This window comes from Notamacropus eugenii, chromosome 1, assembly GCF_028372415.1.
Source record: "Notamacropus eugenii isolate mMacEug1 chromosome 1, mMacEug1.pri_v2, whole genome shotgun sequence".
NCBI lineage: Eukaryota > Metazoa > Chordata > Mammalia > Diprotodontia > Macropodidae > Notamacropus > Notamacropus eugenii.
The window spans coordinates 716,020,670-716,299,914 of NC_092872.1; the positions used below are offsets into that span (position 1 = coordinate 716,020,670).

A 279,245-nucleotide genomic window follows, 5' to 3' on the forward strand; every position below is an offset into this window, starting at 1 on the left:
CCCTTGTTTCTCCTACTCCAGGCCCAATGCTTCGATCCATTGGACTACACTGTCTAGTTAAACCCATCTTTCAACGATGTCTTATAATCAAAGTAGTCTCTTGGGGGGCGGGGTGTCAGTCAGGAAGTTAATAATCTGGGCCCAGTGTAAAGTGCTGGGAAATTGGAGAGAGTATGTCTGTCATTCTTTGGGTATCTTGGCCCAGTATTGGGAGTAATAGGGATCTGACCTGACCATGACAATTGCCATTAAGGCCCAAGCTTGTGTGTGATAAAAAGCTTTTCACTTTTGGGACAGTGGCTCATAATACTAGACACAGATTCATAGCAGCAAAAAAATATTGGGAGAGTTCCCTGAAATTCCCTTCAACGTCTGTCTGATTCCAGGGATAATGGCCCATCGCTGGCCATCTCTGAGCTCAGGACAAGCATCTTCCATTAACTCCATGCCCTCTCTCTTCCCCCATCTATAGGCTCCCCCTATGTGTATCCATGAATAAGCAAACATTCCTCCAATAGACTGAATGTCTCACACATCTATGTATTATCGTTTTTCTTCGAAGGCTGAGAGGGACCCTAATGATTCCTAAGTGTTTTGGGTGTTATAGTTTCTGGCTTCAAGACAACTGAGGGAAGGGGGGAGCCCAGCAGATGATGGGCGGTCAAGGCCTCTGAGAGCACCATAAAAAGCCAAGCTTTGCTGATCTAAGCACTTGCTTCCTGAGTGCTTTCCAGACACTATTTCATCTAGCCCCTGGGGAGGCGGAGGCTAATAGATCAACTTCTTCTTTTAATGTAGGAGGAAACTGAGGCACATGAAGAAAGTGGGGATGTGTGGGAAGGAATGGCCAAAGCTAGACACACCTGAAGTCCAGGCTCCCCATGCTGGGTTTGTGGGATGGGGTGCAGGTCCAGGGAGGCCTGTGACCCATATCTCTGAGAAAAAAATTGGAATAGTGGATGTCCTGGACTCCTTCCCAATCCCTGGGAGGAAGGGGGAGGGGGAGATGACAGCGAAGTCATTACACTCTAATTCTTTTCCCCTCATTCCAGCTCAGTTTCTCTGAGTCTGAGCAGGAGAGGGAGAATCCCTCAGAGGAAGCTGACCTTTGGACAGTACCTCCCAAAGAAGGTACAGATTTCAGGGCAAAGCAGGAGCTGTTAGGGAAATGATTTCCTTAGACTTTCTAATGGTCCCCAAGGGAGAATAGATTAAGCAACATTGGAGAGGTTAGAGGAGAAACAAAGCATGGAAATTATATCTGTTCTGTCAGCACAGCAAGGCTCTGTCTATGCAGGCCTTGCAGTGGACTGGCAAGCCTTCCATAAAAATGAGCTTGCCAGTGCTGGAGGGCACTTTTATGATTATCTGGGCCCCCCTTTATGTCATGGACCCTTGGGCAATCTGTGGGGGAGCCTATGGACCCCCTTCTCAGAAGCATGGTTTTAAATGTATGAAAAAAATATCCAAAGGAAACCAAAGGTAAGTGAAAATAAAGATGTAATTTTTTTCCTGTCCAAATTCATGGACCACTTGAAATCTATTCATGGACCCCAGGTTAGACCCTGTCCTAGTCCAATGTGTGCATTTTTCAAAGGAGGAAACTCAAACCCAGGAAGGGGAGAAGTGGCTGGCATGTTTAGGGTGAGATGAGGTCTGTTTTAATGTCGTTTGAGGGAACAGTAGGGAAATGGGAAAGGTGAGGACAATAGGCTTAGACTGGAGAGTTTTCACCACAGAGATGCTCCTCAAAGGCATGAAACAAGATTGATTTACCAAAGGGAAGACTATGAACAGCCTTAAGAAAGAGAGAGTAATTAATTTATCTGTCATATAAAAAAATTCAACTCTGCCTTCTTTATCATGGTGCCTTGGGTGAGTCTTGATGCTTCCTCACAGTCTATACCACAATCTTGGTGGCTGTTGGAATTGGATTCCTGGGCTCTTCTGGAATGAGTCCCTCATTCAGGAATCTCAGGCCTGGGATACTATGATTTCTGGCTAGCCAGCATCTAAAGGATGGGGTGCATGTATGTGTGGATGGGGAGGGATGGACTCTTCCCCTTAGTGACGTAAAAAGTCAGAAGATGGGTTATCCCAACAGGAGACAGAGGTGTCACATACCTTCTGCTCCTATGTCATCTGCAAACTTTGGGGATGAGAACTGCCTTGGATGTTTTCTCCATGTGTCAAATGGTAGAAAGTAGATTCTGGCTTCCCGGGTTGGTTTTAGCTCTGCTGTCATACCTAGCACTTTAGGACTTTGTAATAATGGCATTACATTTATATAGCACTCTAAGGTTGGAAGCGTGCTTTCATAATTGACCCTCCATGAATATGTGCCTGGGACTCAATGGGCACTTTATAAATACTTGATTGATGAATTAAGCTTCTCGAGGGCAGGAACCCCATTTTTGCCTTGCTTTGTATCCCCGGGGCTTAGCACTGTACCTGGCACACAGAGTGAATGAAGGAAAATGCTGATTTGAGGGAAGGCAGGGAGATAATTAATCCTTTTCTTCTCCCAGTTCCACAGACATCCAGCCAGATGAGTCTTGTCTTTGCACAAACAGGATTCAAGGGTAAGCACAAGGTAGGAAAATTACTGGTCTAAGGTGGAGGGAGGTGGGGAACAGGAAGGGAAATCTGCCTCTAGGCCCCTTCACCCACTAATACAGTAGCGGTTACAACTAGCCCAGCTCATGCCTCAACAGGCCTGTTCTTGCATCTACCCCTGTGCTGAAGTCTATACCCCAGATCTGTCACCTCCTCTAAAGGGTGTGACTCCAGGCAAATCATTTAACCTCTATTTCCCTTAACTTTTTCATCTGTAAAATGGGGGTAATTATAACACCCATATTATCTCATGTGAGATAATATTTATAAAGTGCTAAGCACAGTGCCAATCACACCCAAGGGGCTTAAAAATGCTCATTCTCCCTCCTCCTCCAAGGGTTAGAGCCAGGCAAGGGAGGAGGGAAAGGGACACAGCTATACAAAAGAGGCTGAGTATTTTAGAAATAGTCCTGGAACCCCCATCAGTCAAGAAGTATTTTTAAAGTGCTTACTATGTGTCAGACTCTGTGTCAAGGGCTGGGGATCCATAGGGAGGTGGAGGGAGAGGGGTCAAGCATTCCAGGCTCCAGAAATAGATAGACCACAAAATTAAAGGCTCAAAATAAATTTTCATCCATTCTTCCCCTGGATTAGGGTTCAATTATGTTTCATGCTATAGAATCCTACATGGAGGTCTGTAAGGAATATTAGAGAACATATAATTTGATGCCCAATTATACAAATAAGGAAACTGAGGCCTGAGAAAGAAAGTGATTCCATGTAGGGCAGCTTCCCACCTTGACATTCTAGGAATAAAGTCAAGATGAAGTCTGTTGGGAAGCTGGAGGAAGGGGCAGACTGGTAAAGGTCCCCATCCCCCTAGTCAGTGGGAGCTTTTACCATGGGCCCTGGACAGCTGGAGCTCTGGCCTTCCTCGATGTCACCATCACTTAAGGGGTCTGGTTTCCTGTTGCCCCAACCGCTCCTTGGAAGACAAGTAGTGTCTGTAATGCTTCTGGTTGCATGAACCCAGAGTATAGTAGGGTGATAATCATCTTCTCTTTGGATGCCAGCCATATGGGGCCAGGGGAGGCCCAGAGCTCAGGAAGGGGCTTGGGAGGCAAAACTGAGGGTAAGAGAGTATCGAGGCAGAAGACAGAGCCCGCTATTATGCCTGGGGAAGGATTCCTGGGATCAGCCCAAGTGGGTAGAAGACAGAGGATCTTTTTTGTTGGGACTTGTCTGGGGAGGCTGGGATTGGGGGCAGGGAAGTGGTGGTTCAGCAGGCTTCTAGGGAGAAAGAGTTGGCTCTTTGACCATCTGCTAATTATCTTTGTCAGCATGTTTGAGGTGGGGGAGAGCTAACGGGAAGTGTCTCCCTACATATATTTAATTTGGGGGAATATTGCTAAATCTGTCTCACGACATCTCTAGAGAGACAAATTTGAGTCCACCAGCCCCTTGATGGAAACTCTAGGAGACCATTTTGGAATTAGAAGGGACCTTAGAGGTCATCTCATCCAATTCTCTCATTTTATTCATTCATTCCCTCATTTATTTCCTCATTTCTCCATTTATTTATTTATTTTTACAGACAAGAATACTGAAGTCCAGAGAAGTCAGGTAATCTGCCCCAGATCTCACACATAATAACTGACAGATTTCCAGGATTGGAACCCAGGTACTCAGATATCAGATTGAGCTCCCCTGAAAGTCACATTGGACTTGTAGTCAATCAGTAAACCTAGGTTCTTGTACTTGGCCTGGTGGTCACCCGCCTTGGGATAATAATTGAACCCAAGCACAGACACTGATGAGATCCCTGAGAGGATGTAGAGAAAGAAAAAAGAAAGAACCTTATACATCCATGTAAAGAATGAGTGATAATACAGCCAAGGTGAATGAGGAGTGGCCATATAGGCAGAGGGAGAGCCAAGAGAGGGCAGAGTCATGAAAACCAAGACAGAGGATAGTCAGTAGTGTTAGCTGCTGTAGAGAGGTCAAGAAAGATGAGTACTGAGAAGAGGCCGTTGAGTCTGACAACTAAGGGATCAGTGGTCACTTTGTAGACAGCAATTTCAGGTGAATGGCCTAATTGGAAGCCAGATCACAGGAGAGTGAAAAGTAAATGAGAACTGGATAGCTCATAAAGAGACAATTTAATCTTGGAGTTGGTTGTGCAAGGGAAGAAAGCTATGAAACCACAGCATGAGGGGATGACATCTTATAGCATAAGATGGCGATCTGAACCGATTTTTCCAAGACTGTTTTCTAGTTTTCTCACCATTTCTTATTGAATAGAGAATTCCTTCCTTTGTGTTTTGGTGTTTATCAAGCATAGGATTCCTGTATTCATTTGTCTCTTGGTGTACTGATCTAATTTTATTTTTGATACAGGACAGTTAAAATTTGAGATTGGGTACCACCAACTCCTCGTATTTTTGAAAACTATATCCCTTGATATTTTGACCTCCTATTCTTCCAAACTAATTTTGCTCTTATTTTTCCCAGCTCTGTAAAGTGTATTTGTGAGGAAATTTGATTGTCACAGCACCACATCTGAAGAATAATTTCAGTAGTGCTGGCATTTTTATTTTATTGGCATGGTCTAGTCATATATATTGGATAGCTTTTTAAGTATTCCAATTATCTTCTTTATTTTTACAAAAAACCTTTTTTGTGGTTGTGCTTACATTTCTTAGAAGATTAGCATTCAGCTATATTTTATTGTTTCTTAAGTAGAGTTTATCTTTTTACTTATTCCTCAAGTTTTTTTTTAGTAATACACAGAAAAATTTTTGGTACTTATTTTGCCTTTTGCTACCTTTATGAAGCTAATATCTTCGTAATATTATGAAGATATGGTTCATTTTTAGGTAATTTTTTTCCTCTAAATAAATCATCATATTATCTACAGATAGAAATTATTTTACTTCCTTTTTGCCCATCCTTAATCTCTCAATTTCTTTTTCTTCTCTCATAGGTGTGGCTAGCATTTCTAGAACTACAGTTATAAGACTATAAGTGAGCATCTTTGTTTAACTATTCTGATATTACTGGAAAATTAGATACTCTAATATTGTTTGGAAATTTTCTAGTGTACTCATTTATATTGAAGCTAGCTCCTGGTTTTAGATAGATCATCTTAAAGAACGGTCTTTTAATTCCAATAATTTGTTGTGCTTCAATAGAAATTAGTACTTCATTTTGTCTGGTTTTTTTTTCTGTGCCTTTTGATTTAACTTCGAATTGATTGTGAACTTTGTTCTAACCACGTGGTGTTCTGACTACTTACAGAAAGCCAATTCTGAAGTCACACCACAGTAACAAGGTATTTTCTGTCCCTTAAGATGGAATCCAGTTCACTTTTTTGTGATGTTTTACTCACTCTTTGCTATATCTTAGTGCTATCTCACTCTCTTCTTTTGGAACAAATTCAGCATATACTAGTGCAAGTTTCCTGTGTATTTTAAACACCTCTGACTTCTTTCACTTCCTAGTCCTGAGCCTTGTTTTCCATCATGTGTTTGAGGATCCTCCCCTTCTCTTTGGAGAGAGTAGTTTTAATTATATGCTGAAGTTGGAAGCCAGACTAGAAGAAGCTGAGAAGTGAACTTTCTCTAAACATTTGTCGATGAAAGGGAAAAAAGATGTAAAGAGATAGCCTGAGGAGATAGGGTTGTCTGTGCGGAATGTATTGTGGCTTAAATGTACAAGATGCTAAGCTAAACCTATTTTCTCAAGACTATTTTCTAGTTTTCTCATCAATTCCTGTTGAATAGAAAGGCTCTTCCCTTAAGGTTTGCCATGAAGTCACCAATGATCAACAGACAATATTGACTTAGTTTGGTGCATCCTGTCATAGCATGCTTTCACAGATTGCACATCTTCATTCTTTACAGATGAATTTTGGGGTGCATAAGTTGCAGTTATTTTCATGGCTATCTGTTTACTTTATGCTCACCATGAGGTAGCCAAGCACTGAAGGAAGTGTTTCTTCTTATATTTAGAAGAAACCAAATCCTCCAACTTCTTTTATTTCCTTTCCAAGGAGAAGCTAGAAGTCATCCTTCAACCCAGCTGCAACTTGGTTATTTATTGATTTCTTTACTAGAGTGAATGCCGATGTGGCTCTGTCCCTCCCAGGAACAGATCGATTGGTTGTTGGACAAAGGTCATCCATTCATTAATGCCAACAATAGTTAAATTTCCTCTAGCCTTGATCTTTGCCTTCCTTTCTTTCTGTCCAGGCCTTCTCTTCCTGTACTTTCCCAATGTTAGTGTAAATTGCATTTAGAGTTTTCCCAGGAAGCTTTGTCAGGATCATATCTACAGGATGGTGCTTTCCTTTCTTTGAGATGGAGAAGTCTCTGTTTATCATTAGCAATGGTGTAGCATGAAACAAACTAAACGGGGCGATGGAAACCTGGGTTTAAGTTCTGATCCGGCTATTTACTAGTTGAGTGACCACGAGTAAAGCATCTGACTGCTCCAAACCTCTTTTGGTGAAATAGGTATAATATACCTGTCTCACAAAATTGACATGGGGACCAAATGAATAATGTATTGAGTACTTTGTAATCCTTAAAGTGCTGCATTATAAAATCCAACAAACATTTTTAAGGGCTATTGGTATATAAATGTAAGCTAATCTCATCATTGCTGTCAATTCATGTTTGTAGTGGAGGGAATAACCATTTGTTAAGTGTCAGACAATGTGTTAAACACTTAACAGATATTATCTCATTTGATCTTCTCTACAATCCTGGGAGGTAGGTGATAAATAGTGGAGGAAACTGAGGCTAACAGAGATTAAGTGCCTTGCCTAGAGTCGAATAACTAGTAAGTGACTGAAGCTAGATTTGAACTGACATCTTCCATTCTCCAGGTCCAGCAGTCTATCCTATTTGCCTCTACATAGATCAACTATGTTATGCTGTATAACACCCTGGAAGATGTCATCTTAGTCTGCTATGCTCTGGATCAAGCCAACATGAGATTGTCTCTCAGTAAAATAAGATTTTATTTTTCCTCAATTACATGTAAAAACTATTTTTAGGATTTTTTAAAAAAGTTTTGAGTTCCAAATTCTATTTCTTCCTACCTCCCTCTCTCCTCCCTGAGATTAAAAGCAATCAGATATAAGTTATACATGTGCAATCATGTAAAACATTTCCATATTAGTCATTTTGTGCAAGGAGAAAGAGAGAGAGAGAGAGAGACAGAGAGACAGAGAGAGCCAGAGCCAGAGAGAGAGACAGAGAGAGACAGAGAGATACAAAGAAAGAGAAAGCGAAATAGTATGCTTTAGTCTCAGAACTTTCTTGCCAATCACTGTATTTAGTAGATGCTGATAATTTTTTGTGTGTGCATGTGTGTGTGTGTATGTGTGTGCATGTGTGCATAGATCACATTTGTATGTGTATTAGAGTGAAGCAGAAATCTACTTTCACTTAAGTAGAGTGGGTTTCCAGGAGAAAGTGACCTACGGTTATATATTTCTATCAGTACTGGGAATCATTTTGAGTCTTCATTGTATGTTTCAATCCTTCTTTAGCTCATAGTCTTTCAATAGGCTTTAAATCAGACAAGTTCCCAGGTCACTGAAGCATATTTATTTCCATCTCTTAGATAAATTTTTTAACCTTTCATGATATCATGGTACAAGGTTGGATGCCAATATTCTATCTCCATTTGGGTTTAGCAAAGAGGGTCTAGGGACTGGTGACCTTTACCACTCCTTTTCCCAGACCTAATCATTGTTGTTCACTCCAGTTTAATTCATGGGAAAGCCTGACCTCTAATTAGAAGGATTAGGCTCCCCCTTAACACTCTGACTGATTTAGAAACAAATCCCTATCCTGGCATCCTGGAAATAATTTACTTTTTGGCCCGAATCTATAGCCTCAACAAAAAGGGGGCTGTGGGAAAAGAAATTCTTAATGTACTATATGAATCAGATACGAGACAGGTCATTTTATTCATATAAAGAAAGAAGTGCTAAACATAAAAGAACCTTAATGCAAATAAACAGAAGAATTAGAACAGAATTCAATAGCAATCTATGCAATGGGGGACTAGCCAATGAGGACTCAGTCCTAGGAGTGTGTGCATAGGACCCCATGTATGTGTTGGGTGAACCTGCTGACGGAAAGCTCATTGCCTTCATAATAATGTGAAATAAAGAGGTCTAGCTCTATGCTTAGGTATTCTCTGATTGTCCCATCTATTTATGCAGGATCCAGAAAAGGCAACAGTAGCTGAACTGAGAACCAAGGACTGAAGACACACTGAAGAAAGGGAATTTTAAGAGATTACAAGATCATAGCAGAAAGTGACAACATTCTCAGCAGGAGCTTCATGAGTGCCCCAAAAAGAGGAGAAAAAGGACTTCTAGCCAACAAGAACTAGGTGTTATTCCTTTGCCACATGTTCTCCAAGCTTGAACCTATTTTCCCCTGTATTCAAACACATACTGGTGAGAATGTGTCACAATTTTTGGGGGGATGTTTTATACCAACTGCTCTTATGATGCCCCCTGAATAAATGCTCTTTTCTATAAAGTTGATTGTCTGAATGACTAATTGATAAGGAAGCATATCCCCATGAAGGGGCTTATGAACTTTAACATTGGAAAGACAGTTCCTAACTCTTCAGGGCTGCTCCTAGAACACTGAGGGAACCCAGACACTCGCTAAGGTGTTTTTCCAGTGTGAGAGGGGACTTGGGAGAGAAACTCCAGGACATCATTCCTGATGGAGCTACTAATTTGCCTGGGGAGAGCTCGCCCTGAAAAACAGTTGAACTTATGCCTGTAACCTTCACAGGTAAAAAAAAAAGCCTTTGTTTTTCAAGAGAAGAAGGAATTTTGATGTATTAAATGAAGTATTGAATTAATCCTGACAAAGGAGCAAACCTTGTCTTGGGCACCCACCACCTAAGTGACTGCAGGCAAATCATTCAATCTCTCTCGGTTTGAGTTTCATTATCTACAACAGGAGTTGGCAAACTTTTTCTATAAAGGACCAGATAGTAAAAATTATAGGCTTTTGTGGGCCAAGAGACAAATTCAAGGATATTATGTGGGTACTTAAATAATGAGAAGAAACAAACTTCCATGAAATTTTTATTTATGAAATTCAGAATATAATAATAATGATTGAGTGCCTTTTTTTTTTTTTAATAGAAGCCTACTAATTAGAAAAGTGGAATTTGTTTTGGGGACAGGTAACATTTTATTTAATTGGGGTTCAAAGTTATCATCAAAATTAATTGCAAATGTTGTTTGTTAATGCTGACCTGTAAAGAGGTTTTACATATTTCATCTCTGAAAATGTCTTTTCACATAGCTAGGTACTGCCAAATACTGATTTCAATCTGTAAACATGTGGTTTTAATTGAGCATATTCATCGCTTGGAAGGGATTTACAGAATTTTTCTTAGATCTCTTGAAATTTGCCTTTTAACATGTCATTGCACTGCAAATCAATCACGGACAATTGAAAGTTAGTTGGAAACTCCTCAATTGAATAGTTAAGTGGATTTTGAAATAGGGAAATTTCTTCTGTGCTTGAATCAAGGTTGGTGAATTAGGAGGATGTTTACCCTAAGATTGTGAAGACTTCCCCCAGGTGGAATGGGAGGATGAGCACAACTTGTTCCAATAGCCATGAAGGCAGCTGAAACAGGTGATGTGGAATGTTTAGAGCTTGATCAGATATAGAAGATGCCTTGGTCATCCACTGTATGCTAGGCCATCTCCAGTCATCTTGACTTTTGTCTTGCTACTAGATATTGATGACTGTGGACTTGAGAGTGAAGCTGATGACTTTGTGCAACTGTGAGTTACTTAAATTCAATTCACAAGTCAAGATGTCATCCCTTGATGCTATTGGTCCTCTTTGAAAATGAAGAACCACCACCACCACCAAACAACAAGATACAAATAAAGGCTGCTATAACTGTAGTTTGAGCTCACAAAATATGTCTGCTGCAAATTTGTGTGGGAATGGAGATCTAGCTTCTTGTTTTACTTTTGACAGTGTGGCAAGTGTGTACAATGGCTTGATCTCACTTGTGATTCAAACAACGTTAGTGGTCATCAAATTGACTTTATCACAGAATGAGTTTCATATATAAGTTCTTTTGGCCTTATAATTTTAGACTGAATTCACTAAGAAACATAACCAAATTTGCAGCAAAAGCTAATTTCCATAGCCTTTCAGTGTTAAATAATAAAGGTTAAGGGTGGTTCTTCTCGTTCAGAAAAATTTCAATCTCATTCCTGACCTCAAAAAAAAAATAATCATAAAACCTTCTTTTCCCTTTTCTTTTCTTGTTTTGACGTGATCAATGTGCACTGGTGATCAAAAATAATTTCACAGTAGGGCAATGTGAGTGGCACTTGAAACCATGCAGTTGTAACTGAGTCACTACAATTTGTAGGGGCTGAGCAGCAGTGAGGAGGGATGAGAAAACCACATACAGTCAGGGTTATAGCTAGTCAGTGCTGCTATTACAGCTTGAAACTGCCATGGGCACCATGGAAAAGGATTAATGTATGCCGATACAACTTTATTTATGGACACCGAAATTTAAATGCCACATACTTTTCTTGTGTCATGAACTATCATTTTTCCTTTAATTTTTTTCCAGCCATTTAAAAATGTAAAAGTCATTCTTAGCTGTGGGCCCTATAAAAACAGGTGGTGGCCTGAGGGTCATGGTTTTCTGACCTCCGACCTGGAAAATAGACATAAAATCTTTTTGAGCTCTTACTGAGGCAGGATATTCCTCTGACCTCATAGTCAGTAATCTGTTCAACTCCATTCATGGAGACCTAAGATACCACAATGGGTTACACATGTCCTTTACCAAGAGGTCACAGCACATGTCCCTCCAAAAGGGAACAGAGCACAAGCTTAACTCAATGGGAAATGCCCCAGGGGTATACTGGTGAATGTTTAATAATGGACTTTCTGGGAGGAAAATGCACAACACATTTTTAAGTTTAATCTTATTTATTAACATTTTCTCTATCACTTTCTCCTAGATTTTCTTAAGTCTAGATAGTTAACAAGACAATAAAATTAATCCCTGATTTGTACTGTTGATCAATTTTCAAGGTATAAATGCTGATGCTGAAAGTTTAACAATTGGCTCTTGATAACTAATATCAACTGATTCTAGCACACTCTTGGAAATACCCCAGTGGAAATACTCATTGTTCCACAAACCATCATCATCATCATCATTATTATTATAGGAAGTCACAGATAGTCTTGATAGAGTGTGGATGAGTTGCTTCCCTAAAATGTACTATTAATTTTCCACATTCTTTAAGGAAAAATGTTGAGTTCCTAATTTTCTCCCTCCCTCCAGCCCCTTCCCCACTCATTGAGAAGGCAAATAGTATTATATCAATTTTGCATGTGAAATCATGCAAAACATATTTTATACTAGCCATGTCATAAAAAGCAAGAAAAATAAAGAAAATGAAAAAATTATATTTCAGTTTGCACTCAGAGTTCTTTCTCTGGAGATGGGTAGTATTTTCCATTATGAGTCCTTTGAAATTCTCTTGAATCATTGTATGTAGCTAAATCTTTCACAATTGATTGTTGTTATGATATTATTGTTACTGTATACAATGATTTCCTGGTTCTCATTTCTTTTACATTTAATCTTAATTTTATTTTTTCTCAATTATATGTAAACAACTATTTTTAACATTCTTTTTTTAAAATTTTGAGTTCCATATTTTTTCCTTTCCTCCCTCCTTGAAAAGGCAAGCAATTTGATATAGATTATACATGTGCAGCAATGCAAAATATTTTCATATTAGCCATATTGCAAAAGAAAATGCAGACCAAAAAAATACACCCAAACAAAACCCAAGAATTATAAAGCAAAAAAAGTAGCCTTCAATCTGTATTCAGATCCCATTTGTTCTTTCTCTGGAGGCAGAAAGCATTTTCATCTTAGCTAAGTCATTCACAGTTGATCATCATACAATATTTCCGTTACTGTGTATGATGGTTTCCTGCTTCTTCTTATTTCACTTTGAATCAGTTCATATAAGTTTTCTCAGGTTTTCTGAAATTATCTTCTTCATCATTTCTTATAGAACAATAGCATTCATCACATTCGTATATTCATAACTTGTTTAGCCATTCCCTAATTGATGGGTATTTCCTCAGTTTCTAATTCCTTGCCACCACAAAAAGAGCTGCAATAAGTATTTTTGTACCTATAAGTCTTTTTCCTTTTCTTTGATCTCTTTGAGAAACAGACCTAGTAGTGGTATTGCTAGGTCAAAATGCATGCACAGTTTTATAGCCCATTGGACATCATTTCAAATTGTTCTCCCCAATGACTGGACAAATTTACAACTCTACCAACAGTGCATTGGCATCCTTATTTTTCCAAATCTCCTTCAGCATTTGCCATTTTCCTTTTCTGTCATGTTAGGCAATCTGATAAGTGTTAAAGGGCATCTCAGAATTGTTTTAATTTGCATTTCTCAATTTAACATTGATTTAAAGCATTTTTTCATGTGACTATTGATGGCTTTGACTGTTTTGTCTGAAAACTGACTGTTTATAGCCTTTGACCCTTTATCAATTGGGGAATGGTTCTTATTTTTAGAAACTTGCTCAGTGTTCTATATATTTGACAAATGAAGCATCTATCAGAGAAACTTGCTGTAAAATTTTTTGATGTTATTTCATTATTTATGGCACCTTTTAGCAAAATGTAGTTTCCCTGCTTATGTCTTTTAATTAGGTCTGTTTTTGCTTTTTGCTTTGTCTGAGATCATGATCACTACCCCTGCCTTTAAGCATAACAGATTCTGCTCCAAAGAGTGCTGGGGTTTAGAGAATTTTCTTTTCTTAAAATTATTAATTAATTTGTTTTCAGTTTTCTACAATCACCTCCACAAATCTTAGATTTTCTCCCCCTCCCTCCCCCTCCCTTCCCATCCCTCTCCCCTCCTCCTCCCAGGTGGCATGCAATCTTATATGGGTTTTACATACACATTCTTACTAAATACATTTTCACCTTAGTCATGTTGCATGGAAGAACTAAAATAAATGGGAGAAACCATGAGAAAAACCAAGCCAAACCAAAACAAAACACAAGAGAAAACAGTCTGCTTCATCCTGCAATCCCATTCCATAGTTCTTTCTCTGAATGTAGAAGGCATTTTGCCTCAAGAGTCCATTGGGAATTTTTTAGGTCCTTGAATTGCTGTGAAGGGCTGTCTTCCAGAAAAATTCCTTGCACACTGCGGTTGTTGCTGCATACAAAGTTCTCCTGGTTCTGCTTCTTTCACTCAGCATCATATAAGGACTTCATATAAGTCCTTCTGAAATCTTTCTGTTCAACATTTCTTATAGCACAATAGTATTCCATTACATTCATATACCACAATTTGTTCAGCCATTCCCCAATTGATGGGCATCCCCTCGATTTCCCGTTCTTGACCACCACAAAGAGAGCTGCTATAAATATTTTTGTACATGTGGGACCCTTTTTCATATTTATGATCTCTTTGGGATATAGTCCTAGAAGTGATATTGCTGGATCAAAGGGTATGCTCATTTTAGTAGCCTTTTGGGCATATTTCCAAATTGCTCTCCAGAATGGTTGCATCAGGTCACAGCTCCACCAGCAATGAATTAGTGTTCCAACTCTCCCACATCTTCTCCAACATTTATCATCATTCTGTTTTGTCATGTTATCCAATCTGATAGGTGTGATGTGGTACCTCGGGGTTCTTTTGATTTGCATCTCTCTAATCAATAGTGATTTAGAGCATTTTTTTCATGTGACTATAGATAGCTTTAATTTCTTCCTCTGAACACTGCCTGTTCATATCTTTTGATCATTTATCAATTTGGGAATGACTTATATTCTTGTACATTTGGCTCAGTTCTCTATAAATTTTAGAAATGAGGCCTTTATCACAGATACCAGTTGCAAAAATTCTTTCCCAGTTTTCTGCTTTCCTCCTAATCTTGGTTGCATTGGGTTTGTTTGTGCAACAACTTTTCAATTTAATGTAATCAAAAATATCCATTTTGCACTTCATAATGTTCTCTATCTCTTGTTGGGTCAAAAATTTCTCCATTCTCCATAAATATGACAAATGCACTATTCTTTGCTCCCCTAATTTGTTTATGGTATCAATCTTTATACCTAGATCATCTGTCCATTTGGAATTTATTCTTGTGTACAGTGTCAGGCTTTGGTCTATGCCTAGTTTCCACCACACTGTTATCCAGTTTTTCCAAAAGTTTTTATCAAACAACAGGTTCTTATCCCAGAACCTGGGATCCTTGGGACCCTTAGCAAATAGTAGATTGGTATATTCATTGATTACTGTCTCTTGAGTACCTAGCATATTCCACTGGTCTGCCTCTCTGTTTCTTAGCCAGTACCAAGTGGTTTTGATGATTGATGCTTAATAATATAATTTGAGATCTGGTAGTGCTAGGCCACCTTCCCTAGTATTTCTTTTCATTAGTTCCCTTGATATTCTTGACCTTGTGTTCTTCCAGATGAATTTTGATATTATTTTTTCTAGCTCTAGAAAATAATTATCTGGTACTTTGATTGGTATGGCACTGAATAAGTAAATTAATTTTATAGAATTGTCATTTTTATTATATTAGCTCGGCCTACCCATGAGCAACTGATGTTTTTCCACTTACTTAGATCTGACTTTATTTGTTTGAAAAGTGGTTTGTAATTGTGTTTATATAGTCCCTGGGTTTGTTTTGGCAGATAAATTCCCAGATATTTTACAGTATCTACCATAGCTTTAAATGGGATTTCTCTTTCTATCTCTTGCTGTTGGGCTTTGTTAGTAATATATAGAAATGCAGATGATTTATATGGGTTTATTTTGTAACCTGCAAATTTGCCAAAGTTGTTTATTATTTCAAGTAGTTTTTTATTTGATCCTTTGGGATTCTCTAAGTATATCATCATGTCATCTGCAAAGAGGGAGAACTTAGTTTCTTCCTTACCTATTCTAATTCCTTCAATTTCTTTTTCTTCTCTTATTGCTAAAGCAAATATTTCTAGTACCTTACTGAATAACAGTGGTGATAATGGACATCTTTGTTTCATCCCTGATCTTACTGGAAATACATCCAGCTTATCCCCATTACATATAGTGCTTGCTGATGGTTTTAGGTAGACATTGTTTATTATTTTATGGAAGGCTCCATTTATTCCTATGCTCTCCTGTATTTTCAATAGGAATGGGTGTTGTATTTTGTCAAAAGCTTTTTCTGCATCTATTGAGATAATCATATGGTTTCTGTTAGTTTTGTTGTTGATATAATCAATAATGCTGATAGTTTTCCTAATATTGAACCAGCCCTGCATTCCTGGTATAAATCCTACCTGATCATAATGTATTATTCTCATGATAAGTTGCTGTATTTTTTTCTAATATCTAATTTAAAATTTTCACATCTATATTTATTAGAAAAATTGATCTATAATTTTATTTCTCTGTTTTGGCTCTTCCTGATTTAGGTATCAAAACCATATTTGCATCATAAAAAGAATTTGGTAGGGTTTAGTGGATTTTCCAGGCCTCTGTGTCCTGGCATCTCAGACTCCCTGTTTCCTGTGCCCCACCCCCCCAAAGCTGCAGACTATGGAAATACAGAAAGATCTGTCATCATTCACATAGAAATAATTTGTCCACTCTTGGTTTCATTTTTTATTTTTGATCTCCTTTCCTTTCCCTTGCTCTTAACTGTGACTAATCCTCTTTAATTATGGGCTTCACTGATCCCTGAAATGCTTGACTTCCCTACACCAACAACCATTGCAATATCTCTAGCAATCACTGAAATATGTTCTTGAAGGACTACAGTGTTTGCATATTTCCTTGAAGTAATTTTGTGGTTGTTCAGTCATGTCTGAGTCTTAGTGACCTCATTTGGTGTTTTCTTGGCAAAGATACTGGAAGGGTATGTCATTCCCTTCTCCAGCGCATTTGACAGATGAGGAAACTGAGGCAAACAGGGTAAAGGGACTTGCCCATTGTCACACAGCTAGGAAGTATCTGAGGCTGGATTTGATCTCACAAAGACGAGTCTTTCTGATTCCAAGCCCAATGATCCATCCACTGTGCCATCTTTGGATTAATATCCACTCTTAAAAACACAATAAACAAGATCAGCAAAACATGTATATGGCATAAAATCCTGCACTGAACTGGCAGAGAATTAACTAAAGTGGGGGAAACCAGTGCAATCCAGTTTTCCCAGATCAGGGTCAGATGTTCTGAGTCTTCCTAGTATCAGGAAAGGGACATATGTATGGCTATTACTACCACAAAACCAAAGAATATCCAAATTACTTCTTGTGCTAATTAATTTGCACACTTAACCTCTCTGAGCCTCAGTTTTCTTATCTGCAAAATGGGTAGAATATTCTACATTAAAAAGTTCTTGTGAGATTTAAATATGATAATACACGTGGAATGTTTTGTAGACCTTAAAGAGTTGCACCAATTTCAGCTATTATTTGACGATTGTTATTTAATTATTATCATCCATGTTGCTTGTTCATATATGTTTTGTTTGGACCCATAATTTCATAGGTGTAGGAAATCTATAGTGAGGAAATGTCACCTATCAATAGAGCTGGGAACCTACTTTGCAACTTAGGGCTTAGAAGATTGCCTGAGAGCACTAAGAGGTTTTGTATGTGTGTATACATATACATACATATACAATCATACATACGTACATGTGTATGTATACACACATTCACTGCACAACACTGACTTGGTTAATCATTCCAGGGTTACTTGGAAAGCCAGTTCCCCTGCAGGACTCCATCTTGGTCTCTCCTGGGACAAGGGGGAGATCATGATCTGTTGAGATGACTGACTATTATCCTATCACACATTCTTGTTTGCATCATCTGTCTCTTTCCACAGTCTTGTCATGGCCCTGCTTTCTCACCATCCCAACACTGGAAACTTGGACTCCCTTCTGGCTTCCGTGGCCCTGAGTGGTGAGATTTTTGTCTGATCTTGCTGGAGCTCAGGCCTCAACATTCCTTTCCTAGTCTCTTCTCCATGCCCTCATAAAGGTACCCTCTTCCTGCTTCGCTCTGAATGAAGGTAGTTCTTCAGCCAGAACTCAATCCTCATTGCTGCTGAGAAATGGTCACTGGCTCTTAAGAGAGAATCTATTCAGCTGAGCCTGAGGTCACTCAATGCTCCAGCTCACAATGAGGATCCAGAGGGAGGTAAAAACAGAGAAGGGGAGGGGGCCTGGGCTGGACACCAGAGAAGACCTTCTTCCAAGAATCGGAGCCTGGGCCCCTAGGAATCTTTCTGCTTTCTCCACCCATTCCCTACAGACCTTTCTCTCCCCACTTCAATTTTCCCTCCTGGTGCCTTTTGGAAGATGGAAAAAGTTGTTCCCAGGACAAAAGTCTCCATTGTAACAGGGAGACAATCCAGTTAGATGAAGTCAGCCTCTTACTACATTATGTGTGAAGGACCAGCAACTGGCAGCCCCTTGCAAAGCAGACTGGAACCCTTGGATCTATGGCTTTCTATAGAGACCAAGCTGTGCTTCTCCAATAGCAGAGGACAGGAAGGGGCTTGTTCTGGGAGCCCATACTCTCTAGCCCAGGGCTAAGCTGAATGCAGTGTATGGTGTGGCACGATGAACTTTTTTGACAAAGCTGAAAAATTGTGATGAACAATAATGATCCTGGAGAAGAGATAATGAAACAGCTCTATTCACAGCAGGTGAACAGGGAGTCTCTAGAAGCAGGGTGCTGCATACATGATTAGATGTGATCTTTGGGAAGCTTGTGATGAATTGTTCTTTATTGTGACAAAGAAGGATTCATTCTGGGGGAGAGGGAAAGTAGATCTGGAAATAACAGTGATATGAAAACAAACAAAAAAAATCAACAAAACCTATTTTAAACAATTAAAATTGCTTCCAATCCTAAAAGCCCATTATTCTGCTTATAAGTAGGAGTTCTTAACCTGTGAACTTGGGTTTTAAAATATATATATATATATATATATATATTATACTTCTATTTCAATAGAATTGGTTTCCTTTGTAATCCTATGTATTTTACGTATTTAAAACCATGATTCCAAGAAGGAGTCCATAGGTTTCCTTTCCCAGACTGCCAGAGACAAAAAAAAAAAAACTTGAAAATCCCTGTTCTGTAGTAAAATTAATATCCCAAACAAAAACCAGTATCTTCTGGAGTAACAAATATAAAGTTATGTTCATTAGAATTTAGTAGCATTAAAGCTATTGCGTTCTAATTCCTTATTTGACAGCTGGGACTCTGTTTATGTTTAACCTGTGTTCCAGATTCTTGACTCAAGAAGATATAGGTTCATATTACAAAGATTTCTTGATGATAAATCACCTCTCTGACTTGTTTTTGCCCCTATCCAGATAAATGGGGAATTTCTAAAGTTAAAATGTGTCTAAAGGATTCTGTTTCTAAGTGCTACCTGCAAACCCAGGCTAGGAAGAACTTTAAAACAAGAGAGTATTTCTTCAGGCCAGAAACTAACAGGAAAATGCCAGGAAGCTGTACTGGCCCACGTTCAGGTGAGCACAGCCCCATTTACCTCTCTCCTAGAATAGCTTGAGTCTCCTATGACTTCAAACAGTCAGACTCAGAGTCCTGCCCACAGAAGACCTAGAGGACCATTTTCCAAGCCTTGTGCTCAGTCATCAGGGATGGAATCTCAGGGGTGTTAGAGAAATTCAGAGACATTTCCATGTGAGAAATCTCTACCTGGGCAGGCTAAAAGGGCATTGTAAAATAGCATCCGTAAAGTTAGCCAAATAGAAGGGAAGGGTGGTTGGCATCTCTTAAACTTTGGTGGATTATTCTTGTGGGATCAAAATTGAGCCAGCAGCTTTGGCGTTATCTATTCCTTGTTCCTCACACATGCCAGCCTCACATAACCAATCTCAAGTCTAGTCATTTCTACCTTTATAACACCTTTCTTATGCCTCCCTTTTTTTCTTCAAACACAACCACCACCACCCTGGGGCATCCATTGCCCAATGCCTGCTGGTTGGTCTCTTTGATCTAAGTCTCTCCTCATTCCAATCCATTCCCAGATCTTGCTCCTTGAGAATTCTCTTCTTCCCCAGCTCCCTCCACAGACATGCTACATACAGGTTTGTCATCCACTTTGTTTCACTAAGGACAGGAGGGTATTTCACCTTCTTTAACCAATGGTTGGGGAATTCTCCATCTGGAGTGAGGCCTTCTCCCTCATGAAGAGAGCTTCATTCAGTCTAGCCCTTCTGAGAAGGTTTCAAAGATGTCTATCTCTCTATTAACCAGAATACTGAATCTCAGAAGCCCTCAATGACCTGAGAACAAATCCTCTCTATGACATCTCTCACAATTGGACATCTGGCCTCCACTTGACCTCCAATAGGGTCAGAGAATTATAGAGTAAGGGGCTTTTGAGATGAATACCTGTGGACAAGGAGAGCCTGGCTATGTAGGTTTTAGGGAGATACAGCCACAGACAGACAGACAATGGTTTTTCACTCTCTCCTCATAGGAATAAAAACTGTGTCAGATATTAAGCTAATATGAACTAGACTGTGGTTCTAATGTTCCTGGTGCTCATTATTACGACTTGACTTTGGGCCATCTATCATGAGCTACTAAGGTTTTGTGATCTCCACCAAATGGGCCAAGTCATTAATCTACCAGATTTGGTTCTTCTGCAGAGGGCAGGTGAAGTCTCAGATTTTTTCATGCTCCTTCATATTGTCACTCCTTCAAGGAGTCATTACTTTTTCTGTTCTTATTATTGTAGTTTGCTATCTTTTTTGCTTTATTTTTTCTGTTCCTCTTCCAGTGCTGCCTACGCCTGGTTTCTTAAATCTTTAAGATCAGGGTTGTCCAGTAACAGCCTTAAAACCATTTAAATAGTTCCTTTAGAACAGAGGCATCAAACATATGGTTCCTTGGGTTGCATGTAGTCCATAATACCCTTGAGTACTTCCAAACCAGATTAATGATTGGGAAAAATTTAACAAAATAAATGGAAATACAATAAAATATAGATATTATTAATATTTGGTTTTCTAAGTCAATACATGGTCCACATGACTTATGAATGATTTAGTGGCCCCATTTCTATCTGAGTTTGACACTACTGTTTTAGAAGACCCTTAGGACCTTGCCACCAGGGGTGGGTTGTAGTAGGAGCATTATTTCCCAGGACCTTGCCACGCACGTAGCCTGGGCTAGATTTACCCAAGGTACTATACCACACAACCTAGGCTGCTTTTTTTCTTAAAAATTCATTGAAAGATTCTTGAGATTTAATTGGATCAGGGATCTAAGGCTTGTGCGAATGAAACTACACTTTCCTAATGGCGTAAGTAGAAAAGAGACAGGGTATGAGAAATTACCTGCTTCTCTCTTAGGCTTCTGACTGGTGGACCACCATGGCCAATAACAAGCCAGGAAAGTTATGTCTGACTGAATCAATGCTATATCTTTGCTGAAAGTCCTTTTCCTGCTATGGCTAAGTAAACCTCCTGTTGCTAACTACTAAATGGATCGCATTTCAATAACCAACCTGAAGTACCTGACCAGCTTATGTCAGGCCTGTCTTACTACTCTCAGAGTGTCCATTTGTGGGATTCATTTTTACCCTTTACAAGGTTTTGAATGGACAGTAGCATGAGAGGCTGGTTTTGGTAGCAGGAGAGGCAACATCCAGTATTTTGAGTGAGTGAGGAGACAAATGGAAGATCAGAGACTGGGGAGTCAAACAAAGTGGCCTTTGGAGTCCAATCACTGCCTGGGGGGCTTTGGTCTAAAGGAGTGGGTCAAGTTGGTCATCCCCAAAGGGCTCCAGTGATAAGTCACACATGGGGTCATCTGGAAGCAGGAAGAGGTTATCTTAGCATACTCAGTACCTCCCATGTGACAAGGACCATTGATCCCTTGAAGGGGACCTCAGAAGTCATTTAGCCCAACCCATTTTGCAGATGAGGAAAATGAGGTGGGTTAAGTGACTTGCCCAGGGTCACACAGCTAGTAATTGTCAGAGGCTGGATTTGAGCCTGGGTCTTCTTGACTCCAGCATTGTACCACCTAACTACTTAAACAAATAAATGTAAAAAAAATCCCTCTTCTTCACAAGAGTCCTCAGATACTTGGAGATATTTATCACAGGCTGCTCCTCCCCCCTCCTCCCTGCAATCATTTTTTTATCTAGGCTAAATATCCTTAATTTCATTAACAGGTCTTTGCATGGTGTGGTCAACAGTCCCCTCACCATGCTGGTTTCATGTTCTAGGTTATCCTTTTGAAAATGTGGCATCTAGAACTGAACTGACGTCAGGCCAGAATAAACAAGCTAGACAGAATGCTATGTTTAAAGTCTGCAAAACCTGAGTTTCCATTTGAAAGAATTCTATAAATATAAGTCATTGTTGTAATACTCACTAGATAATAGAGTAATAGACTCCATTTATTTTTGTGGATCATTAATCAGAAACTTAGAGAGGCCAGGAGAGAAATAAATATATTTCTACATCTCCTACCTCCTTGGGGCCCATCCTCCCACTTAAAGCCAAGTCCAGCTTTGCAATAAATTTTGAGTCAGAAATGAATTCATTTTCCTTGATATCAACACCCTGAGCCAAGGAGGAGGGATTGGAAATAGAGCAGGCACCGAGTGGGAGTTTGGGGCTGTTTGGGGTAAGAACTGGGGTGGCTAAAAAATTGGAAAGAGGGTGGGTAGAGGGGAATTTAGAGGCAATGAATCTGAGGCAGTATTGCTGGCCCCTACAGAAGCCTCTTAGAGCTGGGGGTGAAGGGAAGGGCATGAGAGATGGAAAGAGACCTTCCCAGCTGATAATTGCCTTCTCCAATGCAAGTGCTCAGTCAGAGCCTCCACAGGTGTGAGGGGAACAGATGAAGAGGAATGAGTCCCATGGCCACCCCTAATCATCCTCATGTTGCATGCATAGGTGTCTTGATTGGAGCTAGCAATTTTTCTTTGTAATGGAAAAGCCTTGACGTTACTTTGCCCTTAAGTTCATTCATTCATTCCCTCATTCACTCACTCATTCATTCTTTCATCCCTCTAGATTCTACTTGACTATTTTTTCCACCACCCTCAGTGAGACCCTGAGTTTCTTGCTCCTGCCCTGTTCCTGGCCACTGATCACAAGGGATGCCTGATTACCAGCACAATTAAACCCAGGGCCCCAGTGGAGTCCAGACCTGTCAGCTGTCAGAGGGAATAGGAAATGAGTGATGTCATTGCTCAGGGGATGAGGGGTGGGGGAGGGAGCCAGATAGCAAATGGAACTCAAGAGTTTCCTCAGTCACATACATGGCTGCTGGCCAAGAATCACAATGACCAGGCTGGACTATTAGAGGAGATGTGAGAGGGAAAGGGAGAGGCCTTGGGTGGGTGAGGCAGGGAGGGTCTCCTCAGCCTCCAGTTCCTTCTTGGCCTTTCAGCTGGGCCCTTTCCCCTCAAATCATCACTTAGATTCTCAGGCTGAAAGACACTCCAGAGTCAGTAAGACTGGCAAGGTCAGCAATAAGTTGTTCCTGGCCTGGGTCTACTCATCTTCCCAGCTGTGATACAGCAGCATTGTCCTTGAGTGACAGCTGGGAAAACCAAGGCATAGGGAAGGCTCCTAGGATCCCAGGACTTCAAGCTGCAAGGGATTTTAGAGATCATTTGGTTCAATTCTCTCATTTTATAAATGAGGACACTGAGGCCCAGAGAAGTTAGGAATAAGGCCTGACTCCCTCTCTTTTAGTCTGGTCCTGCTTAGCTCTCTGGATAAAAACTTAATCATAGCTAAGAAAGTTCATCTAATTCCACCTCTCCATTTTACAGGTGAGGAAACTGAGGCCCAGAGAGGTTAGACTACTTACCTAAGGTCACATGGATACCCCAGGCTATCTTTGGAGTTTGGGTCTATCTAAACTCTCCCAGACTCAGTAGAGATTTCCCTCAACCCATGTCCATTATCGGAGCAATGTCCACCTCACCACATCCAAAGTCAGTCATTAGGTTGGGAGCTCCTTGGGAACATGGACTGTCTTTTGCCTCTTTGTATCCCCAGCACTAAGTAGGTGCTTAATAAATGTATATTGATTGATTGATTATGGCCTACTTTTAGAAGTGGGGGCTGAGGAAGGAGGAGCTGTGACTTATTTCTGGAGATTTGCCCCACTTTCTTCGGGCACCCATCTTGCCCTCCACTGGACAGGTGACAATCCATTGATTCAGAATAGCTTCTTGCCACCTTGGGTCTTGACTGATAGATGGTGTAGATATGGGACGGTTGGCATAGCCACTGCAAGATGACCCCAGGTAGACTGCTCAGCAATCAGAAAGCTAAGGGGAAGACCAAGTGGTCATCAGGACCCAGCAATAGAAGGTCACCAACGCCCCAAGAATAGGAAGTCTGTGCCTGTTGGATCCAGATGGAGAAGCAAGTGACCCCATCAGTGGGGAGAGGAAGCAGCCAGATTCCTGCCCGTGAGCAGTAGAATAGACGCTGTGTAACCGCCCAACAAAAAGGCTTTTCTGACAAAAGCAGTGGGGAAGATGTAAATCAGAACGGTGCCCCCGGCCTCTGCCAGCCATGAAAGGAGAATCTGTTGGTGGCCTCTGTATTTTGGAGTTCTTGGCATGAACTGTTGTTCACTGGGGCAGAATGTGGGGGCCTCCTAGGCCCCCACAGCTGCCCCTGAGGGAAGAGGGAATGGATGGGAGGGGGAAGGGGAGGGTCCTGTGGGAAGAAAGGGGATTTGATGCCCAGACGCAAGCACTTGGAGCAGGATCAGGGCATGACAGGAACATCCCCTTTGTCACTTGTGACCTAGGTCAGCCTGGCCTCAGCCACAGGGTCCATTCTGCTGAATCTCCCTGTGGGACTTTCTGTGGGGGAGAGAGAATCCTAGAACCTCATGAATTACCAAGGAAAGTAGTAGTGGTGGGGGAGGCAATCAGGGTTAGGTGACTTACACAGGGTCACACAGTTAATGAGCGTCTGAGGCTAGATTTGAATTCAAGTTCTCTTGTCTCCAGGGCTTGCGCTCTATCCACTGCACCCCCTACCTGCCTCCCCCCGGGCCCTCCCAAGAGACTTTTGCATAAGAGAGGAGAGTGGCATGGGGGGTATTTTGTGTGGTGAATATGGAGCTGGTCTAAAATGTCATTTATCCGGCCATGTAGAGCTCTGTTCATGGTCGTCACCATTGTGCTTCATGACTTACAATCTTCCATCAACTCTGTAGATGTCGTGTATGTCCTATTTTAGGACTGCTGGCTTTTCGATTAGAATGTAAGTTCCTTGAGGGTGGGGATTACCTTGCCTTTTTCTTTATATTCTCATTGTCTAGAACAGACACTGGAATGAAAGCAAGTGTTTAATAAATTCTTGTAAATTGAATGAGGTAGGCAGTGCAAAGATTCTTCCTCCCATTTTAGAGATGAGGAGCCTGAGCCTGAGTTAGTGAGATTTGCCCATAGTTAAGCTGATGGTGTCAGCAGTGAGGAACAAACCCAGGTCTCTTTCCTCAAATCTAGACATGACACCCCATGGCCTCCTTAGGCACTTCATTAACATTCATTATTTTCTGGGTGTGGGCAGAAAAAGGGGTAGAATTACAGACTCTGGGGGTTGGGAGGGATCTCAAACACCTTATTGTACAGTTCAACTTTCAATCAACAGGCACCTTGAAGTGTCTACTATGTGCTAAGCTCCAGAGACACAAAGAAAGGCCAAAACTGTCCCAGCCTTGGAGGAGCTCACAGTCTAATGGGGGTGACAATGTGTAAACAAGCAGATTCACACAGAGTAAGTACTGAGCAGAAGCAAGGAAACCTTAGCAGGGAAGGCTCAGATAGATACCTGAGGGCAACAGGAAGGCTTTCTGCAGGAGGCAGCATTTGGGCTGAGCCTTGAAAGGGACTGGGAGTGTGAAGAGGTGAGAGTGAGGAGGGAGAGCATTCCAGGCATGGGGGAAACAGAGACCGGAGACAGTGCCTTTGAGGAGCAGAAGGTAGGCAGGTGTCACTTGATAAATGGTTTCTCCTTCTTTCTTCTTCTTCTTCTTCTTCTTCTTCTTCTTCTTCTTCTTCTTCTTCTCTTTATTCTTTTCATCTCTCTCTCTCTCTCTCTCTCTCTCACACACACACACACACACACACACACACATACACACACACACATACACATTGTGGGAAGGAGTAAAAAACTGGAAACAGGAAGAAGCAAGGTTGTGAAGAGCCTTAAAGGTCAAACAAATGACTTATATTTGACCTTGGAGGTCACTGGGAACTAATGAAGTTTATTGAGTGAGGGGGTGACATGGTCAGACCCGAACCTTAGGAAATTCACTTTGGCAGTCAGGTTGATGTTGTTTGTCCTTTGATGTGAAGAGGCCTGGTGACACCATAGGTGATGTCTTGACTCATGCATGAATTATCAGAGTTGCACAGTCATCACCCTAGCTCTCTCCTCTGATGATGTCTCTCACGCTCTGTTGGACAGAAAATGACAACAGGCAGGTGTGTTCAGAATTCAGTGAATGGCTGGAGCCAGAGAATGATCATTGAAGATCCAACATTAGCATGGAAGGCAGACTGTCTGGCAGAGGCCTCCAGGAATCTGGCTTTGACCCTGTGCTCATCAATGACCTGGATAAAGATAAAATCCTACATGGTATAAAGTTGAGAGGGATAGCTAACACAGTGGAAGACAAGAGTCAGGATCCTCCTTCCCTCCCCCCCCCAAAAAAAATCTTGACCGCCTAGAATTTTGGGCTGTATCCAATAAAATAAATTTTCTTAGAAATAAATACGTCAAGTCTTAAAAAGTCAATTTCCCAAGAACAAAATGGGGGCAGTTCATCTAAGAAATATCTAGGCAGTCAGAGTAACTACACACTCAATAAGTTGGTCTATTAGTTTACATAAACATGAGTTTCCAGGAACTAGCAGGGTGATAGCTGCATTATAAGCTGTCTTGTTCAGATCATATCTGGAGTACTGTGTTCATTTCTGGACATTGCATTCTGATACGAAAGGGAAAACAGGATGGTGAAAAGCCCTGAGATCATGTCATCTAAGGGTCAGTTGGAGGAACCGGGTCTGGGCAGTTTTTAGCCTGAAGAAAAAAGGACTTGAGGAATTGGGATGGCTTAGATTAAGTATCAAGTATGGGACATCCAAATCAATGCTTTCAAACTAATGTCCTCCCCTCTCCCTAGATTCCTGGTACCGCCATGATAAGTGAGGGCACCATCACTATCCCAGCTAGTCAAACTTAAAACCTAAGTGTATCCCTCATCCTCTCACCCTCTCTCACTCCTCCATATAAAATCAGTTGTCAAGTCCTTTCCTTTTCCATAATTTCTCTTGTATATAGAGGTGGGGATGGGGGGCTCGGCTTGCCTCACATCTCTCCCCACTGCAGTCCATTCTCCATTCAGCAGCTACAGTGATCTTCCTAAACCAAAGGGCTCTCTTATTCAGTCATCTCCAATGGCTCTCTATTACCTCCAGGATCAAATATAAATTCTTCTTTGGCTTTCAAAGCCCTTCATAGCTGGTATTCCTCCTGCTTTCCAGTCTTGCCTTGCCTTTATTCCCCTCTGCCTTCTCTGTGATCCAGCGACTTTATCTTTATCCAGGTCATTGATGAGCACAGGGTCAAGGCCAGATTCCTGGAGGCCTCTGCCAGACAGTTTTCCTTCCATGCTAATGTTGGGTCTTCAATGATCATTCTCTGGCTCCAGCCATTCACTGAGTTCTGAACGCTCCTTACTCTTCAGGAATCTTAGCTCAGGAAGGGAGGAGGAGGGTCACTCAGGACAGAATGCCTGGCTCTATAAATGGCAGAAATGGGCCTTATATTTATCAGGATCCCACTGACACTGAGGGTGGTGCAGGACACAGGGCTGATCCTGTCTGACTGAGACCCATGGTCAGTACTGTACCTTCCAAAGTGGCCACAGCATCCAATTCAATGTCTGTCCATCAGTCACCTCCCCCCTCCACCCAGTCAGAGCTGTCCAGACAAGGCAGAAACTTTTGTTTTGGCAACAAGCCTCAAAGCAATCACCCTCCCTCCCTTGGAGAGATGAGGAGGGACTGATAAATGTGCTGGGGCCTGATTCTTTTTTATGCCCTTGTGGTTGTCAATATCCCTGCTAAGTCCAGGGTCAGAACAGCTGAAGGTGCTTAGTCACAAGATGGTAGGCTGAAGAGTCAGGGCACCTGTGTTCTGACCCTGATCTCTTAGTATCTGCGTGACTTTGGGCAAGTCACCGAATCTTTGGGGATTTCCATTTCCTCAGGAAAATGAGGGGTTGGGATTAGATGAGAGTGGAAGAGTTTGGTATGGCCAAAGACTATAGCTCCCATCTTGATCCCCCAGAGGGAGACCCCAGGTGCCTTTCAGGACTTCCAGATCATATCTGAGCCAGATGGTGAGACATCCACCCCCCTCCCCCAGTGAGGTTGGCACCATCATGACTCAACTGCCTTTTCACCCTAGAATATCCCCCTACCATGTTGACCCGCTTCTCCCATGGACAAACTTCTTTCTGGGCTCTCCATTTTGGACATGGGCCCTGGATGGTTGGGTCTCTTTCTTCTTCTCAAACTCCCTTTTATGTGGATCTTCCCCCATTCACATGTAAGCTCGCTGAGGGTGGAAATATCTTTCTTTTTACTTGTATTTGGTCTCCCTGGGGCACAGGGTCTGGCTCTGAGTGGTTGTTCAGTTTTGTCCCACTCTTTGTGACCCCAGAGTCTATGACATAGACCATAGCAAGTCAATACTGTCTATGGGATATTCTTGACAAAGATATTGGAGTGGTTTGCTATTTCCTTCTCTAGCTCATTTTACAGATAGAGAAACTGAGGCAAATAATGTCCAGGGTCTAGCTAGTAAGTGTCTGAGGCTACATTTGAATTCAGGTCTTCCTGATTCCAGGCCCAGGGTTCTATTCACTGAGTCTCTAGTTCTGGCTCACAGAAATGCTTAATAAATGTAGGTTGTCCTGCTTGCTTAGGACAGCAGTAGAAAGAAATGGAGTGAGAGGACTGGACAAAGGCTGCTGCTGAGGAGGTTGGGCCAGTGCCTACTCCCATTCCAGGGCTGGAGTTGCCAGGTTCTCTCCCTCTGGCAGCTCAGCTTACCCTCCCCCTCCCCAACCTGCCTTGTAGTTCCTTGAGCTCCCTTGGAGACACCCCTTCCCCCAATTCTGGCAGGCCAGCCTTCTGACATATCTGGCTTGAGACCGGTGAGCAGGAAGCATCCCCCTCCTTCTCCCCAGCTAGATCAGTTGCCTGACTTGCCCTTGCTGTGGGGTGACAGGCTCCTCACCAGGAGCAGCTCAGCATTCTCAGGGCCCCTGCCCCATCCTTGCCCCACCTCCCCAGTCCCTCTGAAGACAAAGGCTTTTGTTGATCCTGAAAGTGGGAGAAACGGGCTGATCCTCCCCACCTTTGGCTCTGAGTGGTTGTTCTTTGTGGCCTAATTTTAGACAGGCCAGGGGGAGCTCCTGACATGATTTCCTGAGAAGTCACAGCCCCTGCCAAGTCCCTCCCAAAGACACAGATCTCCTCAGAAAATGATCCAAGGCAAGGAAGGAGGGCTTTGGGGTGCTCGTCACCTCTGATCCCTCTCCTACTCTGCCCCTGGGAGTCTATCTCCTGCCTCAGTCATCACCCCCATTAAGCCAGGGTTTAGGACGACCCGGAAAGAGGTGGGGGAGAGAGACTGGCTTTTATGGTTTAAGTAGAGAAAGGTTTCTCAACAAGATGAAGTAATATATGTAAAGTGCTTTGTAAATCTCAGAGTACTATATAAATGTCAACCGATATTAAAGCGGTAGCTTTCCTGGTTGAGGAAACGGCGATATGGCTGAGTCAAGAGTCCCAGGTTTGACTCTTAATATTTGATTTGGGGCCTTCTCTGGGTCTCAGTTTTCCCCTCTATAAATGGAACAAGTTTGACTAGACTGTGGGGTCACACAATCAAAGATAGTCTCTTTCAGCTCTAATATTCAATGTTCCTAACAGTCCACGTTGGAAAGTCAATTAAAGGGATTCTTAATCATTTTTGTGGGTCATGGACAACCTTTGGCAGTCACGTGAAGCCCATGGACTCCTTCTCGGAATAATCTTAGTATCTTAAATGCATAAAATAAAATACATAGCATTGGAAAGAAAGCCAATTCTTTTGAAATAAAGATAGAATTGTTTTCCCACCTGTGTTCACAGATTGTGAAATCTATAGGCTTTATAATCCCAGGTTAAGAATCTCTGTTCTAGCTCGGTCATCCCGTTCATTTATTGTTAAGATGGGGAAATGTCTCTGTCCTAAGTCCCCATCTTGGTCCCAAGGCAAAGCCTGTTGCCATATCTACCATATTGTTTAGAAACAGGGAGGCAAGTTGTGTTTCTGGAGAATCTCCCAGGCAGGGGGATAAACACCATTTTGGGGAGTATGGCCCACATCAGGTTTAACTATCGGGGCCGAACATTTTCAGTTGGTGAGATAAAAAGCAAACTCCTCTGCCTGGTGTTCACCCTTCCCCACAATCGGACTCCAATCTCCCATCTTAGACACATTTCATTCAGTGGTAGGCGTAGACCTTGACACCCGTGACGCACAGGAGCCCCGAGCCACAGCTGTCCATAGGTTTATTGCAGAGCCTTGAATCATGACCAGCATGGATTGTAGAAAACCAGATCAACATACACATAAGACATTGCTTAAGGAATGGATGCCCAATCCAGACAGGGCTGAAGCTGGGAAAGAAGGGAATGACCTACACACACACACATATGCACACCTCTGGAGCCTCAGGGACCAGATAAATGCAATTTTTTTTCATTATGTTTTCCCTCCCTAAGTGAGCCCTTTACCCACAGCAGAGAAGGGGGAGCAATAGAGGTAGGAGCTAAAAAGTAGGAGAGGGTGAGGAAAAAAAAGTGAGGAGTTTTCCAATCAAATTTCCTCATTCTGGTTTCACAGTAAAAGGGACAGATGTCCAAAGGGAGGCAGATGGAGATGGGGTGGAGGTATGAGAGAGGGGGAGAAGCAAGGTTCTTTCTGGGAAAGCCAATGCAAGGGTTGGGGCTGAGAGCGGAGGGCCCAGGCTCCCTGCCAGCCCAGTTTCTCCCACCACAGGCCTGCACCTGCAGATTCCAAGTAGAACAGTTTTTCCGTCTGTCCTGACTCTATCTCTTCCCCATCCTTGGCTCCCACCCAGGCTGGGTTCTCAGACTGACTGGTGAAGGCGTTAAGCTGGGCCTGGAGTGATGGGATGAAGCGAGGAGCGGGTCAGGGACAGCTCAAGCCTTGTTTCCACAACCAGGCTCCCTCCCACTCCTGGACTCAGGGTGGGGAATGGAGCCAGAGGCTGCCCTTTCCCATGGGGAAGGTGAAAATAACTGAGAATCACACATTCCTTCCCCCTCCTCCTCCTCACCCTAGGGTCAGAGAGCAGCCACAAGGGCTCCAAGCTCTCACTGGCCCCTTGCTCTCTGGCCAGGCCTCAAGTCTGACCTGTGCCTCACACATCTGGGCCCTTTCTGCATCAGGCGTACCCCTCCTGGACAAATTCAACCTTCGGTCCAGAGTCTTCCCTTCTCTTAATAGAAATGCACCCCCAAAGGCTCCAGGAGCCAAGGAAAAAAACTCCCAAAAACAAACCTAGGAGGGGAAAAATATTGGCTTTGGAGTCAGAAGTCCTGGGTTCAAACCCTGCTCTGACACCTGCGTCACTGGCCAATCACTCCATTGAGTCTCAAGTTTTTCCCATCTTCAAGACAGGTGATAACAATACTCACAAACATCCATATCATAGCACTGTCACTAGGAGAACACTTTTTGTTCTGGCAAAGTGCCAGAACAGTTCAAGCTTTTCTTTTTCCCTTGAAGCCCACCCCACATGGAAAGGGTGGTGCTCTGCTGTGGGTACCTGACCTCTAAGGGAAGGTCCTTCCAATTAGAATTCAATACAATGCTTCCCCTACCACAAAGCAAGCCACATCTGTCGGAAGCTGTATGTACAATTTAATAAGCTGCAAATTATATACAGAAATGTACACGGGGTTGTCTAATCCTTGCCATGAAGAGTTCAACTGCCTGCTGGGGCAAGGGTCAGAGATGTGGTCAGTGCTGTCCAGAAGGAAACCCTTGGGTGGGTGAGAAAAGACGGGGCTGGGACACTTGTCTTTACAAGCTTTGCCTCTGCCTAGAGTTTACAAGTGACCAAAATAAAAGGGGAGAAAGACTGGGGGGCAGGGGGTGGTAGCAGCTGAGATTGCCAGGATTTTTGTACTGTTTCGAATCTGAAGTCTCCTCTGAGCCATCCTCTATTTATTTAATGGGCCCGGGAATTAGGGGGCCACTGGCCAGCTTCTGCCAAGGCTTACAAAGGAGACAGGATGAGGAGGGGGCAGCTCATAGAGGAGAGGGCTGAGGAGAGATCAGAGAACCCAGCTTCCCAGTACCGTTTCCCACAGTGGCTGGAGACTCTTGTTTATTTTGGAAAGGGGATGTAGGGAGGGGGAGGAGAGAAGATATAAAGCAGGTCAAGGCAGGAGGGGAGGACCCCCTGGGACTCGGCCCCTCCCCAATACGGCCTAGCTGTAGGCGGGTGGGAGCCACCAGGCAGAGCCCCGGGAGGGAGGGAGGCAGATAGGGCACTTTGGAGGTTTCCATCACTGGTTGGCTGGAGGAAGAGCTATTTCTTAAGACTGCTTGTGTTGCCTTTCCTTTCTTTCCCTAGTGACCCACTTTCCAGATCCAAACCTAGAAGCAGAAGCATCCCAATAATATGACCTCTGTACCTTCCCTGCAGACCTCAGCAGCCACCCCTCAGATTCCCTGAAGAGAGTGAAGATGGCATTGGGTCATCAGGTCCCGAGACAGCTTCCTTCTGGCTGGCACAGTCTGGAGCGTCTGCTTAAATAACTCCATTAACTCTCTCCTCCCCCTTCCCCCCCACCCTGAACAGATGCAGTGAAACCTCCCCAGGACAGGTAACCAAAGCCTTGGCTCCAACACTCAGTGCCCAGAGCTACCACCTGCCTGAAAGAAAGGGGTGTGTGCATGAAAGGAACAGACTGTCTCAGCCCCAGTCCCCTTCCCACCACGGTGGAGAGCTAAGCCATTCCAACAGGCCAGGAGGGTGGACAAGCCCACGTAGGCCAGATTCCAGCTGGGGGTCCAGAGCACCATTTCTTCCAAATAACAGAGATGCAAGGTTTGAGCATGCTCTCTCTCACAGCTGGAGCTGGGCGGATGAAGCTGGTGTCACTGTCCATAGGGAAAAGAAGACCAAACGTTTCCCCGGAACTAGTCCCTCATAGAGCTCCTACACCTTCTTCTGTGCCCTGGACCCCTTGGGTGGCTCTGGTGAAAGCTGTGAAGGCACCCCTTCTCAGAATCATGTTTTTAAAGGCATAAAACTAGCCAGCGTTACCAAAGAAACGAAAAGTTAGTGAAAAGGAAGATGTCATTTTTTCCTCATCAGAATTCACAGACTCCCTGAATTCTATCTAAGGACCCAGATGGATGCTGGGTGGAGAACCTCTGGCAGCAGAGAGTGTCTTAGAACAGGAGGGCCTGGGTTTGAATCCTCTCTTGATTTCTAGCTCAGTAACTGTATAAATCAACCCTCTCCCTCCCTGTGGTAAGGTGAAGGAAGGTATTGGAGTTTAGATTGTTCAAAGGGTGCCTTCTAGAACGAAATTTTATATAGATCTGGATTCTTATATGTGAGGAATTCCCTCCAGAGGTGGGAAAAGTGCCCTCAATGTTGGGGATAGATGGAGGGAAAAGACAGTGATCCCCTAGTTATAGGGGTGGAGAGAGGGTGGTCCTTAGCCTGTGGACTGTGAACTTTGTAAGCTATGTATAACTATTCAGTAGAATTGGTTTCCTTTGTAATCCTACAAGCAATTGTTTTATGAATTCAGAACTATGATTCTGAGAAAGGGCCTGGAGGTTTGTTTCACCAGATTGTCAGAGGGGTCCATGATACCCAAAAGGTTAAGAATCCCTCTGCCCTATGACCCCCTTCCCATGAGGGGTGAGCTCACTCTAGAAGAGTAGATAGCTTCCTCTCTTAACCTAATTATTTTTACTAAGTAGGTGCTAATGAAGCCACGTAGTCAGTGTTGGGGTCCTGGGATGGCAGTCTAGAGAGGGAGATGTCCCCCTTCTTCTCTCATGCCTCTCTCCCCTCTATTAGTGCGGACCCCTGAACATCCATCTTTTCCCTTTCTGTAGGTGATGGTGGGTGAGACCTTGACCCAGGTAGGTGGTGACACCTTGGTGCCTACCAGGGGAGGAAGGGCAGGGATTAGCTTTAGGGGAGAGCCCAGTAAATCTGGTGACACTTTAGACAAAGCTTTAGTCAGGCCCCACCCCAGTTACATTTCTGATGTTATAGAGTAAGCCTCCACAGTCTAGAGGTGACTGGAGGAATGCAGATTCATAATTCCATCCATGTATCTATTCTATTGAGCTAGGAGGGGCCATCAGGAAAACATGCCCTCAGCCACCACAGTGGGATAAATTCAGGGCTGGGTGATTTCTCAGACCTAGGGGAACTACTCAACCCAAGGCTTTTTCCTCCAGCAGACTCCCTTGGGCTCTCTGCCTAGCTAAGCAGCTGGTCTCCAAAGCAAACACAGACACCTGTACTGGCCTCTCGGTTCCTTGCATATCAGCCCAGAATGAGCCAAGGAAGGAGGTCTTCTCCAACAACTCCAGGCAGTGGCAGACCACAGAAGGCCTCTCAGCTCCTGCTTCAGCTCTGGGATGGGAAAGGAGGGAGGAGGAGTTGGACAGGACCCTAATTCTTACACAAGCAGAGTAGAAGGAAAGAATTTCAAGTCAGAACACCTGAGTTCAAATCAGGGTCTACCCCTCACTCTCCACTAGGACCTTGGTGTTCTCATCTGTAATGGAAGGCCGTAGATTAGATGTTCACAATGGTCCCTTCCTGTTCTGAATTCTGATAGGACAAGACATCAAGAGCTGAGCTGGGTCAAAAGAGTAAATGTCTACCTTAAGAAAAGTGAGGAACTTGGGGGAGCTGGGCCCATTCCCACCTCCATCTACTAAGATGTGATGGGGAGGAGAGGAGAGAGAGGAAGAGGAAAGGGGGAAAAGGAGAGAGGGAGAAAGAGAGAGAGAGAAGGAGAGGGAGGAAAGAAGTAAAAGCATCTTAGTATAAATAGACAAGGGGACTAGGGGAGAGGGTCTCCAGGCTGCTGCCTCTGGGGCTGTCAGAGGGAACATTCATTTTAAGGATGCTCAGAATCCATGGTCATGGGTAGGGGACCCACACCCACATCCATGGATAGAAGAGATCAACGTCAGCATCTCAGAAGTCATCAACAAACATAGTATATACATACACATCTATGGGTTAGCACCGTGTGGGAGGGGCAAGGGAGGGGGACAGGCATCAGTGGGATGGTGGCGGTGCATGGGCTGAGGTCAGACCCACTCCTGCAAGGAGCGTTTGCAGTACAGCAGCATCCTCGGGGCGCCTTTCCGCTGCATCTGGATGATGACGTAGATGAGACCCAAAATGCAAAGCAGCAATACCAGTGGTACCAGCACCATGACCACATTCATGGTCCGTGTGTACTCATCAATCTGCACCACCACACGGTTGCCGCCGCCGCCTTTGCCGTCATCCCCATAGTCTCCCTCTTCATCCTCCACCGTCTCATTGTGGTCTTCCTCCCTGGGCCTCGGGGGAGCCCCACCCTCCTCGGGGTACTCCTCATCCTCCCTGCCTCCGCCATTAGGGTTGAAGGGTGGCCGGTGCAGGTCAGGCCAACGGTGGTCAGGGTCAGCTGTCTCCTCTTGGCAGCCCATGAAGTCCCGAAGGATGGACTTGGGGTACCCAGGCTCCATCCGTAGCCGCTCATTGTCAAATTTCCAGTACTTGGTGCCCTTGTAGAAGTAGGTGTAAGCTGTGGGAAGTGGAAGAGAACCAGGGTCGAGTGAGATGGGGTGGGTGCCTCTAGCCACAGTCTACTTGGGTGTCACAGGAAGGACAGGGAGCTTTTGAAGCTTGTAGGTTATAGGATCATAGATTTAAGCTCTTGGGACAGAAGTTGAGACCTCTCATTTCACCTATGGTCATTTGCAGAGGTCAGTCACTCAAGTGGTCAGCAGCAGAGATAGGTTGTGAGCCCAGGCTCTCCAACTCCTGCCCAGTCCTCTGCTATAGCTCACCTGTTTAACTGAAAGCATTATTTAAGAAACAACACCCCCACCAGCCTTTTTCAAAAGGCGGGCCATGACCTCACATGCACGCACAGCTATCCCGTGAGAGTCAGGGTTCATCATGCCTATTTCACAGGTGAGGAAATGTGACCAAAGGTGTCCAGCTAGTAAATGACAGCACGGGAGACATCACTGAGGCCCCCCGACTCCCAGTCTGCAAATGGGTGCTCAGTATAGGCACTAATTAGGCTAAAGAGGAGAGAAAGTTCCAAGGTTCCAGACCTGACCCCAGCACTGGAGATGGCTGATGAAGCAGGAGGGTCCAAGGATTTGTTAGTCCAGAATGGGGACTAGGGATGGTGTAGGCCTGGATTTACACAAGACCTGCGCCCTACCACTCACTCCCTAGAGGACTTAGGTCAGGTTGGGAGGTTGGAGTTCCTTCCCACTGGAGGCTGGACTTGTTAGATACGTTACAGGGGGGCATTCTTTCTGAAGTATGAGGTCCCTGCCAATTCTGAAATTCCATGAAACTTCCAAATCACTTCTCTCTGGACTTGTTTCTTTCTATATAAAATGAAAGGGTTTTTAACGTGGGGTTCATGGATAGATGGTCCTTATGGGTCTATGGGTAGATTTCAAGGGGTTGATGAATTTGGATGGGAGAAAGAACGAATGTCTTTATCATAAAGAGGCACATGATAGTGCAGTGGATAGAGCACGGGGACTAAAGTCAGGAAGACCCGAGTTCAAATCACAGCCTGCCCAGCTGTGTGACCCTGGACCATCACTTCACTACTGCCTGCCTCAGTTTCCTTAACTGTAAAATGTAGATGACAATCACAACTACCTCACAGGGTTGTCTGAGGATCAAGTGAAATAATAATTGTAAAAGGTGTCTGGTACAAAGTAGGCACTTAATAAATGATTTTTCAATTAATTATTTAACTAACAAATTAATAAAACAGCTCTCTCTCACTCAAAAAAAAAAGTCAAGGGCAAGTCATGTCATCATTTCTCTGATGGCATGGTCTTCTTTGGCAACGAAGGACGAACACACATAATTAATAAATGTTTAGCCCATCCTCTCCCTCATTTATTCAATATTTTATTTATTTTTATTAATTTATTTTATTTTAATTTATCCAACATTATATATATGTGTGTGTGTGTGTGTGTTCTAAACAGGGGTCCATAGGTTTCTCCAAACTGGTGCCCAAGGGGTCCAGGGCTTCTCAAGCTCTATCTCTATCTCTCTCCTTCCCTCCCTCCCTTTTGGTCTCTCTCTTCCTACCTCTTCCTTCCTTTTCCCCCTCTGTCACCCTCTCACCCCCATGCCAAACAGCCTCCAAGAGAAGCCTTGGCCTAGACAATCTCTCAGATAGCTCTAAATCCTACAGTTTTAAGTACTTTGTTTTTTCTCAGCTCTGGTCTTGATGCACTCATTCTGCTGGGTTGAAAGCTGGTGAATTTGTGTGGCAGACTCAGAATCCCCAGACTCAAGATACTTCAAAGGCCTGAGGACTCTAATCTGGTCAGGAATCCAGGGTCAGAACTGTGAAGTTATTTTTCCATGTTGCTCTTGTGTCAGAGGTGGGATTAGACAAACCCAGGTTCACCTAACTTCAAATACATCCCTCCATTCATGAGTCTACATTGGTTACATTGCCAAAATCTCAGTCCCCCTGGGGCGCTGGTGGGCCTACATGTGCCAGACACTATGTGAAGTGCTTTTTACACGTTATCTCACTTGTTTCTCACATGGTGATGAGGAAGGAATGAAGGTGGACAGGGGTCCGGGTTTCTCATACCTGCATCATTACTTAGGAAGGCCCCCTTGGGTGATGATGGAACTCCCTTCCAGACACTGATGGGCTTGGGGTAGCCAGGGTCTCCTCGATGAGTATCCTCATTAAAGCGCCAGTACCTGTAGTCAACAGTGCCAAGAAGATGGGTTCCCAGAGCCCTACTTAGCTGCTCCCATCAACCCTTTCTTAATGCCAAGGTTGTATGCCAGTATGCCTAACCTTGTAACCCTCCATCACCAAGCCAATTGCTCAAGGTTATAGCCTGGACCAGAACTTGGGCCTCCTATCAGTAAGCTTAATCCATTTCTGAGATATCAGCCCTCTGGACAGAGGGGTGAATTTCCAAGACAGACAAGGTTCCCTATGACAGGGATAGAGTTAGGGAGAGTGCAGAGCTTGCTCTCTGTAGACTGGGCATTATTTCAGTTCCTTCTTAGGCCAGGCAATACAAAGCTGTGTGTTCCTCTCCTTTCCAGAGTCTCGGGGAGAGAGGCCAGATACTTGGGTTGCTCTTCAAAACCACCAGGGCTGGGTTTGGTCTGTGGTCTGTTCAGTTGTTTGCAACCCAGAATTAGAGAGGCCAAGTTTGTGGGCTGGAGTCTTCTGGGGGCCACTTAAGACTGACCCCACACAGACTGCACTTCTAACCCCAACCCGACGCCTTTCAAATGCAGAAGCTGCTGGATGAGCAAACCACTCCCCACGGCCAGAAACAAGACCCCAAGGCCAAGCCCTTGTGATGGTGGAGCACCACTGGACAGCCAATGCTTAGGGTGGGGAGACCCCCATGCTCTGGCCCTTCCTAGTGCTCTCATCCTTCTACCCTCCTCTCCCACATTTACTCTCTCTTTTTGTGTCCAGGCTCCTACCCTGTCCAGCCTGCAATGTGACAGATGAGTTGGTGCATGTGGTCAGGGCAGAGAAACTTATGGTTATGGTCAGATTTGGTCATAAAGTGCCGTCAGCTATCCCTACAGCCTCTGGAAGGGATACTACCTATCAATCCTTAGGGAACAACTTAGCATGTGTGTATCTCCAGCTCTTGTAATAGAAGAAGAGCCCCAGTCTGCATCCACTTTTCTAGCAGATACCTCAAGATAAGTGAACACTTAAGGAATTCTGTTTAAGCTGAGCTACCTCTCCCCCCCAACTCCCACCTCCACTAGGGGCCTTAAGGAATCATCTGGGTTATAGAGAGGCAAAGGCCAGATCTGAGAAGATTAAAGCCCAGCCTTCAAAGTCTCAGCAAGGGGAAGAGGCAGATGTTGGAGAGGTCAGAGGCTTGATCCCCTCTTCCCCTGGCTCTGTCCTCTGGCTGGTGACTGGAGTCTCCTCCCCTCTGAATACAGACCCATCTCTGGGTGGTCGCTTAGTAGCTCACCTGTCCTCCTGGAAGAAAAAGGTGTGTCCTGTGGGCTCCCACCAGATGGCTGTGTCAATATGGTCATAGGGTATGCCCAGTCCGTAGTTCGTTAGAGGCTGGGGGTAACCAGACTCTAGGTTGGCCTCACGGAAGAGCCAGTACTGATCCCCTGCAAGTAGAGGCACACAAGATCAGGAGGGAGTGGCACTTTGTGGGGGTGGCTGAAGATGGGAGAAGACAGAGATCCAAATTATTTAGAACTTACACTCAAGTCTGAGCTTGCAGAAGACTGTACCCCTCTCACCTCCCATCAATTGGAGCCTCTCTCTCAAAGGAAAAGAAGGAGGTGGAGATGCCCACAGTTTCTGCCTTTGGTGTTTATGTGCTGCGCTAAAAGTCACCCTAAGGCCCCAGAAGTATCACCTCCATGTGGCAAACGTTTACTGAGCAGCTACTGCACGCATGCATACATGCACACACACAGTATTCTGTACCAACTGCAAAAGATTCTGCAGAAATACAAAATACATTCCCTGCCCTCAGTCCAAGCCAATCCAATATAACAAGCATTTATTAAACATGTACTGGGCACAAGGCACTAGGTAGGAGACAAAAAAACAAAATGGAAAACTGGCCTTTCCCTCAAGAAGCTTTACTTACATGCTCCAGGAGGCACATGACATGTAAATGGTGATGGTTATTCAAGGTCATTTGAAGAGGAAGAGAATGTTAACAATTCGGGGGATCAGGAAAGACTTCCCACAGAAGGTAGCCCACAAGGGGAGCTTTGAGAGAAGTCAGGGAGGCCACGAGACTGGGATGAGAAAGGGAGTGAGTTCTAGGCATGTGCAAAAGCATGAAGTCTGGAGATGGGAAGCTGACTTTTTTCCATGTTGGCAAAGGAGCTGGTTTGACTTGAACACAGAGTGTGTTTAGCAGGGTAATGTGAAATAAGCTTGGGAAGGCCAGCGGAGAGCCCAATGGAGAAGTCTATATCTTAACCTTGAGGCAATAAGGAGATGTTAAAGATTCTGGAGTGACACAGGCAGGATGGCTCTATAGAAATAATGTTGGCAGGCATGTGGAGGATGGGCCACAGAGAAGAGAAATTGCTAAGTGCAAATAGATGGCTGCCAGTTGAGGCAAAAGGGGACAAGGTCCTGATATGGGATGGTGGACCCTTGAATAGAAAGAATGATGAAGGAGTATGAGAACAATGTGGTCCATGGGGATGGGTACTGGTTGTTTAGTGTGGGAACCCGGGTTCAAATGCCATCTCTGAGACATACTACCTACGGGACCTTAGCCAAGTCACTCTGGGCCTCAGTTTCCTCATCTGTAAAATGAGGGGGCTGGATGACAGGGTTTCTAAGAGTCGTTCCAGCTCTAGATCAATGTCCTTTTATTCTTTCTGAGGAGAATAGGATATACTTGTCAACTGATGGGATATGAGGGGAGAGAGAAAAGTCAAGGATGGCTCAGGTCTTTCCTAAATTTACAGTCTAGGTGAGGAGATATATTGATGGAAGGGGGTGGGGTAGAGCCTTCACGTGCATGTGAAGTGGCTAGTAGGGGCAGAAAAGTGATAGGGGCAGCTAGGATGAAGGAGGGATCTTGTCTCTTTTCTCTACAGACTCTCTCTCTCACTTGGTGATCTCTTAAGTATCCATGGGTTCAATGTTCATCTTTATGATCAGTTTATCCAGCCCTGGCCTCTCTCTCGAGCTCTATTCCCATATTATCAATGATCTCTTGGCCATTTCAAACTGGATATGCTGTAAGAACCTCAAACTCCACAACAGACCCAAAAGAGTCAGTCCCGTTACCCATCAAGGATGCCACCATCCTCCCAGGTCAGCAAACACAACATCATCTCAATTTCTCTCTCTTGCCCACCCTACATATCCAATCCCCCACCTAGCTGAGTCTCGTTATTATCCCTCTCCATCATCTCTGGCATATCACCCTTTCTTGATACTCCAATCACCACCATATTGTCACCAATCATCTGGACTACTGCGATAGCCTTCTAACTGGTTTCCCTGCTTTCCTCCTCTGCCCTCTCCAATCCATCTTCCTCACAGTTGCCAAAATGAATTTCCTACAGCTTAGTTCTGCCCGTGTTACAGCCCTACTTGATAACTTCCAGTAACTTATGACTTCTAGGAGCCAAGAGACATCTCTCCACAACTTGCACCTATTCCAGCTTTCCAGTCTTTTAACACATGAATTCCTTCTACCATCTCATGACATTGACCTACTCACATTCCTCACACACAGCATTCTATCTCCCTTTGCACTGGATGTCCCCATACTTGGAATGCTCCCTCCTTGGGGGGAGAATCTTGGTTTCCTTTAAGACAGCTTAAGTATTACTCCTTCTGGGAGACTTTTTGGACAATCCCCTACCCTTCAGCTATTAATGCTTTCCCCAGTGAGACTCCCTTCAGTCTACTATGTATGCATGTTGGATGTACTGATTTGTGTAAAGGCTCTCTTTCATTAGAATATAAGCATCTTGAGGGTGGGATCTTCATTTTTTTTTTATCCCTCATGTTTCACACCACATTTGGCCCAATGTAAAGTGCTTAATAGATGGTTATTGATTGACTGACTGCTCACAGGGGCAATCAGGGAAATAATGGAAGGTTGGAGGGGACGGAAGAGACCCAGGGTCTTCAGTTAAGGGGGCTCTGCCTGGCCCTGGCCTCTCTCAGAGTCTCAAGACTCTGAACCATACAGTATACTCTCCACTTTCAATGAGAAAGGGGATGGCCTTGAATTCTGCTCTCCTCAGGCAGAAGGGCCACACTATATTCCATCTACTCTGGCAGGCTACAGAGGCTGGAATTCCTTCTGGTTATCTCATGACCAGTTCCTACAGGGATGGAGCAGGGCAGAAGAGAAACCTGAACCACACCCCAGAGACTCCCCCCTTTCTCCTGCCCTGGTCCCACTCTGTGCTGCGGGTCAGAAACCTCAGCTGGCTTTCCCTTCCTCCCCTCCCTCCAAGCCTGGCTCCCCTCTCTCTTTGTCTCTCTTTACATTTACAGATGGAGATGACCTCATCTAGCCCATAATGGGGAAAACATGAGTAGGGACTCTCAGGAGCCAAGCTGATACTCAGCCGGCAGCCAAATCAGGCCCCCTCCCCTCCTCTTCCTGCCCAAGGACAGACACAGAGACCTTATACTGGTGAAGAGGCCCCTTCCCTAGCTACCAACCTGTACCCCTCCTCCCTAGCCTGGGGCCATCTGGCTCACCTTTGAAGAAGACAAAACGCCCATCCTGACGTTCATAGGCAGCGCTGATGTCACTGGGTAGCCCCCGCCAGAAGTGCCCAATGGGCATGGGGTAGTTGTCCAACACCCGGTTGTGCCGGACCCTCCAGAACCAGCGGCCCTAGTAGGGAGAGTGAACTGTGAACAATGCAACCCAGCCCCTAGATCTCCAGGGGGTTGGGAACTCTGTACTGGGTGGGGGACGGGGAAGAGGGGAAAGTATACACACTATACATGTGAAAATGGCAGGAATATCTCTATGGGTCATCAGACCTGGCCCTGCCTTAGTGTCCTCTTGGGCTGGTTTCCCAGAGGAGACCGAGAATATGGGGGTATGAGACAAGAAAAAGACTTTGGGGCACATTAGGACAGTCTGAACCTACAGGGTGTATGAATCACATGGAAGGAGAAATAAGAGAATTTTTGTCTGGAGGGGAGAAAGTGATAGGAAAGAGAACAAGGGGAAAGCGAGAAGGAAGAAAGGGAGAGGGTAGGGCAGAGGTCAGGCATGAGGAGATGGAGTCCTGAAGAGAATGATGAAAATCTGGAGTAAAGAAAAAACTAGGGAAAGGAGATTTGTCAGGTGTCTAAATAATGAATGAAAATCATTTATTAAGCACTTTCTGTATGCAAATAGTTTTCCTAAGGTCTAAATCTAACCTTGATTTTTTTTAACCTTCAGAGACTGAAGGCACATATACTTGCTCTCCTGGTTCCATCTAAAAACTGAGAGGGGTGGACTAAAGGTCCACATCTATTCCATGGTCCTGTAACTGACCCTATAGTCTACATAGTCAGGGAATTAACTTAGGTTGCTTGGCACCTGGTGATAAATACTGCGCAGGAAAACAGAGACACAGTTTATACTTCAAGATCACTCATAGTCTACTGAGGAGGCAGAACATACTCATACTCAGGAAAAATGACTAAACTTTCTAATAGAAATAAATAGTGATTTCTGAGGTCGTGACCAATCCTAAGACTCTATGCTATCGCAATCTCCCTCCATGTCTATACATCTCTCCTTTCCCTATCTGCTGGCTTTCCAAGACTAAAGTCTTTTCCCTTGCTAAGTGGCTGGTCCTGCACTCAGAGGGATTTTTTTGCCTGGGTCCCACTAACAAAGGGCTTCTTTCAGAAATTCCTGTATCAATGTGACACCCCTGATCTATTTGAGAGTGTACAGCACCCAGATGCCTAGGCAGGGCCAAGGAAAAGGACCAAGAGAAGGGAACGCTTCACCTTGAACACGAACATCTCCCCTCGCAACATGGCCACAGTGTCAAAGTCCCCGTCACAGATGTTGGGGCCATATTGGTCTGGTCTCTCTGTGGCTCGTGGCTGGTTAGGAGGCCCTGGTTTAGGGGGTCGGTCTGGCTTCCCCCCTGGAGGCGGGGGTGGTGGTGGTCTGGGTGGTCGGTGATCAGGCCGGCCTGGGCGTCGGGGTGGCACTGTAGGAAGGGGCCGGGTGGGGTGAGGCTGGCCATCTGGGGTACCTAAGAAATGTGGGGAGGAATCAAGGCTGTGAAAGCTGTGAAAGAATTACCACCCTCAAGCTCAAATGAGGGAGTGCCAGCCATTACAGGCAGGTAAAATAGAGACAGGAGGGTGAGCTGGGAAGAGCACAGAATTTGGACTTGGAAACCTAGTTCTATATTTACCAGTCATTTGAACTTGGTATATCATTTAATCTCCATGAATCTATTTACTCACGAGAAAAACAAGGGGACTAGATCACTGAGGTATGGTCTCTATGAGCCTTGATATGAGTATGAATGAGAAGCATTGGTGACAGATAGCCCGCCCCTCTATACATAGAAGATTTTTAATCCTTGGTGTACTGACTTTCCCCAGAGCAGAAACCCCAATACGATTTCTTCTCTCTGGGCCTCGGTTTTCTCATCAGTAAATTGAGGGTGTTGGATTAGATGATCTGTAAGGTCACTTACAACTCTATGTCCTATAATGACTCAGGGAATTAACTTGGGTTGCTTGGTACCTGATGACAAACACTGGGGGAGAGGTAAAGGAAGACAGATAATTTCCTACTTTAGGGCAGCTCATAATCTCATGGGGAAGCAGAACATGCCCAGACTCAAGAAAAACAAATTAATTTTGTATCAGAAACAGAGAAATATAAATCAATGGCTCAGGAAGGAAGGGCCACCCTGACAACTCTCTAGAGAAGCCCACCCCTTTGTGTAAGGCGAGCTCACCATAGAGCTGCTGGATGCCTCGGAGGTCATCTTCAGGCAGCTGGAAATTGTCTGTGTCCATCCATTGGTAGAAGGGTGCCATGATGGCGGTGGGGTTGTTGGAGTGTTCCAGACCCAGGGCATGGCCCAGCTCATGCACAGCCACCAGGAAGAGGTTGTTTCCTGGTAAAAAGAGGGAGATCATCCTCTTTTCCAGATCCTTGCTTGTAATCAACAGGACTTAAGAGAATGTACCAGGGTCTCTGGCCTTTCTCTTAGATTCAAGGAGCTAAGCTAGAAGAAAGAAGGACGTTGCGGGAGAAGAATTCCAAAGACTTGAGTTTGTGGCCAACCCCTTCAAGCCATTCCCTTTCTTTGAGACTCAGCTTCCTCACGTGTCAGAAGACCTTCTTAGCTCACACAGTGGTTGTAAGGTTAAGTGCCTTCTGAACCTTAAAGTCTTATGTGTGGGAGCTATTACTGTTCTCTACTAAAGGTCTTCTTTGGAAGTGAGCCTGGGGTCTCTCCAGGCTAAGCCAGTGAGGTACAGGCTCTGTCAAGTACCACCCAGCTGGAAGAGAAAGGGAGATTGATGCACAGATGAGTGATGAACCCTCTTCATCATTCTGGGATCAGCCTCGCCACGTCTGGGGAAGCTCAGTATCAAGTTGGTCCCAAAGTATGGAATCTGAGGGTGACAAACTCTAAAGCGCTATCTATCAGTTCACACAGAGTCTACAGCTGGGCATCGATGGAGGGAACACCACCCTGAAGAAATGACAGATTGATGCCATACTGTTGTTATTCTACTTGGAACCTTGGGGAAGCTATTTTCCTAATCAGGGCCTCAGTTTCCCCTCTGTCAAAAGGGAAGATGGATCCTTGTCTTTGGGAGGAGGGTTGGAGGATAAAATGCGATTTGTCAGAATGAACATGAGAAGAAATTAAGGTGGTCATTAGACTGGGTTCTTTTGGAGATGACCTTTGCTTTTTAGTATCTGCTGCTTCAAGGTGGCTCCAGACCCAGGACATAGATGCCTCCCCACTATGAGATGGTGGGTGAGATGGAGCCCACCCTAGCCCCCACCCTCTCCTTCCCTCTGCCAGTTGGTCTCACCATGTAGGTCAGTGTTGGAGAAGGTCCAGGGCTCATCAGCATCAAAATGGGTATCTCCACCCATGCCTGGGCCAGGGAAGTAAGCATGGGCCAGAAAGCCTCCCACCCCGTCAAAGGGGGAGCTGTCGCCATGGAAACCAGAGGCAAAGAGCACCATGATGTCGGCCTCCTTCTGCCGCCGTTGCCGGATATCCTCATAGGGGATCTCCTGGAAAACCAGAGGTGTGGCCTGCTCCCACACTCGGAAGGCCAGCCGGACCGCCTCCAGGGATTTGTACCAACCCAGCTTCTCTGTGTAGTTCTGGATGCTGGGGATGATGGAAATGGTGGGGAGGAGGCACCCGCCATATTGGGATCCTCCTTCCCACAGCTCCCTGGGCAATCATTCCTGCTAAGGGAAATGTTCCCTTCTCCCTATCAGAGGGGAGAGCCAGGCTGGCTGGGGGGGATGGAAAACCCTCTGCCAGTCCCATGCCATACTTCCTTCAGGCAGCGGGGTAGACTCACTCTCCTTCATCTTGGGCTGTGGTTCTTTTGAGGAGGGCACCATAAGGTACTAGTCTTCCAGGACTAGGGGGAGTGCTAAATCAAAGGAACTGGGCCTGGAGGGGTTTGAAAGATCATTTAGTCCAATTCTCTCATTTTAAAGATGAGAAAACTAAGGGAAAAGAGGTTTAATGAACTGCCCACAGAGCAGAGCTGGGATCTGAACCCAGGTCCTTTGGCCAATCTACCACAGCTGTAATTGGCCTCAGGCACTTGACTCCTGAACCTACCACCATGCTACCCTGGGGAGAGAGCAGATAGATGAGTCAGGGTCTGGCCCGGCTATTCCCACATCCAATCCTCTATTTTCAGGGTTGCCTCTTCATCCCCTAGACCTTAAGGGCATTGGAAGATGCTTCCAATCAGGCCCACCCCTCCTTTCAATCCATGCCTATCCTAGAATTCCAAGGTCTTGCTCAAGTTTGGCTTGGAGTATCTTGAGAAGAGGGAACAGCTGGGAAGGTGATGATGAGGCTTTGGGCTCACTTGGGAGGGCCTAGACAGGCCTGAGGCTGCCCCAGCCTGGGAGAATACACAGAGGTGGGTCTCCCACAGAGATGCTGAGGATCCTTCCCACCAGTGTGGGATAGAGAGCTGGGGCCAGGCGGAACTCTCATGGTGTGGCTGGGTGGGAACAGCCAGGGGGAGTGTGGGAAAGGAAATCCCCCAGACAAGAGACACTAGGGGCAGGACTCAGGCCCCCAGGGGCCACAGGGGACAAGGAGGAGAAACCTGAGCAAGGCCATCTCCCCTCACAAGCCACAGGATGGGGCCAGCAAACTACCTGAAGGTCAGGTGATGGCTGTTCCATTTCCTTCCGGTGAGAGCGTAACGTTTCCTCCGCATGTTGGCTTTCACACGTACCCCAAACTGGTCTGGCACCCCACAGCGAGGCCGCTTCATCCACCTGCAGAGAACACAGCACACTGGTAGGGTCTCTGGGAAGGGAGCCCAGGCTCCCATAGGAATTCTGCCCCCCCACCTTGCCCACACCCCTGACCCCTCCCTCTATTGCAGCCAGATTGCTTTTCTTATTACCCTCCACCCCCACCCCCACCACACACGTTAGGTCTTCTCTGCCCTTCCCCACCAATTCTGTGCCTCTGCTTCCCAGGCTCCCCAGAAAACCTAGGACATCTGGCTTCTGGCTTTCCAAGATGCAGCCCCCTCTAGCTTCACCTCCTCTTTATTTGGTAAAGAACCATCAGAACCATTCCTCACCCATCCCATCCCCTCAATGATTATTTTCTGAGTGTTTTGTTGATCATGAGGTTCCCCACACCCGCCCAGTTTGACTTCCCCAGACAAAGCTGGCTGAGGGCAGAGCTTGAATCCTTTCTTTACTCTTTCCCTCAACTACTTAATATTGGATTTGCCAGCAGCTCATTCAGACTTGTTCAATGCCTGCCTGATAAAGGCTAATGGGATATGGTGGAGATATGCCAGGTAGCAACACCTGGGGGTCTCAGAGGGGACAGGCCTCAAGAACCCTAGGGCAGCACTGGCCACTGCTGGGTTTCTTATGGGTTTACCAGGAATGCTGCTAATCATAGTAAAGGGAGAAGGGCAGAAGAAAGTGGACGGGGTCGGGTGGAAGGCTGTCAGATCTGAGGAGTAAAGAGCTAGTTCTCCCTATCTCTGTATGGGACTTCACCATCCCGAGGAGAGGGAAAGGCAGAAAAGAGAGAGGCGATGGGTCCTTGGCAGAGACAGACTCACGCTTTGGTCTCCTCATCCAGCACGCCCGTGACAGTGATTCCGTAAAAACGCTGCATCTCGGAGATGGCAGATGCCAGGATCTGAGCTGACCTCATGGTGGACATCTGGCGGCTGGGCTGTGGGAGGTAGCCGTAGAAACGCAGCCAGTTCTGTGGGGAAAGCCAAGGTGCCAGGGTCGATCAGATTGCAGAAGGGCAAGAGCCCCTAATCTCAATCTTTTACTTCTCTACAAGTCTTGGTGTGTAAAGAACAGGAGTAAAGAGGAGGAGACAGGACAAGGGGGAATGATGGGCAGCAGTCATGTTTCCTAGGATTCCAAGGGACTCCGGGTGGGTAGGCACACTCCCATGTTGGGGTCCCTGATACAAAGCCATCCGCCTTCTCCTGGGCTTTGTCCTCCCATTTATAAGATGAAATGGTCTTTGGTCCCTTCCAATGCTGACATTCTGTGATCCACTGAACAGATAGAGACAGAACAGGTACAAGGAACAGAAGACAAGCCTGGGGCTTTGGTAACTGGCACAGCACTCAGGAGCCATAGAAGGGGAGGGGGCAAACCGCACTGTCCCCAATACACATGCATGCCCATACACAGAGAAGCCAAACTGATCTCCTGAAGCACCATCTCCGCTCAAGAAGTTTGCGCAACTCCCTCCTGCCTCCAGAATAAAATACTATTGTCTCTCACAGTCTGAGCCCGTGCCCTATTTCCTGGACAATTGGCCCACTTGGTACAAAATGTCCAGTCTCCCGTTCCCCTATTTTTAAGTGGGCAACTGTCCCTTCGTGCCTAAAACATTCTCCTTCTTCTTGGCACCCGCCCCCAGGGCCCCAGCTGAGAGTGCCCACCACTGCAAAATTAATTTGTATGTGTATTGTGTTTTATTATCTATATTTACAGGTGGTGCTGCCGCCACTGAGCGCTAGTGGTAAAAGCTAAGCTCGGCTGGGTCTGAGACAGCGTGGATGTCATCTTTGTAACCCCAGAGGATAGCGAAGTAACCAGCACATAGTAGGTCCTTAATAAATGCTTGTTAAACAGAGTGGACAAGATCAGGGAATGGCTAACAGTCCACTTTGGTTAAAATGTGGAGTGTAGGAAGGAAGGAAAGGAAGCATTTATTATGCTACTACTGTATGCTGGGCACTGGGCTGTTTTATAAATATTATCTCACTTGATTTTTTCAACACCCAAGGGAGTTGAGTACTATTATTTCCCCCCATTTTACAGTTAAGGAAATTAAAACAGACAAAAATTAAGTGACTTGCCCAAAGTCACACAGCTAGAAAGTGTCTGAGGCTGGATTTGAACTCAAGGCTTCCTAAATCCAGACCTGGTGTTCTGCACCATCTCTCTTCTCCTACCTGAATGGGAGGAATAAGAAATATAGGCTGGACATTGGAACAAGACTGAAGGCATTATAAATATGGCAGGATGAGGTTCTTTTCTGGGGGGAGGGGAGAAGGGGTTTGCCAAGGCAGAATGATCCCTATTTTATAGATGGAGAAACTAATGATTCCAGGTAGGGATAAGCATCCATATCACAGAAACACCATTGATCTTGTCTGACTTTTTTTATTTTTAAACAAAATCCTCAGCTAGTGGTTATATAGCCTCAGCCTGGATACCTCCAGTTATGGGAACCTCACTACCTCCCAAGGCAGTCCATCCACCTGTTCTTGCAGAATCTTCTCGATCTGTGTCTCAGCAGCCCTGGGGCCTGGAAATGGCTGAGAGTTTTTGGGGAAGAAGGTTTTCTAGATCTTACAATCAGGTCATATTAAACTGAAGGCTCAAAGAATCAGGACCTCCAGGTGAACAGGGCCAGCAGGTTCAAAGACCTAAACATGGCGCCCACACAGCATCCTGGTCCAACTGCAATTAGAAGTCTGCAGAGCAGGGGTCGCCGCCAAGTTCTCCTCTTGGTTGTGAGATTCAGCCCTGCCAGGGACGGCACATCCGGCTCCCCAAACACTTTCCTCAGCATTACCCGCTGGCTGGATCAAAGCGTCTGAAGGAGGCGAGGTTGAGCTTGCCAACACTGGGGCCCTGGCTGGCAGCCAGGCCACCAGCATGGAAGGGACATCCATCACAAGGCAGCTCTGCTGAGCTGGGCCTGGGCCAGGGATGGATGACGGCCGGGGTAGCTGCTAATGGGGAACTGGGTCTGGGAGAGCGTTAATGGAGGGATATGTGGAAGCTGGACCCAGAGCAACGCAGCCAAGCCAGGGAACAAGACACACTGATGTGACCTGCAGCCATTGGCGATGGGGACAGGGGCCTGTCTAGTGATTTAAGGTTTGCAAAACATCTCACATAGATTATCTCATTCAAGTGGATCTTCCCAACAATCCTGGCAGGAAGGTGCTATTTTACAGATGAGGAAACTGAGGCAGTCATGGAGGCGAAGCAACTTAGCCAGGGTCATAACAGTTAGTAGTGTCTGGGGCAGGATTCGGACTTAGGTCCTACTCCTACTCCAAGTCCAGCGCTCCATATACTGTACTGCTTAGTAGCTGAGGCTTAATGACAAGGTTAAGGGAAGAAGCTAAACTCTGGCTGGACAGAGACCCTTCAGAGCAGCTGCAGCAGCAGCCTAAAGGCCAAGCACCCTGCAGTTACAGTAAGGAAGGGACTGGCTGGTATCCCTGGGCCCTCTAATCAGGCCTGGGGAATACCTGGGCTTCCAGACCACCATGAACCCTACGGGACTCTGGTTCTCCCCTTAGAACTACAGAAAAAAAATAAATAAGGAAATGAAAGCAGCTCACCTTTATAAAGCAATGGAAAGTTTTCTGAAAATCTCCTAAAATATTTCATTTGAGCCTTAGAACAACCCTGTGAAGGAGCAAAGTACCTGTCTGATCCCCACCACAAGCCGGGGAGGCAGGTCCTAGGAACAGTCCCATTTTACAGATGAGGAAACTGAGGCTTAGACTTTAGCAGGGCTGCAAAATAGTGTCTGAGGCAGGAACTATTGGCATTGTGTCCACCTTACAGATAAAGAAACCGAGGCTCAGGGAGGATAACTACCACTACCCCCCCCCCCCCCCCCAATATCAGAGGTGAGATTTGAACCTAAGCCTTCTGGGCTCCAGCCACTACCATGGAGAGCCTGCATTTGTAACCCAAGCCCAAGAAAAATCCCAGGAAGCTATTTACAACAGGAGGCATCAGGAGGAATTCCAGAAGAACCCCAGAGGGGCAAAGTCTCCTTAGGAATCTCAGGGAGAGATTCAGGAAGAGATCTGCCCCCTCCCCACAGTCAGAGACAAGACCAGACCTGAGGGGGAGGGGGTGTTGTTGACAGGCCCCGAGCAGCTCCCCAGGACATCCATTTGCATGAGGCAAAAATCATCAGCCTCCTAATTTCCTCACCTGGAGGGCTTGATTGGAAATGTTTGCCAAATGAGGGAGGGAGGGGGCGTTGATTAAGCCAATTAAGGCCAGTTCCTTCCCAGTTCGGGAGAAAGAAGACTAGAGACTTTTAGAGGACGAGTTATCTAGGAGTGGAAAACACTTTGACTTGCAGTCCAAGACCCTGGGTTTGAATCTCTTTCTGCCACTGGCATCTGAAGGGGAGGTTACTTCCCCAGGAAGGGTCTCGGATTGCTCATGTATTAAAGCAAGGGAGTGGGAGGGAAATAAGCATTTATTAAGGCCCTACCATGTGCCAGGCATTGTGTTAAGAGCTTTACAAAAATAATCTCACTGGATCCTCATGACAACCCTGGGAGGCAGGTGCTATGGTCCTCATTTGAGGAAGCTGAGGCAGACAGAAGGTAAGTGACCTGCCCAGGGTCACACAGCTAGTGTCTGAGGTCCCATTTGAACTCATGTCTTCTTGCCTCCAGGCCCATCATTCACTACTTCCATTCAGACCAGACCACACACCAGTTGCAAGGGACTGGGGTAAAGGCCCCTCAGAGGGGACAGAAAAATGTCCAGGCTCCATCAGAGAGAAGAACTCAGCCCAGAAGAGTGTTGGGGAAGGGCAGGCCTGGAATATCTCAGCTCTGAGGACTGATAATGGATCTGCCAGTAAGGGAGGGGAGTCTGCAAAATGAAGCCAGAGGGTGGCTTTGCTTTGGATTCCCCTCCAACAGCACTGGTCCCATTCTGTCCTCCGCAATGGACTCCAATTTACCCGTAAACCTCTTCTTTGTACATACAGGCGTACCTCAGAGATAGGGCGGTTTTGGTTCCAGACCACCATAATAAAGTGAATATTGCAATAAAGAGTCACAAATTCTTTTGGTTTCCCAGTGCATATAAAAATCATGTTTACACTGAGCTGTAAGGCTATTAAGTGTGTGATATGTATTATTGTCTAAAATGTGTGTATTGTGTCTAAAAAAAAACAACTGTGCCTTAATTTAAAAATGCTTTATTGCTTAAAAAAAAAGCTAAGCAGCATGAGCCTTTGTGAGGCATAATCTTTTAGCCGGTGACAGATCTTGCCTTGGTGCTGATGGCTACTGACTGATCAGGGTGCGGGTTGCTGAGGGTTGGGGTATCTGTGGCAATTTTTTCAAGAAAAGCAACAATGAAGTTTGCCACATCCTATCCCTTGAACCCTCAGAGGCCATTGTAGAGTTATTAATTGGCCTAATTTCAATACTGTTGCTTGTTGGGGAATAGGAAAACCGGGAAAAGGGAGAGAGATGAGGAAGGGCTGGGTTGGTCGGTGGAAAGTCGGAATACACCCAAGATTTATCGATTAAATTCATAAACTGTATGAGCAGTTTCTGGTGCCCCAAACAATTATAATCGTAACGTCAAAGATGCCTCATTGCTGGTTGCCATAAGAGAATAACTAGAAAACAGTCTGAAATAGTGGGAGGATTATCAATATGGGACAGAGAAACATGAGGTTGGAAAAATGGCCCCTACAGATCTGGTCGAGGCAGAGTGGAATCAAACCTTCAGCTTGTAAAACAAACCACAAAAAAAGCTGCAGCCAGAATGCAACGCAATGAGGTATGACTGCAGCTGTTCAGAGTGCCAGACAGTGAAGGGGAGACCTTGGCATAATCCAGGGGGTTTGGGATCTGGGGTACGCCCTACCCCTCTCCCCAGGGCCTGGACTGTGTTCCCCCTGGGGCTAGGAGTGTGTGCACCCTGCTCCCCCAGCATAAGGAGGTGCTCTGGGTGCCAGTGAAGAGACTACTCCGCTGTTGGAAGGAGTCAGGCAGACATTCAAGGTGTTTCAGGGGTTGGTGTCAGGGAGAACAGGAGAGACCCTGGAAGACCCCCCCACCTGTCTCAGGCAAACCAGATACTGGGGTGGGGCTGGGAGGGGAGAGGCAGCAGCTTGGGTTATAGTCCAGATGTGCTTAATTTTACTTTGCTGATGTCATGTAAAATGCTCCCTTGGGCATTCTGATGAAGCCTATGGACCCCACCTCAGAAAAAGGTTTTTAAGTGCATAAAATAAAATACATAGAACTTCAAAGGAAACTAATTCTATTGAAACACAGTTGTCAAAGTATTTTTTGAAAAATCAAGCCCGTGGACCCCGCATTAATAAGACTGATGCTTCAGTCCCTTGGGTCTGGACACGGCCCACCAGGAACCATTCTGGGGTTGGCACATAGTGGGGCAAGTTTCAGAAAGTTCAGAACTGGGCCCTTCTAGTCTAACAGGCAGGTCCAAGGTTATAGATCTGACTTGGTGACAGAACTGGGGGCCAGACTGCAGGGCTTTCCAGTTTCAGGGCATCCTGTCTCCTAGCTAGGAATTGATGGGGTTAATGGTCTCAGAAAGGCAAAGGGGAGGAACAGGGTCTGAGAGGAGGTCAAATGATAAAACATCCCCTCTTGAGCTAGAGGAAATGGGGTTGTCTCCCCCTCCCCAGCAATTAGCCCCAGAGGAGACCATAGCATTAAGGTGGCAGGGGAGGATGGGGAAATAAGGAAGGGTCGGATTGAGGTCAGAGACAACGAGAAGAAAGCTGATCAATTTGGCTGGGTTCTGACTTTCCCCTATCAAACCTGCACTCAGGGCCGGATGCCAGGTGCTTATAAATCAGCCGCAGACACCAGCTTATAGCATGGCGCCTCAGGAAGAGTTTCTTCCTCCTTCCTCTGAGTGCCTTTTCTGGAGTATCCATAATGAAGTTTCCTGAGATCATGCAAATGGGCTTCAATGGTAATCAAGAAGAGGAGGAGGGAGAGGAGGGCTTGGGGCACGGGTAAATCATGGCTTCCAAGATCAGCATGACTGGCAGTCTCTGCTTAAAATAGACTCATCTCATTGATAGAGCCTGGCTGCTTGCTGATGTTGAAGGATCTGCCTACCACATGAGCAGGAGGGAGGAAAGGACTTAGTCCTTCCTCCACCAAACCATCCCCCCATTCCCCAGGAAAGCAGTTAGCAGAACCAAGATGGCGACTCCCAACTGACTGAGGCTGTGAGGGCTATGGGCCCCACTCCTAGTGGAAGTCAGGGGGAGAATTCTCCTTTCAGAGAGGGTTGGAGGAACCACACAGGGCCACCTAATGCCTGCTCTACCCACTGTAGAAGTTTCTTTCCCTCCTCCTGAATTAATATGGCAGGGTCTGGATTGCTGGGGTTTCATTGGGCAAACCCTTGAACATGATTGTTTCCTTCTTTGTATTTGTACATCCAATGCTGAACTCAAGACCTGGCGCACAGTAGGGGCTTAATAAGTGCTTGCAGTTTCACTTGCTCTATCAACTTGAGGCGGATGTTCCATTCAACAAGTATGCGCTGGGCACTTATGGACTTGGGGCATGGATGACTGGAAAGAGGACTGGACTGGGAAGCAGGAGGATTTGGTTTAAGACCCAGCTGGAATCATTTGCTGTTCACTGGGCACTTCCTTCAACTGAGCCTCACTTTCCCCACTTGGAAGATGGAGATGTTCTGAAGTAGTCTGACTTCCTCCTCTCATAGATGAGATGAAGGAAGGCCCCTGCGGGCAGGCACTGGTTTTGCCTTTTATTCTAGCACACTGCCTGGCACATAAGTGTCTCATAAATGCTTAATATCTGATCAGCTGAAGGGATCAGCCCAAAGTCACACAGGTATGAAGGGAGCAGAAACAGGATTTGAATCCAGGTCCTTTGATCCCACCTGCCCCACCTAACAGGGCGGTTGTAAAGGAGCCCTTGCAGCACTTCGGCAATGTGAATGTAATTCTTTCAAGTGCTATGGGCAAGGCCAGAGCCCCACTCTCCTCTGGAGAAGTTTCTAACCCAACGAGAGAGATGGAAAAAGCTAACCTAATCTATGAACCATTCAGTCCTATGAGGTAACTAATTAAGGGCTAAATGAACCTGAAAAGGAGCTGAAGGTGGGGCTGGGAGGACAGGGAAACCTCGATAATACAGGGCTTGAGCTGAACCTGAAAGCTCCAAGGAAGAAGGTCCTGAGAATGAGCGAGGCCAGGTCCCACCCCGATTGCTGGCATACCTCCCTCCTCTGAAAGACCTTCCCTGGCCTCTAGAACCGCACCAATGTCCCTGAGGGCGGGGAGCACCCCAAGCCTACCCAGCCTCCCAAAGAAGGGTAAGGGTGGGATCTTGGGAACTTTGTGGAGTGGCTCAGTATCATAGAAACCGACTCAGGCTGCCAGCCTGGGAGGTGGTCTGATATCCCTGCCTAGGGCTGTGTCTCAGGGGGTGGGGAGGAGGTAGAGGAAGGCTGCCTGCTGTGAGGATGGAGACGATCTCCGAGGTACTTTGGGAGGGAATGTCTGGGAAGACAGACACCCCAATCAATAATCCACATCCAGGAGGATGCCTTCCCTCCTTTCCCAGAGCTGGCTGAGCCCAGAGATGCTCCCAGAGCCCCACTTCTCAGCGAGAGCCCTACATCTCAGCCAGATCCTGAGGTTTTCATTGTTCCTTGGAGACAATGAGAGCTCCAGGCAAACCCTCTCAGCCCAGCCTCCAGACCTTCCCCGGGAGCTTTATCTAGGCCTGCCTGATAAGGGCATTCTCAGCCTGGGTCTGCTGCAGTTCAGCTGATCTAGCCTGACATACTAGGGACTGAGCTGGGGGTGGGCCTGGCTGGGAATTGCCCAGTTAGACACAAAGGGGTCCTTATCTGTATTTCTGTCCCTTTCCTGAGTCACCAAGACCCTTTCTGGGGGCAGGAATGGGGCGGAGACTACTCCAAATTCCCAGCCCAGGTGGTCTCATCTTCCCAGCAGAGGTCCCAGGGAACAAGTTAACTGGCCCAGGGGACCGGAGGAACAAAGGATGTCACAGCCCAGCTCTGAAAAGGAGGAGGAAGAAAAAGAATGAGGGGGGCCAGAAGGGAAGGAGCTTGAGTTTGGGGAGAGGAGCCTAAGGCTCTCCCCTCTAATGTTTCTATCGACTGTCTACCCCTCAAGGCAAGGCCCAGCAGGCCAATCAGCAACCAGAGCCTGGAATGGGAGGGGAAGGCTTTCCAGCACTTAAGAGTGTCCAAGTGTCCAAAACCAAAGAGGGCCTGTGTCCTCGGGTCTGGGTAGGGCTGAGCTGGCATGTCGGTTTGCCCACAGTTTCTGCACTGGAGATCATGAGGGCTGTCCTGACTGCCACAGTTTACCCATGTTCACAGCCAACTCTTCTGAAACATACCGAAGCTGGCCCCACCCAGGGGAAGCTGCTGATTTGAAAGCCACTTCTGGTCTGAGAAGTGATTCCAGGTATTGACAGATGAATCAGTCTTGGGGTCACAGGACAGAGAACCAGAAAGGACCCTGGAGATGATCTAATCTGGTCCCCCTCCATTTTACTGAGGGCCACAGTAAAAAAGATGAAACGTCCAAAAAAGGATCTAAGAGAGGCAGGGCTGAAGCCACAATTCAAAACAAAATCCTGCTCTCAGGTGTATCAATGGCCTTGAACTATGTATGGTTCAAATATGAACTGAACCCAGTTCTCTCCATGCATTTGGTCACCACTTCCACGGTTCTCTGAACACTGCCTAAACCTCCAGCAGTGTTCTTGGCAGCCACATCACACTGTTGACTCATTCTGAGTCTGTGACGTCCAATCCTGCCCTATTAGAGAACATTCGTCCCTCTATCCCGTCTACCATTCTGGCTTCCGCCCAGCTCTTGCTCCCCCTCCACTTGGCTCTTAGCTCTTCCTACCTCTGGGATATCTTTTATGGTCATTTGACTCATCAATTAAACTAAAGCTTTTAAGTGCCTATTATGGGCAAGGCTCTGCTTGGGATTGGGTATGAAAAGATAAAAATGAAGCAGTCCCTACTTCTAAGGATTTTATATCCTACTGGAGGTGCCACCTGAACTGAGCGAACAGATAGCTCAGTCAAGGATTTGCGGAATCAGGGAGGAAGGGAGTATGCATTTTGGGCAAGCAGGAGGCTTGGGTGAATGTAGAGAGGTAAGAGGTGGAAAGCTGCGGTTGAGGAACAGGAAAGGGAGTCATACGAAATAAGGATAGAGAGATAGGTGGGAGCTAGTTTGGGGAAAGGCTTACTTTAGCCAAACAGGTAATGGGGTATTAGCTAGTGAGTACCATCTTGCATAGTACTCCAGAACTTCCTGAGTTCAAATATAGCCTCAAATACTGACTGGGCAAGCCATGGAACCCTGTTTGCCTCAGTTTTCTCATCTGTAAAATGAGCTGTAGAAGAAAACGATGACCCACTCCAGAGTCTCTGCCAAGAAAACCTCACAAAGAGTGGGATATAAGTGAAATGACTGAAAAGGGATGAGAGTGGGAGAAATATTGGGGGCTTGAGGAACAAAGAGGTTTAGAACTGCCAAGAGGATCCAGTCAAGGAGTAGAACTGCAGAAAGCCATGAACCTGAGCTGAAGATGCATCAGAAATTTATGTTGTCTGACTTCAACTGGGCTCTCACTGCAGCAAAGCATTTTTTTTATTGTTCCCTAATTCATTCTTTATCTTTCACACCTTCCCCTATTCCCTCCAATCTTCCTAATGAGCACTTATACTCAGTTTACCAAAAAAATTTAGACCATTCTCTGTGAGCTCCTCTTTTCATTTCCAAACCCCTCAACATCATCCCCTGCTCTCTGTAAGATAATATTTGTAAAGCACTTAGCATGGTACCTAGCACATGGTAGGTGCTTAATAAACCTGTTTCCTTCCTCCCTCCCTCTCTTCCCTTCTTGCTTTGAGGATCATGTATCAACTCTTTCGTTTCGTTTCTAAAACTCTTCACAACCTGGTCCCAACTAATCTTTCCAGCTACACTATTATCATTTCCCTTCCCAGGGCCTGGGAGAATCAAACTGACTTTCTCCATTCCTCACGCTGGCCCCATCCATTGCCCATTTCCTACCATCTCCCCAGGCCGGAATGGGCTTCTCTCCTTACTTTTCCCTCATAGAATCCCTCATTTACTTCAAGATGCACCTTAGGTATCACCTTCTTGATCCCCTTGACTGCTAATGCCCTCCTTCTCAAACTATCTTGTATTTATTCTATGTACTCACATACACATGTGGGTTCACATACACACAGAGGTGTTTGTGTATATTACATACATACACATGCATATATCTGTGTATACATACATATACACACATATAATACATACACACAGCATATGTATGTACATATAAATATAAAATATGCATATATAAAGTACATAAATGTGTATGAATATCAATAATGTGTATGTAAATCTCAGATGGAATGTAAGTTCTGTGAAAAAAAAGGATGCATTCACTCTTTGCATTTGCATCCCTGGCACCTAGTCCAGTGTTTGGCACACAGTAGGTACTTAAAATGCCTGCTGACTGAATAAGAGTTCTCCCAAGCCAATCACACGTCACAGTGTGAGCAAGCTGGAGGGGGCGTATGCCGAAAGAACTAGCAGCTACCTCTCAGATGCTGGAACTCATTATCTATCTTCCAACTATACTGTGCCTTTCCTAATGTTCTACTGAGGGCACCATGTCCTTCCCAGGCATTCACATTTCAGGACCTTGGTTCTTGACTCTCCAATCGTTGGCCAAGTTTTGTCCATTCTCCCTCTATACCAGCCCTTACGTGCCCCTTCTCTCCACTCATAAAGAAGACACCACTCTGGATCACCTCTTGCCTGACCTAGTTTAATAGCCTCCTAATTGGTTCGTTTTTAGCTTCTTCCTCCTTCAATTCAATTCAAACGCCATATATTTCTCAGAAGACCTTGGTCTGACCCAGAAGCTGTCATTCTTTTGCTCTGAAACCTTCCATGGTTTCCCACTGTCCCTACTCTCCTTGGCCTGGCATTTACTCTGGCTCCTACCTACCCTCCCAATCTCCTTGTGTTGGACTCCGCTTTTAGACCAGGTGTTCCTTGTTCCCACTCTGACACCTATCTGCTGAATGAGACTGTCTCCTGCACTTGATATCCTTCTAAACAAGGGCAAGTAAGGTCACCGATGGCCTGATTCCTTTCTTTATTTCTGATGGACCTACTGGTATATTCTTAGCCCAGCTTTAGACTGAACAGTATCTGAAGCAGAGGTATGAGTCCCAGGATAGCTATCTGTTAGAGAATTTTTAAGTATCTCTACCTTGGGGTACAGGGAAAAGATGAAATCCCCATGGGTAGTATGCATAGGTATTCTAAATAAGCTTGGGGGGCTGAATCTTGGTCTTCTGCAGAGTAGTCCCACTTTTTAATGGATGGTAATAAGCATCACATTTCTACTATGTTCCAGATACCATTTGAAGCACTGGGGCGACAAATAAAAAGTGATCCAGCTCCTGCTCTTGAGAGGACAGACAGGTTTACAGATATTGGATTATTTTTTTCTTGGTCATTGTTGCCCAGGGGCCATTCTCAGGTAACTTGGGGGGCTATGTCCTCGACTGTCCTAAATCTAAATAGAAAGGCAGACAGATCAATTGCTAGGTCTCAGTCAGAGTCCAATTCTGCCCTAGTATGGACTACTTCCCTTGCCTGGAGCAGGATGATGATGCTTAATGGCTCCTAAAAGTGGAGACCTTATGCCAGACCGATGAATGACCATCTGTTAGTAGTTTGTACTTGAGCGTTCTTTGTGCCAGCAGCCACTGATCGAGGGGCCCCAATGGACAGCACGTGACTTAGCTCAGCTGTGTGCAAGAGGCAGATGGACAATGGACAGTGAGATACTCGAAGAATAAGATCACAGGATTTACAGTGAGAAGGGTCCAGAGAGATCATCTGAGCCAGTCTCCTCATTTTACAGAGGAAGATGGGGAGTTTTAGGGGCTTGCCTAAAGCAACACAGGAAGTATCAGAGCCTTGGTTTAAACCCAGACTGTTTGACTCCAAATCCAGTGGGTCCCCTTACCCCTACTATTCCATATAGTTGTGCGGTGGCTGGGAAAGAATAACCAGGGCTCCACATGGGTGATAAACATTTATGAAGTGCCAGGCACCATGGTATGGGTTCCTTTAGGTACAGGAATTTCAGTGTCAGAACAGCAGCTCCCATCCTCCCTCATGTCCCACTGGTGTTCAGGAATGAGTCCTGCGCCACTCAAGCTTCCAAATCAGCAGCACTGTTTACATACAGACTTCGGAGGGAAAAATTCAGGTGTTGACTTTCTTCTCTAAAGCTCACCTCCCTCCTTAGAGTACCCTCTTGGCAGGGTAGCCAGGGAGATCTCTTGCCAATGGCCCTGATTTGACCTTGATAGGGAGGCGAATGAGAAGCAAGATGAACCATGACTAGCTTCTAAGGAGGCGGTTCGGGCCCAGATTGGCTGACCTTTATTAGATGAGATAAGATCAAGTATCCATAACGGGGCCCATCCCATTGGGTCAACTGTGGCTTGCTATGGCTTTCAGGGGACCATTCCTCACCTTTTTCAGGTCATTTTTGTCCTATGCCTTTTAAGAAGTCAGGTGTGTGCTTGCAAGTATGGGTTACAACGTGCAGCCAAAAACAGAAGTAAAGCAAACAGATCCTGTCTGTTGCTTAGTGGTGTTATCCAGTTTCAAAGGTTGCTTACTCTCCCAAGACTCCCTTGGGGCAAGTCATATAAAGGTGGGTGAGTGTGTTCATGTTTCTGATATGTTGGCTCTCCACTCAAAGACACATGGAAGGGCAACCCAAGCCAGTGACACCTGGCTGAGGGTGTTGGTCTGAAGCTGACTTTGGGATGGGGTGGGGGAGAGCCAAAAGGAATGATCCTCTCTCTCCCTCTGGGGGCAGAAGGAAATGTTTGGTTTGGCAAGAAACAAAACGAAACAAACACACAAAAAAACACAATCCATGAGAGGTTTAAGTCCCTCTAGGATGCCTTAGCCAAAAAGCAAAGTGAGCTTCCTGGACCAAAGCCCTGGACAAGGAGGGCCAGAATCGACAGACTAGCTGTCCTTTCCCTAGGCCTTAGTGGGAGCTCAACATCTTACCCTTCGGCTAGCTCCACTATTGCTGGTGGATGCCCAGATGTGGGTGCAGTAACAACGGGTAGGCTGCTGTAGTGTGTTCTTATTAGCTCATATACAACAATGCTGAGGGGGAGGTGCTTTGCTATCTCCATTTTACAGATGGGGAAACTAAGGCTCAGAAAGGCTAAATGAATTACCCCAGATCACAGAGCTGATATCTGAGGCAGGATTTGAACATTAAATCGGTGTTCTCTCCACTGTGCTGCCTAGTTACCCAAAAGGTCCCTTCCCTTAACTCTCTATGAAACTCCTGCGGTTGAGGTCACCCTTCCTCTTGTTCAGTCAAGCATGTGTCTCTGATTTCCTCCCAGGAGGTATCAGATCTTCAGGGCTCCTCTGGGGTGACGCCTCCCCCTTGAGGGGGTTGGGAAGATGGACAGAAGAGACTGTATTCTAGGGAGGAAAGGAAAGGATTAAGTCACCCCATATAGAGCAGGTGAGGGAATAAGGGAGTCTTGTTCCAGAAAGCTGTCTGGCTCTAGGAACGTGAACCTTCTCTATCATGGATAATGGAAATCCCATGGTTTAAGCTTTCCTGCTGGCTAGCCCGATACCTAGAACGAATGGCCCATACATCCCAAGATCCTGCCATTGATAGAGGCATCAAGGGATGTCGTATAGAAGGACATGGCTAGCTGTGTCCTTCCTCCTCATCTTTGTACGGTCTTTGGTTGGTTGGTGAGAGCCCCCTTTGCCTCTTTGGATTCAATGCACTGGATGCCAGGATTTTAGAGCAGCCTTAGGTCCCCTAGTCCAATCTCCTCATTTTACAGATGAAGCTCAGGAAAGGGAAATGTGTTGCTATTGACGGACTGATATTACATGGCAGAGTCAATACTTGTCTCTCCTTGGTGTTCCTTCCTCACAATAAAATGTAAGTTCCTTGAGAGCAGCACCTGTCTCATTCTCTGTAACTGTATGCCCAGCACGTAGGACAGCATCCTGGCACATTGGCAGCACTTAATATATTTGTTGTGTCTACAGAAGCAGTGTGGTTGCTATGGCACTATGTCCATCCCATCACATTAGAGGATCCTACAGGCTGTGCCCTGGACATGCTCAATCAATAATTGTTGACTGAACTTAGAAGCCAGCTGATGTTCCAGCTCCTGAACCAAGGCTTTCTCCTCTCAGAGGTCCCTGGCACTGAGAAAGAAAGGGGACCAGTTAGTTGCCCATTGCTTTCATGATGATTCAGGAGACATAGAGAAGGGAAAGGCAGGGAATACCAGAGATTGTCATTCTGAGATCAGAAGAGGGAAAACCCAGCCAATTACGTCTCCTCTTTCAGTAAACTATGTAGGTAACAGGCTATAAAATAGAATGCTGATGCCAGTGAGTCAGTGACCAAGCATTTATGAAGTGCATACTATGTGTCAGGCACTGTGCCAACAGCTGGGGATACACAGAGAGACAAAAACATGAACCCATGGCAGCTGGTGGTACAATGGAGAGAAGTCAGGAAGACCCACATTCAACTCCAGCCTCAGATACTTCCTCGATGTGTGACCCTGGGCAAGTCACTTAACCTCTGTATACCTCAGTTTCTTCAACTATAAATGGGGATTACAATAGCACCTACCTCCCAGGATTACTGTGAAGATCAAACAAAAGAGTACTTTGTAAAGCACTTAGCATACAATAGGCACTTAATAAGTGCTTGTTTCTTTCCTTCCCTACCTTTAAGGAGTTAATTCTGTTGAAGGAGATATGTAAGTAACTAGGTATATACACAGAGCAAATGGACAGAAATCTCCAAAGGGAGGAAAGGCACTAGTAACTGGGGGTGGGATTACAGGGTGAGGAAGGTGGGGAGGGGCGAGGGAGAAGGGCACTGGAGGTACAGAGGAGAGCCAGTGCAAAGGCAAATGGCAGGAGTCAGAGGGTCTGGTACAAGGAACTACAAGTAGGCTGGCACTGATGGAATATAGACAGAAGGAAGAGACCAGTGGATGTAGAGCTTTCAGCGTCAAAACAGAGGTCTTTCTATCTGATCCTGGAGGTCACTGGGAGCCTTGGGAACTCCATGGTCAGTCAGATCAGTGCTTGGGGAAAAAAAAAAGTTACTTCAGGGTAGATTTGATCAAGAAGCCTTGAGTGGGGAGGGAGACCAGTCAGAAGATTTTTGATATCTAGGGGAGGTTTGATGGAGGGCTGAAGCTAGGAACAGGCACTATGGGGGTGGTCAAAAGGAGTGTTTGATCATAATGAAATAATTATAATGAGGCTAGTGTTTACTGTGTGCCAGGAACTGTGCTAAGCATTTTACAGTTACTATCTCATTTTGTCCCAGAACAGCTGTAGGAGGTAGGGGTTATTGTTATTTTCATTGTACAGATGGGGAAATTGAGGCACATAGAGGTTAAGTGACTTGCCCAGGGTCATACAGCTAGTATCTGAGGCTAGTTTTGAACTTGGGTCTTCTCTGACTCCAGGTCCAGTACCCTTTTCACTGGGCTGCCGACAGATGACATCATCACACCATCTTATTCTTCAATCACTTGGTGTATATCTTGTTTCCCCAACTTGATCATAAACTCCAGATGGGCAGATTCTGTTTCTTCAGCATCACCTCCACAATGCCCCTTAGGGTGCTATGACCATACCTGACCATACCAACCCATGTTGAGACAATGGGAGTTGAATCCAAACCTCTCAGTCTTGCCAAATTAGGACAATGAGGCCCAGTAAGCTCAAGGCCAGGTAGGTAGGAAGAGGCAGAGATGAAACTCAACTCAGGATCTTCTAATCCAGCACTCTTTCCATTAGGCCATGACACACAGTAGAGAGGTTACGGTTCATTATAGCATGTGTGCCTTATCAGCACTTAGATAATAAGATATGGGTAGAGAATGTAATGAATCCTAGTAGTATCCCAAGGCCAATGCTTTGGAGGTCAGACTCATAGCATGAGTTGAGCCTCCCTTTAGGGCTTCATGCAGAGCTTGACCTTTCTACTCCACACATACACACAGACACACATACAGACACAGACACACAAACACACACACACACACACACACATACACACGGGGTGGAGGGGCTGCATCCTCTCCCCACCCCCCACAAGCCTCAGCTGGCTCTCTGGTGTAACTGGAGCTTAGGAGGAATTCCCTGCCCTTCCCCAGAGGAGTTTATTAAAATAGGTCAGGAACCAGCTGGCTTCGATCGGAAAAATCTCTGGGGCGGCAGAGAATCGGGCTAAGGGGAACTACGGGAAGTCAGGGAGGGCAGAGAATGAAGGGAGCGCCCTGTGTGAAGCTCAAAATAGAAACAGTTCCCAGGCCCGAGATCCAAAACCCCAAACTGGGCCGTTCTCCAGAGATCTTGTCCTGCCCACCTCTGACCTTCTGGCCCCCCGGCAGTGGGCCTGCACTGCCCTCCTGCATTTGGTCTCTCTTCAGCTTCTCCACCAGGAACAAGAAGGATGGAAAGAAACCCAAAGCCTTTCTAAGAAGCCGGACATTCTGGACAGTCACTAAATACCTTCCAGACTCCTCCCTTTTGGGTGTCTCATTCTCCCTGCCTGCCCCAGGCTTGCTAAAATGGTCAGGAGGCAGTGGTGATCTGCACAGGGACTATGGAGTTTTCCACCCAGAACTCATTCTTATTTCAGTCAGAATGAAAGGATGAGACTTCGGAGGGCAGGAGAGATGGTTATATAAATGGTCAGAGATCAGTCCCAAGTGAGAGGAGGACTTAAGGGAGTAGGAGGCACTGGTTGGGGCCTTCCTGCTCCTAATGGGGGCACTCCATGGTGTTCTGGCCAGGCCTCCCATGGCCAGGGCCAAAAGGAGGTGAAGGCCTGTTTCTGCCTGGAAGCCCCCACATGCCTCACCCCAGCCCCAGCCCATCCTAGGCTGTCCTGGGAACATGCAGAGAGAACACACCTATCTGCATGTCTGCTGCCAACATCTAAAGCACAGGTAGGATCTTGTCTCTGCCCTTCTAAATACCCTGCTTTGCCTACTTGGTTAAAATACCTGACGTTCAGGGGCCTCCGATCTAATCCAAACGTTTATATGCTTACTACAGGCAAGAAACTAGGCTAGGAACAGGGGATACAACAAAATAAAAGCCCCTGTCTTTAAAGAGTTTACATTTGGGGGAAGCAGAAGAGCAGAGCAGGAAGAGACACAACATGGAAAGGAGTCCCTAACTGCAGCTGGAGGAAAAGAGATGGCTAGAAGGATACTGAGGACTGGCACCTGGGCTAAGTCTTGAAAGTAGCAGGCAATGGTTAAAAAAAAAAAAAAAGAGTGAATTTCAAGCACTGGGAAAGTCTGTGTGCAAAGGTGTGCTGTTGGAAAATGACATCCCCAAGGAACTGAAACAGTTGTTAAGCTGACCAGTGTGGCTAGAATGTAACATGCAGGAAGGGGAGAAAGATAAGAATGAACACATCTGGCTACACTCATTTCAGTGTTCCTTTTATGGTACTCTGAATTTCTGGCCAAACTGGGTCATTTGATATCATCTCCCACCTCCAAACTTTTGCACACACTGCATCTCACATGCCTTCCCTCTACATCTTTGGTTGGTGAAACCTTTCTCTTTCTTCAAGATCCAGCTCAGGCGCCCCTGGTTAGCAGGGATGGATTCTACTTACTATGGATCTTCCCTGTTTCTCCTCTCTAACTTTTTTTCGTCTTTTCTCATTCAAACTTGTTTTTTCATTACTTTATGTATTCCTCTCATCCCCTTATTAGACTAGTCAGCTCCTGGAAGGCAGAAATGGCATCATTTATCCTTTATTCAATTATCTGAACTGCACAACAGCTCACATTTTAAAATTTTCTTTGCCATTTTGTACTGAGTTTTGCCTGCATCTCATTTGGTCAATGAATATTTTCCAGCCCTGTGGGATGCACCCTTCCAAGGGAGAAATCGTGCCTACTTTGATAGGCAGCGCTCATATAGGAGTATGGCATGTGCACAGAGGTTATGGGCTCCTACGCGCATTCCTCCGTCCCAAAGGCAGGGTTTGAGAGCTTCACTATGTCAGTCTGCGTCCAGAAGCCTGCAGAAGTCCCTGGGCACTGCTGAGATTCAAGGAGCCCGATGCTCCCAGCTCTAGGGGCCCTAGGTTCCTTCAGCTGGGGGTCGGAGCCCAGCTTTGTTTAGGGCTCTCCTTGGGAGGTTACCTATCCCTTCTCCTCCTCCTCTTCTTAATAAGGTGGTTGGCCATCACTTTGGCTCTTTATTGAGTACTCTGAGTGCCTAGCACGGCGCTAAGGAGGGAGGGGCCTTTGCAGACTCACTACAACAGACGCTGAGTGAGACACCCTTGTTCACAGGTTAGCCCAGCCCAGCTCCGATGTCCACCACGGCTGTTCTTACCTGAGATCCGTAGCCCCCCTAGCCTGCTCCCAAGACACTGGAGCTGAGCCCGGCCCTCTCCACCTCGGCGTTCAGAGCCTCGGGCGGACACTCTGGTGTCCTGGACAGTTCACTCCCCCTTTCACCAGCCTAGGCAGCATCTGACCGGCTGGTGGCTACAAGGACCAGGCACAGAGACGGTTAGCTAGATGCCCAGCTCCGAAGCGTTAATACCCAAGGGAAGAATGGTCCAGATAATGGAGGGGAAGGGATGAGATTTCCTTCAGTCCATTCCCTTACACAGACTCTGCCGGCTGGGCTGGGCTAAGCGGGAACAGCCGCAGGGGTCCAGCCACCACCCAGAGAAAGCTTCTACCCCTCGGGAGGGAGGGGGCCATTCTCCCCTCCCCCAAGGCCAGGAGAATCAACCCGATCCAAACATTTATTAAGCAAGGAAAGAATGGTGGGGGCTGGGAGGTGGGCAGGATGCAAAGTTTAGCTAAGGAGACAATCAGAGTGAAGGAAGGAGGAAACGGATAGAGAGGCTGGAGGGACAAGCCCCCAGGGGGAGCGCGCTTACTGACCTCGGCGTTGACTTCGCTGTCCCCCGCCACCCCGCTGCAGGCCAGGGGGCCCAGCCACACGAACAGCAGCAGCAGCAGCTCCCCGGTGCCCAGGAGGGTCCCGGCCCAGCCCGGCCTCCGGGGCTCGCCCCGCCCGGCCCCGCCGCCGCTCATGCTGGCGGCGCTGAGCTGGGCTGAGGAGGGGGGGTCGGAGAGCCCCGATGCCCCGGCTGGGCACGGGCTTGAGGCTCCCTCGCTGGGGGGTCGGAAACTTGGAGCGAAGCGCGCGGGGACCGGGACCACCCCTCCGGTCCTCGCCTTCCCCTTCCCCAGGGGAGCTCTCAGGCGCCCCCGGGCAAGTTCCCAAGGCTCGGCGCGGAGAGCCTGGCGGAGGGCACGGCGAGGGGGGTGAGCCCGACGGCCGGCCGGGTGCGGGCGGCTCCTTCCCAGCCGGATGCCGCCTTTGTCTCGGGCTCAGCCTCGGGGCTGCCCGGGGCCGCTGCGCTCCCCAGGGCTCCGCGCCGCTCGCCGGCGGCCGCTGTCCATGCCCGGGGCCGGCGGGGCGGAGGCGTGCGCTCCCGCCCCCTCCCCGTGCCCGGGGCACCTCGCCCCCCGCGGCGGGGTCTGCGAGAGGGGGATGGGCGGCGGAGGCCCCCCACGGCGTGCGGCGGGCGGGGCGGGGCGGGCAGGGGGAGCCCGAGCCCGAGCGAGCGGCGCGCGTCCTTGGGGCCGGATCGGCGCAGCTCTGAGCCAGCTCCTGCGCTCGGGGCCCGCTCCCCGCCCCCTCCTTCTCCTCCTCTCCTCCGCGGCTCTTAAAGGGACCGTGCGCTCCCGGGCCGGCCGGCCAGGCAGCGGGGAGGGGGCGTCCGGCCGCGGCCCCGCGCCCGGGGCCTCCCCAAAGGCAGGTGCACGCGTGGGAGCCCGCGCCCTTCTGCCCGCGTCTGCTTCGAAACTCTCCACCAGATTTGCCCTAGAGCCCCGGGGGAGGGGCGTGCCTGGGTGTATCTGGACCCTGATGCCCAGGGAGTCTGGGCAGCGAGGCCCGGCCTCAACGAGAGACTGACAAGACGCCCCGCCCCCTCCCCCTGCCCTCGGGTACTTCCAGTGTGGCTCTGGGCGGGGGGAGACAAAGGTCAGCGATTCCCTAAAAAATAAAAACCTTAACCTTTGCGGCCTCCCCTGCCCTTTAAACGTGAGCAGAAATAACCGAGGATGGCCTTTCAATCCAAGGAAACGCAGGCAGGCGGAGGTTACGTGACTCGTGCAGGACCACCACGCAGGCAGTGAGCATCGGGCACGGTATTGGAATGGAGGGCTGTGAATTCAGCTGCAGCGCTGTCTCCGCGGCGCCCTCTAGTATTATAGGAAGGAAAGAAAGGAGGGAAGGAATATCCACAGATTTTCCCATCCACTCACTTTTCTCTGTCAAGAACTATGCTTTCCAAATCAGGGGCTGCCTCCCCACACCATCCCTGAGGTGACCACAAGATAGCTGGGGCTTATTTGCTAAGAGACTCAAACAGTCGTAGCCCATTAAGAGAACCAGCCCTGGACAGAAAAAGGGAAAAAGGCTCCCCCTCCCCCTCCTTTGCTCCAGAATGGTTTGACAATGTACAGAGACTTTTACTGTCTTCCTCTGTCTTCTCAGCTACTAACTTTTGGCATAAGAGTGTGACCTTTTTATCAGGTGTCATTTTCCACAAGGGACTCTTGGCTGCTCTGAGCTACATTCCCCTTTTATGTGGCAGTCCCCAGCAGTGCCCACTTCCCTAAAACCGGAGCTGACTGGAATTTGGGAAATTGTGTTTTTCCATCCCTAGAGTATGTTTAAAACTAACCTGTCAAGAGGAGAAAAAGACCACAGACCACAGAAGATATCCTGCATGCGTGTTTAGCTAGGGTTCCTTCCAAGATAACAGAAGCAGGCCAGTTTTACTCCCTTGAGGCTTTCTAATGAAGAACAAGAAATGATATTGACAGTTGTCCCTGATTTCTTTGGAATCAGCAAGCTTTCCAAATCCAGTACCTTCCTTTGCAATTTGCTTTGGAATTTGCATGGAGGTCATCAGAAATGGATCACTTATGTTTCCAGGTTTAATTGAAATATGTTTTAATCTTTAACAACAACATTTATTCAAAATCTACCACATTGAGAAAAAATATTTGGCTTGATGGAAACTGTTCATTTATACTGCTGAAGAATCACAAAAAGTGTACTTCAGGACCTTTGGTCGAAAAAGTTTGTAAAGTCCTTTTTTATGATGGAATTCTCCCTCTTAGAGTTAATTCTTCTCTGGATGACTTTTATGTGTCTAGGACAGTGCTTCCCTCATCAGGGTAACTTGCAAAACGCCCAGATCTCCACTCTGGCCAGTCTGTTGAGGCCCCAGGGATTGGGCGCATCTAGGCAGATTTTCTGAGGTCAGTTTCATTCAAATTAAACAATGTTTAACTGTGAGGAGGAAAATGCTGAGGAGCTGAGTTTCTATTGTATTCCTAGCCTGGCCTAGGCAGAGGAGGCTACAAAGTATCCTCAACTCATCTCTGTCCCCAAATGAGAAAGCCTGCTTATTCTTGAAGACAAGAGGAACTGAGTTCAAATCCCAGCTCTGACACTTTGTCGCTCTGTGATCTTGGCCAAATCATTTGACCTCTGTGAGCCTCAGTTTCCTCAACGGTAAAATGAGAGGGCTGCACAAGTTGACCTCAGAGGTCCCCTCTAGCTCCAAATCTAGGAAATTATTTTTCAAGGCAAGCAGAACAAAACACTTGTGTAGTATAAATATTTAGCAAACAGTGTTGGGCAGTGATAATAAAGGGAGTGATTTCTGTGGATGGTCATCAGGGAAGGCACTGAACTCACCAAGTGTTTCCCAGAAAGTGTCCTATGAAGGAATGCATGCATATATGAAGTGACCCCTCTGGCTTAAAATTCTGTGATCTATGGATGGAACTGAGCGCAGGGAAAAGTTAGGCATGTTACATGTCACTGTCTCTTCCTCTAAAGGTGTTTGCTCAAATGGTCTCACATCTGTGGGATTTCGATCTTGCTTCATGGTTCTGCAGGCTACTTAGACCAATAGGAGCTGATGAACAAATTCTTGGGGCAATCTTAGAGGAATGAAAGGGCACGTGGGAAATGAGAGGGTCGGCAGAGTAGCTGCAGGGTGTTGGCTGAAGCTGAGCCACCATTTACAAGACTCTTTCCCAAGTTTGAGACAGTAATAGAAAAAGTACTTTTCCTGAGAGGGAGCCACTGGAATCTACCTTGGGAGAATCACTGAATTTCAGAGATGAAAGGGATCTCCTTAGTCATCGAATCTGAACCGTACTCGGAAAAAAAATATGCCCTCTATAGTATACTCAAGTACACACCTAGACTTTGTCCAAAGATCTCCAAAAGGGGGGCGGGGTGTGCTTCACTGCCTACAAAGGCAGCTCATTTCATATTTGCATAGCTCTCTTAGAAAGTGTTTTTTTCCCCGGTAGACACAAATTTGACTCTGTCCAATTCCACCCCATTGCTCACCCTTGTGACCACTCAGGCCAAAATCTAATCCCCCTTCCATAGGAAACAGTAGCATTTTCCTATAGTCCTATACAGTCTGGAGAGCAAGACTCGGGGTCTCATGGGATCTGTTGTTTTATTACTTCTATGATTACCTTTCTAAAGGTGTTTGCCATAGGTTTCATTTTGAGAACCACAACTTAGAAAGCAATATTCCTGCTTTGGGGCCTGGCCCAATGCTCATCCCCTGCTGGGTTTTCAGGGCCAGTACCCAAAGGATCCCTGCTTAGGGCTTCTGGTTCCAAGGGAAGAAATAAACTAGTAAGTTGTGTTAATTTTCCTCTTTTGGATACAGGGGATGATCTGTAGAGTCTGGGTGTGAAAATAGGGCCAATCTACCCTTCTAAGAAAACAAACCCCCAAAGCCCCCAAGGATGATTTTCCTACCCTGCAGAGAATAACTGAAGGCAGTCAAGATGTTTTGTAATTTTTTTGTTTTTTAATACACAAGCAAAGTGGTTCTGAGGACTGCAAAATGGCTATTATATAATTGAAGATTTTCTTTTTCTCCTTTTGTGATACCTCAGCAGGTTAAGATGCCCCTTTTTTCTTTTTCTTCATTTTCCAGAGGTGCTCAGTGATTCTGATGGGGACCTAATGGTTTTCAGCCCAGCTCCCATTCTCTAGTGAAATCTTTATTTTCCTCAAATGTAAGCTGAAGAGCCCTGAATCCTGCCTCTTCCAGAGGTCCCCTGGGCTGGGCACAAGCCAAGCTCCCCCACTGCTTCTCTGTCATTTTTCTGCCCAACCAGCCTCCCCATCTCTCAGTGAATTTCCGATTTCCTTCCTCTATCAGCTCCTTTCCATTCTCCCATTGAATTTCATCGTATTGATTTTGGCCCCTTTCTCAAAGTCATGCTGCATTCTAATTCCCTATTCAGCACAGCTGGGCTTCCAGCTCCACATCCTTCCCAAATTTGATTAGTAAAATCCATCCTTGGGGTTGTTAATGGAAATGCCTAATAGCATTGGGCAGGGCTCTCCAAAGGGACTGGTTTCCTAGAACACTCTAAGAGCATTTGTCTTCTGCAGACAGTGTGTTCCCAGTAACTGCCCACAAGTGACTGTGGAAAAACACCAGCATCCATGCATTGTCAGACACTGGTTGCATCCAGATGGTGAAGGAGCAACAGGGTAACCAGATGGGTCTAGAGCCAACAAAATGGTGAACTGGGACTAGACTTGTCCCTCTGCATTTGGGGCTTTCAACAGCTGTAACTTTCGCTGTGGAAATCAGGCAGACTTGGCTCCCCACAAAAACCTAGAAAAAAAGCAAACAGCTCCTCTCTCCAGCATAGGCCCCAGGAGGAGGACTGGTAACTAGTTAACTGCGAACTGTCATCAGCACAGGAACAGCACCAGATTCTAAAAAGACTAGGAGACCTGATGAAGGGGAATAATTCACAAAACAAAACCGAGCACTCCATCTGCATGTCCTGAGGAGCAAATGTATCCACATTCCCTGACGCACTGCTGATTAAAAAAAAAAAAAAAAGGCCCAGCCAGGACTTGGAAGCAATATGGTAGCTACACCAGGCTAGACATTAAGAGATGAAGGTTCTCTCACTGGATGACCTTTGTCCAAGCAAATCATGTACCCTATGGTTTTCTCATCTGTAAAATGGAGAGGGATAATCTTCTTATCCTCCTCACCTTACCTTTTATGAGAATCAGCCTAGAGCTGGAAGGGCCTTAGAAGTCATGGGGTTCAACTGCCTCATTTTATGGATAAGGAAACTGAGGCTGAGAGATATTCTGACTTGCCTAAGGTTACAAACATAGTAAGTGGCACAGTTAGAATTCCAACCAAAGTCCCCTGGCTCCCAGGAAAGAGCTCTTTCTATTGTATCAGGAAATCTTCATACAAATGCAAGGTGTTATTAGAGATGTTTGTAAGTTGGATTGCTAAACAGAGTACACCAAGACCATGAGGGCCCTAAAAAAGCCCACGATGTGAAAGGTGGACAACATAAACTAGAGGAAGCTGGACATGACCCTCCTGACACCTGTAACGGAATCTTGACCTCCATGCAGTGGGGGTGGCAGCAATGAGAGGGAAGGGAAAAAAATTCCTCCTTTCACCTTATTGATGATAAATACTGCCATTGGAATCCAAGAAGCAGAAATAGAAACATTTATTTCATTTAACGTAATTTAAATATCCATACATAGTTCCATTATCCAATACCAGAAATCCAGGTGGCAGGTAGATTTGCTCAGGACAACCCACTAATTTTTTTTTTTAATTGCAGCAAAGGCCTGAAGGAAAAAAAAATTATTTTCCTCAACTGGCCCTGAATGTTTTCCTGTAAAATGTCTCTTGTTGCTCAACCAGGGGAAAGGGGCAAATGGAAACAGAACCTGAGATAGTTACAGAGCATCCAGGAGAAGGGCCTCCATGGGAATGCTTTGTTTCCTGTTTTTTTTAGAAAATTAATGTGGGAAGTCAGAGGTTGGGGAGTTTGGAAATCTAGACAGCTTTTCCCAGATAGCCAAGCCCATAAGAAGCATCTGGTCAAGTTTTCCCCTGGCACCTGGTGAGGCTCACAGGAGGGCGTGAGGGGGATGTGGTAGAGGACACTGGTGCAGAGCTGGGCCTGGGTGGGACTTAGGGCAAGAACTGAGAAGTTCAGAGAAGAAAAGGGCAGGGACATAGTGTCCTGAAGACACCTGGCCAGCCAGGGCAGCATAGGAGGGAGGTGTGGAAGCAAGAATTCTTAAGATTTTGGTCTGAAGCCAATGGCACAAAAATGCAAACAGCTGAAGGGAATGAAACAGCTGAAGCTGAAGGACTCACCGAGTTGACCCCAGAATTCTGCCCTGGAACTGGAGGCCCAGGACAGGAAACATAGTCTGCCCTGCCCTCTACTGGCTATCTTGAGGAAATGGCCACTTTGCACCCAAAAACCTTTAGGAGGGCAAGGGTTGAGGAGGTCCCCAGGATTTGGGCAGCCTGTCTCAGAGGGGCATCACTGGGGCTCTCTAGCTAGGCAGGCATGGCTTCCCCATTAGAATGGGCTGGGAACCATAAATCCAGGGTCATGATTTTCCAAGAATTCCCTCATCCTCCAAAGGTGGAAGTTTTATCCTCTGGTAGGCCACCAAAGGCCTGTCCCTTGCTCGCTCGCTCGTTCTCATTTTAATGGGAAAGAGAAGAATTTATTCCCAGACTTGCAGCGGACTTGTTCAGCCAGCACACGCAGCAGCAGAGCAGAGTCTTCAAAGCCATCCACAATTTCCTACAACAGGTCATAACAAACAAAGAGGTCTCTGACCCACAGCCCATCCAGGGGTGGAGCCTGTGGCCAAGAGCCCCAGAAGTGAGGATATCCCCTCCTGCCTTGGCCACTGAGGGTGCCTGGAGGCTCTCAACATCCAACCCTTCTGGCCACTATGCTTACCAACTACCTTCCCCTTTGGAGTCGGTCCTTTCACTTAGGCCAGAAAACCCTGCCCACTCCCATCTCCCCCAGGAAGGACCCCCCTTCACCCCCAGTCAAAATTCCTACCTGCAGCTCCTGGATGACCGGCTCCTTTAGCACAGATCGCACATCTCCAACACACCAGGCCAGGCTGATGTGGAAGGAAGGCTCCTAGGAGATTGGGACAAAGACACACAATGCAGAGTGGTCAATGATGGCCCATCTCTGTCCATGTCGGGGCAGCCCCCTGCACTATGAACGAGGGCCCTGCATCCTGGATTTCTAATGCATGAATAATGTAGTAAGTGTGACAACTCAGCCCCAAAGAGAGGACGGCCCTTTGTTTTTCCTGTCTGGCTGGTTAATAGTGGGGAGAGGACAGAGCTGGGACGAAGCAGGTGAGCTGTCAGCTAGTGAGGGCCTAACATGCTGGGGAAACAGGCACACAACTGGCCTCCAACCGGCCCCCACCCAGGGCCTCTGAAACGTTTTGTGTTTTTAACGTACATTCTTCTTTACTACTTTAACCTGCACATACTGTGATAAAGCAAGTCCCATCCCACATTCCAGGGGGCTTTACACGTTTTATCTGATTTATCTTCACAATAACCCTCCCAATTAGGGGCTGTCATTATTGCTCCCATTTCACAGTTGGAGAATTTGAATCCAAGTCCTCCTGACCCCAGTCCAATGGTGTTCACTGTGCCTCCTGGAACAAGGAAGCCTAGAGTGGCTTCAAGAATGGCCTGTCAAAGTCTGAGGGGGCACAGGACCCCAGGGCGGGCTATGTGGCCCTTGCTATGCCTTCAGTCATCAACCAAGACCAGGAGAGGACAGGGCAGGGCAAGGTTCAACAGCTCCTCATGGGCCCGTTCAAGCACCCTGTGCTCTCATGTGTTGTGGGGAGAACACAAGAGAAACACGGCTGACCGTTTGTTTTTCAACAGTGAAGACTCAGAGCCTCTAGTGGGCAGTCCCTCATGGCCACAGTTCCAGATTCTGTCCCGGATCCACAAGAGCTTATCCCTGCTCTGGGTGAGGGATGGGTCCCAGGAGCTCTGTTCCCCACGTAGCCCAGTGGCTCTACTCAGATCCTGGGGTGGGGAACCTGCATTAATCCACACCATCCCCCCCATGCTGCCCAGAAGTACAGGAGATCTCCCAGCCAGATTCAGACCACGTGACCCCAGAGGGGTTTTTTTTTTTTTTGGTGCCCTTTTCACAGATCATGGGAGTTGGAAGTGCAGATGGACTATTCACTTCTTCTGTTTAAACTCCATCTAGTTTACAGGGACCCGGAAGCATCTCACCTTGTAGAAAGTTGCCAGGTCAAATTCCTCCATTACTCTGTCCACTTCTGAGACCAAATCTAGGAACTCAGCATGCCCTGCAGTGACCTCTAACCCAATGAAGGTCCTGGGACGAGAAAAGGGGTGGAGACCATGAGGTCAGCATCCATCCAGCAGCGAGGCTGGGGCTGGGCTAGGCGTGGACAAGAAGGCTGCTGGGCCCAAAGTGAGACTTGAGACTCCAGGGAGCCAGAGAGGAGGGAATTACCCCACAGGGATCACCGGCTCCTCCATTACCAGTCGCACGGAAACTGGTCTCAACCCAGTCAGTCAAAGAGCATTTGTAAAGCACCTACTAGTGCCAGGCAATGTGCATAGTGCTGGGGATACAAAAAAGGACCTCCCCCTGTCCCTTCCCACACACAAATCTAGTCCCTGCTTTGGCAGAACTGACTGTTTCTGCCTGTGGGCACCCAGAGGGGTTGGCAGTGTGGCTTAGAGCTTGGATGATGCTCATCTATCATATTTGTTTAGCATACAACCACCTTGGGAAGTTGGCAGGTTTGCGAATCCCACGTCCCCTGGACAGCGTCAAGAGGCTGATGAACCTGCCCAACAATGCCAGTTACTGGGAGAACGAGGACAGTTCTTCCCAAGACCCCACTGTTCCATGCTGGTCCGAGGCAGTCTCAACTAAGCAGCTAGCTTCTTTTTTTAAAGCTTCAGGGTTGATTGATCCCAATGTTGAGAAAGAAGAGCCTGACACAGAATGTCTATCTACGTCACCTCCAGAGCAGTCCTGGTGTGGCACTTGCATGTACACACCGACACACCCACACCCACATCCACATCCACATCCACAACCACACACACCTTGTCTCCTCTTGATTTGTGTAAACCTTCACCTGGTTAGCTGTGAAGAAGAACCTGAAATTGAAGAGAAAAAAAGAAAAAATCATTTTCTTAGAACAGGAAAAAAACAAGCAGGAAAATAACACAGAGGAGTGTAGAGTCATTCAGAAGGCAGTCACCTGACTTCCTACTTCCATGCTCGACTCAGAATCCCCACTCATGCTCTACACAGTCAAATAAGGCCCAGAAAGACAATTCCTGGGGACACAACCCTGCTGGTACCATTTACATCGGTTCTGACCCCTAGAAATAGGATTGTGTGAGAGCCACCCCCCAACTCTGTAACTAGATTTCAATAACAGTGAAAGGCTGGATTTTAAGAGTGGATTCATGGGAGCAGAAGATGTTTCACCTACCATTAGCAAATAATAATGTCGATAAAAGAATAATTTGTTCCTTGGAGGTTAACAGAAATTGATATAGAAGATTTCATTTGGATAAAGGATTATCAGGGAGATAAAGGAAGACAAATCTATCTTAATTTACACAATTACATGTTTGTATCTTCACTCACACACACACACACACACACACACACGTTTCTATGCATGAGTACATATTACCAATATGGATCAAGAAAAGGCAAGGTCAGGAGTAGTTAGCAATGGAGATCAGAAAATGGGATTACCCCATAGGGATCACTGGCTCCTCCATCACTGGCATGGAAACAGAAGAGTCAAATAAAGTAGGGCATTCCATCCTATGGCTTTGTTTGTCCTACTCGTACAAAGCAACAAGCCTGGGAGAGACAGGCTGGAGTCTTGCCCCTTCATGATTAACCAGGCTTTGAGTCTTGGGAAGCCCCATCGTCAATGGTAACATCACCTGGCCTGGTGGGGAGCTGTGCTGGGAGAAGGGCGAGCACACCTCTCAGGCACTTGATAACCATTCACTGTTTCTGTAACCCAACCAATGGCATTCATTGAGTCTAGTGAGATCTTGGGACCCTCATTCAGGGCTCCAACTACACACTGGGGCACTGGGATGAGGGGACGGAAGGTAGATAGAGGATTCTTTTCTAGGCCTTTTCCTCCTCCACTCATATCGACATGGAGAGCTCTGCTTATGAATAGGGGGAAGCCTAGATGCAACAATTTTGGGGCATGTCAAATCTACTTACCTTGATGACCTGTCACTGAACCTAAAGTTCTCACCCTTCTTTTTGCATACCTCACAAATATAGCAAGCCTCACTACTTTTGGGATAAGCCCTTGCATTCTAACTCATCTCAGCTTCACTGCCTGTTCCTTTTCTAAGGAACACACACACACACACACATGCTTATTAGAAATTCATTCTTTATTTAGACTTCAAGAGCCTTTAGGTCCCAATTGCAACATAAACTCCGTGATTGTGCCAACACATCTGCAAGGTGCATGTGTGTCCATGTGCATGTATGCGCACGTGGGAGCCGAGGCGACAAAGGTAATTTCTGTCTGCCTTTCTGCTACCTGCCAACATAATTCCATCAAGCTCCGTGGCTCTCATAAAATGTTAAGTTCTGTCCATGTCCTTTGGCTCTGAGGAATAAGAGAACTGAGAAGTGTCCAAAAGGGCCAAAAGTCCTTGTTCTTTTTGCTGGTTCCGAGGGTACTCCCAGGACCACAGCCCTACCTCAAACACAAAGACAGTTCAGGAGGTCAGAGAGGAGAGAGAAGACGGAAGCATAAGGTGAAAGAAGCACACCTTTGGAAGGAGGCCATGTGGCTCTTCAGGGACTGCACAAAGGGAGTGATCCAATGGTACCGCAGGACCACACTCTGGGACAGACTGATGTGCAACTCCTCCATCTTTACTAGCCTGGGCAGGACCCTCTGGGCCTGGGTCATGAGAAGGTCAAGCAGGTCAAAAAAATCTTCCTTTGCTTCATCTGGAGGGGAAGGAAACAAAGGAAGTCATTTTCTTACCGTGGGCCCCTCTGGGAACAAACAAGTACAATCCTAGGGGTGAAAGATTTCTTTTCCTCTTTCTTGTCCCAAAGAAGTCCCTTAGAGGGCAGACCATGTTTATTTAACTCAAAGGGTATCAAGCACAGGATGTCACTGAAGACTGATGAAAAGACATCCTCTCTACAAAGGAAGTGACAGGTGTGAGCTGGCCCAGCAGCGCAGAACCAAGGTGGGCTTGCCACACCGCCCCACACCAGCTCTCAGACAACCTTTGGGGTCCCCCTGGGTGGCCTGCAAAGACGACTTCAGTGTGTCAAGTCCCAGCTCAGGGCAGATGTTGGGGAAATCTCAATTATCTGCTCAAAAAATAACAACTTTGCGAGGATCCGCTGCCCTGGCTGGCCTCACCCAGCGAACACTGGAAAGGCTCCTCCCAGGTGAGGGGGGTCTGCCGGCACTTACAGGGCACCCAGACGTGAGTGGCCCAGATACCCCTTTCGTGGGGGAAGGTTCGTATTCTGCCACCATGTTTTTCCACGTCATCCACAATCCCACCGTCCGCATCTGGAAACATGTTCAAGACGCTGTCTGGCACGGGCAGCCGAGGAGGGTGGCACCTGCAGGAGTAAAAAGAGGAGTACACGCAGGGATCTTTGCCCATGACCCATAGTCTGTGCTTCTGTCCGCCAGAAAAGAATGACTTTCCTTCCTGGGAATGCTGGGCATGAGCCAAGCTGGAGAAAGGGCAGGTCCTGAGGGGGAAGGACGATCCGGAATGTGGGAGGCTGGGCACAGGGCTCACAGCGGTACTGGGGAGGCGGGTATTCTGTGTGGCTGCTGAAGACGCTCCCCCACCCTGCCATCCGGACCTGGTACCGTCTGGGGGGGGTGCCCTGTACCCAGCCTAGGAGCTCGGGCGGGCCCCGCCGCCCCTTTACGGGGACCCGAGCACCCCCTTCCCCAGGGTTTGTCGGGGTGCCCTCACGGAGCCCCGCTCTCCCTGCCACGCCCCCCTCCCCCCTATCTTCCCATCCAACAGAACGCGAACCCTTCCTGGAGTTAGGAAGCCCCGGGTTCGGATCCCAGCCCTGGCACGGACTAGTGGGGGTCGCTGGGCCAGGCCCCCCCCAGCTCTGCGTGGGTGCGGGCAGTCCTTCATTCACCCCTCGGGGCTCACACAAGAAGAGGGCCCCGCCCTCGGGGCGCCCACGCTCCAGCGGGGAACGAGGCTCCCACGCGCGTCACTTTAATGCACAACATTAAAGGATCCCTGTGCCCAGAGAGGGGAGAAAGGCGGCGTCTGCCCGGGGTGGAGGCGGGGAATCGGGGAGGGCATCCTGGAGGAGGCGACTTTAGGGTGGCTCTTTAAAGGATGGGGAAGCTCGGCTCAGCGCCCGGCCTCCACGGCCCCCTCCGCAGGGAAGCTGCGGCTCGTCAAAAGTGCCGGGCAGGGGCCGTCCTTTCCTCAGCGCGCCTGCGCCAACTCCCTGCTTCCCCGCCCCTCGACGGACAGCTACTTCCGGTTCCGGGGGCGGGGCCCTCGTTTGTTTCTCCCATCCCGGCCGGAGAAACGGCTTCCTCTCACCGCCTGCTCAGGAGGTTCCTCACCCGCGGCTGCCGCCCTCCTTAGGCTCTGCACCAGACCCGGGCCCATCCTCATCTTCCTCCTCGCCCTCTGAGCCGCTGTCGCTGCTGCTGCTGTAGCCCACCAGGAGTGCGGAGCTCATGGGCCCTTCCTGCTCTCCGGCACGACCGGTGCCGCGCTCATTCCCTTCCCCGCAGAAACCTAGTCCCGCCCCCGGAAGTTCCGCCTCCAAAAGCTCGCACGGCCTCCTACCCCTCCCCCTTGGCTCCTCCCCTGGCCCCTCCCCCTTGGCTCCCTCACTTACGGAGGGAGATGGAACCGTTACAGGATGGAACCATTCTTCCGTCCTCCTCCCCTCCCCATTCTTTCTCTCTTTCTCCTCTCCCCTAATTCCTTGTCTCCTCTCCCTCCTGCCCTCCCCCTCCTCCTTCCCCAGCCCATCTCATTCCCTTACCTGTACTTTCCCTCCTCCTCTTTCCCCCCATCTTTATCCCCCGCCCCCCTTTATTGGGGGCTCGTGGGACATCCACAGGTATAGCAGGTGAGAGGCAGCTTTTGAATCAGGAAGTCCTGGGTTCAAGCCTGCACCTGAGCCAAGGGAGCCCTGTGACCAGGGTACCCGATAATCAGTCAACACACCTGTTACATCTCAGGTGCTTACAGTGAAAGCACGGGGCCAGAGTCGGGAAGACCTGAGTTCCCATCCTGCCTCCGACGTTCACTAGCTGTGACCTTGGGCAAGTCACTTCTGCCTGCTTCAGTTTCCTCACTTATAAAAATGAGAATATTAATAGCAGCTACCCCCCAGGATTGTTGTGAGACTCAAATGAGATCATGTGTGAAGCGCCGGGCATGTAGCAAACTTTTCATAAATACTCATTTCCCTCCCTGCTAGGCACTAGAATAGTAATACAATGAATAAAACAAGTTTGCATTCTAACGGGGAAAGACAGATGGAGAAATAAATATACAGCAGAAAGAGCAGGCGAATAAATACCAGATTATACAAGGCGGTTAGGGAAAGAGGTAACTGGTGCTCGGGAGGACTCAGGGAGTGATTCCCTAAGATTTCAGTTTTTGTCAGTTGCAGAGCTGGTAACAATCTGCGTTGGCAGAGGAAGTTTCTTATTCTGATGGTCTGGTAAAAACAAACTATACACGTACATGTACATATATAATATTAATCAACTTATATGTGTATTCCTCCCCCAATAGAATGTAAGTTCCTGTTTTTTGGATGGGGAGAGCAGGAACTGTTTCAGTTTTTCTCTTTGTACCCCCAGCACTGAGTATAGTCCTTGGCACATAATTTGGACTGGCTCCTTTTTCTGACTTGACTATTTGTCAGTATCACCCTGTTTTAGGTTTATCTTTCTCTCTTCCCTCACGTTCACCTAACATCCAATCCGAAAGAGCTTGAGATTTGGATATGAGTTCACATGACTGCATCACATGCATGACTGCATCACTGACCACCTGTGTGGCTGTTTCACTTCTTTGAATCTCGGTTTTCTCATCAGTGAAATGATCTCTGAGGCCAGAATCACAGAATTTTTATCTCCAACACATACCCCAAAAGAATCCTCTCCTCACAATGTACTGGATAGTTGTTCATCTAGCCTCTGTCCAAAGACTCCAGTGAGGAGGGGAGAATCCTCCCCCCAACTGAAGCAGCACATTCTACTTCTGGGGAGCACTAATTGTTAGGACGTTCTTCTTTACATTAAACTTGAATTTAGTCCTTTTCAAATTCCCATGATTGATTCTGTCAGTCTAGCCCCAGAAGCAAAGGTGCTGAATTTCTCCTAGCTTGAGCAAGCAGCAGACAATTGTTGCTTCAAATTTCTTTTCTCTCACTCTCTTAACTCTTTGCAATTCAGCTTCTGACATCATCATTCACCTGAAACTGCTCTCCTCAAAGTAACAGATGATCTCTCAATTGCCAAATTTAATGACCTTTTCTCAGTCCTCATCCTTCTTGACCTCTCTACTGTCTCTGACATCACCCTCTGTTGTTATTCTCTTACTTTCTAGATTTTCATAAAATATTTCTCCTGCTTCTTCTACTTGTCTGATTGCTCCTTCTCTGTCTCTTTTGCTGGACTTTCGTCCAGGTTGTGTCCAGTAACTATGAATGTCCCACTTTTGCCAATGCAATCCATCTGACAATCTCATCAGCTCCCACAGATTCAGTGATCATCTCTTTGCAGACTATACTCAGATCTACCTAACTCTAACCTTTCTCCTAACCTCCATGAGGGAAGAGATGATATTTAAATTTTGTATTTTCCCTTGGTGCCTCTGAATTAATTCATAGGGTCCTTGGTCTTAGCACTGGAAGGGAACTGGGAGACCACCTAGTTTAATACCCTCATTTTACAGATACCAAAATGCAGCTTCAAAGATGGCAAAGATATGCCTCGGTTATAACTTTTGCCTGGAACTTATAAGCATTTGAGTTTTGAGAACATCTCATAGGAAAGACAAAAGCTAGGAGATGACTTTCAAAGATAAATTGGTAAAGCTTTATCCAAGATAAAGCTATCATTAATAGCTTCTGTTTTTTTTTAATCAACCACATTTCCTACTGTTACCTTCTGATTCCAGAGAGATAGCTCTTTATAAAGAATTTACCACTAGAAGTACAGGGATTTAAGAATACCTTGCAGGACCAAGATGCAGTACATTTTTTTATCCACAAATCAAATAGAAATTGCAGGATAAAAATTTATATCAAAGTAAAATTATACTAATTTTTTGCATCAGTTGGCATGCCTGATCTTTCTAATGTTTCAAAAAAAAGAGGAAGAAAGGGGGGGAAATTCATGAAACTAATCAATTATGTTCAAAAAGTCTGATGTTATATATAACATTCCACATCTATGATGGGAAAATGAAATGGGAAAGTATCTTCTAATGTCTCTTCATGGGACCAACCTTGGCCATTACAATTCTGCACCATTCAGTTTCTACTGTTGCTGTTCCCATATATATTGTGTAGTCCTTGTGTAAGTTACTAGCCTTGTTCTTTTCCACTTTTTAATGATCTCTTTGGGATACAGACCTAGATGTGGTATTTCTGGATCAAAGGATATGCAGTTTTACAGCCCTTTGGGCATAGTTCTAAATTGCTCTCCAGAATAGTTGGTTCAGTTCACAGCTCCACCAACAATGAATTAGTGTTCCAGTTTTCCCATATCTTCTGCAATATTTATCATTTTCCTTTTCTGTCTTATTAGCCAATCTGATAGGTGTGAGGTGGTACCTCGGAGCTGTTTTAATTTGCATTTCTCTAATCAATAGTGAATTAGGGCATTTTTTTTCATTTTTTCATAGGAAGCTTTCATTTCATCTGAAAACTGCCTGTTCATATCCTTTGACCTTATTAGCCTTGTTCCTATTTTATTTTGTATCAGCCCATGAGTCTTCCCATTGCACAGTAATATTCCATTACATTTATGTACCACAACTTGTTCAACTATTTCCCAATTTCTAGTTCTTTGCTAACACACAAAAGTGTTACTATAGATATTTTTGAATGCTTATAAGACCTTTCTTTTTGTCACTGACTTCCTTAGAATATGTGCCTAGCAATGAAATATCTGAGTTAAAGAACATGAATATTCTAGTTACTTTCTTTACATATTCCAGAGTAGTGGTACCCATTATTCATAGCTTCACAAACCATTAATATTTCCATCTTTCCATTGACTCTATCTATTTTTTCACTAATTTACTGGGAATGAGATGGAACTTCAGGGTTTCAATTTTCATTTTTTCTTTTATTAGTTATTTGGAGCATTCTTTTGTATGGTTGTTTATAATTTGCATTCTTTTTTTTTGAGAACTGTGTACATAACATTTGACTACTTGTCTAGTCAGGAATTGATTTTGGTCTTATATATCTCTATTAGTTTTATATATTTCTCGATATCAAACCATTATCAGAGGTCTAGGGGAAGAAATGGGTAAGTTAGAGATATATCAGGATAAGAGGGTAGAAATTTAGAATCTGAACATTATTTTCTATCTCTTTGTGTGTTGTGTTGTATTTGCCTCGTTTTACCTTGTATTTATGTCTCTAGTGCCTAGCACAAAACATGCACACATAAAATATTTGCTAAATTTAATTTTTAAAAAATCTCCTTTGCCCATAAAGTATCGCCAGAGTTTAACTGAGGCAAGAATCAAGATAGGCATTCTCCTGGGCCGAAAGAAAAACTAAGGGAATTTTGGTGATAGCTTTTTTTGGGGTGGTGATGGTGTTAGAATCCCTAGAACATGGGAATGTGAAGGTCAGGACTGGTAATCTAGCTAGCAGGATTGATTCCTTGTTACCTAGTTGGTGTTCAGTTCCTAAATAGGGGTCATTGACAAATGTAGTAAAAGATGCAAAAAGTCAACACTGGTATAGGGAAATAGGTACAGAAATTCAGTTTCCTGAACTATGAAATTAGGGGGTGGGAGTAGATGGCCCCTCTGGTTTCTCACAGCTCTCCATCTGCCATCCCATGATAATTCTTTGCTGTGGTGACTTGGTAGAACCCTTCTGGAAAGAAATCTAGTGATCCCAGCACTGTGTTTATGCTCCCAGGACTTCAAGAATGGCAGCCTGCAGAATCAGAACTCCATCATTAGCAAAAAACTAGAAACAAATTATGTCTTCAGCATTTGGGATATGGCAACAAGGCTATGGCAAATGGAATATATGATGAATATGAAGAATTCAGAAAATCATGGGAATGGTAATAGTGTTTTAAAGTTTGGAAAGCCCTCTACATGTACCATCTCATTCTATGGTCACAAACCTGGGACGTAGGTACTATAGTTACCGTTTTATAGGTGGGGAAACTAAGGCAGACAAGGTAAGAGACTTACTATCTACTGTGCTACCTAACTGACTCTAATACGTTAATAGACCAAAGCAAGCCAAATTCAAAGTGCAACCTACACACTAAGTACAATAATCTTAAAAGCCTACAGGAGAGGCAACAGCTTGATGTGGAGACCAAAGACCGGAGCTCCAATTCAGCCCAGCTCTGCCACTCCCTTGACTCGACATTTTCCTTATCTGTAAATGAGGCAGACCCTTTCAGCTCTAGGCTTAGGGACCCTACGATCCTGAGTCAGCTTCTGAGGATCCTCTCTGCCCTAAATCTACGATCCGAAGAACACAAAAGACAGCGCTGTCTCCAAATGACCGGAGGTCAAGCCCAAGTCCTTTCTGTTCACAAACAGCAAAGAACGAAACTAGAAAGTAGCACCCAAAGTGGAGAGTTCCTCGTGATCCGGGACGAGGACAACGAGATTTAGGTGCTTTTGCGAAGCCTTTCATGGGAAAGTACCTTGGGGCTGTGTGTGGGGTGGGGGGAGGGGGTCAGTAATTGACCAGTCCCGAGCCAACGCAACCACGAAAACACTGGGAAGCCCCTGCCTGGATCGAGCCCAGCTGGAGCCACGTGCACGCGGAGGGGGCGGGGAGTAGTCGTCCTTCCCTCCCTCTCCAAGACTCGGCTCCGCGGAGGAGGCGGAGCCTGGGCGGGCCCGGGGGCGGCCCTCGACGTCGCCCCGCCCCCTCCTCGCGGCCTGCGTCGCCGCCGGGTGCCCGGCAGGGGGCGGTCTCGCCTCCTGGGTCCCTCGCCGCGTTCCTCGCCTCCCGCTCCGCCTCCCGCTCCTCCTCCCCCTCCCGCGGCCCCGCCTCCCGGCCCCGGCCGGCCCCGCGCCCGTCACTCACCCGGGCTTGCACACTCACTCACACTCACGCTCGCCTCGCACGCTCGCCCTCGCCCTCCGCCCCCGCCCCCGCTCCCGCCGACACCGCCCCCCGGCCCGGAGCCCGCCGGACCCCCAGGCCCCGCCCGGGACCCGCCGCCGCAGCAGCCGCCAGCTCAGCTACGCGAGGCCGGGGATCGGGAGGGACCCGCAGGCCGCGCCCCCGACCCCGGCCTGGCCCGGCCCAGCCCCGGCTCCGACCCCGGCCGCGGAGGAGGAGGAGGACGAGGAGGGGGAGGAGCCGGAGTAAAGGGCGGCGAGGGAGGGAGCGAAGGGGGGAAGCGACCCTCGGACCCCCGGCAGGCCCCAGGTGAGCCCGAGGGGGGAGGCCGGGGCCCAGCTCCCCCTCTCCTCCGCTGCGCCGCAGCCCCCCTGCGGAGCGGTCCCCCGCCCTGGGGAGGACCCGGCCCCCCAGAGAGGGGGAGAGAGAGACGCGGGACCCCGGGGAGAGCCCCCCCAAGACCCCAGCCCCAGGAAAGACCCAGGGAGACCCTGCCCCCCCCCCCAGAGAGACCCTAGCCCCAGGAGAGACCCTCGACCCCGGGGAGACCCCAGCCCCAGAAGAGAGACCCGGGTACAGTTCCTGGGACATCCTAGCCCGGGGAGAGACCCTGCCCCTCCAGACAGAGAGACCTCAGCCCAGGAAAGAGCTGGGACCTCCGGGAGGGGCCCTCGAATTGATCCGGCCCCCAAGAGATCCCGGCCTGGGAAGCAAACATGCTGCCTTCCAGAGAGCCTCAGCCCCCAGAGGGATCCCATTCCTGCGGAAGCCTCCGACAGCCCTGCCTTCCCACCTCCTGCCCCGTGACTCCCACCCCCGTCCTCACTCATCTCCCTCCTCATCACCTTCATCCGTCTCTCCCCATCCCCTTCCCCACTCCTCATCTTCCTCACGGCCCCTGTAGTCCTTTTTATCTCCTGACCCTGCCCACAAACGTCCCCTTCCCTAATACCACTACAACCCTAACCCCTCCTTCCCTCTCCTCATTTTTCCAGAGTCCTCTGCCTCCCGCCCCCCATCCTCTGCCTACGCCCCTTCCCCAACCCAGTTCCTGCCTCTTTGGAACTTCCTGCCTGCCCAAGGCCAGAGAGGAAACTGTCCTTAGGAAAGGCAGAGACCCGAGCTCACATTTCCCCAGAGTAAAGTGGCAGGAGGTGGTTCGTTACCTGGTCTGGTCCCCCTCCCAGGAGTTAGCCAGGAAGAACCCGAGGCTGGTGTCCTACTGCTTATTGTGACAGATAATTGGGGGGTGGCCCGGCCTGAATGGGGCAGTGCCCAAACAAAAGTCCCTACCCTTCTCCCAGGCGTTCTCTGGAGCCGTTGTGGTCTGTGTTATTGAATGCCTTGTCCCCTGTTTTCGATTCTGTCGGAATGGCAGCTCGGCTGGGCAGGGCAAGGCGTGTGGGGGCTGGGGAGCCGAGGATCAGCTTTCACTGGGATTCAGAGGGAAAGAAAAGGACTCTGAGGGTGGGTGTGCGAGCCTTGGTTGCACCTTTTCAGCATGCTTCAAATAGAAGCTTGTCCAGCCGCTCAGAGGCATCCACAAGTAGCGGCAGGCTCTCCCAGGGTTAAATTCTGTACCTGCGTGTTTATTAAATAGGGCACAAAAGGTATGTGTAACCTCAAGGTTATGACAGCCTCATGACAGCACTTCGCCTGGACCTTGAGTCGAGAATGTTTGTGTCGGAGCAGGTCTAGAACGAAGGCTTTCCAGTGTTAGGTACTCCTTTGATTCTCTTTCCTGGGAGTTTTTGGAGTTTTGAGTGGGTGGTCATCTGGCCTTTAGTCCTCTTCTCTCCACACTCTCCTACTTGCTGCTGCCTTCTGGCATGAAAACCAGCAAGATTGTGTTCAGTTGCCGATTTCTCTCAGCAATCCTGTCCCCACCACCTCCCACAGATATTAGGGACATGAGAATGAAGTCTGGGACTTGAGAACTGAGTGGGAGTGTTGCGATTTAGGGTGCTGGGAACCCCAAGATGCAAGGGCAGAATTCCACCACTTAGGCATTCTTTCAGTCAAGGCAGTGAGATTTATTTTAACACCAGTTTGGCGGGCAAAGTTTCTGGTAAATCTACAGTATTATATCGCCTGTAGGAGCAGGCAGAGTTCCTAGTGAGTTTGGAACTTAAGAGGGGTAAGATTGGTACTTATTTGCAAGAAAAGACTGTGAGAAAATTTGGATGGGTGGTAAATGGCCTGGGGGGGGGCCCAGGCACAGAGCGCATTTTTAGGGTTTAGGAGTTAAGTGATCAGAGAGCCACTGTGAAAGGGCTGTTAAAAGGATTATTGAGTATGAGACTGGGTTGGACCAGATGCCTCAGGTGAAACTGGTGTAGGGAAGTTCTGGAGCTTTTATGGGTCTGGGTTCCAAAGACTATGGTCTTTTCCTTTTAGGAGTCTAGGTCCCATAACCCCATCAGGAGGTCAAACTGACTTTGAAAGAAAAACCCCAGGATTATCAAATGGATAATATATTAATATAGAAGCCATTGAAAACCTGAAATTGGAGAATGTTTACATCTTGTGTGATGTTCTCCATTTGAAATTTCCTCTCATATGGTTGTTACCTTGGACTGCCGCAAAGTGATGAGTTAACCATTAGTTTTCACTTGATATTTCCTGCCTCTTTTTGAGGACTGTGTCTAGTTGTGTAGAATTAATGTTAGGATAGGGGCCTCTTTCTGAGGAAGGTAATCCCCCTTTGCTGTGGGTTGCATTTTTTTTCCTGTGCTGAAGAGGCAAATTAATATAATGTTGGCTTCTTTACTACACCAAAGTGAGGCACACCAAGCCAGAAGCCACTCTAGTTTGGTATCAGTCTTGGTTTAATTAGAAAGGCTAGGACATTTTCTAGAGAGAACAGGATTGTGGCATTGGATTTATACTTAGAGCCTTGGTCATTGGATTATAGAGTCTAAAACTGAATGGGGTTGTAAAGATCAGCCAGTCTCACCTCTTGGTTTTACAGCGGAAAAGTCTACACTGTTGGAGGTCAGGCAGCCTCCCTAGTAACAGGAGCAAGCTTTACTGATCAGCGTTTCAGACCTGTTCATTTAAGACGGGGCATCACCTTGGCTCAGGTCCTATGGGTTTTTAACTCAGTTCAGCCAAAGTCCTTCACTGTGTGGAGAGGCAGTGTGTGAAGGCAAGATCCAGGGTGTTGTTTGACAGAACCACTGTAGAGATGGCATGCCTGTTTTGAAGGCTCTGCTTGGTTTCATAGTTTAAATCTTAACTATTATTCTAGCAAAGGCCATTTGGACGCTAGATCTTTAGGAGATGGAGTTGATAAAAGACTAGGTTGTACCTCAGGTCCTAACAGACCCCAGTATTCTCCAGAGACTTTCTGTCTCCTCCAGTAGAGAGTGAGAAGAGGAAGAAGAGACAAGGACTTCTGAATCATAGCCAAATCAGCCCAGACTTTCATTTGTAAAACAGCTGATTTAAGAGGGCAGGAGGGAAGTGTAAAGGGAATCTGTGTGGGCTGCAAAGGAAGCTGCTGGGAGGCAAGGCGAATGTACTCTCACTTGAGGATAGTGAAATGAGGACATATGTCAAGGCAGCCTCTCTGAAGCTTAGAGTGAACTTCCTTGGTAGCCTATAAGGAGAGTGGATTTTACTTAGTCCTAAGCCTGTCTCTAGTCTCTGACATGAGTTTTATCACAGTACTGGCTACTGGTTGTGATCCTTAGGTTGACTTTCTTTTCATTTAGTCAAATGGATGGAGGTAGAGTGGTAGCAGCTGACTGCCCTGTGATATTCTGACTTTTCTCAGTTCCTGTCATTTGACTGTGTTTTCTCTCTTCCCTGCAGAACTCTTCATCATAGAAGCCAAGCTCTCCCTGCTCACCCTGTCTGGCACACCACAGATTAGGGAATCTTTGCTGGTCAACTACAGGGCACTGTCTAGTGCTTTCCTGTCCATTTGGTCAGTGACTTGAGAATTAGCTTAAGAAGGAAAGTTCTGCTGTGCCTCTGATGCCTTAGAGATTTTGCCCTTGACTGAGGCTTCTGCCCCTGACTCCACGTGGGCAACTCTTTCTGTGTGTTGAGTCACCTCAAGCGGGAAGCTGAAGCCGTTACTGTCCAAACCCTGTTTCTTCTTCCCAAGCATGTCAGAAAGCTGGCAGCAACAGCCTCCTCCACCAGCCCCACCACAGCAGCCCCCGCCTCCCCCACAGCAGCAGCAGCAGCACCATGCTGAGCCTCCCCCTGCTCTGGCCGAACACTCGATCCCCCCAAGCGCAGCTGAGAACCCCCTGGGATGCGCTGTCTATGGCATTCTCTTGCAGCCGGACCCCAATCTACAGCACCACCAGCACCCTCCCTTGCAGGCCCCTGCAGAGCCGTCCCATAAATGTGGAGTATGTGGCCACGACCTGACCCACCTCTCCAGTCCCCATGAGCACCAGTGCCTGCCCGGCCACGACCGTTCCTTTCAGTGCACTCAGTGCCTGAAGATCTTCCACCAAGCCACTGACCTCCTGGAGCACCAGTGCATCCAAGTGGAGCAAAAGCCCTTTGTGTGCGGTGTGTGCAAGATGGGCTTCTCTCTGCTTACGTCCTTGGCGCAGCACCACAACGTGCACAGTGGCAGCGTGATGAAGTGCTCTATCTGCGAGAAGACCTACAAGCCAAGTGAGCCTGCGCAGCCAGCGCCTGCACCTGAGCCCGTGGAGAAACCATACAGCTGCTCCATCTGCCAGAAGCCCTTCAAGCACCTGTCAGAACTGTCACGGCACGAGCGCATCCACACGGGCGAGAAACCCTACAAGTGCACGCTGTGCGATAAGAGCTTCAGCCAGTCCTCCCACCTGGTGCACCACAAGCGCACACACAGTTCAGAGCGGCCCTACAAGTGCACTGTGTGCGAGAAGACCTTCAAGCACCGGTCACACCTGGTACGCCACATGTACGCACACTCAGGGGAGCATCTCTTCAAGTGTCCAGCCTGCGAGCTGCACTTCCGTGAGTCCTCCGAGCTGCTCCAACATGCATGTACCCCCAGCGGTGAGCGCCCCTTCCGCTGTGGAGAGTGCCAGAAGGCCTTCCGTCGGCCCTCAGACCTGCGGCAGCATGAGCGCACACACAGCGAGGAGCGGCCCTTCCAGTGTGACCTGTGCCAGATGAGCTTCAAGCAGCAGTACGCATTGCTGCGACATCGGCGCACACACAAGACCCCCAGCACCTCCCCTGAACCCTTCAAATGTGCACTGTGTGAGAAAGGCTTTGCTCAGCCTGGCCACCTGGTCTACCACCAGCATGTGCACAGCCTCGAGAGCATCTTCAAGTGCGGAGTCTGCCAGAAGGGCTTCGATCAGTCATCGGAGCTTCTGCGGCACAAGTGTGCCCAGAGCGCTGAGCGACCCTTCAAGTGCACCGTCTGTGCCAAGGCCTACAAACGTGCCTCGGCCCTGCAGAAACACCAGCTGGCCCACTGTGCAGAGAAGCCCCTGCGCTGCACACTCTGTGAGCGCCGCTTCTTTTCCTCCTCGGAGTTTGTGCAGCACCGCTGCGACCCAGCCCGCGAGAAGCCCCTCAAGTGCCCCGACTGTGACAAGCGCTTCAAATATGCCTCAGACCTGCAGCGGCACCGGCGCGTGCACACGGGCGAGAAGCCCTACAAGTGCCCCTCATGTGACAAGGCCTTCAAGCAGCGTGAGCACCTCAATAAGCACCACAGCGTGCATGCCCGTGAGCAGCAATACAAGTGCATGTGGTGTGGGGAGCGCTTCCTGGACCTGGGGCTGCTGCAGGAGCACAGCACCCAACACACCGCTGAAGGTGCCTATCAGGTGGCTGCTTGTCTCCCCTGAGCACCCCTGCACCCAGGCACTGAGGCCAGACTGCCCAGCCTTCCCACCAGGCCTTTCTCCTCACTGTAGCCATCTACACTGTACAGTGTCTTCAATGAGGTGTCCATGAAACCACTGTACTATGGTACTGTGGTGTGGGAACATGGGGACATGCCACAGCTCCTCCTCAGTCTACTGCTCAGAACCTGAGCTGACCTGGGCAGGTGCCTCAACAAGCTTCCCCCCCTCCCCCACAACAGATCTGCAGCCTTTTAGTGGCGCTGGCCCTTTCAGGGTCAGTTAGCCCCCCTCTCTGTGAGAGAAATTCAGAGCCACACCAGATCTGAAACCAGTCTTTTCCTCTTCCCCAGCCCCTAAAAGTGGAAGACCAGCCAGCCAGACCCTTCCTGATTTTTTTCAACCTAAATAGAAATGAAACTGGGCCATGAAGAACAGTCCTGTGGCTTGTAAGAAGACTGCCACAGTGCTTGCTGATAGGGGGAGGTCTACTTTTACCTGGGCACTGAGTTGATGGTGTGTCCCAGTGCCAGGGGATCTGTGGCAAGGGTCTTCTTTTACTCGTGTCAGCTCCAGAAAGAAGAACCAAACAGAAGCAATGGGCTGCAGAGGTCAGTCCTGTCTGATGGCTGTCCATTGGAGTTGCCAAAAGGGCACTCTTTATGATCATTTGTTCAAATAGGAAACAAATTAAAGGCTCCCTTATCTTTGGGAAAAAGGATTAAGAGCCTTTCCTAACAGGGAAGGAAGCCTCTCTTACTGAGGGTTAAAAGATCAATTTCCCTATTTTAAAGGCAGCTTCTCCTGCCATTTTGAGGTTGCTTAGCACTTCATAGTATGCCATCTTAAAGTGGCAGACCTTTGCAGGGCAGGACCACTGTGTATGATCACTAGAATATGTGGAGATTATAGGTGATGAGGAAAAATCAAAGGGCAGAGAATGTCAGCGAAGACTTTTGATTTTGTTTTTTGCTGAGGCATCAGTTCTCCTGTCCCTTTCTTATTTAAATAACGATGTTAGGAGATTTCTAGTCAGATTGAAAAGGTGGGAGCTAAGCTTCGCCCAACGCCTGTCCTCACAGTCAAGACCAGGTTTGGTCTTGTAGGTTGGTAGGTATGGGGAAGGGCAGACTTTGAAGGGTGAGTCTGGTTGAGGTATCAGGAGTGAGCATTGTCTCTGAGTAGTCCTTCTGTCACTTGACCCCTTCTTTCCTTTCCATGTGAATGATTCTATTCAGTTGTGACAAGAAAGGAGCATTCCATAGCTAGCAACCTGGGTGGCCCTATTTGTCTAAGCTGATGTAACCCCTGTTGTGGATATCACATGACCAAGGATGCTTTAGTCAATGTCTAAATACTTCCTGGGTCAGAGAGGTGGTTTCCTGGAGTTCACTCTGGCTGCTTCTGGGGCATTTTGAGTCTTTGGGGGGGAGTGAGTAGAGGATGGGGAGAAGTAGAAGAAGGGAAAATGGATATTTAAGTGGAGTAAAGACAAATAACCAACCTAATAACACATGGCCAGAGCTGGACCCATGCATGCTTCCTGCCATATTTAATGATATGGTAAGCCTCTCAGCTTCTCATCAGAAATCATTTGTCCAGACTGACTGGTTAGAGATCAAGCTAGGCCTACTCGTGCCCCCAAGAGAAGACCAGGAAATTTGGTGCAAACTGGGAGAAAGACTAAATGTTTTGTTTAATCAACATCCCACACTATCCTCACTACCACTCTACCTGTCCATGATCCTGGCACTTGAAAGAAGACCAGAAGCAATTTGATCAAGGGTCTGACAGTGAAGCTGTCCTCACTCTCAGCTTTAAGGAGCGTAAAAGGAAACAGACCTCCTTCTCCTCTTCTTCTCCATGAGCCCCACTCTCAGGCCAGCCCTCAGGCTCCTCCTTCCCACTTGACTGTTCAGCTCTTTGTACTTTACGCTGCCTCCAGAGACATAGAACCCGACCGTACAAAAGTTCCTGTCTGCTCTTTTTCATTTTGCTTTCTAAAAGCAGTTTGTTAATATTCACAAAGTTGTATAGTTTAATTTCATGTCATTTTGAATCTTCTATAAAAAAGATATTCAAAAAAGAACTCTGGCTTTAGGTAGCAATTTTGGATGTTATTATCACTTAGTTTAAGGTATACTTAGAAGTAAAAACACAGCTGCCTCAAAAGAAAGCTCAGTTATTCAAGTCATTCTTACAAGGGGAGAAAGGGAAAGTGGCAGATGAGTTGCAGAGGCACCCTGGTCCAAGGTCATTTCCCCCCAGGAAGTGCTGGGTCCAGCACATGGAAAGGTTAGCAAATGATTTTAAATGCATTCATTCCTCCCCACAGGCCCCAATTGGGAGGAGTTGCAGATGGAGGCAAGTGTCCCAATATTTCTGGATTCAGCAGGTATTCATCAAGGACCTACTGTGGAGAAGGCCCTTGGGCTCAGTGTTAAGAACACAGAATGAACCAAAAAATGAAAGTGTACGAACTAGGAAGGGTTATGACCTACTGACGTTCTACTAGTGAAATAATGTGGAAGTGCTTTTGGGGGATTTAGGATCATAAGAATTAGGCTTGAAGGAACCTTAGAGCTGGTCTGGTCTGGTCTAACCCCTTGGTTTTACAAATGAAGAAACTGAATGCTAGAATCTAAATGATTTGTAGGAGGCCACGTGGGCTTTAAAAAAAAAAAATTTAGTTCTCAACATTCACTTTCACTAGATTTTGAGTTCCAAATTTTCTTCCCATCTCTTGCTTCTGCCCACCCCAAGAGATGGTGCATTCTGATGACCACTTCCCCCAATCTGCCCTCCCTTCTATCACACCTCTCCCTTTTTTCATCTCCTTCCTCTTTATTTTCTTGTAGGGCAAGATAGATTTCTATAATCCATTGCCTGTATGTGTTATTTCCCAGTTGCATGTAAAGACAATTTTTAGCATTAGTTTTTAAAACTTTTGAGTTCCAACTTCTCTCCCTCCCTCCTCATCCATCCCCCCTGAGAAGGTACACAACTCAATACAGGTTATACATGTGTAGTCATGGAAAACAGGTCCATAAGTCATGATATGAAAGACTAACTCCATCCTATCCTGCCCCCCATTTATTCTATTCTCTTTTGACCCTGTCCCTCCTCAAAAGTATTTACTTGTAATTACCCCCTCCTCCCATTTGCCTTCCCTTCTGTCATCTCCCCACCCCTCCCACTCATCCCCTTTCCCCCTACTTTTCCGTAGTGTAAGACAGATTTTCATACCAAATTGTGTGCATCTTATTCCCTCCTTAAGCCAAATCTGATAACAGTAAGGTTTACTCTCATTTCTCCCCTCCATTGAAAAAACTTTTTCTTGCCTCTTTTAGGTGAGAGATAATTTGCCCCATTCTATTTCTCCCTTTCTTCTCCCAATATATTCTTTTCTCACTCCGTAATTTTATTTATTTAGATGTCATCCCTCCATATTCAGTTCACCCTGTGCCCTCAGTCTATATGTACAGAGTCCTTGCAACTACCCAAAGACAGAAGAGTCTCAGGAGTTACAAATATTGTAAATAGTTCAACTTTAGATAGCCCCTTATGATTTCTCTTTCCTGTTTACCTTTTCATGCTTCTCTTGATTCTTGTGTTTGAAAGTCAGATTTTCTATTCAGTTCTGGTATTTTTATCAAGAATGCTTGAAAGTCCTCTATTTCATTGAATATCCATTTCCCATTCTGAAGTATTGTACTCAGTTTTGCTGGGTAGGTGATTCTTGGTTTTAATCCTAGCTCCTTTGGGATCTGTTTCAGGAGGTAATCAGTGGATTCTTTCAATATCTATTTTACCCTCTGATTCTAGAATATCAGGGCAGTTTCCCTAGATAATTTCTTGAAAGATGATGTCTAGGCTCTTTTTTTGATCATGGCTTTCAGCTAGTCCAGTAATTTTTAAATTGTCTCTCCTGGACCTATTTTCCAGGTCAGTTGTTTTTCCATTGAGATATTTCATGTTGTTTGCTACTCTATTTTTTTATTCCTTTGGTTTTGTCTTATAATTTCTTGATTTTTCATAAAGGTGTTAGCTTCTATCTGCTCCACTCTAATCTTTAAGGAATTATTTTCTTCAGTGAGCTTTTGGACCTTCTTTTCCATCTGGCCAATTCTGCTTTTTAAGGCATCCTTCTCCTCATTGGCTTTTTGGATCTCTTTTGCCATTTGGGTTAGTCTATTTTTTAAGGTGTTATTTTCCTCAGTATTTTTTTGGGTCTCTTTTAGCAAGCAATTGATTCGTTTTTCATGATTTTCCTGCATCACTCTCATTTCCCTTCCCAATTTTTGCTCTATTTATCTTACTTGATTTACAAAAATTTTTTTGAGCTCTTCCATGCCCTAAGACCAATTCATATTTTTCTTGGAGGCTTTGCATGTGGGAGCTTTGTTGCCTTTGTCTTCTTCTGTTTGTTTTTTTTCGTCTTCCCTTGTCACCAAAGTAAGATTCTACAGTTTAATTCTTTTTCCAGTTTTTGCTCATTTCCCCAGCCATTTACTTGACTTTTGAGTTTTCTGTCAAGGTAGTTCTCTGCTTCTAGTGGGAGGTGGTGGGGTACTGTCAGTCGCTCGATCCCCCAACAATCTGTGGGCCTAGATCTCCAGAAACAGCTACTGCCTCTTCCTCTGCTGCCACCACTGTGGCATGCTCTACCCCTTCTGCTGCCCAGGAGCTGGCCCTGGACCACTCTCCTGTTGTGAAGTCTGGAAACTGCCACAGGTGCCAGAGATTTAACCCCTAAGGCTTCCTCAGGTCCTGTTTGTGCTGGAGTGGCCATGCTAGACTGTGCTCTGCTCCCGATGTGTGGCATGATGGATGCTTCCTGTCGACTTTCCAGGCTGTCTTAAGCTGGAGATTTGCTTTACTCCCATCATTCTGTGGGTTCTGCAGCTCCAGAATTTGTTCAGAGTCATTTTCTACAGATACTTGGTTGGGTGTGGGGGAAGAGCTCTGGCAAGGCTCTGCTTTTACTCTGCCATCTTGGCTCTGCCCCCCACATGGATTTTTCAGTCGTAGAGCCTGTGTGGGAACCCAGATTGTCCAATTTTTCATTTGTTGACTTCTGAGCTGGGCCTCAAAAAAGAGAGTTTAAAATGAGATTGGAAAACAGCTTAAGTCCACTTTGAGTAGGAGATTTGGAATACATGGTGAGAAACAGGAGACTGGAGTTATAAGGCAGAGGACCCAAAGACCTTAAACGTGGCTGAGGAGAGTTTGTACTTTATCCTCTAGACAAAGAACGGTTGAGTTGTAGCAGTGAGGGAGTACTTAGGGTTATGCATTAGGAAGTGTGCAGCTGTGACTGCTGTGACGGCTGAGATCGAATTGAAGAGATACTGCTTAGTAGAGTTGCCAGAGGCAGCCAGTACCCTGCTGGTCTCCCCACTTCCTTCTCTTATGCTTCCACAAATCCCTAACAGAAGGCAATAACAGAGCATGTTCGACCTCCTCACTTCCTTCCTGACATAATACAGAAAAGCAGAGCACTCCCCATTCCCCTTGGTGCAGAAGTCATCCCACCCCCATCTTGTCATTAGCTCTCTGGTCAGCTGCTTGCTTTGCACCCTCTTTTAAGCCTCAGTTACTGGTAGTCACAGAGAACAGAGATGGTGTGCATAGTCCTGAGTCACATAATCAGTCTTTCCTGTATCAGGAAGTGGTGATGTGTTAACTGTCCTTGACTGACTGACTGAAAGAGCTTCAGGCCAGGGTCAATCCTAAGCAAAACTTTGAAACCATTCAGTTGGTCTCTGGTACCTATTGATCTACATTTTTATGTGCTCTCTCCCCTCAAGTGGTGTTTCTCACACACCCCAGGTTTCCAGGCCTTCTATTTGTACAGAGTTGCAACCTGAGCAAGGTTAACTCTCATAACTAAAAATAGCAAAAGTCATTTCTTATTCCTGGGGTGTATCTTATTAATAAGCCTTCTAGACTCATAGACTCTTAAGCTATGCAAATGAATGAATGTCTAATGGTGAACTTTATGGTATTTCTAATCAGCATACGGAATACTCTTGGGCAGGAGACTTTCAGGTCTTACCATTTTACTTTGTTTTTTGTTGTTTTGATTTGTAATTTTTCTAGCAAAGGCATTTTTACTTGAGTGGCATAACAGAAACGCCAGTTACAAAGCATTCCTCCCACACCACGGGCACGCACCAGGGTCTGAGATGTACAGTGAGAGTGAGGCCTCTCTGCCCTGGGCTGGATTCTGAGCATGATGCCAGCCAGGCTATTCCACCACAGAGGGGCACAACTTTGCTGGGCAGGCTGATCCACAAGTCTGCTGGACAGCTGAAGTCTTCCCCTCATCAGGCACTTGCTTGGGTTGGTGGTATTACACTCTCAGCCCTGTGTAACCATGCACTTCTTGGTTGGAAGTGCTATGGAGCTCCCTCCACGAAGGCAGCCACCCTTCGCATCAGCAGAAGCTTCTTCCCATTGACTCAAATTGAGACGAGATTAGGCCTGTCTCATTGACAAATTCAGCCTGTCACCCTCCTACACTGCTCCACGGTGCCTTACAGTGACTCAGCTCATTTTTACTTCCCAAAATTCTTTTGGCATTTACTCTCTATGCATGGCTAGAGACAAAGGTTTGATTGCAGGGTGTGCCCTGTGGGCAGTTATTATATTTCTTGGCAGGACCTTTTCAGTCCTATGTCTAACAGTTCTTCTGACCCTCCTTATTAAGTGTGTAGCAGGTCTAGTTCGGGAGTGTGGAAGGAACTGGGGTGAAGTTTGCAGTAGAATAGGGGAAGGAGGTTTTACTCATTGTAGGGTCACCATGTCCTTGTGCAAGGTTTTTGTATATGTTTTAGTTGAGGTGAGGAAAGCAGCCAGCCATTCTCTAGGAATACCAGAGGCTGCTGGTCCTGTGGCTCTGTCCATATTGGAGACACCATCTCCAGGCAAGGAGTCAAGATGTGGAACCAGCTGGAAAGATTGAACTTTTAAGTCTAGAAGCTGCTGGCTGAGTGACTTTGGGGCTTGAAGAGGTGATGTTGCCTTGCCCAATTTCCTTTGGCAGAATGAAGAGGTTAAGCAAGGTGGCCCCCCAGGGTCTAGGGAAGTGGAGACCGAGGTCTCTACTGACCCCTGTTCTGTGCCTGGAGTTAGGCTGGGCAATCTGGAGGAGCTCACCGTCCCTGTGGGGAGACAGTCTAGGGTCCGAGGTCTGGAGCTCACCTAGCACAGGCCTGAAGCATCAAAGGAAGGATCTGAACTCAGGCCCTTTGACTAGGGCTTTTTCCACTGTACCTTCCTCACCTTCATCTTCTTGTGAAATGATCAGGTGCTGAACTATGTGGGGAGAGGAAAGGCAGAGAGTGGTTGGAAGGGTCAGATAAGGTTCCCCCTCTTAGGGGCATGGGTGCGGAAGAAGAGGTAAGATTTGGAGAAGATATTGTTCAGTCTATTTGAACTAAAGAGCAGCTGTGACTAGTTCATGTTGGACTTGCCATTTCTGTCTTCATTCTCCAACATAGCGCAAGAGGGGAGTGGGTGGAGGGGAGGTGGGCAGAGTTGGGCTGTGGGCCTCCAGAGACCTCTGAGGAAAGCACCAGTCAGACGCTTGTCAACACCCAACAGTTCCCATGACCTGGCTCAGAACCCCCCCCAAGAAGACCTTCCTGTTTGACTCCATCAGCTTAGGGGTCATTAATTTCCACTTGTTGATACAGGCCTGTGCTGCCTAATGTCATTAATCACTTCTGTGGAAACATTGGGCAGAACGCTGGGCAAATCATTTTATAGGGACGGTGTTACAGTGGGATTCCATTACATAACACACTGACGGTGTTGTGAAATGGTCAGGATAACTTTAAGGGACACTTTCATGTGCAGTGGCTCTCAGTGACCCCCGTAGTCCCTGAGGCAAGGACCCTTTCTTTTTTTATGATTTATCTTTTCCCCTCAGATTGCCTAGAACAAGATATTATTAGTGACAATAAGAGCTAACTTATAGCACCTCCTGTGTGTACCAGGCACTGACTTTACATATAATATCTGACTTGGTCCTCATAGCAACCCTGGAGAGTAAATGCTGTTACTATTTCTATTTTATAGATGGAGAAACTACAGCAAACAAAAGTTAAGTGATTTACCCAAGGTCACACAGCTAATAAGTTCTGCTCTCAGCCAGGGAAAGATTCACTAGCTTTCTCTACCAAGATTGAATCGGGCCAGGGACTCACCTGAGATCTGACTTTTAGGCTCGCCCTTCTGTCTGTGGAGTTTGAGAACCATTTGGGTGCACTGGACTTTTTAAACTACATGACTTTCACACCTAGTGTAGATGATGACTAGATGTTGGGAAGCCAGCTGGCCACTGTTAGTCCTTGCGGCCAGGCTTTCGATAAAGCCAGTGAACACGTTTGTCAGTCAGCCCCAGGGTCACCCCTATCCTGTTCTGCTAAACTGACTTCTGAATTGCACCCCATTCTTCCCCTAACCCTCCCTGCGCTGATGGTTGCTAGATGTTGAAGCTGTCTAGGGGTCCTTTTTTGCTCATCCAGGCTCTTGTACTAGTTTCAAATGCTATCAGATTCTTAAGTGTTACCGTAGTCTGGGCTGGAGTGGGGAACCTGTGGCCTCAAGGCCACTTGTGGCTCTATTGGCTCAGGTTCTCCACCCCTGCCTCAGGGCTTTGAAAGGGAAGTTGGAAACAATGGAGCAGAAGTCAAATATTTGTGCCCCGGTATGACTGGGCCTTTTGGGAATTGTTTTGAGGAGCTGAGGCTTTGGAAAGCCTTTGACCTAAAGGGGAGGAAGAGTGACTCCACCCTGGTCTTCCTCTTAAGGGCAAAAAGGCAATCCTAGGTAAATCTTGGGATGAGTCATTAAAGTCTGCGAGTAAATCAGGAGCCCTGAGGTCAACTTTCAATTGTGGAAGCAAAGATCTCTCCTAATCTGTGTCTCAGCTTCCCTGCCTGTGCATGGGTGCTACTGGAGTGGGACAGGAAGAGATGGTCCCTAGAACAGAGGTCCTTTAAAAATGAAGCATCCTGCCTTGTATTTCACTCTAATTTTTGGCTTTCTTAGCTCAATTATGTGTGTAAATATGTATATTTACATACATACCATGAACACATGTGTAAGGTATTATAGCTAGCACACAAAATTTGAAGGTTTGGGAAAGCACTTTACTTATCTTATTTGGTGTCCACAATAATACTGGGAGACCAGTGCTGTTACTTTCCATATGGGGGGAAAGACTTGTCTACGAAGGCAAGTGACCTGCACAGTATCAGTCAGCTAATAGACTTCCTGACTCCAAGTCCAAAACACTATAGTACTTGGCTGTACTAAGTAGAATGGTACTTTCTCGTGTGTGTGTGTGTGTGTGTGTGTGTGTGTGTACACATCATACACATCAAGTAAATGCAGGGTAGTTTGAGAAGAGAAAAAACAGGTGAGACAAGGCAGAGGAGATGGCAGCCTTGAAGGGAATGGAGCCAGGTTGTGGAGGACTTTAACTACCAGGTTGGAGTGTTTATATTTTATCCTAGAGACAGTAGAGAACCTGGAAAGATTTTTGAGCAGGGTATTGTCAGACTGTCTGAGGAAGATGATGTAGCATCTACATGGAGTTTGAGTTGAGGGAGGAGACTGAAGTAAGGAGATCAATTAGAAAGTTTTTGTGATAGTCCGGACAAGGGATGATGAGGTCCCGGCTGAGGTAGTGACTGAGTGGAGAGAAGAGGACAGATGTTGTATTGGACCCAAGAGGGTTTGGCACTTTACTAAATCTAAGGAATAGGCGAGACTCATGGATGCCTCCAAAGTCTTGAACCCAGATGACCAAAAGGATGGTTAGATTGGAGGAGGGACAGGGGTGAGGAAAGGGAGTAATGAATTCCATTGTCAAGGTCCATTAGGTTGTGAACTGCTTGAGAGCTGGACTTCCCCTCCCCCCTTTTGTTCTCCCAAGGCAATAAATGCTAGTTGACTTTGAAATGCTATTTAGCTTTGAATGCTGATGGGACATCCAGGTGGAGATATGTAGCTGGTAATTGGCAGAACCAGAAGGAAATGGGGACTGGATGGATAGATTTGAATGTCGTCTGTGTAAAGACAATTGAATCCAGAGGAGAAGATAACATCAATAAGAGCACAGAGAGATTGGGGCCAGGACAACACCCTGAACACTGAATGCCTCCTATGTGCCAGGTACTGTGCCAAAGACCTAGAATGCAGACAAAGATGACAGACAATCCCTGTCTTCAAGGGCCTCGAAATCTAATGAAGAGAAGGGTTGAGAGCGAGAGAACCCACAACCTGGTGGGAACTGAGGTATCTGAAAGGAGCTCTCTGATGTCTACCCTGCACCCTCTAAGCAGATAGAGGGGGAGGGGCCCAAGGGACAGGGAGCACCGAATAACCGAATTACAGAGTTGATTTGATCTTGCTGAAGATGAGTTTCTAGAAACAATAGTGAAGTCCAGGTGAGCAGCCATATGGGAAATGATACTTGGGGCCCCATCTTTAATTAGAGGATCTGAGAGGAGTTCTCTGGTGTTTCCCCAATCAGAGGGAGGAAGGGGTCATGGGGGAAGGGAGTGTTGAGGAAGTGTGAAATATATGGTGCTCCATCAGAGGAAACAAAAAAATAGTCTCACACTGGTAAGAGAAGAAGCAGAGGGAGCATCCAAAAGAAGGGAGTGGTTGATAGTGTTCAAAGCTTTGGAAAGGGTTCAGTAGGATGAGGACTGAGAAAAGGTCATTAGATTTAGCAGTTAAGGTCACTTGGGAAGAGTGATTTTTGTCAGGTTGGAATCTAAATTGGAGGAGTTGAGAAAAATGAGTGAGAAAGTCAAGGCAATAAATGCAGACTTTTTAAAAGGAGATTATCAATGAGAGGGAGTAAAGGGAGGATGATAGCTTTAGAGACTGTCAGGGTCAAGGAAAGATCGTGTGTGTGTGTGTGTGTGTGTGTGTGCGCGTGTGTGTGTGTGTGTATTTAAAGCATGAGGGAAATTATGTGATAGCAGGCAACAGAGGAGAAATGGCAGGGAGGGAATAATCCAGGCCATAAGCTCCAGGAGTAGAGCATGCAATTAAGGTCACAATTTAGAAGGGTTGGTCATGGGCAAAGAGAAAGACCATCTTTCTTTCTGAAGGGTTCTGAGGTTCCTTCCCCTTCCCCTTTACAACATACCATGGCAATCCTGGATTGAAGGTGATCTGAGTTTTCTAGTGATGCCCCTGTTGTCCTGAGAGCAGGAACCTAGATTTAGAGTGGGAGGGACCTCAGGCCATTGAGACTGATGGCTCATGTTATAGATGGGGCAAAAAGGGATGAGTGACTTGCCTGTTGTCTTCTGGGTAGTACAGCATGAAGATCTGAACCCAAGCCTTCTGACTTCAAATCCAGTTATTAAGAACATACCATGTTCCCTTTTTCCTTTCCTTTAACTTGACTAGATTAAATTTCTTTTGTCACTGTGGGCCAGCTCCCCAGTTAATTCCCCAAATTAACAGTCCTTCTGCAATGCTGGACCAGACCTTTTCTGATGAGATTCTTAGTCCTTGGTTTGGATTTTTTTGTCTAATCTACAAAGAAACGACCTTTTCAGCTTCTGAACAGTGACCATTAAAAAGGACAGAGGCAGCCTTTGAAAAGTGGACTTTTTCCCATTTTGGGGGGTAGGGGGAGTAGGTGGGGGTGGATTAGTGTCGATTCTTTGTGTGTGTCAGCATTCACTCATTCATCCAACAGAATTTACTAAGTAATATGTGCCAGGTCCTGTGCCAGCCACTAGGAAGGATACAGAAATATGAGACTTGGTCCCTGCCTTTGAGGAGATTCTAATCTATTTGAAAGCAAAGTTTTCTAATGGAGGCTTTGGGAGGGGGAGATGCTGTACCTTACTCTGGTTGTCTCTCAGCATGGGAATATGCTCAGGTAACCTTGGGCAAGTTCCTAGAACTCCCTAATCACTGGAAAGATGGGAGATTGATTTGCTAGACTAATATCTTCAAGCCACATAATAAGCTTGTTAACTGACTATTACTGAGTCCCACCTCCTTTGGCCAGAACCTGGCTTTCTCTTGTGTGCACATACTTATATTTAATTGCCAAGAGGCCATGGATTTTTCCATGGGAGGATCTGAAAGGTGACTTAAAAATTAAAAAAAAAATTTACCATCCTTCCCTGCCTCCACATCTACCACTGATTGGTGTCAAACTCAAATAGAAATGGCTTCCTGCAGGCCAGGGCACATTTGAGTTAGAAAACCACAAATTAACATTACCTATGACATACTGTCATATTTTGTTAAACATTTCTCAATTACATTTTAATCTGGTTTTGGCCACACTCAGGAGTTTTGTGGGAAGCCTTGAGCATGACACCTCTGCACTAACATGTCAAATGTGAACTAAATGCTTATCTAGCCTGAAATCACCCTAGGTATGGTTTCTAGGTTCAGGGACAGGTTAAATGCCATTTCCCAGCTATTTCTCTTCTTGCTTGCCAATATGGTGAAGCAAAACCCTGTAGAAAGTTGGGAAGCTCAGGACATCAATTCCACTATCCCTAAGGCATGAAGAAGCTGTTATTAAGTTCACATTCTGAAGAAAAAGGAACATGTGGTGCTTTGGTAGTTGCCCCTGGAATCAGGGAAATGGGGATGGCTAGAGCCCAGGGCAGGTCAGAAGCTTATAGAGAAACTCCTTTAAGGCAGAAGGAAGAGGAGCTAGTGTGATCTTGGGCTGCGTCAAGAGGCATAGCTTTCTGGATGAAGAAGTGATAGTCTTGCTGTACTTTACTCTGGTCATCCTAGCATGCAGATAATAAGTATAGCATTTACACAGATCCTTAAAACAACCTTAAGAGGTGCTATTATTATCACCACCCTTTTACAGGTAAGGAAACTGAGGCAACTAGAGGTTAAGTGACTTGCCCAAGGTCATAGATCTAGTAAGTGTCTGAGATCTGATTTGAACTTTGGTCTTCCTGACTCCAGTACTCTAGCCATTGTATGTCCAGAGTATGTTCAGTTCTGGGTAATTTAGGAAAGTTAGTGGTAAATTGTAGAATCTTCAAAGCTGGGCAATGCTGATGGGGGGATGATGAACCTCAAGTTTGTGCTTTATTAACATTGGTCAAGGGGTATGGGATGGAGAAAACTTAGGGAGCATGGTCACTGTTTTCAAGCATGTGAAGGCCAGCTTTGAAGAATAGGGACCGGTTTTTTTTGGCCTCAGAGGGCAGAACTGGAGACCCTGGGTAAAAAGTACAATGTTAAGCTTGATGTCAGGAAAGGCTCTGCAAACAAATGGAATGATCTAAAAATGTAATGGACTCCTGGATATACTGAAGATGCCCCTTATGAGTTATCTTCAAGAAAAGGCTAAAGGATCATTGATCAGGTATCGTGCAAGAAGGAGGGATTCATTTTCCAGCTGGGTTAGGCTCGATGACTAGATATCCCTTCCAACTGATATCTTGTTTCCCTAGAGCTCAACACCCTTCCTAGGGAGGATGTTAGTCCAGTAGGACAGTGTTTCAAGGACATATTCAGCAAGCTTCTTTTTCCACTCATCCCTCCCCTTATAAGTAGTCTCATCATTCCTATGTAGTTCCAGAACTCTATAAATGTGTTTTCAGAAGTGGTGGAGTCCATGGTAGACTCTGACCTCTAGTCCTATGAATCTGGGAGGAAAGATTGATGGCTTTGAAGCTTCTGCTATCACTCATGGTTTCTAGCTGTTCTTCACAGACAATTCAGTTGACTCTTCCTCTTCCCACTGACGATTCCAAGAGTCCTGACACCCTTCTTACCTACTTTGGGTGGCATTTGAGGTAGCCTTTCCCAGTGTGGCATGACCCACCAGGTTCACCTTATCTCTGTCCTCTTCCTTTGTGTCCTGTGACTGCCTAATACTTTGATAGGAAGCCAAGCCTAGAGACAAGACTTGATGAATACCCTCTCAGGGCGGATGACAGACTGTGCGTCAGGAAGGAATGCCCAGACTTGTGCCTAAAGCTACTAGGAATCTTTGTACCTGTAACATGTATAGGGTTCTCTCTGCATCTCCAGCAGGATGTCTGGCATGTGGTGTTTAGTGGAAACCTGCTGAATTGAATGGGAGCCAGCTCTCCTTTAGCTGAGGCTGTTTCCAGAGGAAGAGCACTTAGCACCTTTGGGTGCCCTCACTGAAGGAAAGAATGGGGAGAATTTAGACATGAGGTTTAGGCACCTTGGGACAGGAGGAGATACCTCACATAGTTCCCTGATCCTCCTGTATATGGTCCCACTGATGAAATGCCCACTGAGGCATTCCCTCTCCTAGTCCTGGCCAAATGGCACTGCCAAGCAACTTGCTTGGTATCCATCTGTGTCCCTCTGACTTGGCCTCTAGAGGTAGGTGTGGGCTAGGAGAACAGCTTTCCTAGCCCTGGTACGACAGAGGGAGCCCCAGCCTCTGCTATCTTCAGGAAGTTGTGAGAACTACCCCATCCCCATCTAGCCCAGGGCTGCCTTATCCACTTTTGTACTGTGGCCAGACATGGATATTATTAGTGGGTGAATGGGGAAGACAGGGATGGGGGTAGGAAGGACAGGGAAGAAACTCTGGGCTCAGGGGAGATGATCTTGGAAATACTGTCCCAAACCAAGTGCTTAGGACAGCTCTCCTCCCTGCAGCTGGGCACCAGACACCCTCCCCAGAACTAAGACCACACTCATAGGGCTAGACCATGGGACAGTTCCCTTTCTGGGAAGGTAGATTTGTCTGTCTCTGCATCTTCAGCATCAGAGAAGAATAGTTAACTGGAATATTGTTGACTTCGATTTCCAGAGTGAGGAGGTGATATAAGTAGGATAATCTCATTTTGCAAATGCATACACTGCTAAACCCATTTACAAATATTCTCCTTTGAGCCGCACAACAGCCCTGCAAGGTAGGTGCTGTTATTATCCCCATTATACAAATGGAGGAAACTGAGGCAAACAGGCTAAGTGACTGGTCTGTTATCACACAGCTAGAGTGTGTCTGAGGTCGAATTATAACTTGGGTCTTTCTGACTCCAGACTCTGTGGGCTAGCCATTATGCCACTTAGTTTTGTCCATCAAGTAGCAAAGTCAGGATTTAAACCCTTTTTGACTTTTGGAGTCCTTTTGACTCCAGAGTACCTACTCTTCATGCTATGACACATAGCATTTTCCTCAGTTGCAGAGTCCCTTATATTGTCCAACCCCTGTGGAGAGGTCAGTCTGTCTTCTTTTCCTCACTTGAATCAAGGGTGCACTTGTTTCCATGGGGCCCAGAAGAGATATGTTCAAAGCACATTCATTACCCCTTCCCTTACCCCATCATTAATACGTTTCTCTGCCATTTTGAGACTCAAGCCTTCTTGGGTGGATTGGTCACTTTATTATTCCTGCCATGGATTCCATATTCCTCAGGGAAGTGGCAGGTTCCACTTGAGCCATCTCTACATTTGGGGAGCTGGAGACTTAAGGTGGCCTGGTCCTGCTGGTTGAGACCTCCAAACCCTCGTCCTCCTCTTGGGAGGCTAATACCAGGGCTGCAGGTAACGGACAGGTCTGGGAGAAAGAAGCAGATGCTCACCTTAAGCCCTGCTGCACAATCGCTAACACCTTCCTCTTTTATACACTTAAAGGTTATTTGAGCTGGAAGGGAATTGAGAGATCTCATCCAGTGCAACCCCCCTAATTTTAAAGATGAGGAAATGAAGTCTAACTACTCCAAATGGGGTGATTTAAAGTGCTTTGGAAATCATGAGGCATTATATCCTCCTCCTTTTGGCATTCAATGCCCCTCTATAATCTACTCCCACTTTAATATTATTTCTCACGGCTCTGCAAATTTTCCTCATTCTTTCTGCCTTCCTCCTTGTCCCCTGAGGATCCCATAACTTATTTTCACCTCTTTGATTTTACTTGTGCTGTTTTCCTGCCTGGAATGTCAACCCTGTTCCCTTCTCTCTAAATTCTACCTTTTCTCTACCTCCTCTGGGAAGCCTTTCCCAAGTGTTCCCACTGCTACCTGATCTCGGCCTTCTATGACATGTATAGCTTTTGCTACACTTCTCGCATTTTATTTCCTACTTAGTCCCATTTCCCCAGCTTGTTATAAGCTTCCTCAGGGCATAGATTGATCTTACAGGTCTCATGTATCCCCTATGGTATTCAGCTTCAGAGGTAAGCACAGAATGAGCACTCTATTTTTTTTTTTGGCTGAACTTGAGGGCTTCTTCCCCCATCTCTTGTCTCTTAAAAAACCACCTTGAACCCTTCCCGCTGCCCAAGCTGGAAATTAAATCTTTAGAAAAACTATCACATGTGTGACCATTTTCATGGCCCCATGCCTAGATGTCATTTGAAGTCCCTTCCAGTTATAACAGCCCAACACCCACCCATTCTATAGATGTGGACACTGAGGCCCAGAGAGGTGAAATTATTTGTCCAAAGACATACCCAAGGTCTTCTGACTTCAAGCGCAATACCCTTTGTGCCACTGTTTTATGTTAGGACACCTGTGTTTCCCCCTTTGCAGGGAAAACCCTAACCTTACCTCCTAAGGAACCTATGAAGCTGGACAGCTCCCATGCTGCATTGTTTTGAGTGACTAGGAGGGCTGATGAATTGTCAGTTCCTTACTCTTTCCTGACCTTGTGTCAGTGACCTTGCACAAGCCATCATCCACCTTGCCCTCCCAAACCCTAGCCAATGGGAACTGAACCCAATCCTGGATGGGGACCATTTGGCTCAGACAGCAGAACTGAGACTGGACACTAGGCAGGCAGGGGTCCCATACTGTTACCTGTAGGGAGAGTTAAAGCTTCGGTAGGTGTTGCTGTGGGGAGAAAAGCAATACTAGTTAGGTCTGAGGTGGGGAGCCTCTGTCCTGGTCCCCATGGACAACCCCTAGGAGGGATCACTTACGTGGTGTCAGTTGCCAGGGGTCTCTGTCCATATTGGTCAAGGCCGGGGTTCTGGCTAAGACAGTACTAAGAGAGGACCAGAGAGCAGAGAGAGATCAATAAATAGTGGCTTTTTGGCTCAGTAATCCTCATGGAAGCTTGGAGGTCCTTGGGGAAGGGGTCTCTGTGGGCAAGGATTCATACCCTCTCCTGCCCTCACGGATGAAGGCTGCAGTCAGCGGATTTTGGAAGCACAGAATGTTAGCACTCACCTTTTCCAATTCCTTTACAGATAAAGAAATGGAATAAATTGCTCAAGACCACAGAGATAGTGGCCAAGCTACATCCTCCAGTTCCCCAGAGGCCTTGGTGGCGTCTGGGGAGGTTGTCTGGGTGTGGAATGACCCATTGACTGTGCCTGCCTCTAGCCAATGTTTTTGCAAAGAATGATCCCAGGCTGATCTGGGAGAGGGATGATGGCTTCAGGAAGAAAGTCCTTCTTTGTCCCAGTTGGTCATAATCTCACATTACAAATGTATGATGCTGGTTATACAATTTTCGTTGCACACTGCACATTCATTTTGCTCATGGGGAAACAGGTTTAGAGAGGGGAGTGACTTGCTCAAGGTGACATGGCTATCGTTGGAATCATTTTATGGGATCATAAGAACAGACTCAGAAGGGATGTTACAGGGCAGGGAGTTTAACACCTTTCTCCCCTCCCCCCACTTCCTTTTATACATAAGAAAACTTGAGACTCATAAAGGTAAAATAATTTGCCAAGGTCACACCTCGATCCTCAGACTCCCAATGGGATCCAGGGAGCAGAGGTGCAACAGGAGGTAATAACTAGGCAGTTATACCAGAACTCCACAGTCTTAAAGGTGGGGAGAGCCTCTGTTCCTTCCTTCTCAGACCCCTGAGAACCATTGTCACAAAAGTCAGAATGGGGAACTCTGAGGTGGTTCCCTGACTCCCCTCCTCTCCTCCACGGAGGACCACCAATCCCCCCACCAGATATTCCTCTAGTTGATAAGAAGGACTTCTTTTTTCTATGTTCTGTTCCAGTCAGGGACAGGAGAGAGGGATGTGGGAGCTATCTCCTTCTTCCATCATTCTCTTCCTTCCTGCCCTCCTCTTCTCCCATCCCACCCAGGGGAGATGTGTCTGGGCCTGCCCTCGGCCAGAGCCCAGGATCACCAGGCAGTGAGTGTGGCAGGCAGGGAGGACTCAGGTAATCCTACCCGCCAGCACTGGGTGACATCCGGCTTCAGGTACCTCACAGCATAGTCACTGAAACTCTCAACTGTGGAAAGAGAAAACAGATGATGCATGGCCCAAGCCCAGGCTCATCACTTCTATCACACGACAGTTTGAATCCCTCCTCCAGAGAGGCCTGCTTGCACGTAATATACTCTCAAACTCTACCTGCCCTCACATCCATCCTAAACCTTAAATTCTTACTTTTAGGGGTTTTTGGGGGGTCTACCAGAAGGTTTACCTTGCCCCATTCTAGCCTCAAATACTTCTGTTAAGGGGAAGGGCCCATTTTATATGTCAATTGATCAGACTGGCTCATAATCAGCCAGCAACGAGCAGGCCCTTAGAAAATGGGGCACAAAATAGGTAGATTTTGAACATGGTGAACAGGGGAGACTCCTAAAGTTGGGGAAGCCAGGGAAGACAAAGGCCCCAGAGTCCTAGTGGAGAAGAGTAGGAGGGAGGAAAAAGACAAACCTCCCCAGCTTCCTAATTATCCTAGGCATTCTCTGGGCCATGAGCAGAGCCTTATCCTATCTAGATTGAGAAGGTTCCCTGACCCCCTCCACCAGCTCCCAGGTCCTTGTGTCTTTCTCATTTCAGTCTGATACTCAGGGCTTGAAGGGACAGGAAAGGGCCAGCTGAGGGAGAAAGATTATATTTTCAGACTCAACAGGACCCAGGGTTGGGGACGATATCTCTGTTGGACACAAGCAAGCACCTGCATATAGAATTCCTGTCTCCTTTTACAGGCCCTCGTAAAGATAATAATAACTAATGGTTCTTTGGCACTCTCAGGTTTACAAAACTCTTTCCTCACAATATTTTCTGAGGTATGCCATGCAAGTGTTTTTATTATTTCCATTTTGTAGAGGAAAACTGAGGCTCAGAAACTTGACTTGCTCAGGGTTAACATAGTTGATCAAGTGTCATAGCTGGGGTTAAGGTTACTGAGTTAGAATCTTAAAAAAACAAACAACCCATGCCCTTTGAAAGGTCAGAGAGGCAGCCCCTGTCAGGACTTGAACCCAGGCCATTTGACTCCAAGACCACTGATCATTCCAGTTCTCAGGATCAGGAAGATATAAAGAAAGGAAGACTCCTACTTCTTACAGGCTTTTTATAATCATTCTCTTGTTTCTTCCCGTGAAGTAGGAAGGAATCATTACCCCCATTTTACCGAGAAGAAATGGGAAGGAGGTGGCTTTGGGTCAACCATGGTCTGCATTGGTGCTAGGTAGACATTGGGGAACTTGGCATATTTTATGGTTTTAGCTTTTATACTCAGAAGTCATAAGTGCCTAATAAAGCCTCCCTCCCTCCTTCCCTCCCTTCCTCCCTTCCTTCCTTTCTTCCTCCCTTCCTTCCCTTCCTCCCTTCTTCCCTTCCTCCCTTCCTCCCTTCCTTCCTTCCACCCTTCCCTCCTTCCCTCCTTCCTTCCCCCCAGACTCCCCAGACCCCAGACATGTTCCCCCTCTCCACAATGAGCCCTCAGGCCTGTTCCCACCCACCCACCTCAGTCACTCCCACTCCCTACAGACCCTTTTTATCCACAAGAGGAAGCTTGAATTCTCCTGAGGCAGAGATAAAGTGGGACCAGTCTTCAATGGCATGGGTGTGGCTGGGCCAGTTGATTTGGTTAATGCCCGGTACTAATGGGGCCAGCTTCCCACCCTGGTACCTCTTTTTAAGCATCTGTCCTGTCCCAGTGATTTCCTGTACAGGGAGACCCCAGGCCCAGAGTGAAAGAGGAAAGATGGCTTCTGGTCCTGAGATACTAGGGTAATGGAGGAGGGGGTGGGGATAGGACAGTTCCCAAAGGCATGGGCTTGGGTGGAAGAGATAGGACTTCCTCAGGACTAGAGGAACATTTGCATTGGGCTCATGGCAAAGTCAGGGCAACACTAGATCTCTGACCTCTGACTCAGGAATGGACCCATCCTCCCCCTGGCTCACTGTTCTTCTGTTCCCTCCCCCCAATCTTATTAGCCCTTCCCCCATCAAATAATCAGCAACCATTTATTAAGTCACTACCACAAGTCAGGTGCAATTCTAGGTGCTGGGGATTCAAGGAGAACAAATCATTCCCCCTATTGACCCGTATATGTACATTGGTCAATGGAAGGGAGTGGCCATAACCTGAGCCCCAGGACACTTGCCCCTTCCCACTCAAGGCCAGCCCTGACAGGTAATCAGCAGAGATTGTTCCCTTCTCCCCTCCCCTCCCCACTTAGTGGGACAGAGAGAGAAGATACTCATTGGGTCCCCTGACCTGGGAGTGCATGATGGAGGGGCATCATCTCAGTCATATCTAAGTCTTTGCAACTAATAGGTCTGGGGGATCAATCACATCAATGATTGGAAATGTACCGTGGAATGAAAACCAGTCCCCAGATTTCCAGGGGGCACTTGGTCCTTTGGAATGTAAGCCAGGGAGAGAGGGAGAGGCTGGCCCTGGGGAGCTGTCCCTGCTTGCCCCTTCAATAGCTTGTTCTGTACATACCCTGTGACCCTTCTCCTCCCTCTGCTTCCCACCCTACCCTTCTCCCTCCACCTCCACACTGGACTCCAGTCTAGGAGGGTCACTCACCAGGCCATTCAGACTTTTGTTGGGGACACCCAACAAGCTGAAGTGTGCACGGTTAAAGTCATCTGCAGGGAAGAGAAGCGGGTGTGTCTGAGTGTGTGATCTTTGTGTGTGTGTTTGTGGTGGATGTGTTTGTGTGAATGTAGTGTGTACCATCTGTGCTAATTTTTTCTTTGGCTCCTGTGTATAAATATAGTGTGTGGAGCTTGTGACAGGCAACCATGTGTGCAGCTGTATGAATTGAGCCTTTACTATCGTCCTGTAGAGTATTGAAATGTGGAGGTATGTCTCTGGATCTGAGTGGCTGTTTTTGTATGTGTTTCTGGATAACTTTATCCAGGTTATCCAGGTTGCAAAAGAGGGAGGCCTTGGATTGAGGACATAACTTTTCCCTACAGGGTTCATGCCCTCCCTTGATATCTTCTGTGATGGGGTGAGGATGTGTGAGGCAGAGAGAGAGCAAGAACCAGGAGCTGTTCTTCCCATTTGCCAGATGGTGAGAGAGAGGACTATCCTAGGATCATAGGTTTAGAAGTGGAAGGGGCCTTGGAGGTCATCTATTCCAACCCTCCCTCCCCAACTTTACAATGAAGGAATCCAAGGACTAGGAAGGTTCATTGCTTGCCCAAGATCAGACATGACCAGACCTTGGTCTCATAGCCTGTAGAGGTCCTACATAGGGACCATGCTTCCATCATGACCAGGCATGGGACTCCAGACAAGCTGGCCCAGGTAGGCATTATTACCTTTGGTGCAGTAGGTGGATGACTGGCAGTGCATATCGGGGAGTTTCCCGATGATTGAGTCCATGTCCATCCGCCTCAGGGTGGGCAGGAGCGGGTGGTAGAGTTGCTGTTTGACCCCTGGGAGCATGTTCCTCTTTGGAGGTATAGGGAACAAAATGGCTGGGGATGCATGAGCTTCAATGGAATTATCACTCCAAGGGACCAGGTCGATGATCCGAGCCATGGCTGGAAAACCTCATAGTGAGATAAAACCAGACGAGATATCCAGTGAGAAGGCTGAACTGTGATATCACCAGGAGCCTTAGTCCCTTCCAGACTTCTCTTCCTCCCACCAAGAATTGAGAAACAAGAGGAAAAACAGAAAATAGGGCCTGAAAGCTACTAGACCCCCTTCATCTTCAGACCCAGCCCTACCTTCACTGTTCTCTTGGCCAGAAGCAGAAGGCTCCAATTCCCACAGTCAATCCTGGAAACTGAGAGAGAGGACTGAAGCCCTGAACTTTAGAAAGAGGAAGATGAACTGAAACACCCACCCCCAGGAGCCTGATCCCATCTCTCTTCATCCTCCTCATCCCCTACTAAAATCCCCTGCCTCCTTTCTTTCCAAGGCTGAAGACACTCCTTGGCTCCCTCCCTTTCACTATCGACCAGAAAGAAGGGAATCTATAATATTTGGCATTTATATATTGAGATAAGGCTTTCAAAGCTCTTTACATAGGTTGTTTCATTTGATCTCTAAAATAGGTGCTGTTATTTCCCCAATTTTTTTCAGCTAGAGATGGACTAAAGCCTTCCACTGCTCATGGGACTCCAGTTCATACTGAAGGCATCATCCCGACTCTCATCCATGAGCAGAAAAATGAGTGGTGAATTAAAAAAGAAAAAGAAACCCAGCTCAATGAAGAGTTTCTGTGATATAAAAGGCCAAAGGAATAAAATTCCTTCAGAAGTCCAACTTGAAGTATCAGTGGATAAGTCAGAAGAAGCATCAGGGAAAAAATTTAAATTGGATAGTAAGTATATTAAAGGAATTCAAGAAGGGTTGTAATTTAGTTCTTAAATACATGCATAAAACATCATCTAGAAAACTTCAAAATGAGGGCTGCAACCTGCAAATCTTGGTGCCAGAGTCATATATGAGTCAACTAAATAAAGCTGAAGTCATTAGATGGAAAAACAAAATGGAAGAGGAAAGAGAGGTAGCATGGAGTGCAGCAAAAATGACCGAGGAACATGCCAAATAAAATAATTTGGAAAATAATGAACTTGGAAAGCAAAACAAGAATAGCAAATATCAGATTAATTAGGGTTGAAGAAGATACTGAAAAAAAGAAAAAAAATAAAGGCTAGATGCAGTATTTGAGGAACTAATAAGGAGAAATCTCCATGTCAGTCTAGATCATGAAGCACTAAAATGAAGGAAAATGCAGGGTAACAGCAAGAAGAAATTCTTAATTTGGATTCTCCAATGTGTATCACCTATTGATGAACATTTATTAAGTGCTTACTGTATGCCAGTCACCATACTAGTGCCTGGCATATACTAGATGCTTAATAAGTGTTTATTAGACTAAGTACTGCGGATGCAAAGAAAGGTAAAAAACTACAACAAACGACCTTTGCCCTCAAGGAGCTCCCAGTGTAATGGGGTAAACAATATGCAAACAACTATATGTGTACAAGACACGTACAGGATGAACTAGAGATGATCAACAGAGGGAAGGCACTAGAATTATAAAGATAAAAGAGTAGATCAGACTACCCCAGGAGAGGAGCAGAATTGGAAGTAGAACCCACATCTCCTGGCTCCCAGCCCAACGTTCCTTTCCTTGGTATAGATATAGAAAGACCTTCTCCAGGACTATGAAGACTATGTCTTCATCTCACAATCTCAGTCTCCCACCTGAGACAGATAGGCACCCAAAGACATGGGAGTCTTGAAGGGGGAAAAGAATGGAAAACAAATTCTGGACCACAAGGTCCTGGAGAGGACGTGAATGTGCAAAGTAATCTTGAGGAAGAGTGCAATGCTGGAAGGTTTTTGGAAGCTAGCAGGCTTCATAAAGGGTACTGAGTGACTGGGCTGTCAAGGGAAGGCAGAGGAAGGGAATCAGTCAAAAGTCATAGGATGATGGGATTTAGAACTGGAAGAAACTTTAAGGACCATCCATCTCACCCTTTTCATTTTAAAGCTGGAAGAAATGAGGTCTAAAAGAGTAATAAGTGACCGAAGCTGGCAGGTCTTCAAACTCCAAGCCCAGTTTTGTTTCCCCACCATTCTGATGCTAACATGACATCTCCAGTCATCCATATCTATATCTGACCACTGGACCCACATGACTCTGGAGGAGAAAGTGAGGCTGGTGATTCTGCACAGTCCTCCCTCACTTAAATCCAATTCACTTGCAAATCATGGCATCATCTTCTTGACGTCACGGTACTCTTTGAGGATAAAGGACAAACAGTCACACCTCTAAGGGTTCAGAAAGGGAGAAGGGAGGACTCAAGAAAGGGAGGTGAAGAGTAGCTAGTAACGAACCTCGGCTGCTGGAAAATCCCCAGAAAGCCTGGCTTTCCTTGACTCTAAGGAGGGAGATCCAGGGAACAAGAAATTCTGAAGCAATTGTAAGGTGTTTCCTATTTTTTCCAGTCACCATATGTCCAAGGAAGTAGCAAAGAAGTAGGAAGGGAAGAAAGATCAATGTTCCAGCAGAAGGGATTAAAACAAACAGACATTCTGAGGAGACAAGATCTATGCTCTCTGAGTTCCTCCTATTGTGAGGTCTCCATAGCGGGTCCTTCTATTGACTGATCTCCTCATTCACCAGGGCAACGGACAGCTCCTATCCAAAGTCTTTCCTGGGCAGCAAAGGCAGGGTTGCTAAGCTACTACAGCTGTGTCACCAAAGTTACCTGGAAACTGGTGACCCCTATTCAGCCCAGCTGAAAGAAAATTCTCCCCATTGGGGAGGGCTCTGGCCAGCTGCTACAGAGGATAAGAGAAGTTGTTCTTCAGGGGAATACAAGTCACAGAACTAGGGGGCTGCTGTGTTGTGGAGAGTAGGGGAAGATACCAGAGGGGGAACAGGCTTAGAATCAACCCCAGGGGAACCCCAGTTATCCCTAAGCAATGCCAGGCAGAGCAGAATTCACCTTGTGGAGACAGGCACAGAGAGGAGAAAAGGCTCTGCTTAGTGTTTGGGCACCTATTGTAAAGGTTTCCCTGGATTCAGCCCTTTGTGTCTTGGAGCCAGGCCCTGACCACATCCCAGGAACAGCAGCTGTCTGAGTCCACCTGCATAGCCCAGGGCAAGGTTTCTCAAAAGAGGAACTCAGAGAGAGACTCAAGGTAGATTTAGAAAACCAGGCTTCTGACTTGTTTAGGGGGAGGTAGTGAAATGGAGTCTTCACTGGAGTCCTCGGGCTTTTGGCAAGAAGTGACTTGTCATTTCCCTAAATCTTAAAAATAACTGAAATGTATGTTCAAATTGGTAAAACAATCCACATACATGATCTAATTGGGGCCTCACAACAACTGCATGGTTGGGGGGTTGAGGATCAGACCATTGTACCTGCTTGCCCTGAGCGATGCTAATCTCTGTCATCTAATGAATTCAATCCAGCATCCACCTACCTTCAGTTCTTATCGTCCTGGCTTGGATAACAACTTAGCAGGAGAGCAGTCCAGAAGGTGTCCTTCCTTCTCCCTATCTGAGAGTTCTCCTGGATAATTCCTTTATTTGTAATTGCCCCAGCAAGCCCACTTTATGTTTCCCCATTGTATTTTTGGGAGAATTTCAATTTTAAATTCTTCATGGCTCACAGACACATATATGCATATGTATGTATACACACATATACGTATGTATGTATATCACATCACCAGAAGAATACTGGAATTAGAGAGGTGGGCTTTTGTTTCTAAAAGAACTGTGCGATTTCTTTTTAAATTTAATTTTGTTCAATGAACAGAAATCTATTTTCTCTCTCCCACCCTGCCTCTCCCCACTAAAATAGAAAAAATTTTATTGGAACAAATACACATAGTCAAGCAAAACATTTTTGCATTGTCTACATCCCCAAGAATATAGTTCTCAGCCTGGGAAGGGAAGGGAATAGCATTTTAAAGCACCTACTATATGCCAAACACTGTGTTAAACATTTTACAAATACTTCTTCATCTCATCCTCAACAATCTTTCGAGGTAGGTGCCTTTATGACCCTCATTTTACAGTTGAGGAAACTGAGGTAAATGGAAGTTAAGTGACTTACCCAGAGCCACATAGCTATTAAGTGTCCGAGGTTGGATTTGGACTCAGGTCTTCCTTGACTCCATGCCCAGTGCCCTATTCATTGTATCATCTAGCTGCTTCTTGTCTACACCCTTAGTCCATTACCTGTCTGTCAGGGGGTGGATGGTATGTTTCATCCTTCAGTCTTCTAGTATCATGATGGGTCATTATCAGAACTGCAATTTTCCAGAGGCCACTCAATCTGCTCCCCTCTTTCAGCTTAACTCTGGACTCAGCTGATTTTCTATTTACAGTATCCCTTCCAGATAGATAGGATGTCCCCAAAGTCTTAATACAGTTTTAAGCTATGAAAGTTTGATGATTTAAGTTGATGTCACAAGCAGTGTTAATGTATTAGAAAATGAGAGGTTAAATGACCTAACTAGTCAGTATCTTTGGCGGGAATTGAACTCCAGTTCTCTCTGACTTCAGGTCCAACACCCAATCCACTACAGCATACCTATTACCAGCCTACATTGGGAAGGTGGATAGGGATGCTGAAAATGACATTTCAGATCTGGAGAATGGTTTTCATTATTCCTCATAATAATCTTCCTTAGCAGGAATCATAAAAAAGAGAGAGGCAGGGCAGCAGAATCAGACTTGAGATCTTGTTAGATAAGACTGTTGAAACTTGGGACATCAGCTGTCAGCGTGTTGGATGCTGGGCTTTAAGTAGGGAAAGCTGACTTTGCTGCTTACTGGCTGTGTGACTTTTCATGAGTCACTTCTCTCTTCTGGGTCTCAGTTCCCGGATATGTCAAAGGAGCAAACTTGAGTTTGATAGCTTAATCATAAAACTGGAAGGGACCTTCGAGATGATCTAGCCCCTTAATTAAGCAAATAAATTTTACAAGAAACCAAAACCCAGAAGACGACATTTAATTGATCAGAGTCACACAGGAGGAATAATCTGGCAACAAGACTTTGGACCCAAGTTCTCTGACTCCAAAGTCAGTACTCTGACCTTTTCAGTTCTAGGATTCTATGATCTCCTTGTAGCTCCCAGCCAGTTGGTCAGTAATTGATCCTGTGTCAACCAAGCAGTGGAATGTATAGGGTCCAGGACTTGGAGTCAGGAAGACCTGAGTTCAAATCTTGCCTCAGACACTAACTAGCTATGTGACCCTGGGCAAGTCACTTAATTTCTGCCTCAGTTTCCTTATCTATAAGATGGAGAGAATTATAACACCACCTTCCCAGGTCATTGTGACAATCAGATGAGATGATAAATGTAAAGTGTTTTGCAAATCTTCAAATGCAATATAAGTGCTAGCTATTATAATTTCTTTTTTTTACTTTTTTCAAAAATAAATTTGTTTTCAGTTTTCAACAATCACTTCCATAAACTTTAAATTTTCTCCCCTTCCCTCCCCTTCCTCCCCAAGATGGCTTGCAGTCTTACACGGGTTCTACACATACCTTCTTACTAAACACATTTTCACATTAGTCATGTTTCATAGAAGAATTAAAACAAAAGGGAGAAATTATGAGAGAAACCAAACCAAACCAAAGCGTAGCAAAAGAGAAAACAGTCTACCTCATTCTGTGTTCCGACTCTATAGTGCTTTCTCTGGATGTGAATGGTGTTTTGCATCAAGAGTCCTTTGGAAATGTAGCCATTATAATTTCTAAGGACTTCTCAACTCCTAAAGAGCTGTTGCAAAATCCAAGGTGGAAGATGGAATGAGGTGGTAGGTTTTTTTTTCCTCCTGTGGAAAAGCAATGGAAGGATTGCCCTGAAAACTCTTCGGAAAGGGGAGGATGGGGAGGAAGAAGGGTCTGGCCGGTTTCTTTCTTCGCTGGGATGTAAACATAGTGCCTGGTGGAGATTAGAGACTGCCCTGGAAATCCAAGGTCAGCGGTAGAAGGATCAGGAAGATTGGCAGCCTCAGCAGGTCCTGGATTAACTCAATGACACTCACTCTACTTTAGGCCTTCTGGAAATTGCCCCTCTTCTAGTTTTGTGACCTCACCAGGAAGAAAGAAGGAAGCTAGGAAGAGGAGTAGGTCTGGAGGGACAACAGCCTTCACCCTGTGCCACTGGCCACAAGGTCATTGGTCTACCATCTTACCACGGAGGTGTTAGAGCAGGAAGAGACATTAGTCTTTTTACAGAAGAGGAAACAGGGCTTGAGGAGAAGTGACCCCCTTCCCAATCTGCCTGCTCCTTCTGTCCTCCTCCCCCCACCTCTAACCCCAAGTAGCTTCTACAAGGGTAGCAGGAATGTGATTTGTATCCAGGCTCTGTGATGCTGTCTCTTCTCAGGTAGTTAAAAATGTCTTGGTTCTTTCCCCAAGAGCTTTCACTTCTTGACAAATGACTGCTCCCTTGTCTTATCTCCTCAACCCTCCTCAAGGATTGATCTCCCATTCCAGTGTCAGCTGCACATCCCTGACACCCCATCCTGAATGTTTAACCCCCACCCCAACACCTTCAGTATTTGACCCTCACTTGGCTTTTCAAGACTTTATCTCCTAGCCAGAGCCCGTGGACTGTGTGGTTGAATTTCAGGGAGTTTATGAACTTGAATGGGCAATAAATAACATCTTTATTTAATATTATTGGTTTCATTAATAATCCTGTATATTTTCTTATATGCATTTAAAAGCATAATTCTGAGATGGGGTCCACAAACCTCATCAGACTGCCAAGATAATTTTAAGAGCCCCTGTCCTAGACTATCCCCTGGATGTGTGCTGCACTCAACCAAATGGGACTACTCACCATCCCCTGGGCATGCCTTCTTCCTCTTAAGACCCCTCCCCTGTCCTTTGCTCATTCTATCCCCTCTGCTATAAATACCCAGTGGTAAAGGATTAGGCTCAAACTGCCTCCTCTGAGAAGCTCTATCTGATCCCCTCCAGCCAGGCATGATCTCTCTCTCTCTCTGTCTCTCTGTCTCTGTCTCTGTCTCTCTCTGTCTCTGTCTCTGTCTCTGTCTCTCTGTTTCTCCCCTCTCTTTCTGTCTCTTTTTCTCTCTTTCCTCCCCTTCCCCCCCCCTGCTCCATCCCTCCGTCCCTGAACTTGGATAGTGTCCAAAAGACATACAATCAAAGTGCCCTTTTCAGTTCTGCCCGAGCTGGAGGAACCTCAGAGGCTGGGTAGTCCAACCCAGACCTGAGTGGGAAGACCATGCATAGCACCTTGGACAAGCTCATCCAGCCTCACCCTGAAGACCTCCACTGATGGCTCATTAAGTCAATCTGTTCCCTTTCATGAGTCGGGAAGCTTTTCCTCTGCCATCTTCACCAGTCCTGGATCCACCTTCTAGACCAAGCAGGTCAGGTGTGTTCCCCTCTTTGATGAGGCAGCCCTTTGTGCTTTTGAAGACAGTTATTGTACCTCCCCACCCCCCTCCTCCGCAATAGTCTTCTTTTCCCCAGGCTCAACATCTACTCCAATTAATTTTAATTTTTTTTTCACGTGGAGTGTAGCAATTCATTTCTTCCACACAAAAGAAATGCTTAACCCCAAAGCCTGACAAGTAGGCACTGACAAAGACTGAAACAAGCAGCAGCAACTTCTGTCTGCTGTGATACTCTTTCTGGAGGTTGATACTAAAACATCAAAATACAAAGCACACAAAAAAATCAGTATTTCACCTTTGACTCAGCACCGAATCCCTCAAAGGTCCCTATTTTCTGGCAAGCCGGGCCAGGAGCTGTGTTCTTCCTCACTGCAAGGGAAGGGGCTATAATGGAAACCAGCATCGTAGCTCTGTCCCTTTATAAAGGTTTGATATGGTAGCTATTTGTGCATATGCCTTGAAAGCCCAATTAGACTGCAAACTCTAGAAAAAACATCTTTGAAACCTATGGGGCCTGCCTGAGCTCAGTAAATTTTAAAGATTATGTAATGCTTTTATAAAGTTTTGTTACTGTTCAGTCATTTCTGACTTTTTGTGACCCTGTTTGGGGTTTTTTTTTGGCTGGAGTGATTTGCCATTTCCTTCTCCAGCTCATTTGACAGATGAGGAAACTGAGGCAAACAGGGTTAAGTGACTTGCCCAGGGTCACACAGCTTGGAAGTGTCTGCGGCTGAATTTGAACTTGGGAGGATGAGTCTTCACTTTGTACCACCTAGCTACTGCCCTCTTATAAAATATAGAACATGAAATAATCATATTGATAACTTGCCTTTATATAGAGCTTTAAGGTTTGCATGTTATCTCATTTGAAACTCACAATAACTGTGAGAGGTAAGTGCTCATCTGTTTTACAGATTAGGAAACTGAGGCTGGGAGAGATTAAAGTGATTTGACCAGGGTCATATTCATAGAAACTATGTGAGGAAGAATTTGAACTTAAGTCTTCTTGACTCTAACACTTTAGTCAAAAAGCATTTATTAAACATTTACTACGTGCCACATATTTTCTCTACTCAGTGGTACAGTGCATAGAACTCTGGGCTGGGGTCAGCAAGACCTGAATTCAAATCTGGCTTCCAACACTTACCAGCTGTGTGACCCTGGGCAAGTCACTTAATCTGTTTGCTTCAGTTTCCTCATCTGTAAAACATTTCAGCATCTTTGCCAAGAAAACCCCAAATGGGATCAGGAGGAGTCATACATAACTGAAGCAGATGAACCATTGGTATTTTCTCTAAGCATAGGAAAAACAAAAACAGGTTTGTCTTAGTCCCTGCTGTCAGGGAGCTTACATTTTAACAAGGGAAGACAAGATATAAAAGAGATTGAAAAGGAAGGAGGGTAGGGAAGTCCTGGGAGAGTCAGGGGTTCTAGTTTGGAGATGAAGAATGGGGTTTCTCCCTAAAATGGAGGGTCTGGGGGAAACTACCAATCAAGGGGAAAGGCTGGAGGCCAAGAGAGTTCTCACAATGGGACAAGTAGTGCAGCGATGGAGTGGGCTTCCAGGGGTGGAGAAGTTTCTATGTCATATGGACGGTCAGAGGTGCAATCTATCCACTGATCAAAATAAATGTTTGTTGATTGAATAAGTTAATTAACTTTGTCCCTCCCCTTCCCCCACCCTTGTTCTCACTGGAGGAAGGGGAATTTGTAGACAGCCTCCCTTGAAGCACTGATGACTTCCAGAACCAGGATCAGTTTCCCCCACTCTCCCATGAAGGCTTTGGTGACACTGTCCTAGGCAGCTTATGAGCTGTCCTAAAGTGAGGGCACCAGAAGCCTTCTCTGGAGTGGTGCCCTTGCAGCCATAGCTTACATTCCCCTGGGTAAGAAGACCTACTCTCCCTTCCTGAATTTTTACATTGAGTCTTCTGTAAGATCTGTAAGGCTCAAACAGAGACTCCTCTTCACCTCCAATTCTGGAACACTCTTTCCTGTTCCCACCTCCCACACACACTCAGTTTTCTTGAATCATCAGGGGCTCCAGGGTCCCATTCCTTGACATCAAAACTTGACCACAGGCAGCAAGGGACCCCTTCACGCCTTTCCTGCCCTTTCCTCTGAAGATGGAGACTAGACCTTTCAGTGACTTCTCTATACATTTTAAATGCCTCAGTGGTCCATTGGATCCCTTCTCCTCTGAGATCTGGCCCGAGTCCTGGGTCAGTGGGGTATTCCTCTGTTGTGGGGTGACCTCGGCCCCCCATGGTGACAGCTACTTTTGTCTAGTCTCCCAGTATTATCACCGGATCCATCCTCATTAATCCCCTTTGTGGGAAGGCCCTTTTATAATCCCATCAGAGCCCTTTGAGGCTTGTATTGGGAACAACGTGGACCAGTGGCTGGGCACTATCACCAGATAAGGTAACTGCTTGGGCACCCTAACTTTCTCTCGGCCTGAGAAAAGGGGAACCTCTAGTTGTAGGGAGTGGGGACAGGAGGGAGACCTTCCATGTTCTCCTAGAACCTCTCAGAATCATTCTCATCTCCTAGAAGAAGAGACAGCCAGAGATGGGGAGGCCAGTGGGCAATGCTGAGTTACTGAAAGCCTGACCATAATCTTTCTAGTTCATTCTCCAGGGTGCTAAAGGAGGCAGAAACTTGCCCTTCCTCTGCAATGGCAGTCTCCCAGGGTCAAAATAGACTTCATTATCAGTCCCCAGAGGAAGTCAGTTACTTTCCCCTGTTGGGAAGGAGATGGGAGAGAATGTGGAAATAGAGAAATCTGGCCAATTTTATGAGTAGGAGAATTTTGGGAGAGGTAAGAGGGAGGCCCTTACTTCAGTCAGCTGGCTCCATTTTCAGACCAGGCTGGGAGGGGAACAAGGCTTGGATGAAGGAAAATTTCATGGGAAGTAGAGTCATAGAATTTCAGAGTTGAAAGTGAACCCCCAAAGTCACTTAATCCAACTTTGCCCAGAATGGGAAACTTCTGTAGCATCCCTAAAATGTGGCCATCCAGTTTCCACTTGGAGACCTACTAGGATGGGGAACTCACTACCTTATCGGGGAACCTTCCCAACTGCCAATGGGCTCTTTCAATTTTTTCTAACATCCTTTGTTTATGTTTTTCTTTGCTTCCATCACCTTTGACCACGTTTTTTTCTTGCTTATATCATCCCAGTCCTCTCCCTCCTATTGGATCGACTTTGTTGTTATCACCAGCATCAGCACTGTAACTTTCAATTCAATGAAGTACCTTGTCCTAGACCACCTTGCTAGGCACGGAGAACATAAAGCCCCCAAAGAAAATTAAAACAAAATCCCAAACCCTCCCTGTCTTTGGGGGTTCATATTCTCCAGGAGAGATACTACAGGTAGAGCAGAAAGTAAAGACAGATTGTTTACAAAGTGGCTTCTAGGGGTAGAAAGTGATATCTGAGGTGTTAGGAAAGACCTCACATCACTGGGACCACCTGGATTGTGCATTCAAAGAAGCTAGTGATTCTAAGAAGTAGAGAGGAGGATGGAATACCTTCCAGGAATGGGAGCACAGCTCCTGCAAATGTGTGGAAGTAGGAGACAGGATGCTTTCTATGGAGGATAGCTAGCAGGACTAGAGAGTGTGATGTGAAGGCAGATTAATGTAGTATAAAGAAAATGCGGCTTATGTGAGGGCTTTAAATGTCAGCTGATGGGTTTGTGATTTATTTGGAGGGGGCAAGAAGGACCCATGGAGAATTTTTGAGTGGAGGAAGAGGATGAGGTGACACGATCAGATCTGGATTTTGAAAATATCTGTTTGGTGGTTACATGGAGGATGGGGGTGAGGAAGGGAGAGTCTGGAGGCACTGAAACTAATTAGAAGAAAGAGTTAAATTGAATCTACAGAATTGACAGTGGTAATCCATTGCTCAAATAGGTGAGTCATTTAACCCTGATTGCCTCAGTTTTCTCCTCTGTGAAATGAGCTGGAGAAGGAAATGGCAAATCAGTCTAGTAACATTGCCAAGAAATCCCTGAATGAGGTCACAGAGAGTCAGACACAACTGAAAATGATTCAACACCAACAATGATAATGGATATTTAATGAGTGAACAAATGAATGAAATTGTAATATTAATGAAATGGAATATTAATGAAATAGTAAATAGTCCCCTGAAAATTAGGAGGGAGGCAAACCTAAGAAAAGAGCTAAGACTGTGAGTTCAGTTGGGATTCACTACCTAAATTCAACTTTCGTCTCCCTACCAGGGTCCTGAGTATCTTCATCCTGTCCCTGTCTCTTCTGTTGAGGAAAGTGTCTGATGAACTATTTTGCATTCTCATGAATAACTTTTGAAACATACAATTTAAAGGAAGATGAGAAAGAAATCTGTTCTATCCCAGGAAATATCTCCATAATACTAGAATTCTAGGCAGGAGAGGGAGAGATGTTTTGGCACAAGGTAGTTTTTCCAGAGTCTGAAGCAGAGTTTAGATTGGATCAGAACCACAAGGGTGAGGGCTCCACATGTACAGGGCCCTGCTAATACTCATGTGAGTCAGCAAGTAGAAACAGCCAGGCTTAGCACAAGTAAGTAGGCTCCTGGATGGCATCTTCCATCCTCTCTCTCCCCTACTGTGTTATCACCAGGTGGGTTCCTCCCTGCTCTTCCCCCTAGGGCAGCCTACATAGAAAGAGCTTTGGGTGTCTCCCCATCTCTTTCCTTAGAGGCTAGTGTCTGCAGTGGGACCTTGTGTCCCAAGGTCCCTGGTGTCTCTGTCTGCTTCTCCTCTCCCCCTCAACTGAATTTCTCTTAAAAAATTGATTTGAGGGCAGGCAGTTTTTATGCCCTCGCACCTTTAGAGCCTTAGAGGCCACTGAGTTCAATCCTCTTATTTACATTTGAGGAAACCGAGGTGCAAGGAGTTTAAAGGGACTTGCCCAGAAGGATGCACCTAAAAAGCATCTAAGGTGGAATTTGAACTCAGGCCTTCATGACTTCAAGTCCAGTGCTCTACCCATTGCACCAAGCTGCCTCAGAAATCATTTAGCTCATGCAATGACTTGCTCAAATTCACACAGGTAATAAGTAGCAGAGACAAGGGAAAGTTCATGATAGAGTTCATTAGCCAGAGCGACCACCTTGAAGTCTGTAGAGGGTCAAATAGGATCATTGATTCATCAGGTTTTTCATTAATTGGGTTTCTGGACACCTAGAGGGGAGCCAGAACCAAAAGACAGAGCATGGAAACAGAGTCCTGGAAGGGAGAGGACTCAGGCTGTACCCCTCTGGTGTGTCCACCTCACATTGTGCTTTATATACATCTCAGTAGTTGTGCCTGGCTCTCTACTAGCAAGTAAGCTTCCTGAGGGCAGCTACCTAGTCTTAGCTAAGCTTTGAATCACCCCTAGTGAGGTGCTGAACAAAAGATGCTTCAGAAATAATTCTTGAATGGATGAATAAATAAATGAGTGTGTGAGAAGGGAGTGGGTGACAAGATGTTCTGAGATATGAACTTTTGGGATTTGGGAATACTTTATATAGTCTAGGCCAGGGGTGGGGAACATATAGCTCTCTAGGCTCTCAAGTGCAGCCCTTTGACTGAATCCAAAAGGGTCACACTTGAGGACCTAGCGATTCAGTCAAAGGGCTATCCTTGAGGACCTAGAGGGCCATATGTGGTCTCAAGGCCACAGGTTTCCCACCCAAGGTATAGGCTTTTGTAGCCAGGTCTCCTGGATACAGATCCAGCTAGCTCAAGGATATTATTCTTGGCTGTTACGCAGAGTTAAGTGCAGTATTGGGTTTGGGATTCTAGATTCTAAAACTGGAACCTAGTTGACATCTAGGTGATGAGTCCAAGGCCTAGAAAAGTTGAGTATCTAGACCCATATAAGTGATTTTTTCAAAGTCATATAGGGAGTAAGTGGCTGAGCAGGATATGAACCCAGGTCTCTGACTCCACACTCAGTATTCTTTCCATTGTATCCCTGTACTTCTAATCATTGAGTCATAATCAGAGAGATGGTCATAAGTGGAATGGAGTTTGGGGAGAAAGGGAGGTCAAAAGGATAGAGGGACTGGGAAACCTAGAAGAGACAGTGGGGAGTGCTTTAGCTCTGTCTCCCAGATTGGGATAAAAGGAATTCCTCTGGTCTCTCCCAGAATGGGAGTTTGACCCACTGGGGCTCCCAGTAGCCCCCAAAGGTGGGAGGCTGCCATTTCCAAGTTCAGGCTTCTGTGGCAGGTGGTATGGGCAACAGATGGTCAGGGGAAAGCTTGAGGAAAAAAGTCTTCTTCTTCCATCAAGGTGAAGGGATGTTTAGCTGGTTTGAGAGAGTGTTGCCTCAGCCGCCGGGCACTCCGCAGAAGATTGGGGAAGAAGAGGAGGCAAAATCGAATCTGGAACCAGGACTAACAGAACCAGTGTTGAAGGAGGACCAGCCCATGAAAAAAGAGGAGCCCGAGCCGGTAAGACTGGTCCTTGGTGGTGCCACAGGCTCACAGTTTGAGGTCAGAGAGGAGAAAACAAGCCTAGAGAGGTTAAATGTCTTGTCACACAGCTAAGTGTCTGAGACTGGATTCCAAGCCAGGTCTTTCTGACTCCAGTCCAGTGCTCTGACCCCCTGGACTCCCTGCCTGCCTCCAAAGGCTGGTGGGAGGAGGATGCCAAAACATGGCACAGAAGGCCAGCTTCCCCAAACAAATAACAGTTATCTCCATGTTGCTTTAATGTTTGCTCATAATAGCCCTGTGATGTCAATAGTGCTGGTATCATTACCCCCATTTTACAGATGAGAGAAGTGAGTCAGTCAGTAAGTGTTCTAGCTAGGACATGAGCCTAGGTCTGATGCCATGACTGGCACTCCTTTGACCACATCTGTCTTAGACTCTCAGGTGTCAATGAGTCCTTTCTTTCCTCTTTCCCTCCCCTTGCCCCCACCCACATACCTCCATGGGTATGTTTAGCATTTTTATTTAACATGGAGCCTTGGGAGGGTGACTGAGGATTCTGACCTCTTTCTGTTGTACTCTCCCTAGGCTCCAAAGGAACCATCTGGATGTATAGAGATGCCTCCCCAGTGCAGGAACTCAGAGGGTGAGTCCAGAAAGCCCCCCAAGAGGTCTCTGAGCCATTGTCTTGATAGACTAGATGAGGAGGGATGGAAGCTTTATGATCACTACCCCTCCCACTAACCTTTTGGTACAGACTGATCTGGGCCATCCCATTCTTGTGGTCTCTCCAGTACCTGAGCTATCCCCAAGTTTCTTTTCTCTTTTCAAATCCTACTCAGCAAAGCAGTTCAATGGCTTGGGAAGAATGGACTCTAATATCACACTTTTGTTTTTCCCAGTCCCCCAGGAGACTGTGGAGTTGCTGCCTACATCTGATTCAGTCCAAGCTCCTCTGGCTCCTGGGAACAGGTACCTGCTCCCTCAGGGGATTCATATCTGGTCCAGGGCCAGTGCTGAAAGGAGGCAGATGCTTTCTGGTGGGAGGTGGGAGCACAGAGAGCTTGGATGAGCGCAAAGACCTCAGTGGTGGAGTGATGGTGTTCCTTAGGACTGAGCACCAAAATTAGACTGGTTCCACAAAAATCAGCAACCTCTCTGATGGATCTTCCATACCACAACCAAATTGATAATAATAAGGAATAGGTGTGTCTAGGTCACTCTCCTCCTCAAGATTCTTCAATGTCTTCTGATTGCTTCTGAGATAAAGTACAAATCACTGTGTTCAGTATTTAATAGCCCCATACAATCAGTCCTCCTAGGTCAGGGATGGGGAACCTGCAGCCTTGAGGTCACATATGGTCCTTGGGCGTGGCCTTTTGACTGAGTTTAAGTTTTATAGAACAATTCTTTTAATTAAGGGGATTTGTTCTATGAAGTTTGGATTCAGTCAAGGGACTGCACTTGAGGACCTAGAAGGCAGGTTCCCCACCCCTGTCCTAGGTCATCTCCCATGCTCAGAATGCAATCCTTCTCTGCTTCTACTTAGAATTCTGGCTTCCTTCAAAAGTCATGTCAAGAACCACTTCTTACAGAAACTCTTTCCTAATTCTCCCCCTGCCCCCAGTTGATACTGTCTCAATGAAATTACTTTTTAAATGTGTATGTGTTCTCTCTCCCTCCCTCCCCCCATCCCCATATTGAATATTTTCTTGAGGACATGAGTCTTCCGTTTTTACATTCATGGTATCTAGCATACGTGCTTGTCAATAATAACAGTACTTATATAGTGCTGTAAGCTGGAAAAAGCACTTTACAAAAGTCATCTCATTTGAGTCTCAGAACATACCTGTGAGTTGTACAGGAGCTGAGAATTGAACCCAGTTCTTTGGATTCCAAATCCAGTGACCCTTGGATGCTGGTTTCTAAAGTTTCTTCTATTATGCCTCACAATCTGAGGTTTTCATGGGTTGGAATAAAGTCCAGTCTCTCGAATCAGAAGGATCCTCGGAGATCATCAAATCTCACTATTTCATTTGAGAATCTCCAAATGGTTGAGTCATACACATAGTAAGAGATGGAATATGAACTCAGGTCCTGTATCTTCATCTCCAGCCCTCAGGGAGGACTTTCTGGAGTAGATAGTACTTGATCTAGGCCTTAAAGGATTGAGGAGAGAGGTCCTTGGGCCAGGGATGGGGAGGTGGGGGTGTCTAGGAGAAGAGATTGGTCTGCCTTGAGATAGACTGGGGTATCTAGGTAGGAGGCTGTGGGAGATGAGGAAAGATGGGTCAGTTGCTGAAGGGCATGGGATGGGTGGGAGCCAAGAGTAGAATTCCTTAGGAGGAGGGCTACCGCCTAGTGGTGATAGGGGCCAGAGGAGGGGGCGGTGTCGAGAACATGAGTTCCTAATCTTTATTATGTCATACCCCACTTTTGGAGTCTGATGAAGCTTATGGATTCTGCAGAATAATGCTTTTAAATACATAAAATACAGCAGAAATTACAAGGAAAATCAAATACATTGAAAGACAGATGGAAATTTTTTTCCCACCCAAGTTCACAGAATCCCTGCAATCTACTCAGGCTTATTTATGAACCTCTGGTCTAGAAGATGCAGTGGTGGGAGCAGGGAGTGATGGAGAGTTGGGGAGTCTCAGTGGCCGCCTACCTAACTGCTCTCATGGCTCTTGTCCTTCCAGCAGTGCCAGTGGATGGGTCCTGACTTTAATGACAAAGGGGTTCCAGAGAGTGGTCCCACAGCCTCCCCAAGCCCTGACAGGCCAGAACTTGGAAAGCAACACCAATGTTTCTGACCAGGTACCTGAGGGGAGGCAATGTGGGGTATTAGGTGCTAAGGTTCCTGCCTTGGTGTTCTTTGAAATGGGAGATGCCTCTAAGGCAGGTAATCTAGTCTTTCTGGGTTTCTGATCCCTGCAGGCTGGAGCACAGACCCTTGGGAATGAAGAAATGTCAGGTCCAGGTAAGGACCTACTGAACTGTGGCCTTCCTCTCTCTCTCTCTCTCTCCTCTCTCTCTCTCTCTCTCTCTTTCTTTCTTTTTTCTTTCCTTCTCCTTCCCTCCTCCCTTCCTCCCTTCCTTCCCCCTCCCTTCCTCCCCCCTTTCTTTCTTTCTTCCTTCCTTCCTTCCTTCCTTTCTTTTCTTCTTTCCTCTTCCAAGCTGCTGTTGTTTTCTTGGGGTCTTGCCTTGAAATCACAGCTAGACACTACTTTGGCTAGAAGGAGTCTTAGAGCTCCTTAGAGATAAGCTTAGATAAGTTCTTTGTACATACATGTATGTATGCATCCACACATGTACACAGATTTGTATATAATATATACATATATAATACATATGTGAGGCACTACATATGCATATATCCACAATGCAGTGCATGCAGATGTATATCCACACATACATATACGTATGTACATGTATGTATAGATGTATGGTGTGTGTACACATATGATATGACATAAGTGTATATACTATATGCATATGTATATACCCATACATACTCAGAGAGAGACAGAGAGAGAGAGGAGGGAGACAGAGAGACAGAGAGAGAGCTAGAGAGACAGAGAAGCAGGTTCCTTTTCTGAATGAGGTCAGTTTGGGGTGGCTGTTACCACTCCATATGCTCTCTGGACACGCACTGGTTAATGTGTAAAGAGGAAGCCCAGTAGGGTGTTGGTGGGGGGAGGGAGCCAGGCTTCACTTCGTCTGCAGTGGATCCTGTACCTGGTGAGCCCCCAGGGGTGGTGAATTGAGAGCAGCCAAGATTTTGCAGTCAGGCAGACTGGGGTTCATGTCCCTTCTTCTGACTCCTCTGACATGTACTGACTGACTATGGGAAAGTCATTCAGCTCTCAGTGTTCTAGGAAATCTCTAAGACTCTAAAGTTGTCCAGAAGGTACTGAGATACACTGGGAGAGGGAATTTCCTCACAAGGGAGTTCGCTGTAGCAATGGAACCTCGGGTCCAGTCCTCATCCCTCATACATATGGATAATTAAGCACTGATCTCTTGTTCTGTCCCAACCCTCCTAAGATATCTAGGCTTCTGAGACTGAGCATTAACCTTCTAAGGCAAAGGGACTGTATCCTTTTAGCTTTTTCTGATAGATGTGCAGCCCCCAGACCCCAGGTACCTGAAGAGGTGTGCAGCCTACTCTTTGATCCCTTTTGGTTTGTTATCCTTTCAGGGCTGGCACCAAACGACAACACTGACAGCCAGGACAAGGGGTAAGTCTTCAAACTCTTGACCCCAGAGACCTAGACCTCCACTGGGGAGAATCTGGTGCCTTCAGAGGCATGAGTGCCTTCTCCGTCTCATTCCACGTGACTCCTGGAGGGTGCTCAGAGATGGCTGAATATTCCAATGAGCTAGAGATATGGAGATAGGGGCTTTGGAAGATCTTCTAGTTGGAATTTGCTTGGACAATCTACTCCCTGGCCTCTTGGACAGCATGATAGCTAATAGAAGCCCTGGACTGGGAATCAAGAGACAGAGGAGGCAAAGTGAACAGCAAAGCTGAGGCTTGAGCCCAGATTTGAACGTTAAGACCGGCATTTGGCTTCTATCTTTTACATTCCCTGCATTGAGGCCTTATTAGTGTTACTGGACTGGTATAGAGGTAGATGGGGGTGTTGAGGACGACTAGTACCTCTGGTATGAGCCTTTTTCAGGGCTTCTTATCCACCTTTGGCGTCCACCTGCCACCGAACTCTCACCCGTGGCTCCAAGACGTTGTAGCAAGCACAGCAGCCACACCCTGATAAACACCTCTGAGCAGATGAGCTAAACCAGGTTGAGGGAATCAGACAGGCTCAAATCCATCAGTGACTTAGGGCCATGTCTACTCTAAGTGTGTGAAGTGGTGGGTAGATGAGAACAGTTAGTTCCCATGGCCATGAAGGGTGCTGAAGCAGGTGCTGTGAAGTTCTTTGAGCTTGGTCAGGCATGGAAGTCACCAAGGTCATCCACTGCATTCTGGGCCATCACCAGTGTCTTGACTTTTGTCCTGCCACTGGCCTATAATGACTCCGGAAGAGAAAGTGAGGCTGATTTATGACTTTGCAACTCTGCCTCACTTAAATCTTGTTTGCTCACAAGTCGAGACATGACCCCATGAGGTCATTGTTCCTCTTCAAAAACGAAGGATAGACAATAGCAGTGATACAGAAGAAAGCTAGGAGTCAAGATAGACCCTCACATTGGCTGGGATGCAAGCAGGAAGGGGAATAATGATGCTTATTAGGTATCTAGGGGGCCTGGAATCAGGAAGACCGAGGTCAAATGTTCATGAGCTATGTGAACCTAGACGAGTCACTTAACCTCTGTCTGCCTCAATTTCCACCACTATCAACTGAGGATAATGATAGCACCTGCCTCCAAAGGTGGTTGTGAGGATCAAGTGAGAGAATATTTGTAAACCCTGGCACACAGTAAATGCTTAATAAATGTACTCTCCCTCCCTCCCTCTTCTTTACAGGACTGGAAAAAGAGTCATCAAGTGGCTAGTGCAGGGTTTGGAGAAAGTACTGCCACAGCCTCCACCCCAGCTCCTGAAAATTTCTGAGGTGAGCAGGAGGACGATCCTCCCCTGGCGCAACAGGAACAGAACTGGTGGGAACCTGTGCCCCTCCCCCACCTCACAAGGAGTAACCAGGGTGGGGTGATCTGGGTTCCTTCTTAGGCTACCACATTTAGAGAGTGCTTGCGCTTCTTTTTAGACAGTTTCTATGCTTTGACAGCATAGAAACAAGAAGCCAGCCCCTGGCCAAAGAGCAGCATTAGCTTACAAAAGGAAGCTTCCCAGTGGCATCATGCTGGGGGGAGGTTTTCCCTCACCTCACCCAGCGGAGGCTTTAAGCCAGCGTCCTAGCTTCTCTGTCTCCTGGCCATGGCTCTTGATCCATCTGCTTTTCCCTCTATCTGAGGGCACCTTTAGCCTCTTGTCCTAAGGGATAGTTTGCAGCGTTCAGCCCATGTACAAAGGATCCCTAGTCCTAGCTCTGGATTGATCCCACCATCCATAGCTTTGCCAATGCTTTCAAGCAGACCAGAGTCAGAGGGAAGGCTTGGTGGGCTTGTCAAAGGAGGAATAGTCTTACAAGACCTCTTCATTCTGGCTGCTTGGGATGGATAATGATGCCTCAGTATCCACATCTGTAAGATGTGAGGTTTAGACTAGACGATCTCTGTGGTCTGTAGGGTGAAAGTGGGTAGGCTGCTGGTGCTATGTTAAGAGGGGTTTTCAAACTGGCATTGAAGAAAGGGCACCAAGACCAAGAAGGCAACAGTATCCACCCTCTGCCTGACCATCAAGAAGAAGCAGAAAACTCATAGGAGATCTTGGATGTCATCTTGTCTAACCCTCACATTTTACAAATATGGAAACTGAGGCATCAGGAGGTTGAGAAGAGATCTCAAAGTCCTCTAGCCTAGTCTAACTCATATTTTACAAATATGGAAACTGAGGCATCAGGAGGTTGAGATGGGACCTCAAAATCCACTAGTCTAATTCTCACATTTTACAGATAGGGAAACTGAGGCTCCCAGAGGTTGAGTGACTTGCCCAGGTCTCATAGCTTAGTAAGTGTTGGGGGTAGGTTTCAAACCCAGGTCTCCTGAATCCTAATCTTGTGTTGTTTCCACTAACTGATTCTACCTCAATCAGCAAATCTTTGTTGAATGCCTACTACGTGCTCAGCCCTATGCTAAGCAAGGCGCACTGTAGGAGAAAAGACAGGGGAAATAAGGCACATTGTAGGGAAATGGAAGGGACAGAAGCAAACTCCTTGCCTCTTCTATGCAGGTGATAACTGAAGACAGCACAAGGTAGGATAGTATCCAGAATAATGATGCTAGCAGTGGCAAAGGAGTTCAGCGAAGGGGGATATCAATGTGAGGCTGAAATAATCAGGGGAGCCTTCTAGGAGGAAGTGGGGACCTGGGACTGGCTTTAAAGGATGGGGATGATTTGAATATTAAGAAGAAAGCAGAGAAGGGCCATTCCTTGTAAAATCCAATATAGGGATTTTTTTTCTCAGGATATTTGTATTTAGAACTGGAAGGAATTTTAGAAATCCTATTCCCTTTTCCCTCCCTGCCATTTTAGAGATGAGAAGACTGAGGTCTAGAGAGGTTGTGGTTACATAGGTAGAACTGGGTCCGACCAGTCATACAAGTGAGAATTGTGATTTGAACCCCTTTATTCTCGGACTAGATCTGGGCCTCTTTCTACTATATCACACTTCCTTCTCTTGGTGGATGTGGATACAGTGAAAGAGGGAGGGAGTCAGGACAGGTTTAGGTAGATATTACAGTTTTCTTGTAGCTTCACACTTTCTTAGTTAAGTCAAATCAACCTACACCTACTCTGTGCCACCACTGTGCTAAGAGCTGAGTTTACGAAGAAGGGTGAAAGGACAGTTCCTGCTCTGAAGTCCCTTACATTCTAGTGGAGGAGATAACACATCTAGAGAGGCTTAATTTCCTCAGTCCATGCTATGTGGGTATACCTCCTCATCCACATATTTGCTAATTTGTGGGCGTGTGTGTGTGTGTGTGTGTGATGATGATGATGGCAAATCTGGGGAGACCAAAGCTTCTGCCATTGACACAAATGGGTCCAAGTCCAGTTAACTGTGTACCCTTGGGTAAGTCTTTTCCACTTTATGGACCTCTGAGTTGGGTAGAACTCCTGGTGTCCTTTCTGGTTCTGATGTTATATGATTGATGAGTAGATGGCAAGACCACATTCCTGGGACACTCATTTAGCTCTCTGGTTTTCCCACCCTGTAATCTCTCATGAGGTCTGGAAGCTTGGGTATAAGCATTACTCCAGCAGATGTTGTGGGGATTGAGGGCCCCCAGAGTTACATGGTGACCATGTTCTCTGGAAGTGGGGAGCTTTCATGAAGTTAGGTCCTGGTTACAGGCATTTTAAGAGCCCCCAGCAGTGGACTGACCTTTGCACAACCAGCCTGAGCCCTATCTTCATTTCACTGAAGTCTGCAAAGTCTCTTGTCATCTCCACTCTGTCCTAGGTCTGTATTGTGTGGGGTGGGGAGGATCATTAGGTGCCCAGTGGATGGGGGCTGAACCCTTTGACCTTGTCCCATGTGGTTGGATTGGATGAAGGTTTTCCAGTAATCACTGCTCTTACTGTTGATACAGGCAGCCTGTACTGGGCTTGGAGAAGCAGCTGCAGAACCAGGTGAGGTTCATGATGGACAGGCTAACAGCTCCTGTCTGGGTGTAGCTTAACAATGAAAGAATCTGGGGAGGTTGGGGGGAGGGACAGCTGACCTGGACAGGTAACAGGTATTCTTGTTCTAGAATGTAGCCAGCTTGGACCAGACCTGGGAGAAGGGAGTGCTGAGCAAAGTAAAACTAAGCATTTCTTGGGTGCAGTGGGCTGGGGGAAGGGGCTGGCTGGGTGATGTTTCTCCAGGCCCATGCAGAGGTGCTTGGGCAGTGACCCCCACTAGGGTTATCATTGTTTCTTCTCTTTCTTCCAGTAGAAGCACCCCCAGAAGCCCAACTGGAGCCTCAGGCAAAGGAAATAGGACCCCCACCAGAGAGCTCTGCCCCAATGCCTGCTCCCCCAAAGCCTGAAGAGCCCCCCACAAACCAGGACAGTCAGCCAGATACCCTGTCTGCCTCCTGCCTCCCTCCTGCTGGTGATCGTGCCAGGTGACTTAGGAAAGGGCTCAAGTTTTCCAAGTTCCTCAAGGTTTCCCACTCCCCACATGCTTGAGAAGGAGAAAAAGGATGAGTAGGGGGTGAGTGGGTGAGATCCAACCAAGTGAAATAAGACAGAGAGGGTGGGGGATAGCAGCTCCCCCCTTTTCCCCATCCAGGTCCAACCCAAACATGACGCTGATTAGCTAGGGGGAACAGTGGATAGAGAGCTGAGGAAGACTCTCTGAGTTCAAATCCTGCCTCAGATGTTTACTCGCTGTGTGATCCTGGGCAAATCACTTAACCTCTGTTTGCCTCAGTTTTCTTATCTGTAAAATGGGGATAATAATAGGCACCTATCTCTCAGGGTAGTTGTGACGATCAGATATTTGTAAAGTGCTTTGCAAACCTTAAAGCATTATGTACCAGCTCTCAGCTATTATCTTTATTAGCTGTGTGGTGGTGGCAGTAAGCTGGCCTCTCCTGTCCTTCAGGGCCTCTGACCTGCTCTTTTACCTTTTCAAACCTTTAAGTTCAAAAGGAAGGTGAGTTTTGTGGAGGACAGACATGGGGCCATGGAGGTAGATGCTGTGGAAGGAGAACTCTTTGCCAGAGCCCCTAGATCAGACTCTAGACCAAATCCCAGGGGACCTGGAATGAGCCAGGGAGGATAGAAATCACAGGTGCCAGTATTGTTTACAAGAGAACTTTTCTGTCTACCAGGCTGATGGGGTGGGTCAAGAGGAAACTGGAGATGGTGATCCCTCAGCCTGTTCCTCGGGGGAAGGCGATGCAGGTGAGTGGCAGAGGCTTCCACAGTGATAGGGGGTGAAGCCCCAGCTCCTGCGCTGGAATAGGAAAAATGCCCATTGCGTTGGGGTGGGGTGTTATTGATATAAGATAAACCTCCAGGTGAGAAAACTCCTTCCACCAGTGCAGGTAGCACCTGCTTTATAATTTAGTGTCTTAGAGACTTGGCTCCACTTTAATCAGGACCACTAAACCTCACATAAAGATCTCTGTTGGTACACATCTGCTTAGAAAATCACATATTGACTTCATCTATGTTCTATTGTATTTTTATTTACTTTGTGAAATATTTCCCAATTACATTTCAATCTTGTTCTGGGGACTGTTGCAGGTACTTTCTTTCGCATGTGCCTTTTGCTGGGTCTTTAGAATTGAGCCACCCAGAAATCAGCGTCTATCAAGGCTTGTCAACCTGGTCCCAGGAGTAGAATTGTTCTGTGGGAACGGGCACTCAGACCCAAAGCTGCCAGTCTCCTGCCTCTGCCTCACTTGAGAAGCCAGACATCCTCAATTCTCATGCAGTGGGCTCCGAGGGTCCACAGTTGGGAGCTATCCTCCCTCCCTCCCTCCTTCCCTTCCTCCCTCCATCCCTCCCGCCCTCTCACTTCCCAGTCCTCACTTCTCAGCTGCACACAATCCTAGCTCCCACCCTCCTTTCTCTCCCTTTTCCATTCTGCTTCATTCACTCAGTAACTCAGTGACTGCCCTTTTATAATTTCTTTACATCTGGGGGCCTTCAGCCCTAGGAGTCTGTCTCTAAGGTCTCCCCTAGCTCTGAAGTTACTGATTCTTTGACCTCCATCCAACCCAATCCAACAGTATAATACACATTCTTCTGTGTGGCATTCCAAACCTTTCACAGCTTGGTTCCAAGCTCCCTTTCCCCTCACACACTGTGTTCAGGCCAAACCTGCCATCTTGCTGTTCCTCACATACAACATTCCATCCTCCTCCTTCCTGTCTACAAACCTTTTCCCTTGTCATTTCCCCAGCCTGGGATGCCCTCCCTCATCACCTCTGTCTCTTCGACTCTCTTTTCCTTCAAAGTTCAGCTGAAACTCCACCTTCTACAAAGTCTTCCGTGATCCCTCAGCTACTAGACCTTCCCCTCTCAAAGTACCTTGTATGTTGGCACACACACATTTATATATACAATATCTGAATACACACACGCACACTTATACATATATCTATATATATACACACATATATGTACATGCAGTGTCTCCCCATATAGTAAGTACTTAATGAATACTTGTTGATTGCTTTAGCAGGCAACAGTTAAGCGACTACTACGTATCACACCCTGTGCTAAAGACAGAAACCTAAAAATGAAATAGTCTTTACCTGCAAGGACCTTACATTGTACTGGGGGTGAAGACAGAAGGAAGGAGACTTGACTCAGAATAGGGGGCTAGTGAGAGTTATTGAGGTGGAGTTATATTAATAGCAATTTGTGTGCTTTATTATTAGTTATAATAATTAATAATAACTAATATATTACATATAACAATATATAATAATATATTAAAATAAATAATAGACAATATAAACAATAAATAATAAGAATAAAATTATAAATGACAATACACTATATTAGCTTATATAATCAATCATATCAACATAATATATGTTAATATCTAAGAAGACTGATCTGTGTGGGGTCAATGGAGGGGGTGGAGCTTAGTAGCCAGGAGGAACCTTAATTTTGTTTGTTTCTGATATTGTAGGAACTGGAAGCACCCACCGATTGCACCATGCAGAACAGTAAGTGATTTTCTTGGGGGTTCTTGGATTGGGTAGATCTCAGAGCTGGGTTAATTTGTGCCCTGTGGTGTGAGCCCATGTAGGCATGGGGGCCAATGCCTGGTCCAGCTCATGATGCCTGCGATTTATGGGATTGCCTATACTGGAGGCTAGCTGGGTGAATCCAGTCCGGGATAGATATGAGATAGTTCAGTGGTGAAGGGAGTTGTTTTAAAACCATCTTTATGAACAGATGCCAGGTCAAAGCAAGTGGTTGAAAATGAGCATATGGTTAACTTAATTCCTCCCGTGGGCTAGGTGCACCTTAGTAAATCGTTTATCCTCATTAAAAAGGTTGTTAGAATGTCAGGAGTTCAGAAGTGTCCTGGTGGAAAACTAGAAGTTGAGAGGTGAAGATCTGGGAATTAGAAACATAAATGATAATCCCACAGGAGGCATGGGACATTTTACTCCCTTCACCCATACAGAGTGGGGAGATATGGATTGGTAAGTGGGATGTGAGATGTCCAGGAGACTCTGGGTCTCCTAAGGTGATACTGGGTGGGGGAAGAGGCAGGGAGATTAAAAACACTTATTGACTGTCTACTATATACCAGATACTGTAGTAAGCACCTTACAAATATTATCTCATATGATCCTCATAACAGCTCTGGGAGGTTGGTGCCATTATTATCCCCATTTTATAGATGAAAAAATGGGTAGAGGTTAAGTGACTTGTCTAGGGTCGCCTAGCTAGAAAGTATCTGAGACCAAATTTGAACTCAAGTCTTCCTGACTTCAGGCCTGGCTCTCTATTGACTGTAACACCTAGCTGCCTCTAGGTAGGCAGGGATGGGTTTAGGCTTGGAGAATCCCTATAGAGAAAAATCACTGCTTTGTCCAGTGCTCTCTGGAGTACCCCTGCCCAATGGGCTTCAGTCTTGCCCAAGGATTCATGACTCATACAGTAGGGGAGTCTAGGTCTGGGAATTCATGTCTAATGGAAATTCCCCTTTCCTCCTACTGATCAGAAACTCACTTGTAATTTATGGTTTTAGAGAGTTGCCTGGGCACAGAGAGGCCACAATCACACGGCTAGTATGTGTTAAAGATGGAACTCAAACTCAGGTCTTCTGAACTCCAAGGCTAGATCTCTGCCTATTACTCTGTAATACTTCTCTGCCTCATTCATGCATGGCACTGTGCTAGACACTGGAAATATATGAACAAAAATAAAAGAGTTCTTGCCTCCGAGGGGCTTATAGTTGAGTCAGGGGGGACCAAGGGTATAAGGATAGATAAGCTATAGATACAAGTAAAATCATGGGTGAGAGGGCATTTAGCTTTTAAGATGGTGCTTGGACAGAATTCCAAAAGACAAGAAAGATTCTAAGAGGTGGAAGCTGGTGAGAGTGAGTACATTCCAGGCTGGGGACCCAGCCTAAGGATTACAGATTAAAATGGCAATATTGGTTAAGGTCTAGTTCTTTTACTTTTCAATATGCATTGTCATGTGTTATTTCATTTCATCCTTATAATAATACCTTGAGGCAGGAGGGCTGGGGATCTTTATTACAATTTGGCAGATGGGGAAACTAAGACCCAGAGAAATGAAACTATTGACAAAGCTAAGAATTGAGCTCAGGTCATAGATGCATAGGGTTTCCAGGTGGAAAGGACCTTAGCGACTATCTAATCCAACAATCCCAAGTGAGAGGTTGTGTGGCATAATGGGTAGGGCACAGGACTTGGAATCAGGAAGACCTGACTTCAGCTCTTCCTCAGATACTTTCTGACTATGTGCCTCTGAATAAGTCACTTAACTTCTCTTTGCCTCAGTTTCTCATCTGTGAAATGAAGACTCCCCAGCTTCCAACGTTCCTTTCAGTTCTACATTTATGGTCTTTTGAATTGTAAACCTGCAGAATTTTTTTTTTTTGAGAGGCAACATAGTAGCCTCTCAAAAGACTAAGATCCCTTTTAACTCCAAAGATATGATCTTATAAATTTCTTCATTTTATAGATGAGGAAATTAAAAATTAGACAAGTTAAATGACTTTCTTGAGGTCACAAGGGTTTTTATTGGCAGAGTCAGAATTTAAACATAGGCCTTCTTCTGTCTTTAACTCCACTGTTTTTCCCCCTAGGCTAGGTCTCCAGGTCCAATGTCCTTCTCCAATAGCAAGTTATTTATTTTGCAATTAACAAAGCATAATGAAATCCTTTCTAAAATTTCTTCTAATTGGCTCAGGTTAGAAATTTTTACCATTGTTCCCCTTCTGAATACCATGAAAGGTCAGAATGGAGAGATCTGTCCATCAAGTCATGAGGTAGAAATCTAGGGACAAAGGCCCTGGATTGTAGGGAACAGGGGCAAGAAAGGGAGAGTGAGGCTTTGCAGTCCTTTGCAGATGATATATTCTCTCTGCTTTTCATGGTGGTCTTTTAGATGCTTGGAGCACTATCTGAAGGTGTCAGGGACCCTCTTTCTCACTTACATAGCATCACTAGTACTCAAATCTTTCTCCTTACAAACACACTACATACATTTGTAGGGGCTGGCTAGTTTCTCTAACACTAATCTTTAAAAAAAATTTTTTTCCAGTTACACATAAAAACAATTTTAACCTTTTCTTTTCTGAACAATTTTGAGTTCCAAATTCTCTCCCACCTTCTCTCCTCTCCCTCTCACTAAGAAGGCAAACAATTTGATAAAGATCTAACGTCAGTCTTGAGGCTGCACCTGCATGTCTCAAACCCTGATTGGATCACTTTGGGGCAATTGTGAGCACCTTTGCCCCTTTGCTGCCTCAGCACAAGGATATTCCTCCTGTTGCTGGTGGTGAGTGTGGGAAGGTGTTATCACCTCTTTCTCCACATTGAGACATATGTTCATCTAGGTTCATCCAGCTTCCGGGGAGACGTGATAGCTATACTTGTGTGTTTAGAAGGCTTTAGACTCACTCTGCTTGGCCCCAGAGAGCAGAACTAAAGATATTGGGTGGAAGTTGCAAAGGAAGGAAGGAAGGAAAGAGTGAGGTTGACTGTGCAGCTCTGCCTCACTTTAATTCAGTTCACAAGTAAGTCAAGACATCACCCTGTGATGTCCTTAAAAAATGAAGGACAAACGTAACAACAGCTTCATGCCAGGCACTAGGCTAAACACTTTATAGATATTATCTCATTTAGTCTTCACAATTTTACAGTTGGGGAAACTGAAGCAGACAGAGGTGAAGTGACTTCTTGGGGTCACACAGTTAGTCAATATGTGAGGTCAGATTTGAGCTCAGATCTTTCTGACTTCAGACTCAGTGCTCTATCCGCTGCACCATCTCTCTGCCTCTAAATCAGCAAGGAAGCAAATTTAGGCATGAAGAAAAACAAACTTCCAAATAATTAGAGCTGTGGGAAAGCCATCAGTGTAGGAGGGCCATTCCTTTCTCTCTAGAGGTCTTCCATCAAGGGCTGTATGAGCACTTGAGTGCGTTGAAGAGGGTTTCCTTGTTCAAGCAGAGGTTGGACTAAAGGATTTTTGTGATCTCATCACACTCTGAGATGCTGTGACTCATCCTCTCTCAATTTCATCTTTTTTTTTCCATTATCCCTGTAACTGAGATCCTCCACCAACACAGATAGCACCTTCTTTATAATTTTGTAGATAAGCCCTGAAGAGCTTAGAAAGATTAAATATAGTAAAAGGAAGATTGAGGATGGAGGTGGTGCTAAACTGGGAAATTTTGTGTCTCCTACAGGGAGTGGGATCTGAGCTGAGCCTTGGAGAAAGCCAAAGATTTGGGGATGCAGAGATAAGGAAGGTGGGGTCCAGTGTGTATAAATACACAAAGATGGGATGAAGTCTCAAATGGGAAGAACAGTTAGTAGTTTGGTTTGTCTGGAATATTGTTTGTGAAGTGAAATAATGAGAAATATGGCTAGAAAGCTAGGTGGAAACCAAATTGTGTAGCTTCTTAAATAGTGGGCTGAAGAGTTTGTTTGTTAGCCAATAGGCAATACAAAACAATTGAACACTTTTAAGCTGCTCAGAGATATATCAGACTGGTGGCTCAGGAAGGTTATTTTGGCAGATGTGTGGAGGATGGAATGAAGAGGGGATAGACTAGAAAGAGGGAGACAAATTATGAGGCAATAGTTCAGAGTAGACATGATAAAGACCTGGAATTAATGTGGTGACTTCAAGTGGAGAAGAGAATCCCCTTTGATGTGAGATATGTTATAAGGGTAAAATTCAAGTCAGCCAACACTTCTGCTGATTCATCCCATCTTCTCCTTTTGTTTCAGGGGTGGAGTCACTTGGAAGCCTCTGAAACAAACAGAGAAGGGGAGCCTGATAGGACTGTTTCTGGGCTGAAGGAATAAACTCAAGTCTGGAGAAAAATATACAGAGGCATATGGTCATAGAGGGGAAGTGGTAAAAACAGAAGTGGTTTCAAGTTACCTTTGTATTTGAAAACCAAAAGTCCCACAACCTAAGGAAAAGTCTAAGGAAAGTTGGCCAACACCAGGGCTTCTTTATTAGAGACTGAGATTTTTCTCAAGTCTCACTCTTGAAGAAACCACTGCTCTATGATTCTTCTGTTAAAAGGCTTCTCATTTGGATGGTCCTGGCTTGCCAGCTCCAGGCTTTCCAAGAGTCATTTGGATAATCTAATTCCCAGAACAGAGGTCAAATCTCGGAGCATGACTTACCACATGACCCCTGGGCAAGTCTTCTTCCTTCTAGGTGCCTGGATGTTCCCATCTATAAAATGGGGAGAAGTATATTATACTGCCTTGCAAGGGATTATGAGGCATCACCAGCAAACATTCTTAGAAAGACTGGAGCTAACTTCTTTCTCAATGACTCTTGGACTCTGAAGAATGAATCCAATGCTTTTGCAAGAAATCTCTCTTCCCTCCAGCTCCCTACCATGGTTTGTTGTAGTGAATTGATTAATAAAAAAAAAAAAAAAGAAAAGTGGAACATCCAAATGGCTTCATGCTTGGTGAATATTAAGTGCTCTATTGATGTGACATAACATTTTGCATTGATTATTAGTAATAATAAGCTAATAGGACACATGTAATGCTTTTGAAGAAGCTATCCTCATCATGTCATGTTCTATTTCTATTAACAATGATGGTGATGTTTATATTTCTACACGGCATTAAGGATAATGTACAATAACAAAGTAAAAACGAATCCCGGGAATCCTGCCACGGTGTGAATAACATTGATGCTTCCCAAGAGAAAGCATTTCACATTAGACCATCTCTGCAGAGTTCATTTGTATCTATGGCTTAGATTTTCCTCTGGGGCAGGGTAAACCCCTTTCTTTGGTATGTTAAACACAAAGGACTGGTTCTCTGAGGAAGGTCGGGTCTATTCTCTGATTAACCCATGGTCACTTACTATTATGGCTAAAGGAAAGGATTCTGGGCTTGAAATCAGAACTGGGTTCAGAGCTAGAGCCATGAATTCCGTGTCAAATTCAAGTGCAGGGTGTATGTGGTGTCTAAGGTCTGAGGACTTCTGTGTGTGCTTAAGGTAGTCTGGAGACAGAGGCTGTGAGAACTCAGGAGGGAGGGAGGAGGAAACACTTAGTACATAAGCACTTTACAGTGAAGGTGGAGGAACTGGGAACTGAGGGTGTTTGAAGGAAGCAAGTCTGCAAGTCTGGGACGGAGACTGTGCAGGTGAATGTACTAGGGAGGTGGGAGAGTGGATGTCTACAGATAACAGAAAAGAGAATCTGCCCAGGACTGAGTAAACTTGAAAGGAGGAAAGATGGTTATTAGGTCATGGCAGCTAGGGGGCATGAATGGATAGATAGAATGCTGGACTTGGAGACAGAAAGATGTATTCGAATTCTGCCTCAGACACTTAATAGCTGTGTGACCTTGGGCAATCACTTAAATCCCTGTCAGCCTTGGTTTCCTGTTCTGTAAAAATAGTAGCAGCTATTTCATAGGATTGTGAAGATCAAATGAAATATGTATATATGTATGTATGCATATCTACATACATATATAGTTTTGTGCATCTTAAAGTAAATGCTAGTTATTTTTAGTTAGTATGTTAATTCTTCCTTTGAGCCCTGTGTGTCAGGGTTTGTGAAAGAAGAAGCAGCCAGTTTAGGAGAGAGGGCTAAGAGATGTGCTGTCTTGAGGAGAAAGCTAGGCTTCAGTGAACATGAGAAGATGGAAGGAATATAGGAAAAGTGGTCCTCTTCGAGAATGAAGGACAAACACACAGGAGTAACAAGAGAGTTAGGATGATGGGAGTTTGTTCCCTATGGAAGAAGGTTCCAGAGAGCCCTGTGAAAAGGTAAGGCAGAGGAGGATAGGGATGTGAAGAGCGAGGACTGAGCTGGGTAAGATGAAGTGATTGGAGGGAGGCAGCAGGGCGAGGGGATTTTTACCTGCGCCAGAGGACTGGGAGGGAGGCTAGGACCAGGAGGAAGGAATTTGACAGCCATGGGGTGTGTGTGTGTGTGTGTGTGTGTGTGTGTGTGTGTGTGTGTGTGTGTGTGTGTGTGTGTGTGTGTGTGTGTGTGTGACAGAGACAGAGACAGAGGCAGAGACAGAGAGACAGACAGAGAGACAGACAGAGACAGAATTATCTGGCATTTAAGGTCTTTTTAAATAGAGATTTTTCATTCTTTGTACTTAACTCTAGTACCTAGAATATAATAGGCACTTAATAAATGTTTGTTGATTGATCTATTGATATGAAATATCAACTGTTATAATCATCCACAGAAGTTTATTGAGATCTTACACAGTACAGGGGACTATGCTTGGGTTTGGAGGTGTTGGAGAAAACAAGTGAGAGGTGTGATGCACAAAGGAAACTTAAAAAAATTCAATTCTATTTTTAGTTCCAAATTCTCTGCCCTCCTCCTCCTCCTCCCCCACCCAATAAGAGGGCAACCCCCTCCCCCACAACCTATTAAAATTATGTATGGTCTTGCAAAAGAAATCCCTGAATTAGCCATAGAGTTTATGATTTGGAGGGAAGGAGAGGGGGCAGTCATACCATTGTTCACAGCCTCCCCCACTGCAAACTTGTGTGTGTGTGTGTGTGTGTGTGTGTGTGTGTGTGTGTGTGTGTGTATGCATCTTGTATATTTCCAGAAGAGGCACCATGGTGGGATAGTCTGTCCCAGACATCAGATCCTGGGAGCTGGCTCCCAGGGGTCAGGAAACACAGCAGGGTGGATTGGATGGGCTAGCACTCTGTCAGGGGGTGGAAGCATAATCCCTCAGCTCTCAGTGCCCAGGTGCAGAGCTCTAGTTACCCTGTGTTTGGTTTTACTCTGCCTCTGATGCTTTCTAACCATGTAATCCTGGACAAGTCATTTCATTTCTCTCAGTTTCCTTGTCATTTTAAAGGGGATAAACTTCAGGGCACTGCTGGTCACATAAGGTTGTAGTGAGAAAAATGCTTTGTGTACCTTAAAACATTATAGGAATGCAAGTTTGGACTTCTGAGGAAAGATCCACAAAAGGAAGACTGCAGATGTCAAATGCTTCCAAAGTAAAGTGCGCAAAGGTGTGGGTCTCCTCAGCGTGTCACACTCTGGTTAATAAAGACTAATGATTTGCGTTTAGCTTGTGGGCTACAAGGATTCCCAGATCTTTTTCTGTTAGATGAGTGCTTTAATCATATTATTCCCCTTCCTTTAGACTGTTAAGGATCTTGTGAGTAGGGATTGTTTCATTCTTTGTCCTTGTGTCTAGTACAGTGCCTGGCACATAATAGGGCCTTCATAAATTCTCATTGATTCATTTCTGCCTTTTAAAATTTGAGTCTAGCCTTGTTGAGTTTCCAGAACCTCAGGCTTCTTGGTTAAATTGTTTTAAACCACTGGACAATGGAAATATAATATAGAAGACTAGAAACCAGGGTGAGACATCTTCCACCTAACTAGCCAGCAGATCCCCAGGAGGTGTGGGATATGAGGCAGCAATCTACTGCAAGGGCTTACTTGACTGGCCTCTAACCCTCCTAAAGTGCTGGCTCCCACAAGACAAAAGCCTAAATCAACTTTTTTGCCATGATTCCCTGTTCTAATCACCTCCGTGTTCCATCGTACCCTGAATGAGGACTCTCTACTTGTTCAAGTGTTGGCAGAAAAAAAAATCAAAGTTCATTTCTCGTGCCATTGCTTTGTGCTTCTAGAGAAGTCTATGTGAAAGAGAGCCCACTGAGAATAGCCATGAGCACTAGTCACTATAAACCCAATCTGTCCCTGACAGGGGAAAATAAAACACGTGGAAAATGCTTGAAAAGGAAAAAATGAATAATTGTTCATTTAAACTCTCAATTTACAACGAATAACGTTCACAGATCCAGAGATTTCTGAGGTGTCACTCTTGTCCCGTCTTGCCCCTTCCCCTCATTTTAGAGATGAGAGAAAGTGAGGCTCATGGGAGGGATAAGTGTTTTTCTCAAGGTCCCAGAGATACTAAGCATCCAAAGCAGGATTTGAACCCAGGCCCTTGGATGTGACTCCAAAGCCATCGTTTTTCCCACTGTACCACCAAAGTAGTTGTGCTGATCAGGGAGTGCTCTTTCATTCAGTTCTACTTAGGAGAGAAAACAAGTTTGATAGTAAGAAAACTGTCACTAGTTTGGGTCTTGGGAGTCAGAATTAGAACTGGCATATCTTGGTGCCTCAGATCTTAAATTCTGACTTGCTTCTTGAGAGGCTTGTGCTACAGCCCAGACATCTAAATATTTTCCCATTCTTCCTCCCCCCCACTTTCCTTACTTTGTACCCCCTCTTCTTTCCCATTGCAGTCAGCATCGTTCCTAGGGCACAAGTAGAGTCAGACCTCATTGTGGAAGACATAGATCCAGATTGGGAAAAGGAAGAGACAAAACCAGAAGACCTGCCCACCAGCTGTGGGGACCAAGTGGGCGAGGAGGTTCCTGTGGTGTCTGCATTCAGAGAGGAATCAGCAGGGATGATGCTCAGGTAGGAACCCCAGAGATTTTCACTGACTTATCGACTCATAAGATATTAGAGCTGAAAGGGATCTTAGATATCAGCTAGTTCAAGGGTGAGTGACTGATGGCCTCACACCATGAGTGCCTCAGAGGACCCTAGATCTAACACTGGAGAGGACTGGTGAGTCCACTGTATCCAGCTTCTTCATTTTACAGATAAAGACCTTAAAGCCAAGAGAGCTGAAGTGACTATCTCAGGCCACGTGTACCTGAGGTAGGATTGGAACTCAGGTTTTTATGAGTCCAGCTCCAATACTAGAATCAATAAAATGTAGACAGGAAGACCTGAGTTCAAAATTCTGTCTCAGACACTTACTAACTGTGAGACCCTGGGCAAGTCACTTAAGGCCTCTGTACCTCAGCTATCCCATTTGTAAAAATGAATCTGAAGATCATAGCACCTACCTCCCATGGCTATTACAAGAATCAGATGAGATAACATTTATAAAGTGCTTTGCAAACTTTAAAGCTTTATAGAACTGCTAGTTCTTATTGTATTCTGCCATGTTGCCTTTGTGGTATGGTCCAGAGGAGAAAGCACTAGATTTGTCAGGAGTCAGAGGAACTGGGTTTGAATCCCTGACTGGGTGACCTTGGGTAATTGACTTAACCTCTCTGGGCCTGTTTCATTTCTTTAAACCTTTCCAAAATTTTTGTTTTAATTCTGAACTTACAAATATGAAAAAATGAGAACTTCCATGTATACAGTAGGACAGAATGAGAAAATTGTTCATGAAATCACAGTTCTCTAACTTACATACAACTGGCTTTTCTTTTTAAGTACATAATAAGGTCAACTTGTAACTTTCAAAACTGTCCTTGACTGTGTTTCCTTTTGACCTTCCTTTTGTTTTCCTCATTTTTAAGAGAGATGTCTCAATGACTCTCTGTTTCCTTCCTTCCTTCCTTCCTTCCTTCCTTCCTTCCTTCCTTCCTTCCTTCCTTCCTTCCTTCCTTCCTTCCTTCCTTCCTTCCTTTCTTCCCTATTCCTACCTCCCCTCTCCACCATGGAAAGGTGGGGGGTAGGGAGAAAGACAGAGAAAATCAAAGCCTAGACAATAGATATATACATATTAAGCAAAGAAAATTCCCCACATCATCTGAATATGTGTATCTCATTCTGCAGCTGGATTCCAGCCCTGCTCAGGTGGGAGGCAGACCTAGAGTTGGTTGCAGTTTTAGAATGAAGGATTTGGTGGACGATGACTTCTAAGGTCCTTTGTAGCCCAAAATCTATGCTCCTAAGTGTATACCTGGGAGTCTTTTAGGTGAAATAAATGAATGAACTTTTCTCTACCCATGTGTTGACTCATCCCACTAAGACCTAGATGGATTATATATAATAAAGATGGTGAATCATTACTTTTAGAGGAAAGTACAGCTCTAGCCCAGAGCTCTCATGCTCTCTTACTCCCAGTCTTCAAATTCCTTGGAGCTCCTCTTTGGCTTTCTTCTTAGTAATTTTCCATTTCTCCCCACCTCCCCCCAAGAATTTGCTGCTATCATGATTCTTTCCCCCTCCCTTATCCCATCTTTCATTTCTTCAGGACCAGGTGCTCCCCATGTTCCAAGGTAACTAATCTAATAAATTCATTGTACTTGTGTGGTGATTGGAGAAGGCTACAGGAGCAAAAGGGCTGGAGTGGAGGAGCAAGCCGTGAAGGAACAGCAGAAGAAATGCCCTCTGGAGAAAATCAACACTTATTAGGCACCCTTTCTACTGTACTGAATTATCTTGTATAGGGCTCACAGAATCCTAACTGTAGAACTGGGAGAGGAGCCTTAGAAATCATTTCGTGAGATGTTCTCACTTTACAGATAAGAAAACTGAAAGCCAGAAAGTTAAGTGATTTTGCCTAGTTCCCATACAGTTAACAGAACCAAAATTCAAATTGAGATCCTCTGACTTAACCCTTCTTTACAATGACCATTTGAGAAAGGAGCTACGGAACTCACTTTGACTTAGTTGACAAGGACTAGTCACACAGTTAATAAATGTCAGAGGCAGCGTTTGGACCTAGGACTTCTTGACTCTAACCCAAGCTCTGAATCTACTCCACCCTACTGCCTCTTTAAAATGAACACCATAACAAGAATGTATAAATCAGTACAAGTGAGGTTCATGTTAAGTCTCTCAAGCATCAGTTGAAAAAAAAAGTTAGAATGTATATAAGTACTCTTAAATGTGAGCATCCATGAATAAAACACAGCTCTTTAAAATGCTATCGTCTGATAGCATTACCCCAAATTGCATCATTTTCATCATCTCTCTTCCTTCAGGGAGCTGCCCAGGATTCAAGAGGAGAAGCTGGAAGAGGTCCTAGAGGAAGGAAATGGTGAAGAGGAAAGAGAGGAGGAGGAGGAAGAGAATGATCTAGAGTAATCCTGGAGCAATCGGGGAACCAGTGGAACTGGGAGGCTTCAAGAAAGACTCTGCCTCTCGGGGTGGGGGTGGGGGGGCAGGAGGGCTCCAGTGTTTCATGTTGGCATGGGGTGACCCTGGCTTCTTGAAGACTGGGTCAAGCTTTACCAGGTCTCAATGAGTTGGAAAGGCTTCCATCATGGCTCAGACTGAGGACTAGCCTAATTCTATTCACCAAAAAATTGTCCCGGGCAGGTTGACCTGGCTCCTGGGAGATGGATATTTTTGGCTATAGCAGCTCAGACACAGACCACCCAATAAAGGCAGGGAGGGGTCAATCAAACAACTAATCAATCCACAAATATTTATTGACGACTTGCTATATACTGGGCACGGTGCTGGGAGCTGGGGATTCAAAGGCAAAGAATGAAAGGATCTCTACTTTCAAGGGGTCTACATTCTAACGGGAGGAAAGAATATGTACATAAATAAGTATTTGCAGAATAAATACAAAAAACCCACCAAGGTATTTGATCAATCAGTCAAATAAGTATTAAGTGCCTACTATGTGTCAGGCTAAGTGTGGGGGGTAAAAAAGGGGCAAAGAGTCCCTACCCTCAATAAGCTTATAGTCTCATGGGGAACACAACATGTAAACAACTATGCACAGGCAGGTCGTAGACTTGGTTTCATGCCAGTAGACAGTGCCTGGGCTGGGTCCTAAAGGAAGAGAGTGACTCTGGAAGTTGAGGCATTGTGTGTGTGTATGTGTGTGTGTGAGAGAGAGAGAGACAGAGACACCAATCAATTTGTCTGGATCATAGAATGTGGTGAGGAGAGGAATGTGTGAGGAAATTGGACATAGATGTTTGGGGCAAGGTTGTGAAGTCCTTTAAAAATCAAATAGGTAATTTTATAGTGACCCTAGAGGTAATAGGGAGCCACTGGAGTTTATTGAGTATGAGATTGGCATGGTCATATTTAAGCTTTAGGGAAATCATTTTAGCAGGATTGTAATCTGCATGGATGGAAGCAATTTTCAAATTGGTTCATTCATTTTATATATATATATATATACATACAATAAATGATAACAAAAATTCATTTAATTTAGTGAACATTTAATAATGAAATAATGTGTCCTTGAAGCAAAAGGGACAGGAATAGGTGGGAGCTTGGTCCTAGAAACCAGGAGGACAGGTTTAGGGATTCTTAAATAATCTGTGGGTACCTCAGTTTCCCCATGTACAATATACCCTTTATCTCCTCAGCATTTGGGGAGGTGGATCAGATAGGATGAATGAGGGGGATTTTGAATGAATCCTAGGAGACTTGAACATTTGAAGTGGGATGGAGGTTTGTGCCTCTAGGGTCTGATCAGTGATTCAGGGATGTAACTAGTGTTGGCAGTAAGGGGAGAAAAGTCCTCAACAATATCTACAAAGTTAGTCTTGGCTTGGGGACTCAGATTTCAGATTTAAAGTGGGGGAAGCTGTGTTTCTACTAAAGTAGTGTAAAGAACCTGGCATATGGAATCACACTTCAGAATGACCTTCGCCCATCTCTTTACATTTCAAGGCCTCAATTTCCTCATCTATAAATGGTGCTTTGTACTAAACTGCTGGGTTCTTAACCTTTCCTGTATCTCAGACCCCTTAGTCAGTTCAGTGAAGTCTAGGGATCCCTAGATTTTTAAATACACAAAATAAGATACATGTAAGTACCAAAAAAAAATCAATTATATTGAAATATAGATTTTTTTTCCCCGTTCAAAGTCACCAACTCATTGAAATCTGTCCAAGGATCAGAGGTCTGTAGACCTTAGGTTAAGAGACTCTCTGGCCTAGAGAATCTCTAAGATTCTCCTCCCCACTCTGAACTGAAATCTATGTTCTTAATGAATGAATGAATGATGGAGGGAAGCGTTAAGCATGAGCAAGGAGTGCTTTCTCCCTGTATGACGTGAGAGTGATCATTTTTGTCACGGATCCTCCCTGGGCCTCAGTTTCCACATCTATAAGAAGAGGACCCTGGACTAGATGACCACTGTAGACCACAAGCATTTATTAATTAACATTTGCTGTGTGACAGGCACTTTGGTAAGAGCTGGCTTTATATATATAGGCAAAAGCAGACTCTGCTGTTAAGGAGTTCACATGTTCATAGGAGAGACACCATGCTTCTAGAACAATCCTTAGGAGTTAAAGACCATGGCAGGCTGGTGGAGGCAGATTGTGGGGTTGAGGGGACATGACTTCAAATGCAACCCTTATTCTGCCCAGAGGTCAAATCAGCCCCCATGCCAGGCCGTGCCCTATGCATGTGCCCCACTGACTTGTAACCCCAGAACTTTTCTCTTTTCCAGATTGCAGGCCCTGTCTGGTATGGAAGATGTGACTACAAGGTAAGTGTTGCTGGAGTCAGGTAGGCCAAGAGATATGACTTGATGGGTAGATAGTTTGCTTTGCATACATGTGTTTCCAGGTTGTCTTCCCCATTAGACTGTAAGCTCCTTGGGGGCAAGGGATTGTTTTTTGCCTCTTTTTATCTCCCCAGATGTTAACACAGTGTCCAGTACATAGTAGGTACTTAATAAATTTTTATTGACTGATAGATGAAAGAGATAGATTGACAGAGACAGAGAGAAACAGAAAGAAACACAGAGGCCGAAAGATAAAAATCCAGCGACACAAATGGGGAAAGACAGAGAGAGTGAATGAAGGAGAGAGAAAGAGACAGAAATATAAAGATAGAAACACAGAGACAGAAAGAAACATAGAGATAGAAAGACAGAAATACAGAGACAGACAAAGCGATAGGGAGAGAGAGAAAGACATGGAGAGAGATGGAGAGAGAAGAGAGGAGAGAGAAAGGAGAGTGAGAGGCAGAGAGAAAGAGACATAGAGGTGAGAAGCAGAGAGTGAAAGACGAGAGAAGAGAGAGGAGAAAGAAAGAGAGAGGAGAGAGAGAGAGGAGAGAGAGAGAAAGACAGAGAGAGGAGAGGCAGATTTCTCTGGTCAAGGAAGGATGCTCTTTGCTGGCTCAGTTTGTTCGACTTACTGCTGACGTGAGAGCCCTGGTAACTGGCCAGATGTCTCCTAGCGACAGGGTCTCCTTCCCGGCAACAGAGAGGCTCTTCCTAGCAACTGCAGCCTTTTGGTCCCTAACCTGGCCTCCCTGTGGGAGTTTCGACAGAGGCTCCATGAATATCAGCTCGATCTGATTAGGAGCACACCGGATTTTCCACTAATCTATAGGCTCCCAATCCAGAGCTGATCCTGAGCAGACAGCTTCAGGCTTAAGGCAGACTCGGGGCCTTTTGAAACTCTATGTTTATATGAACCGTGCTCAAGCTTACCATGAACGTTCTGGAGCCCAACTGAAGCCCAGGAGCATGCATTTCGTTATCAACAAATGTCACTTCATGCAAGTAGGTGGATTATTTTCATCATGGGTCTCCCCCTCTCCCCTTGGTATCCAGCTGGGGTGCAGGAAGGGACTTTCCCTGAAGTAGTTGGGTCTATCTGGAGGGAAGTCTCTCCACCTCTGAAACATTTGCAGATGGTTGTGGTTTGTTTCTACCTGAGTCTTCTGTTAGAGTTGGAAGGGTGTGGGGGGCATCCCACTTGGATAGCTTGCCCAGCTTGGAATGTGCAGGGACCTGGGCATTTTCTCAGTCTCATGGACCAGGGGCTTATTGAGCTCCTGGAGAGAACAGAAGCACAGACCGATGATGTCAGAATTGTTAGAATCATCCAGCCTCCTGTGGCATATTATGGCCAATAAGTAAAGCTGGTGATTATGCTTACGTGGAAGGGTAAGAAAAATAATCATAACAATAAATTATGTTCTTATGACACTTTTAGCTTTTCAAATAATTTTCCCATAATACCAACAATAAATTACATTTCTATGATGCTTTAACGTTTCCTAAGTATTTTATAAGGCATTATCCTGTTTGAAGTTCTCAACCACTATTGGGCAGATCCTAAGAGGAGGAAAGTAAGACGTCAGATCTGTTGTCTTCAGTATATTAAAGGAGCTATGATATGTGAGAAAACACATGTAAAGTGCTTTGCAAACCTTCAAACACCATATAAATGTTAGCTATCATTATTGACCTCATTTGACAAGTGAGGAAACTGCAGCTCAGAGGGGGTTGATGACTTGTCCATGGTCTTCTGGAACTCTAGCCTTTCTTGATTTGCACAATAATCATGAGGGGTAGGTAGGGTGGCTCTTATTGACAAATGAGGAAACCAAGTCCCAGAGAGGAGGTAACTTTGGATCAGCACTTTCTCAAAGGGTGGTCAGGGGGACTGTTGGAAGCCCCCAAAATCCCTTCAGGGGGTTCATGACAGCAAAATGATTTTCTTTTTTTAATCACGATATAACTATTTTAAGATGATATTTAATTTTTCTAAAAAAATTCCCAAACTGTTTTTTATAATAATACTAAGGCTTTAAAATTTCCAATATGGTAAATGTCAACACATATAACCCACAGTATTAAAAGCCCTTTGGAGGAGTCCTCAGATAATTTTGAATGGCATTAAAAAAGGTTCTGAAACCAAAAAGTTTGAGAACTGCTCTTTTAGATCACCCAGGGAATTAGTGCCTTGGGTTAGGATTTAGTAAATTTTTTAAATTAGAAATAAAAGCATGAAATCATAGTAACTCACATTTATATAACACTTTAGAAAATCCGCCCTTGGGCCTCCCTATAGCTCTGTTGGCAGCAGATAACACAACCAAAATAATTTTCATTTTATACACAATGAAACGGGAGCGTAGAGGATTGAAGACTGGCCCAAGGTCACACAGCTAGGTAGTTTCTGAGGGCAAATTTGAACTCAAATCTTCCTGATTCCATGTCTAACTCACTGCAAGTCCACTACATCATGAAATATGTGTTTGGTCATACCGTTGTGGGTGAAAAAGATCCCTCTCCTGGTCTATTAAGTTGCTTAGCCTAGACTGTTTAGATTGTGTACACATACAAATATGTGTATACATATTATAGACATGCTATTGTTAATCTTTACTAGGTATCATGTTACTCCATTGAAAAGATACCACTTAGCCATGAATTGGGACACTTATGTAGAGGTTTTCATAGGGATTAGAATAGAATGGATTTTAATTTCCTTGACTGAAGCTGTGTCCACAGTTTGGGCCATTAAAAGTATTAGTTAGATCGCTGGTTTCAAATTCAAGTAGAAAAAGCGGTCCGCTAACCTGTACAGAAGGATTCCGGGAGGCTTCAAATTTACTTAGAAAACTACATTTTAACATTATCTATGTTTTACTGTACTTTTATTTATTTTTTAAAGTATTTCCCAATTATATTTTAATCTGGTTTGTACTGCATTCAGAGGTGTTGCAGGCTGCATGCTAATAATTAGGATGATTATAATCTAGACTTTTTAGGATAAAATAATATTTCTGGAAAAATTTAGATAATTAAAGGAGAAAATGATTTATAGGCAGAGGTCTGCTGGAACCAGCTTGGCAACTTCAGAAAGAGCTGACTGTTAAATTTTCAGTGTAATCATTCCCACCTCAGAAATCAACAAGCTACAAATCAGGTGATTTATTGTTTTGTTGATTTCCAGACTTAAGAAAGTGATTAAAAATATTAATAATGCAAATAATACTTAAAAGTATGCCCTGTACTTTCAGAGAGCTAGTTGATAGACATTAACTAGCACATCTCTGGTCATAGACTTTTAATTATCCAGATAATTGTCCAAACTCTCCACTTCACCTTGTGCTGTGTAAGATTCAGGACTGGTCATGCCTCCTTTCCTAAACCAAAGATTCCAAACTTCTGGAGTTGTGTTGCACTATTAGATTTTTGCCTTTCTTTGAATCCTTGCCTCCCCAAAGTACTGGCCTTTTAAAGAGATAAAAATGAATTAAAAGTAATTTTGTTTGGAGACATTCTTAATGCAAAGAGTACTGGGTTTTGGAGGATCTGGATTTGAATCTTGACTGATTTATATTCCTGTTCTTGGTTAATTTCCTTATCTTAGAAGATGTTGGGGAGTTGGATTAATGAATATCTAAGGTCCCCTTCAGCTAGGTGGTATAATGATAGAGTGTTGGACTTGTCCTCAGGAAGACCTGAGTTCAAATTTGACCTCAGACACTATCTGTGTGACCTTGGGCAAGTTGCTTAACCTGTTTGTCTCAATTTTCTCATCTGTAAAATGAGCCTCCTGAAAATGAGTCCTTCTGATTCCAAGTCTACTGCTCTGGTAAATGATTATTGCTCTAAGTTCATGTTTTCCTTGTATCACTTGCTTGTGAAGCATTTTTTTAAATGTGGTGAATGAAATTGAATTATTGTATTGAATGCTGCCATCCTTACAAATCTTCAGTTAGCCCTTTTCCCCTTCTCTGCTCTCTTCTTGGGGTTTCCACAGTGTTCTGCTGGATAGCTGTCTGGTGGATGTTGCTGACTCCAATTGGAGTGAAGTAGGAGGGATCGAGGTCCAAGAGTCTTCCCTACAGGTACAAAGTTCTTCCATGTTTGTATTTGGTAAATGGGCCCCTTGGGCCAAGACAGTTAAACCAGGCTGGAGTAGAAAAGCAGGTCCCTGTTGTTGAGTCTTTGACTCCGAAGTGCTTAACCAACTTTACTTTTGTTTATGGTCAGTTTTATCATAAGAGGAATAAACTTAGCCCAAGGAAGGGGAGGATGGGACGGCCTGGCCAATTGTGGCCTGCCATCCCCTGTGCTGTTGCTGTACTTGTCCTTCATTCTCAAAGAGGACCATGACATCAAGATGATGACATGACTTGCAATTGACTTTGATTTGAGTGAGGGAGGGCTGTGCAAGGTCTCCAGCCTCATTTTCTCCTCCAGAGCCATTTGGGTCCAGTGGCCTGATATTCATCAGGATGATTGGAGATGGCCCAGGATGCAATGGGAGACCCTGACCCTTTCAGGATAAGATCTTATCACATTCTCACTTTGAGTGAGATGCACCCATTCAATGAATAGGCTTCTTTAAGTTACTCAAGGGATGACCCCTTTAATGAAAAAATATCAAACTGTGAGGGGAAGACCCTCAGGGTTCCTGGGTAAAAGAAAAAATTACTATTTAGTTATTACATTCATTCTGTCCTAGGTGGGTGGGTACTTGTCCAGTCTATGAGCTCCAGAGTGAATTGAATTTAAGACTTTATCTTTGAGCAAGAAATGTGGTTATCATCCATTCCATTCTGACATTGACTATGGTTAAATCACACCCTCCCTTTGAGTCTCAGTATCCTTATCTAGAAAACGGGTCCAACAAGGGTTGGACTGCCTATCGCTTGGTGTGGTGTTAGAAGAAAACTGATTTGTAACTGTAAAGTGCTTTGTAAGCTTGAACTACCATTTGCATTTATTAAGTATGTGAGAATCAGTTTGGCACAGTAGTTGATAGAGCCCTGAAATGTTCAGACAAGTACATTTGCCTCAGCTGGAGGCCAGATCAAGGCCTCTCCAGGTATGATAGAATTTCTGCACCCTCCTTATGCCTTCAGTTCACACAATGCTGGTTTCTGATACCAGTGTTATAACCACCTTCAGAAAGGGTCCAGGCCTCACCAGTTACATAGTACTTCTGAGGACCCTCTTACCGAGATCCCAAATGGAATTCATTTTGAGAATTTGCTGCATGTAAGGTCAGAAAACAATGGCTGAGATAATGAAAATAAAAACAATCATGTTTTTGTTGAATTGCTGATTCACTCTACCTGTGTAGAAAACGATGTATGTTGGAGCCCATTAACTAGGGATGGTTTCATAATCATAATCCTTGATTCACAAAATGTCAGAGCTGGAAGGGATATTAGAGGTGATTTAGGACAGTGGAGTCAAACTCAAATAGAAATAGGGGCCACAAAACTGTAGTGAGGGTCTCTGGGGGCTACATATTGATGTGGTTTTAAAATGTAATACTCATGGCTAATTGCATTTTCATTTATTTTGTGAAATATTTCCCAATTACGTTTTGATTTGGTTTGGGGGATACTCAGGATTGTCATGGTCCTCATGTGGCCTGAAGGTTGAATATTTAATACCTCTGATCTAATACAACCCTCTTATAGATGGAAAAACTGAGACCCTAGAAAGGAATAAAATGTCCGTGACCAAGGTCACACAGTAAATTAGTAGCAGAAGGAGGACAGGACCCCAGGTCTATTGATGCTTGGTCCAAAGCTCCTCCATCACCCTATCCTCTAGCCTGGCTGCCTTCTTCCAAAGCAATGTCTGGCTGAGTTCTCAATGCTTGAAAGCAAGCATTTAGAATGGAAATAACTCATCTTTTTTTTTAAAATCTCCTGAACAAAGATAACTTTCCTAAATCTTATTTTGCTAACTCTGCATCTGAATTCACTCTAATTCATGTCTCCACTTTGGGCTGCCCTAGAAAAGTGGTTTCCCTATTGCAGGGGTTCTTAACCTGGGATCTGTGAATTTTTAAAAAATATTTTGATAGGCATGCTTGAATATGATTGGTTTATTTTGTAATCCTATGTATTTTATCTTATGTACTTAAAATCATGATTCTGAGAAGGGGTCTATAGGCTTTAAAGAGTTTGCTTTCACCAGACTGCCCAAGGGATCCAGTACAAAACAAGGGTTAAGAATCCCTGTCCTAACATCTATTTCTCTTGGTTTTATTAACTACAGGAGGAAGCTGAGGTTGCTGGCACTGGAGGTAAGGGTCATTGACCTAAATGTTGTTCTCCCATGATGACTCGTAAGACCCAATGAAGACTCTCCCCACGGGCCTGTGTCCTCCCGTTTTCTACAAAGATCTTAAATGCTTCAAAAGAGGAGGATCTTAGTACAGGCAGATTGAAAAGGCATAATAAGGTGGAAGGATTGCCTCCTTTCGTCTTTTCCTATAATTCTGAGTTGCAAAGAACCACAGCATCCTTCTTAACAGCAATGTGGAACAATGGAAAACCTGGATTTGGCATCAGAGGACCTGGGTGCTGCTTGCTGCCAATTTGGCCTTCGGCATGTCCCTCAACTGCTCTGGCCTCAGTTTCCTCATCTGCAAGATGAAAATGGAGTAGCTGATGTTACTGCCAGCTTAAAAATTAATAAGTTAGTTGAATTCCTTCATTTTGCAGATGGGGAAACTGAGGTGAGATCCACTCCCACTGACTCCAGATTCAGTGCTCTAATCCAGAAGTTTTCCTCTTTGAAATGGCACCTATGACTCAGGCCAGCCGTGGTGGTGGGGAATACCTTCTTTCCACGACAGGTGTTAAAGAGCAAAAGTAGCTGTCCAAATGTTAGGTTTTTAAGGTCAGGCTGCTTGGCCAGTGGAAATTTCCATAATGTGTGTGTTTTCCATGTTCATCATCTTCCTCTCTAGCCCTCCCCTCTAGATGGGGGACCTTTGCTCCATTGGCTGCTTAAATTGTGGGCCACCCACGGAGGAGCTGGGTATAATGCAATGAGTTTTAGGTGAAAATTGGAACCAGAGCTAAGATGAGAGAAACACAAGAGGCTCCATGTTTCATGTACAAGCCATTTTCTTTAGGGCCAAATCTTAATTCCCACTAAGAGTCACAGCTTGAGAATTATCCCCTGATTACAAAGTCGGCCTCTTAGGGTAGTACTGAGACAGCCCTTGAAGAAAGTCCATTATTTCTCTTACGGGAAGCTCACTATTCTGCCTTGTGTTTGGAGAGAATTTCCTGCTCTGTAAAAAGATGGGCCACAAGAGCACAGAGTCAGAGATTTAGATCTGCAAGGGATCCCAAAGGGTTAATTATTCAACTGCCTTATTTTTCAGATCAAAAAAGTGCTGCTTTCTGTGACTTGCTCGGGGGCATCTAGGTGGCACCATGGATAGAATGCCAGGCCTGGAGTTAGGAAGACTCACCTTCCTGAGTTCAAATTCAGCTTCAGATGCTTGCTAGCTGTGTGTCCCTGGGCAAGTCACTTAACCCTGGTTGACTCAGTTTCCTGATTTGTCAAATGAGCTGGAGAAGGAAATGACAAATCATTCCAGTATCTTTGCCAAAAAAAACTCCAAATGGGGTCATGAAGAGTGGGACATGACTGAAAATGAGTGAAGAACAACAAAAATGATTTACTCAGGGTCACACATTAAGAAAATGGCAAATTTGGGAAGTGAGCTAGTGAAGGATAAGGTTGTAAAGTTCAAGTTCATTCACACCCCAGTGAAAAACCTACTATGCACAAGAATTCATTTCACAAGAAGGCAGGGATCTGGGCCATCGGAGGGAGTACCCCAATCAGTGAAATCATAACTCCATCAAAATTGCAATCGCTATGCACCGTGGGGGGGGGGGGGCAAAAAAACCCCAAACAAAACACAAGTCTTGGTTGCAGATCTCAGTTCTGACATTTACAATCTGTAGAACTTTAGACCAGGAACCTCTCTAGGACTCAGTTTCTGCAGCATCAAAATAAAGTGTTTAAATCATTTGCCTTCTAAATTTCTTTCTGGCTATAAGTCCTATGATCCTATGAAGATGGTTCCTATCCTAAAGAAACATACAATCTATGGGGGGTTGGAGGAGTGGTAGAGGCAGGGATATGACATTTACAAAATTAAATATAGCAGATAAATTGATGAAGAGAGAGTTCTAACAGCCAGGAAATATCAGGGAAGGTTTTGAGGAGAATGTGGCATTTGAACTGAGGCTAAAGAGAGACAAGGATTCTAAGTGGGGATCACAGGACTTTGAACCAGACAAGAACTTTCAAAGTCTCTGATTCAACTGGCTCATTTGACAGACGAGGAAACTGAGGCCCGGATTGGGGAAGTATTTTGCTAAGGGTCATATATCTGATGAAGAAGAGAGCCAGGATTTGAACCCAGGTCCTTTGTTCCCAAACCCACTGTTCTTTCCAATTGGAAAGGCCACTAATTGGGATTGAATTCTAGAGTAAATGGAAATCCATTGGAGATTTCTGAGCAGGAGAGCAGCAAGGTCCAAGTGGCACTTTAGGAAAATTGGTCTGGTAGCAATTTGTAGGGTGAATTAGACGGGGGAGGCTTGGTGGGCATTAACTCCACCCAAAAAAATCAATCAATCAATAAACATTTATGAAGCACCTACTATGTTCCAGGCACTGTGCTAAGTGCCGGAGATACAAAACAAGGCAAAAGACAGCCCCGACCCTTAAGGAGCCCACATCTAATGGGAGAGACAACAAGCAAACAAATACATATATAAGTAAGCTATATTGAAGATAAATAGGAAGTAAGATGCTAGAATTAGTAAGGGTTGGGAAAAGCTTCTTATAGAGGGTGAGATTTTAGGTGGGAGTTAAAGGCAGCCAGGGAAGTTGCAAGGGAGAACAGAGGAGGGAGAGCATTCCAGGCATGGAGGATGGCCAGAAAAAATGACTGGTTTTGTTCATGGAACAGCCAGCAGACTAGTGTCACTGGACTGAAGAGTATATTTTGGGGAGGAAGGTGTAAAGAAGACTGAAAAGGTAAGGCATGGTTAGTTTATTAAGGGCTTTGAAAGTCAAACAGAGGATTTTGTATTTGATCTTGGAGGTAACAGGGAGCCATTGGATTTGTTGAGTGGAGGGGTGGTATAGTCAGACCTGCCCTTTAAGAAAATCACTTTGGTTACTGACTGGAGGATTAGAGCAAGAAGGCCATTGCAATTGCCCAGGGCTGAAACTAGATTGTGTAAATGGAGAGACAGGGTCATATGTTGTAGAGAGAGAAAAACAATAAAATTTGGCAACTGATTGGAATAGAGGATCTGTTGTCTCAGATTAGGGTGACTGGAAAGATGGTGCTACCCTTGACAAAACTAGGGCAATTGAGAAGAATGGTGAGTTTTGGGGGAAAGATGATGATCTGTATTGGATATGTTGAGTTTGAGATGCTAAGGGACATCCCATGAAATGTCCAGTATGTAGTGAGTCATATAGGATCGGAGCTCAAGAGAAAGACTAGGGTTGAATAGGGTGTCAAATGCTACAGAGAGGTTGAGAAGCATGAAGACTGAGAATAGGCCATTAGATTTGACAATTAAGAAGAGATCAGTGATAATTTTAGAAAAGGCAATTTCCTTTGAGTGATGAAATCAGAAGTCAGATTGTAGAGAGTTTAGAAGGAGTAAGATGAAAGTGGAATTACTAAATGTAGATGGCTTTTTCAAGGACCTTGATCAATAAAGGGAGAATAGACAAAGATTGTGGTAATGACAGGGTTTATTGAAGTTGCTTTTTTTAAGGCCAAAACTAACTGTCCCTCCAAGTTTTGGTTTTATTTGAGGGTAACAGGGAAGGAACAAATAGCTAGCTATTTAAGATTACAGAGCGTGAGCGAGGGAGTCATAATTGGGTCAATCAACTGGGGAAGACAGGAGATGGGATCAAGTGTGCCTGTAGAGAGATTGACCTTGATGAGGAGAAGGACCACTTCTTCATCAGAGATTAAAGGAAGAAATGGTCAAGGATGATATCAAAGGAAGATATCCTGTTTCTTTCCAAGAAAAAGAAAAGTTGTCTTTATTTTCGTTTTGCCTTCCCATACAATTTTATATAGCTGCCCAAGCAGCAGCAGAATAACATTTCCCCTGAAAATCTGATTTTCACTGAACATGGGAAGTATAGTATAGATCTTTCCATGGACCTGCCCTTTGAGTAGTTTCTTCCCCTTCCTCTCAGTTCTGTAGAGAAGATTCCCTTTCAGCTGGAAGGATTGGATCTTGTAGGTTTGGGTTTCAGCACCATCTGCTGACTTGTGAAACTTTTGCTGAGACCTTCTGTTCCTGTAGGTGGTTATAATGGACAGCACCAATAATGAGGGAAATTTGAATGAAAGGTATGGAATGACATACTCCCCAATCTTAGCTGGCACATATCCCATTAGTTGATGGGTTACAATATTCTTATTCTGACCATATTTTACAGTCAGTTATTAGAGCTTTAACTAGGGTGAGGTGAGAGGAGGGACTTCCCTGAGGGATACTCCCAGGACTAGGGCATCACGTCTGATAACTGTTCACATGAAAACAAGTTACCATTCCAGCACCTAGCAGAATTCTGTAGACAGAAAATTTCAGAGTCAGAAGGGAGATCAGAGGCTGTTGAGTACAAACCCCATATTTCATTGACTTCAACATGGCGAAAAAGTGATCCTTCAACATCTGCTCAAAGACCTCTGGTGAAAGAGAACTCATTACAACCTGAGGAAACACATTCTGCTTTTGGGAGGGTTTAATTTTTAAGTTTTTCTTTACATTTGGCCTCAATATGCATGACTTGTGGCTTTCCAAATCTGTGCTTGGGGCCAAGCAAACATACATAGCACATTGTGGGCATTGAATCAGTGCTTAATTGATCACGCCCCTCTGAAGTCTCCCCTTCTTCTGGACTAAGCATCCAGATTTCTTCAACTGCTCCCTCATAGGGTAAGGACTTAGAGCCCACCATCATCCTGGCTGTCTTTCTCTGGATTTTCTCCAGCTCGTTCATATCCTTCCTAAAACATGATGTCCAGAACTGGACATGACACCTAGATGTAGTCTGATGAGGGCAAGGTACAGTGGGTCTCCCACTACCCTAGTGAACCCTTTCCTAATGTAGTCCAATATCACATTAGTTTTCTTTTTTTTTTAAAATTAATTAATTTATTTATTTCACTTTTAACATTCATTTTCACAGAATTTTTGGGTTCCAAATTTTCTCCCCCCTTGTCCCCTCCCCCCACCCCAAAACACCAAGCATTCCAATTGCCCCCATCACCACTCTGCTCTCTCCTCCATCATTCCTCTCTGCCCTTGTCTCCATCCTCTCCTCTGTCCTGTTGTGCCAAATAACTTTCTATACCCCTTTACCTGTATTTCTTATTTCCTAGTGGCAAGAACAGTATTTGACAGTTATTCCTAAAACTTTGAGTTCCAACTTCTTTTCCTCCCTCCCTCCCCTCCCCCTCCCTTTGGAAGGCAAGCAATTCAATATAGGCCAAATTTGTGTAGTTTTGCAAATGACTTCCATAATAGTCATGTTGTATAAGACTAACTATATTTCCCTCCATCCTATCCTGCTTCCAATTACTTCTATTCTCTCTTTTGATCCTGTCCCTCCCTATGAGTGTTGACCTCAAATTGTACCCTCCTCCTCATGCCCTCCCTTCCATCATCCCCCCACCCTGTTTATCCTCTTGTCCCACACCTTCCTGTACTGTAAGATAGGTTTTCATACCAAAATGTGTGTGTATTTTATTCCTTCCTTTAGTGGAATGTGCTGAGAGTAAGCTTCATGTTTTTCTCTCACCTCCCCTCTTTTTCCCCAAACTAAAAAAATCTTTTGCTTACCTCTTTTATGAGAGATAATTTGCCCCAATCTGTTTCTCCCTTTCTCCTCCCATACATTTCTTTCTCACTGCTTGATTTCATTTTTTTTTTAAGATATGATCCCATCCTATTCAATTCATTCTGCGCACTCTGTCTCTATGAGTGTGTGCGTGTGCATGTATGTGTGTGTAATCCCACCAAGTACCCAGATACTGAATAGTTTCAAGAGTTACTAATATTGTCTTTCCATGTAGGGATTTAAACAGTTCAACTTTTATAAGTCCCTTATGACTTCTCTTTGCTGTTTACCTTTTCATGCTTCTCTTCATTCTTGTGTTTGAAAGTCAAATTTTCTTTTTAGCTCTGGTCTTTTCATCAAGAATGCTTGAAAGTCCTCTATTTCATTGAAAGACCAATTTTTCCCCTGAAGTATTATACTCAGTTTTGCTGGGTAGGTGATTCTTGGTTTTAGTCCTAGTTCCTTTGACTTCTGGAGTATCCTATTCCATGCCCTTCGATCCCTTAATGTAGAAGCTGCTAGATCTTGTGTTATCCTGATTGTATTTCCACAATACTTGAATTGTTTCTGTCTAGCTGCTTGCAATATTTTCTCCTTGACCTGGGAACTCTGGAATTTGGCCACAATATTTCTAGGAGTTTCTCTTTTTGGATCTTTTTCAGGTGGTGATCGGTGGATTCTTTCAATATTTATTTTGCCCTCTGGTTCTAGAATCTCAGGGCAGTTTTCCTTGATAATTTCATGAAAGATGATGTCTAGGCTCTTTTTTTGATCATGGCTTTCAGATAGGCCCATAATTTTTAAATTGTCTCTCCTGGATCTATTTTCCAGGTCAGTTGTTTTTCCAATGAGATATTTCACATTATCTTCCATTTTTTCATTCTTTTGGTTTTGTTTTGTGATTTCTTGGTTTCTCATAAAGTCATTAGCCTCCATCTGTTCCATTCTAATTTTGAAAGAACTATTTTCTTCAGTGAGCTTTTGAATCTCCTTTTCCATTTGGCTAATTCTGCTTTTGAAAGCATTCTTCTCCTCATTGGCTTCTTGAACCTCCTTTGCCAATTGAGTTAGCCTATTTTTCAAGGTGTTATTTTCTTCAGCATTTTTTTGGGTCTCCTTTAGCAGGGAGCTGATCTGTTGTTCATACTTTGCTTGCAAGTCTTTTATTGCCCTTCCCAGTTTTTCCTCCACCTCTCTAACATAATTTTGAAAATTTTTTGAGCTTTTTATGGCCTTTTCCCAGAACTGATCCCATTGAGTGGGCTGGGATGTAGAAGCACTGACTTCCGTGTCTTCCCATGATGGTGAGCACCGCTCTTCCTCATCAGAAGGGAAGGGACGAGAAACCTGCTCACCAAGAAAGTAACCCTCTATAGTCTTGGGTTTTTTTCCCTTTTCTGGGCATTTTCCCAGCCAGTGACTTGAGCTCTGAATATTCTCCTCACACCCACCTCGCCTCCAGATCCTCCCAGCCAGCGCTTGGGGTCTGAGGCTCAAATGCTGCTTCCTAGCCTCAAGGCTTTGGGCGGGGGCAGGGCTGCTATTCAGTGTGAGATTATGTTTAGGTGCTCAGGTTGGGGCAGGGCCACCTCAAGGGCTCAGTTCCCTCAGGGGGTTTATGCGGAGACCTTCAACAATGGATCCAGGCTCCTGCCTGCTTGGGGAGCCCCAGTCTGCTTCCACCTCCGCTGTTGCCTCCTGAGGGGCCCTGAGTATGGGGGCACCCCACTCCCCTCTCGACCCACCAAAGAGACCTTCTTACCGACCCCCATCACCTGTGGGTGGAGGGACCTGTGCGGCCGCTGGACATCCCATCCCTGAAGCCTGCTCGGATCTTCTCTTGGTGCCGGGGCCGGGGCAGGGCTGGGCTGGGCTCTGCTTCCACAGCACGACGGACCTTTTGTGAGAGGTTTGCAGGTCCCTCTGGAACAGAAATCTTATCCGCTCTGCTGTTATGTGGCTTCTCTTGTTCCCGAATTTATTGGCAGCTCTTTACTACAGATATTTCATGGGCTGTGGGTTCGGAGCTAGCGTATTTGTGTGTTTCTACTCCGCCATCTTGGCGCCTCCTCACATTAGTTTTCTTGACTCTATATCCCACTGTTGACTCACAGCTTACAGCCCACTAGTATCCCCAGATCTCTTTCAGACAAACTGATGTCTAACCATGCTTTCCCAATGTTGTAATTATGATGCTGATTTTTAAACTCATATTTAAATCTTTAAATTTCATCTTATTAGATTCAACCCAATGTACTGGTCTCTCTAGATCTTTTTGGATTCTGACACTATCATCTAGTAAATTAGCTATCCTTCCAAACTTTGTGCCCTCTGCTAATCTAATACCTGTGACATCTGTGCTTTTAGAATAGACAATAACCATGTCAAATAGTGCAAGGTGAAGCACAGATTCCTGGGGCATGCCACTGTACAGATGACACCAAGCCATTAATGATCATTCTGTGTCTAGCTACCCAACTGGTTCCAAATCCACTTAGATATTTTGTTATCTAGTCTGGGTCTTTCCATCTTGTCCATAAGAATATCATGAAATACCTAGTAATAATTATAGCTAAGCTATATCTGTATGAAAGGCAGTGTTATGTAATGATTAGAGAGCTCTCCTCAAAGTCAGGAAGACCAGGTTCAAATCCTTCCCCTGATACATATTGGACAAGTAAATTAACCTCTCAATATCCTAGATGATGCTCAGTACTCTAGGTGCCAGTTTGCATTGGTAGAGGGAGTTTCATCCCCAATAACTCCCCAGTCTCCATCTCTATCCCTATAGCACTATCCTGATCCACCAATCTAGTCATCAAAAAAGGGATGAGGTCGGATGTATTGCTTTTGGTGAAGGCATGTTGGTTCTTTGTGAGCACTACTTCTTTCAATTTAAAACCAACCATTCCTTTAATAATACATTTTGGAATTTTTCAGGAATTCTTTTTCTGTTGTTTATTTTAGTAAGAAGAATGATCTTTTAAACTGCAAGGGAGGGAACAAAAATGCTGTGCTTTGATACCCATGAGTGATAGGGAAATGGTGAGAAAGCACCAACAGCCCCTGAGGAGTTCAAGACATCCAGACCAAATAACTACATCACAGGTTGCTGGAAAGATCATCAGATATGATTCCTGAGAGATTGTCATTGAATTCTAAAAACTGTGGAGAGAGAGAGAGAGAGATACTGTGAGACCAGAGAAAATCAAACAGCGCCTGAATGTTTTAAAAAGAGAGGAGAGTGGAACCTATAGACTGTAGACCAGGAGGCTTGACTTGAATTCCTGGAAAAATTCTCTCCTCTAGACTAAATTCCTTCAACAGAGATTCTCATGTGGTATAGTATCCAGGTTCCTTACCTTCCTGGTTACCCTTTTGTAGTTACTCTCCAGCTTATTAATGTTTTTCCTAAAATATAACATACAGGACTAAACACAAAGCTCCTGACCAGTACCAAGTATAGTAGGATTATTTCCTTCTTCATTCTGTGCATAGCGTTCCTTCTAATTTTGTCTAGGTTTTTTGACTGTCATATAACAGTTGTTTGTATAAGCTTATGGTCACTTAAACCCCCACATCTTTTTTCATATAAACTATGTCTATTTGCAACCCTTCCATCTTATTCTTGTGTAATTGATTATTCTACCCTAGCCTGGAAATCAGGTCAGATATACAGACACACACACACACACACACACACACACACACACACACACACACACACACGACTCTTATCCTCTTTTTCTCATTGTTCTTCAATGCCCAGATCCTCAACTACATCCCAGTCCAGCCTGCTCCATTTCCAAGGGGAGTAGTGAGGAATTCTACTCTTATTTGTGCCCCATGGTCAAATGGATAAACTCAACCACCATTTAGGTCACTGTCATCAGTGAGAGCTGTATGCTCCCCATACTGAATGGAGCAGTGAAGGGGTGGAGAAGGGTATAACCTTCAGAACCATCAAATCATCAGTATAAAAATTGCTTTATAATTAGGTTTTGCTGCTCAGTATTTGGCTTGTTCAATTCAACTCAACAATCTTTATTGAACGCTGACTGTGTTCCCTGCCAAGTCTTTGCTAATCCCTATGGGAGATACCAGAGGAGCAAGAGATAGAGTTCCCAGGTTTTGGGGATCTTCCAATCTGGCTTGGATGACAGCACCCAATGCTTGATTCACTCGGGAAACGCACAAGATGCGAACAAAGGCTCAACTGCATTGTAATGTAAACCCCTGATAATTAGGGATTGTTCCACTCTGGTGTTTATCCTGGGATCCCAGAACAGTCGCCAGAGTATACTAAATTCTGAATAAGTGCTTGTGGATTGATTGACTATATAAAAACAACAACAAGACTTTAAAGAATGAACTTTGTAAAGACCAGAGCTGTCCAACAATGGAACGAGAGACAGAGGCTTAATACATGTTTATTGACTGATAAGAGAGTTGTCTCCATATGACTCAAATGCTCGAGCAGAGAGAATGGAGAGGCACTTGTTGTCAAGAGTATTTCCTAATAAAGTAGGGGGCTGGGTGAAGCCCCTTCTAATTCTGAGATCCTATGATTTTTTTGGCTTTTTGTTTTTTGGCTATATGAGTCTAAGATGCTTCTCTGGAGGGAAAGTGGCTCAGGACTACTTGGGTTCTATGCCTGGTTGCTAATGCCCAGATAGGTCTTTTTCATATAAATTTTGGGGAAGAGAATTCAATTTAATTCAATCCAACGAACATTTATTAAGTACAAATAAAAACAATCCTTGCTCTCAAGGAGTTTATAGTCTAATGGAAGAGACATCTAAATAACTACATACATACAAAAGATACAGGATAAATTGGGAGTAGTCTCAGCGGAAGTCACTAAGATTGAGGATGATCAGGAAAGACTTCTTGCAAAAGTCCGAGAATTCAGGAAGTAGAAGAAAAGAGTTCTAGACATGGGGAACTAGGCATGAAGGGTGCTAGGAGTGCTGTATATTGGGACCAAGGTGTTTGAAATTTAGAAAGTCTTCATGAATATGAGTCCAACCAGAGTTCACCTCTGTGAGCTCCTGCTACAGGGCCATTGATGCTTTTTTGTACAAAGGGAGCCCCTTGACTAGCAGCTGCTACCATGTCACATCTCACATGATTCTATGTTTCTTGTTACAGTCTCTGGGGTCCTGGCCTTTGCTTGAGGCTCTGGGGCCCCTTGTGCCATGTCTAAGCAAAGACGAGATGTGGAGTTAGATCGCCTGGTCCAAGACAAGCCGCTTAGCCACAGGAACCCCCATGCTGCTGCCCAAAACATAGCTGAGCATCTCCCCAATGTGCCGAGCTACCGATACCCCACCACCCGCATCCCTGTCCTCATCAACAGGAGGACTGGGATGTCGAAGCCCAGTTTCGTGAAGGAGGCAAAGAGCTCAGTCCGCCGCTTAGGTAGTATGACCCTTTCCTTGCATGGCAGCCTTACAGGGGTGGTAGTGCATGCCAGTTCTGGTATCTGCATGTTCTCGGCTGGGCTTTAATTATCAGTATCATGGCAGGTCCTTTGAACAGGACTATCTTGCCTGGAAGTGGGTGTACTCTTTGTATCCATCTTGTTGAACTGATGCTTCTGTGGGAAGATGGGCAAGGTTTGTACCAGGCTCAATAAGGTGTAAAAATTGGTGGTTTTTGTTTCTGGAAGATATACATAAAAAAGGAACAGGAATGAAGGTCAGTGGTCCTTTGACCGTCACCTGGTCCAGGGGTTCTTCACCATTTTTGTGGGACCCTTTTGGTAGTAATGGTGGAATTTGTAGAACCATTTTCTGAATAATGAAGTGAATATAAATAAAATAAGTGAATAATATGAGTGAATATAAGTAAAATAAGTGAATAATTAAGTGAATAAAATAAATGTATAAAATTATAAAGGAAACCAAGTACATGGACATATAGTTATCAAAATATTAAAGTAATAAACAGGTTCATGGGCTCCAAGTTAAGAACCCCTTGCCTATTCTTTGGATCTTGTTTCTAGTTCATTGGTGTGTTCAAATCTGAAAGCCTTGTGGAAGTGAGGGAAACCTTACTCTCCCTCCCCCCCACCCTCCAGCCCAAAGCTTCTGAGGGGTTTTCACAGGATTATAATAACAATAATTCCAATTTGTCTAATTCTTCAAGTTAAAAACATACTTTATGTTCATTATTTGATTTAATCATAGACCTGGAGCTATAAGGGATCCTAGAGGTTACCTAGTCCAACCTTCTCATTTTACAAATGATGGAACTGAGGTCCAGACAGGGAAAAGGACTTGCCCAAAGTTATATAAAGAGTCAGTCACAGAGTCAAAGATTTAAAGGTGAAATGGAGCTTTCGATGTCATTAACTCCAACCTTTTTATTTTGCACGCAAGGAACGTAAACCCCAGAGTCATTAGGTGATTTGCCTATGGTCACATAGCTAGTAAGTGCCAAAAGGGGGAGCTAAACCCAGGTCTGCCTGACTCCAATCCTGACACTCTGTCCATTACACCATGAACCCAGGTCCTCTGACTCCAAATCCAACATTCTTTCTACTGGGGAGTCTATGAGTTGGGTCTTGGGTAGAACATCAGGGATATAATAGAAGTTAAAAAGGAATTTTCTAACTGTAAGTCAGATAGTTGGCTGAAGCCAAGGACTTTGAGCAGTCACCTTACTTAGCATAGGACCTTCTGTTGTTTGTTTGTTTTTTGGCTGTATTCTGGCTAGCTTGAACCTCATTGGTCTTTCTTTACTTACACCTAGGACTGGCAGAAGTTATCTTAAGTTTGTGATTCAAGAGGTGCCACAATTTCAACATACATTAAGCACCTACTATTGTTTTCTGACTTCAGTTTACAAAAACAGATATAGCGAAGACCTTACCCTCAAGCACCTTAAATCTAGAATGGGGAGTGGGAGAATACACACACACATTACCTATACATACATATATATATATATACACACACACACACACACACACACACATACACATACACACATACACACATCTGTGATGATAGGGAGAACAAGTTAAATACAAAGGAGATATTTAGGCAGAGTGTGAGGAGAAATTGGGTATGGGGGAGAGATCTTTCACCTGGGGCATTAAGGAAAGCTTCACAGATGAAATAGTTCCTAATTTGGGCCTTGAAGGAAGGAACTTTCAACAGATAGAAAGGGATGGTTTACACTATTCAAAGATTCCTCCAAAAAATCTTGTCCATGGCTGCCTGAAATGATCACCATTAATGACACATTAATTAACATCCCATAGTGTGAACGATTTAAATGAATTGTCTAAATGATGCTGTGACTCTCCACAAAGGGAGGGGCTGGATATCATGAGAGATCTTCTGATGTAGGAATAGGGAGAAGTATTAAAAGGGAGAAAAGGGGCCAGAAATGAGAAGCAGAGTTTACTAATGCCAAACTTCAAGACTCTAGGTTTTGACTGAGGCTCAGCCCAGTTACCACCTTTGGTCCACCTGACAGATTTGTTGGCAGGGGGATGTTTGCTGAGTGTGACTCCATTCCAGAGAACTGGGCAGGGACTCACCCCTGGGCATAATGCTTTCTCAGAGATAGCACTCAGCACTTTGAAACATTTTGAGCTCAGGGAAATTTGCAGATGAAATCCAAGGGAGCAAACCTACAAATTGGACTCATGGAGGCAGACCCTGGCACAACTTATTTATAAGTGGTGTGGTTGACTATCTGGACCACATCAATGAGACCCCCTTACTGGGAAGGGAGGGCTTTGAGCTCAGGCATTTCCAGAGGACTTTCCAGGTGCCGATGTCTGGACCAGAGTTTCATCAAGCCAGAAACCTGATGTTTGGAGAACAGGGAAATGACTCTGCCAGAGGGCAAAACAAAAACAAAATTTTCACAGTTTTCTCCAAGAGTAGCTCCTTTCCCCAACCAATAATTAGTGAGGCCCTGGGGGCTCTGCTAAGTGACTCCATTGGGATCCCTTTTCTCTCTGTTAATATTTTTTCTCCTCCTCCTCCTCTCCAAGTGCCTGCCACAAGAGAACACCCAGCTGTGAAAGTTGAAGATGCTGACGCTGAGAGCAAACCCCTCCAGGAGGAGGAAAAGCCCCCAAGCCCAGTGTTGCCACCAGCATCGCCAGCCAAATCAGAAACCCTCACAGTGCCTGGTCAGGCTCTGGGAACCACCAGGTAATGGATGACCTGCAGCCAGGCTTTTCTATTTTTCTTCCCATTGCTTTGCTTTGTGAGAGCCTCTCAACATCCCTCTGAAGTAAGTAGGGCAGGAAATATTATTCCCATTTGATATGTGAGAAAACTGAGGCATGAAGAGGATCAGTGACTTGGCCAGGATTTCACAGTTAAAGACTAGAACTTGAGTTTGGTGCTCAAGTGACATGTTGATATATAGGATAGCCTCATCCTTGATTCAGTGGAGAAAGAGCTTTGGGTTTGGGATCAGAAGACTTGTATTCAAATCCCGCTTTGCTACTTGTGACCTACATGACCTGGTCAAGTCACTTAACACCTCCCTCATCCATAAAATAAGGGGGTTTTAGACTAGATGTCCTCTAAATCTATGAACCAATGATGGATGGCATTTGGCATCTTAACCCCTGGGATGTTTTGGAATTCACCTAGTGATCTGAGAGCCAACCCACCCTCTTCCAGAAGGAAAACAAATACCAACCTGACCAAAAGCTCAGCCTCTGGTGTATTTCTCACCCCAGTCCTATAGGAATCACATAGGACCTCTCCAGTTTTCAAAAAATTGACCTTTTGAGAGCTCCATGCAGTAGCTTGGGGACTTGTGACTTGCTGGGCGGAGGGAGAGAGGGAGGGAGGGAGAGGAACAGAAACATATACACAGACAGAAACAAAGGAACAGAGACACAGAGTTAGTGAGAGACAGAGAGAGGCAGAGACATAGAGGGGGGAGAGAGGGAGAGGGAAAAGGAGAAGGGAGAGACAGACAAACACAGGGAGAGAGAGAGAGAGAGAGAGAGAGAGAGAGAGAGAGAGAGAGAGAGAGAGAGAGAGAGAGAGAGAGAGAGAGAGAGAGAAACAAATGAACATTATTGAGTCAGGAATGTTGGTGGCCTGGATTTCCTTTCTCTCCCATCATGGGCAAACCTCACCACAGCACTGCTTTATCAACCTCAAATCATTGAGTTCTGTCGCAGATGAAAGGGGTGGGAGATTTTTCTTTTCTTCTCAGGACTCGGAGACCACCCATCCTGAAGAAACAGATGTCCCTCCCCTATCCTGCTGGGAAATTGATTTGAAGTGAAAAATATGCCCGAAGATCTTCCTAGGAAACCTTTCCCTCTGAATAGCTGGCAGCAAATTGGGGGGGCGCCATTGAGGGAGGGTCGGGGGGCTGGCACAGTACGGCTTCTCTTTTTCCCTGCCTCTCCTGAACAAAGGTTCTCCAATGACAATGCAATCTCAGCCAAAGGACCAGTTATCTCTGTCTGACAAACAGCAGAGATTAGGGACTCAGTTTGCTAACTGGGAGCAGACAATAAGACCAGGGGTGCTGAACTAGCACCGGGAGGAAGCAGAGGGTGAACCCTGAAGACAGAATTTCTCAGCCTCTTGAGGCAGTGAGCAGAATGCTGAACAACTGGTCACTCACAGGGTGGGTGTGAGGAAAATTTAAAAAAATGCCAGGTGTTACCATCATCATTATTACTCTGGGTTTCAGATACATAGCTCTTAAAAAGGGATCTGTCTGGACCTCCTGAAGAAGGAAAGCAGGAGATAAAGTATATTATAATGAAAAGAAATTGGATTTGGGAAACCGGGGACCTGGATTTGGCTCCTCTCTGCCAATTATTATCTGGGTAACCTTTGGAACTCACTTATGCTCTTTGGAACTCAGTTTCCTAGTCGGTAAAATAAGGAATTTGAATTAAATAACCTCTAAGGTTCCTCCTAGCACTCAATCCTATGAACTTAATTCAGAGACAATTTTCTCCAGGAGGGGCTGGAGTCAGGAGGTTGGGCAGGTGGGGTATGTTGGTCAGAGATGGAACAAAAATTGGGAGAACTTGGATGAGATAGAAAAGCTGAAGAAATTCCCAGTCCTGATGAATGGAATGAGGTGGTGGGGGCACAGAGCAGTCTCTTCCTTTCATCTCATGGTCATTGCACCCCGTTCCTCCCCAGGCTTTAGGTTATATGGCTTCTGATGCTCTCCTTTACTCCTCACAGTGTGAGCTCCTGGAGCACAGGACAGACTTTGGCCTTTTTGTATTCCCACAGTACTCAGCACAGTGTCTGGCACACAATAGGTGTGTTGGGCTGGGAGAAAAGACCAGATCTCACTGGTCCACAATTGCCATTAGGAGTTGGTCCTCCCTTGCTTCCTTTATCCCTCCCTTTCTCTCTCCCTCCCTCCTTCCTTCCTTCCTTCCTTCCTTCCTTCCTTCCTTCCTTCCTTCCTTCCTTCCTTCCTTCCTTCCTTCCTTCCTTCCTTTCTTCCTTCCTTCCTTCCTTCCTTCCTTCCTTCCTTCCTTCCTTCCTTCCTTCCTTCCTTCCTTCCTTCCTTCCTTCTTTCCTTCCTTCCTTCCTTGCTTTCACAGTGGGTGAAATCCAAAGACAAATAAGACATAATTCCCTGCCTTTGAGAAACTTAGATCCTCAAGACAGGTATGGGGATGAATGGAGCTTAAAGTGAGAAAGAAAACTGGGTGTCTTAGATGGGATACCATCTTTTCAATTAGAGAATAATGGAAGTGAATTGGGTCATCCAGTATCCCTTGGTAAGTGAAAGGCAGCAGGATGGTTTCAGAACTTCCTGACACAACTAACAAGGCTCCTCCTCCTCCTTCCCATCACTGATGAAAGAAAGAAGAGGTTGGCTCAGTGAACGAACTGAGGTCTAAGAATCAGGAGGTCAGGCTTCTCTGAGTCAGACATTCTGTATCCTATGGACCCTTAGAGCTCTGAGCTCTGACATTCTGTGTTCTGCATTATGATCTAAGTATGTCTAAGCTGAAAAGTTCTGACATTTTGCATTCTAAGGATCCTCCCAGTTCTGCCATTGTTTCATCTGAGTATCTATAAGCTTAGCTCTAAGTTCTAAGTATCTGTAAGCTGGAAAATTCTAACATTTTGTGTTCTAAGGACCTTTCCACCTCTGACATTTTGGGTGCTAAGCACCCTTTCAGCTCTGATCATCTGTGTTCTAAGGCTCTCTCTGTTCTAAAATCCTACATTCTAGGGATCTTTGTAGCTATGAGATTTTGTGCTTTAAGGTCCCTCCCACTTGGCATGCTATGTTATAAGGGTCCTTTTGTCTCTGACATAATCAATCAATAATCATTTATGAAATGCCTGCTATGTGCCAGACACTGTGCTAAGTTCTGGGGATACAAAAAGAAGTGAAAGATGCTCCCTGCCTTCAAGGAGTATATAAGTGAATGGGGGAGACAACAGGCAAACAAACATATACAAAACAAGATATATACAAGATAAACAGGAGATAATTAACAGAGGGAAGACACTGGAAGTCAGAGAAGTTGCACAAGAAGGGAGGATTTTTATTGTTGTTCAGTCGTTTCGGTGATGTCTTACTCTTTGTGACTCCATTTGTAGTTTTCGTAGCAAAGATACTAGAGTGTTTTGCAATTTCTTTCTCCAGTTCATTTGACAGATGAGGAAACTGAGGCAATCGGCTAAGTGACTTACCCAGTGTCACATAGCTAGTAAGTGTCTGAGACTGGATTTGAACTCAGGTCTTCCTGATCCCAAGCCTGGTGCTCTAGCCAGTGAACCACCTAGATGCTCATGGGATTTTTAGTTGGGACCTAAAAGAATCCAGGGAGGTCAGTAGTAGGAGAGGTAAAGGGATAACATTTCAGACTTAGATGTTTGAATAATCTTTGATTTTTTAAAAACTCTTCTTGCACACCCTGGTCTAACTCGGTGGAGAGAATTGATTGAACTGGGTTTCTTGGTGGCACGCAGCTGTTATTGAACAAACAGGAAATGTTTTATTTTGAAAGTGTGAGGGAATTTCCAATTCCCTCTAGAGAAGTGATTTTTAATCTGGGGGCTGTGAATATTTTCTCTTTTTTAATATTTTGGTAACTATTTCAATATAGTTGATTTCTTTGTAGCCCTAAGTATTTTATTTTATAACCATTCTTCTGAGATGTCCATAGACTTCCCCTGAGTGTCTTAGGCATCCATACCATAGAAAAGACTGAAAACCTGTGATCTCTAAATCAGACTCAGACTATAAATCAGCAAAAGTAAAGAGAGGAATGACCTGTTTTGAAGGTATTTTTGAGACAAGGTAAGATTGTTTTCCTTGCTAGATTAAATTTGTCATTGTCAACTGGACCAGAACTGGCCTCCAACCTGGGTATGGCCAGAGCAGAACAAAACAGGTTAGAGGCAGGTGTGTCAGGGATTGAACAGAAGTTTAATTTCAGAGTGAGGAAAATGATTGCAAGTGGTAGGGTTCCCTCCTAAGAAGGCAAAGTGAGGGCAAAGGCAGATCTTACATACATAAAAGACCACAAGTGGGCTGGACCATGACACAATCATTCTTTTTTTTTTTTTGGTGAAACACTAGGGCTTAAGCGACTTGCCCAGGGTCACACAGGTAGCAACTGTCAAAGGCCAGATTTGAACTCAGGTCCTCCTGATTCCAGGTTCAGTGCTGTATCTACTACAGCACCTAGATGCCCCAACACAATCATTCTTGCAGTTCCCACAGCAGGCTCATGCGTAGACATTGCAAGCATTCTTGGGTCGTCTGGGAGCAGTTAGTTCTTAAGTTGATTGTCTTAAGGGCAGCTGAGCTTTGTGATTATTCAGTGAGGTACAGAATCAGAGTTAGTGTGGAGGGAACAAGAGTGCAGTCAGTTACAAGAAACAAAGATTATGAGCATGTCAAGAGATGTTATGGATGGCTTTCAGGTTCTTGGGAAATGGGGTGCTCCAACAAATATAACAGTTATTGATTAAGTGAAAATCATGAATTCCTCAATGAATCAGTACCCCCTGGTAATGGTCAAAGAAATGCACTTTGCCAGAGGATGAGATCATCCAGAGAGCAAAGGATTGTTGTTATGCCAAGCTTAGGGTACAGCAAGCAGAGAGTGTCTCTAAATATCCTGACAGCATCAAACCTCCTCTTGAGAGAAGGTGATCAGACTATAGAGACAGCTAACGTGTTGGTTCCTCACATGCAAGTCAGATTCAGAGTTAGATTCATTAACAGCTCAACAGGTATTTTTTAAGGGCACTGTGGTATGTTCTGAGGATGTACAGGAGAAAAAAAAGGATAATTTCTGCCCTTGAGAAACATGTAAAAAGATATACAAATACAAGATATTTTGAACAGGGAGTTAGCACTAGCATCCATGGGGACCAAGAAAATCTTTTTTTTTTTTTTTCAGAATGAAGCATATATTTTTCATTAATTAATTTATTTGTTTTCAGTTTTCTATAATCACTTCCATATATCTTAGATATTCTCCCCTCCCTCCCCGGGACTGCATGCAATCTTACATAGGTTCTACATATACATTGTTATTAAATACATTTTCACCTTAGTCATGTTGCCTAGAAGAATTAAAATGAATGGGAGAAGTTATGAAAATGAAACAAAACATAACACAAGAGAAAACAGTCTGCTTCATTCTGTGATCCAATTCCATAGATCTTTCTCTGAATGTGGAAGGCATTTTGCCTCAACAGTCCATTGGGAATTTTTTAGGTCCTTGCATTGTTATGAAGTACTAAGCCTACCAGAAAAATTCCTTGCACACTGTGGTTGTGGCTGTGTACAAAGTTCTCCTGGTTCTGCTCCTTTCACTCAGCTTCAGTTCATATAAGTCCTTCCAGGCCTCTCTGAAGTCTTCCTGTTCATCATTTCTTATAGCACAATAGTATTCTATTACATTTGTATATCACAACTGGTTCAGTCATTCCCATTTGATGGGCATCCCTCTGATTTCCAGTTCTTGACCACCACCAAAAGAGCTGCTATAAATATTTTTGCATATGTGTAACCCTTTCCCATTTTTATGATCTCTTTGGGATGTAGTCCTAGAAGTGATATTATCTGGGTCAAAGGGTATGCACATTTCTGTAGCCCTTTGAGCATAGTTCCAAATTGCTCTCCAAAATAGTTAGATCAGCTCACAGCTCCACCAGCAATGAATCAGTGTTCCACCTCTCCCACATCTTCTCCAACATTTTATCATCTTCCTGTTTTGTCATGTTGGCCAATCTGACAGGTGTGATGTGGTGCCTTAGAGTTGTTTTGGTTTGCATCTGTCTAATCAATAGTGATTTAGAGCATTTTTTCATGACTATAGATAGCTTTAATTTCTTCCTCTGAAAACTCCCTGTTCATATCCTTTGACCATTTATCAATTGAGGAATGACTTGTATTCTTGCATATTTGACTCAGTTCTCTATATGTTTTAGAAATGAGGCCTTTATCACAGACACTAGTTACAAAAATTCTTTCCCGGTTTTCTGCTTCCCTCCTAATCTTGGTTGCATTGGGTTTGTTTGTGCAAAAACTTTTCAATTAATGTAATAAAAATTCAAGAAACATGTAAAGAGATACATAAATACAAGATAATTTGAGCAGGGAGCCAGCACTAGCATCCATGGGGACCAAGAAAGTCTTCTCATAGAGGATGGAAACTCAGATGAGTCTTGAAGGAAGCCAAGAGGTGAAGGGGAGGAGACAGAACATTCTGGGCACCACCTATGCAAAGTTGTGATGGTAGAGAAATAGAAGAATGTAGAATTCAAAGAAATAGCTCAGTTTAGCTGGAGTGTGGAGTATATGAAGGGCAATAAATTGAAACCAATCCTGGAAAGGAAGGCTAGAGGTCAACTGTGAAAGTTCTTTAACTCCCAAACCAAATAGCTTATATGTTATTCCAGAGGCTATCAAGTGCTTCTGGAGATTTGTAATTGGGGTAGTAACATTGGCAGCAAGGTGGTGCAGTGGACAGAAGAGCTGAGGCTGGAATCAGGAAGACTCATCTTCCTGAGTCCAAATCTGGCCTCCAACCTTTACTAATTGTGTGACCCTGGGCAACTCACTTAACCCTGTTTACCTTAGTTTCTTCATCTGTCAAATGAGATGGAGATGACAAACCACTCCATTATCTTTGCCAAGAAAACCCCAAATGGAGTCACAAAGAGTCGGACCCAACTGAACCGCAATAGTGACATGGTCAGACTTGTACTTAAGGGGGATATTTTGGCAGGGAGGATGGATTGAACAGAGAAGAGATCAGTGAGGAGGTTATTGCAGTAGCCTAGGGGGGAGGTGATATTAATAGCAATAGCAATGATAATCATGGACACTTATAAGCACCTACTATATGCCAAGCAGTGTGCTAAGCTCTTTACAAATATCATTTCATCTATATGATGAGAACTGAATTAGGGTGGTGGCCATGTGAATAGATAGAAAAAGGATCCAAGAGATGTGGATAGGTGAAATCAAGACAGACTGACTGGATGTGGGGGTTGGGTGGAGACTGAAAGAGTCAGAGGTGATTCTGAGATTGTAGGACTCAATGATTGGAAGTATGATGGCCCCTATGACAGAGATAGGGAAGTTGAGAGGAGGGCAAGGGAGAAGATAACAAGTCCATTGTCCATTTTGGACAATGTTGAGTTGGAGATGCCATCCAGGTGGAGATGGTCTGCAAACAGTCATCCCTCGGACTAGAATTCAGAAGATGATGGATGCTGGGAAAACAGATGATATAATCAAGAGATTATGTAGGGGTGTCATCTGCTTGGAGCTGTAAGTTATCATTTGACACTTTAGTGTTTCCTATCACTTCATTTTCATACAAGTCCTGGCTCAGAACTGAACAGTAAGGCTATTTACCTTGCTTGTTTGTTTTAAATAAGATGTCTTTCCCTCATTAAAATTGCTTGTCCTCGTGAATCATTGATAACGGGATTGACTTCTCCTAATTCCACTTTATATTTATTCCACATCAAGTTTCCTGGCTTTGCCAATGCTTTCATGTGCTGGCAAGCTTTCACTGAGGCATATTTGTCGTTCTCATTAAATGAGGTCTCATTTATAAATGATTAACCTTCCCAGTATAGGTCTGAGTTGTGGGTATACTAATTGTTCTTCCCTATAGCCAGGAATGACCATTTGGGGACCTTTAATCCTTCTCTAAAAATATGGCCTTTGTTCTGGGGATCATAAATGGTATTTATTTTTGACCTATCATAAACTTCTATACTCTGAAGCTTAAAGTCTTGGTGATTTTTTTTAAGGAAGTGATTAACAGGGCCAAGAGCTCTATTATCACTGGGAAAAGCCCCCAGCTCAAAATCAGGAAAGTCAGGAAAAAACCAAACCCTTTGAGTTTTTTTGTTCTTAATGCCAATGTGTCCCAGCCAGTTTGATCAGCAGCCAACTGGTTGACTCTGGTAAACCCCAGAAATACTGTTAGGTAACCACAAAAATCTTACCATCATGGAAATTCATTCATTCACTCAATAAAGAGTTATTAAATACCTACTATTAAATTGTAAGTTGCTTGGGGTCAAGGACTTTCTTTTGCCTCTTTTTGTATCCCCAGTACTCAGAATAATACGTGGCACATAGTAGGTGCTCAATAAATGTTGATTGATTGATAAGCATGAGACTCAGTTTTCAGTTTGTAGAACAGTGAGCATTTGGTACCTAATAACACTAACTGGTTCCTCAAAAATATGATCTTATACAATACTATTATGATTTACAAATGATATTTTGCAATATAATGGTAGAGTTTACTTAGAATGTATTAATTGAATTAATGATATTATTGGGTGAAATGTCCTTGCATCTCTAAACATTATTATGTGGGTTACTCCTGTAGTAATGCATGCTCTGCCTACCTCAAGGGACTGTTCTGAGAAAAGAACTTTCTAACCTCAAAGAGCTTATAGAAACATGAGCCATTGGTGTTACTGTCGTTACCATTATTATTATGAGAGAAAATGTGATTGTAATGGAAATAACACTGGATTGTGAGTCAGGAGACCTGGACGAGAATTAAGGCAAATCCTTTCCTCTTTCTAGGCCTTGGTTTCCTCACTTGTACTATGGAAGTGTGGACCTGATTCACTTGAAGGTCTCATGCAGCTCAGAGGTGGTTGATCTGGAATTTGTTCTGCTTTTCCCACTCCCTCTGGTTGTACCATCAAGGCTAGCATCATTCCTCTTTTTTTTAGCAATTCATTGTTGGGACTGTAGTCAGGGAACTCTGGATGGGCTAAGGAGGCCCCAAGGGAAGTGTATTAGGTAATGCTCCCAGCTGCTTTGTGACCAATATGGTCCCCAGGATGGCTTTACTGATATTCCTAGCCAGATGATTTCCATAAAAAGAGTTGGACTGAATACAGGCTAATGACTCCTCTCTTTCCCCTTCTCCCTCCTCCCAAGTTCCTGGGCCCTTATGGGGCTGCTTAAGAGGTACCTTGGGAAGTATCAAGGGCATATCTCGTTGCACAGCAGGAGCATTGAATTGTAGCAGAGATCCTCACCAATGGCTGAAGGCAGATCAGCGGTAGGACAGATGGGAGTATTTTTCATTTGAGAAATGTTATGGTGCGAGAAAGGTCGGTGGAGATGTGGGACCCTCAAGCTTCTTAAACAGAGTAGGAGATATTTAGGCAGAATTTAATGCTTAATATGATAGGTTAATTATAATAAAAATTAATAGGTAGCATATAATATATTAAATATAACAAAATATATGACACACCACAACATATTATAAAATTATACAATCATTGTATCATATCATTATCATATATAATATAATAAAATGTAATGATTATGAATATTAGCAATCATGGTATATTAGTAGCAACAGTAGTAATCAGAGAAAGAAAGTTGGTACCTGACAGCTATCTCTTTCTTCTTTCTTTGTAGGCATGATAATTCAATTAATATATTTATCATATTACATTAGAATTCTAGTAATAATTAATGTTATTAAAGGGCAGCTAGGTGGCACAGTAGATAGAGCTCCAGGCTTGAAGTCAGGAAGACTCCTCCTCCTAAGTCTAAATCTGGCCTCTGACATTTACCAGCTGTGTGACCCTGGGCAAGTCACTTAACCCTGTCTGCCTCAGTTTCCTCATCTATCAAATGAGCTGGAGAAGGAAATGGCAAACTACTGTAGTATATTTGCCAAGAAAACCCCAAATGGGGTGAGCAAGAGTTGAACATGACTGAAACAACTGAACAAAAATGTTATAAAGATGGAAATGGAGCTAGATGTAAAGAAGCTGTTTTCTTTGCATTGATTCTGCTTTGCTTTTCCACTTAACTCATACTGATCAGAGTCTAAGAAATAACTACCCTCTTCTCCCAGTGTCTTTAATATATAAATTATTCCCCCCCAAAATGAGTCCTTTCTATAAGTTCAGAGCAGAGGCTCTTAAACTAGGGTTCCCGGTCAACTAAAGGTGCTTTGGATAGATTTCACAGGACCATGAACTTAGATGGGAAAACAGGTATATTTTTATTTTCAGTCATCTCTACTGGAAATTTAGCACATTCCCTTTAATAAAAAAACAAACCATTACTCTGATTAGGGGTTCATGGGCTTAATGGGTCCATGACACATAGGAAAAATGAAGAACTCTTGGTTTGGAGGATTTAGCTGAAGTGGACATTGTAGATAACTGTAGCAGAGTGGGAAAGAGCCCTGGAATTGACTTGGATTCTGAAACTTCTTACCCTTTTTGTGACCTTGGCAAGTCATTTCAGTTTCTGGGCCTCAGTTTTCTCATATGTAAAATGAGAATAATGATATTTCCATTCTAGTAGACTGTAAGCCCCTTGAAGCAAAGAACTGTTTTCCTTTTATCTTAGTACCTGGCAAAATGTCTGGTGCACATAGTAAGCACTGTATAAATGCTTGTTGAGTTAACTGAAGTATTTATTTCCAAGGGTTGCTATGAGGATTAAAGGAGATAAGCTGGTCACATGCTCTGTCTATACCAGCGATGGGGATGAGGATGATGATATCAACCAATGCACCATTGGTCCATTATAGATTTGTACATCCTGGCCATTACTATAGGACCTCTCTTGTTGAATGAATGAGCAGAGCCAGGTACTAGACTGGCCACTGCTGCAGCCCATTCCCTGAGCAGGATTCAGTTGGGTTGTCTTTTGGTCTCCCCTTCAACCACGGCCCCTGCTGCTTTAAGCAACGCAGGGTACCTTTGTGCGAGTCACCTCATTCTTCAGAGACACCACAGAATTCTAGAACTGAAGGACCAGAAAGCAGTTAGGGTGCTTAGCAGTTTAGAAGAGATGAGTCAGCAATGTAGTCTGGGGAGGAGTGAAGGATCCAGTCAATCAGAGGGAGATTTCACAGGAGCAAACCGGAGCTTCCAAGTAGTCCAGGGATGGAGTGTGTTTTCAAGATGAAGAGGTTTTCTGACCTGGCAGAGATGTCCTGTGGAGATAAATCAGTATTAGAGAGACAGTATTGCTTTCTCCAGGATGCATTCTGGCTCCTTCCTGGAGGCCTGGGAGTGTCCTGTAAAAAGATCCCTCTTTCCCACTGGATCCAAATAGCAATTTTATAGCCTGAACCCCTGGGAACTCTAGCTCATGATCCAGCGTCCAGCTGGCTCTGACCATTTAAGGTAAAATACATGAGGGAAATTCGAGACATTGACTTAACAACAGCAGGACACAGATAAAAAAAATCTTTTAAATCTCCAGGTCTTTTATTTCAACTTTCCCCTTTCCCCTCAAAACGGACATTCCATTTAGCCTAGTTGATTAAGGTCATAAATTTGTATCTTCAGTTCTCATTGTAAGCTTCTGGTTTTTCTTGAAGGTTGTGACACCTCAAGAGAAAGCCAGGAAATCCAGGGGTGCTGATGGTGCTCTCCTGATAACTTATTTCTATTGTATGTCTGACCCCCTTTCCTCTCCTGGTGTCATTAAGAGAGAACTTCTAGATACAACTGTGAAGTAACTCAACTTTGAATTTGCTGGTCTGGCCCAGTTGGTGCTCCAAATGTCAGGGCATTGAAACAAGGCAATTTCCTTCAACAGCTTAAGTGTTTTTGATCTCAGAGAGGAAGTACAGAGTAAGAAATCTAAATGAATCAGAAGACATCCCATAAAGGCACAGAGCTTTAGCAAGAAAGGAAACATTGGAAAACCCACTTTGCATCCAGATTCTTTCTAGTCTGCCAAAATGATGATTTATAGATGAAAAGATCTAACCCAGCCAAGGGAAATCCTCAGCCATCTTGCCCAGTCCACAACCCCAAGAGAATCCCCCTGCAACACAACCTTTGCCAGAAGACGCACAATAAAGTGGAAACTATAGTTTCCCCAAGGCTGTTCATTCCACTTTGATATTACTCTAATTAGTAGGATGTTTTTCTTGACATTAAGCCGAAATTTTCCTCTTTTCAACTTCCACATATATGATTCATAGAATTAGAGACTGCCTGATCTGAAAAAACCTCTAGAGATTATGGTACAGTGGGAAAAAATGCGAGACTTTATGCATTAGAGGAGTTCAGTTCACATGTCACCTCTCCCACTTTCTACTCAAGACTTGGAACCAGTCATGTACACTCTCTGAGCCTCAGTTTACTCATCTGTAAAATGAAGGAATTAAACTAGGTGACCTCTAAGTTTCCTTATAACTCTTAATCTATGATCTAGTCCAGCTCTTATGGAGGAGAAAACAGAATCAGTAAAAGAAAGTGACTTGCTCAAGGTCACACAGCTAATTAGAGTCAATGCTAGTACAAGAAATCAGATTTCTAGACTTTTAGTCCAGTGCTTTTTTTCAACTGGTAGGCTATTGTTATAGCCTGATCATGAGGTGATAAAAAACTCAGGCTGGTGTGGTGTCAGTAGAAGTGGAAAGGATGGGGTGGATAGAAGAGATATTGGGAAAGTATAATTGAGAGGATTTAATTGAATATGGAGAATGATGAAGAGGGAAGAATCAGAGATGATGGCTCTGATGGTGGGGCTTAAGGTTACTAGAAAGACGGTGATGGCACTTTTCTGTCTCAGATAATTCAGTTGGATAATTTTTTAAAAATAAGAAATTAGATATTTTGTTCCATTTTTAAAAGTTTTCTTTCTTTTTAAAAATTTGTTTATTTTTAAAAAAATTTTATATTAATTTATTTGTTTCAGTTTTCAACAATCACTTTCAACTTTGTTTATTTTTAAAGTTTTATTTTTCAGTTTGCCAAACATTTATATTCTCTCCCTCCTGATCTTTCCCCAGTTTAGAAAAAGAAAAACAAAACCTTCCTAACAAATATACACCACCAGCCAAAACAAACTCCCACATTGACTACATCCAAAAATTTATGTCTTGTTTTGCCATGCATTACCTCTTGGTCAGGAGTCAAGTGGCAGAGGTCCTTAGTCCTTTGGAATCCATGGTTGATCACTGTATTGATCAGAACTTTCAAGTCTTTTAGAGTAGTTTGTCTTTACAGTATTGCTGTTGTAGAGAAACTGTTCTTCTGATTCTGCTCTCCTCACTCTGCATCAGTTTATACAAGTCAAGTTTCTCTGAACCCACCCCACCCTTTGTTTTTTCTTACAGTATGATAGTATCCATCCATCCTCATATCATAATTTATTCAGTCACTCCTCACCTGATGGGCACTCCTTTAGCTCCCAGTTCTTTGCCACTACAATAAGAACAGCTATAAATTTCTTTGTGTATAAATGGATCCTTTCCCTTTTTTTAAAAATCTCTTTTGGGAGGATGGGATAGAGGCAATTTGTCCATTTTCTGACATTATTCCTTCAGATGGTTTAGTGATCCCTGTCCTCCAAAGTCCCTAATTACCTAAGTCTTGAGTGGAGACTGGTTAAGCCTGTATCCAAGCCCTTCCAATCTGAACCTTCACCCTTGGATTCTGCATTCCTCTTAGTAACACATCTCCAAGTGCTATCAAATGAATATCTAACAGCCTTATTCCAGTGTTTACACTGAAACATCTACAATATGAAGTTCAGTGTTCATTTCTAGGTATCCCATATGGAGGGCCTCCAGACAGAGCTAATACCTTCAAGACGCACAAAGAATAGGTGAAGGAATTGGGATGTCCAGCCTTGAGCAGAGTAACCTCTATGTGAAGCACGTGGGTGACATTTAGAGGACAAATAGCTGTCTTCAAGTATTTGAAGGGTCATCCTGTAGAATTAATGAATGGATGGATGAAAACATTTATTATTATGTATTAAGCACTATGATAGGCACTGGCAATGCACAGAGAAAAAAGACCATCCCTGCTCTCAAAGACCTTCTGCTCTAATAGGAGGAGACAACAGGAGGGAGAGAGAGAGAAACAGAGAGGGAGAGAGGAAGACACAGAGAGAAAGGGAGAGAGAGAGGGAGAGGGAGAGAGAGAAGAAAGAGAGAAAGAGGAAAAAAAGAGAGAGAGAAAGGGAGGGAGGGAAGGGGAGAAAGAGAATGGGAGGGGAATAGATGGGAGTGGAAGGGGTAGAAAAGAGAGGGGAAGAAAGAGAAAAGGAGAGGAGAAGAGGAGAGAGGGGAGAATAGTTTTAGCTACAAATCAAATGGAAAGACCCATTGTTCTTGGGGCAGGGCAGCAAAGCAGATAGATGCTAATTCATCTTCTTTAGTGGCTTTCCATTGATAAAATCATATAGTATTGACAGTGCCCAGGACTTCAGCGGTGAGAACTACTTTTCTCTGGAGGGGGGAGGTGTAGTATCTGCAAAAGCTGTTGTTCGGTCATAACTTCACAAGGGTCTCCTCCTATCCTTCTCATCAAGGACATTGTGCAGATCTCCTCTGGGCATACACAGGGGTTTTGTTTCAGTTCCTTCTCTTCACTACCCCTTTGGGATTTTCTTGACAATGTTACTGGAGCGGTTTGCCATTTCCTTCTTCAGCTCATTTTATAGATGAGGAAACTGAGGCAGACAGGGTGAAGTGACTTGTGCAGGGTCATACAGCTAGTAAATATCTGAGACCATATTTGAAATTATGAAGATGAATCTTTCTGATTCCAAGACCAACGCTCTATCCACCACACCACCTATCTGTCCTAAGACAGAGCAAATTTCCCATGTTGTTGACCCTAGATGGGAAATCTGTAGTTATAACTTTTATATATCATAACTTTTTGTACTCCATTCACCTATTACTTAATTTTGAGTTGAGAAGAGAAGCCTCACCACCTGGATTTTCCTGGGGGCTAGTTATGGGGGGGGGGGGGTGCTGCTATTCCAATGACTCTTGGTGGTAGCAGGAATGGTGGGCTCCTTCTTCCCGAGGATTGTTTCCCTCAATATAGAAGGACACGCATCGAGTGCACTCCAGTTTGAGAACAGATCAACATAGTAAAAGAAAGATGGTTCCCTTTAAAAGCCTCATGCTATTGGTCTCTGCTTTGGGGAATTAGTGGCCCCACTTGCTGCTGAAAGGCTATCCCTAATGACAAAGACAAATGATTCTGGCTTATGGATTTCCCATTTGTGGAACTTGGAGGGACGCTGCCTCTGTGGTACCCTCTGCATCTGGTTGAAAATGTCTTGCATTTCCATCTAGGAAGAAGCTGCCATCACAGGATGAGGAGGTGGAGGAGCTCAAGGCCCTGTCTCCAGCTCAGTCTCCGGTCGTTGCCTGGTCTGGCCCGTCCAGTCCCCAGGGACAAGAGTGAGTTGGAAATTTCTCTGACGTGAATAACCAAAGCTGGCTTGGCATTTTGGTGGCTCTTTGGCTATAGATTATCTACAATGATGAGTCTTGAATATTTTTTTGGGAGGGAAGAGATTAGTTCATTTTGTAATGAGGTTAAGCAACATGTTTGAGTCTTAAAGGGTTAAATGTGAGAGGCCACATGCTGTGGTTTGATCAGATGACCTGGGTTCAAATCCTTGTTCTGCCACTTGGAGGAATGATTGAAAGGCATTTATTAAGTGCTTGCAGCATGCTAGAAACTTACAATTTTTGTGACCTTAGGTAAAGCAGGGCATTTCTCAGGGCCTCAGTTTCCTCATTTGTAAAATGAAGGGACTGGACTAGAGCTAACCTCTTCCAACTGTATCTATCTAGGATGACTTTTCTCTCATAGGTGAGCAGGGTGTCTCACACAATTTAGTATTTTGTGTTTCATTGTTAAAGTTACATTCCTTTCCTCTTTCTCTTCCTTCCTTTATCTGTCTCTGTCTATCATCTATCTACCTAACTAATCCATCCACCCATCATCTATCTATCTATCTATCTATCTATCTATCTATCTATCTATCTATCTATCTATCTCCACCTAACTACCTATTCCATCCATCCATTCATCCATCCGTCCATCCATTCATCCATCCATCCATCCATCCATCTGTCCATTTGTCTATCTGTCTGTCTGTCTCAAAGATTTTGAGGGGAAAAAATCAACAAACCTTAGTAAGCAGTTCCGACTAGAACTCAAACTATATTTTTTCTCAAATTTTTGAATTGGACTAAAGCCAGAGCATGCCAATATTCCCAGAACTGAGTGAACCTCAATCCAGCCAATGTATCCTTAAACAAAATAAAATCAGAATAAGGGCAGGATTAAAAGGCTGAACATGGAGGGTGATGGGGGGAACGACAGGCTTTATTCTCCTCTTGTTGTATTCTAGCTAATCCTATGTGGATTATTATTGTTATTATTAGTGAGGGGGCTCAGTAGACTTTGCTTTCTTCCCCCCACAAGTGCTGCTGAGCGAGCTGAGTCCACAGCCAGCCAGAACAGTGCGATCATCAACGACCGTCTCCAGGAGCTGGTGAAACTCTTCAAGGAACGGACGGAGAAAGTGAAAGAGAAACTCATCGATCCCGATGTCACCTCGGATGAAGAAAGCCCTAAACCATGTGAGCGGGGATGGACAATGAGGAAGGAGGCACGGGGGGCATCTTGGGCACTGTTCCCTCATTATCGTTGTTACTTGTTCCTCATTCTGAAAGAGGACCAGTGACACCATAGGAGTGATGTCTCGATTTGTGCTTGAATTGGATTTAAGTGAGGCAGAGCGGCACAAAGTTGGTTCCTAGACAGGTGAAAAGTAAAGCATCTTAATAGTGTGTGTGTATGTGTGTGACAGTGTGTGCGTGAGTGTGTGAGGCTGTGTGTTGAGGGGGAGATAGGAGGACACAAAGAAGTGATAGAACCACAGAATGTCAGGGCTGCAAGAGACCATCTAGTATAATAACTCCCTTATTTCAGTCAGTCAATAGCACTTATTAACTGCCTACTATGTGCCAGACTTTGTGCTAAGTGCAGAGCATACGAAGGAAGGCAAAACCAATCAATATTCATTACACACCTACTGCGTGCCAAGCACTGTTTTGCTAAATGCTGGTCATATATATTTTTAAAAAGGGCAAAAGACAATCCCTGCCCTCAAAGATCTCACAATCTAATGGAAAAGACAACATATACAAAGGACCTGAAAAGGGGGAGGGGGCCAAAGAGGAGAAGAGGGAGGGATCTGAGGCAGGGGCACAGATGAAGTCCTACAGCCAAGTGGGAAATGATGGGTTGTCTTAAAGGAAGTCTTTCCCCATAAGTGGAGAATCTGGGAGGGGGTGTTCATGTTTATCTTCTCCAAACAGAAGGAAGCAGGGGCCCAAGGAGAAGGGGAGGCTGAGGGAGTGTGGATGTCAAAGTTGATTTGATCTTGTAAGAAGATGAGTTTCTGGAGATAATTATGACATCTCTTACAGATGAGGAAACTGAGGCTGGGAGAGGATTTGTCTTCTAGCCTTTCTTGGCTCTTAAGGCTAAGTTATTTCCCCTCCACTGCACTGCTTTTCTAGTACCAGCTCATGTTTATATAACATTTTTTTCTCTCATGATGCTGCAGCTGGGGTAGGATGCTGCAGAGCACTGTTATCCTCATTTTACAGATGGTGATAGCAGTTTCAGAGAGAGATGAAGGGTCGTTCTTGAGGTCCTCAGTGTCAGGTCCAGAACTCAAAACCAGGTCCTCTGACTCCTGGTCCACAGCTCTCCCCACTTTCCAGGGGCCACCTCTCCAAAAGTTCCCAGCACTCTGCAGGGAAGAGCTAAGATCGCCTTGAACAAATGGTACCCCAGATGGGGCAAACATGCTCATCTGAGACACCCAGTCCTCCTCCCTCATTGCCCCTTCCTGAGACACTCCTGGTTCTGAACTCTCTTAACTCTTACCTGGCAAGAATTTCTGGGCTGCTGCCCAAGCTCTCTGAGGAGGGAGCTGTATAATCTGCCCCAGGAGAAAACTCTGGTGGTTGCTTGGGATGCTAGAAGTCCACATTGGCCACTTTACTTAGTTTTCACAATATGCTTTCCTATAGCTATGGCTGGTACAGGACAAGAAACAATTTCTCAGCTAATTGATTCGCTTCCTTCAGTTTACATTGCCCTGCTGTTTGAAGCAGACACTCCTGTATGCCTTTTCTCCTTCATTCGTAGAAGGATAAAAGGGCAAGGGCAGGGGTGTGTGTGTGTGTGTGTGTGTGTGTGTGTGTGTGTGTGTGTGTGTGTGTGTGTGTGTGTGTGTATTGCTAGATCTACAAGGCTGTATAAGCTGAGATACTCTTCCCGTAGCCCCAGCCAAGAAAGCCCCAGAACCAACACCAGATCCCAAAGCAGCTGAGGCTGAAAAGGCTGGAGAGGAGGAACATTACTGCGAGATGTTGTGTTGCAAGTTCAAACGCCGCCCATTGAAAATGTGCCGGTTTCCCCAAAGCATTGACCCCCTCACCAGTAAGTAATGGCTGGAAAGTTATCCTTCTGATGCAAAGAATAAGGAGAAGAGGGTAGGGAAAGTGTGCTAGGCATGATGGGAAGAGGGAGGAAGAGGTGCTAGACCACAGAGGTGGTTCATGGGTGAGTGTACCTGAACTATAAAGATGGATTAAGGATAAAGCTTTTGATCAAGGGTTCTTAATCTGGAATCTAGGAACTTTGTTAAATGTATTTCAACATAATTGGCTTCCTCTCTAATCCTTTGTATTTTATTTTATGCATTTAAAAGCTTTACTCTGTGAAAGGGTCTATGATCCTGAAAAGGTTAAGAACCCTTGTCTGAGATGTAGACTGTGACTTCTGATTTTCAAAGGAGAAGAGAGGTAGCATGCTTAATGGTTAGGGAGCTAATCTCAAAACCAAAAGAACTTGTGTTTGACTCATACTGGTGGTAGGAACCTGAGCAAGTCTGCTCTAGGAAACTCTAAGATTCTCCATTGTAGAGAAGGTGCCAGCCTACATTGGTGGTTGAAGTATCCTCACCCGGGAATTCCTTAACAAATGAAATCATATAAGAAAACCTTCTATGAATGAAAATCATGGGAACAGTACTTATCTCTATCCACTTTTCAAACTACTTTTCCCATTTTTGGCTCTATCTTGACCCCATCCAACTCTCCTGCCTTCCTCCCAACACTGCCTTGGAATGTGCCTTAACATTCCCCTAAGCATTCCTTCTGCTCCAGTGGGATCCAACTACCACTTTTCTCCCTTGGAGTTTCTTTATTATGTCACAGACTCATTTGGCAGCATGGTAAACCCTATGGCTCTCTTCTCAGAATAAAGTTTTTAAATACACAAAATAAAATACATGAGATCTCAAAGGAGCCCAATTAAATTGAAATATAATTATCAAAGAATTTTTTAAAAACCTGCTCACAGCCTCCCAGTTAAGAACTCCTGTTCTAGATCCTTCTGCCTAGATTTTCTTTACTCTCAGACTCCAGATAGAGTGAGAGATTTAAGATAGTGTAATAGCTTTGAGTCTCTGGTTTACTTTGAACCTTCTCTTTCCTCTTTTCACCTCGGAGATTTCCTTCTGTATTCTCTACCTCTCACTCCATGTTAATGAGTTTTAGTCAACAGAATGTCAATTCACTTTTTCTTCTGACATTTAAAAAGAATCAACAAATTCGTCTCTCTCTTAAGTTCTTTTGACCAGGATGCCCTGTCTCTTTGGACTTTGACTGATATTAACTTCCTCTTGTCTAAGAAATATGAGGATATTGATTTCACTATTAAGTTTTTCTTGTTAATTATACTTATTTACCTTTCTTGTGTTTCTCTTATTAGAGAATTTATACCAGTCAGTCAATAAGCATTTATGAAGCTTCTACTATTTGGCAAGCAGTGGACTAGGCAAAAACTCTGCTCACTTTGGATTTCTTTTGAAGGAATGATTCAAATTCTGCTCTTTTTTTTTGCTGAAAATCTATTTTTTTAAACTGGTATAATTAGGCTCAAATTTGAAGGGTGTAGACTTATTTCGTTGGCTTTTCAGAATTGCATATTCTCAGTGTCTTGATTGATTCCTCATAGATGAGAGATAGTTCTAAGTTATTTAAATTGATTTTTCCTTGGTAGATGAAAAGCTTCCTTTTGGCTGCCTGAAATATTTGTTGGTTGTCATTGAAGTTCTGACATTTGACTATTCAAATATCTTTGTGAATTGAACTTGGGATTCCTCTCTGTCTATAATCCATGGATTATTTCTTGAACTATGATATGCTTTTGAAATCATCAGTCTTTTCCTAGAAGATCCAGGATACTTAAATTATCTTTGTATGCATTCTTTCAATGCTCTTTCAATACTATTCCGCCAAATTTTCTTACTCTTCTATACTTACATAGGCTGCCAGATCTCCCAATGTCTTTTTCAGAGTTTCTTTTGGAGAGGGCATCTCTACCATGTATTCTAAATTATCCATCTACTCTCTTGTTTGCCATTTTTATTTCTTTTTGAGAGCTCTCTTTTCTGCTCTAATTTCCACCTTATTATTTCACTTTCATTTTTTCAGTTTTATTCTGAACTATCCTAGAATTTCTCACTGGTTTTCCATTATTTCTGGGAGTCTCACAGAATTTATTGCTTTACTTTCTCATTTATTGAGGGTTTTCAAGGTGCTGTTTTTCACTGCATAGTATATATGTATGGTGGTTGTTTTCTATTTTTCCTCCTTAATGAATCTCATAGCTAGTTTATCCAGTAGGGGATCAGCTTATACTCTTTCTATCCTAGCTGTTTTCCACTCATCCCTTTCTTTCTGATCGAGATCGTATTGGATCAGCTCTCTCAAACTTCTCCTCCTCCTCTCCCCCTCCTCTTCTTCTTCCTCCTTTTCATCTTCTCCTCCCCCTTCTCCTCCATAGCCCAGAGAAATGTATTTTCTTTCTTTTTCTTGTAGCTGTAATCACCTTAGTGGGCATAGTTTTTGATGTCATGGGGTGGTGAAGGGTGGCAGTTAGATTGAGATAGGTCTTCTTAACTCTTTCTTCCCCCACTTTCCCAGAAGTCTGTTTGCTTCTCTTTGTACATCACTATACATCCTCTCCTGAGGTTGGCTCTTTTTTCATGGATTTTTTATCTATGAGAATAGAAAAGGACAAAGGATCTTCTTAATATTGGTCTCATCTCTCTTTTGATCCAATTTAGCTCCACATTGTCTTCTGCCCAGTCCTCAGTAGGAACAGGGAACCCATTACAATTTTAAGAGCATAGATTTAGAGCCAGAAATGTCATTAGAAGCCATATAGTTTAACCCCCTTCATTTTACAAATGAAATCAAGGCTCACTGAGGGAAGTTGAGTGGGTTCACCTAGGGTAACAGCAAATATCTAGTGTAGAATCTGAACTATGGTCTTCCTGACTCCAAGCTGAGCCCTCTGTCCAATGTATCACTTTGCTGCCTGATGGCCACCATATCATTTTCCATGCTGAATCTGGAAAAAATATTTACCCCCCTGAAGGACCCTAAACTTATGTGTGACTGACCACCACCTCTCTCCTTCTCTTAGATCTGATGTATATCCTTTGGCTGTTCTTTGTGGTCATGGCTTGGAACTGGAATTGCTGGCTAATTCCAGTCCGCTGGGCCTTTCCATACGAGACTCCGGAAAACATCCACCTCTGGCTAATGATGGACTATCTGTGTGACCTCATCTATTTCTTAGACATCACTGTGTTTCAGATGCGCCTGCAGTTTGTCAAAGGAGGAGACATCATTGTAAGTTGTTGGGCAACCACGAGGCTCAGCTGCTATATTGGATCTCTCTCACTCCCCATAGCTAGCTTGACAGTTGACAATTATTCTCAATTGTTCTTGGTGCAAAGATCAGGAAGCTAGGGCACTGACCTTAGTTTCAGTCCTAACCTTGAGCTTCACTGGCCTCAGTTTTTTCTTCTGTAAAAGGAGAGGGTTGGATTTGAGAGGCAGGTTGGTGAAAGAATCTTCAGTTTGCTTGATCCAGCTTCAAGGAGCTTACATGAAAAAAACATTTATATATATAAGCATATAGAAAATATTTTCAAAGTAATTTGGCAAGTGGGGCTGGAGAGGGGAGCACTTAGCTAGGAAGACCTCATGTAGGACATGGTAATTGAATAGGGCCCAGGTGATATTTGAAGGGAGCTAGGGATTCTAAAAAACAGAAGTGAGGAAGGGAGGAGTATATTTCAGGAAGAGGGGTGGGGAGAGCCTGTGCAAAGGCATGGAGATGGGAGATGGGATGTTACTCATAAAGAATATCCAGTTGACCAGTTGGAATGTAGAGTACATGAAGGGAGTAACATGTAATAAGCCTTGAAAGGTAGGTTAGGACCAGATTGTGAAGGACTTTAAATGCCAAGCCGGGGACTTTGCATTTGATCTTAAAGCTAAGGGAGAACCATGGGAGTTTTTTGAGCAGGAGTATAACATGATTGGACATGTGTTTTAGGAATATCAATTTGGCAGCTGTATAGACAAATGGATTATAGATGATAGAGACTTAAGCCAGGAAGACCAATTAGAAGGCTATTGTAATAGCCGAGGGAAGACATGAGGGAGCGATGAACTGGGGTGGTGGCCATGTGGGTCGAAAAAAGGGGACAGATGAAAGTGATGTTGTGAAGACAGAAGTAACAAGATTGATTGATTACGGGGAGTAAGGAAATTGAGTGTGTGAATTTGGGTGGCTGGAAGTATGGTGACATATTTGACCAAAACAGGAAATTTTAGTTTTGGTGAAATACTAGTGAGTTGTATTTATATATTCTATATATTCTAAATTTGAGATCAGTCACTCGATCAATAAACATTTATTAAGTGCCTACTATATACTAGAAAAGCAAAAGATAGTCCCTGCTCTCAATGAGCTTATGGTCTAAAGGAGATGCCAATGGGATACTGAGTGGGCTGTGTTCGAGTCATATGGTGATGATTCAGGACTAGAGTTACAGGAGAGATACTGGGGATGGATGTATAGATCTGATAGTCATCTACATAGAAATTATAATGAATCCATAGGAGTCAATGAGATCACTAAGAAAGGAGTTGTGTAGAGAGAAGAGAAAAAGGCCCAGGACACAGCCTTGGGGCTCTGGAGCCCACAGTTAGAGGATGGGACATTCACAATGATCCTTCAAGGGAGACTGATCAAGAGTCCAACAGGAAAGAGGAGAATCAAGAGACAAAAGTGAACCAAAAGACATGTCAAATCAAATGAATGAGAACTTGGAGCGTAGAGAGGGTCCAGGAGGCATAAGGTCAGTCAGTCAGTCAGTCAGTCAACAAATATTTATTAATCACCTATGATGGTGACACGATGATCATTTGTCCATTCTCTTTTAGACAGACAAGAAGGAGATGAGGAACAACTACCTAAAGTCTCAACGTTTTAAGGTATATATTTTATACATAAACTTTAAGTGGATCATTATTTATTTGCTCTACAAACATACATGTACCACTTGCTACATTCAAATACTCTATGCTGGGCACTGAAGGTATATGAAGAAGAAGAAGAGGAAAAAGGAATAAACATTTATTTATTTTTCTCATTTAACATTTTGTTTTTCCCCAGTTACATGTAAAAACAATTTTAACATTCAGGAACAAGTATTTATTAAGTGACTACTATTTGACAGATACTATTCTAAGCACTTTACTTATTTTATCCTCACAACAACCCTGGGAGGTGAGTGCTAAAATGATATCCATATTACAGTGAAGGAAACTGAGGCAGACAGAATGACTCACCCAGGGTTACACAGCTAGTAAGTATCTGAAGCTAAATTTCAACTCAGGTCTTCCTGACTTTAGCCCAGTGCTCTGTCCGTAAGGTTTCCTACCTACAACATGAACTCCATTTCAGATGTGCTAGACTGCATTGTGCGAATTAGGGAAATCATGCAAATATCTTCATTAATTCATTCCATGAAACATTTATTAAGCACCACTACGTGCAACATGAAAGTCATTGTCTCCTAGTGTATAGACAGCTAGCCTTGGACCCCAGATGACCTAGGTTCTGGTGGGTGTGTGACCCTGGAACAAATCACTTATCCTTTGAATGCTCACTCTAGACAACTCTGTAAATTGTAGAGAAGATGCCATCTGCATTGGTAGAGTAAGTTTTCTCTTTTGGGAATTCCTTATACTAACGAAATCAGTCTGATCTGTATCCCCCACATACAACACAACTTGCTGGATGCTAGATGTCTACATTGACTAGAACCTGGTTAAACAAAGTCTTTGTTGGACTCTAGGGCCATTCTGTTGATATGTCTGTAATGGGACCATATCCTTCAGAGGCAAATGATCTGGAAATGTTAGATAATATAGCCTAGAAAAATGACTATTGGTGGAACACACTCTCTGGTTCCTGATGAATTTCTGATTCTAGCATACGAGCTGCAGAAGTGAATGTCTTGGCATATTTCTTCTTTTTTAAAAAATAAGTTTTTATTGATGGCTTCTAGTTTTATAACATTATAATTACCCCTAGTATCTTCCTTCTTTCCCTTCTCATATGCTATAACAAATAGTATTTTTAAAGACCAAAAAAAAGGAAAAGAAAGAGATAAAAAAATTACACAACTGATCAATACATTGAAATAAGTGTGAAAACATGTTTCATATTGTAGACCCCTCACTTCTATGAAAGAATTGGTTGGGGCTGTTCCCTCTTCATTCAAGTTATTGTTGGTCTTGTTAATTTAAAAAAATTGGTGTGCTGTTGTTTTTTCCATTTACATTGTTGGAGTTATCATGCATATTGCTTTTTTGCTTTTCTTACTTTACTGTGCATCTGTTCTCACAGATCTTTTCATATTTCTCTGTATTCGTCACTTACATCATTTCTTACAGCACAGTAATATCTCATTACACTCATGTGCCACAGTTCATTTTTTCATTCCTCAATTAATGGACATCTGCTTTGTTTCTAATTCTTTGCCTTGGCGTGTTTCTAATGCCATCTTTCCATGTTCATCAGAGGCTCTATGACTTATGGGTGTCTCCAGTTTGTGACTTTCCTCTTAATTTTGGTTTAAAAATTTGCATTTCAGATGGATATGATTTCTCTACTGCCCCTTGACTTGCTCTATTTGAAAGTTGGTGTGAATTCCCTCTTACGGTTGCCACGCTGCTTAAAGGTAAGTCCCATGGTATACTTAGTTGGCATGGGGCCTTCCATCAACATCATGTGTAACATCTCCTGTGGGAAAAGTACATTCCTTCTGTGGCTCATTTTATAGGACGACCAATGAAAGGGAAAGGGACTACATAGTAAAAAAATGTGTCTTCATGGCAGGATGTGAAGTGGAGGGTAACATCAGTTTAAAGTGGTCAGTGCGGACAGCCAACCTTATTGACTCAGTCCCAGTAGGGATTTTTTAAGCTGTTTGTTTTGACCAATAGAGGCAACTAGATGGCTAAGTGGATAGAGCCCTGGGCCTAGAGTCAGAAAGACGAGTTCAAATCCAGCCTCAGACACTTACTAGCTATATGACCCTGGACAAGTCACTTAACTTCTGTTTGCCTTAATCCACTGATGAAAGAAATGGCAAACCACTCCAGTATCTTTGCTAAGGAAGCCTCATTCACAGTATTGACACATTAAGGTCTATAGGACCATGAAGAGCTGAACAACAACAATTTTGACCAATTACAAAGGATTACGTTTGGATGTCCACTTTTCTTAGGCTACTTAGAGAACACTTTAGTAACGAGAGCCCATGTTTAAATTGAATTTAATTCAATTCAACCAAAATTTATTGAGATCCTGTTATGTGCCAGGCACTGTACTAGGTTCCAGGAATACAAAGACAAAAACAAAATATTCCCTGCTATCAAGGAGGCTAATTTTACTGAGGGAAAATTTACAGATAAGTAAATACCAAAAATATAATTACCTTCTCCATGACTATTCCAACTCCCATTCACATTGTCAAACTGCCTTAGAGGTGCCTAATTATTTCTCTCTTCAGGGTTCTGGTGGTAATTCTTAGAGTTTAGAAATTTCTGTTTCTATTGCTCTTGAGCCCCCATCTGGTGTGTTCCCTACTGTTTATTAGTCAGCCAGAGTTAATTAGCTTTTAGCAAGAGATATTAACTAAGGAGTAAAACAAGAAGAATTGATACAAAATCAATCTCTCCAAGAGTCATAAACAAACTCCCCCAAAGTACTTTCCTAGGAAACATGACTTCAAGCTTAATAGAGAGCTAAGAGGTAAATCACAGGTCCTGTTTGATAGAAGTCTTTTTCTCCTGTGGAGTCCTCTTGAAATTCCCCTTAGTCATATAGTTCTTTCCTGAGCTGTCAGGGTTGGTGCTTTTGTGGGGTTCATAGCTGCACTTGAGCTCTGTCCCAAAGAGATCACACTCCCTGAAGGTGACTTTTCTCAATGTGTAAAGTTTAATTTACCCTCAAGTCATCTCTGCAGCTCTGGTGGGAATTCCAAATCTTCTGATCTTTTGACCTTTCAGAGTTCACAAGATCATCCTCTGGTCAATAGGAGGTGAGTGTGACATTGCCTTTGGGCTCATTCTCCACCACTTCCTCCCACCTTGCTGCCCTTTGGTAGGGGTACAAAGGGTCTGACTTCTCAACTCACTTCTGAAGATAGACTACCTTTTTGCTCAGCTTCCTCCTCTGATATCCATTGGTCCAAAAATGCATCTAATTCTTTCAATCAATCCCAATACATTTTCTTCATGAGGATCTTCTCATTTTAGAGGGACTTAGTCACACCCAGTTTATACTTTTAATGATTAACTCAGTAATGGAATGAAAGAGGCATTTTCTCATTTGAGAAGGTATAAAAGCCACAGCACATCTTGATAATTACATTAGTTTGGGAGAGGGCTGTGGGACCCTCTTCCTCTCCCTCAGACAAAAGAAAGTTGTGAGAAGGGGGCACCAAACTCTTGGGGGGATCAGGAATGGCCTTTTGTCTTTGGTACTTGAGCTGAACCTCATTGAAAGAAGTGAGTAAGTGGTTCATAACCAAGTGCCTCATTGCAGTTTATTTTATTTATTCATTGTACTCTCTTCTTTTCATTTACAGTACATGGCTTTCTTTGAGTTCAATAACCGGCTTGAATCTATCCTTAGCAAGGCATATGTTTACAGGTGAGATGCAGTGGCTGAATGCTGCTGGTGATGGGAATACACAAGAATAGAATTTTACAGAGGGAATGGGTCAAATAATTTCTCTTTGCAAACACATCTGCCAAGTCTAAATCCCCACTAGGCAGGAAAGCTGTCATGTCTTTGGCCCTGCTAGATCATTTTCTGAGAAAATGTTTGTACGTAATACCCAGAGAAAAGAATTTCCAAGGGCCTTTCTTATTGTTACTATGCGTGTCCCTCTCATAGGGGAAACAGACACCATTGGTCTCAGAGAAATTGCCATATACCTTCATTTCAGGTGCAACTTGAGATTTTTCTTATTGTTGACTCTTACCCTAGGAAGAAAGTACACCCTTCTCCTTTTTGCTCTTGTAAATCTACTCTTTCCTTTCTTTTACAGAGTTATAAGAACCACAGCCTATTTGCTCTATAGTTTACACTTGAATTCATGTCTGTATTACTGGGCATCAGCCTACCAAGGACTTGGCTCTACTCACTGGGTTTATGATGGTGTGGGAAACAGGTAAGCCTTCACTCATCTTCTCTAAGCCAGAAGATCAAAGCCTGTTTCTTCATAGCCTATAGTATACAACCGAGGCAGATATTCTGATTTGATGTAGCATGATATAATAGAAGGCATATGGGACTTGAAGTGAGGAGACTTGAGTTCAAATCTCTGCTCTAAGACTTACTAGCTATGTGATTGTGAGCAAATCACTTAGGCTCTTCTTCTGTAAAATAGAGTTAAAAGTATCTACTACCCCCTTACCTCAAAAAAAGCTGGGGGATAAAGTGCTTAACCTGAGTCAGGAAGGCCTAAATTCAAATCTAGCCTCAATCATTTACTAGCTGTATGACCCTGGGCAAGTCACTTAGCCTCTATCTTCCTCAGGTTCCTCAGCTGTAAAATAGGAATAATCATTGCACCTATTTCCCAGGGTTGTTGTGAAGATCAAACGAGATAGTCATTGTAAAGTGCCTGACACATAGTAGGCACTTAAGGAATGCATATTTCCTCCTTTCCTTTATAGGATTGTCATGGAGAAAGTGAACATTAACATGCAATAGAGATGTGCAGAATTATTATAATTACATAAATTTACCTGTGTATCTGCCTTCATTTTGTTCCCAAGATTTTGAGTTAGACAGGACCTTTATGGTGATCTGGTCCAGCCCTCACCTTTTCCAGATGTGAAAACTTCTGGAGGCCCTTAGTCAGAGGTTCTCTAGGTGGTGAATGGAAGACCCAGAATTTGAAGATGGGATCTTTGATTATGATAATGTCGTGATAATATGATCATAAGAAGGAAGGACAAACAACAACAATAGAAACAACTGTGACAATTCGTCAGCTTTTTAAGCTCTTGTTGCCTTTTTAACCAAGGAAACACAAATGGTTAAAAAAAAGATCTTGCTTAGGATCTCTTGGGGCCCCTCCCAGCTCTGAGAGCAGTGATTTTATGCTTGGGCTAGGGAGGGGGGGAAGGGTCAGTCACTTGATGATGACTAAATTTAGGAGACCTACCAGAATACACGTCCAGCCCAACCCATCTTTATACTTAGACAGTCCCTTTCTGTGCTCATTAGCAAGGCGCAAGAGGGTTAGTGTAACCATCACCAATATTTTTCTTATCAATCTGCTGAAATTTCCTCGTAAATGACATTAAAATTTGAGAGGGATCCCATCTTTTCCTCTGATATGCAGTTCCAACAAAATCATTATTTGACTCTTGGGGGAACAAATATTCTTTCAAATTAATCACATTTTCAATGCGAAAATCATAAATCTAAATTATTCAAAGGTGGTTATGAAAGGAATGGATGATTTTTTTGTACGTGTTTTTAAAAATCGGCTTACAAACTAGGTGTTGGTAAACCCTTTCTATAGAAATTCTGGTGTTCTTCTTAACTAGTATCTATCACACATTCTACATCTGCAGCCAGTGTACATTTGAAATTCCTGGTATCCCCCATTGGATGGAATGTGTTTTATACTCCACTAGAGCTTCTATCTCCCCTGGTACTCCATTGGACTCACTCCTTAACCCTTGCCTCAGCTTATGGAATCATTGGGTCATAAATTAAAGTTTGGGGAGAACTTTGAACTTATCTAGTCCAGCCTTCTTATTTTACAGATGGGAAAGCTGAGGCATGGAGAGGCTAAATTCCAAGATCACATGGGTAGTAAATTGCTGAGGTAGGATTTTAACTCACCTTCTCTCACTCTAAATCCAGCCCATTACACCATATTTCTCTTGCTTACTCCTCTAATTAATTGCATAAGTATAACTTTTCATCTCGGGTCCCCACTCCTTGGCTCTTTCACAGGCCTTTTCCAAGTGGGAATACCAAGTCATTCTCTGGTGAGTGAGGAGGGGAAGGTTGTATACACATGCATTCTAAGAAGCTAAATGACCAAGGGAGGGTTCTAGAAGGGACAGAAGCCATCAACTTCTGATGGGGTCAGGAGAGACTTTCCCCTTGGAACAACCAGTTGGGAGGTGAGGGGAGGCTGTGAAGTGGGTTCTCTTCTCTTTCTACTATGCACCCCCTTCTCCATAACTTTGGCTCTAACATGCCCCTAAAATCATCTTTCCTGACCCCTTGAATACGAGGGCCATAGGAACTGACCCCTGATCTAGAACTTCATACATTTAGAGAAGATAGAATGGAAAGTGAGCAAAGAGGAGATGGGCAGTGGTAGATATTCTCCATGATCTTCTGCCATGGCTCTTGGGCCTTTGTGGAACTTATTTTTTAAGAAAGTAGGGGAGGAGACATCCCTTATTAATTGATATAATTAAGTTACATCATATTTCTGAGAGGTCCTTGATGTGGAAATGCTTTAGATATTCTCATTATCCTCAACAACATGCTGGGAAAAGAGGGGCATGGTGCAGTGGGAAGGACATTGGACCTGTAGTCAAGAGTCAAACCCAAGATTCCTGAGTTTAAATCAGTGTCCCAGTACCTGCTGGCTGAAGGACTTTGGGCAAGTCACAGAATTTCTCTGAACCTCAGTGTCCCCATCTGTAAAATAGGGCTAATACTTGCACTGCTACCTCAGAGAGTCATGGCAATGGTGATTAAAGCAGCTCAGGGCACACAGCACTGGGCCTGGAATCAGGAAGACCCAAGTTCAAATTTGACCTTAGATACTTAACTAGCAGTGTGACCTTGGAGAAGTGTATCACCAAAGCAATATTCACAGAATATATGAGTTAGGGGTATAATTTGGTAATCATCCTTTCCTGAATAAGCAACAGTTTTGTTATTATCTTTCCCATGCAGTCTTTGGAACATCACCTGGCTTCTGTTTTACTCATACTTTAGCTCCAGATTTTATTCTCTCGGTAGAACCCAATCCTTCCATTCCTCCGTTAGTTATTTCAGGAGGATAAGTTTTCACAAGTGGTCTTGTTTCACAAGGAATAATAATTGCTTGAACTATTCTACCATTTTAAAAATAGTTTTATTTATTTATTCTTAGATTTTGACATTCATTTCCACAAAATTTTGAGTTCCAATTTTTCTCCTCATCTTTCCCCTCCCTCCACCCCATAAAACCTTGCATTCTAATTATCCCTTCCCTCAGTGTGCTCTCCCTTCTATCACACCCTACTCTTCCTTTATATCCATCTTCTCTCTTTTCTTGAAGGGCAAGATAGATTTCTATACTCTATTACTTGTATTTCTTATTTCCCAGTTATATGCAATAACAATTCTCAACATTCATTTCTAATGCTTTGAATTCCAACTTCTCTCCCTTCCTCCTTCCCTGCCCATCCCCACTGAGAAGGCAAGCAATTCAATACAGGCTATATATATATATGTCATTTTGCATAAGACTTCCATAATAACCATGTTGTGTAAGACTAACTATATTTCCCTCCATTCTATCCTGCCCCCATTTATTCTATTCTCTCATTTGACCTTGTCCCTTCCCCAAAGTGTTTACTTTTAATTACTCCCTTCTCCCATTTGCCCTCCCTTCTATCATCCCCCTAACTCCACTTATCTCCTTCTCCCCTATTTTCCTTTAGTGTAAGCTAGATTTTCATACCAAATTGAGTGTGCATGTCAATGTAGGAGTTGCTAGATCTTGTGTTATTCTGATTGTATTTCCACAATACTTGAATTGTTTTTTTCTGGCTGCCTGCAATATTTTCTCCTTGACCTGACAACTCTGAAATTTGACCACAATATTCCTAGGAGTTTCTCTTCGGGTCTCTTTCAAGAGGTGATCAGTGGATTCTTTCAATATTTATTTTGCCCGCTGGTTCTGGAATATCAGGGCAGTTTTCCTTGATAATTTCATGAAAGATAATGTCTAGGCTCTTTTTTGACCATGGCTTTCAGGCAGTCCCATAATTTATAAATTCTCCTGGATCTATTTTCCAGGTCAGTTGTTTTTCCAATGAGATATTTCACATTATCTTCTATTTTTTTCATTCCTTTGGTTTTGTTTTGCAACTTCTTGGTTTATCATATAGTCATTAGCTTCCCTGAACTTCACTCTCATTTTTAAAGAACTTTTTTCTTCAGTGAGCTTTTGAACCTCCTTTCCCATTAGGCTAATTCTGCTTTCTAAAGTCTTCTTCTCCTCTTTGGCTTTTTGGACTTCTCTTTCCAATTGAGTTGGCCTATTTTTAAAGGTGTTATTTTCCTCAGCATTTTTTGGGTCTCTTTTAGTGAACTGCTGACTCGTTTTTCAGGCTCTTCCATGGCCCATTGTACATTCATTTTGGAGTTACTGGATGCAGAAGCCTTGACTTCCTCTGACAGTATGCTTTGTTCCTCCTCTTCTGAAAGGATAGAGGGAAATACATGTTCACCAAGAAAATAACCTTCTATGGTCTTATTTTTTTCCCCTTTTTTGAACATTTTCCCAGCCAGTTACTTGACTTCTGAATCCTTTGTCAAGAGGAGGGTCCTAATGCTCCTGCTCACCCCAGGACCGTGCTCAGGGCTGAGGTTCGGACCAGCTGTTCAATTCCCCCAGGGGCTTTACGGTCAATGCTCCAACAGTGGAACAATGGATGCAGGCTACTGCCTGCCTGCAGTGGCTAGAAGCCTTCACTGCCCAGCCACTGCCGTGCCTTGAGCTGGGGCCAGGGGTGGACTCTGCTCTCTTCTCACTCAGGTTGAAAAAGCCCTCTCACCGACCTTTGGTGCCTGTGGGTTGAGGGATCTGTGAACCGCTGCTGCTTCTGGGGATTTCGTCCCTGAAGCCTGCTCCAGTTCTGCTCCTCCCATAGTCATGTGGCCAAGGCTGGGCTGGGCTCTGCTCTGTGTCCCATGCAACAGACCTTTCCCATTGGCCTTCCAGGTCACCCTGGGCTGGAAGTCTCCTCCACTCCATCTTTCTATGGCTTCTACTGCTCTAGAATTTGTTGAGAGTCTTTCTTTACAGGTATTTTATGGGCTGTGGGGGAAGAACTAAGGTATGTACGTTTTTCTACTCTGCCATCTTGACTCCACACCCTATTCTATCATTTTTACAAAACTGTATGGGTCCATCACCTAAATTTTGGAACATTACAATAATTTCTCCTTGATAATTAGAATCTACCACTCCAGCCAATATATGTATTCCTCAAATTGCTAATCCTAATCTGAACTGAGGTTTGGCCAACTTCCTATTACAAGCCTGGATACAAGGGTTCAGCAGGATCTGTAGGGGCCATTCTTAGTCTAGTATCATCAAGTCCCTTTTCTTGGTACATTCTGTATAGTTCATTAGTTGGAATATCATCTATGCTTCTAAAATCTACCCCTGACCTCAATAGAGCAGTAAACAATTCTCTCCTTGTCAATTTTTTCTGATTTTTGAATCCACTGGCTATTTACTCTTCTCTCTCTAGCAATTTTGTCTTTTCCTCAGTCTCCTAAGTCACCTAACTGTGAAATGTTGTCCAGCACTTCTGAAAGAGGGTGCCCTATTTCCCCAATTATTAAGTCAAATTCACATGCTTGTAAGTAGGAAGAGCAGTCTTCATTATTATAGTCCGATCATAAACTGCAAAGGGAGTATCATAGAGTATCATTTGCATTTCTGATCATTATGGAAGTCTTCATTGCCTCTTCCTTTAACTTTCTTATACAGTCCCTAAGTGAATACCAGGGTCTATCTCCATTAGGTCACATAGAGTCAGTAGGATACTGCCTACTGCAGCCTTCTGCAGCCAAAGCTAACAGATTAGCTCTATTGTCACCTCCTTGTGTATTGTAATCTCTAAAAGTCTGCTGTACAAAGGGATTCTGACAAATATTACAAATTTTAGGCAGTTGACAGAATCTATAGCTATTCCTTCAGCTCCATCATCACTGATTCTCATCATCCAAGATATTACCCATTCTCCTATCCTTTGGGTGAACCGATTCAAAATTTCTGTGACCTCCTGTTGAGTAAAATCCTCAATTATTTCCCTAAACACTGAGTTGTCTCCTTGGTTCTCCTGTTTCCAGCTCACTATTGGGCATGAGAAACTTCTCCCTCTAAAATTATTTCACTTCCTTTGTCACTGTGGCAACTAGACTGGGTCTGTATAAAGGGCAGATGTGCATTTATTTTGTCAGCCTTCAGCTTCCAAGCTAAATGAACAGCCTTTCTTTCTGCCTGAGACCCCCACAGACTGCTCTTGTACTCTTTTTCCATCTGAATTTTTTCCTTAAGCAGCTCATCTCTGTTTCTACACATAATACAGTAAGCCATTAGTAAAGTCCAGTCTTTCCTACTTACCCTTGCCAACTCCTTTCCTGGTTTTGTTGATATTCCTTGCAAACACATTTTCCAAATCTCCAGGTTCCCCCTCCTGTAACCTCACTTCCCAGTCTTCACAGGGTCCAGAGCTTTTAGCCCACTCCCTTGCTAGTGAGGAAAATGGTAAATTCTCCTGTCCTGAGATATTAATGTCTTCCTCTAAATCATTTCTGCCTCCAAATAGAGATTTTTTACTTTGTGATCCTGTTTACGATGCCAAATGTATCGCCAAGGCAATATTCACAGCACTGGTGGTGACTATGAATATGTCAGCATAATTCTCAATCACAAAATATAAAAGACTCTCCACACAGAAGGCAGAAGAAAAACATTTATTTAAGTACCAGAAAGTCAAATCTGTCATGGTGACCAAGAAGTTAATATACATGATCACAGCAGGGGGGGAACCCATTCTCAAACCTCCCCTCCCTCAGCCAGGGCCTTCTCACTATCTGTTGGCCTGGGTTCTTTCCTCTCTGACCTGACCCCACTCACTCACTTCCTCCCAATTCTTTTCCACCCTTCCTGTTCTGCCTCTTCAGCAAGCTCCTCCCACCACATGTGACCCAGGCTTCCAGGTAATTTAAGCAGATCCTAGGGGCCTATTAATTAATGAGAAAGATCCTTCCATTTAAATTACTATTACAGCAAGTCACTTAGTCCTGTTTGCCTCAGTTTCCTTATCCATAAAATGAGCTGGAAAAGGAAATGGCAAACTGCTCCAGTATTTCTGCCAAGAAAACCCCAAATGGAATCGTGGAACGTTGGAAATGACTGAAATGATTGACCAATAAGAACAACCCAGGCTGGTTGTAAGGATCACATGAGGTCATATTCATAAAGTATTTAGCAAACCTTAAAGCACTGTATAAAAATGATAGTGTCATCATCACCAGCCTTGTTACATCTGTTCTTATTCAACATTCCTTTCCTGTTGTCTTGTTTTTTAGTTCTCTCTTTTTATGGTCTACACTGGGAGTGAACGAACTCTGAGGGTCAGATTACCAGGGTGCCCAGCAATTTCCACCCAGTCTCACTTAAAAATCCAGAAGGAAGCCTTCTTATCTCCGTTGATGTGTATTCATATCTTAGTACCAAGGGAGTTGTTCAAAGAGTGCTGGATTTGGGTTCAGAAGAGCTAGGTTGAAGTCTCAGAACCATCAATCATTAGCCATGACCTTGGGCAACTCATGTTCCTTCTGGGCCACAGCTTTTCTTTTTATGAGATCGGGGCGATGGATCCATCAGTCTTCATGGTCCATTGTTGTCTATAACCACACACTCTTATTCAAGGTACCACGTGAAGTCATTGAGTCTGTTGGGCTTGATGTAGGGAAAATTTTCTTGATAATTCGGGGCATCCTAAGTGGGACAGGCTGTCTTGGGAAGGGGTTCCTCTTTCTTTTTTGAGGTCTTTGATGAGCCCTGGGCTGTGCACTGGCCAGATGTGCCTGCTCCCTCTTTTCTGAGCCTTTCCTCAAAATATCCGTCTGACTTGAATTTGGATCTTGATCCAAAATTGGCACCAATGCCCAGTGGTTAGATGGTATGCCCATTGTATTTTCCCCCTTTGTTTTTTTTTCCATGAAAGCTGGAAAATGGGCCTGACTCTTTAGCGTGGGAGCCCATGCCTCATTCCAAGGCAAAAATTTCCAGCTCTGTCCTACACTAGGAAAACCACATCTGCACTAAGCTCTGCTACTGCTTGAATTAAAGGCTCACCCCAGACACCTCCTAGCTGTGAGACCTTGGACAAGTCATTTGATGTCTTTTGGCCTCAGCTCCTTATCTGTAAAATGAAGAAAGTGAACAAGCAATTATTAAACAGCTACTATGTGCCAGGCACTGTGCTAAGCACTTTACAAATATCCTCTCATTCCATTCTCACAACAGCACTACAAGGGAGGTATTTTTATTATCCTCATTTTACAGTTGAGGAAACTGAGGCAAACAGGATTAAGTGACTTGCCCAGGGTCACACAGCTAGTAAGTGTTTGAGGCTGGATTTGAACTCAGGACTTCTTGAGGTAGGGATGGGGTATTGGACTAAATGGTTTTTGAGGTTCCTTCTAGCTCTAAATCTATGCTCCTGACTAGATGACACAGAGGGTAAAGCACCCAGTCTGGATTCAGGAAGACCTGAGTTCAAATTTGATCTTAGATACTTAACTAGCAGTGTGACCCTGGGCAAGTCCTAACCCCTCTTGCCTCAGTTTCTTCATCTGTAAAATGAGCTGGAGAAAGAAATGACAAACCGCCCCACTATCTTTGCCAAGAAACCCTCCAAATAGGGTCATGAAGAGAAGACTGAAAATGAATAAACAACCACAGAATGAACCTACTGGCCTATTCTCAATTTGTGTTCAGTCAGCAAGCATTTATTAAGCACCCACTGTATGCCAGGCACTGCACTAGGATTGGAGATGTGAAGAAAAATATCAGATCAATTCCTTCCTTCAAGGAGCTCATAGTCTGATGGAATAATGGAGGAGATAGCTTGTAAATAAGTCTGGACAAATACAATGTAAAGGGAGTGTAAATACAGTAAAGGGAAGGTCTTCTCAGAGACAAGGTCCTGGCTGCGGGGAAAGGACTCTTGCAGAAGGATGGAACTGAGCTGAGCATTAAAGAAGGCCAAGACTGACCCGGGGCAGAGATAAGGAGGGGGCACCAGAGGGACTGGGTACTTCTTGTTCAGGTTGAACCAGCCCCATCTGGTGGTGAACGACTTTTTCTGTCAGTTAGCTAAGCAATGAATTCTTGGCTTCTTATCATTACAATTCTATTTCATTCAATTAAACACAATTTTTAATAGCACCTACTATGTTCCAAGCCACATGTTAAGGGCTAGGGTTATAAATATGGAATGCAACATACTAACCCTAAATGCGCTTATCTGGAAGAGTGCACAGTAATTAAAGTTTTTAACCTCAGAATCCATGGAAGGGCTCCATTAATAAATTACAAGGATCTAGGAACTGGCATGGGGAAACAAATACATCTCTATTTTCAATCATCTAGAACTAAAATTTGAGTTTTCCTTCAGCAATTTAAAAGCATTTTTGTGAGAAGGGGTTCATAGGCTTCACCAGACTGACAAAGGAACAGGAAAAAAACAAAATGAAGAACTGTTCTGGGATACAGAGAGATGTGTAGTGTTTGGGTTTGGGTTCAAATCCTCCTTTTGCCACTTCTTACCTGTGTGACTTTAGGAAAGTCATTTCATTGGGGGTGGGGGTGGGGCTTATCTATAAAACAGAGTTGGTGCATGCCCAGTACCTGGTACATAGTAGGTGCCTAGTAAATGCTTTTTGACTGATTGGCCTAGATGATCTCCTCTTGACCCTAAATCCACGATCCTTGAATTATCAAGGTGTGTGGTGATGTCGCAGGGAATAAGCTTCCCTGTTTTCAAGAAACACAACCTGGGAGGGGAACTAAGATGTGCAAAAATAAACAAGGATAAAGTTTCCTTGGGCTCCTTGTTTTTCATGAGCAACTAAAAAGGAAATTGAAAAATCCTGAAATGGTTGCACAAAATTTGGAGAACCTGTTTCCAGGCATGCTGAAGGCATTCTGTTGGGGTTCTTAGCATGGTGGATAGAGCATAGAACCTAGAATCAGGAAGACCTGAATTCAAATGCAGCCTCAGACACGTGCTAGCTGTGTGACCTTAGATAAGTCACTTAACCTGTTTCCTCATCTGTAAAATGGGGATAATAACAGCAGGGTTGTGGCAAGGATTGCAAGGATCAAAAGAGATAATAAATATAAAGTGCTTATTGCAGTGCACTGCACATAGTAGGTACTCTATCAATGTTAACTATTATTAATTTTTACATCACCATAGTTACCCCCAGTATCCATCCACATGGGAGTGGGTGTCTCTTAAGCAAGCTAAGATGTGCAAAAATAAACAAGAAGAAAGGCTCCTTCGGCTCCTTGTTTTTCATGAGCAAATAGTGATGGTTCAAGTCACACGCCCCCCTTTCTCTTTCAGTTACATCCGATGTTATTACTTCGCTGTCAAGACCCTGATCACCATTGGGGGCCTGCCCGACCCCAAGACTCTCTTTGAAATCGTTTTCCAGCTCCTGAACTACTTCACGGGAGTCTTTGCTTTCTCTGTGATGATAGGACAGGTGAGTGAGGGCAGGATCAGCAGTGGCCTCTGCTGGCTGGTTCTGAAGGACTCTTTTGAAGGAAATTCCTCCCTCAAACATCTCTCTCGCCTGGTGCGACCTGCTTCAGTGACTGAAATCCAGTCCCAGCCATTCATTCTGTAGGTCAGACCCTGGCTCCCTTTCCTCCAGACCTCCTCCTGACAGGGCCCTTACTGAATCCCCAATCCCCCAAGAGGAATGGATTTATTAGATGCACCTGGCAGGAGGGACCAGGGCAGATGGAAAACACTGAGTGCCTGATGGGATTCATGTGCTACCAGCAGGAGGTGATGGAGGATGAGCAGGATTTAGAGGATTAAAAAAACAACAACAACAACTTAGTGCTATACTTTTCCCAAGGGCTAATCCTATAGATTCTTTCCCTCTCAGGCTTAGGGTTGGTTTAAGAATTTCAGTGCACTGGGCCTGGAGTCAGGAAGACTCATCTTCGTTCTTGAGTTCAAATCCAGCCTCAGATACTTATTAGCTGTGTGACCCTGGGCAAGTCAGTTAACCCTGCTCACCTAAGATTCCTTGTGTAAAATGATCTGAATAGGGAATTGGCAAACCACTCCAGTATCCCTGCCAAGAAAACCCCCAAAGGGGTCACAAGAGTCAGACGGACTGAATAACACAAAGACTTCAGGGTGGGTGAGAGAGTGATAAGAAGGAAAGATATGTAAATAAGAGAATGATAGGAAAAGGCAGAAAGGGGAGCTTGGAGAGATCTCTTCAGAATTATGGGAGAAGAATTAATGCCCTGCTTGATACAATGGTACAAACAGGTGGAATTCTGGGCTTGGAATCAGGAAGACTTGAGATCATGTCTTCCCTTAGACACTAAGTAGCTGTGTGAACCTAGGCGAGTCATATATCTCCCTGATCTGTAAAATCATGGGTTTGCATTTGATGGTCTCTAAGGCCCTTTCCAATTCTGAATCTATGACCCTTTGAAGCTTCTGCATTTTGTGGTGGCCTTAGGGGTTGTGGGTTAGGTGAGTGGACTAAATCCACTTCCTCCATGTTTGGGCCTTCCCCTTTGGGAACGCAGGGATGTCTTGATGTTCTAAAGTGCTTTTTGTTGGATAAGAAGCAGCTCAGGATGAAAGAATCACAGTGAGATGAACTCTAAGGTCCTTTTCAACCCTAAATGTTATGAGCCTGTGAGTTGGAGAGTTGGAAGGGATGTTAGAAGGCATCTCATCTGACCTTGCATCCAAAGCATATTCAGCTATGAGGAGAGTTGCAAGGACAGATTTAGCCCTCCAGATGCCATGATGCACTGAGGTTACGTGGATCCAAACAGAGTATACAAGGGAGCTAAGAGGATCTTGTCCTCTGCCTGGGTCAGGCTGCAATGAGAGTATTATATTCAGTTCCAGACAATGCATTTTAGGAAAGACAAGTAGACCCATGAGTTTGCAAGAACTAATTTTTCCAGCATAACCTCATTTCTGCTTTTGATGGAGTTCTTAGACTGGAAGGTTGGGGGGTTAATAGAGGTATAGTTTACCTACATTTTAGCAAATCAGTTGATGAAGTTTCTCATTCTTAATATTGTATGCTTATTCATATGGATGATATGGAGAGACATGACCTCGAAAATAATGTGGTTATGTAGCTGCAGAGCCAGTGAAATGTCTGGGTCCAAAGAGCTGTCATTAATGACTCAGTGTCAATTTGGGAGGAGGCGGTATCTAGTGGGTCTGACCTATGAATATATCGTTGACCTTGTATCATGCAATATTTTCATCAATGATTTGGATAAAGTCATAAATGGTACATCTACAAAGTTTGCAGATGACAAAGGGGAGTGACAACAGACATACTGGACCACAGAATCAGGATTCACAGGCTCAGATGTTGGGCCAAATCTAATAAGGTGAATTTTGATGATGATAAATGTAGACTCATGCTTGGATTCAAAAAATAAATGTTACAAGTACAAAACTGGAAACATGGCTAGAGAATAGTCCAAAAGACCATTTGGGGGTTTCAAATACTACAAGTTCACTAGGAGTTGAGTGTGATATGGCAGCCTCCAAAGCTAGTGAGTCCTCAAGCTGGGTTGAGAGTTTTGGTGTCCAGATGGTGAACAGTAATTGTCTGATTCTCCCGGGCTTTTTGAGACTCTCTCTACATTATAGTATTCCCATATATAAACTATAAAATTGCTTGCCATCTTAAGGAGAGGGAGGGAAGGAAGGGAGAAAATTTGGAACTTAAAATTTTAAAAAGAGAAATGTTAGAAATTGTCTTTACATGTAATTGGAAAAATTCTATGAAGACAATATAATAAAAAAAATTTATAGTGTTCCATTCTGGGTACCAGATTTTAAGAAGGACATTGATAAGCTGAAGGTGTCCACAGCAGGGATACCAGGATAGTCAAGGTTCTGGAGACAATATCATATGAAAATTAGTTGCAGGAATTAGGAATGTTTAGTATGGAGAAGAGAAGACTCAGCTATAACATGATAGAAGTCTTCAAGTACGTGAAGGGTTCCCACGTGGAAGAGGAAGTAGATTTGTTTGGTTTAACCCCAGAAGACAGAGCTAGGAACAATGGGTGGAAATTGGAAAGGAAGATCTATGGGAAAACTTCCTAACAACTGGAGATGTCCAAAGAGGAATAGGCTGTCTCAGGAGTTGTTAGGCAGCCCTCCCCTTCACCAAGGGTCTTCCAGAAGATGGAAGTGTGATGATTTATCAGGGTTGTTTCAACAAGGATTTTATCTCAGTTCTGGATTGGACAAGGTGAGCTCTGAGTTCCCTTCCTACTCTGGCATTCTCTGATTTGTAAAAGTATCATATGCATTGAGCTTTACTAGGGGAGGCCTCAGAAAAACAAATTTTTACTGCAAAGTATAAAAATGTCCAGCTGAGAATTTAAGGAATTCTCTTTAATTTAAAAAAAAATTAATTTTTTATTTTCAGTTCTAAATTTACTCCCTCTCTTTACTTCCTTACTTCATCAATTTAAAGGGTAAGAAATAAGATACACGTTCTACATATGAAGTAAGACATTCTCTTTAAAAGAGAATACCTGGTAGTCTCTAACACATTTAATTTAAAATTGTGAATGAACAGTTTCTCTTGATTTTACTTGGACTCTTTCCTCTGCCCTCCCCAGATGAGAGATGTTGTTGGGGCAGCAACTGCAGGGCAAACATATTACCGGAGCTGCATGGACAGTACCGTCAAGTACATGAATTTCTACAAAATCCCAAGATCAGTTCAGAATCGTGTTAAGACCTGGTATGAATATACATGGCATTCTCAAGGCATGCTGGGTAAGATCTATATCCCATTGGAAGTTTCTGCTTCCAGAAGTTTTTCATTAGTTAATCTTTATTTGTCTAATGTATTTTGCCAGTTATATTAAAAGTAGCTCCCATTTGTATATTTTTCTCCAAACTTCTTTCCATTGTAATCTTTCAGAGAGGAGAAACGTATAGGATGTATGGATGCATCTAATTAGAAAGTATACTCCAGGACACTCTCCAAAACCACTGCATCTCCCCTGCAAGTTTCTAGGGCACTCGAGCTCACTTGCATCAGCTCAAGCCTTCACCAGCAATGTTCCTCACATTGCTAAGTGTCAATGACTAGCATCCCAGTTTCATTTAACCATTTAACACTAATTAGCTTTTACAGAGGAATATTTACTTCAAAAACACAGCAAAGACAAAAGCATGAATATTTCTTCCATATCACATTGATGTCTGGGAAGAACAGGCACACCGTTAGCACATTTCCTACATAAAATTGGTCCCATCAAATCCATGTCTAGATTTTGTATGACTTCTGGATGAATTGTCATCTAAGCTACTCTGTGTTAGATCCTGAAGGGCCACTCCTTAAGTTCAGAGATAGACAGATAGACAGAGAGAGAGCGAGAGAGAGAGAGAGAGAGAGAGAGAGAGAGAAGAGTAGCAGAGGGCAGAATCATTTCTATTAATGCGTACTGAGTGAGCCACAGTTCAGGGGCTAGTTCTCTTAGACACACTATTTTGTCATGGGGAGGTGAGCAGAGGCACATAGGGACCAAGGGATTAATAAGGGGGATTACTTCACCATTCCAAACTGTAAACTACATGTTACCAATAATGGAGTGTGTCTGTACTTCATCTGTCACTCATAGGATGCTCCCCTGTCCCATCCCCATACCTGTTTAATGGAATATGCTTTAATCTAACTACAATTAACATAAAATAAGTGGGCCTGACTTCTTAAAGTTCCTTCTAGCCCTGAACCTCTGGTGACAGCTCTGTGGCCTCTGAAGTCCTTGACAGTTCTTAGATTCTGTATATGATTCTGCTTTCCCAAATGTGGTAAGGTTGAATGAGAAAGATGTATGTCAGGCATTTATTTACATGGCACTTTCTACTGGTGAGAAAAGCCAGGAGAACAATTTATACAATAAGAAGGAGATTGTTAATACAAACAAGTTGGAAAGACTTAAGAGTCTAATAATCAATGTAGTGATGACCCACGTTTCCAGAGGAACTAAAATGATAATGCACATGGCTGATGGACTCAAGATGCAGATAGACACATTTTTGGACATGGCCAGCGAGGCAATTTCTTTTGCCTGACCATGCATACTTATTACAAGGGTTTCTTTTTTCTTCTTTTCAATGGGGGTGGAGAAATGGGAAGGAGAGAAAATAAATGCTTGGCAATTAAAAAAAAGAAAAAACACTTTATGCTATTCAAATTCTCACATCTATTTCCTTTTTTGATCTTAACAAGAACTCATGAAGGAGTATTATTTTACATATGGGAAAACTGAGGTTCATAGAAATGATGACTGACTTGCCCAAGGTCACACAGATAGTTAGAAGTGTGTGTTAGTTCTTCATTGCTGAAGAAGATCATCCATTAGAAAAATGATGACATGACTTGCACTTGACTTTGTTTTGAGTGTGGGAGGGCTGTGCAGGTCACCACCAGCCTCAGTTCTCCTCCAGAGCCATATGAATCCAGTGACCAGATATTCATCAAGATGACTGGAGATGACTCAGGATGAGGCAATTGGGTTTAAGTGACTTGCCCAAGCTCATACAGCTAGTGAGTGTCAAGTGTCTGAGGTGAGATTTCAACTCGGGTCCTCTTGACTCCTGCACTGGTGCTCTATCCACTGCACCACCTAGCTGCCCCTAGTTAGAAGTAGAGCAAGGAGGAGAAGCCAGGCTCCAAGATTATATATAGTTCAGTCCTTTTCCCACTGAACCATGTGGTCTCTTATCTATGCTTCATTCTCCAGAGATAATTACAATGAAATATTAACAATGAAATCCAAAGAGGCCACTTCTAAATGCAGGAAATGAATTATAGTTACTTTGCATAACAATCATTTCTTAGCCTCAAAGATCTAACTCTATTTTCCTTCTGTTTTATTTATTTATTCATCCTTTTAAAATGTCTTCAGTTGGATTTTTGAGTGCATCTATGAGGAACATATTTCTGCTTAAATACTTGCAGGCTTTAATAATGAAAATGCCATTTCTGATTTAATAATTTACATATTTAACTTTCTCATTTTGTTTTCTATTGCCTTACAAAAAACTGATAGTCAAACTCTCGTTTATTTATAAGATGAAAGAGTAAAAGCAGAGATAATCTTCAAATAGCAGAAAATACAGGTTATTTTATTCTGACTTTAGAATACATTTGAAACAGAGCCATAACTAGGTATAGGTAATCAGCATTTTGTCCCAGGGCAGCAAAATTTAATGAGTGCCAAAATTTCAAATGATTTTTTAAAAATTGTATAATTTTAAATGTTGCCACGTTTATATCTTGCTAGTTCTTATATTCCTTTAGAAGCACAGGAAGAATTAACTTAGCACATAGAGAAAACAATGAGTTAAAATCTGAAACTAGCAGCAGCAATTTCTCTGATTCTGCACTTACATTCCTTTCTCCCTGCCCCCTTTTCAGGCAGTACAACTGAGCTGAACTCCTCTTGTGCTAGTACTGACATTCTTTTCAATCCAGCTGATATCTACCTCTTCAGTGGTCTTCCACTGTCCAGGAATGTATCCCCACAGGGCTTTGTGTCCTAAGATCTTCCCACCAACTCAAATACATTTGACTTAATTGCTTCTTGTACTAATTTCACAAAGGAAGTAGGGTGGTCTAATGTAAAGAGAACTGGCCTCAAAGCCAGGAAGACCTAGGTTTAGATTCTGCCTCAGACCCTTACTCACTGTATGACCCTGCAAGTCACTTAATTTCTCAGTGTTCTAAGCTACTTAATAAGATTATAAATTGCAGAGAAGATGCTATTCTGCTTTAGTAGAAGCAGTTCCTCACTGGGAACTCTACATACCAATGAAATCAAGATCTAATCTCTGCCCCTATTATTTTCACGTCATAAGAATGTAGTTGCTTTGAGGCACCAAAATCGCTAGCCAAGGTTCTGATTATATGATTCCTATTTAGCATATCTTCCTAGTTTTGTTTGATATAACTTAGCATTCATGGTCTTGTAGTATCTTAGTGTTGATAAGGACCTTAGTGATCATTTACTCCAACTTCATACCTCATGTAGGAATGTTCTCCAAAGCATTCCTGGTGAGTGATTGCCCAGCATCTACTCAAGCACTTTTAGTTCTGGTGAGCTTATTACCTCATGGGGCATCCCATTCTATGTTCACATGACTCTAATTATTCCTTGTATCAAGTCAAAATGATCCTCCCTGTACCTTCCCACCTATTGAACATAATTTTGCCTCTTGAATAATTCTATCCTACTTTAGTCCATTTAGCAAGTTGGAAGAAATGTCTCAGTGTCTCAGGTAGCAAGGGTAAAATAGATCTGAGATATCAAATTTGTTATGGGTGATCTATAAGGCCAATAATTTGCCTTCAATCAATCAGGAGTTGAATGAGGATTCCATTTTAGTCTCTTTAAAACCACATTTCTCATAATAGTCCATGACTCTAGGATTATAATTCCTGGAATTGGATAAACTAGATTAGAATTTTTTTAGTTTCTCAGAATTCGTCCAAATCCAGAGGAAGACTTTTTTTTTTTTTGGTTTTGCTCCTGGGATGTAGAGGGGAAAAACCCCATCATCATCACCAATCCCCTTTTCCCTCCCAGAAATATAATAGTACCCTTCTGTTAAGGTATTTGACCCTGCCCCATACCATTCTTTGGAAATTACAGACACCATTTTCTACATACAGAAACCCTCTCAAGGTCTCCCACAATTACCTTGTGTTTTATCAAAAGTTCTAGAAACCCTCCCCCACATTTATTTAGTTACTATGATATGATGAACTCATGTGTTATCCAGTGTAAATGAACTTCCGTAAGGAGTAAGTAACATCTTTTTTCTTCCCATTATCAGATGAATCTGAGTTGATGGTGCAGCTTCCAGACAAGATGCGGCTGGATCTTGCTATTGATGTCAACTATGACATTGTCAGTAAAGTGGCTCTTTTTCAGGTACATTTGCCATCTGAGTCAAAGTTAAACCTCACTCATTATGTGGACTCCCATCTGTTTGCCTTCAAATCCAGGGTCCTTTCCTTTCTCTTTCTCCCGGTTTAGGGCTGTGACAGGCAAATGATTTTCGATATGCTGAAGAGGCTGAAGTCTGTTGTTTACCTGCCCAATGACTATGTGTGCAAGAAGGTATTTATTCTTTCATTTTCTTTATTTGCTTACTTATCCGTTTGTTTGTTTATTTCTGTAGTTGACAAAAGAGAAGTTAGAAAGAACCTTGGTGACTGTGAAAAGGAGAATCATTTGCCGTCATAATTGGAATGGATGCATTGTCTACTTGCAAATGGATGACAATGTTAATTATTGCTATTATCATCATAATACTTCATATTAACACAGCTCCTTATACTTTGCCAAAAATGTTGATATTTGTCTCTTGTTTGATCAACCATGTGAAGTAAGTAGGGCAGTAATAACAATGAATATGATAATAATGCAATAATCATTTACATAATGCTAGAAGGTTGGCAAAATGCTTTGCGTATGTTATCTCCTCCAGCCCTCATCTTTGGCATTATTAGGTCATCCATTTTACAAATGCAGATGTGGAGACTCAGAAAGCATAATAACTTCTTATGGTCACATATCTAGTTAGAAGAGATGTGACCTCAAGTCAGGCTAGGGGCTTGCAGACAAGTAAGAGGAGTGAGCTCCTGGGAAAGTTGAGTCAGAGGGATCTCTTGAGCTCAGGAGTTCTGAGTGGAAGTGAACTGAGCTGATTTTAGCATGAAACACAAGTTCTGCATGAATATGATGAGCCTCTAGAAGCAAGGGGGCCTCTAGGTTGTCTAAGGAGAGGCCAGAAATAGAGTAGGACAAAGCTTCTATGCCTGGGAGAATGGGATCAGGCCATGTGAGTAACCCCCATGCACCCACCTGGGAAAGATAGGGAGAGACAGAGTCTTGAAAATAATAGATAACTAAAATCTAGTAATAAAATTAAGATAGTGCTTAAATATAATGTCAGTTTTGGGGGACTAAATAGATTCCCAATATCCCCTGGAGGATTTAAGAACTTTCACCCAAACATAAGGACCTTTATTTTGATAAAGGGTACATGAAAATTATATTTCTAGAATAGTTAGAGGCAAGGAATTAAAAATGATCCCTATGAGGTAAAGAAGAATACTGGGCTCCACTATTTGAGTTACAGAGCATTTATTTATTTGATGTTAAGAAAGAAACAATCCATTGTCTTGTCCAGAGGAGTTTAACATTTGGAAGTTCAAACAATTATTGGATTATGGTAGGTAAGACCCTGAACCAAACTAGGTGTGTGCAGTGGGAAAACATTCTCAGGAAGCAGCTGTCAAGAAGAAGATAAAAACCAAAGGCAAAAAATTCCATTTAAAAACCAGATAGAGGAATAAGAAAATAAAATTTCCTCCTTTACATTGAGAGTTCTTTAAAATAATTTTGCATTTAGGGACTAATAAATGTTTATTGAATGGATGAATGATACAGTCAACTCTCAGTCACTTATAAGTGGATGACGATCCATGTTCTTTTCACCATGGGACAGGCAGATAGGAGCAGGACTGAGGCATTAGGAAAACAGATCCAGGTATGAAGAGGTGTGTGTGTGTGTGTGTGTGTGTGTGTGTGTGTGTGTGTGTGTGTGTGTGTGTGTGTGTGTGCTTATGGCTCTCTTGCTATATTCCAATTTTCATTTTTTGCATTCTCCATGTGGATAATTGTAAATTGTAAATTGACTTCAAAACAGGAAACCAAAGCTCTTTCAAGGAGAGGTCTGATTCAGTAGGGGCTTTTGTGATCAAAGCATTCCTGTACAGTATTTGAACATTAGTAACTTTTCTCCTTTTTGTTTCAGGGGGAAATAGGAAGAGAAATGTACATTATCCAAGCTGGACAGGTCCAGGTACTAGGTGGGCCAGATGGCAAATCCGTTCTTGTGACTCTGAGAGCAGGATCTGTATTTGGAGAAATAAGGTCAGAAAGGAACTGGGGGTGAGGGTGGGAAATTGGGGGAATGATGTCAGACCTTGGGGGGGGAGGTAAATGAGAGAGAGAGAGAGAGAGAGAGAGAGAGAGAGAGAGAGAGAGAGAGAGAGAGAGAAAGAGACAGAGACAGAGAGACAGAGAGACAGAGAGATAGACAGAGAAAGGTTAGTGAGACCAGGGTTGAAACATTCCTACCATATCATTGAATCTCTTTTCAATGGGGTTCTAAAGTCAGCTGCCCATTGCTAACAATTGACTTCTCTTTCCTTGCATTCCAAGACTGGGGCTCCTACTCATGGCTTCATGGTGGTTGAAGGGAGGGGAAGGAGAGGAGGGAACCAGCATTGATTCAGTACCTACTCTGTGCCAGGCACGAGGCTAAGCACTTTACAGATATTGCCTCTTTTGATGGTTGAGCCAGCAAGGTGAGACAGAAGATGTCACAATTCTAATTCTCCGGCTCTCTTTATCCTCTCGAATAATTAGCTTGTTGGCTGTTGGCGGAGGAAATCGTCGCACAGCCAATGTAGTGGCTCATGGATTTACCAACCTTTTCATTTTGGATAAGAAGGACTTGAATGAAATTTTGGTTCACTACCCAGAATCTCAGAAGTTGCTTCGGAAGAAAGCCAGGTACGTGATTCCTTAGAAGAGTAACAGTCAGTAATTTGGACACTTATTGGAAGACCATACGTTGAGGAGAAAGTAGAGGGTACTACATTAGTAGAGAGAGTTTCCTCTCCTGGAAGTCTCTAGTGAAATTGCAGGTTTGTCCACATTATAAAGAATGTTTTGTAAATAACTTTGCGATTGTCCAAGAAGGGAGTGGAAATTTAAAATTATTTTTGTTGGTTCCATATCAGAAAAGTCTATCGCGCCCCTCTTCTTCACTCTTCAGTACTGTTTCTTGTTTATTTCATGTATTCTAATGGGGTACTCCCCACAAATCCTGTGCATTCCAAATGCACTGCCAACACCACACCCAGTTAACATGGCTCCTGGCAGTGCATTGGAAGAAGAGAGAAGCCAGCTAGAGAGAGCTGCTGTCCTGCCCTAGATCATGAGTTCCCAAGTAAAGGTGAGAGACTATCAAAACTGGCCCCATGCCGTTTTTCTTTTTCCTATTGGCATTACTGCCCATGGGACCCTGAAACAAGTCACTTGTGTTCCCTTTATCCTCAGAATAAAGACATTGGTTTTGATAATCCCCTAACATTTTATGAATCCATGATTCTCCATCCATCTCTCCCTTAAGGTGTACAAGACCTAAGGCCATTCACTACTCTATTAGGCACAATTGGAATGGTGAGGTTCAGTTACTTTAGAGAATGGTGTTAAGCTACTTGGACCCTTTATAGAAAGACAAAAGTTTCATATGAATTCAGCATTTCTGAGGGAAAGTTGAGTCAGAGACCTAAGGTATTTGGTACTTCCCTTTATCTTTCAGCTCCAAAATGCAAAAATTCAAAAAACATTAGGATAAAAGAGACCAAAATGGGGGAACAGAATGAATGTTGGTGTTATCCTAAAACTGCTAAATACTGGAGCACAGATGATATTATGTGCTGATTCAGGGAAAGCTGGTCAAGTGATAGCAGCTTTTATCATTTCACTGATACAGGCTCTGTCTATATCGAGGGAACAATGTATCCCCATGTTAGTGAAGTGCTTTGGTTGTCTGCTTGTCCAGTTTATAATCGTAAAATACAGTAAGTTTGCAAGTATGTCCCTTTCTCTTTGGGCACCAAGGATATAACACACAGAAGAGCTGGAGATGGTAAGCTTCATCTGGAACTTGGAGAGAGTATGGTCCCTTCTACTAAACTAAAGATTTGGTACTAGATGGAGACACTGAATTGGTGGCAACCGCAGAAAAAAGGAGGAAATCTTGTCCTTGCTTTTATCAGAGGGAGTGGTAGAGCAGGGAATCACATGCACTTAGGAGTGATGAGGTCATAGGAGGAGAAACAAAACTCAAAAACTTGTTCTTGCTGGTACTATAGGGATCAGTGCAGCAGGGACTGGGTGCTCCAGGGAACCACACAGACCTGTCCACTCGCTTTAAGTTAGATGAAATGCATAAGTTGTGAGAGAAGGTGGGACCTGGCCAAAAGGAGGTCTGCATAATGGCTCTCCAGAAAGATTTTCTGACATTCTGATAGAAGCAGCAAGGTGGTGTGTTGGGGAGAGAGTTGATGCTGCACTCAGGAAGACCTGAATTCAAATGTAGCCTCAGAATCTTATTAGCTGTGTGACCCTGGGCAAGTCACTTAATTTCATTTGTCTTAATTTTGCTACCTGTAAAATGAACTGGAGAAGGAAATGGCAAACCATGGAGTCACAATTGAAAAGCGACTCAACTCTCAAAATGGGGAAAATAATAGCACTTATCTCCCATGAATTTTACAAGGATCAAATGGGAAAATTAAATTAAACTAAAATTAACTCACTATAAAAATGATAGCTAATGTTATTTGAGAGACTCAAGTATAAACCAGGTCCACATTTCATGTCAGAGTAAATGAAACTTTTCCTATATTCAAGCTCTTATTTGCCCTAGTGCTTGAGGACCTTTAGGGAGAGCAAAACAAACCCTGTGTGGGTGTTCCCAGGGTTTCCTTGATTCGGCTCATGAGCCAGAGAGATTTTGTGAGAGGTCTGTGAAAACTGTACTTCCCTCAGTGTGTCAGGGCCCAGGGCTCAAATGACACCCAGATTATACTTTGGGGGTTAGCCCAGAATTATTGATTCGTAATGAGGAAGGGAGAATGCTGTCAGAGAGGGTATCTCTGACCAGCAACCTGAGGTCAACAGAAGCATGACCCCAGGCAGTGGGATGGGCATCAAGCAATATTCTCAGAAAGTGTCAAATGAGGTGACTCTGTGCACAGCACTTTGCAAACCTTCAAGAGTTACATGGATGCTAGCTGTAATTATTAGTAGTTGTATCGGGCTACCAGGTGCGGATGTCTACCATACCAAGAACATGCCACAGAGAAACCGTGGGATGGGCAGGTGTCTGATAAAGAAAATTATAGGTGCCAAAGGCTTGTGTTCAGAGGACAAGTGCTCTCACTTTGGAATTGGCAACAAAAGAGCACCCCCAAAGAAGCTGGACAATATTTTGCTGTAATTATAGATAATATATGTACATATACGTACAATATAGACTATATATTCTGTTGTTTAGTCATTTTCAATCGTGTCCAACTCTCCATGACCCCATTTGGGGTTTTCTTGGCAAAGATACTGGAGTGGTTGGCCATTTCCTTCTCCAGCTCATTTTACAGATAAGAAAACTGAGGCAAACAGGGCTAAGTGACTTGCCCAGGGTCACACAGCTAGTAAGTGTCTGAGGCCAGATTTGAACTCAGGTCTTCTTGACTCCAGGCCCAGCACCCTATCCAGTGTATTGCTTAGCTGCCTCAGACAAGATAATATAAACTTCATTTATTCGGACATCCACAGGAAGTCTCTTCCAGCTGACTAGCTAAAATAACCTCTTGACCTGCCTTAGGGATGATTTCAATCATCAAAAGATGGTGGAACCAAGGAACAAAAATTCAATTCTTCATTTGATTCTTATTAACCTGGAGGGACTGGGTTCCACAGTGGAAATGATAAGAAACTTGTGATGAAAGCAATCACTCCATCCTAGAGTTTTGATAGAGGAGACAAATTTGGGCCTAGTATGACCTGTTCCCTAGATTTTGGGAAAGAAGATTTTGAAGAATTCATGGGAAAGACAAATAGAATCTGATATGCTAAAATGCTTCAGAGGAAATTGGCCCAGGAGAGATGGGAGATACTCAGAAATGAAACTCTGAAGACTCTTCCGGAAGCAGTTATAAAGAGAAGGTAAAGCAGCATGATTGATCTACGTTAGGACCAATGTGGATATGCAGGGTACCCACCAAACAACCTAGACTTTTAAACTAAATCAACAGAAGATGGAAGCCAGGACAGATAACAGACAAATGTCAGGAATACTCATGGGGAAAATGAGCTGAAGCTGACAAAGGGTGCCAAGGACAACAGCAAAAGATTGGGTGTTTTTTTAGCTTTGTTGGGGGAAAAGGGAGATCGAAGAAGTCCTAGAACCTTTGCTTGGGGTGGACAGGTGATAGTAAATGACGATAGAGAAGAGAATAGACCATCTTTGCCAAGAAAAACCCCATGGATGGTATGGTCCCCAGGGTCATCAAGACTTGGACATGACTCAATGACTGAACTGCAAGGGGAAATCAATCAATCCGCAAACATAGCATTTATTAAGCACTTGCTGTGTGTGAGGTATTGTCGTAAGCACAGACACAAAGACAAAAAAGAGTCTCCACTCTCAAGGAGATTGCACTCCAGGGAGACGGACACATATGAATGCATAGAATGTACATATGTACGTGTGAACATATGACATGTCTACATATGGATATATAGAGAACATAAGGTGATTTTAGGAGGGGTGTCCTAGCAGCTGGGTCAGGGAGGATTAAGAAAGAAAGATAAAGAAGTTGATGCCTGAGCTGAATCCTAAAGGAGACCAGGGATTCTGGGAGACAGAGGGAGGGCATTCCAGGCATGAGGAACAGCCTGTGCAAAGGCATGGGAATGGGATATGGTGCTTTTTATGTGTGGAGCATTAAATAGGCCAGCATGGCTGAAATGCAGAATATGGGATGAGGGGGGTTGGCATTAAAGTATAATGAGTCTGGAAAGGTAGGAAAGAACCAGGTTGAGAAGAGCTTTAAACATCAAACAGAAGTATTTATGTTTGATCCTTGATGTAACAGAATCCTGGGCATTTAGGCCTTTTGTGAAAAGTAATCACTCATTTGCCTAAGTAAGACCTTGAGCCTTTATGAGAATTGTGAAATATTGGCTGGTGGAGGGGTTGGGGGGCAGATGGGGAAATCCTTCCTAGAAAAGCAAGCGATGTGCATTTCATATTGACGATGTGTTGGAGTTGGAAGCAACCTTTGGACCACAGACTGTCAGAGCTGGAACACAACTCAGAACTTTCCAGTTTGTGTCATTGAATCACAATTTCTCTTGTTAAAAGGCGCAAAGGAAGGACCTTCAGTTTTAGCAAGTTATTTTGGTTGACAATAGATGTCGCTAGGACCCTGATTATCAAATTTGCACATTAGGCATGCTTTCTTATTAAATGCTAGCCTAGATTTTCCCCTGCCCCATGTCCTTGATCATAGATACCTTTTACATATAGCTCATGGAAGTCTTTATTGGTAATGAGTTACAACTGACCCTCCCAATGTTGCTTTCCACTGTAGTCTGGTCTTTTAGAGAGCAGGAGGGATAACAGATGTGTAGCCTGAATGTTCCCCTGGCAATCACAATATTAAAGAAATCAGAGGAAGGCCTCCTGTGTTTGGTCTGGTGGGTTCTCTGTGAAGTATTGACAGAGAGACATGGATGGAAAGAGCTGTATAAGATGAGAAGGTGATGGTGATGGTGCGTTCATGAACCAGTAGTGAGAATGCCAATGTCCATGAGGTTGTATTGATGATACGAGCTCATGTTTCATTTGGTCCTTAGCCACACTGTTTGTTCCATAGCTATATATGCAAATATACATAGCTGTATATGCAAATATGCAAAAATTCCCTGCTGACCTCGGGGATTCGTTTCTGACAACATTTAGCCTTTGTATTTCTCCAAATGAGTGCAATGCTCTGAATCATTATTGTCTTTTGTAGGAGGATGCTGAAAAATAACAACAAACCCAAAGAATCGAAAAGCGTGCTCATTCTTCCTCCAAGGGCCGGGACTCCTAAACTCTTTTCAGCTGCTTTAGCCGTAGCAGGAAAGATGGGAGGAAAGGGAGCGGCGAGAGGAGGGAAACTTGCCCATTTAAGAGCAAGACTGAAAGAACTGGCTGCGCTAGAAGCAGCTGCCAAGCACCAACAAGAGCTGGAGCAGGTGAGCACCCTTGACTATAACCTTGACCTTGACCATGAGCTTGATCGCGGCCATGGGGTCTAGGAGCTGTCTGGTAGGAATCTAGCCATTTGTACCATTAATTTCCATGACATTATAAAGAGTGGTTGGTTTAGCACTATCCTCTCATGGAACAGAGAAGACCATTTTGGTTTTTTTTCTGATCTTTAATATAATACTTAGGAAAATTAAGATTCCCTAGAATATAAAGCCTCTATTTGCAGAAATAGTAAGATTGATTGTCATTCCACTCCCTGTCCTTCTCCTCCTACACATCACCTTCAACCTGAAGGGTGTTTTTAGAAGTGTTTATTTCTAACCTTGGACTTTCCTTTGGTGATCTGATACCAAGACCAATCAATAAACATTTATTAAGCATCTGCTGTATGTCAGGCACTGTACTAAGAGCTAGGGATACAAAGAGAGGTAAAAGACAGGATGCTAATTAGTGTTATTGTGCTAATTGTGGCCATGGATTTAGGGTCAAGCAATATCCAAAGATATTATGAATATAATGTAATATGATTTCAAGATTCTTTACTTGAGGTAGGGTTTGTTGTGCTTCAGAGACAACATGTCAGTTTTAGATATGACTGGAATTAAACTTAAGAGTATGGTAATTGAGTATTTTTCTACATCATAGAAACCTATTTCTTCTTCATTTTAGGGTATTTTATTGCACATAGGGAAACATCTTAATCTAAGCCCTTTGACCATCTACTAAAAATAAAGTGCCAAGATGTTTAACAACCTACTCCACAGGTTAATCATTATTATAAATAATAATAAATTAGATGACAGGATCGTAAAAGTCTTGTGTGAAAAGGTTCAAAGAAGCCAATGATTCACTTTAAAAAGAGAATACCCTGGAATTGTTTGCCAGGGTAAAATATTATCTTTAAGCTGATTTCTCATAACTACTGAAATAAAAGGAATTTGTGCATATCCTGATTTAGAACTTAGCTCACAAGAATATCCTATTCAGTTAAGATCTCTTATAATTGGCCTTGATTTTTTTCTCTACAGCTCTAGTATACACACATTTCATTATTCATTTTATTATTTCCAGGCCAAGAGTTCTGCTGCCTCAGCAGCTCCAGATAAACCTGAGTCAGCAGCTCCAGAGAAACCAGAATCAGCAGCTCCAGAGAAACCAGAATCGGCAGCTCCAGAGAAACCAGAATCGGCAGCTCCAGAGAAACCAGAATCGGTAGCTCCAGAGGAACCAGAATCAGCAGCCCCAGGCGAACCAGAGTCGGCAGCTCCAGACAAACCAGAGTTGGTAGCTCCAGATGGATCAGAGTCAGCAGCTCCAGAACCACCAACTGGATCAGACCCAGCTGCTTCAGATTCACTAGAGGTCCATCCTCCATCTTCATCCTCCCCCAGGAAGTCAGAGGAAGAAGGTGATGAGGAAGTTGTATCTGAATTTACAGATCACTCTATCAGGATTCGCATGAGCCCGACCCCGGAGAGTGATGAACAGATTCTTTCTGTAGAAATTCCAGAAAAGAAGGATGACAAGTGAAATTTACCCCATGCTAGTTACTAGAAGGCCACCCAATATCTGGTCCTCTGATGTTCCATCTGACTACTTACACTTACCTATCTAAGCTAGAGAAGTGTTTTTACTTTCAACAGCTTCCAATTTCTAGTTAGTGGCCACAAACTTCACTAACAAAGCTATGCTTGATAGGGCTTGTTTTGTCTTTTCTTTGTCCTTAGCTTGCGGGGCTAGTGTCTTAGAAATGAAGATCATCACCTCTTTAAGAGAGATGCAACCCTGTAAGGTCTTTTGGACCTCAGAAAGGATTCTACTGATCTCCTCTGCTATTTGCTTTCCCATCAGATACTTGATCAATAGTCTCACCCCAAGATTTTTTTTTATTGCGGGAGCCACAGAATCATGCTCATGGATCTTTTAGCATCAGTGATTCATCAGCAACTATTTTAATAAACTATAGGGGAACACTGTCCCCAATAACAGGGCAGCTCTATGGCTCAGTAGATAGAGCTTCAGGCCTGAAATCAGGAAGACTCAGGAAGACTGGAAAGTGATAGAAGTGAGATTCTAACTAAGATTATCCAACTCCGAGTGGGATTTTTTTCTCACAAGATCATGAAGCTTTACTAGCATATATGTTTGCACGTATCAGTTAGGTGGCACTGTAGCTAGAGTTTCAGCTTGGAGTTTAAATCTGGCCTCAGATACTTATTAGTATCTGACCCTGATCAAATCACTTAACTTTGTTCGCCTCAGTTTCCTCATCTGCAAAATAAGCTGGAGAAGGAAATGACAAACCACTCTAGTATCCTTGCCAGGAAAATCCCAAATAGGGTCACAAAGAGTTGGACACAACTGAAATGCCTGGACAACAATTCCCAGTAGAAATTATTGAAGCATGCTGTCTTGAGCATTCCACACTCATATTAATACAGAAGTTCTAGGTGTGTTTTAAATAATGAAACATACATGTGTTCACATGTATACACACACTTGCACACATGCACAGAGTCCATTTAGCCAGAGGGATAGAGTGGCAGAATGGGACCATAGACAGGAAGTTTAGATAAGTGTGTTGATTTCACCCTCAGGTGATTTCCTCCCCATTTCGTGGACGGATGATGTATGTGGTCCTTTTCAGTAGCTTTGTTTTTATTTAGCAAATTATTTCTAGAAATAGAAGATATATTTTTCTTTCTTTGGCTTTAATAAGTGCTCATTTTTTTACCTACTTACGTTAGGAGTCTACTCTCATTCACCCAGATCATTTGAAATTGAAATGGAGCCAGTGACAAGTGATGGGTTAAAGGTTCTAACATTTAGGACTCTACTAAGGGGAAACAGTAAGAGCAAGATCTAAGCCTCTTGCTAATTGGGTCCGTTGCTGGCTCTAGTAGATTCCCCCAGCGCTAGTGATGAGGATAGCCTCAAATAAGAAAAGCTCACATTTTGCAAGTACTTTGATGGAGCACAAAGCACTTACCTCATAACCACCTGTGAGCTAGGTAGAAAAGTATTATTATTACTCACTTTTTATAGATAAGGAAACTGAGACTCGGCAAGGCTAGATGGTTGCCTAAGGTCACATGACTGCCAAATGATAGAAGTGAGATTTAAACTTAGATCATCCAACTTGAAGTGGGATTTTTTTTTCCACAAGATCACACAGCCTCACTAGCATTCATAAGGTGTGATGGAAAAGTCTCACTTGGGACTTACAGTTTGGAAGAAAATAACCCATTTAAATGAAAGCAAAATTTCTTTGAGAAGGTCATATCACAAGTCTGAGTTAAGAAACTGAAAAGGGAGATAGCTGATGGCTGTGATCAGTATAAAGGATTTACTAAAAATGATCTGTATTAGAGTTTTCCTGCCAGCATGAGTTCACCAAATATGGAACTTACAATCCATTCTCAGTTTAAGGTGGAAAAAGGAGAGAGACAGAGACAGAAAGAAAGTAAGAGAGACAGAGACATATAAGAGATATAGAGAGACAGAGAAGACAGAGAAACAGGGGAGAGATTAAGAGATGAGAGAGAGAGAGAGAGAGAGAGAGAGAGAGAGAGAGAGAGAGAGAGAGAGAGAGAGAGAGAGAGAGAGAGAGAGAGATGATTTACTGTCACCAGCGATGGTCTTGAACTGCTTGCAGTAAACAGTAATCATATTTGGCTTTTCATTTATGCCTTAGTCTAATTTATAGCTATCCCTGTGGTTTAACATAACTTCTGTGCCCAATTCAGCATCTACCCTCAAACATTCTGTTTAAATTATGTAATAATCCACCTTGAGCTTCATGGGAGAAAGTCAGGATCTTAGAAGGAAGGAGTTAGCTCTGAATTAGACTATTTATTTTCAACTAATTTAATTAAAACTAAATGCTGCCTATCCATCCTATTTTAAAATACAAAAATACTATACTCCATCAATAGTATTATGAAAAAATTGAAGTTGGGGGTGTGGAAGTAAGTGATTTGAAAACACACTTTTATATGTTTAAAAAATATCTATACCTATTACGCACAAACTATCATGTTGAGTGCTGAGGCGGATGCAAAGAAAAGTGAGATGTCACTGTTGTTCTCATGGAATTTTCTGTTAGAGAATATGAGCATGTGCATGTGTACATGTATATGTATATGTATAGATATAGAAAATAAAAGATGAGAATGCAATGAAGTACAAACAAACCTGAGAAGACAGAGATTGCATTCAACTGGGGGGGAATTAAGGAAGGTTTCATTTAAGTTAGATCTTGAAGCAAGGGTTAGTAATTAAATGAGCACTTCCAGGGGGAATGGCATTCAGATGGAGGAAACAGTCTGAACCAATGGACAGAGGTGAGAAAACAGAGTACATATTCAGGGAAGAGAAAACAGTCTAGCTTGGCTGTCGCAGAAGGGACTGGAATAAGGTTAACAAGGTAGGTTGGGTTTAAATTGTAGAAGGCCTTGAGTATCAGACTAAAGAATTTTATTTGTTAGGTAATCGAGAGCAATGGAAGGTTTCTAAGTAAGGTGTGTGTGTGTGTATGTGTGTGTGTGTGTGTGTGTGTGACATGATCAGAGTTAAGTGTATTTTCATAAGATAAAAGACATTTGTGGAGCCCCTGCCATGGGTAGAAGTGCTATGGAAGATGACTGGCCTTGGCAGGAGTGTATATGAGTAGCCTGGGGGTGATTGGGGAAGATGGTAGAAGCAGAAAGATGACTAATTAAGAAGTTCTTATGCAAGGGAATGAGGGCCTGGACTAAAGTGGTACCCGTGATAATGGGGTAAAGAGGACGAACATAAAAATACTTTGGAAAGGCGAAAGATGTGAGGATCAAAGGGGACCAGAGAAGGAGTGAGGTCAAGGAACAGGGAGGGGGGGATGGAAAATGAGGAAAAGGGAAACTTCAAGGCAAAATCTTCTCAGTAAGTAGGAGGTAGAATTACCTGTGAAAAATAAAGGATCCAGATGGGTCTGGACAGTTGAGGAAGATGGAAAAAGGGGGAAACAGCTTCTTTGCGAAGGTAGGTAAGATAAAGACACTGCAGAGCAAGATGGAAGGATGGGGAGGAGGAATCTAGCTTAGAAGCAATTAGCCTCGTTGTTGTCTTTTTCCATCTGGGTATGGAAGTGTTTGCTCATCCAGACAAAGGCAGCATATTAATGTCCTTATTTTCTTCACCTACCTTGTATAATTAACAGGAGGGATCATCTTACTCTGGCACAAATCTTTTCAAATACAAAGGTAGAGATGCTTAAGAGTTTATTGTAAATTGCCTTTTGGCATTTTCCATTTCATTGCAAGTATTTATCAGTTTAAATAATAATTACTATTCTAAAATATGAAAAGTCTGGGTTATATACAGAATCCACCCCCTCCCACTACCACTTTTTACTCATACCCATTACCAGAACAAAACACACTCTAAGGCTGACAAATCTCATTAAGGTTCCATTATTTATATTTGCCTATAAATATATAGATTATTATATAGATTCCAACTCTTTAAATATCCTTGGACAGCATCTCAAATAACGTCATCTTATATGTCCCAAGAAAGTTATTTGGGGGGAAATACATTTTGAAATGAGGTCAGCCTCATCCTTGTTTGGTTAAAGTATCCTCTTATACCTGAGCCATTTCAAGTGCTGCAGATGTGATGTAAAAGAAATGGGAGGTTATCACTGTGCTTTATATACCATATGCCTGAAACAGGGTCTTTATTGAGTGCTACAATTAAGATTTTTTCAGCATTTTCTGCGTTTTGGTAGAAGTATGAAGTAGCTTTTTAACTATATAAATATTTTAAATACAAATTAAGCCACAAAATTTAAAAGTTTAAATCTGAAAATGGGCTTGACAGTTTATATTTTGGTGGCTCACTAATGAGTATGAATGACTGGGAAGACCTCTCATCACAGTGGCTTCCAAAGCTAAATGCATTCTAATCAAAGTGTTTAGAACAATATTTTTGTCTTGTGGATTCATTTCAGAAATTGATTGTTTATGGCAGATGAGTGAAACATATTAAAGATGTTTGGGAAAGTCTCATGGCTATGTTCTTTTTTTTGTATGATGGGAAGCCAAGGTTTAAGTATAATTTCACTGAGTACCTGAATAGACCTTGGTCTAAAGGGGTCGAGTTCTTCCCTTGCCTCCTGGGCCATCTCCAGTCGGCCTGATGAATATCTGGTCACTGGATCCAGATGGTTCTGGAGGAGAAGTGAGGCTGGTGACCTGCACAGCCCTCCCTCACTCAAAACAAAGTCAAGTGCAAGTCATGTCATTATTTCTCTGATGGCGTGATCTTCTTCAGCAATGAAGGACTACAACATCTGTGACCTCCTATTGAAAAAAAATTACCAGTCTTCCTTCCTTCCTTCCTTCCTTCCTTCCTTCCTTCCTTCCTTCCTTCCTTCCTTCCTTCCTTCCTTCCTTCTTCCTTCCTTATTTCCTTCCTTCCTTTCCTCTTTCCTCCTTCCTTCCTTATTTCCTTCCTTCCCTCTTCCCTCTTTCCCTACTTCTCTCCTTCCTTCCTTTCTTCCCTCCTCCCTTTCTTCCTTCCTTCCCTCCTTATTTCCTTCCTTTCTCCTTCCCTCTCTTCTTCTCTTTTTCTTTTTTCTTCCTTTTCCCTCCCTTCCTTTCTTCCTTCCTCTTTTCTTCTTTTTCCTTTCCCTTCCCAGCAGCAGGCACCACATGGATATACCACTGCTCTTGCTTATCCACTTAGATCTCAACTCAGTGGACTATATAGCATATTCTGTTCAGTAATGTTCACTTCTTTATGACCCATTTTGGGTTTTCTTGGCCGAGATACTGGAGTGGTTTGCCATTTCCTTCTCTAATTCATTTTACAGATGAGGAAGCTGAGGCAAATAGGGTGCTACCACTAATAAGTATCTGAGACCTGACCAGAAACCCTGAGTGTCTTCCCCTCCTGGTTTGACTTTTTTCTTTTTGAGACAGACTAGGTCATGTATTGCCTCATTTCTTACCTAGCCTTAAATCGCTGAATGGGTGTTGCCTCAGAAAAGCTGAGACCTAGCCTAAAAAGGCCAATGTTTCCTAATGCATCGGGGGCCATCTCCAGGTATCCTGACCTATGTCCTGCCACTGGACACAGATGGTTCAGGAAGAGAGAGTGATGCTGGCAACTTTGCACAGCCCTATCTCACTTAAATTCAGTTCACTTGCAAATCAAACCATCACCCTCCTGATGTCATTGGTTGTCTTTGACAATGAAGAACCAACAACATCTGAGACCAGATCCGAACTCAGAAAAATGAATGTTGCTGACTCCAGGTCCAGCACTCTATGCACTTTGGCACCCCCTAGCTGCCCCACTTAGCACTTAGAGACCATTCTAGCTGGTCTATCTGCAACTTAGTTTGGTATTATTGTATACTTTATGGAGTTTTCCAAGTATTGCTTTCTTTGATTCCCGTAGTTAAGAATTCCCTGCCTCAATTCTCTTTCCACTCTAGTCCAATGTCTCTCCTCTCTTCCCTAACCCATCCCATCTCTTCAATGAAATGCAGGGTCAAATATGAAATCCTCTTTGGCTTTCAAAGCCCTGCATAACCTGGACCTTCTTGTCTTCCAGTGTTCCCACTCTTTCCTTCTCCAATCCCCCTTACGCTGCTTACTCTTTGATCCAGTGGCACTGATTTCCTGACTGTTCCTCCTTCAAGACTCTCCATTTTCCACCTTGAGTCATTTTCACAGGCTGTTCCCCATGTCTTCCACTGCATTTCCCCCTCTTGACTTACCAGGCTTCCTTCAAATATCAGCTAAAGTCTTATCTTCTGTAAGAAGGCTTTTCTTAGCCCCCTTAATTCTAGTACCTTTCCTCTGCTGATTCTCTCCAATTTATCTTGCCTATAGCTTGTTTGGATATAGTTGCCTACATGCTGTCTCATCAGACTGAGCGTTCCTTACACTTCACACAATGCCTGGCATGAAGTTGGTGCTTAATAAATGCTTGTTGACTTGACTTAGGAATTTATAGAGCTTTGACTAATCCAAACCTCTAAGCCTGTCCTTCAAGGCTGCTCTCCCTCTAAATTCACTAACCTCATTTTTCATTCTCTTTTACCTGAACTGTCAAGGTTTACTAGTCCAGATCCCAACAAGAATATGATCAGTTTTATGTCCAGTGCCTCTATGTCCAGCAATGCCTTCTCTTTCTCTATGTTAACCTCTTTCCTCCCCTCCTTCCAAACTCATTCAAAACTGACCTCCACCCACCCAGCTTCCTGTGATCAGTTCCCACCATCATGTAATCACTGTTCTTTCTCATATGATCATTCACATGTTACCCTGAAAAATGTCTTCTCAGCTCTCCAATGACTAGGCAAACCATTAGGTCCTCAAGGAGTCTGTCATCTTTATATTCTGCTTTTGGTCCTGGAAAAAGATTACATGGAAAATGTTCAATAAAGGGTGGCTGAAATTTGAAATGGGCTTCCTTTTCTTTGGCAATTCATGCAGCTTTCCCTAGTGTATTAAAATGGAACTTTGTTCATTCCAACCAGTATTCATTAAACCCCTGCTCTTTGTGCAAAGAAGGTCCTGTGCTGGATACTGGGGAGATAAAACAGGTGGAGAGTAGTCTCTACTTTGGAACCCATACCCCATTCTTTTGTTAGGGACAGAGAGACTAGGGACTGGACCTGGGATTTCTCCTGTCTAGGGAGGGTGCTCACAGATGAGGAATTTCTCTTTACCTAATCAGAACTATGCCTTCTTGGTAACTTAGAGCATTGCCTAATACTCTAATCGACTTAAGACAATTAACTTAAGGAAAGAGAGAGAAACACAGAAAGAGAGAGAGAGAGAGAGAGAGAGAGACAGACAGAGAGACAGACAGAGAGACAGAGACAGAGAGACAGAGACAGACAGAGAGACAGACAGAGACAGAGAGACAGAAACAGAGTTTTTTGTTAAAACAAAACACTTAAAAAAACCCCAAAACCTTTTAGCAATCATTTGTTTCCTTTGGACCTAGGTGGTAAATGGACCATCAACCCTGTTCTGACAATCCCTTTAGAACAAAAGGTCTTACTCTGGGGTCCCCCAAGGGGTATGTAGACTGATTTCAGATATGTCCATAAACTTGGGTAGGAAAAATTACATCTTTGCTTTAATAGAATTGATTTCCTTTATAATTCTATGTGCTTTATTTTAATGCACTTAAAAACATTATACTGTATAACATAATACAGCCTCCTGAGAAGAACTATAGGATTCCAGAGCTGGAAGGGTCCATAGGCTTTCCAAGACTGCGAAAGAGGTCCAGGACACCAAAAAGGTTAACTCCCCTGCTCTAGAAGAAGGCTCAGACAACACCTGCTGGTGCCTCCTCCTGATCCCAGGCTGCTTTCTTTCCTGTGATTCTTGGAATCCTTCAAGGAGGGATTTTGGAATCAGCACATATGTCTTGCGGGGAGGGGAATTTAAATTAAAAACTGGACAAGCTAATCCTAACAGCTGTTGCATGAGTGACAGGTTTTTAGATCAAGACTATCGATAAATCAGTTAGTCAAGGAACATGATGTATTAAGCACCTACTATGCACCAGGGACTGAGCCAAGGGCTGGTGATACAAAGAAGGACCCCACCAGCAGGGATGACACAAAATAAAGGGGGAGGCATAAGACTGGCTTCTAGGTGGATGGTAAGGTCTTTGGGCACAAATTGCTGAAGAAAGGAAGCCCTTGGCACCGAAGTGCCCAATACTGCCCCAAGCCCTCCCTGGCCAGGAGTTGATTTGATTCAAGAGGTTTTTATTTAATTTAAACTTAAATGCAAGCCTTTCCTGTCAGCATTACTTGAATTACTCTGTATATATGATTGGATTTCAGATCCAATCATATTATGCCTCATATCTGGAAACATTTCAAGGTCTTCTCTTGGTGTGTGTGTGTGTGTGTGTGTGTGTGTGCGTGTGTGTGCACGTGCGTGCGTGCATGTGTGTAGCAAAACAGATTTTGTTTATGGAATCTGAAAATGTACAAAGGAGCTGATTCTTTACAGCAGTCTATAAATGTATGTTCCCTGTGGGCTGAGGACCTAGCACCATCGAGGAGCCCTTAGAAGCTGGGTCCCTCTTAGTCCAGCTCCCTCATTTTCCAGTGAAGGAAAATGAAAACCAAGCAAACTTCTGAAATTGGATTAGGTGACTGGTCCAAGATCACAAAGTTAATTAGTGGCAGAGCTGGGGACAAGAGCCCAGGTTTTCTAATTCCTGCTCCAGGGTTCTTTCCACCAAATCACCACTGCCTCAGGGGCCATCATCAAATCACTAAGAACCTGAAGGGATTGTCTTTTTGATGAGTGTTCCACTCAATCATCAGCCTCTAGAGAAGGAATGTAGGTTTCTAGAGCTGGAGAGGACCCTAGAGATGGTCTAATTTTACCCTCTCATTTTATAAGTGGAGAAACTGAGGCCCAGAAGAGGGAGGTGCCCATTGCAGAGGAATTGAGTACCAGACCTGGAATTGGAGCTCACATTCTCTAACTATATTCCAAAGTCTTCCATGTTGGTATTCAAATGGTAAACAGTCTTTGGGTTTATCTCTGAGCCACAGGCTCATAGACTTTGAGTTAGAAGAGAATTTATAGTCCTTGGAGTCCCACCTTCTCATTTTACAGATAAAACAGAGACTTGGATAGTTAAATGACTTGACCAGGGTCACATCATTAGTAAGTGTCTGAGGCAGGATGGGAACTCAGGTCTTCCTGACTCCAAGTCCAGTACTTTATCCATGGAACCCCCTTGTCTTTAAAAATAATAATAAAAAACCCCATTGCCCCCTACTTGTCATATTTACTGAGGTTGGCAGTTAAGATAAAAATTCAAAGGTGACTATTGTGGCTGCTGCTATTTAATCTCTGCATCCTGTCTTCCTTGACTTCCTTTATGTCTCAGCTAAAATCCCACCATCTGTAGGAAACCATTCCCAGTCCCCCTTAATGCTATTTCCTTTCCTCTGCTGACCATCTCCAATTTATCCTGTATCTAACCAGTCTACACATACTTATTTGCATGTGGTCTCCCCCATTAGAGTGTAAACTCCTTGTCAGCAGGAACTGGGTTTTTTTGTGTCCTTTTTTTGGCCTTTGTTTATATCCCTCACACACAGTACAGGGCCTGCCTCATGGAAGGTATTTCATAAGTGGTTGGTGACTTGATGCTTTTGTAGTGGGTAGTATATTCATAGGAATTAGTTATTGTTCAGTTGTTTTTAGATCATTTCCAATTCTCCATGATCCCATTTGGGGTTTTCTTGGCACAGATGGTAGAATGGTTTGCTATTTTCTTCTCCAGCTCATTTGATGAAGAGGAAACTGAGGCAAGCAGAGTGAAGTGATTTGCCCAGGGTCACACAGCTAAAATATCTGAGACCAGATTTGCACTAAGGAAGATAAGTCTTCCTGATTCCAGACCTGGCACTCTATCTACTGCACCACCTAATTTTCTCTAGGGATGACTAGTCTCAAACAAAATGATTTTATAGCTTAACCTTTCACATTTCCAAATTCCCCAACCCACCCTCCACCCTCTAATTTTTTTTTTTTTTTTTTGCTCCTCAAAGAAAAGAAAAGACCTTGACATTTCCCTAGATAGGAAGAATTAATATGACTATACCAAAAATAACATTGCAAATACAGAATATGCCAGATGATACTGAAAGCATGTAAGCTTACATTAAATAAAAGGGGCTTGAATATTAAATTTGATCTGATGAAAGATGGACAACATATTCAACTTGGTGATGAAAAGCACCCTCTAGGGAAATCAGCCTTTGGGAGGGAGCAAGGACCAGATAAAAGGCCTCGTGGACCAAACAATGCTTCTTCCTGGCTTTGTGTTGACTTAACTGTCATTGTCTATGCTTACTTAAAAACATGGAACATATTTATTAGAATTCCTTCTCATAACCATGATTCTGGAGCAACACATCCTGGCCGTGAAGTAAAAGGATTTTTGAAGAACAGATTAGAAACTGTGGATGATTCCCCCTCTTCTCATAGGGGTTCTTCACCTGAGGTCCATGGGAGTCAGTGGGTAGATTTCATGGGGGATGGTCTGTGAGCGAAAAATATCTCTATTTCATTACAGTTGATTTCCTTTGCAATCATAGGTATTTTGTTTTATGCATATAAAAACATCATTCTGAGAAGGGCTCTGTAATCTTCGCCAGACTGTCTGAGGGTCCATAGTACACAAAAATGGTTAAAAATTCTGCTCTAAAATAATTGCCTCAGTTGGCCTAATATACATTGGCCATTCCACTGAAGACAGTAGCAGACCTTCAGTACTCAACCAAAAGTCAGTGCTTGTTGAATCAAAAGATGTTTCAGATTCTCTGACAGAGTAATGAAAGACATGAATTTGTGACAAAAATCCTGTACTATATTTCTAATAAACCATAAGAAAGGTTCCATCATGGTGGAAATCCTATTGATAATTTACCTACAGTTTTAGTTTTAAAGAGTTCACAGTGAATAACACCATCAATTGAACCTTGAATGTGTATATTTGGACAGTTGGCACAGGTCACCTTACTAGTCTCTTGTGGGCACCTATGGAGTACAGAATAGAACATTTATTGTGGGGTTATCTGGAAACAATCGACCTTCTCCATCAGTATGACAGATTAAGAAAGCAGACTTCTCTACTTTCTTATTGCTTTGTCTCTTCATAAAGTTTGGTTTCTGCTTGAGGACTTGTTTTAAGCCATTTATGGTTCATGTAGCAGTAAAATGAGTGTTTGCAGGATCTTCAATGTCCTTTCTTTTATTGTGTTCCATTGAATACAGTTGAGTCCGGTGTCCTGTATTTATCACAAAACTGCTGCATTGGTAGTCACAACAAAGTGACAGTCAACAAGCAATTATTAAGCACTTACCATGTGTCAGACACTTTGTTAATTGCTGGAGATTCAAAGAAAGACAAATATAGGGGCAGCTAAGTGGATAGAGCACTGACTCTGGAGTCAGGAAGACCTGAGTTCGAATCCAGCCTCAGATGCTTAGTAAACTGTGGAACCCTGGGTAAGTTACTGAACCACAATTGCCCCCCCAAAAAAGGGGGGAGCAAATACAGTCCTTGCTCTCAAGGAGGTTATATTATAATGGGGATGTCATGCACAAAAAACTAGTCACCTATAGATATATATGGTGTAAATGAAAGCAGTCTCATAGGGGAGACGTTAGTAGCGAATGACATTTGTAATTCCCCATGTATTGTCGTAGGGTTCCTTGATGGGGTTCTGGCTCTTATCTTTGATGGTATTCAGATTTGTTATTTATTTGTTTATTTGTTATTTACGTCATAGCTTTGGTTCTTTTTTTACTTCCTCCCCCATTACTTGACTGATCCGACCCCTGTCATGGGTGGAAACAGCTCTTCCCACCCTACAGGATGCTTTGTTTTGCCCTTTTTGCTTTGGTCATACATTCTCTTTCCTATTACTTCCAAATAAAATAAGTCCTACTTAAAATTTGTAATTATTGAAGATAACCTGCTACTTTATAATAGCCTCTGCTGGTGTAATACTCATAAACTTTATATGCTTATACCCATACCTCTTCTTGACTTCTTCTGAGTACTGTGTTGAGTATCTATCACTTGCAGGTATGGAAAGAAGTGGTAAGAGTTTTCTCCTGTTCCTTTATTTGGGTTTTTAGAGTTGCATTAGCTGCATATGTATATTCACATTGTGGAAGCAAATTTTTCCACATGGTCCATGCTGGTATTTCTTTGGGGTCACTAATCCTCATGGAAACTTATTCTCTTCAAGGCTATATTACTTTTAAAAAATATTGTCTTTGCAAGAATATAAAGAGAAATAATGAAAACAAATGTGAAGGAATGTGGCGTAGCCATGCCAAATCTCAAATTGTATAGCATAATGGTAATCATCAACCAATTTGGTACTGGTTAAGAAATGGAGCGGTGGGTCAGTGGAATAGATTAGGTATGCAATACGTAATAGGAAATTATAGTAATCTTGTGTTTGATAAATGCAAAGATCCAGATCTTTGGGAAAAGAACTCATAATTTGACAAAAAACTGCTGGGAAAATTAGAAAACAGTTTAGCAGACACTAAGTATAGATCAATTCCTCACACCATGTATCAAGATAAGGTCAAAATGGATACATGAATTAGACACAAAAGAGTGATGTTCTAAGCAAATTAGGGGAATGTGGACTAGTTTACTTGTCAGATTTATGGAGAAGGGAAGAATTAATTACCAAATAAAAGATAGCATAGTGGGATGTAGAATGGATAATTCTGATTATAATAAATTAAAAATGTTTTGCACAAACAAAACCAATGCGGAGAAAATTAGAAGGAAAGCAGAAAACTGAAGAAAAATTTTTTTACAGTAAGTTTCTTTGATAAACACCTCATTTCTCAATTATATAAAGAACTGAGTCAAATTTATAATAATATGAGTTATTCCCCAATTGATAAATGGTCAAAAGATATGAACAGGAAGTTTTCAGATGAAGAAATTAAGGCTATCTATAGTCATATAAAAATGGTCTAAACTACTATTGGTTAGAGAAATGAAACTTAAAACAACCGTAAGGTACCAGCTCACATCTATCAAATTGACTAATATGACCAAAAAGGGAAATGACAAATGTTGGAGAGGTTCTGGGAAATTTGGGACACTAATGAATTGTTGGTGGAATTGTGAACTGATCCAACCATTCTAGAGAGTAATTTGGAACTATGCACAAAGGGCCATCAAACTGTGCATATCCTTTGACCCAGCAATATCACTACAAGGTCTGTATCCCAAAGAAATTTTTTTTTTAAAAGGGAAAAGTACCTATACATACAAAAATATTTATAGTATCTCTTTTTGTGGTGGTTAAGAATCAGAAACTGAAGGGATGCTCATCAATTGGGGAATGGCTTGTTGGGGAACAAGTTGTGGTATATGATTATGATGGAATTGTGATGGAAATTGTCCTACAAGAAATGATGAGTAAGATACTTTCAGACAATCTGGAAAGACTTACATGAACTGATGCAAAGTGAAGAGAGCAGAACCGGAGAACACTGCGCAGTACTGCAATACTGTGCAACAATTCACTGTGAATGACTTAGCTATTCCCAGCAATACAAAGATCCAAGACAATTACAAAGGACCTATAATGAAAAATGCTAACCACCCCCAGAGGAAGAACTAATGGAATATGAATGCAGATTGAAGCATACTTTTTAAATTTTATTTTTCTTGTTTTTCACATCTGTTTTTCTTTCTTATAACATAACTAATATGGAAATACGTTATGTATAACTGCACATGTATGAACTTTATCAAATTGCTTTCTCAGTGAGAGAGGAGAGAAGGGTGGAAGGAAGGAGGAGAATTTGGAACTCAAAATTGTAAAAAAAAAGTTAAAATTGTTTTAACATATAATTGGGAAAAATGAGATATTAAAATTTTTAAAAATATTGTCTTTGCAAGAAGTCATGATAACTGTTAATCTGCAGTCTGATAGTGCTGATACTTTCACGGAAATGGAATCTATCAGCTATATTAACTAGTCATATTAAGGAAATCAGCAAGGTTGGCCATTAAGGCTTTCTGCCCTAATGGTGGGTTCCCTGAGCCCCAGGTGGTTCTAAGTCCTGAACAACTTTCTCCATTCTGAAATTGAGCTTCAGTAGAAACATTTGATGATATTTTTATTGATCTGTATGTTTACTTAGACTATTACAGAACCCTTTGACTGTCAGAGGAGAGGAATTCTCAAATTCCTATTCTGCTAGGTTGTCTGAGCAAAAAATATTGCCTAAATAAAAATAAAAAAAAAATTTTGTATTGGCAAAAAGCAAAATGAATTATTGGCTACAGCTTGGAGGTACTTGAAATCCATATAACAGAAGAAGGCATATGAGGATAAAAAACTGACCATCTTTAGGCTGAGCTATTGTTGGGATCATATCAGTTCATTGAATCGGCAGATCTATTAATCAAGGGATACTAGAATATAGCAGAATGAAAAAGAAAGACTGGAATAGCTGAATATTCATTGCAGGAAAAAAAAAAGTCATTACAAAACGCTCCAAAAAGCCCTCTTATCTTTGAAAAAAGAGGTAGTGGTAAGTGGGATCTGTGAAGAGAATTTCCAAATCAGATTTTAAATAAAGTAGAGAACTGCGGAAACAATGAATGCATTATCATTTAAAGGTGCAAATTAGGAATGTAATTTTTCACTCCATCCTAATTTTCTTTTTAAAAAATTACCCGCAGAGAAGCAATTACATATGTTATCCCTGTAGTTTTAGCCATGAGACTGACAAAATTCTCTAAGGTGTTTTCTGATAGGTTTCGGTAACCTTAAATTTTTATAATTTTAAGTGACTCTTTTAGCTATATGTGTCTTTATTCATCAAAATTCTTTGTTTGGAAAAAGTATATGCAGTTTCTACAAAGCAGAAAATCATAGCTAATAATCCATTTTGCTTTTGACCAATACAAGAAATTTCATTTTCATTTAGACAATATTTTTGCTTAGACAACATTAGTTTTATATTAGCCTATATTAGGTATTAGAGGGCTATGATGACTAAGCATCCAGGTTGAGACATCTGTTTCAGTATCGCTGTCCAAAGTCAATCACCCATAATCCTTTACATTCCTTTTCATTGTTTACATTATACCATTCCTTCAAAGCTATTCTAAAGCCCAACTGCCATACATCAGATTGATTAGGCTTGTAGTGATGTGGGTTGGTTCTTTGTTCTGTATTCATCTCCTTTAACATAATTTAAATTATAAATTTTGCATGAAATAAATTCTCTAGATATTATAGGATATAAATTCATTTTTGCGCTTACGTGTTTTTGGCCATACGATAATTATTGCATTGTGCTGCAATGTAGTATGCGGTTTTAATCACATCTTCATTCGTTGAGTGCCTCTAGAGTCACTCTACGTCCATTATGAGGCTGAAATGAGAATGTATAAAAGCTCTTTGAAAAATGGAAAGCAGTCATTCTTGCCTTCTCGGTGGTGGGGGAGGGGGATAATCTGGAATGGAAAAGAAAAGAAAATCAGATTAAGAAAAGAAAATTGGAAAGTATTGCACAAATGTGATATATTATTACTGTTGATATTATTATTGTCAAGCAGAATTATGGACTACATGCAGTCTCATTACAGAGCAGCCTTTAGTATAGATTACGCTCACACTATACACAAAAGACTAATTTACTGAAAAGGACTTTTTCATAATCTGTCACCTCGAAGGTGGTCTCATGCCAAGGACTCAGAAAAACAGGATAGATTAGTAGGTTCCGGGTTTCCAGAATTCCACTTCATTCATTTTTCTAGGAGGCTAGAGAGTTAATATTATGCTCACTTAGAATTTGTACAAAATCTAGCAAATTGATAATTTTTATATGAAACTAACCAATTGGAATCTTTTAGAAAAATCTACCTTCTAAGTAAATTTAGGACCCAAACTGCACCTCTCACATTAACCATCTGTCGCTCTTCTAGGATTCAGTTTCTTCATCCGTAAAATGAGGAGCTTAGAGGAGATGCTTCTGGGTAGCCTTCTGGTTCTAAAATCTGTGATCTTATGATTTTACCAATCGCAGAAACTTTCCTTCAGTTGTAGCATAATATTTTAAAATCTTCTTGTTAGATTCTGACTGAAATCAAAGAAGCAATTTGCAAAGCAGAAGCTTGTGACAGTGCCACCATTGATGGCTAGCTTAATTAATGGTTTCATTGAGTCACCAGTCAAAGCTTCTTTAGAAACAGATTTGCTGCAAAGAAAAATATTGAATTAAATTAACAAGAAATAAATTGATTCAAGAACAAGAGGCCCATAGTATATATGGGTGATTGTTTGTTACTTGCATGCTCCAAAACTTCTTAATTGACTAATTCATTACACGTGCTGCTGTTGATTAGTTATTTCATCAAGAGATAAAGGGCTAAGAGTCAACGGAAACCAGGTCTATGGCTTTGCACAACATAATAAAGCTTGGGCTTCCATCTTTTTCTCTCTACTATTTTACTTGTTCCTCACTAGATGGAGCTATGGATCAACCCAAGAGTATAAAAACCAATGGCTAGAGTCAAGCTGGCATAGATTCTTGGAATTTTAAAGCCTTGGTAATTATCTAGGCCGGTTCTTTCATTTAATTATATAGCTCTTTAAGTTTTGCATAGCTCTTTACGCACATTATCTCATTTGACGTTCACTTTTTAGATGAAGGCAAGGCTTAGATCCCATAGAAGAGCCTGAACTTGGGCCCATTGGCCATGACTTTCCAGCCTACTGTACTTCTACTACATCACCTTCCAAACTTAGGGGATTCCTAAATTGTGGTGTGCAAAGCTATTTTATAAAGCAATCTCATGAGCTTAAAGGGGATTTCAAGCTGCCTTGAGCGAGGTACGTCAGTTTCTCACAGCCACCATTGTTGGCATACTGAGAGCCATCTCATTCTTTGAATTCTCTTTTGATTGTATTGGCATATATCATATAGGTATAATTATTTATAAAGTGCTTTGCACAACTCCGAGCTATAAATGCTATCTATTATTTCTATAATACCTTGAGATTCATAAAGCATTGAATGTATACCATCTCATCGTATCAATCCTTTAAATTTTAAATGCTCTTTCCTTAGTTGGAGAATGATCTTATAGGTAGGTATGTAAGCAATAGAATCCTTTCTGCCTTGGCTCTAGAACTCAATAACATTCAAAGGGCTGTAGCACTTCTAGGTTGCAAATCACTTTGCAAAAACTATCTTGTTTGATCCTCATAATAACCCTGTGAGGTAAGTGCTATCATTCTCCCCATTGGACAGATGGGGAAACTGAGGCAGACTGAGGTTAATTGACTTGCCCAACATTATTCAACTGAGAGTAGAAATTAAATATAGGTCTTTCTGACTCTCAGTCAAGTACAATGTCTGCCAGATACCTTTAGAACCTAAAGAATCCCCTTAATGAAAGGATTTGTTCTGTAAAACTTGGACTCAGTCAAGGGGACCCACAGACCTACAGAAGAGAGGCCACAGGATCCCCACCCTTGCCTTATATGAAAACTGAAGGATCTATCCAAGGCTTAGCACCACTTCCCAGTCTCTGCTGCTGTTTGCCTCATTGCCCTGCTCCTAAGTATATAGTTCTACAAGATCAACCCCACCTCCACTCCAGAAAGCTTCCTAGATGATAGAAGCAGACATGGAGACTGATGCCCACTCTAGAAGCCAACATTGAAGAAGTATTGAGGTCAAGGAGAGCACAGTAGAAGGGAGATATGGACAATTTCATGAGCCCCTGGATCTGACTCAGGATGGGCATAGTACCCAATTTCTACCTTGAGGACTCAAGTGGTCCTGCATCCTTAAGAGCTACTCTGTAACGAATCCTCTCCAAAAGTGGAGAATTTTTTCATAATGTGAATAATTAGCCCATAATATATTTGTTTTATTCATTTCAATTTTCTCTTTTCTTTAAGAGGACTCAATTCAAATGTGACTTGTGTGAATTTTATAGTATTTTAGAAAGAAATTACTCCAGCAACACAGGACCCCATCTTGGTGAAGCATCAAGTGTTACTTCAGCATAGACCAGTGGGAAAAGCAGCAGCAGCTATGGCAACCATTCTCTTTTCTACAACACTCAGTATTTTCTTGAAATTCCCCAATCTAATCCTTTGTCCAGGTCCATAGCATCTCATTTATGGGACCTGACAAATGGTAATCTGAAGCTGGATAACAATAGATTCAGACAGAAAAAAGTGAAAATGGTGCAGAATCATAGTGAAGAACATTATATTTGCCATGTACATTCTATTTAGAGGACTAGTTTTCTAACCTTTAGCGGCTTTATAGCTATTTCCCAATAATGAAAGGAGGAACATAGGATATTGACCAAAGTGGTTTACTTGGTTCTACAGGATATTGTTGCTTGAATCTTTTTGGACATTGTTTTCTTTCCCATACTCCATAATTCAGCCAAGCTCATCATCCCTTTGCTACACACACACACACACACACACACACACACACACACACACACACACACACACACACACACAGACCATCCCTCTCCTTGGCTTTGTGTCGGCCAGCTCTCGTTGCTGGAATGTGCTTCCCTTCTCTTCTCTTCCTTGCAGATGCAGCTCAAGTACTGAATTCCGCATGAAATCTTTCCTGATCCCCTCAAGTGCTGGAGCCCTCCCTTCCAAACTATGTTATTTAACGATTTTGTTTTTATTAACTTCATATTTGTGCTATATGTGTATATTTTATGGGTGGAGCTCCTTAAGCGATCATTCCATTCCTTATACTTGCATACCCATTGCCCAACACGGCGCCTGGCATATAGCAGGTACTTAAAAATACATATGGATTGATTGATTCCTATATAATCTGCATTGTTGCCCCTGTTTTAGAATCATGTGGGCAAATGGCAAAATACTGTCTCTGCTGACCAGGTAAGCCTGGGTTTGTAGCGGCTCCCATCTGGGGAGATAATCTCCCACATCCTCCAGCTTCTGAAATAGTTAACCGCCATTAATAACTCTGTAAGCTTGCTTTATGTGACTCTATGAAAGCTGTAAGAGATTCCCATTGCTTGTTATCAAAATGACCTTTCACGGAGGAGGTGAAAAGGAGGGGAGAGAAATAGTACAGGCTGCTCACATTTGGGACTGGAGACAAGGAAGGAGTACTGAAAGTTGGGAAAATTGTGAATAAATGTTATTAATTTTAGTGAAGCAAATATCTTCAGTGGGAATTTGTGGGAAAAAGTTTTGTTGGTGCTATTTCTAATTAGGTCTCACACGATCCTAGATTTCAAGTTGGCTGAAAGGGACCTTGGAGGTCATCTGAGCCCCATTATTTTACACATGAGAAAACTAATTCCAGAGAGGCTTAAGGATCTTGTCCAAAGCCACAGAGGTAGTAAGGAAAAGAGCAGGATTTGCACCCAGAGCTTTTGACTTTAAACTCCACACTTTTCCCCACTGTACCATAGCTGGTAATTATTTACTACTCTAAGGTTTCCAGAGCAATTGCCAATGTTAATCTCATTTGAGTCTTACAGCAGCCTCGTGAGATGCTACTGTCACCTGCATTTTACACATGAGGAAACGGAAGCTAGAAGAGGTGAAATGACTTGCCTAGGGTCACACAAATCTAAAGTAGGACTGGAACAGGTAGATGGCACTGTAGTACCCAGAGTGCTGGACCTAAGGATAGAAAGCTCTGAGTTCAAATTCAGCCTTAGACACTTATTAGCTGCCCAACCCTGGTCATGTCCCTTAACCTCCCTCTGCCTCAGTTTCCTCATATACAGAATGGAAATAATAATAGTAATACCTACCTCCCATGGTTGTTGAGAGAATCCAATGAGCTAATATTTGTAAAGCTAACAAGAGTTAGCATTTACATAAATCTTACTATGTGGAAGGCTTTGTGCTAGGTGTTTCACAAATATTATCTCATATCATTATTAATAATAATTATTATTCCTGACTCCAAAGCTAAAATCCTATCCATTGCACCGCTTAATTGCCATCATAACCCCTGTTTTCTGCTATGATTAGAAGTAAGAAAGCCTTAATTTCATCACTGGGTTCTCTGTTATAAGCAATTTCAGTCTTTCCTTAAGTCATAGGGTGAAGAAATAAATGTATGGATCACATTTGTGAGAGGTGGGAGAGATAGAAAGTGAGTTCATCTTAAATGGCTGAGTGATAAAGGCAGAATCCCAAGCAATTTTGACAGGCTAGAAGGCTGGGTCAAATATGATAAGATAATATTTAATAGGAATAAACATGAAGTCAGACACTAAGATTTCAAGGAAAGAATAGGGTAAGCCACAGCTGGATAATAGTTTGGGTAAAAAAGACCCCTAGGGGTTTTAGTTGTCTAGAAACTCAATATGAGACAAGATGTCATGTCAGCAAAAAAAAAGAAGAAAAATATGATCATAGACAGCTTGGTTTAGAGAGTCACCCCTGGAACCTGGAATATCTGAGTTTAAGTCTTGACTTTTGTCAGGTGCTGGCTGTGTGACCCTGGGAAAGTCATTTAACTTCTCCTCTCCAGATCAGGAGTGTCAAATTTACTATAAAAAGGGCTACTAATCCTTCCATAAGGTGTGTTGCATGTAGACCTAGAAAGCCAGAAATTAACATTCTTTATTATATTTATTTGTTTTGTTAAATTTTTTTCCTAATTATGTTTTAATCTTGTTCAGGCCTCTTGGGAGTTCTATGGACCATGAATCTGACACCTCTACTCTAGATAATTCTAAGACTATAAATCACAGGGAAGGTGCCATCTTGTCTTAGTAGAGGGAATTTTCTTACCTGAACGTTCTTTATATCAGCCAAATCTCAAGTCTTCTCCTCTCCTTAGCATGTCCAAAAGAAGGAGATTATAGCCTTTCCTTATTCTGTTCTGGGTAGACACCGAGTGAACAGTTGGGTTAAGTTCTGGGAACCTCATTTTATAAAGGACATTGACAAGATAAAAGTTGCATAGGAGAGGGACGTTGCTGTTCATCCTTCATTTTCAAAGAGGACCAGTGACATCACAGGTGATGTCTTGACCTGTGAGTGACTTGGATTTAACTAAGGCAGAGTTGCTCAAAGTCATCAGCCTCGTACCAGAGTGGTGAAAGCAACCCAAAAGATTGGTTGAAAGAAATGGGGATATTTAATTTTGGGAGGAGAGGATTCAGTGGACATTGACAGCTACCAAGATTGTGGGGGCGTATTTAAGGGAAAAGGAGCATTTATTTTGTTTACGTTGACCCCAAAGGACAAAGCTAGCACCAAATAGGTGGACGTTTCAGAGAATTAGCTTTTAGTTCTGTATAAAAAAAAACTTTCTAGTGAGCGAAATGGACTGGGTTACTCTAGGAGGCCATTAGTTACATCTTCCTGAAGCCATTTTATGTTGGGTCCACATACTGAGATTATTTTTTTTCAGTTGCCCTAGAGGACCTCTGAGGTCTTTTTGAACTCTGCTATTCTTTTTTTAATGCTATTTTATTTTCCTCCAGTTGCATATAAAGAAAACTTTTAACATTCATTTAAAAATTTTTTTGAGTTCTAAATTTTCTCTCTCCCTCCTTCACCTCCCCCCTCCCTGAAACACTAAGTAATTTGTTATAGGCTATACATATGCAATCATGCAAAATACAATTCTAATGAAAGAAGATAGCGATGCAAGAAAAACACACAAAATTCAGAAAGTGAAAAATAGTATGCTTTGATTTGCATTCAGGCTGCATCAGTTCTTTCTCTGGAGGCAGACAGCATTTTTCATTATTGAGTCTTTTCAAATTATCTTGAATCAATGTATTGCTGAGAATAGCTAAGTTTTTCCCAGTTGATCATCTTACAATATGACTGTTACTGTGTACAATGTTCTCCTGGTTCTTCTCACTTCACTTTTCATCAGTTTACATAAGTCCTCTCAGGTTTTTCTGAAATCCACTTGCTCATCATTTCTTAATAGCACAATAGAATTCTATCACAATCATATACCACTATTTGTTCAGTCATTCCCCAACTGATGGGCATCTCCTTGATTTCCAATTTTTTTGGCTACTGCAGAAAGAGCTGCTGTAAATATTCTTGTGCAAATAGGTTCTTTGCCTTTTCCTTTGATCCTTTGGGATACAGACCACAATCAGGCTATGCTCAGTTTTATAGCCCTTTGGGCATATGAACTCTGCTATTCTAAGACTCTCTCAACATTGTTCTCATAACCATTCTAAGCCCAGAAAGGGTTTAAGTAAAAATATATTTTTTTAGGTACAAAGTGGATAGAGCTCTGGGCCTGGAGTTGGGAAGTTCAAATCTGATCTCAGATGCCAGCTGTGTGATAGCAAACGTGACTTAACCTCTGTCTGCCTCTGTTTTCCCAACCATAAAATGGTGATGAAAAAAAGCTTCCAGGGCTGTTGTGAGGAACAAATCACATTTTTGTAAAGTGCTTAGCACAGCACATTGCAAGTGCTTAAAAAACATAGAAAGCATTTCCTTCCTTCCTACTTAATATACTTGGTCTAAACACTAAATTTGTTCTATTTTTGGAAGGGAATATTGTCAATTTGTGTTTTCATAAAAACTCAATATAAGTTTATAGTAAGTCTCAGTTGGGGGTAAACACTTTACTGCTTTGATACATGTACATCGAAATTAGTTAGAGATTTCAATTAAAGTGTTTTATTTAAATTACATCTAAAGGAGGGGAGGCTAGCAAAAACAAATGTCTGGAATGGATCCCTAGGGATAGAAAATAATTGCTTGGTATGCAGAAAATCCGGCTAAATGGTATTTAATTATAAACCTGGGAATGAAGTGAAGTGACTTAATACTTGAGAATGGACAGCAGTAATTATCAAGAGGCCCTCTTTGTTATTTCAGTCTCCATAAGAGGGAACTGTTTATGGAGAAAGCCATTCTTTCCTTTCTGTTATCCTAAGGGTTTATGCTGATTTTTCTTTTCTTTTCAATTTGAGTAAATCCATTGCTGAGAAAATAGAGGCATCGCAGATTGGGTCTCTCTTAACTACTAGGCAAATAAGCAACAGAAGAGTAGATGTTCTGGTTTCTTGATGTTGGGTATATCAATGTATTGAGATTTCCTTAATAAAGAGATCTATGTCCTTATTGGGACAAATAATCAGAGGTTAATCTTAATAGGTTCATCTACTTGATTCATTGTAGTTCTCCACAAATTTTTAGAAAGAAGTGTTGAACTTAATGTCTAGAAGTCAAAGTAGATGGGACAAAGTCATTGCGAGGCTCCATGGTGTGATGGAAAGAGGAGAGGATCTAGACAGGTGTGGGGAATCTGCAGCCTCGAGGCCACATGTGGCATTCTAGGTCCTCAAGAGTGACTCTTTGACTGAATACATGTGCCCCTGAGCCCGGAGGTTCTCCACCCTCGATAGGGTCAGGAAGCTCGAGTCCAAGGCATGGCTCTGATTCTTAAAAGCTGTGTGATCTTAGTCAATTTCCTTTACATTTCTGAACGCCAGCCTTCACATTCATAAAGTGATATATGATGCTATTTGAGATGATAATATTTGCCACTCCCTATCTCACAGAGTTGTGAGGAAAGTTCCTTATAATAGTACCATGTTATGCAGTACTTCAAGGTGTATTACTAGTGAAGGAATGACTACATGAATAAAGAGAATAATCTTATGATCTTGGACCTGTCACTCAACTTCTGAGTTTCCACATCTGTAAAATGAGAGATTTGGCAGCATAGAGTGTTCCATAGTGGTCCTCAATATGTTTTGTTTCTCAAACCCCTTTCAAAAATAAAATTGTATTTTGGACTCCCAGGAAATTTAATATACTACTTATAATATTCTTTGTAACTATTACTGTTGAAGTAAAATTAAAGAATTTTTACCGCAAACCTTTTGGATTATTGTAGGGAATCCTCCAAAGGTCTCATGATTACTAAATGGGAACTACAGGGGCCGTTGATAAACAATTGTCCTTGAAACTAGAAAAACCTGGGTTCAAGTCTTGCCTCTGCCACTGTGTGACTGTGTGACCCTGGACATGTCATTTACTCTCTCAAGTGCTCTGGTCAGCTCTAAGTTTGTATGTTGCAGCGAAGATACAGATCTACATTGGTACAGAGAGATTCCTATATTCATGAAATCATATGTGCAGTTCCTATCCCTATCAAGATTCTTTCCGGCTATAAAATCAACAGTCTCATGAACTGATATTCATTCAATGTTCTATTATTTACAAAGTGCTTTTCTAGTAACAACTCTGTGAGTCATGCTTTGCAATTATGGCCATTTTGCAGATAAGGAAACTGAGTCATAGATATGAGACTTATCTGGGGTCCCATAGTTAAATCAGTGTCAGAGCTGAGATGCTGACTCAGGTTTTCTGACTCCAAATTCAAGGAACTACATAAACAGGAATAATTATACATTAATTCTCATTAATTTTTTGATTCACATTCCTTTTTTGCTAGGCTAGCAAACTGACCTTTTTATCCTTTGAAAAAGTCCAGCTTCTCAAGGACTCTTTGTTTGTTTTCCCATAGAACAGATTGCAAAGATTAGAAAAACCACATGAGATAGAAGCACATCCAAGATTTGTCAGTGCATGAATTCTACAGCTGTGCATCAAATCCTCAGTAGCGTTGCCTGGCATCCTATCACTGAAAGTCTCCCGGCCTTCAAAACAGAAGAGGGAGTGGGAGGAACAGGTTTATTAATTCATTCAGATCCTTTGAAATCTCAGGTGTTGCCTGGCAATTCCAGAGTGTACTCTACTTAGTACAGAAAGAGGTAGGGGTTGGGGGAGGAAATATAACTCATTCAGAAGTATTTTAAATGATTTTCATGAATTTCCCTTAAATTTTTTTTCTCTTCATAAACAATGGGAAAATCCTTTAAATCTTATTATTTTGAAAAATCCAACATTGTAGCACTGTTCTGTGCATTCTGGGGGTGTGTATTTCCTCCTCCAAAGCCAGTAATTTTTTGCTTTCCTTATCACTACAGAAAATCTTAGAAACCCTTCAAAAGGTTCAGCTCCACTTAATTTTGAGAATTGGAATTCATGTTCACAAAAGACACAGACCCTAGAGTTTGAAAAGGTCATGAATTTTAGATGTTTGCTAAAGGGCTCCTTCACTATGAGCCCTTAAAAAGTATTTTAAAATAATGATATAATGGACAATTAGTAAGCAGAATTGTTTAGATAGATGGCTTAGTCTATCTCCATTAAGCTGGTATATGTGTTTCTGTTTGCTGTTCAACCTTCCTTCTCTAAGAGGACCAGTGTCTTAACTTGCCTGTGAATTGGATTTAAGCGAGGCAGAGATGCTCAAAGTCATCAGCCTCACTAGTGAATAAACTGAAGAGTGCATCCTCATAGCTGTTCCAAATTGACTCCTTCTCCTGCAGTTATCCAGAAGGGACAAGCTATTTGTTATTGTTTTTGACAATTTCTTGGAATGGACAACTTTCAGCGAATATCAGACTTTTAGGTGCTAACAATAGGGCCCAGAATTAGACTAATTAGTGAACCTGCAGGTATAAATCTCCATGGTTTATTACTATCCTTATTATTAATGATCTGCAGCACCTAATTAACCCAGGTGACTCCAAAGACTGTTTGAAACACCAAAAAAAATGTTGTTTTTCTCCAGGGTAAACAAGCAAATGTTGCAGATTCTAGAATTCTGGTTCTCTTGGTAGAATCTATAATTATCCTAGCAATGCTCAGTTCCACATTTTTAATCACGTAAGGATATTTTCTCCTTTCCCCAACAAAATGGAATATGAAGGTAAATACTTTCAGGCAAATTACAGTCTTCACTTTTTTACTCAGAGATGTTGAGCAACCTTGATAAAAATAGGAAAAACCTTTACAATTCCAATGCCTCACTGCTTCAAGGGACCGAAGGCAGAAAATCTTGGCACGCTGTGAATCTTTTAATTAAAAGCAATGCATTCATTCTTTACGTGGCTGTTGGAACAATAGAGACAGCTTAGGAGTCTGCACACAGCATTGACAAATGGATTCTTAAGTATCTTCATTCTGGCTCTGAGATGGAGTCACTCTGTGTGGGTGGGCATAGTTAGTCATGGGATAATCATTCTCTCTTTTTATTTAGCTTTATGCTAAGAAAAAATAATAACAATAACATTACAAATCATTTCCTGAGGGCATTATGAAAATGAAGAAAGGAATGCCTACCAGTACAAAATAAAAATCTCTAGGAGCAGTTCTAAAAAATCTATGAAGATTTCAAGGTATGATGAAATAACTGGCAATAAAAAAATATAAGAGTGACTAGCATGCATTGGGTTTCTACATGAGAAATATTTTTATTTAACAGCAACAAAAGCACTGAGACCTCAGCACCGCTAAACGTGTTTACTTACAGAGTGTCTTTGGGGATCTGGGTTTAAATCTGAAAGGACAAGCCCTGAATTGTATTTGAGAAAGAGTTGTAAACTTGGAGTCTCCTATGACTCCTAAGACCTGAGTTTGAGTTATAAGTATGTCTCATACTTGCTGTGTGGCCCTGGGCAAATCATGTGATGTCTATGCACCTCAGTTTTCTCATTTGCAAAAATGGGGACAATAATGCTTGGCCTGGATACTTCCCTGAATTATTGTGAGAGTCAGATGAGATACTAAATGTAAAGACTTCTATAAATCTAAAATACGCTACAAAAATGTCAGCTATTAATATATCATATCCATTTGAAGAATTAATTTTTTCTACTCTGTAGTAAAGAAAAATGAAAGCCTATCCCTCTTCCCAGCTGTCCAGAGATAATGTGGCAGAGTGGAGGGAGCCCTGGGCCAGGACTCAGCAAACCAAGGTTCAGATCCCAGTCTTGACATTTCAGTCAAGAGGACAGATAACAAGTATTTACTGAATGCTTGCTATGTGCCAGGAACTATGCTAAGTGTGGGTAGTGTAGTGGGTAGGGATTTAAATAAAAACATGTTTTTATGTAGTAGAAGTGGACAGAATGCTTGGCCTAAAGTCAGTATGACTTGAGTTCAAATTTAGCCTCACATACATACTAGCTAGGTGACCCTGGACAGGTCACGTAACTTCAGTTTCCTCATCTATAACATGGGGATTGTTGGGAGGATCAAATGAGATTTATATGCATATATATATATGTACACATATATATATACGCGCATATATATGTATACATGTATATGTATATGAAATGCTTTGCAAACCTCACAGTGATACATAAATACATATAAATATGTATAATATGTATTTATATGTGTAACTACATATAGTAGCAAAACCACAGTCCCTGCCTTCAAGAAACTCATATGAGAGAGAGACAACATGCAAAGAACTATGTCATGTGTCATAACGCACATTATGTGTGTGTATTACGTAGTTTGGTAAATTGTGCTTTTGTATAAAAAGTATTTGTACTTTGGGTCATTGTATCTCTCTACATACAATATATGACCACATATTTACACGTACACATATATGTATACATACAGACACATATATGTGTCAATAGATAGATGGATAAGATGGGTAGATAGTCAATAGAAGGTAATCTAGAGGAAAGACACTAGCAGCTGGAAGAGATGAGGAAAGGCTTCTTGCCGAAGGTAGGATTTGAGATGAGTCTGGAAGAAATCCAAGGAAGTTAGGAGATGATGGGGAGGAGGGAACTCATTGCAGACATGAGGGACGTTCAGTGAAAAGACGTGGAATTAGGAGACGCTATACCCTGTGTGTGAGGAACAAGAGAGCCACAAGGAGGGAAGTGACTATGACTTTCACCAAGTCATTTAATTCTCTTTTTAAACTTCAGTTTCTGATGCAAAGCGAAATGAGCAGAACCAGGAAAACACTGTACACAGTAACAGTAACACTGCTTGATGATCATCCATGAATGACTCAGCTCTTCTCAGCAATATAATGATCCAAGACAATTCCAAAGGACCCATGATGGAAAATACTGACCACATCCAGATGAAAAACTGATGGACTCTGGATGCAAATAGAAGCACATTTTTTTCACTTTACTTTTTTGTGTTTTTTTTTTTCCTTTTGGTCTATTTCTTTTTTCACAGCTATGACTGATATGGAAATATGTTTCACATGATTCCACATGTATAATCTAGATCAAATTGCTTACCATTTTAGGAAGAGAGGAGGGAAGAAAGGGAGGAAGAAAAATTCAGAACCCAAAATCTTATAAAAAATTCTAAACAAGTCTTTACATATAATTGAGGGGAAATAAAATACTATTAAAAACAAGAAAAATAAACTTCATTTTCTTCATCTGTAATATGGAGTTGATAATCCTAATGCTACTTACTTACTTCATGGGGATGTTTTAAAGAACACATTTTTGTAAATGTGTTACTGTTATGATTGCCAACTAAGTTGTTTTCTTTCATCTACATAAAAATATTCTTGGATATCCACTTAATCACTGTGGTGGCCTGGTGTGTCCAGATGGATTGGGCTTCAACACCTCTGGAGATAGGCGATTTCCTTCGGTCCAAGTCATAAACTTTCCATGGATGTATCATCAAAGGCAATGACCAACCAAATTCTTCACCTGGTGACCAACCTCCTGGGTATCAACTGAACTTGGGCAGGCTGATCCTTGAATGACACAGAGACACACAGTCAATCTTTGGTTCTACTTGAAGTTTGGCAGGTTTCCAGGAGCAATCATTCGTTCAATTAGTCAATGAGCATTTATTAAGCACCTACTATTTGTCATACATTGTGTTAAGAGCTGCTTGATCCACTAACATAGCCTTCAAGAACCCTGGTAACTTCTACTCCAAGGTGAGATATTGAAATGGGGCTTGAGTGGAATAAGTGGATTATAAGAGATTGAATTTGCAATCACAAAGGGAACTGAAAATGCCCCTCGCCCCCTTTTGAGTTTATTTTATTGTTCTAATGACAAAAGAAAAACACCTTGGATGAATCAAAAGGTCTACATTCCATAAGTACACTTTCCCAAAACCCAATACCTGTTTGCTTACATAGGGAGGAAATTGTACCTGTTGGAATGTTGCTTGAGTGGTTACGTAGTTCAGTCTGAAACCTTTTCCATCTGCTTTTCTTTATTTGAAAACACTTTTGGAGAGGGAGGAAAAGAGGGGAGGGAGGGTAGCCCACTGCTCAGACCATCAACAGATCAGCACCATTGCACCTTCAAGGTAGCAACGGGAGAAGCTGTGAGTCTTTGCAAATATTTCTGGCCTGAGAATGCCATACCTGGAGGTCTGGTTTTCTTCCCCAGCAAGAGATTATGATATCTGTGCCACTCAGTTCTCCATGGGCATGCTGAGTCTATTGGCCACTCCAGGCATAGGGCTTGAATGATGCCTGGATTCTAGATTCTGCCATGATTCGTCACTGGAGTATTCCTTAGAGAGCTTGGAGAATAGCTACTGATGAATTGGACCTCTCTGGCTTTTGGAACAGTTCTATTGACTTGAAGCCTGATTCTGAATGGTTGTTGAAGTGGCAGATTAGATGCACCTTGGAGTCAGAAAGCAAGGAGAGATAATTATCCAGTGGACACTGGTGGATTGCATTGCTGTGGATGACCTACCTGCTAAAACATTCTTCTAGTTTAAGGAAAAAACTTGTGGGAAGCTGAATAGACTGTGGACATTACTACCTGTCAGGTGTTAAGTGGCAGTAGCTGCTACTCACTTGTAGCTGAGTGTTCCCTTATCACCTGGTTTTAAGTTTTGGATGTCCAGTCTCTGTGTAGCTGGACTCCCCTGCAAGGAGGTCCAACAAAAGAGAATCCTGTAATGCTCTGAATATTGACAGGACCCCAGAAGGTTCTACAGTGTTACCTGATTACGCTAGTTGAAGATGTCTCTCCCAAGAGGAGACCCCAAGTCCCCATGTCCTACTGGAGGTGAGCTTGTCTTACTCATGAGACTTCAGAATCTGCTGCAGTGTTAAACCACCAACTGGTGCATCAGACAAGAGTCAGGCTGCTGCTGCAGGCTCCAACACTGCACAGATGACCAGAAAGCAAGGGAGAACACTTGGCTTTTTTTGGTCTCCATAACTTATCTGAGTAAGTCACAGAGCCTGGGCCCGTCATGTATGCAGTGGGTTCTCTGGTGACCCTTACTGTGAATGGTTTGGCCCTAGTGAGAGGAAGAAACAGAGTGACTGCTGATTCTGGGGAAACTACCCAGGGGAAAGTGACTGCTTATCATGCGATCTGGGAAGGTAGATGTGCCCCAGAGGAAGCTGAATGCCTTTACCTCCACAGTCACAGAGGGCATGGACACCATTGGGAAAGGAGGAGCTCAGTTTCATCGTTGGTACTGTCTACCATACAGGTAAAGGGAAGAAGGGGGGTGAGAGGGGATGCCAATGATATATATGGACAATGGGGGCAAAGCTATGTGACACACTCCTCCGGGTTTACTTTCCCAGCAGAGAGGGAAAGGGAGACTATGTCAGTTTGAATATCATGACACTTTGTTGCCAAATGGAGGAATTTCCAAATTCCCTTCCTTGTAACATTAGAAGGGGAGGAGGTCATGTGCAATTTCCCATATGTGGAGGAGGGATGGCAATTGTTCCCTTTAGTATCAGAGGACGGAGCCAGAAGTAATGAACGGAAGGTACAATAAGGTCACTCTAGCCTTGATGTCAGGAAAAACTTCCTACCACTTAGAGTTGTCCACAATGGGCCACCTCGCGGAACTCTGGGGTCCCCCTCCTTGGAGGTCTTGGAGCAGAGGCTGGGCGATGATTTGGCAGGTATGTTATTGGGGGGTGCCTTTGATGTGTGACTTGGAGTGTGTGGCAACTCAGGTCTCTTTTAATTCTCAAATTCTGTGCTTGTGGTAATCTTAGAAGACTATACAACCTTAACCAAAGGAGAGGCAGTGTGACTTAGTAGATAGTGGCTGTAAGCTGCTTTTAGAACTCAGGGAGAACTAGACTTAATCTTACCTCTGACCTTTACTAGCTCTATGTACCAGGATAAGTCACTTAGACTCAGTAAACCTCGGTTTCCTCATCTATAATGGATTCAGTGACTTCTAAAACTGTGCTTCTAAGTACCAAGGTTTAGCCTGAGCATAGCATACAGTGTGGATGGTTTGGTTCTCTATCAGGTTGTTCAAATTTTAATGAAATTTGCTTGGCTTGAAAATGGCATGTTTCTTGGAATTGGACATACTGAGGTACTTCCTTTAAAAATATCCTACTCTGGTGGTCTGTCTGTGGAATAATTTTTGTTAAAATTCTGGCCAGATGATTTGATTTCAAGGCTGGCATAATGCTATTAAGAAGAAGATGGGTTGGATAGTAGAGTTAAGGTGGGTGTCATGGCCACTTTTGTCAATGTGGTGAAACCCCTTCTCAGGATGTTGTTTTTAAATGCATCAGATAAAACACACAGAATTGCAAAGGAAACCAAATGTTAGTGAACGTGAAGATGTAACTTTTTCACCATCCAGGCTTGCTGACCTCCTGAAATCTATCCACAGTTCTGTTGACATGATTAAAAGGAAAGATTTTTTAAAAGTAGGAACAACTTATATTTTGTTACTATTTTTGTTAATGATCTAAACCATTTTTATTCCATCCAATTACAAACAAATACATCCAGGCATTAGTTCAAGAAGACTTACTTTGTGGGAACCTGCACCAAAGTGAGTGTTGAATACAGGAAATTGTTTTATTCTGGTGATAAAGAAACATCTCCCTTCCTCTACACTGTGATTTAGATGTCTCTATTGGCCTACCAATTTTCAAGCTCTCAAAAGTCATTTTCCTTTAGAGTATGCTCAAGTTGTTATGGGTTTTGTATTCACAAACACAAATGCCATGTATTTTACATGCTTCAGCATGGTGAGATTTATAACACCTATAAAAAAAATCAGTGGTGTGTAGAGTGGAAACAGATGATGAAGCAAAACTCTGATGTGATTAATATACCTCCAGTACAATCTTGATTTCGATTAGTGGCCTTGAGGGAAGACTTGCATATTGGAAAAATGGAGGCTGCAGGTTCTGAGTCATCAGAATACATTTTTCTTGTAAAGACAGTGGGAGAAGAGATCAACTTAAAGATTTCTTTCCTGGTAATAATGTATAAATATAATATTTTCCCTTCCCCAACTGATCACTTGGTTGATTGATTACATTTACTAATATGGAGTTATATTTCCTGAGCACTGTTCTCTCCCTGGGGTAGCTTTAACAAATAGTCAATAAAAAAATATATAGTCTTAACTATAAAATCATGCATACCTTTTTATCCAGAAATACCACTACTGGACCTATATCCCAAAAAGATCAAAGAAAAAGGAAAACCATCCATACTCACAAAAATATTTATAGCAGCTCTTTTTGTTGTGGCAAAGTATTGGAAACTGAGGCAATGGCTGAACAAGTTGTGGTGTATGACTGTGATGGAATACTATTATGCTACTAAGAAGTGATGAGCAGAATGGTTTCAGAAAGACCTTGGAAGACTTAAATGAGCTGATGCAAAGTGAAGTGAGTAGAACCTAAAGAACATTGCATGCAGTAACAGAAACCTTGTACAATGATCATCTGTGAAGGAATTAGTTATTCTTAGATCAATACAATGATTCAAGACAATTTGAAAGGATTTAGGATGGAAAATGCTATCCACCTCTAGAAAAAGGACTGATGGAGTCTGAATGCAGATTGAAGCACGCATTTTATTTTTCTTGGTTTTTTGTCTGTTTTCTTTGGCAATATAGCTAATATGGAAATATGTTTTGCATGACTTCCTATGTATAATCTATATCAAATAGCTTGTCTTCTCAAGAGGTAGGGGAATGGAAGGAGTCAGGGAGAGAATTTGGAACTTAAAATTTTTTTAAAATTCTAGAATTTTTTTACATGTAATTAAAAAATTAAATAAAACATAGATATTCGGCTTTAAAAAAAACCATGGTGGCTACAAACAAAGTGTCTCATTCCTTCAGTGGCAGCATCAGAATTCTGGGATTTGTTTAATATTCAGTGGGCTTAGCCCTTTAAAGCAATTCAGGCTGTAGTGAAATTTATCTATGGGTTCCTGCATTGCTTCGTATTTCTTCCATATGGGCTCACATGTAGCTCTACATTTCCTATATTGTCTATGTGGGAGGAGAATGCAGATTTGTGTATTACCCCGCCAGAAACACAAGGAGGCAGGGTGGAGGTGAGGGAACGGGATGTAAATTTCAGCTGCCTTGGCTGATATCAAGGGCCATTAATGTGTTCTTCATGATGTCTTTCCCGTTTTTTCGTGTACTTCTGTTTTCTCAGTGTTTTCCCCACCAGCTGTAAATTGTATGGCGATAAGTACTCTCACCCTGAAAATGTTTATTTTTTGGAAGAAGAAACAGGACAGCTGCTCACTTGGTCATCCACATTTTTGTCAGAGTTTGTTATTCTCTATGACTCTCTCCATTTTATTTCTCTTTCAATTATTGCTGTTTTATGCTTTCTCAGTGTGGTATTATGGCAAGACCACTAGCCTGGAAAGTGGAAAACTTGGTTCTCTCAAAGGCTCAGCGAATACCTTGCTGAGGGCTACTGGGGCAGCTAGATGACACTATAGTGCATGGAGCACTGAGCCTGGAGTCAGATTCATCTTCTTAAATTCTAATCTACCCTCAGAAATTTCCTAGCTGTGTGACCTTGGGCAAGTCACTTAATCCTGTTTGCCTCAATTTCCTCATAGGAGCTGGAGAAGGAAACTACTCCAATATTTTTGCCAAGAAAAGCCCAAACGGAGTCATGAAAAATCTGAAATGACTGGACAACAATTCCTTGCTGTTATCTTTTTTAAAAAATTTAATATATATGTGCAATATATAGAATATATAATAAATTATACATAAATATATGATATTTTGTTTTGCTTGACTATACATATTTGTAGCAAGGTGTTGTTTTTCTTTCATTCTTAATTAGGGGAGATGAAAAGAGGGTAATTATATATAATTTGCTGATTATATATACATATAAAAATTATATTGTTATATGCTATATAAATATAAAATATGTATAATAATATATTATATGTAATATAAACTATGTGGTACAATCAAATTACTAAATTTTACAGTATTATCTTAATATACATGCTTTAGCTATTATATATGAATATGATTTATAGGTGACATAAATTATATATTACTTGTGTCTATCATATATTATTATACAATGTATAATTTGCTTATATATCATAAATTATTATACACACTATCTTAAATTTATATTATCTATCGGAAAGCAGCAAAAATTTGCCTTCTTCCTTCTTCTCACCTCCTCTTCCATTTAAGAATGAAAGAAAAACAAAACCCCTAGAACAAACACTTATACTCAAGCAAAACATTTCTGCATTGGTCATGTCCAAACCCCCCCCCCCCCCCCCCAAAAAAAAACTACATCCCATTCTATACTCTCTCAGGAAGTAGGTGGCTGGTGATTACCTGATCAGAGATCCTAGTTTTGTCAAAACTGGGTCTTTATTCTTTTGTGGTCATTGCATAAATTGTTCTCCTGCTTCTGTCCATTTAACTCTGTACCATTTCATGTAAGTTTCCCCAAATTTCTCTGAAAGGGACTTGATTATTTCAAATAGCACAGTAATATTCCATCACATTCAAATATTATAACTTGCTTATCCATTCCCTCATTTATGGGCACCTGTTTAGATTTCCATTCTTTACCACCTCAAAAGAGCCATATAAATAGTTTTGGACATCCTAAAGGACTAATCCCTCTCTTAATCTAACACCCTCTTCTCCCTTCTCCTCTTTCCCTCCTCTTTTCCTGTTGAATAAAATGTGTTTTTGCAAATAAACTCGTGTGTGTGTGTGTGTGTGTGTGTGTGTGTGTGTGTGTGTTTTCTTCTCTCATTCAGATGAGGGTGAGGTTCAAGGATCAACCACTCCCCGTCCCTCTCTCCTACTTGTTAATATAGCTGTCTATTTGGCCACTCGGATTATGTGTGATAATTCCCTTAATCTTCCTATACCTTCCCCTCTCCTTCTAACCTCCAGTGTATTCTTTCCCTTTCCATTCTTATGATCCTTAAGATATAACAGAACCACTAATAGATCTCATCTAATTAGACTTCCTCTATGATTCCTTATGTATCATCTCTTATATTTGAATGTAAGCATGTTGAATGTTTATCTTTTCATATTTTTCTTAACTTCTGAGTTTTAACTTCAGAGTTTCTCTGCCGCTCTGATCTTTTCATCAGAAATGTTTGAAGGTTTTCTGTTTCATTAAAAGTCCATTCCTTCTTCTCCACCTCTTCCTCACCCCCCACTATAGGATTATATTCGGTTTTTTCCGGGTAAATTATTCTTGGCTTTAAGTCTGTCTTTTACCTTCTGGAATATTATATTACAAGCTCTCTGATTCTTTACAGTGGTGGGTGTTAAGTCATGTGTGATTCTGACTGTGGCTTCTCTTGAATTCTTTCTTTCTGGTTTCGTAGTGTTTTTTTTTTCTTTGACCTGGAATTTCTGGATTTTTCTATAATGTTCCTAAGAGTAAACATTTTGGGATTTCTCTCAGGAACTGACCAGTGGATTCTAAAAGATCTGGGCAGTTTTAAGATTTCTTGAAATACAACGCCTAGATCCTTTTTTCAAGTCATAGCTTTCAAGTATCATCTTTTTAAAAATATCATTTCTTTGTATGTTTTCTAGGTCTGTTGTTTTTGCTATGAGATACTTTAGATTTTTTTGGTCTATTTTTTCATTTTCTTATCTTTTGGGTCATTGGATCCATTTACTCCATTCTAATTTTCAGGGTGTTTATTACTTGGGTAAGCTTTTCTACCTCTTACGCTAAGCTTTTAATTCCCTTTCAAATTCTTTCTTCTATAGTTTTCTTTCTCCCTCCCAACTTTTTTTCTTTATAATCCTCTAATAATCCCATTTTATTGATTAAATCATTTTTTAACTCTTAAAAAAAACCTCTTGCTTCATCTTTTCCAAGAATGCTAGTTGAATTTGTGCCCAAGCAGCACTTTGATCTGAGTCTTTGGTCATGGATGTTTTAGGATCATTCTTTTCTACTGGTTTTGTGTAGTGAGCTTCCCTGGCCCCATAGTAGCTTTTAATGGTGGGAATCCTTTTTGCTTGTTCATTCTTATAGTCTACTCCCTGATTTCAGATCTGATGTTAGGGACAGATTCTGTGCACTTCTGGAGGGAAGGTCTGGGTTAGTCCTCTTACTGCTTTTTTGGGGTCTTGTGTGTTTTGTTATTCCAGGATCTTATGGCAAGTTCATGCTGAGTATCTCAAGCTTTCAGTGCTCCCAAAATGATACACTCCAGGGCAAGGTCTGATCATTGCCCCGCTTGGTCTGAGCTCTTCAAGTTTTTGACCTGACTTTGAGTCTGAGCAGTGATAGACTGCTGATGGACTCAGGAACAGGTAGTCAGCTGGAAGGCTCTATTGATTCCAAGTAACAGCCTCAGCCTTTGGTATGAAATTCCTGCCCTGGTTATCACGGTACAGACTTTTAATTGGGCTAGAAAGTAGAAACAAGACTCTGCTCTGCTTCTGGGGTCTGAGCCATAATGCTGCTGCTTGCTTCTAAACCTTTCCTTCACTTGGTACAGAGCCCAAGGCCTGTGCTGGGGTAGGGGGCACATTCCATTCTCAGTCCAACATGGATTTGTGACCCAGAACTGGATAGTGTACGATAAAAGTACCAGTTCACATTTGTCCTGTACACAGACCTCCTGGCCAGACCCTCTACCCCAATGTTCAAAATGTCTCTCTAAACCTTTGGAAAAAGGTTGGAAAAATGACTCACTATGACTTTCTTTGCCTTGGATTTTCCCCATCAGGATGCAGTCTGACACCTCTTCTAGGTCTGTCTGGGTGAGCTGGGTGGAGTAGAGCTCACAGGTCTGCTTCCTGCTACTTGGACATCTTGACTCTGACTCCCCCTTCTATCCATATCAGGCACTCCTCTTTCCCTCTCTGGGGAGAGTTTCCTTCAGTTTCCTAATCTACAAAATGAAATTTATCTCTAAATGTCCTTCTGGCATTTTGTGTTCTATGAGTCAAAGGGTCTGTTCAGCTTTTGACATTTTGCCTTCTGTAATTTTAAGTCACCTTCCAGATCAACTATGCTAAGGGGTGAGGTCTTATCCAGTATGGTATTCTGTGTTCAAACATACTGTGAACCACATACATTTCCATTTCTTAAGATCTTCCCAAGTCTCTAGGGAAAGGTTGGGTGACTGACCACCTGTTAGGTAGGTTACAGAAGGGATGGGGTCCTCTAGATAGATGACCTTAATATCCATTCCAAACTTGAGAGTCTGTTATTCTATATTCTTTCAAGCTCTGTTTCATAATTTGAAATTTTCTCATAAACAGGCCTGGAATTCTTAGTAACTTACGTGTTCTTCTTTGCCAAGAAAACCCTGAATGAAGTCACAGAGAGTCACACTCAACTGAAAAATCATAACAAATGGCAGAGATACTGGAGTGGTTTGCCATTTTCTTCTCCAGCTCATTTTACAGAGGAGGAAACTGAGGCAAACAGGGCTATATGACTTGCCCAGGGTCGCACAGCTTGTAAGGGTTTGAGGTCACATTTGAACTCAGGTCCTCCTGACTCCAGGCCCAGTACACTGCAGCACCTCACTGCCCAAACAGATGGTGAAACAGAGGCAGACAGAGGTTAAATGACTTGCTCAGCTTCACATGGCCAGTAAACGTCTGAGGCAGGATTTGAATTCGGGTCTGCCTAATTCCAAGTGAAAGAGAGTATCCTCTCCACCACCTTGATGCTTCTGATAGGCATTTACCCTCATCATGACTCAAATTTATTCATCTCTACAATTGTGAGGAAGATCGTATCTGTCAGTTCCTAAATGCTCACAGGATCTAGCCAAGATTAGTTGGATGAAATCCGTGAAACTGCTATAAGTCCCTCAAAGAAGGGTGTAATAAACCTAAGGTATTGGTGTGTCCTGTTAGCACTTACTAACGAGTCTGGAATCTAGAAATGAGTGGAGACTCTTGCTATTGTTAAATGTTCTTTGGTGGGGTTAGGAGAAACTTAAAAGGTGAATCTGTGTATGTACGTGTGTGTGTTTGGGAGTATGTGAACCAGTTTTAATTCAGTTTTCATTTAATTTTGTATTTTTTTTACATTTTTCTTTGCATTTAAATTACTTTATTAAAGTGCATTTCTTTTTTTAAAAAGGTGCATTTTTAATCACCTTTCAGAATAAGTTGGAATTCAGTGAAAACTAGATCTTTTTTTCTTCCCTTCCAATGAATAAGCATTTTTTCCACTTTTTCCTTCTTTTTTTTTCTTTAAAGCTTGCCCTGTCGGCAAAACCTTCTGAAGAAATCACTGACTCAACCATAGGTGCTGAAATGCCGTAGGGAGACACAAGGCATTTCTCCCATGACGACGCTCTTCCAAGGAATCTCTCCCAGATCTTACTCATAGGGTGTAGGGGCCCTGGAGTCTCCAAATTAATCTTGGCAACAGGAAAACAAGAGAAGGAAACATTTTTTATTGATCTTTTTTCCTTCTAAAGCTTATTATCAGATCTAGACATCTTCTATGTTTTCCTAGGTCTGAATTTGTGACCCAGGAAATTGAAAACACAACATATTCATCTCACAAGAACTAGTGCTTGTTAATTACTGATTAGTATCCACTTAGGCTAAGTCAATTGTCATTGGCAACAAATTGATTGGAAAGATGCTTCTAGATAACCCTTAGGGCTACTTTCGATTTTATGAAACCTCAGAGTTTTACCTTTTTAAAAGTGGATCAGGAGAAACTTAAAAGTTTGTAGCAATAGATCTTTTCACCTAATCTGCAAAGTATGGCATTGTAGGTCACCATAGCACAATGGTGCTGCATTTTAAAGTACCAATGCCACTTTGACTGCTCATAATGAAGTCCCCTACCACCCCTACTGATGATGTAATAACATTAATAGCAGCTAGCATTCACATAAGTTCATTTATGGTTTACAAAGTACTTTATAAATATTATTTCATTTTATCTTTGCAAAAACCCTGGGAGGCAAATGCTATTATTAGACCCATTTTGCAGATAAGGAGACTGAGCCAATGGTTAGACTATTAGACTTGGAGTCAGGAAGGCAAATGACAATAGTTGGGAGTGACCGTGGGGAAGCCATTTAAACCTGCCTGAGCCCCAGGTAAATTTTAAAGCTACTCCTCTAATGGGTTCTTTTTAAATTTGAAAAAAAAATTCCCCCTTATTTTACATAAAAATAATTTTAACTTTTTAAAAACAGTTTTGAATTCCAAATTCTATTCCTTCCTCCCTCCCCTCCTCATCTCCCTGAGATAGAAAGCAATTCTTTTGATGGATTCTTAACCTTTTCTGAGTCACAGACCCCTCTGGCAGTCTGGTAAAGCTATGGACCCTTCCTTAGAATAATGTTTTTAAAAAGCATAAAATAAAATTCATAAGATTACAAAGGAAACCAATTATATTTAAGGATAGTAATTAAATTATTAACAAAAACCCATGGACTCCAGATTAAAAACTTCTTTTCCAAGGGTGTCAGAGATAGACATTTTGAATTGTCCCAGTAGAGGGATTTCCCACGAGAATGAAACCACATCATCACCTCAGCTTTGCTATTGTTCAGTCATTTCAGTCATGTTCAACTCTTGGTGACCCTATTTGGGGTTTTCTTGGCAGAGATCCTGGACGAGTTTGCTATATCCTTCTCCAACTCATTTCACAGATAAGGAAACTGAGGCAAACAGGGTGAAGTGACTTGCCCAGGGTCACATACTAGTATGTGTCTGAGACCAGATTTGAACTCAGGTATTCTGGACTCCAGGCCCCTCCATTCTATCGCTTAGTTATCCCACCTCAGCTAGACCACAGAAAAGATGGGGAATTGAGGTGCCATGAATACAGTCATTTGAAAACTTCCATGTTAAGTATGGCTGTCATTGTGGACATTAGGAGACATCGATGATAACTACTGTTGTCTCTTTGTACTGTCTCACGACAATACTCAGTAATCAAACCATAGCCCTGTGATCACAGTCCAGAAGCAATAATGACTTTTGACTTCAGGGAATTCCCCAGGCTTATTCATGACTCAGCTGGATGCTCTAGTTTCACAGTTTCTATTTTTGATTGTGTAATTCCAGATTTGTCATTGTGAAGTATGACGTAAAGAGCCAGATTTTATGTATTTCCTTTCCTCATTATACTTGGTTTGGTTGGGCAAGTGCTCATTCATTAAAATGGGGAAATTGTGACCTCTCCTTTCAAATGCCACCTTCTTTACCCAGCCTCAAAGCCTAGAACCAAAATAAAGTTGGACATTTTTTATTTTTTTAGAGAGGCTCCCCCGCCAACCGTCCTTGGTCAAAATGTTGCTCAATGCCAATTTCTCAAGCTCCTTATCCTGTTTTAGGATGATTGAAATAAATATGCTTCTGGTTCTTCATGTCCTTAAAAGACAGTATTGTTTCCTTATCTTTGTTAGGAAGCACAGAACTCAGAATGTCTGAGCTGGAAGGGACCTTAGGGATCCTCTCCCCTCATTTTACAGAGAAGGAAACTGAGGTTCAGAGAGAGAAAGAGACTTGCTCCAAGCTTACACAGAGAATAGGGGAATAAAACCAACTCTGAAGCCTAGTTCTCAAGATCCTCATCCCCTCCCCATCTCATGGGGCTCAGAGAAAACTCAACCTGCAGATGAACATTTTTTACTGAGACTTTTACTGGAATAGAAGACGTGATCCAAGTAAATCAGGCTGTTCATCCCTTGCATTCCTCAAACTCAGTAGCAGCCACTTCCTAAGACGAGGATTGTTTTTCATCTTCCACCCTCGATGACTCCACCTTTGTGCAATGCGGCTCCCCAGCTTCACCTTCAAAATAAAGCATCGAGGAATTATAGCTTGGCAAAGCCTGGCTTCAGGTGTTGGTTAGTCGTCAAGACATCAAGCAAGAGTAACCAAAACAATGGTTAATTGGATGTTATGGGATAGTCGTCATCGTGGCTGTCTTTTCCACCTTGATGTGGATGGGAGCTTTTGAAATCAAAATAAGAAAAGCATGATCCTGGCAATGGGTTCTGTGGAGACATTGATTAAAATGTGGAATCTATATATTCTTGCTGGGAATGCCTTGTCCATGGAAGGGTCTTATTAACTCTGGAGAGACTAACTGAAAGAATGAACAAATGAATAAGTGAAATACGTACTATGTGCCAATTGCGGGGCAGCACAGTGGTGCCATGGATAGAGTACCAGGCTTGGAGTCAGGAAGATCTGAAATCAAAGTTGACCTCAGATACTTTCTAGTTGTGTGACCCTGGGCAAGTTACTTAACCCTTATTTGCCTCAATTATTCATCTGTAAAATGGGGACACACTGGAGAAGGAAACAGCAAACTACTCCAGTATCTTTGCCAGGAAAACCCCAAATGGGGTCATGAAGAGTGGGACACAATCAAACAACAGCAATGTGCCAACTGTGCCAAATTCTGGGGATATAAACATGTTCAAATGAGGGAGATAATAGAAGGAAAGGTCCCATGGTTCTTCGGGTACAGTAGTAAAGCAGATTCTCCTGTAAGATCATTTCCATTTACAAAATCCTACAAAATTTCTTATGCTGAACCTCTTAGCAATACCAAAGACTTTGGTGCCTAGACCTTTCTTTTCAAGATCTCCAATAGATATGGCTTGAATGAAATTAAACGAAAATTTTAATTTGAGGTTTCTGTATTGTCAAGTCGACAAGCATTAATTAAGACTCTACTATGAGCCAGGCACCATGCTAATGCTGTGCTTTAATTAGTAGCTTTGCAGGAGTCTTGGGGCTGCTCAGCCTTCTACATGGGATGGATAATCTTCCTATCACCCTCTTGAACGTTGGGCTCCAAGAAATTTGCACATGATATTTTGGAATGGGAATAGTAACAGTCACAACACCACCTATCTTTTAGGTAGTGTTTTAAGGTTTACAAAGCGCTTTACAAATATCACCTCATTTGATCCTTGCAACAAGCCTGAGAGGTAGGTCCTGTTATTATCCCCTTTTTACAGATCAGGAAACTGAAGCAATGTGACTTGCTCAGAGTCACAGTTATTAAGTGTCAGAAGTCAGATTTGAATTAAGTCTTCTTGACTCCAGCTCCAGCACCCTATTCTCTGCACTCCCTGAGGGTATTGAAAAAATATCAAAGATCATCTCACCCATCTTTTATTTCATGGATGGGAAAACTGGGTCACCAAATAGTCAAATGAATTTCTCAAGGTCATGAGGTTAGCCAGTGGAGAAGACCGCAGTTTTGTGATGCCCAATCCAGTTCTTGTTCCCCCATACCAAACTGTATTATAAATACTGCATTCATCCATTGCTTCAATTTGGCCTCTGTATTGAAGATCAAAGCCTTGAGTGTCTATTTTTTTCATGGTGCTCCCACACATAAGAAGTCCAAATGACCTTTTAGAATTATTGGAGGAAGTCTCCAGGAGACCAAATAGCTTTTTAATATAACTTAATATCATTTATATACTTCAAGGGACTGATACAATGTTCTGACATGACTCTTTCTTTAACTTGAAAGTCATATTCTGGTCTCTTCTGGGATTATGATAAATTTAAGGCTAGGCAGAGTCATAGTGGGCTCACCCTCCATCTCTGGAAAAGGTCATATTTCGTACCTTAGGAGTATGAATTTAGATCTTGAAGCGACCTTAGATGGCATTTAGTTCAAACCCTTTTCTTTTACAGATGAGGAAACTGAGATAAAGGGACTCATTGGGAGGTTACCCAAGTAGTAAGAGACAGGATTTGAACTCAGTTCCTTCTATGGGGGTCATCCAAGTAGTAAGAGACAGGATTTGAACCCAGTTTCTCTTGCTCCAAATCTAATGTTCCTTCCTTTGAATCACTTTTTCTCGAGGGAAACAATACCAATTGTCATCACTGAGATCAGTGTCAATTGTTCCTGACATCATTGTGCTGGTGGCATGTTTTAAAAAGAGAACAGTTGTCCATGGGAACATTCTTGCATTCTCACTGAATGTGGACCTCTTTTATGTATTTGCAATCCATGACTAAGCCATGAGTATGGAACTGAGTCAATGGCTTTGTGTTCATCAATGAAACTGTGTCAGTGTAGTGGAGCTTTGGGGTGGTTTGTTACTAACTACCAAATAAATAATAAGCTATTCTTACCACCCCTGGGACCTTCTGGCTTATCTTTTTTGTTATTTTTTGTTAAGTCTGCATACTTTGGTACACAGAGTGTAGAATAGCTTTGGAGTCACCTCTCACCTCAGACATTTACTAGTTGTGTGACCCTGGACAAGTCATGTAACTCCCACAGGCCTTATTTTCTTTAAAATAAGGGAATTGGACTAGATGACCTCTGAATTCTCCTCCAGCTCTAAATCTATGATTCTTGTAAGTGATGATAGATTTTGTGAATGATATAAGCTGGGAATACTTTGAATAGAGAACATAAAGTTGGCCTCTAGTTGGAGGGTTCTCTGGAATTCTCATCTTGTGATAATAAATATACGATGTCTTCCATTAATAAAAGTGACATTAGGGCTTGCATCAGAGAGAAACCTGGTAAAGTGCTTTGCTAGTAAAATATGTACCACTACGAAGCATTGGAACCAGTAATTATGGATATTTTCTGGATATCTCTGTTGGTATCACAGAGAATATCTAGCTGACATAATAGCTAGCATTTGAATAGTGATTTAGGTTTTGCAATGCACTTTCCAGGGCAGGTAGGTGGCACAACGGAGAAAGCAATGGGCCTCATCAGAAAGACTCATCCTCCTGAGTTTAAATCCAGCCTCAGACACTTAACTAGCTGTGTGACCCTGGGCCAGTCACCTAACCCTGTCTGCCTCAGTTCCTCGTGTGTAAAAGAGCTGGAGAAGGAAATGGCAATCCATTCCAGTATCTTTGCCAAGAAAACACCAAATGGGGTCATGAAGTTGGACATGACTTAACAACAAATTCACTTTCTATTCATTGTCTCATGTGAAGATAAGAGAAGTCAGAGTTATAATTTTCTCCCCTGACATAATAATTTTGTGGTTGATTTTATTAATAGTATGTAAACTTTCTATTTTATATTTTATCCAATCTATGCTATTGAGTTGGACTTCCTTTGACCTTACTGATGACCAGAAACATAGCTCATATTCTTCTTCTTCTTCAGAGGATTTCTTTCTCCTCTAATTTCTTTGCTTCTCAAATCTATTTATTGATGTTGAATTATTTATTTTTTTCCTTATTCTACTTTGACCCTTTTAATCTTTTGGCATTTGTTTTTAATTACTGATTAATGTGTCAAGAATTTCTTTCATATTTTTTTCTGGATTCTATTCTATTCTTTTTCATTGCCTTTAATTGGATAATTTTAGTGTTTGAGTTTGCTACTACACAGTAGTAGTAGAAACTAATGAAATCTTCCAAGGTCTTTCCTTCTAGTTTTATTTCTGTCATGGTGGTATTTGATTCCTGCTCTCACTCTCAGATCTTTTCATCTTCTTGCTGGCGATAGTTGCAGCATGTACTGTTCTGTCCAGGTCTTGAAATGTTTTTACATTTTTAGACAAATACTATGGGACAATCCATTTGTTCATGCTACTTAGAATAGACACTAACTTTTTTTGCATTGTTCTGTTTCGATATAGGTGGCCTATTAGTTGGATTTGTGCCTCTAAAACACACATATACATACAAAAGACTTTAAAATTCCACTCTAAGTATGCCCGTCTCCTTTCCAAAATTATTCGAGACAATGATTCTGTTTGTTTTCGCTCTTCCTTTTTTGATTAGGTAGATCATCTGAAATTTGTGTTAAAGGTAGATTTTTAGTTCCTTCAAGTTCTTTAACCTTTCCCTCTCCAGTTTTAAATGACCTTAATTTTTTATCTTATTTCATCTAATCTGGGTTTAGGAATGATGTTATTTCCGATGATTGCCCTGATTTAATTTGTAACATGTCATTTCATCATCAGTTGGAACTATGCCTATTATTGAAGAGAAGCAGTAGGAAGAATACTTGACAATAACTGGCAAGAAGAATTTCTGGTTCTCTTTGGTATACATTGGTGCATAATAAAAGCAGACACAGCTTCAGTCAAATTCATATGCATGCATGGTTTGCCTGTTTTAGTTGTTGGAGCCATCCACATTGGAGCCCTTCTGGTAGTTAGGTCATGGGTATCTTGCATTTTTTTTGATGTGTCATGCCTCCTAATGGCACCCAGAATGTAAAGGAATATCACTCCCTTCATTATTCTCTGTGTCACATGGATCCTCATGATGGTTTTGAGTGGGGCCAGCTCCAAACCTCTTCTGTCCAAACAATTTCTTAGCTTCACAGGAACCATTGTTAGCCAGGGATCTAACTCAATTGGTAAAATTACTAGTGCTCAATTGGCTAATATTTCAGCATTATTGTTATTATAAAAATTGATTCATTCTTTGCATTTTTATATTTGAATGGGAATGTAAAGAAAAGTAAAAACATAGTCCCTGGCCTCAAAGAGCTCATAGTCTGATAGGACAGAGAACATGCACACTACTATATGCCTCTGATATATATGTACAGCATTAAAGGGAGGTCATATCAGAGGAAACTGTTGAGATACAAGTCAATTCAACAAGTATTTACTAAGTGACTGGGGCATCTAGGTGGTGCAGTGGATAGAGCACTGGGCTTGGAGTCAGGAAGACTTTTCTTCATGAGTTCAAATCCAGGCTCAGACATTTATAGCTTTGGGACCCTGGGCAAGTCACTTCACCCTATTTGCCTCAGTTTCCTCATTTGTACAATGGCGATAATAGCACCTACCTCCCAAGGATCAAATGAGATAATAGTTGTAAAGCACATTGCAAACTTTAAAATGTTTTCATGATACTATTATCATTATTTCATTGATTGAGATCAGCTCTAGAATCATAGAACCATAACTTTAGAGCTGAGGGGCCTTAGAGACCATCCAAACCAAGGGTGGGAAACCTGTGACCTCGAGGCCACGTGTGGTCCTCTAGGTCCTCAAGTGTGGCCCTTTGATTCCAAACTTCGCAGAACAAATCCTCTTCATAAAAGGATTTGTTCTGTAAAATTTGGACTCAGTCAAAAGGCTGCACCCAAGGACCCAGAAGGCCACATGTGGCCTTGAGGCCTCAGGTTCCCTACCCCTGATCTAAACCAATTCCCTCATTTTGTAGATGAAAAACTGTGGCCCATAAAGGTTAAATGACTTATCCAAGGTCATACCTCTGTTTGCCTCAGTTCTCATTTATAAAACGGGGATGATAGCACTTACCTCCCAGGGCGGTGGTGAGGTTTAAATGGGATAATAATTGCAAAGCACTTAGCACCTTGCTGGCACATACTAAGAACTATATAACTGTTGGCTGTTATTAATAATAATAATAGTGGGCAGAAATGGGCTGCAGACCCGTGTTCTCTGGCTCTTTGTCTCTCCAATACATTACCATTCCTTCCCAGTACAGAGAAGACAGCCTTGAACCTTGAAATCCTCTCTGTTTTTTGATAAGTCACCCATTACCAAGTAGAAGCCAGAGAGAGAAAGTGACAGACAGAGAGAGAGACAGACAGAGAGAGAGACAGAAAGAGAGAAACAGAGACAGACAGACAGACAGAGACAGACAGACAGAAACAGAAAGAGACAGAGAGAGAGAGAGAGAGAGTGTCTGGGGACAGGTGTGCTACAGGAGCCTGATATTCCTGTAAACCAGACTGTGAAATGGCTCTTCTGCCTTATTCGCTAAGCAACAGACTTTAGCCACAGAATTTAGCTCTCAGTTTAAAAGTGAGAACAATTGCATTGTCCCCGCTTTAGATCTGAGATAGGTGATTAAGGACCTGAATGAAAGAAGGCCTCCCCTGTTCTGTTCTTTTCCACAAAACTAGCTGTTACTGAAGAGTTTTATGAGCTGGACCCTTATTGGCTAGTGACATAAAATATTAATAGCTAACTGTGTGGGAACCACTGATCCTTCCTCCAGGCAGTGTCTAGTTTCCCTGCTCTAAGGCTACCTTATGGAAAAGGTAGGAAGCAGAAGCTCTGGTTCCTGTGCCCACTCATTTTAATACACCTGGGAGGGAGTGGAGACTAGAGGCAGACGGTCAGTACTGCTCTGGCTTATGGGAACAAGGCTGAGAAGCATGAGCAAAGTCCAAGGTATGTACCTTTCACCCAGTCCAAAGAAGAAGCCGGGATAATAATGAGCCTGACTTTGGACATTAGAAGTGTGATCATCATCCAACCTCACAGAGTGGTTTGTGCTGTAAAACAATTGCTTTGAGTAGGATTTAATAGAAAAAATCATGGATTTAATGTGTAACTACAATTTGTTGGGAGTCATTTTATTCCCAAAGAAAGACCCTTTCTCAAAATAAACAAAGCCAGGGAGAGATTTATGTGTGAAAGAATTAAGAATAAAAAGGCTGCTCATTTATATTGGGTAGGCAGGTAATTATACTCTAAATTAAATGTCATCTAGTCCAGGGATTCTTAAACTTTTTTGTGTCCTGATCGTTTTGGAAGCCTGGGGAAGTCTACGAACCCCTTGTCCGAATAGTATTTGTTGCCTACATGCAGGATTGAAGGAAATGCTACATTTCAGTTAGAGCTAGTGAAAATAAAGATGTGATTTTTTTTTTCCTATGTTCAGGAAGGCAAAGAGCTTTTATTAAGTGCCTACTGCATGTTTAGCACTTTGCTAAGTGCTAGGGATATAAAGAATCCTGACATGTCCAAGATCATGGACCCCTAAAATCTCTCCTTGGAGTCACTGGAGTCCATGGACCCTAAGTTAAGAACCTCTTGCTTTAGAAGAAGTCAGAAATCAGGGTAGATTTTCTTTCCCATGGATCCCTTGGTACGTAGTATGTTTAATCAATGTTTGCTACCTGACTGAAAAGGCCTAGTTAGCCTCCTTCCCTAAGAGTGGGTCACATTAGTCACTGAAAATAAAGTTAAGTGGCTTCCTCTTATTAATGCTGTTTAACAGCCAAAGTGTCTGCCACCCAGATGCTTGTATCATTGTAATCACAGTATTTTGGGGCTTTTATTTCTAGAGTTCAAAGCCAATGAGCAAGGTCTGTTTATCTTCCCAAACTCCTCTGGGGAAGGTGACTGGTAATAGGTAATCTCATTTTACAAACAGATCAAGAGACAGAAGGTAGAGATGCAAGACTTTGCAGAGAGTCATTGGCAGAACATTTAGGATCAGAGATTCCAGGAGCAGCCTGGCCCAGGCTCCTGTTCCTCCTGTGTATATAAAGGAATCTTAAAAGCCCCCACAAGTGCATGATTCTCCTTAGACACATTCCACCACCCTCAAGCTTTCTGCTGAGAGGGGGACCAACCAGCCTCTGTGAACAGACTTTCAGCTTCGCTCCTTCGATAATGGTTTTTGCGGTTGGGTTTTTTTTTTTTTTATGTTTTTTATGTTTGAAATCTTAGAGCTCTTTGGTTCAGAAATAGATTAACCATTTTCCTGAAGAAGATGGAAGAATTAATTAGTGACTACACACTGTAGATGTTTGGTTTCATCTAAACTTTCTATTTTAATATATATTTTGTTGTTCAGTTGTTTCAGTTATGTCTGACTCTTCAAACCCCATTTGAGGTTTTGTTGGCAAAATGGTTTATCATTTCCTTCTCTGACTCATTTGACAGATGAGGAAACTGAGGCAAACAAGGTAAAGTGACTTGCCCAAGGTCACACAGCTAGTAAGTGTCTGAGGTCAAATTTGAATGAGGTCAAATTTGAACTCAGGTCTTCCTGCCTCCAGATCTGTGATGCCCACTACTACCTCACAGTAAATCAATTTTAAAATTCTTCAATACATGTCTATACATGTCCAACAAAGCAAGTCCTTACATTAGTTATGTCTGAAAATGTCTGGTTCTTTCTGAACTTTAAGTTCACCATTTTCTCTCTCTCTCTCTCTCTCTCTCTCTCTGTTTCTCTCTCTCTCTCTGTCTCTCTCTGTCTCTCTGTCTCTGTCTCTCTCTCTCTCTTTTTCTCTCTCTCTCTCTGTGTCTCTGTCTCTCTGTCTCTCTCTATCTCTCTGTCTCCCTCTCTCTGGCAGGAGATGAATAGTTTGCTTCATCTTCCTTCCTTCACTGTTATCAATGCAATGATAACCTTCATCAGAGTCCAAAAGTCTTTCATTGTTTTTCTCTATGATGTTCTTCACCTTCTGCACACTTCACTCTGCATCAGTCCATAAAGGTCTTTCCAGTTTCCTCAGAAATTGTTCACCTTCTCATTTCCTATTTCTCAGGATCATTTGTTTAGTCATTCCCCAAAATGTTAGCTTCACAGATGAGAACAGAGGAAAGGCCAAGAAGAAAAACACCAAACAGCACAACTTCAAAAACCATCATTATGTGCTTAAAAAAAAGAGCCAGCAGCACATAATAGAGAGACCTATAATTTCCTGTACACTCCTCTCATTTTGTTCTATTACGTATATAGATGTACTTTTTTTTGCATCTGTCAAGTTCAAAATAAAAATATATATTTTTTTTAATAAAAAGAGGTTTCAAAAGTCCCATGTTGAATTTATTACATACTTAAAAAGAAAAGCTAGACATTTGCAGTTTCAGACACAATTCTTTCTGTTCTGTTCTGTACATGGAAATACCCATTTTGTCTGGTGTTTAACCAAAGGATGAAAATTAATAAATTTTAAAAAGCAATAAAGCAAAATGCTGGTTGGCACCAAGACTCGTTCATTCTGGCTCTGGTCAACGCCATACCTAGAAATGTAGGATCAGCTAACATCTTGGAACAAGTTTTCTGGCTTTTTATTAATTACAAAATTAACCAACTTCCAATCTCCCTAAAAGGCAGACTCCATGTATCTCAGCAGAGATCTGAAGGCAGACTTTTGTACTTTATATAAGAGGAGCCAAACCACCAGTGTAACTAACCCTCAATAAGGTGAATAAACTTTAGCAAGTGGGGGGCTGGACATAAGAGTATAAATTGACCTTTCAAAGTCTGAAAATAACCTTCCTCCTATTGCAGGATAATTTGATGTGAGTAACTGAATCCTCCCTACCTTGCCTCTGGAGTACTTAATAATAACTAGGCTTAAAAGTCTGTAGAGCACTTTACATATATTATCTCATTTGATCAGCACAATAAGCTTGGGAGGGAGTTGGTATTGTCCTTCCCATTTTACAGAAGAAGAAACTGAGTCTAAAAGCGATTAAGTGACTCTCCCAGGGCCATACAGTAAGCACTTGGGGAAAGATTCAAACCCAGGTCTTCCTGACTCCAGGAATCTACTCTCTACTAAATAGTACACAGATGAGGAATGTTGGTTGTTGTTTAATCATGTCTGCCTCTTTGTGACCCCATATGGTGTTCTCTTGGCAAAGATACTGGAGTAGTTTGCCATTTTCTTCTCCAGCTTATTTTATAGATGATCTGCCCAAGGTCACACAGTAAGTGTCTGAGGTCAGATTTGAACTCAGGTCTTCCTGACTCCAGGGCAGGCACTCTATCCACTGCATCACCTAACTTAGAGTATGTTAAATTCTCCTTTCCACCCTGAATTGGCATTTGAATCAGCACACTATCGACAGTGGGTGGACTATGGGGATTTCCCAAAGCTCAGTTTTTGATACTTCCTTAACGCTTAACCCTTATCCACCCCAAATGGCTAAAGCAGAAATCATGCTGGGTTTAGATATCAAGAGACCTAACCTAGCTGCATGTGACTGTGGACAAGTCATTCACCTCTCTGCTCCTCAGTTTCCCTTTCTTTCTAGTAAGGACAACAGTTCTTACATTTCCTCCCGCGCAGAATTGTTGGGAGAAAAGATCTCTGTCAACCTGAAAAGCCATATTAGTGTGAGTGGTAGTCAGTTCTTATTTCTCCAAAGATGACTAGCTATTCTCTATCTCAGTCCTGACATCCCCCCAGGTTTTGTTCTAAGATCTCCAACAGTTCTTGGACATCCCATTTAAATGTTTCTCCATCACCTAAGATTCCCAAGTACCCAGATGAGGGAGGACCAGATAAGTCCTAAATTCTTCTGACTGATTTTGTGTTCATCAGCAGCTGCTTAAGCAGCAGGTCTTAGGGGCAGGTCTGCTCTGTTTCCGGTGGGCTCTGAGTAGTGGCAGCTCTAAGAAAGTCAATCAACAAACTTTTTTTTATTAAGTCCCTACTTACATACCAGGAACTTTGCTAAATTCTGAGGATAAAAGAAAAAAAAGCAAAACTAGCCTTTATTCAGGGTTTGCTATGTTCTGGGCCCTGCGAAGAAAGACAAAAACCAGTCCCCTGCTCTCACGGAGAGTGGTTGATGAACCTGCATTAAAACAAACCAAGAAAAACCCAAACCCACTTGGAGCTGTACACCAGATAGGTAGGAGATACAGTCTTTACAAGTTTAGACGACTGAGCTGACCTGGGCGTCGCTGGAATATTGTCTGGTATTAACCAAACCCCAAGTCAGCAGATAACTTACTCCTACAGCTTCGCTTAGGAAGGCTTCTGCCTTGTATCAAACCTCCCAAGGCTGCTTGGGTAATATCCACAATGGTGTTGTCTCTCTGATGTCATTCGGAGTGATGTAATCCAAGGAGGCACACATCCTCAGTGCAGGTTTGTTAATGCCTCATAAACTTGTCTTCCAACACAATTTAAGGAGTCGCTCTAGGAGAGCCAAGGTGTTGTCCTGCAGCGAAGTGCTGTAGTTTTGTAATACAGGAGAAGAACTTTGTGGGGCTCCTCATTTCATTTACCCATTGAACTTCGTGAATCACTTAATTCAGCTTGAATTTATTCCCCCCTCCCCAGGCAGCTTTGAACCCTTTACCTTTTCTTTTTGACTTAATTGGAAGAAATGTATTTATTGAGTCTGGTAGGACATTTA

The 279,245-nt window shown here is 43.4% G+C and overlaps 5 protein-coding genes across 18 annotated transcripts; 2 read left to right on the forward strand and 3 right to left on the reverse strand.

Moving 5' to 3' along the window:
• Positions 1-30,299: 30,299 nt before the first annotated feature.
• On the reverse strand, positions 30,300-67,349 carry MMP15 (matrix metallopeptidase 15). The gene is made up of 10 exons (XM_072636675.1): positions 67,197-67,349; positions 47,906-48,054; positions 46,971-47,093; positions 45,641-45,948; positions 44,545-44,706; positions 43,571-43,824; positions 42,311-42,449; positions 39,066-39,216; positions 37,688-37,803; positions 30,300-35,620 (listed from the first exon to the last, which is right to left on the reverse strand). The coding sequence occupies exons 1-10, from the start codon at positions 67,347-67,349 to the stop codon at positions 35,136-35,138; spliced, it is 2,040 nt and encodes a 679-aa protein (XP_072492776.1). The 3' UTR covers positions 30,300-35,135.
• Positions 67,350-72,854: 5,505 nt separating this feature from the next.
• Positions 72,855-87,011, reverse strand: USB1 (U6 snRNA biogenesis phosphodiesterase 1). 5 transcript variants are annotated; one of them, XM_072636681.1, is made up of 7 exons: positions 86,907-87,011; positions 78,718-78,872; positions 78,053-78,236; positions 76,328-76,381; positions 75,476-75,581; positions 74,253-74,336; positions 72,855-73,982 (listed from the first exon to the last, which is right to left on the reverse strand). In XM_072636681.1, exons 2-7 carry the CDS (start codon positions 78,827-78,829, stop codon positions 73,878-73,880), a joined length of 645 nt encoding a protein of 214 aa, XP_072492782.1. In that variant the 5' UTR covers positions 78,830-78,872; positions 86,907-87,011; the 3' UTR covers positions 72,855-73,877. The 5 variants fall into 5 exon arrangements, with proteins under 5 accessions (XP_072492782.1, XP_072492780.1, XP_072492778.1 ...); XM_072636679.1 differs by lacking the exon at positions 86,907-87,011 and adding an exon at positions 86,780-86,879; XM_072636677.1 differs by lacking the exon at positions 86,907-87,011 and adding an exon at positions 79,864-80,071.
• ZNF319 (zinc finger protein 319) lies at positions 85,547-93,518 on the forward strand. The gene is made up of 2 exons (XM_072636676.1): positions 85,547-85,922; positions 89,430-93,518. The coding sequence occupies exon 2, from the start codon at positions 89,729-89,731 to the stop codon at positions 91,430-91,432; it is 1,704 nt and encodes a 567-aa protein (XP_072492777.1). The 5' UTR covers positions 85,547-85,922; positions 89,430-89,728; the 3' UTR covers positions 91,433-93,518.
• A 13,273-nt stretch (positions 93,519-106,791) lies between these two features.
• SPMIP8 (sperm microtubule inner protein 8) lies at positions 106,792-115,788 on the reverse strand. 8 transcript variants are annotated; one of them, XM_072636687.1, is made up of 9 exons: positions 115,476-115,788; positions 113,351-113,402; positions 112,937-113,170; positions 112,194-112,255; positions 111,145-111,319; positions 109,588-109,649; positions 108,366-108,430; positions 108,244-108,276; positions 106,792-107,003 (listed from the first exon to the last, which is right to left on the reverse strand). In XM_072636687.1, exons 3-9 carry the CDS (start codon positions 113,157-113,159, stop codon positions 106,973-106,975), a joined length of 651 nt encoding a protein of 216 aa, XP_072492788.1. In that variant the 5' UTR covers positions 113,160-113,170; positions 113,351-113,402; positions 115,476-115,788; the 3' UTR covers positions 106,792-106,972. The 8 variants fall into 8 exon arrangements, with proteins under 8 accessions (XP_072492788.1, XP_072492791.1, XP_072492786.1 ...); XM_072636690.1 differs by having other exon boundaries at positions 112,937-113,161; positions 113,351-113,409; XM_072636685.1 differs by having other exon boundaries at positions 113,351-113,409.
• Positions 115,789-126,164: 10,376 nt separating this feature from the next.
• Positions 126,165-231,757, forward strand: CNGB1 (cyclic nucleotide gated channel subunit beta 1). 3 transcript variants are annotated; one of them, XM_072636671.1, is made up of 33 exons: positions 126,165-126,997; positions 127,568-127,625; positions 127,882-127,951; positions 129,682-129,799; positions 129,920-129,962; positions 131,184-131,223; positions 132,474-132,561; positions 135,164-135,203; positions 135,508-135,682; positions 136,394-136,466; positions 138,211-138,247; positions 147,030-147,207; positions 149,520-149,618; positions 151,967-152,005; positions 156,030-156,117; positions 158,291-158,318; positions 171,945-172,107; positions 187,518-187,625; positions 188,662-188,819; positions 190,537-190,695; positions 193,753-193,961; positions 195,567-195,617; positions 197,285-197,371; positions 199,286-199,350; positions 199,751-199,873; positions 210,114-210,255; positions 213,410-213,569; positions 217,641-217,738; positions 217,844-217,927; positions 219,630-219,748; positions 220,247-220,393; positions 225,475-225,697; positions 226,785-231,757. In XM_072636671.1, the coding sequence occupies exons 1-33, from the start codon at positions 126,779-126,781 to the stop codon at positions 227,241-227,243; spliced, it is 3,948 nt and encodes a 1,315-aa protein (XP_072492772.1). In that variant the 5' UTR covers positions 126,165-126,778; the 3' UTR covers positions 227,244-231,757. The 3 variants fall into 3 exon arrangements, with proteins under 3 accessions (XP_072492772.1, XP_072492773.1, XP_072492774.1); XM_072636672.1 differs by having other exon boundaries at positions 135,511-135,682; XM_072636673.1 differs by lacking the exon at positions 126,165-126,997 and adding an exon at positions 127,004-127,423.
• Positions 231,758-279,245: the final 47,488 nt, after the last annotated feature.

Bases quoted from the DNA above. Each gene is read 5' to 3' on its own strand.
- ZNF319 (XM_072636676.1), top strand. From the start codon at position 89,729: ATGTCAGAAAGCTGGCAGCAACAGCCTCCTCCACCAGCCCCACCACAG.
- USB1 (XM_072636677.1), bottom strand. From the start codon at position 79,982: ATGAGCTCCGCACTCCTGGTGGGCTACAGCAGCAGCAGCGACAGCGGC. The intron at 78,237-78,717 runs GTAAGTGCCGGC...CTTCCCCTCCAG, and splicing joins CACTCACGTCTGGGTGCCCT to ATGAAGCAAAGGAAGATTTT. The intron at 73,983-74,252 runs GTAGGAATTTTG...GACCTGTTGTAG, and splicing joins CGGTCATCCAGGAGCTGCAG to GAAATTGTGGATGGCTTTGA.
- SPMIP8 (XM_072636682.1), bottom strand. From the start codon at position 115,593: ATGGTGACTGGAAAAAATAGGAAACACCTTACAATTGCTTCAGAATTT. The intron at 113,171-115,475 runs GTTCGTTACTAG...TCTCACTATGAG, and splicing joins GGGATTTTCCAGCAGCCGAG to GTTTTCCAGCCATGGCTCGG. The intron at 108,431-109,587 runs GTAGGATTACCT...GTCCTCTCTTAG, and splicing joins ATGTCACCCAGTGCTGGCGG to TACTGTCTTAGCCAGAACCC.
- MMP15 (XM_072636675.1), bottom strand. From the start codon at position 67,349: ATGAGCGGCGGCGGGGCCGGGCGGGGCGAGCCCCGGAGGCCGGGCTGG. The intron at 47,094-47,905 runs GTGAGTCTGTCT...TGTTCTCTGCAG, and splicing joins CTGGATGAGGAGACCAAAGC to GTGGATGAAGCGGCCTCGCT. The intron at 44,707-45,640 runs GTGAGACCAACT...TCTTTTTACCAG, and splicing joins CTCCAACACTGACCTACATG to GAAACAACCTCTTCCTGGTG.
- CNGB1 (XM_072636671.1), top strand. From the start codon at position 126,779: ATGGGCAACAGATGGTCAGGGGAAAGCTTGAGGAAAAAAGTCTTCTTC. The intron at 127,952-129,681 runs GTACCTGCTCCC...TTGTCCTTCCAG, and splicing joins CCTCTGGCTCCTGGGAACAG to CAGTGCCAGTGGATGGGTCC. The intron at 135,204-135,507 runs GTGAGGTTCATG...TCTTTCTTCCAG, and splicing joins AGAAGCAGCTGCAGAACCAG to TAGAAGCACCCCCAGAAGCC.